Source organism: Nyctereutes procyonoides, unplaced genomic scaffold, assembly GCF_905146905.1.
Source record: "Nyctereutes procyonoides isolate TBG_1078 unplaced genomic scaffold, NYPRO_anot_genome, whole genome shotgun sequence".
Classification (NCBI taxonomy): Eukaryota; Metazoa; Chordata; class Mammalia; order Carnivora; family Canidae; genus Nyctereutes; species Nyctereutes procyonoides.
In genome coordinates this window covers 1,815,233-2,018,765 of record NW_026575042.1, presented here as the reverse complement: position 1 = coordinate 2,018,765, position 203,533 = coordinate 1,815,233, and the positions used below count along the sequence as shown (strand labels likewise).

The following is a 203,533-nucleotide window of genomic DNA, read 5'->3' as shown; positions in this document are numbered from 1 at the left end:
AGAGGAAGGCCTAAAGTAGACACAAATGGACACTGCACCTGGAATACTAAAACAAAGATGGATGTTTTCTGATTCCATATACACTTCCAGCCCTCTGGTGCACAAACATCTTAGATCCGGTAGTAACCAGGACCCAGTGGATGTTCAGTATGTATTGTAGGAAAGGGTTTTTATGGTTGCAAAGGTACTTGGTTTAGCATTTTCAAATTTCTTTGTCACCTACAGTAAGAAACAGTTTCCATCACTATCCATTAAGCACATTTATTTATAGTGGACATATTAATATATATTAAATACAGTTTTATATACTTAATTAAAGCTGAGGCAAGTTTTATAATACTACTTGCTGTACATGATCAGTTTTTTTCAGTCCATCTTTTTAAATTAGAGAATATATTTATAATTGAACAATTAACTATTTGTGGCACATAAGTCAAAAAAATGAAAAGGTGAATGGCAAAGTCGCATCTCTTTCCAAGAGGTCCATCACTCCTATAGGCCTCTGCTGTGAGCAACTTCCTGTGTATCTGCATATATAGTTATGTATGACTATACAGAATTCCTCAATTTAGGCAAGTTTATTTCTGCTTTTCAGTTTTAGGGGGAAAAATGCTCTTGCTAAGATATTGATTGAAAAAGAGAGTCCTAGGGACGCCTGAGTGGCTCAATGGTTGAATGTCTGCCTTTGGCCCGGGGCATGATCCCAGGGTCCCAGGATGGAGTCCCACATCAGGCTCCCTGAGAGGAACCTGCTTCTTCCTCTGCCTGTGTCTCTGCCTCTCTCTCTGTGTCTCTCATCAATAAATAAATAAGATTTTGAAAAAAAGAATCTAAAGCTTCTGTTTAAATCATTCATGTTCGGAACGTATACCATGATAGTCTCTGCCATCCACTATCATTAACATTCAGCAATAAAAGTGATGGTTCCATTGACTTTCCCTGTGCCTATCATTCACTTTGCGGGGAAGGTCAGCATAGTCATGGAGCCCTTGCCCCGCTACACTATGATGAGTTTCCTTCCACTTGCTGCATGTCACCATCCTAGTGACTCCCTTTACCTCTTATATTGGGTTTCCTGGTTTTGTCCTGCATGTTCCCTTGTTTCATTTGTTCCCTCTTTTTGGTGGCATCCTCCCTGAGTAGGTTCTCTAAATGTGTGTGAGAGGTAAAATGTTTAAGATTTTAAGTGTCTGAAAGTGCCTTTACCCTTCTCCCATTATTGACAGTTAACAGCATGCAGTCGGATATCATTTTCATTCGGAATTTAGAGGCATTGCTCTGTGGTCTTCTAGCCATATTTATGTGACCAGACTTTTTTCTCTCTTGAAGGTCTTAGAAGTGTAGTTTTCCCCCAGTGATCCATGGAGATGCTCTGTTTTCATTCTATCTGCTTGGCACTCTGAACCTCTCTGATCAAAATCTTAATGTTATTCAGTTCTGAAAATGTAATTACTTCATTGCAAATTGCTTCCCCACTGTTCTTTTCCTGCTTTCATTTTCTGGAACTCCTATTCAGATGATGGACCTCCTCTAATGACCTGCTTTGTTTAATCTTTTCTCTCCTATTTTCCCATATGTTATTTTGTTCCACTTTGGGATAAGGGGGGTTTCTTCAACTATATCTTCCAGTCCTATTGATTTTCTAACCCTATTACTATTCTTTTAATTTCTGAGAGCTTTGTTTTGTTTTCTTAATGTTCCTTTTTAGTAATAGTGTTTTTGTTTTGAGCAGAATGTTCTCTCAGAAAATTAAGTTTTTGGAAAAGCCACAGAATCCACTATTTTTCTAAGTTGCTCTAATCAGTTTATTTAGATCTGTTTGCTCACATTAAAAGCTTTCCTCACATTCCCAGAAATCCTTAGTATTCATGAATAAGAGTAGGGATGATGCTGCTGACTGGAAGCTCTGCACAGGTAGACGGGGCTTGTCAACTTGGAGGCTCTTTTACTGTTGGGTATCTGGGTAGGCTGTGAGTTGGAGAACCCCTGAGACCATTGTTTTAAGCTCTTCTTTGCTTTTGGTTGGTCTGGTCTCTTCTCCTGACTGAAAGGTAGAGGTCTGATGTCGGCACCTAGGAACTGCGTGGAAGGGAGGTGGGGAAAAGGTATTCATATGGTTACTTAATATGTTTCTGGTTGCCATTGAACCCAATTATATGTGACACCCCCAGTAGAGATATCCTCTGTTTTACTCTCCAGAGTAGCATCTTGACTTATGTTGAATTAGGACTTAAGGTTGGTGGGGGCAGGGATTGTTACCTTTTACCCCATCCTCCTTAATCCAACTCCCCACCATCCTCCTTCAGGCCTGAGGTATCTGGTAGTGTTGGTTCCTAAATGTTTGGATGAATCTACCTCATGGTTTCTCAGCTCCTCCCACTGCTGGTCCAGACTCAGCTTTCCTGGATCTACTAAATTACTGGCCACTTGTCCACATATTTTCCAGCTTTCAAAATTTTGTTGATGCCTTTTTTCCTGACTTATGCATGTGTATGTTCAGATTCCTTTACTATGGTTTAGTTAAGTTTGGGGTAGAAACTATATTAGATGTATATTTCCTTGTATAACAGTATGGAAGATGTTCTATTTCCTGTTTAATGTAGGTCAAGACCACAAAGCCAGTCATGTGCCCCATAGTCACTATTAAGAAATGTCTATTTGAAGTGGAGATTCACTGCATGCCTACAGCCTTTTTTCTTCTTTTCAGTTTTGTTTTGAATTCTATATGCAGCTTATTTTTTAACATCTCTCCCCTGACTCCCTTTTTCTTTATTCTTGTGTCTGACATCCTTTGGCTTATCTTGTGATTATGGGTCTCATTGTTCTGTGTTCCTAAATTTTCAGTATTGCTTGGACATAGATACTTGTTTTGACTGACAACTCTGTTCCTATGATCACTTAAAAGTTATAGTCTCTTAGATTTCTTTGCAGTTAAAATCCTTCTGAATGAGGTACATTTGATTTATGCTTTTAAAAAATTAACTTCTAGGGCAGCCCAGGTGGCTTAGTGGTTTAGGGCTGCCTTCAGTCCAGGGCGTGATCCTGGAGACCCGGGATCGAGTCCCATGTCAGGCTCCCTGCATGGAGCCTGCTTCTCCCTCTGCCTGTGTCTCTGCCTCTCTCTCTCTCTCTCTCTCTCTGTCTCTCATGAATAAATAAATAAAATCGTAAAAAAATTAACTTCTAGCAATAGGGCTAAAATTTAGCCAGAGTTAAACCATATTTTTAATCAGTCTTCAAATATATGACATATATGAAGTTATAGTTATTTCCACTGGATTTCTTGGGAGATTTTTCTTCTGAAATGTCAGCCTGACCTTTATGGATAAGATGATAAAACAGCTTACAGAAATTATGTTTACATTTTACTGGAAGGCGAAAACAAGTGACTGCTTAATGGGTACAGAGTCTCTTTATGGAATGACAAAAATATTCTGGAACTAGATAGTGGTGATAGTTTGATTGTGAATGTACTACATACCCCTAAATTATACAATTGTAAGTGATTTAAAAGTTAAATTTTATTATGGTTTATTTGTTGCCATATATCACCCATATTCCACTTGCCAAGTTCCTAGTAGAGATGTATATATAATCTTTTTGCATATCTCCTAAGCTTGAAATCTGTGCTTGAAAATTTAACAAATAACCATAAGATATACTTCGAAAACCACACACACATTCAGTGCTTCACTGAATGTCTAGCAGATGTCAGTAAAAATGGGACAGTTCTCCCCTGAAAACAACTCTGTTACTAGATTTAATTCCTTGGAACAACCAAACTTTGTGGGAATTTGATGGGTTGACTCCTCCCAGTAAGAATGATAAACAACATGGAGCCAACATAAGAGCAGTGGGTATGCTGCACAGTGATGCTGGTGGAATAACCTGTGCAAGGTCCCGTCATGTGAAAGCCTAGCCACACTCAGTTCTACTCTTTCCAGGGCTACCAAATTCTCAGCCTGCACCCCCACATTAACTCCCCAGTGAAGTACTAGTTATTGTGGCAGGGTTTTTTTTTTTTTTTTAAGATTTATTTTAGAGAAAGAGAACATGTATGGGGGAGGGGCAGAGAAAGGGAGAGAATCACAAGCAGAATCCGTGCTGAGCAGGGAGCCCAACACAGGGCTCCATCCCAAGATCATGACCTTGGCCAAGACCAAGAGCCAGACATTTTAACTGCCTGAGCCACCCAGACAACCCCGATAGCATGGCAGGTTAAAGAAAAGTAAGGATAGCATTTGGAACACAAACAGATATTAAAACTAAGGAACTTAATAGAAAATACAGGTGTAACCAGTGTGCCAAACAAGGATGACACTGGGATGTAATCAAAATGAAACTTTTCTGTCACCTATTGTTCCTTTAATATTGACACAGCTAGAGGAAGCTTTCTCCCTGCCAGCGGATGAAGACTAGATGAAAACTCCTCCAGGCTTTTCTGTTCATTCCTAGGAAATAGTCCTATTATTACTTTAAGTCACAAACACATGTGTAAGTGGATCCTCTCTGTGGGATGCAATATGCACTCATCTCCTGAGCAGAGGGGGAGGTGTAGGGGGGTGGACAGGGAGGTTCTCACTTGGTTAGAGCTTGCTGCTGTCCTGAGTTGGCTCTACAGCCTGAAGGTGCAACAGGCTTTCACACCTGACTACCTTGTGGGAACTCACGGGGGCTTTTCAGAACTCCCACTGGATTCCTGCAGCTGCTGCTTCTGGTCCCCTTTTCCAGTAGGCTACCCCTTCACCCCTGCTTCTCTAGCAGATCTCTCCACCACTTTCACCAGCTCCTGGGAAGGGCTCTAACTGGTCCCACGTCAGCCTTTCTGACATGTCCTTGCCCCACTGTCAGTGAGAAGTAGGTTATACCCACCCACAGCCCTCTGCTGTCTCTGGGTCCCCTGCCACAGCCCCTTGAACTTACATACTTTCTGCAGGAAATTGTGTCACCCCTCTGAGTTTTACCACTGCATCTCACTCTCCAGGTTTGACATTAAGGGGATAGTTCCCCTACCAGACCCTTCCACCTCTGGCTCCACTTTCTCTATATTTGTGAAATGGTTGGGATAGCTCAAAAGTCAGGAAACAAGCATCAGATTAACTACCATGAACACTACTAGGGAGCCTCACACTAAGTTTGGTATCTGACATCTGCTGCTTAAATCACAGGTTCGGTTTAGACATCCTGGTACATAAGCAAGAAGGAGTATGGTATAAAATTGATGAACACTTCCTAGAAGAATGTCAGTAAGGGAGCTACTGTGCAGTGGCCATGAATCTTAGGCTAGATAGTGAAGGAAGCAACATATCTGGGCAAAGAAGGGAGAAAACATTTGCAGAGAGAGAATTCAGTTTAACAGAAACTTACTGGACTCCTACTAAGTGCCAGGCAGCGAATACTAAGCAATCAGGAGGGGTTCTAGGTCTGCAAAAAAGGAAAGTGATCAGCCTGTTTGGAGAAAGGGGTCTGAGTAGGGATGGTGAGAAATGAAATTTGGACAGGTATGATGGGCAGTCAAAAGCAGGCTGTGAATATGAGGCTTTGGAGAATGCAGAAAATTGTCATCCACATGGTAGAAAAGGAGGTAGTGAAGCTTATGTATATTTGTTTATGGATTTGTGTGCATGTGTGTAATGGGTGGGTGAGCAGCTGTGAGTACGGTGGTGTGGACTGAGAGGGAAAAATATATGTGTGTGAGTGCTTGTTGAGGTGTATGTTTTAGGTAGGTTGGGTATGTGTAGTTGGATATGTGTGCATATCTGTAGAAGAGGTGTATATGTGTGTGCATAGTGAGGTCTGAGTGGTGGGGAGCCCTTGAGAATGTTGTGTGGGTGAGTGTGCAAGGCTTTGAGTTTGGGAGTGTGCAAAATGGGCTGCGTGCATGCAAGTAGTAGGGTGTGTGTAATGGGGTGCATGTATAGGGGGTTTGTGTGTATACACTGAGATTTTAAGTAGTGAGAGTTTGTGTAGAGGTGTGTGTGTGAGTACTATGTGTGCTGAGTACTATGGTATATAAATGTGAAGTTGTACGTGTATTGGGTGCTTATTAGTAGTGTATGTGTGTATGTGTATATGATTAATGGGTGCATGTCAGTAGTGGGACATACGTGTAGTGAGAGGTATTTAGTAGAATTATGTGTTAATGGTTGGGTATGTGTATATGTAGTGGGGTCATGTGTGTGAGGAGTGGGATTACATGTGTAGGTGTGAGTAGAGTATTCATGTGCTTAATGTGGTGTCTGTAGTGGAACTGTGTGTTGTGGGGTGTATAGGTATCATGGGGTTTGCATATATGCTTAATGAGCGTGTGTATGAGTGTTGTGTTAATAGGGTATGTATGCGTAGTGGTGAGCAAATAAGAACTATGTGAAAAAGTAGATCCCTTAACTGGGGTTAAATTATGCTTGGGTGAAAGACAAAGGCTGGTAATCTCATTTAAGATGTGGACCAGGGCAGCCCCAGTGGCGGCGCAGTAGTTTAGCGCTGCCTGCAGCCTGGGGCGTGATCCTGGAGATCTGGGATCGAGTCCCATGTCAGGCTCCTGCATGGAGCCTGCTTCTCCCTCTACCTGTGTCTCTGCCTCTCTCTCTCTCTCTCTCCTCTCTCTCTCTCTCTCTCTCTCTGTCTCTCTGTCTCTATGAATAAATAAATGAAATCTTAAAAAAAAAAAAAAGATGTGGACCAATTACTTCTCTGCCAATCCTTTCCTCCAAACCAACAAAGCTCCCTCATTTTTTTTCCAAAGCTCCTTCTTAAAGGAGTTCCTCTCCTTGACCTCATCTCTGACTCCTCTGGCTGTCAGTTGGCAGCCACCAAGTGAGCCCAGCTGTGTGAACTGGAATCTTCACACAATTTGGGACTCAGAGGCCCTGGTTGGGAGTTCCCCTCTAATGTGCCCATGGGGTTCAGACTCACCTAAGGATGAGCCAAGGGGGCCAGCATGAGGGGATGGAAGTGCTTTGGACTATGGCAAAACCAGGAGGGGTGACACAAAGGAAGGCCCCATCATCAAGCCAAACAAAACAGGTCTGAGACAAAGCCACAGGTTCCTGCCTTGTGAACTCAGCACATTCCACTTTTGTTGAGTGACCCTTCTACAAGGGCAAATAAGTTCAAGCCATAGAAAAGGAGAAAATGGGTCTGTGGAGAGGGAAGAAAGAGAAGGCAGTGGGTCCATAGGGGAAGGACAGTGAGGAGGGGTGTTGTGGACTAAATTGTGTCCCACTCCCGAATTCATATGTTGAGGCCTTAACTCCTAAGATAACTGCATTTGAAGGTAGTGTCTTTAAAGGGTAACTAAGGTTAAATGAGGTTGAAAGTGTGGGAGGCCTTAACCCAGTAGGACTGGTGTCCTTACAACAAGAGGAAGAGACACCGGAGATGTGCACAGAGAGGAAAGGCCATGTGCCGTCACAAGGAGAAAACTGTAGCCAGCAAGTCAAGGAGAGGGGCCTCAGAAGAAACCAAACCTGCCAAACTTTAAATGACCTCCAGCTCCAGAACTGTGAGACAATAAATTCCTGTTACCTGAGCCACTAGTCTGTGGTATTTTGTTATGGCAGCCTGAGCAAACTAATACAAGAGGAAAGAGCTGTGATGCCTTTGCAAGACTTGGTTGCATTTTGTCATTCAGCCAACAAATATTTGAGCAGGACACATATATACCCCACATGTTAATTACTGTGTGTGTGTTTGTGTGTGTGCGCGTGTAGTAGGATGCTCCAGGCACTGAATCTATAGTGGGGAAACAAAAAGGCCAGACCTGCTTTCATGGAGCTCACAGGCTCAAAGGATGTGTGATGGCTCATGGAACCTCTCAGTATATCCCCTTTGCTATTAAAGCCCCTACATGAATAGGATTGCAGGCTCCCAGTGATTCCGGCCCAGACAATAGCCCCCAAATCCTGGGCAGCTTCTCGATGTTCTGTCCAGTGAACCCTTGGGGCTTGGTTCTTCACACCATTTCAGGTACAATATGAATCCTCTGCAGAGGCCAGAATCAGCCCTGGGTCCCAGGCCCATAAAGAACCTTGACTACAGGCAATGACCCATGGTTTTTTTGTTTGTTTGTTTGTTTTTTGGTATATTTTTTTTTATTGGAGTTTGGTTTGCCAACATATAGCATAACACCCAGTGCTCATCCTGTCAAGTGGCGCCCTCAGTGCCCGTCACCCAGTCACCCCAACCCCCCACCCACCTCCCTTTCCACGACCTCTTGTTCGTTTTCCATGTTCTGTAACCCTCACTGATATTTCCCACCCATTTTCTCTCCTTTCCCCTTTATTCCCTTTCACTATTTTTTTTGTTCCCCAAATGAATGAGACCATATAATGTTTGTTCTTCTCTGATTGACTTACTTCACTCAGCATAATACCCTCCAGTTCCATCCACGTTGAAGCAAATGGTGGGTATTTGTCGTTTCTAATAGCTGAGGAATATTCCATTGTATACATAGACCACAGCTTCTTTATCCATTCATCTTTCGATGGACACCGAGGCTCCTTCCACAGTTTGGCTATTGTGGACATCGCTGCTATAAACACTGGGGTGCAGGGCAGGTGTCCTGCCATTTCTTTTTTTTTATTTAAATTTTTATTTATTTATGATAGTCACAGAGAGAGAGAGAGAGGCGCAGAGACACAGGCAGAGGGAGAAGCAGGCTCCATGCACCAGGAGCCCGACGTGGGACTCGATCCCGGGTCTCCAGGATCGCGCCCTGGGCCAAAGGCAGGTGCCAAACCGCTGCGCCACCCAGGATCCCCTCTCTCTCTGTCTTAAACAAACAAACCAGAAGATGAAGAAGGAGGAGAAGGAGTAGGAAGGGAGGAGAAGGTGGAGGAGAAGAAGGAGGTAAAAAGAAGAACGAAGACCCAAAGTTTGGAGTGCATTCCAAAGAAGGTCCCCATGACCCAAACCAGGAAAATCAAACAGGTCACAGAACAACCCAGGTTTAGGTTTAATCTGCCCAAGCCAGTGGCTTGTTTAACTATTTCATCCAGTTGTATCTCACCTTCCCCAGAACTACTTATCCAAGCACAAGAGGTATTAGCTACAGAATGAACACCTCCCTGCTCAGCAAGGAAAGCATCAGGAGCTACTTTCTTGTCTAAGACAACTTTAGTAAGCAAACCCAATGATCTTTGCTGGGCAGCTGTGGCTTCAGAGGTAGGTCCTGACATTTTCCTTAGAGTAAGTGATAAATTTCTAACCTGATTTCATTGCCACTAACTCCCAAACAAGGTAGGAGACATCTGCCAAAGGGGATCCCTGGGTAGCTCAGCAGTTTGGCACCTGCCTTCGGCCCAGGGCGTGATCCTGGAGTCCCGGGATTGAGTCCCACATCGGGCTCCCAGCATGGGGCCTGCTTCTCTCATGAAAAAATAAATAAATAATCTTAAAAAAAAAGAGTTACAAAAAAGATGGTCAAGAGATGGGAGGAGAAATGGAAAGAACTGTTCTTGATAGATCTTGGGAGGGATCGGTCTACCCGGTGGTGCTTCTCTTCCTGAGCAATCTGATTTTGAGATCTCCAACATTAGCATGAGACCAAATGGCAAGTGTACTCTTCTTTAGCTAGAAAATATGCACCCAAGATTTAACACCTTAAAATTTGGCAGCAGTATTAGTGTTCAAAAGAACTTGGTAGGTTCTTTTCCAAGAGCCTCTTTGAAGATAAAGCAATTTTGCAAAGGCATCAGAGTAAAACAACCGTCTGTAAATGATGAAAGAGTTAAAAATGGCCATGGTTAAAGATCTGATGAGACTTTATTATAATAGAATTGACAAGGAAATTTGGTTATCTCTATAATATGCATTTTAAGATAATTAAATATGACTAATAACATTATACCAAAACATATCAGATTTCTAGGAATTTCATACAATTTCTAGAACACTTATATTAACACATACCCATACAGATATAATCTAAGAAGGTAGAGCATCATTTCTTATTTGATACTGTTTCTCATGTAACTTAACATATCAAATAAACTTAATTAGTTTAACATGTTACAAATCCTTTGAGATTTTCCAAGGACCCTCTGAGACATCTCAAAGTTAATTAGAGGTCAAAAAGATGGCATGTAGAATTTAATTTGGGAAAATTGTCAAAAATGTCAAAATCTTTGAACATTTGATTAGATAGAATCACAGATAATTATGAAATAATAGCTAATGACCTATTTAACCAAAGTAATAATAGATTTTAAAGGCTATGTAACATAAGGTTACATAGTTGTGAGTTAAACTTAACTCTTTTAATTTTTTAAAAGATTTTTATTATTTATTTATTCATGAGAGACACACAGAGAGAGGCAGAGACACAGGCAGAGGAAGAAGCAGGCTCCATGCAGGGAGCCCAATGCAGGACATGGGACTCGATCCCAGGACTCCTGGATCATGCTCTGGGCCAAAGGCAGGCACTAAACCTCTGAGCCACCTGGGTGTCCCAACTCTTTTAATCTTGAAAGGACTCAGTTCTCCCAAATAACTGAAGAACCAATAAAGACGAAGTGTAGGAAATTTTGACAAAACAAAAAAACTTTGCTTTCCAGGTAGATTACCCAAAAGGCAAGGAAAACCTTTTACAATCTCTTAGTAAGATAATACCAATAGTCCAAGAACACTTTGTCCTTTTAACAAAGAGAAAACCAATTCTTTTTTTTTTTTCTCACAGGAAAGTGCAGAGGGAGAAGGAGAGAGAGAATCTTAAGCAGGTTCCATGCTCAGTGCAGGAAGCTAGATTCCTGAGATCATGACCTGAGCAAAAATCAAGAGTCAGATGATTCACTGACTGCCACCCAGGTCAAGCTCCCGGTGGAGCCCTGGGTTGAGCTCCCTGCTCAGCAGGAGGCCTGCTTCTCCCTCTCCCTCTGCCCCTTTCTCACTTGTGTTCTCTCTCTCTCTCCTCTCCCTTCCCTTCCTCCCTCTCTCAAATAAATAAATAAAAATCTTTAACAAATTTAAAAAACGACTTTCCTAAGATGCATTTCATTTATATCCATTTAGGCTTTGTCTTATATTTTGCTCTTTCTAATTCTGAAATAACCATTTTACTTTAAGACGAAATTACTTTTTTTCCTTAACAAAAATACATTCTCATATCTCATACCATTAAAAAAATAATAATCTCTAGAGCCAACATGAGGCTTGAACTCACAACCCCAAGGTGAAGAGTCACTTCCTTCACCAACTTAGCCCACCAGATGTCCCCATACTTCTCACCCAAAAATGCATTCTACTTTCCTTACTTACTTTTCATAAATGTTTGTTTCCTTTAACACTTATTATTTCTAAGTAGTTTTAATTACATATATTGATTAGAATTTGTAATACTTAGAATCCTTAATTTCTAGTGAAAACTAAGACAAAGGAATTGTGGGTTGTTTATTACACTAGCATTCTATGAATTGACAAGTTTATGAATACATTTTATGATTTCTGGAAGTATATTCTTCTATCCAGTGAGTTTTTTAATGCAGCACATAAAATATTTAGGAATAGACTCAAATATCTTCAGTTCTTCTGTAATAAGAAGCAAAAAATGAGTAATGTTCAATAACTAATGTTTCAGTATTTTATCTTATTTAGAAGTGATCTATATACTCAATGAATATCCATCATTTAGCTTAGAATAACTTTAAGGTTTCAAGTTACCAAAAAGATTTTGGAAACTAATGAAACTGGAGAGTATTATGCTGAGTGAAATAAGTCAATTGGAGAAGGACAATCATCATATGGTTTCACTCATATGGGGAATATAAGAAATAGTGAGAGGGATTATAAGGGAAAGGAGGGGAATCAAGTGGGAAGAATTAGAGAGGGAGACAAACCATGAGAGACTCCTAATTCTGGGAAACAAAGCGTTATAGAAGGGGAGGTGGATGGGGGGGATGGCGTGACTGGGTGATGAGCACTGAGGAGGGCACTTGATGGGATAAGCACTAGGTGTTATACTATATGTTGGCAAATTAAATTTAAATTTAAAAAATATTTTGGAAACTATATTTTTAAGTAGACATACCATAAAGCATAATTATTGTTAAAAGGTTTATAAACTTGGGACGCCTGGATGGCTCAGCAGTTGAGCACCTGCCTTCAGCTTGGGGCATGATCCTGGGGGTCCTGGGATCAAGTCCTACATAGGGCTCCCTGTACGGAGCCTGCTTCTCCCTCTGCCTGTGTCTCTGCCTCTGTCTCTCATTCCATGTCTCTCATGAACAAATAAATCTTAAAAAAAAAAGTTTATAAACCTAAAAATATATATTTTATTTGTTTATTTATTTACTTAAAAGAGAAAGAGAGAACGAGGGGAGGGGCACAAGAAGAGGGAGAGAGAATCCTCAAGCAGACTTGAGCAGGGAGTCCTACACAGGGCTCAATCCTACAACCCTGAGATCATAACCCAAGCCAACATCAAGAGTCAGACACTCAACCAACTGAGCCACTCAGGTGCCCTGAAAAGTTTATAAACTTTATCTGACTTACATCTTTGTAATTTACTTCTTCTTAACAATTATGTTTAGATTAGTCATAAAAATTTCATGAGACATTAAACAACCATCACATTATCTTTCTTCTGACAAATTCTGTAAGAGATAACATGAGCTTATATGCCTTTAGTAAACTTAGCTAGAAGAAAAATATTACATTTAATGCTGATAACTGTTAAGCCTTTCTTAACTAACCTAACAAACTTAAACTAGCTCTTAATTACCTAAAATTATCCTATATGACATGAACTTGAAAAACAATAGTTTTTACATTTCTGAGAGTATACTTGATTTGTATAAATGCCTATTTTTTCTCTTTTTTAGGTAAACTCTACAGCCAGTGTGGGGCTTGAACTCTCATCTCCAAGATTGAGAGTTACATGTTCTAATGACTTACCCAGCCAGGCTCCCACCTTTTTTAAATTAAAGTATATTTGATGCACAATGTTACATTAGTTTTAGGTGTACAACACAATGATCAACAACTCTATATATTATGCTGTGCTCATCACAAATGTAGCTACCATCATTCACCATATGATGCTATTAAAATACCATTAACTATATTTTCTATGCTGTAGCTTTAATTCCCATACAAATACTTGATTTTCATCTGGCCCATTAAATAGAGTTCTTTAGGGCAGCCTGGGTGGCTCAGCGGTTTAGCACCGCCTTCAGCCCAGGGCCCGATCCTGGAGACACAGGATTGAGTCCCACGTCAGGCTCCCTGTATGGAGCCTGCTTTTCCCTCTGCCTCTCTCTCTCTCTCTCTCATGAATAAATAAATAAAATCTTTTTTTAAAGATTTATTTATTTATGATAGAGAGAGAGAGAGAGGCAGAGACACAGGCAGAGGGAGAAGCAGGCCCCACGCCGGGAGCCCGTCGCGGGACCCGATCCCAGGACCCCAGGATCGCACCCTGGGCCAAAGGCAGGCGCCAAACCACTGAGCCACCCAGGGATCCCCAGTAAATAAAATATTAAAAAAAAAAAAAAAGAATTGCATGAGTTCTTTAAAAATAAATAAATAAATAGAGTTCTTTATAAATTAATTTTCGTAATTCCACCTGAAGGTAGAAAAAATAACACATATCTAACACATGCATATATAGATATACATAAACATACAGATAGATGCAAATAAAGATCGTATAGGTTTTATTTTATTTTTAAGATTTTATTTATTCACGAGAGACACAGAGAGAGACACACCCACACACAGGCAGAGGGAGAAGCAGGCTCCCTGCAGGGAGCCTGATGTGGGCCTCGATCCCAGGACCCTCGGATCACAACCCAAGCCAAAGGCAGATGCTCAACCACTGAGCCACCCAGGCATCCCTTATAGCTTGTATTTTTTAATTGTAGCCGTGAGACAGGTTCTGTTAAAGGAGGCAGTTGGTTAGGTTCTAATAGGATGCCCAGAAGCCAGCAAGAATGAAGTCATGGCCAGCTATTGGGAAGGTCCAAGGCCTGTCCTAGCAGCACTTCACAAGAAGCTGGGTCAAGATAGGATCAAGATGGTGGGTGCTATGATAGGAACCCCCTGACCAAATTAGGAAGAAAAAGCAGGAAACCCTGCTTCCTGCCCCAAGTAATGGATATTCTACCCCTTAGTTAACAATTGTCAATAGGGGAAGGAGGGAAGATGGTGGAAGAGTAGGGGACCCTCATTTCATCTGGTCACTTGAATTCAGCTAGATACCTATCAAAGCATCTGAACACCTGTTAATTCAACCTGAGAGCTAAGAAAAGAATTGCTGTAATTCTACAGATAGAAAAGTGGCCACTTTTTCCAAGGTAGGAAATGGAGAGAAGTGAATCTAAAGGAATCTAAAGAGAAGATAAACCACGGGGGAGGGAGCCTGTATAAGCCACTGGAAAGTGACAGAGCAGCAGAGTGCAAAATTGGAACTTTTAGAAGTCTGCTCTGGTAAGTGACATTCCTGCCTGAAAGGTGTTCAAGGGGCAAAGTGGAGCAGAATCCTAAGTGGGACAGTGTGGTTTCAGGATCCCTGGGGTCACAGAAAGAACAGGGGCACATGAGTGCAGCACAGTTCCCAAGCATTGAAGCAGGGAAGCTGGCTACAATTAGGGAGTCCCAGAGAGGGCTCTCAGCTCGCTGTTGTCACAAACTGGAAACCATGGCACCATCAGCAACCGCTCTCCAAGCAGGGACCTAGCAAGCATCAGAAGAATTACAGTGAGACAATACTCCCTCCCCCAGGAAGATTGGCCTGGGTGCATACTATAGGAGTCTGCAGAGTTTGGCGCACAGAAAAGTGACTGATTTCCCTGAGGGTGCACTGAAGAGTAGGGGTTTTGGGGGCTGGAAATGACGGTCTTGCCATTTTAATTTTTTTCATACTCTAAAGCAGCACGGAAAGCCTTCAGGGAACAAAAGTCACATAGAGCAACCTGAAACAGCTAACGTTGAGCTCAGCCCCCTTGTAAGGGCAGTACAACTCCACCAAGGCAAAGACACTTGAGAAACAGTACAACAAGCCCCTCCCCCAGAAGACGAGGAGGAACATCAGGCTAATGCTAGGTTTACAGATCACACAGAACTGAAAAACTCCTGTGCTAGGGCAAAATAGTATATAGAATTCAAGGTTTTTTTCCTCACGTTTTTAGTCTCTCAGTTTAAAGATATTTTTCTTTTTTTTTCCTTTTCAACTAGCTATTTTAAAAAATATTTATTTATTTATGAGAGAGAGAGAGAGGGAGAGAGGCAGAGACACAGGCAGAGGGAGAAGCAAGCCCCTTGCAGGGAGTCCAATGCAGGACTTGATGCAGGGACCTGAGGATCACGCCCTGGGCAGAAGGCAGACGCTCAACTGTTAAGTCACCCAGGCATCCCTCAACTAATTTCTCATTTTATCAAATCTTTTAAATTTTCATTTTTACATTTACATTTTTAGCCAAAAATGAAGAATATATCTATAAAATAAAAGATATCAACCACAACCCCAGTGAAATATACACTAGACAAATCCAAAGAGATCAGAAACCAAAAATGAAAAGATAGGAGAGGAATATAATCTAACAGATACTAGATCCCAAAATTGTGTGTGTGTGTGTATATATATATATATATATATATATATATATATATATATATATAATTGATTTTGTTTCCTCGTTCATCCATTCTTCTCCAGACAAAATGACTAGGAGAAAATCACAAAAAAGAAAGAACCAGAGGTAATACTCTCTGCCATAGATTTAATCAACGTGGATATAAGTAAAATGTTGGACCTAGAATTCAGAATTACAATTATAAAGATAGTAGCTGGGCTTGAAAAAAGCATAAATAACACTAGAGAATCCCTTAGGGCAGAAATAAAATAACTGAAATCTAATGAGGCAAATTTTAAAATGCTTTAACTGTGATGCAATCTAAAATGGCTACTCTAATTGCTATGGTAAATGAGGCAGAAGACTCGGTGACATAGAAACCAAAATGATGGAAAGTAAGCAAGATGAGGAAAAGAGAAAAATAGCTACTGGATCACAAGGGGAGGCTTGAAAAAGTCAGCGATTACCAGAAAGTGAAAGAATATTAGAATAACTGGGGTCCCAGAGGAAGAAGAGAGAGATAGCCACAAGGTATATATAAGAAAAACATAGCTGAGAACTTTTCTAATCTGAGGAAGGAAACAGGCATTCAAGTCCAAGAGGTAGAACTCCTCCCAAAATCAGTAAAAATAGATTAACACCCCAACATATAATAGTGAAGCTTGCAAATTTCAGAGATAGAGAGATCTGAAAGCAGCTGGAGACAAGAGGTTCTTAACCTACAAGGGAAAGAACACCAGACTTGCAGCAGACATATCACAGAGACCTGGCAGGCCAGAAAGGGCTGGCATAATATATTCAGGATACTAAATGAGAAAAACATGCAGTGAAGAATACTTTATCCAGCTAGACTGTCATTCAGAATTGAAAGAGAGATAAAGAGCTTCCAAGACAAATAGAAACTAAAAGAATTTGTGATCACTAAACCAGCCCTGCAAGAAACATTAAAGGGGATCCTTTGAGTTAAGAGAGAGCCCCAAAGTAACAAAGACCAGAAAGGAACAATCTACGCAAACAGTAACTTTACAGGTAATACAATGACACTAAATTCATATCATTCAATAGTTACTCTGAATGTAAATGGACTAAATGATCCAATCAAAAGACACAGGGTATCAGATTGGATAAAAAAGGAAGACTCATCCACATGCTGTCTATAAGAGACATTTTATTTTATTTTATCTTTAAAGATTTTATTTATTTGAAAGACAGAGAACAAGCAAGGGTAGGGGCAGAAGGAGAGGGAGAAATAGCCTTCCCACTGAGCAGAGAGCCCAATGCGGGACTTGATTCCAGGATCCCAGGATCCTGACTTGAGCCAAAGACAGACACTTAACCCCTGAGCCACCCAGGAGCCCCTAAGAGACTGATTTTAGACCCAAAGACAACTGCAGATTGAAAGTGAAGGTGTGGAGAATCACTTATCATGCTAATAGACATCAAAAGAAAGCTAGGGTGGCAACATTTACATCAGACATTTTAGATTTTATTTTATTTTATTTTATTTTATTTTATGTATTTATGTATTTATTTATGATAGTCACAGAGAGAGAGAGAGAGAGAGAGAGAGAGAGGCAGAGACATAGGCAGAGGGAGAAGCAGGCTCCATGCACCGGGCGCCCGACGTGGGATTCGATCCCGGGTCTCCAGGATCACGCCCCGGGCCAAAGGCAGGCCCTAAACTGCTGCGCCACCCAGGGATCCCACATTTTAGATTTTAAACCAAAGATTGTAGTAAGGGATAAAGAGGGACACTATATCATAAAGGGTCTATCCAACAAGAAATATTTATGCCCTTAACTTGGGAGCAGCGAAATATATAAACCAATTAATAACAAAATTAAAGAAACATATTGATAATAATACAATAATAGTAGGAGAATTTAACACCCCACTTGCAGCAATAGATAGATCATCTAAGCAGGTCACCCAAGAAATAGAGCTTTGAATGACAAATTGGACCAGATAAACTTCACAGATATATTCAGAGCATTTCATTCCAAAGCAATAGAATACACATTTTTCTCAAGTGCACATGGAACATTCTCCAGAATAGACCACATATTGGGTCACAAAACAGGTTTCAACTGGTACCAAAGATTGAGATTATTCCTGCATATTTTGAGACCACAATGCTTTAAAACTTGAACTCAAACACATGAGAAAATTTGGAAGGAACACAAATATATGGAGATTAAAGAGCATTCTACTAAAGAATGAATATGTCAACCAGAAAATCAAGGAAGAATTTTAAAATATTCATAGAAGCAAATGAAAATGAAAACATGACAGTTCAGAACCTTTGGGATGTAGCAAAGGTGGTCCTAGGAGGGAAGTATATAGCAATACAGGCCATTCTTAAGAAACAAGAAAAATGGGGATTCCCTAGGTGGCTCAGAGGTTAAGCACCTGCCTTCGGCCCAGAGCGTGATCCTGGAGTCCCGGCTCAAATCCACATCGGGCTCCCTGCATGGAGCTTGCTTCTCCCTCTGCCTGTGTCTTTGCCTTTCTCTGTGTGCCTCTCATGAATAAATAAATAAAGCTAAAAAGAAAAGGAAAATAATTTTATTCTTTTTTATATTCACTTATTTATTTTAAGGAAAATAATTTTAATGGCTGTGAGACTTAAAACAAGAGACCTGAATATTTTTATACAATTGTGTTGAAGACTGTGAGTTGACCCCTATTATTCACTTTTTTTTCTCCTTAGAGTTATAGAATGGTTACCTGGGCACATGGTCATTCTGACTCTTCATTGCTATTTCAACAGGTACCCCTGGGAACTTAGTATCATAAAGAATTGGTCAGGATCTTGGCTATGCATCCCACAGCTAGTCCATTTCTGCAATGGTGTGGCCCACCGCTGTGACTCTCACTGGCTGGGAAGGGTCACAGGCACATCAGAAGGGCTCCAACCTCACTCAGAGCAAGTCAGGAAAACCTCACAGCCCACAGCATGGTGTGAGCATCACTCACTAGTCTCTGGTTGTCTTTCACTATGTGTGGGGTTTGCTATTTGCAGGCAGTTGCAATTTTCACTTGTCCTTGTTTCCCCTCCTCCTTTTCTTACCCTGTTTCTCCAGAGCCTAGCTTTTATCCTGCCTCCTCCCCACTAGTCACGTTTCCTCAGATCCTCACATCCTTTAAAGTGGAGTCCCTATAAAATATATACACTGACACCTTTCTCATGCTAGATCACAGTGTAGCTCATTTCACCATTCTGATGTATTGTCATGCTGATAAGACTTCCCTTTCTGCATCAGGGGTGAAAGAATGGAACTAAGGGGTAGAGAAGCATCATTAACAAGGTCAAAGAGGGAGATGGTACAGGTCCAGCATAGCTCATTTTATCTTTTAGCTGTCACAAATAACACTTACTGGATTCTAGGCATGGGGAACAGAGAAAAAAGACAGCCCTTGCTCATAGGAGCTCAAAAACTAGCAGAAAAGAGTGAATCAGTAAAGAGATTATCAGAGTAAAGAGTGACAGAGATTGGATAGAGTTGAACATGAGTGTCCGGGGAAGAGAGGAAAGGGAGCAAATGAATGGTAGTGGGGGAGGTGGGTTCCTGTGTTGAGTGCTGAAGCTGACTGAGAGGTTAACTAGGGGGTTTGCAAAATCTTGGGAAAAAGACAGCCCATGGTCTGTTTCATTTTCAGAGAACTGAGAAAGGCCCCACTGGCCTGAAGTCTAGATGAGAATGGACTGGGGCTGGGGTGGGTGGGCTGGAAAAGTGGCAGGTTCAGAAGAAAGGACCAGCTAAACAATTTCAGCAGGAAGCCTTGAAGGGCTTTATGTAGAACAGAGACAACACAGGTGTAAGTTTTAGAAAGCATGTCTGGCTGGGATACAGAGGTGACAAGCACAAGTACAGATAGCAGGCTTTAGTGCTTTAGGAGTCCTGGGGAGGCATTCAGAGGGCCTGACCAGAAAGGCATGGCTTGGATGATGGGGTCGGGAGAGAGAGAGAGAGGGAAAACACACAGGAATCTACAGGACTCAGCAACTGAGCCAATTCAAGGAGGAGATAGAAGGGCTGTGACCTTTACCAAAAGGGGAATCCATAAGAAGAAGCATATTTTAGGGGAAAAATAAGTCTTTCAGTTTGAAACTTGACTGAATTTGAACTGCTTGTCAGAGATGGAGGTAGAATATACAGTTGGCAGTTGGATGTTTGGGGCTGTAAGAGAGAAAGAGACCAGCACCTGGGTGGCTCAGTTGGTTAGGTATCTGCCTTTGGCTCAGGTCATGATCTCAGGGTGAAGAGATGGAGCCCCATGTCAGGCTCCCCGCTCAGTGGGGAGTCTGCTTCCCCCTCTCCCTCTGTTCCTTCCCCTGGTTCGTGCTCTCTGTCTCTGTGTCAAATAAATAAAATATTTTTTTTTTAAAAAAGGAAAATCACTAGAATATATATATATTTTTTTAAATAGCAGAGAAAGAGAGTAAGGACCAGAATGAGAACAGACTAGAAATACTGAGGAATACCATTCAATCAGCACAAGGTTGGTGACTTAAGATGGGGGACAGCAGAAGCACCCAGAGAACAGGCAAAGAGAGCAGGGAGCCAAGCCTGGGACCCTTGTGAATGAAAATACCTAGGGCAGAGGAAAGGAGGACCACAAGGGATCATTGGGAAGGAATAGTCAGAGCAGCCACAGGACAGGGACCCAGAGTGCAGCTGGCTCATGCCCTGAAGCCATGAAGAAAGGAATGAAGACAAGCCTCTTATTTTGATGACTGGAAGGACAGTGGGGGTATTGAGAACACTGAAGGGAGGAGGGAGAAGGGGTATCAGCTGCAGGTCTCTGATCAGCAGCCAGGGCTGGCAGAGGATATGCAAGTTCTGGGGTCAGATGTCGGTACCTGGGAGATATATGGATCGCGGTATATGTTATTTAATCACTTAAGTTTATTTCTCCCCTCTGTAAAAAGACAATTTTACAACTACGGCCTGGGATTGTTGTGAGTATTAAAATGAGGTGAGCATGGAAGGAACTCCGCACAAAATGAATAACTTGTTGCTTCAGCCAAAATCTTGTAGTTACCCTTGTAGTCACTCCCGCAACCCGCCTCCAATTAGGGGTACTTCCTGTCTGCAGGACCATCCCTAATACCACACATCCTGCATCTAACCACTGTTCCCCCTCGCCCTGGTCCAAGCCACTTTCACCTCTCAGCCCATTTCTGCCATCACTTCTTAAATGGTCTCCCTACTTCAACCTTTGCTGGCTCTCCCCCAACTTGCCCTCACCCAGTGACCAGAACAACTTTAAGTCCAACAAGTCCCTCTACGAAGTCTCAGAGAAGAAGCCACATCCTCACAAGGGGCAGCACTGCCCTACATGCCTCTCTGCCTATCTCTCACTTCAACCTGGCCTCACACACCACACTCTTCCTGGCCACAAAGAAACTCATGGGGCATCCTCTAGACTCAAGGCCTGGCCCACCGCTCCTGGGTTAGCCGCCTGTCTCCCTCTCTCATTCCCTTCTGGCCCTCACTTACAATGTCACGTCCTCTGGCCTTGCCTGGCCCAACCTCCTGCACTTCTGAAGCTCCTCTCTTAATGTTTTTCTTTGGCATTTATAAGTATCTAACATTTTTGTATACTTCATTTAAGCTTTTAATTTGTCTCCTGGTGTATAAACTCCGGGAGGGGCAGGGATTTTATTTATTTTTATTTTATATTTTATTTTATTATTTTATTTATTTTTTTTTATTATTTTTTCTATTCTATTTTATTATTTCATTTTGCCAACCCTGCCAGCATGTTACTGCTCCATTCTCAAGCCCTGGGACGATGCCTAGCACTAGTACGTGCTCAATAAATGATTTTCTATATGATGGGAAGACAAGAACCTTAAGTTTTGTGTCTTCCCGTTTCCTCAACTGAGTATTACTACGTAGCTTGCCTCCTCGGGTTGTTCCCAGAAGATGAGCTGGAGTAAGGGCTGTGAACAGCCAAACCTCACGGAGAAGCTGGGGCTGAAACCGTCCGGGCAGGCCCTGGCGTCTGGAGAGGCGCCCAGGCCCTGCCCCCGCTCGCCCCGCCCCGCCCCCCCGCCCCGCTCGCCCCGCCCCGCCCCCCCGCCCCGCTCGCCCCGCCCACCCAGCTCGCCCCGCCCGTCCCGCTCGCCCCGCCCCACCCCGCTCGCCCCGCCCACCCAGCTCGCCCCGCCCACCCCTCTCGCCCCGCCCCACCCCGCTCGCCTCGCCCCGCCCCCTCGAGGGGGCCGCCCAGCACGAGGAGGACTAGGGGGCGGCGCCCGGAGGCTGCGGGAGCGCGGCGCCGGGGCCTCCAGACACAAAGAGCGGCGGGCGGGGCGGGGCGGGGCGGGGCCGGGGTGGCGTGCGCCGGCGCGCTGGGCCTGCCCCCGGAGCCCGCGCGGAGATCCTAGGCGCCCGCCGCCCAGGTGAGCGGCGCCGGGGCTGGCGGGGCTGGCGGGGCCGGCGGGGCCGGCGGGGCTCGGCCCTCCGCCGCGCGTGGGGCCGGGTGCGGCGCGACAGGAAAGGCTGCGCCCCAGGCCGTCGGCGGGTGGGCGCGAGGGGGCCCGAGGGGGCCCGAGGCCCTGCGACTGTGGGCGCGGGGGGGCCGTGGGGCGAGCCCGCGACATCGCCGCCCCCGCCCCCGCCCTGGCGCGGGGCGCGGGGCGCGGGGCCCCCGGAGCAGTAAGCCCGACGTGCGGGCCGCGGTTCCCGCCCCCCGGGGAGGCTGGGGCGGGGTTGGCTACTCCCGAGGCGCGCGTCCCGCGGGCATCCGACTGCCCCACCCGCCTCTGGAAACCGGGTCCCGCCGTCGCTGCGGTTCCTGCCGCGTGGGCCTCGCCGCGGCCCTGGACGCCTGCTGCGGTCGGCATCGGGGCGAGCGCCGGGTCCGCGGGCCTTCCTCCAGGCGGGGCGCCGGGATTGATTGCAGCCTTGCCCTTCGCCTGCAGGGCTCTGACTCCGCACAACGGTCACATCCTTTGGGTGTATCACGGGTTTGCACTCGGAGAATCTGTTTGAAATGACACTTCACTGTCCGGGACTCAACGCCTGCTGCAGGTTTTAGGTGTTGCGCTGGTTGCCCCTCTCGTTCGTGGGCTCAGCCTCGAGCCCACGCAGGAGTCGGTCTGATCTCTTCGGGTGTTGCACACTGAGGCCAAGCCGTCCAGCAGCGGGGTGGGGGTGGGGGTGGGGGTGGGGGTGCCGGTGCCCCGGGCACCGCTGTGGAGCTTGGAGAAGGTCAAGTGATGCCATCGGCGCGGTCAGCAGCAGGAAGGACGGATTACAGGCGACCGCGAGTTTTTCTTGGAGCTGTTACTGAGATTCCCAGGTTTTCCCTGTTGGACTTAGAATACGTTTCAAAGCAGAAAATCAAAGATAGTTAGAATTGGTCCGTGGAACAGAACACTGAGCTGCCTCAGAGATTTATGAACTGTGTGTCAGTTTGTGGATATTAAAAGAAAAGCGCTGAGGCAGTTAGATAAGGCGTCTTGTCCGTGCTGTCCCTTTTCTATTTCACCCATACATCGTCTGTTAGTGGCTTAGACTGTTACAGATTGAACTCGTCTGTACTGGCAAATAAAAATGGGTCTTAAACGTATTTCAGATTCGATAAAAAATATGGGATAATGATATTTGCAGAATGAGAGAATAACAAGCCTTCTCGGAAGAAACTGAACATCAGATAACATTTAACACCACCAAATTGGAAACATTTTATAGAGGAAAAGTTAGGGTCTCAACGTTTTGAAAATTGAGGACTTTATATAATCTTTGATGTAAAACTGTTTATCCCTCTTACTTCTCTCTATACATTGTGCTTTATAGGGCTGCTCAGGGATGGGTGAACTGACACAGTCATTTGCCAACAGCTTGTTAGCTTGTTGGAAATCCCTTCCTGGTAGGGTGTGTCCTTTGTTCCCATCCTTAGTCCTTATGAACATTTGGTGGTAGAAAATAGACTAACAGAAGAGTTGCAGAGCTCTAACTGTAAGTATTCAAAGTATTCAGATCCTGCCTTTTAATGGTAAGTGGCTTTACCAGAGTGCTGGTTGGTGGAGGGTCCTTTTTTGGGGAAAGATGGCACATGTGGTGTTTGAGATTTGGATATGTGAGAGATCCCTCTGACCATATTCTTTTTACCTTGGACATTTACCTTTGAGATTTTACCAGGAAAAGGTGGCTGCTGGAACTCTCCTTCCCTGACTGAGGGAAGGCCTAGAATAAGGAAGCAGAAACACAATGTCCTGGCCTCACCTTGAACTAGAAGTTTGAGAGGCTTAGTCAGGGGCATGGTGTCGCTCCTGGCTGGAGGGACCAGTGCCCTCTGACCTGCAGGGGCAACTCCAGAGCCACAGCCACTTTGCTCTCGATTCCATGGTTATTCTGTAAAAGGCTGAGTGGTCATGGCTGTAGCTAGACTAGATTTGGGCTGAGCTGAGTCCTTGGCTTCAAGTGCAAATTAAGAATTCAGGCTCCTGGCCAGAGATTTGGTTAGTCACACGCAGGAGGCAAAAACTTTGGGTCACATTCCACCTGGAGCTATTTGGAGGGCTGCGGTAGCAGAAGGCTTTTCCTTTGCCCATCCTTGGGGTAACCTTGAGCCTTCTGAGACTTCCACCAAAGGATTCTGAATGTTTCTTTCTGTGAACCCAGGAATGGAGAAGCCCTTTGGATGTTGGTGTGTCTGTGTGTGTTAAAGATTTTATTTATTTATTCATGAGAAACACACACACACAGAGGCAGAGACATAGGGAGAGGGGAAAGCAGGCTCCATGGAGGGAGCCTGATGTGGGACTTGATCCCAGGACCCCGGGATCATGCCCTGAGCCAAAGGCAGACGCACAACCACTGAGCCACCAGGCGTCCTGTGTTTTTAAAATCTTGATGAAAGGGGCTCCTAGGTGGCACATTCCCTCTCCCCTGTTTGTGCTGGCGTGGTCTCTGTGCCCTCTCTTCCTTTCTCCCTCTCTTTCTCTCAAATGAGTAAATCTTTAAAGAAAATAAAATCTTGATGAAAGAGCACGCAGCTGGTGCTGCCTGGTAATATATGTCTCTCTCAACCTCGGATTGTCCTTCCTTAAACTTCAAGCCAGAATGGCTTGTTGTACCAACACAGTCTACCTTAAGTTGAAATCATTTGCTTCTCAAATAAACCAGTGGCCTCTAGGTAATTCTAATAGACTTAAGTGTGAGAAGCGCTGGCATATATCAGCTTTTGTGCATTGACTTATTTTGTGTTACATGAGAGGAAACTGGCAGATCCTTTTATGATGTGACACAGGCTCTTTTTTTTTTAAGTTTATTTACTTATTTATGATAGAGAGAGAGAGGCAGAGACACAGGCAGAGGGAGAAGCAGGCTCCATGCCGGGAGCCTGATGTGGGACTCGATCCCGGGTCTCCAGGATCATGCCCTGGGCCAAAGGCAGGCGCCAAACCGCTGAGCCACCCAGGGATCCCCGACACAGGCTCTTATAACCCAGTTATTTTGCTTTGGGATCTGCTTTGTTTAGTAAGTTAAGATTTTGGTGTGTTGGAGTTTGTTAGACTGGTCATTATTGCTAAAGATCTGAAGGGAAATCATTCTTCACAATGTCTAGTTTTTTAAGTTTTCAGTTAAGAATATTACATTTGTGGATGTCCATCAGTTGGGATGTCTATCAGTTGGGATGTTTCCAATGATGGAAAACCCAACTCAGTCTTGGCTTAAACAGATAGGGAAGTCCTGGAAGAAGGGATTGTTCCAGTGGCGGAACTGGGATTGACACAGTGTTCAATCCCATGCCAAGATCATGACCTGAGCCAAAATCAAGAGTCAGATGTTCAACTGACCAAGCCATCCAGGTGCCCCAAATAATTATGAGAATTTTAAGTAGTAACATCTACAGACATCAAAGTTTTACTTCATATGTAAAGTTTGAAATAAAAGTTCAAAAAGAATTTAAAATGCATCAAGAACTGCTTAATTTTAAAGCCACACTTTTGCCACAGAGCAGGCCTGGCAAAGCCTGAGTTAAGAAGGACTCCTGGAGGCCATATGGTCCAGCAGTCCTAGCTCCTCCCTCCTCAGGCCACCTGAATACAGCCAGGGCAGGTAAAGATGTTCTGGATACCTTGAACACTCCCTGGGGCATGGCAACCTGCTCTCAAAGTCTGACTGAGCAGACCATTCTATTGATTTTTAAATAATGTGTAACTGTTTATGAAATTCCTGTGCCATTTAAACTAAACCCCAAATCAGTGACCATTTCATTACATTAGTTGGTGTTGGTTCTTATGTTTGGTCTGATGCCATCTGTGACCCTGAGGGAGACCCCACATGCCCCAGTGTGAATGACATTCCCAGGAGGTTGCTCTGGCAGGACCACGTGGTGGCTGACGGAAGCTACAGTCCCAATCCCAATATCAGACTTATCTGTTTAATATTATTTCCTTGGGCACGCACATGATGCCCACCAATGCAAAGCAGAACTCTTTAACACATGGAATTTGAGTTGCCAATTCCCTTACTTCTCACTCGCCTCATACATCTAGACAAATTGTGTAAGTCACAGTTTTGTATCAGCACTGAAAATTCTTGACTTTCTTTTATTTATTTTTTTTTAATTTTTATTTATTTATGATAGTCACACACACACACACACAGAGAGAGAGAGAGAGAGAGAGGCAGAGACACAGGCAGAGGGAGAAGCAGGCTCCATGCACCGGGAGCCCGATGTGGGATTCGATCCTGGGTCTCCAGGATCGCGCCCTGGGCCAAAGGCAGGCGCCAAACCGCTGCGCCACCCAGGGATCCCTTGACTTTCTTTTAAATGTACAGAAATGATCTAGTCGCTGAGGCAGTGACATATAGTAGAAATCTCACATGCTAGGAGGCAGAGAATCTGCAAAGAGCCTATCCAGATCCTGGTGCACCCTTCAGGGCCATGTGATTCTGAGCATAACCCCCTGTGTTTAGGATGGGGATAAGAGCATGCCCCAGCTCAGCACACTGTTATGAGGACTACATGGAAGAATTTACTGAAAGCAGAGAACAGAGGCTGGCACACAGTGAGTGCACAATTTTGAAACAAATCATCAAAAAAATTAAGTCTAAAAAATTAAAAAAGTAAATAAAAACAAATCACCTAGAGACCAGGGCTCCATTTCTGACACCAGCATGGCCAGTGCACAAGCCATACAGAGGGCCTAGGGGGTACAGTCTACTGTGTGGGGAGCCACATAAGCCCTCCAGTGACCAGGTACCCAAAGCCTGTCCTCCATAGCCCCCATGCACCCTGCCTCCACAGAGTAGCAGCCAGGAAGTGTGGGGTCTATCACAGACCAAGGTGGGGTAGTCCCCTTCCAGCTGGTTCAATGGCCCAAAAGCCAATGACACAGAGGCCACTGGGTGTGTTATTCCTCATTCTTAGAGAGCCACAGAAGCCAACCTCCCTCTTCCTCCAGTGGTAAGACAGCTACCATCAACATGACAATGTGTGAAAAGGAGCAGCCTGGGCCCCTAAATATTGGTTCAGCCCAGTCAGTTCAGTGCTTGACTCCCCAGCACTGAAACTCTGTGCTCAGCGGACAGTTTGCTTGACATTCTCTCTCCTTCTTCCTCCCCCTCCCCCATGTACATGCTCTCTCTCTAACTAAATAAGTAAGTAAAATCTTTTTAAAAAAGATTTATTCATTTGAGAGAGAGAGAATGAGCAGTGGGGAGGGGCCGAGGGAGAGGGAGAAGCATGCTCCCCACTGAGCAGTTAGCCCCACATGGAGCTCAATCCCAGGACCCTGAGATCATGACCTGAGCCGAAGGCATATACTTAACTGAGCCATCTAGGCACCTCTAAATAAATAAAATCTTTTTAAAAAATTCTCATAATTCACATTCTTATAAAAGCTAATTGCCCTGCTGTGCATGCCATCCTAACTAATGATCAAAGTGAATATCACCCGTAAAGAGACTTCACTGTGCCTCCTAGATGAGAGGGACTGAGAAGGGCTACCTCACCCACCTCACCCTGGGGGCATTGCTGCCATAACCTGACTCTCTGTGTGGAGACATTAGACAAACTCCATTTGTGTGATGTTCTACAGAGTAACTAACTGGCCTCTACTCTGCAAAACTTTCAAGGTCAGGAAACACAAGGAGTGAGGAACTAAAGGGACCTGGCACTTGTATACACTACTTGACCCTGGAATGGGGCCAGGAAGGGGGCAGGAAAGCTATAAAAGACATTATTGGGACAATGGACAGAATTTGAATGTGAATGATAGAATAGACAATATTATTATATCAGGTTCACATTGCCTGAGTTTGATCATTCCATTCTACTGTCACTGTGTCCTTGAGTTTGGTAAGCACATGCTGATATTTAGAGATGGTGGGGACAAAGTATGAAACAATCAGAGAAGGAAGGAGGTATAAAATGGTATCTATTATATCCTTTATATATATATAAATGATATATATATAAAATATATAATATATATAACATAAAATATATATATAATATATAAAATATATATCATTTATTTATATATAAATATATATTATCTATTATTTATGCCTATTGCATGATAAATGGGGCAAAGTGAGAACAACTGGTGGAGCTCCCTGGGTAGAGGGTATTAGGGAATTCTTTGTACCGTTCTTGCAACTTTTCTATAAACTAGAAATTATATCAGAATAAAAAGTTACAAAAATAGATGTTTATTATGTATTCACTGCAATCTAAATACCTTTTTTTTCTTGTTACAATGTCTCTGAATGTGGGATGCATCTTGCAATCCTTGCTGCCTTAGTATTGTGTCAGATTTTGATAGCAGGGTTTTGTTTTTAAGTTATTGGTTTTAGAATCATTGATACCCTGGGTTTGATGAAGTGTGCTATTTTCTCTGACTTTGTTGTCTGAAGAGGTTAGGAGAAAAAGAAGACAATCCTTCCAGTAGTTTTGTGTGTACAGCTTTTTTGTTCCATTGTGCTTCATAGTAGGCCAGACGTCCAGCTGCCTTTGCTCATTCCCCATCGGTCCTCACAGATGTTTCAAACTCAGCACATTCCAGCTGGACTCCTGTCTTCGCCTCCAGCGCTCGGAACTGCTCCTCCTTTGTGTTTCCTGACTCAGGGAGTAGAAACCTGATTTTTAGCCAGTGATGGCCTGGGAATGACCCCATGGCTTCCGTGCGTAGGGAAGTGTCCCCTTTGCGGGAGGAGATGGGTCAGTGGGCCCTCACCCAGTCTCACCTCATGGCACGTACTAGTTCTAGCGCGGCCAGTTTCTTGAAGTGGCTTTGTACTCCAAATGTCCGTGCCTCATTTTCCCTATTTGTTGAGTAAGAACGACCTTCCCAAATCTGTTAAGATAATGGACCAGGCAACTTAAGGTAGAATAAAACTCTGAAATTCTGTGACTTAAAATGGGAGAGCTTTTTAAACACTTAACTAGAATCATTCAAGGAGCTGAGTCCTGTTAAGCAGACGCCCTGTGGGAACAGGTGTGTGGCCAGGCTCTTGTTTCTTGACTCCCAGCGCTTGCTCCTAGATTTCTGTCCAGTTCTGGGGTGAGTCAGGAGCAGGTTGAGTTGGGCATTGGATGCTCACCAGGGGCTGCCAGGTGCCAGCGGCCTGGTGTTCCTGAGCTCCTCTGCACCGGGGCCACCAGTCACTATAGTGTTGGAGTTTTCTGTGGCAGAGCATCAAGTCTCATCAGCTCCTGAGCCCCACATGTGTCAGGCGTGCAAAGGGTTCCATCCCAAGTGTTATTTTGCATCAGCCCAGGTTTACAGCATTTTGTTTTAGTTTATTTTGTTTGGCATGGACTTCAAGCAGCTGCAATAGCAAAACACAGTGATTTCCTCGGGGCCTGTTTCTTGGGCTGTCTTGTTTTATCTGCATTGAAGATGAGTAGTTCTTGGCGATTCTTATTTTATCTTTCTTATTTATTATTTATTTATTTATTCATTCATTCATTCATTCATCATTCATTCATTCATTCATTAGTTCTTGGCAATTCTGAATCTGCTTTTATGGCCATGGAGTAGTTGCTGTTGACACTGACCTTCACAGCAGGCTCATTCTTTAGAAATAGAAATACAAAATCTTCAGTCCACTGCTGGATTCTGTGGACTTTTAAATATGTGTAGAGAACAGAGAAGACCAACATGTGCCTTTTGCTCTTGATTATGTGGCTGGAATTTTAGATGTGAAAAGTGGGACAATAATGCTGGTGGGCGGGCGGGGGGGATTGTTAACGGTTTTCTAAGTAAATCTTATTGGTTGTTTTATTTTATTTTTATTTTATTATTTTATTTTTATTTTATTTATTCTATTTTATTTTATTTTATTTATTTTATTCTCTTATATTCTTTATAGCCAATATGCAACAAAAATTATACCCTGGTTCTGGTGAAGAGAAGATATCTCACTGTTTCATAGCAGATAACTAGAAATGGATTGGGACATGGAATGTTTGGTTGAAGTATTGCTTTGTAATTTGGGGGACTATGCAAGTTAATGTTCTTTCCTTATGATTAGATTTACTAATATAAAATTCTTGTGTAACATTAGGTTTGGTTTAGAACTGGAAGAGACATTTCCCCATATATTCTGGATTTCAGAGTCCTGCACTTAGGCATGTAGGCATGGAAAAACTTTTTTTAATATTCAAAACTTTGTATATTTGGATATTATTAGTAGACATGAGGCAGAATGTAAAGGTTGGTAGTTCTGACTGTGGAATTAGACCTCAATATGTGTTCGTTTACTAGCTCTGTGACTTAGGGCAAATACTTAACCTTTCTGTGCTTCAGTATCCTCACCTTCAGTATGGGATAACAGTGGTGCCTCCCTCACAAGGCTAACAAATTCCTAGGTGTTTAGGAATGTGCCCGTCATATGATGAGCTCATGAAATACTAGTTTTGTATTATCCAAAGACTATTTGGCAAAAGCAAGCAACTTACTGAGGGGTCAGAGGTAGAGACCTCCTTCCTGTGCAGAACTTACACAGCTGGGAGTAGAGTGTTAAGAAAATCTCGTAGTGCCCTTCTTATTTTTCTCCTTCAACCTTTAAAGGTCACTTGACTGAAATAAAAATAAATAACAACAATCATCCCACAAAAAGAAATGTCATAAGGGCAAAATATGCAAATACTCCAAAAAATAATAAATTCGGTACTTAAAGGAAAAAAAACCCTTATTAATCAAGACCCTATTACCCTCCAAGTTGTGTGCTCATTTCCTGTATTTTGTGGACTTAAAATGGGAGCATGTGCTGGCCTTCTGTTTTGTTCAGGGTTTTTCCCCTCTCTCCTCCCCTCTCCCAGTCTGACACATTCTTTGATTGGGATGTCACCACTGCAGTAATTTTGGGTCTTTTTTTAAACTGACAGCGGTTTGGCGCCGCCTGCAGCCTGGGTGTGATCCTGGAGACCTGGGATCGAGTCCCACGTCAGGCTCTCTGCATAGAGCCTGCTTCTCCCTCTGTCTGTGTCTCTGCCCCCTCTCTCTCTGTGTCTATGAATAAATAAATAAAATCTTAAAAAAAAAACTGACAGGTGTTTGTGTGTTGGAGTTTACAGGCTTGTCTGTTTCTATAAACCATGGTGCGCTGAGGTGTTTCCCTTTTGTTAGGTTTTGATTTTGTTCTGAGCAATTATATACTTTCAGGTAGCATTCTATGTAGAATTGCAGTCTTCCTGTATTGTTTCTCTGTGGGTATAAAATGTACACATCTTCCTTTTTTCCTGCAGCCCTGCTCTGCCTACCACCACCCACTCATATTGCTGGTGGGTAAGTGTGCATTTGGGTCTCCAGTCATATCTTCCCCACTGGCTCCTCTGTGCAGGGGCTGTGGCAAGGCCTGCCCTCCATCCTGGCATGCCAGACATATGGAATCACGTCACCCATGCCCTGGTGTGAAGACCTCTTAAGTTGTTTTAATTTGGGTTTCTTTACTGACCAGGAAGATTATGCCTATTAAATGTTTGCTTATTTTTTTGTAATGAAAAGCAAGATTCTGCAGTTAGGTAGTCAGTCTCCTTTCTTGGACTTCTTGACAGCATTGTTCTTCCCAGAGTGAGAATGCTGAAGCAAGCAGCGGGCTTGCTCCTTTTGCTCACCTCCCGGTCTGTATTTGCTAATAACATGTCAACTATGAGGTTACACAGTAGCGTGCAGGTAACATCCACTTGCTCAGCTTCTCAAACATTTTAGAAAATACAAAAAGTGTGCATATGAATTCTCTTCTGGAATTTCTAGCATTTGATAGAGAATCAAATGGTCCACCTGGCTAATGATAAAACTCTGGGTGGTTCTGTGACCAGTAATATTTCTCAAATGATAAGGGTTGTGGGAGCTCACATTCCCGGATGCATTTTGTACAACAGCATTCAGGAAAGAGTCCTCCCATTCTGCATGCCTCCGTGCTTGCCCTAGTGCCAACACTCGCCTTTTACTTCAAAGAGAAATCTAGGTTACTAGTCATCAGTACCTGTTTGTCTCTCTCGAGATCTATCTGCACTCACATCTCCCCTCTCCCTCACAGTGGCCTCCCGGGAGGAGGTGACCCACCTACCTCCATTTGTCCCAAGATATGGGCTGCTGCTGTGGGATGGGAAGGAGATTGCAGCTTCCCAGACCAGCATTCCACACCATTGCTGCTCAGACTGGAGTGAGGTTGAGACCCTTTGGGAAGTTAATGATCACAGACCCTCAGAGTTTGTGAACTGAAATTATTTTGTTCAATAAAACCTAGGTATAAATGCCTTAGCATTTATAAACCTGCAGCAGGATAATTAACTGAAATAGAATACATGTTTTATTCTGTTTTTCTTTTTCTTTCTTTCTTTCTTTTTTTTTTTTTTTTTCATTCCAAGACAGCAGCTGACATCTATTTGGTGTTCTCTTGCATTCAGGGACCTTTATGTTGGAGAGCTAAAGGCACAGGTTTTTGGAAAAGGATCTCCCTCTCCTTAAAAAATTTTGGATGTGCTAAAATTGACTCATAAGTGTGTATGTCTAGTGTGTACAGTTCTGGGAGTTGAAACAGGTATAAATTTGTAATCATCACGGCAATGAGAACAGAACAGTTTCATCGCCCAAAACACACACTTGCTGCCCCTTTGTGGTCCTTAATCCTGCCCACCTGTTTGCTGACCCTTTCCCAGAATGTCACATTAATGGAATCTTACAACATGTATCCTGTCCAAACTAGCTTCTTTCTCTCAGTCTTTGTGTTCCTTTTATTAATCAGTAGCATTCAGGGTGAGGATGGATGTCAATCCATTCACCAGTTGGAGGATGTTAGGATAGTGTCCAGTTTTTACAGTTGTGTATACAGATGCTACAAACGTGTCATACAGATTTTGCGTGAACATGTTTTTGCTTTTTCTAGGGTAAATACTGAGGTATGGGGTTGCCGAGTCATACAGTAAGGCTGTTTAATTTGGAACTGCTTTCTTTCCAGAGTGACTTTACCATTTTGCATTTCCAGCAGCAATGTATGACAGTTTCATTTGTTCACCTTGCCAGTTGCTGATACTGGAATTTCTTAAAAATTTTAATGTTAGGGGGATCCCTAGATGGCTCGGCGGTTTAGTGCCTGCCTTCGGCCCAGGGTGTGATCCTGGAGTTCCGGGATCGAGTCCCGCATCGAGCTCCCTGCATGGAGCCTGCTTCTCCCTCTGCCTCTCTCTCTCTGTCTCTCATAAATAAATAAAATCTTTAAAAATTTTTTTTAATGTTAGCTATTTTAACAGACCTTTAGTGGTATCTCATTACAGTTTTTTTTTTTCTTATTTATTTGAAAGAGAATGAGAGAGGGAGAGAGAGAGAGGGAAATACAGACTTTCTGCTGAGCAGGGAGACCAACATAGAGCTGCATCTCGGAAGCCTGGGTTCATGACCTGAGCCAAAGGCAGACACTTAACTGAATGAGCCACCCAGGCCTCGCTCATTACTGTTTTAATTTGGATTTTCCTAATGGTGAATGATGTTGAACATCTTCTCCTGTGCTTATTTCCATCCATGTGTTTTCTTTGGAAGTGTGTCGGTTCTAATGTTTTCCAAGCTTTTTTTTTTTAAATTGGGTTGTTTCTAACTGTTCAGTTTTGATAGTTCTTATATATTCTCTATGCAAACTCATTGTGGGATATGTGGTTTGCATTTGTGGTTGGTGACTTGTCTTTTCATTTTCTGAGCAGTACCTTACAGCAAAAAGTTTTAATTTTGCTGCAATCCAATTTATTGATGTGTCTTGTATAGATTTTACTTTTTGTGTCTTATTTTAAAAAGTTCAGGCCATTAAGGTTTCCCTCTGTGTTTTTTTCTTTTTTTTTAAACTTATTTATTTATTCATTTATTTATTTATGAGAGACAGAGAGAGAGAGAGAGGCAGGAGACACAGGAGGAGGGAGAAGCAGGCTCCATGCCGGGAACCTGATGTGGGACTCGATCCTGGGACTCCAGGATCACGCCCTGGGCCAAAGGCAGGTGCTAAACCGCTGAGCCACCCAGGGATCCCTGTGTTTTTTTCTAATAGTGCTGTACTTGTACATTTTTGTGTTTAGAGTGATGATAAATTTTGAGTTAAGGGGCGCCTGGATGGCTCAGTCAGTTGAGCATCTGCCTTCTGCTCAGGTCATGATCCCGGGGTCCTGGGATTGATGAGCTCGGTCCAGTTCCCTGTGCAGTGGGGAGTCGCTTCTCCCTTTCCCTCTTCCCCTCCCTACCACTTGCTTGTGCTTTGTGTGCATGCACTTTCTCTTTCTCAAATAAACAAACTTTAAAAAAAATTAAAATTTTTGAATTAAGTTTTGTACTAGGTATGAGGTTTACATTGAAGGGCTGTTTTTTCTTTGCATGTAGATATTTGATTGTTCCAATACCGTTAATTGAAGAGGCTATTCTCTATTGAATTTTTTTGCAATTTTGTCAGATCAAAGGGCTGTATTTATGAGTCTGTTAATGGATCCTCTGTAATCTGGTTCATTTATGTATGTGTGTATGTATTTATCCCTTTACCAGTACCACGCTCTCTTGATACTAGAGCTTTAAAGTAACTTTTTTTTTCTTTTTTAATTTAAAGTCAATTAGCCAACATATAGTACATCATTAGTTTCAGATGTAGAGTTCATTTATTCATCAGTTGCATATAATAGCCAGTTCTTATCACATCATGTGCCCTCCTTAATGCCTGTCACCTGATTACCCCATTCCCTTACCTTCCCTCCAGCAACCCACCCTTTGTTTCCTACAGTTAACAGCCTCCTATGGTTTGTCTCTCTCTCTGATTTCTTCCTGTTCCATTTTCACTCCCTTCCTTTATGATTCTCTGCACTGTTTCTTATATTCCACATGAGTGAAACCATATGATAATTGTGTTTCTCTGACTGACTTATTTCACTCAGCATAATACCTTCCAGTTCCATCCAGGTCAACGTAAATGTTAAAATTTCATCCTTTTTTTTTTTTTAAATAAGTTTTTTTTTTAATTTATTCAGAGAGAGAGAGAGAGAGAGAGAGGCAGAGACACAGGCAGAGGGAGAAGTGGGCTCCATGCAGGGAGCCCGACACGGGACTCGATCCTGGGTCTCCAGGATCAGACCCCAGGCTGCGGGCGGCGCTAAACCGCTGCACCACTGGGGGTGCCCAATTTCATCCTTTTTGATGGCTGAGTAATATTCCTGTGTGTGTGTGTGTGTGTGTGTGTGTGTGTGTACGCACGTGCGTGCCACATCTTCTTTATCCATTCATCTGTTTGTGGACCTCTGGGATCTTTCCACAGTTTGGCTTGTGGACATTGCTGCTATAAACACGGGGGTTGCAGGTGTCCTGTCAATTCTTTTTTTTTTTTGTCCTGTCATTTCACTACATCTGTGTCTTTGGGGTAAATACCTAGTAGTGCAATTGCTGGGTGTAGGGCAGGTCTATTTTTAACTCCTTGAGGAACATCCACACAGTTTTCCAGAGTGGCTGTACCAGTTGACATTCCCACCAATAGTGCAAGAGGGTTCCCCTTTCTCCACATCCTCTCCAACATTTGTTGTTTCTTGTCCTGTTAATTTTCCCCATTCTCACTGGTGTGAGGTGGTATCTCATTGTGGTTTTGATTTGTATTTCCCTGATGGCAAGTGATGCGGAGCATTTCTTCATGTGCTTCTTGGCGATTTGTATATCTTTTCTGGAGAAATGTTTGTTGTCTTCTGCCCATTTCTTGACTGTATTATTTGCTGTTGGGTTTGATAAATTCTTCATAGATCTTGGATACTAGCCTTAACGTGACTCTTAAAAATAGGTAAGGTGGATTCTCCAATTCCATTCTTTTTTTGTTGAAATACTTTTGCTGTTCTAGTTCTTTGCCTTTCCGTGTGCATTTTAAAACCTACTTGTCGGGCAGCCTGGGTGACTTAGTGGTTTAGCGCCGCCTTCAGCCCAGGGTGGGATCCTGGAGTCCTGGGATCGAGTCCCACGTCGGGCTCCCTGCATGGAGCCTGCTTCTCCCTCTGCGTGTGTCTCTGCCTCTCTCTCTCTGTGTTTGTGTGTGTCTGTCATGAATAAATAAATAAAATTAAAAAAAAATAAAACCTACTTGTCTATCAGTTCTGCTGGGATTTCTGTTGAAATTAGGTTAAATCTGTAGCTCAGTTTAAGGAGAATTGATAATTATATTGTGTTTTCCAATTCATAAAAAATGGTATATCTCTCCATTTACTTAGATTTTCTTTGATCTCTTTCATTAGTGTTTTGTGGTTTTAGCATACAAGTCTGCACATTTTGTTAGAATTTAAGTGCACACTTTTTTTGCAGAAATGTTGTAAATAATATTATTTTATAAATTTGTTTTAAGTCCACACAGATATGATTGATTTTTGTATGTTGACTTTGTATTTTATGATTTTCCTAAATTCACTTATTAGTTTGAGGAGATTTTTGGGGGCAGATTTCTTGGGATTTTTTTTGTTTGTTTGTTTGTTTTTGTTTTTACTTAGACACCATGTCATCTGCATATAGGAAGTTTTATTCCTTCCTTTCCAGTCTGCCTTTTGTCTCCTCCTTCTTCACTACACTGACTAGGACTTGCAGTATGATTGCTAAATAGTTGAGGTGAGACTGGATCCTTGCCTTGTTCCTAGTTTTGCAGAGAAAATATTCAGTGTTTCACTGATAAGTATGATGTTGGCTGTGGGTTTTGTGCAGATGTTTTTTACCAGTTCAAAGAAGTTCCTTTCTATTCATAGTTTGCTGAGAGTTTTTATCATGAATGGCTGTTGAATTTTTTTTTTTAAATTTTTGGCATAAACTTTTTTCATTCAGTTAATTAATACAGTTTCAGGTGCATAATATAATTCAACAATTCTATACATTTCTCAATGCTCATGAAGATAAGTGCACTCTTTTTTTGTTTGGCTTTGGTTTTTCTTTTTTTGGGGGTATTTTGCTTTTTTATTTTTTTATTTTTATTTTTATTTTTTTTGTAATCCCAGTGTTGTTAACCGTGTTTATGTACAGTGATGTATTAGTTTTAGGTGTACAATATAGTGGTTTGACAATTCTCTGCCTTAGTGCTCATTGTGATAAGTGTAATCTTAATTTCCTTCCCTATTTCACACATGCCCCCATCTACCTCCTTGGGATGTTGAATTTTTGAAATGCTTTTTCTGCATCCATTGATGTGATCTTGCAGTTTTTCTTTTTTAGTATGTTAATGTAGATCAGTCGTTGATTTTTGAATATTGAATCCCTCTTGCATTTCTGGTATAAACCCTACCGCATAGTGTATTATTTTTCTTATATATTCCTGTATTTGATTTGCTAATATTTTGTTGAGGAATTTTGCATCTATATTCATAAGGAATATTGATCTTAGTGTTTTTGTATTGTTATTGTCTGGTTTTATTATCAGGGTAGTGCTGGCCTCATAAAATGAGTTGGGAAGGGTTATCTCCTCTTTTATTTTTTGGATGATATATAGAATTAATGTTACTTATAATTTAAATATTTACTAGAATTTGCTAGTAAAGCCATCTGAGTCTGCTGATTTGTAGTTTTAGGAAAGCCAGACTGCCAGGTGCAGCACCTCATTTGAATGTGTCTGGAGTCTTGGAAGTCTGACTATCCTATGTTTATCGTATGTTCTCCTACAAATAGACTTTGAGAGCTTGTTGGAAGGTTCTAGCACAGCTGTTCCTATGCCCTTGACCAAAGAATGATCCTCCTCTATTGGGGGAGGTAGACCACTTTGACCCCATGTGCAGCTTGGGGGAGGGACACACAGAGTGGTGAGGGAGGGAGGGAACTCCCACCCAGCCAGCCAGATCAGCTGACTCAACCCTGGTGATCAGTGGGATGACAGACAATGTAGCCAGATCAACCTCATACCATTTTGGAAGTTTTTTTTTTTTTTAAGATTTTATTTATTCATGAGAGACACAGAGAGAGGCAGAGACATAGAGGAAGAGAAGCAGGCTCCCTGTGTGGGGGGGAACCTGATGTGGGACTCGATCCCAGGACCCTGGGATCACACGACCTGAGATGAAGGCAGACACTCAACCTCTGAGCCACCCAGGTGTCCCCTTTCGGAAGTTTTTAAGGTCCAAATTTAATTTATTTTAATAGTTATAGGGTTATCATTTAGAATATCAATTTGAGGGATGCCTGGGTGGCTCAGCAGTTGGGCTGGGCCTTTGGCTCAGGGCATGGTCCGGGATTCCCAGGACCAGGTTCCTCATCGGGCTCCGGGAGCCTGCTTCTCCTCCCTCTGCCTGTGTCTCTGCCTCTCTCTGTATCTCTCATGAATAAATAAATAAATAATCTTTTAAAAAATAGAATATCAATTGATATTGGAGAACTTCTTTTACTTTGTGATTTTTAAGGAATTGGTTCATTTCATCTACATTGTTGAATTTATTTGTATAGAGTTGTTCATAGTCTTGCTTTATTATCCTTTTAATATCTGTGGAACCCATAAAGATACTGTTTTTTGCTCCTAATGGCAGTTTGTGCCTTCTTTTTGTTTCCTCGGTTAATCTTGCTGGAGGTTTATCAATCAGCTCTTAGCAAATATCAGCTTTGAGTTTCACTGATTTTTCTCTATTTTGTATCTCAATTTTATTGATTTATTTTCATTCTTCTGCTTGTTTAAGTTCATTTTGCTCTTTTTTTCTACTTTCTTTTTTTTTAATTTTTTTTTTTTAATTTATTTACGATAGTCATACAGAGAGAGAGAGAGGCAGAGACACAGGCAGAGGGAGAAGCAGGCTCCATGCACCGGGAGCCTGACCTGGGATTCGATCCCGGGTCTCCAGGATCGCGCCCTGGGCCAAAGGCAGGCGCCAAACCGCTGCGCCACCCAGGGATCCCTTTTTTTTTTTTTTTTAATTTTTTTTTCTACTTTCTTGAAGTACAAGCTGAGATGATTGATTTGAGGCCCTTCTTTTCTAATACATGTACTTAATCATATAGATTTTCCTCTGAGAGCTCCTTTAGCTGCATCTCATGGGTTTTTATATGCTTCTATTTTCATTCAGTTTAGTATATTTAAAAACTTCCCATGAGATGTCCTCTTTGGTGGATTATTAAGAAGTGTGCTGTTTGATTTTCAGTGTTTAGAGATTTTCCTCTTATCTTTCTGTTCCTGACTTGTAGTTTAGGAGACAGTATATCGTGCTGTTGTCTTCTGTGGTGAAGTATTGTGCAGGTGCACTTCGCTTTAACCGTCTCCATAATGATTTTCTGCCTGCTAGATGTATTGTTTGATGGAAGGGTGTAGAAGGGTCTATAACAGTGGATGGGGACGCCTGGGTGGCTCAGTGGTTGAGTGTCTGCCTTTGGCTCAGGGCGTGATCCCGGAGTCCCACATCGGGCTCCTTGCAGGGAGCCTGCTTCTCCCTCTGCCTGTGTCTCTGTCTCTCTCTGTGTCTCTCATGAATAAATAAATAAAATCTTAAAGAAAAACAAAACAAAACAGTGGATGTGTCTGTTTCTCCTTGCAGTTTTTTTTTTTTTAAGATTTTATTTATTTATTCATGAGAGACACAGAGAGAGGCAGAGACACACAGACAGAGGGAGCAGCAGGCTCCATGCAGGGAGCCTGATGCAGGGACTCCAGGATCACGCCCTGAGCTGAAGGCAGATGCTCAACCGCTGAGTCACCCAGGCGCCCCTTTAAGGTGAATTTCTTGTAGACAAAATGTAGTCGGGGCATGGGGCTCCTCTCTGGCACAGTTGGTAGAGCCTGTGATTCTTGATCTCAGATTTGTGAGTTGGGGTGTGGAGCCTACTTTAAATAAATAAATTTTAAAAATGTGTTTGTGTGTGTTTATAGCAGTTGGATCTCATTTTTCTATCCACCCTGGCAGTCTTGTCTTTTGATAGATGTATTTAGACCATTCACACCGAAAGTGATTATTGATATAGTTACATCAGTAACTACCATATTTGTAATTGTCCATTGCATGTATTCCTTGTTTTTTTTTTTCTAAAAAGTATTTATTTGAGAGCAGGGGCGGGCCTTGGGGGAGAGCAGAGAGAAAAACAGAGGGAGGACAAGCAGATTCTGTGCTGTGTGCACACAGTCCACTGGAGGGCTGGATCCCACAACCCTGAGATTGTGACCTGAGATGCAATCAAGAGTCAGATGTTCAACCAACTATGCCACCCAAGTGCCCCTCTTTTTTTTTTTTTAATAAAAATTTTATTTTTAAGTAATCTCTATACCCAGTGTGGGGCTTAAACTTACAACCCCAAGATCGAGTCACATGCTCCACCAACTGAACCAGCCAGGTACCCCTTGTTTCCTTTTTTTTTTTTTTTTTTAAAAGAGGGAGAAGCAGGCTCCTCACAGGGGAGCCCAATGTGGGACTCCATCCCGGGTCCCCAGGGTCATGCCCTGGGCTGAAGGTGGCACTAAACCAGTGAGCCACCCGGGTTGCCCTGTTTCCTTTTTTTTTTTAATTTATTTTTTTCCCCTGCCTTCTCTCTCTCTCTTTTTTAAAGATTTTTATTCATTTGAGACACACACACACACACACACAGAGAGAGGCAGAGACACAGGCAGAGGGAGAAGCAGGTTTCATGCAAGGAGCCCGACATAGGACTCGATCGTGGGTCTCCAGGATCACGCCCTGGGCTGAAGGCAGCGCTAAACCGCTGAGCCACCTGGGCTGCCCGCCTTCTCTGTTTTTAATCGAGCATTTAATGTGATTCTGTTTTCTTTCCTCTCTTAACATATCAATTATTTTGAAAAGAAATTTATTTATTTTTAAAAATATTTTATTTATTTATTCATGAGAGACACACAGAGAGAGGCAGACACAGGAAGACACAGGAAGAAGAGAGAGGAGAAGCAGGCTCCATGCATAGAGCTTGACGCAGGACCCAATCTCAGGACACCAGGATCACGCCCTGAGCCAAAGGCAGACAGACGCTCAACTCCTGAGCCACCCAGGCATCCCTGAAAACAATTTAAAAAAATTTTTTTTAAAAATTTTTTTATTTATTTATGATAGTCACACAGTGAGAGAGAGAGAGGCAGAGACACAGGCAGAGGGAGAAGCAGGCTCCATGCACCGGGAGCCCGACGTGGGACTCGATCCCGGGTCTCCAGGATCGCGCCCTGGGCCAAAGGCAAGCGCCAAACCGCTGCGCCACCCAGGGATCCCCTGAAAACAATTTTTTTTAAAAAAAGATTTTTATTTATTTATTCATGAGAATACACAGAGAGGAGAGAGAGAGACAGAGACACAGGCAGAGGGAGAAGCAGGCTCCATGCAGGGAGCCCGACATGGGACTGGATCCCGGGTCTCCAGGATCACTCCCAGGGCTGAAGGCAGCGCTAAACTGCTGAGCCACCCAGGCTGCTCCCTGAAAAGAATTTTATTTTTATTTTTATTTATTTATTTTTAAAATAATTTTTACTTATTTATTCATAGAGATATACAGAGAGAGAGAGAGAGAGAGAGAGAGAGAGAGAGAGAGAGGCAGAGACGCAGAGGGAGAAGCAGGCTCCATGCAGGGAGCCTGACGTGGGACTTGATCCCAGGTCTTCAGGATCATGCCCTAGGCTGCAGGCGGCGCTAAACCGCTGGGCCACCGGGGCTGCCCTGAAAAGAATTTTTTTTTTTTCCTGAAAAGAATTTTAATGGTAGCTCTGGAGTTTGCAATATACGTTTACAACTACAGGTAGCCTTTGAACTATGTTGAAGGTTAGGGGCCTGCCCTGCAGCATTTGAAACTGTGTGTTAACTTTTGAGTCCCCAAAAACTTAACTAATGGCCTGGTATTGATTGGACACCTTACCCATAATAAGAGTTGACTAGGGGATCTCCGGGTGGCTTAGCAGTTTGGCGCCTGCCTTCGGCCCAGGGTGTGATCCTGGAGTCCTGGGATTGAGTCCCCCGTCAGGCTCCCTGCATGGAGCCTGCTTCTCCCTCTGCCTGTGTCTCTGCCTCTCTCTCTCTCTGTGTCTCCCATGAATAAATAAATAAAAATCTTTAAAAAAAATAGTTGACTAAAACATATTTTGTATGATATATGTATTATATAGTGTATTCTTACAATAAAGTAAGCTCGAGAAAAGAAAATGTTATTAAAATCATAAGGAATTGTAATACTACTCAGTCATCAAAAAATGAAATCTTGCCATTTGAAACAATGTGGATGGAACTGTAGGATATTATGCAAAGCAAAATAAGATCAGAGGAAGATAATTATCATATGATCTTATGTAGAATTTGAGACAAAACAAAGGATATTGGAGGAAGAGAGGAAAAAATAAAACAAGATGAAATCAGAGAGGGAGACAAACCATAAGAGACTCTTTATCATAGGAAACAACCTGAAGGTTGCTGGTGGGGGTGTCTGGGGGACCAGGGTAACTGGGTGATGGATATTAAGGAGGTCACGTGATGTAATGAGCACTGGGTGTTATATAAGACTGATGAATTACTGACTTCTGCCTCTGAAACCAATAATACATTATATGTTAATTAATTGAATTTAAATAAAAAATTTTAAAAATAAAATTAAAAAATAGAAAAATAAAGCAAAAATTCTTTAAAGAAAAAATCATAAGGAAGAGAATACACATTTACAGTACTATATTTATTTTTAAAAATCTGTATATAAGTGGACCCATGCAGTTCAAATGTAATTGTCCAAGGGTCAGTTGTAATCTGTGCCCACTTTCAGATAACTGTAGCACTTTACAGATAGTGAAAAGCACTTCATGACAGAATATTACCAATTCCTTCCCCCCCCCCATTCCTTATAATATTGCTGTCATTTGTTTCATTTATCCATAAGCTGTAATCACCCAGTAGGTTGTTGCTGTGTTGAGTTTGAACAGTTATCTATGAAATGAGTTAATAAGAAAAAAGGAGTTTTTATTTACCTTCATTTATTCTTGATTGGTTTTGGAGAAGTTGGATGTAATTCTTTGCTTCTCTATAGGGTTAAAGAACAAATATCCAGTTGAGTGTATTAGAAGATATAATTGGCTCTATTAAGAAATTTATGAATTGAGGCAGCATCCTATCTAGCAAGTAGAGAGGAGCTCAGAGGAGTTGTACAAAATAGGTTTTTTATAGGAAAGAGGATGGGGCAAGAAAGTTACTAGCAAAAAAGAAAAAGAGGGTTGTTTCAGGCAAGGTCACCTTCCCTTAGAGGAAATTCAGGGGGAAGGTGGATTACCTCATCTTCCTTTGGGGGGTGGCAAAGGCCCATGGGACAGATTGCCTTGGGTGCTGATCAGAAAGTTACGACCAGATAAGACTTCTTTTCTGGAGCAGGTTGAAAGTGCAATTAAGTTAGGTATTGAAACCTGGTTTGGTGACTTGGCCCAACTGCCACCATTTTGAGTCTGTGGTTTCTTTTCAACAATAGGTAAGGTATTTTTTCCCCCTCTGGATTTTTTTCATGATTTGTCTTTGGTTTCCTGTATTTTGAATATATGTAAGGTGTAGGTTTTTCTGGGTATTTGTTTTGGTTGGGGTCCTCTGAGCCTCCTGGATATGTGGTATGGGATCTGCCATGAATTTGGAAAATTCTCACAAATTAGTACTTCAAATGTTCCCTCTCCTTTCTGTGTTCCTTCTCTTTCTCATATTCCAATTATGCATGTATTTCAGTGTACTGGTGAGTGTGTCAAAAGCATTCCTCATTTCTTTTTTTTTTTAATTAATTAATTTATTTATTTATGATAGTCAGAGAGAGAGAGAGAGAGAGAGAGAGAGAGAGAGGCAGAGACATAGGCAGAGGGAGAAGCAGGCTCCATGCACCGGGAGCCCGACGTGGGATTCGATCCCGGGTCTCCGGGATCGCGCCCTGGGCCAAAGGCAGGCGCCAAACCGCTGTGCCACCCAGGGATTCCCCTCATTTCTTTTATAGTATTTTGATTCCTGGGATCTCCTGTTGATTCTTTTTTTTTTTCTCCTGTTGATTCTTTACTAGAGTTTTCATCTCTCTGTTTATATTACCTGTTTTTATAGGTTGTCCTTTCTTACGTTAGAGCTCCTAGCATAATAATCATAGTTATTGTAAATTACCGATCATTGTGAAATCTTTTCCATATCTGAGTTGAGTTCACGTTTACTTTGTCTCCTCGGACTGTATTTTTTTTTCTGTTGTGCCCAAGATCGCGAATCCGAGAAACCACCAAGGAGCCGACACCGATGCAAGTGCACGAGGGTTTATTAGCAAGCTCGAGCTTGGGTCCAAATGCACCCGACACAGCCGAGCGGGGACTTGGACCCCGGAAGTGGGTTACAGCTGGGTTATTTATAGGCTGGTCTAGGGGATTTTCAGAAGGGATGGAAGAATTTCTCAAGTTCTGTTTACATTTTGATATGGGGCTTTCAAGGGCATTGAGCTCTGTTCTCATTCTAAGATGGGGCTTTCTACCAGGGTGTTGGCTCTGTTGTCTTTTTGATATGGGATTCTCTGCTGAGGGCAATTCTGAGCTCTGTTGTCTTTCTTTTTTCTTTCTTTTTTCTTTCTTTCTTTTCTTTCTTTCTTTTCTTTTCTTTTCTTTCTTTCTTTTTTTATTTTTTTAATAAATTAATTTTTATTGGTGTTCGATTTACCAACATACAGAATAACACCTAGTGCTCATCCCGTCAAGTGTCTCCTTCAGTGCCCGTCACCCATTCACCCCCACCCCCCTCTGTTGTCTTTCTGATATGGGATTACCTGCCAAGGACATTGAGGGCATTCTGCAGTTTTTCCCATAAAGTTCAGCTCTTATTCACAGGGTCCTAAGATGGCTGTACTTGTGCTAATGCTAACCTTTAGGTGGGATGACCTTAATTTTTCTCAGCCTCCACATTTCTTGCTATTAGCACACCTTGTAATTAAAAAAAAAAAAAGATTTATTTGTTAGAGAGAGAGAGTAAGGGGAAGAATAGAGGGTGAGGGAGAAACTTCAGTAGACTCCATGCCAAGTGTGGGGAGTCTGACTCGAGGCTTGATCTCAAGATCCAAAGATCATGACCGGAGCCAAAACCAGAAGTTGGATGCTTAACCGATAGAGCCACCCAGGAGCCCCACACTATGTACTTTTTGTTAAAAGTGGTACTTGACACCCGGGGAATAGGATTGAAGTAAAAAGACCTTTAGTGTGAGGTTTTGAGTATCTGGGTCGGACTTAGGCTGTGTTTAGTGTTTGATGTTTGCTGTAGTTGTAGATGTCAGAGGCTTCAGATTCTCTTCAGGTGTGCTTTTTTTTTTTTTTTTTTTAAATCTGTCTACCATTTTTTAGTTTCCCCAGAAATTCCATCTGAAATGGAGTCCGCATCTTAAGTTTCTCAGTTGTAATCCATTGCTGTGCTACTGGAGCCCTGTTGATGTGATGAGCTGTTGTGCACGGAAAGCATTTTGCAGTCCTGTGAGTCAAGTCTCAGTGTTTTGTTGGGACTAAGGCCCTGGAGTGTGCCTTTGGAAAGACTTTCTCAGCCTTTGGGGTTTTTTTTGTTTTGTTTCTCCTCCCTATCATGAGACAGGTTAGTGGCGGCCCCAGTTGTCATCCTTCCCATGGGTGAGATAAGGCTTTGATAAAGTAGTTTTCCTTGTGGGAGGACCTTTGGTATGGGAGAGTTTTCAAGACAGTGACTTTTCTCTGGGTGCATTTCAAAATGGTTGGTTTTAATCTCACTTCTGTCCAAAGCCTGAGGGATTTTCTTTCCCTACAGTCTACACCATGAGAAACAGGTGGGGCCTGCTGGAGTGACAACTCATCAAAGTGTGTTTTCCCCCCTTTCCTCAGGACTCTGCCCAGGAGTTCCAAACTCCACTTTCCACAGTCTGCCTCCAGCACTTGTCGTTACTGTTTATACGTTTAACCAGTCAAGGGCTCTGGAGGGTTCTGTTCCAGCAAAGCTGTGGTTCTCTGTATGTCCAGATCTGTCTCTGGTTTTTAGGGTAGTAGTTTTCCCTGTGACCTCATTCTGATGGACTCAAAACAGCCTGTTTATTTTCATTTTGTTCAGCCTTTTTTCTTGTGGAGTGGACTGGTGCTCTTTACATGTTGGAACTGATATAAGAAGTTAGTTTTGTCAGTTTTTGCTTCGAGCTTTGTTGGCCTGTTTTTAGGTATTTGGTAGTCTTCTTTTATCTGTGGGGGATACTTTCCAAGACCCCCAGTGGATGCCTGAAGCTGTGGATCAGACCGAACCCTGTATGTACTATGTTTTTTCCTTTATGTATGTGTATACCTATGATAAAGTTTAACTTAAAATGAGGTAAAATAAGAGATTAATTAAGAACGTTAATAACTAAATAGAGCAATTATAAAAACATACTGTCTTATGTGAATATTATCTCTTTTTCTCAAAATGTCTTACTGAGCTGTACTTGCCCTTGTGACGAGAAGAGATAAAATGCCTACTTGATGAGATGAGGTAAAGTGAGTGAAATAGGCATTTTGATGTAGTGTTAGCTTACTGTTGACCTTCTTACCACAGGTCAGCAAGATCATCTACTTTCAGACCTCAGCTGATACCCTGGAAAAGTGAAACTGTGGATAAGGGAGAACTACTGTATTTACATTTAGGTTTGTTATGTCTTCTTGGTGAATGGACATTTTGAAATCATTAGTGAATGTTCCTCTTTATTTCTGTTAATTTTCCTTACTCCAAAGACTGCTTCTCCTGATATTAATTTACTCCACATTAAAAAAAAATAGCATCCTTCTACTTATATTGGAAGTGGATTTCTTATAGAGAACATGTTTTTGGGTCTTCTTAAAAAAATTTCAATCCAATAGTTCCTGTTTATCAGTGTGTTTAGACCATTTACATTTAATGTAACTATTAATATGTTTGGATTATTTCAATCATTTTATTATTTGTATTCTCTCTGTCCTGTGTTGTGTGTATATGTACTGAAGTACAGTTGATTAAAAAAAAAAATTAAAAAAAAAAAACAAAGTGTAGGGGATCCCTGGGTGGCGCAGCGGTTTGGCGCCTGCCTTTGGCCCAGGGCGCGATCCTGGAGACCCGGGATCGAATCCCACGTCGGGCTCCCGGTGCATGGAGCCTGCTTCTCCCTCTGCCTGTGTCTCTGCCTCTCTCTCTCTGTGACTATCATAAAATAAAAATAAAATTAAAAAAAAATTAAAAAAAAATTGAAGTACAGTTGACATATAATTGATCCCTATGTTTTTATTTTTCTCCCTTTCCTGGATTGCTTAAATGTTTTTTAGTACTTTATTTTAATCTGTTGAGATTTTTAATTATGTATCTCTATATAGTTGTTTTAGTAGTAGTTCTAGGGAATTACAGTATTCATGTTTAACTTTTCTGTCTACTTAGAAATAAGATGCAAGGCACCTGCGTGGCTCAGTCAGTTGAGCATCTGACTCTTGGTTTTGGCTCAGGTCATGATCTGGTGTCATGAGATCGAGCCCTGAGTTGGGCTCCATGTGCTGATGAGCCTGTGAAGTCTGCTTGAAATTCTTTTCCCTTCCCTCTCTCATCCTCTCCCTCCTCGTCTGTCTCCCCCCCCCCCAAATAAATAAAATCTTAAAAAAAAAAAAAAATGATGTGGGGTGCCTGGATAGCTTAGTTGGTTATATGTCCAACTCTTTTTTTTTAAGTTTTTTTTTTAATTTTTTATTTTATTATTTATGACAGTCAGAGAGAGAGAGAGAGAGGCAGAGACACAGGCAGAGGGAGAAGCAGGCTCCATGCACCGGGAGCCCGACGTGGGATTCGATCCCGGGTCTCCAGGATCGCGCCCTGGGCCGACGGCAGGCGCCAAACCGCTGCGCCACCCAGGGATCCCATATGTCCAACTCTTGATTTTTGACTCAGGTCATGATCTCAGGGTCATGAGATTGAGCCCTGCATCAGGCTCTGCACTGAGCATGGAACCTGCTTAAGATTCTCTCTCTTCCTCTTCCTCTGCTCCTCTGAGAAAGAAAGAAAGAAGGAGGGAGGGAGGAAAGGAAGAAGGAAGGAAGGAAGTAAAGAAAGAAAGGGAGGGAGAGAAATGAAAGGAAGGAAAAGGAGGGAAGGAAGAAAGGAAAGGAAAGGAAAAAGGAAAGGAAAAGAGGAAAGGAAGGAAGGAAGGAAGGAAGGAAGGAAGGAAGAAAGAAAGAAAGAAAGAAAGAAAGAAAGAAAGAAAGAAAGAAAGATAGATGATGCCACTTCAGGTAGAACATAGAAACCATAATACCACATAGGTTCCTTTACTTATATGTTACATCTTTATAACATTGAAGATTGCTGCAGTGTTATGTTTTTGCTTTGTGCTATCATAACCTGTTGTAAAGAACTCAAGAGAAGAAAAAGTCTTTTACTCTCACATAGCTATTTGACATTTCTATTGCTCCTCCTTAATTCCTAAAATTCCATTTTCCCTCTGGTATCATTTCCCTTCCATCAGAAGAGTTTTCGTAAGCCATTTATTTTAGAACAGGTCTGTTGGTGACAAATCTTCTTAGTTTATCTTTACTTGACAATCTGTTTCTTTCATTTTCATATCTGAGAGAAATTTTGCCATCGTCATTCATAGATAGCTGCTTCCTTCTCCATCTGTTAGGGAGAATAGACAGTGAGTATTTTGGTAACGGGCATTAAACGTCATGAGAGAGATCCCTGAAAACTAGGAAAGGAATAGGGTATGTAGGCTCCTAGAGAAGAGGTTTTCAGCCTATTTGTTGAAGATTCTGGGGAATTACAGGCTCTCAGAGGGTGAGGTTAACAGCTGATGGAACACGATGCCAGCCCCCAGGCCTTGGCTCAGCAAAAATTCCTGTGCCCATTTTGGCACAGATATATGAAGGCCACCTGACTTCCAGGGTCATGAGCTGCCTACTGACTTAAGACAAGTTGATCCTTTACAAATTTTAGGTTCCTTTTGCTAGAGGAGATCTGCCACATAGGAAGTCAAAAATACATGAGAGTTAGTTACTCCCCCCTCATAACCTTGCTTCTGCCCATTTTAAGTTGGACTCTTTGGGTTTTTTGGGGGGTGTTGATTTGTATTAGTTTTTTATATGTTTTGGATAGTAACCCTTTATTGGATATGTCATTTGCAAATATCTTCTCCCATTAGTAGGTTGCCTTTTAGTTTTGTTGATTATTTCCTTTGCTGTGCAGAAGCTTTTTATTTTGATGTAGTCTCAATAGTTTGTTTTGTTTTTATTTCCCTTGCCCTAAGATACATATCTAGAGAAATGTTGCTGCAGCTAATGTCAGAGAAATTACTGCCTGTGCTCTTTTCTAGGATTTTTGTGGTTTCAGGTCTCACGTTTAGGTCTTTAATCCATTTTAAGTATAATTTTGTGTATTATGAAAAAAAGTGGCCCACTTTCATTGTTGTATGTAGCTGTCCAGTTTTCCCAATGCCATTTGTTGAAGAGACTGTCTTTTTCCAGTTGGATATCCTTTCTTGTTTTGTGGAAGATTAATTGACCATATAATTGTGGGTTTATTTCTGGGTTTCCTATTCTGCTGTATTGGTCTGTGTATCATTTTTGTGCCAATACCATACTGTTTTGATTACCACAACTTTGTAATATAGAAGTCTGGAATTACGATACCTCCAGTTTTTTCTTTTTCAAGATTGATTTGGTTATTCGGGGTCTTTTGTGATTCCATACAAATTTTAGGGTTGGTATTTTCCTGTGAAAAATGCTGTTGGTATTTTGATAGAGATTGCACTAAATATGTGGATTGCTTTGGGTAGTGTAGACATTTTAACAATATTCTTCTAATCATGAGAGTGGAATGCCTTTTCATCTCTTTGTGTTGATTTCAGTTTCTTTTATCAATGTTTTATAGTTTTCAGAGTATAGGTCTTTCACTTCTTTGGTGAGGTTTATTCCTAGATATTTTATTACTTTTGGTGTAATAGTAAATGGGATTATTTTCTTAATATCTCTGCTGCTTGGGGATCCCTGGGTGGCGCAGCGGTTTGGCGCCTGCCTTTGGCCCAGGGCCCAATCCTGGAGACCCGGGATCGAGTCCCACATCGGGCTCCTGGTGCATGGAGCCTGCTTCTCCCTCTGCCTGTGTCTCGGCCTCTCTCTCTGTGTGTGTGACTATCATAAATAAATAAAAATTAAAAAAAATTTAATATCTCTGCTGCTTTATTATTAGTATATAAGAATGCTACACATTTCTGAAGATTGATTTTGTATCCTGTGACTTTCCTGAATTCATTAATCAGTTCTTAGTAGTTTTTTGGTGGAGTCTTTCAGGTTTTCTATATACAGTATCATATCATCTGCCAATACTGAAAGTTTTACTTCTTCCTTACTGATTTGGATGCTACTTTTATTTCTTTTTCTTGTCTGATTGCTGCAGCTAAGATTTCCAGTGCTGTGTCAGATAAAAGTGAAGAGAGTGGACATCTCTGTCTTGTTCCTGACCTTAAGTTCTTGGTTATCCTCCATTGAGGATGATGCTAGCTGTGGATTTTTCATATATGGCCTTTATCATGTTAGAGTATGTTCCCTTTAAGCCTACTTTGTTGAGAATTTTTATCATGAATGGATGTTATGTTTTGTCAGATGCTTTTTCAGCATCTATTGAAATGATCATATGGTTTTTATCCTTTCTCATTGATGTGGTATGTCTCATTGATTGATTTGCAAATATTGAGCTATCCTTGCATTTCTGGAATAAATCCCAGTTGATCATGGTGAATGATTCTTTTGATATATTGTTGGATTTGGTTTGCTGGTATTTTGTTGAGGAATTTTGCATCTGTGTTCATCAGAGAAACTGTCCTACAGTTCTCTATTTTGGTTGTGTCTTTACCTGGTTTTGGTATCAGGGTACTGCTGACCTCATAGAAGTTTTCCTTCTATTTCTTGGAATAGCTTAATAAGAATGGGTATTAACTTTTCTTTAAATGTTTGGTAGAATTGCCTTTGAAGCCATTTAGTCCTGGACTTTTGTTTGATGGGAGAATTGGAAAGGACCTCCACGGATGTCCTAACTTTTGCACAACCTGAAGTAAGGATCTGGGAATCCCAGTAATAGAGATTGGCTTTCTTTCCATTCCAGTGGGGTAGACCCAGAACCAAGTTTAACTTAAAAAAAGACATTTTTCACATAAGTAAGTTTGTGGAATAGATTTCATATCTTTTACACAATTGTGCAATCAAAATATAGTTACTATTTAAGTACTAATAAAACTATTAAAATCAAATTAATATTAATTTTCTATAATAAATAATGTCATCTGCCAGAACAAAATCTCCACAGTACACATGACCATATCCTGACTGCTATGGTATTGGTGCTCTTGGTTTGACATGTCTCTGCCATGGTTTGCTGCCTCTGTCCCCCACCCCTGCCCTCCTGTGGGCCTCCACCCCCACTCCCTCAAGCCCTGCTGGTCCGCAGGCCTCCACCACCAGGCACCAGGTGGTTGCTCATGTCTTCTGCCTCACATAGTGGGCTATGATGTTACTTGGTGTTCAAACTGCATAATACTAATCAAGTTTGCCTCTGGTCTTTCCATAGTAGCCAGGAAACTAGAATAGAACTGCTTGGCACTAACTCATTCATAACTCAAATGCTAGTGCTAGCACTGAATTTTTGAGGAGAACTCAGTTGAAAGGTGATTACAGATTGAAAAAGTAATTTACCTTCACAGAGAAAACTATGACGTCGAGAACGTGTAAGACTAGAGTTTGGGAAGCCCTGTTCATAGCTTTATCTCCCACCTTAGTGTGGACAGTGTGGAGAGCAAGGATTCTGCATAGTGCTGCCATAATTGGTGAATCTCCAGGGTGTTGAATCATTGTTAAAATATTCTGAATAAACTTCGTAAAATTAGTGTATTGGAATGGCCTGTGTTTTAGCTTCAGGACAAAAATACCATAAGTTCATACCTTACACTGGTTGGGGTACTGGATGAGGATAGTCCAAGAAGCTTGCCTGTCAAATCTATCCTTTTTGGCTCTTCCTCCTGACTTGGTGACCTCAGTCTTTTTGGACTTTATGCTCTCCTGTGACTGAGCAAAGCCCATCATCAGCCCTCTTCTTCCATGAGGTGACACTGGGGCATTGAGTGCTAGCTTTTTTGAAATCGTCAGATATTTCCCTTGGGTATTATGGTAATAAATAGATTTTTTTCCTTTCCCATTAAGGAAATTTCAGGCTTTACAAGCACGCAGGGGAAACCGTGGGGGCTCAGGGACTCCCTGAAATCATTTGAGGCATGTTTAGCTGGTTCTGAAGCATGCGTGTACAGACCATTGGTGGGTACCTTCATATGTGCAGAAGAGTCGCTTTCTCAGAGACTTCTTCCTGGTTCACCCTACTTAAGGTGCCCAACCCACTCCTGTTCTCTTTCTCTTCATACTACTACTTATCACCATCTATTATTTGCATGTTTATTGTATGTGTCTGCCCCCACTAGAATGTAAGCTGTACAAGGTGAAAGATTTTGTGTTATTTTATTGCAGTATCCCAAGGTTATGTTTTTTTTATTTTTTTTTAAATGTATTTATGATAGTCACAGAGAGAGAGAGAGAGAGAGAGAGAGAGAGAGAGGCAGAGACACAGGCAGAGGGAGAAGCAGGCTCCATGCACCGGGAGCCCGATGTGGGATTCGATCCCGGGTCTCCAGGATCGCGCCCTGGGCCAAAGGCAGGCGCTAAACTGCTGCGCCACCCAGGGATCCCCAAGGTTATGTTTTGATGCCTGGCGTATAATAGTACTCAATAAATATTTGTTGAATGAAAAAAATATTGTTTTGCAATTTACTTTGTAACTTTTTTTTTAAGATTTTATTTATTCAAAAAAAAAAGATTTTATTTATTCATGAGAGACACACAGAGAGAGGCAGAGACGTAGACAGAGGGAGAAGCAGGCTCCCTGCAGGCATCCCTATTTTGTAACTTTAAAAAAATAAACTAGTGCTGACTTACTGTGGAGTTGGCTTATGTAGAGGTACCAGGCACCTCCTCCCTTTTAATGTACTCTCTGTAGTTTTGGCTTAATCCTGATCTTCCTTCTGCTCCCACGGCCAAGCTGAGCACACTGTATTACCTGGGGTAGTTTGATGGGAGTGAAGGTGCTCTGGGTCCCTGGATCCTTAGGGTGGAGGAGCTCAGAGCCTTCAATAAGGCTTTGTTCCCATGAATGAGGCTCCTGGATTTGCAGCTGCCTCCCCATGCTGTCCCTGCCCTTTCTGGCATCATGGATGGGCTCTTACTTATGTTGAACAGGCCCTTACAGGTCTCTTGAGACAGACAGAACCTTGCAAGCAATCACTGAAAAGTAACAGTGTTACAAAACACATAAAACCCTGGAGAATTTCATAAGGCCACAGAATAGCCTCCTGGGAAAAGCAGAAGATACAGACTTAGGTCTTTCCTCTGTTGCTGGGTATTAGGAAATGAATAAAGGACTTTCTAGGTGTCATCTGCTGTGTGTTTGGGGACATGGCTTTCATCCACTTCTTACTGAGTTTTGTTGACAGTACTAAAAAAAAATTGTACTTGGATATTCTGCGCTTCTGACTAATGACTCATGGTTGGCCCTACACACATTTCTAAAGAGAACTTGAACTTCTCATCAGTAACCACCTTGGTGGGGTGCCTGGCTGGCTCAGTCAGTAGACCGTGCGAGTCAAGTGTGCAACTCTTGATCTTGGAGTTGTGAATTTGAGCCCCTTGTTGGGTGTAGAAATTACTTTTAAAAAAATAAATAAAATCTTAAAAAAAAATCTTGGTTCTATTGAGTAGAAAATTTTAAAATCTAAGAGGAAAGAGTAAGGTCACTGTGCTTTGGGAAGAATGGAATGGTTTTGAATGAATCTCCATGCTTGGTAAAGTATGTTTAAAAGGAAATAGACATCAGGACAAATGATCTTGCTCAGCTTTTTTAAGAAGACTTGAGTGCTAATAAAAACCCTTGTATGTTTCAAGGAGATGAAATATACATATATATATTATTAAATGCTTAAGAATTGCTTATTACACTGGCATATTTATTTTTAGACAAGTTGGTGAATGGTGTCATTTAGAACATTTGTCTTTATTAATTCTTTTTTTTATTGGATCTAGTTCTATCAGCTGGCAAAAAACTAGCCTTAAAATTTTCCTTTTTTAAAAAAAAATTTTTTTCCCTTTTTTTTTAAGGTTTTTTTTTTTTTTTTTTTTTTAATTTATTTATGACAGACCCAGAGAGAGAGGCAGAGACACAAGGCAGAGGGAGAAGCAGGCGCCATGCAGGGAGCCCAACACAGGACTCAATCCTGGGTTTCCAGGATCACACCCCAGGCTGAAGGCGGTGCTAAACTGCTAGGCCACCGGGGCTGCCCACTTTTTTTTTTTTTTTAAGATTTTATTTATTTATTAATGAGAGACAGAGAGAGAGAGAGGCAGAGACACAGGTAGAGAGGGGGAGAGAGAGAGAGAGAGAGAGAGAGAGAGAGAGAGGCAGAGACACGGGCAGAGGGAGAAGCAGGCTCCATGCAGGGAGCCCGACGTGGGACTCGATCCCGGGTCTCCAGGATCATGCCCTGGGCCAAAGGCAGGCGCTAAACCGCTGAGCCACCTGGGCTGCCAAGCGTTAAAATTTCCAACCATGATTGTGGACTTGCTTAGTTCTTTTTTTCATTCAGTGTATTTGAGGTCTCATTTGTGTATTTTGAGAGTCTGCTGTTAGGCACTTAAATATTTATGATATGTTTTCCTCCTTAATTATTAAAATGAAAAGTCTATCTTTGGTAATACTGTACCTCCGGAAATCTATTAGTATAGCCTCTTTAGCACTCATATGTTTATAGCATGCATGGCAGGGGTTCCAGCCACTTTTAAAAAATATAGCCTTGTTGAGATACAATTCACATACCATATAATTCACGCATTTAACATGTATAATTCAGTGGCTTTTAGAATATTCTCAGAGTTGTGCAACCATTACCACAAAAAATTTAGAACAGTGTCATCACCTCAAAAGAAACCCACGTTAGCAGTCACTCCCCATTCTTTCCAACACTCCATCAGCCCTAGGCAACCACTAATTTACTTTTTGTCTCTACAGATTTGCCTATTCCGGACATTTCATAGAAATGGAAACATGGTGTATGTGGTCTTTTGTGAATGGCTTCTTTCCCTTGGCATCATGCTTTCAAGATTTATAAATATTGGAGCACATATCAGGATTTCATCTAACCATTTTATTTTATTTTATCTTATTTAATATTTAATATACTTTGTTTTTTAGAACAGTTGTAGGTTTACAGCAAAGTTGAATAGCAAGTACGAGTTCTCATATTCTTCTCCAGACTCACAGCCTCCTCTGTTATCAGCATCCCTCCAAGTATGGCACACTTTACGCTGATGCACAGTTTTCACCCAGAGTCCATAGTTTACATTAGGATTCATTCTCTGTGTTTTATATCCTATACGTTCTGAAAATGTATAATGGGGGCACTCGGGTGACTCGGTGGGTTAAGCAACTGCCTTTGGCTCAGGTCATGATCTTGGGGTCCTGGGATTGAGCCCCATGTTGGGTCCTGCTAAGCAGGGAGCCTGCTTCTCCCTCTCCCTCTGACCCTCCACCCCACTTGTGCTGTTTCTCTCTGTCTCAAATAAATAAAATCTTTTTTTTTTAAAAGAAAGAAAATGTGTAATGATTTCATATAGAATAGTTTCAGTGCCTTAAATCTTCAGTGCTTTGTTCAGTTCCTCTCATCCCCACCCCTGGCAACCACTGATCTTTTTATTGTCTCCACAATTTTATCTTGTCCAGAACATCAGACAGTTGGAATTACATTGTATAGCATTTTCGTGTTGTTTTCCTTCACTTCAATATGCTTTTAGGATTCCTCCCTATCTTTTCATGGTGATAGCTCATCGCTTTTTAGCCCTGGTCACTACCAAGTTTTGGCAATTATGCATAAAGTTGCTATAAGTGCTTGTTTGCTGGCTTTTTTAAAAAAATTTTTATTTATGATAGTCACATAGAATGAGAGAGAGAGAGGCAGAGACACAGGCAGAGGGAGAAGCAGGCTCCATGCATCGGGAGCCCGACGTGGGATTCGATCCCGGGTCTCCAGGATCACGCTGCGCCACCCAGGGATCCCTGTTTGCTGGCTTTTGTGTGGACTTTAGTTTTTCATTCATTTGGATAAATAACAAGGAGTACAGGGGTAAGAATATTTCAGTTTCTAGTTTTGTAAGAAACTGCCAACCTGTCTTCCAGAGAGGCTGTCCCATGTTGCATTCCCACTCAGTGAAGGAGTGTTCCTGTTGCTGTACCTCCTGGCCTGCATTTTGTATTGTCAGCATTTTGGATTTTGGCCATTCTAATAGGTGTGTAGTACAATTTCATTTTAATTTGCAATTCTTAATGACATAGGATGTTGAGTATGTTTTCATATGCTTTTTTGCCATTTGTGTATCTTCTTTGGTGATGGCCGTGTTGATATCTTTTGGCCCATTTTATAATGGGTTAATTCATTTTCTTAGTGTTGAGTTTTAAGAGCTCTTTGTATTATTTGAATAGTAGGTAGTACTTTATCAGATACATCTTTTTGCAAATATTTTCTCCCAGTTTGTGTCTTCTCATTCTCTTTGCAGTATCTTTCACAGAACAGATGTTTCAATTTTAGCTAAGTCTGGCTTACCAGTCATTTTTTCCATGGATTGTGCCTTTGATGTTGTAACAAAGATAGTGCAAGACCCAAAGTCCTCTAGGTTCTTTCCTGTGCTATCTTCTAGTAGTTTTATGAGTTTGCATTTTACATTTAGGTTGTGATTCACTTTGAGTTAATTTTTGTGAAAGATTTTAAAGTCTTTATCTAGAAAAAGGAATTTTTTCTTGCATGTCCAGTTGTTTCAGCACCATTTGTTGAAAAATTATGCTTTCTCCACTATTTGCCTTTGCTCTTTTGTCAAAGACGAGTTGACTGTATTTGTGTGGTTCCATTTCTGAGCTCTTTTCTGACCCCTAGGCCTATTTCTGTCTTCTGTAATCAATGCCATACTGTCTCGATTACTGTAGCTTTGTAGAAATTCTTGAAGTGGAGTAATGTATTCCTTTGACTTGGTTCTTCAGTGTTTTCTTGGCTATTGTATGTCATTTGCTTTTCCATATAAACTTTGGAATCAGTTTGTTGATAGCCTCAAAATGGCTTGCTGGGATTTTGATTGGGAGTATATTAAATCTATAGGTCTAGTTGGGAAGAACTAATATTTAGCAATATTTAGTCTTCTTATCCAGGAACATGGAATATCTCTTCATTCATTTAGTCGGTCTCTGATTTCTTTCAGAACTATTTCCTTTTAATCTATTGGTTTCTTTTTATTATAGTGCATCTCTTGTGGACAGCTTACTAGGTTTTGTTTTTATAAAATTCATTCTGACAATTTCTGCCTTTTAACCGGCCTGTTGATTCCATTAACATTTAATTTAGTAATCCGTATCATGGACTTAAGTCACCATTACCTCTGCTTCTGTGTGTCCTCCCTGATTTTTTCCTCTTTCTGCTTTCCTCCCTCCTTTTGGATAATTTGAATGCCTCTTAGAATTTTGTATTAATTTATCTCTTGACTTTTTTTTTGCTATATTTTGCATTGTTTTTTAAGAGTTTTCTCTGGGGGATAACAATATATGTTCCTGACTTTTTATACTATTTAGAGGTAACATTCTACCACTTGACGTGTAATGTGGAAATCTGCAAATGTACACATTGATCCCACCTACCTTTTATGATATAGATGGCATATGCATTACATCTTTGTATGTTTTTAAGCCCTGCAAGATAGTGTTATCATTTTTTAAATATTTGTTTATTCAAGAGAGAGATCGAGAGAGTGGGGGAGGAGCAGAGGGAGAGGAACAAGCAGATGTGGCACTGAGCACCTAGCTGGATGTGTGGCTCGATCTCAGGACTCTGACATCGTGCCTGAGCCAAAACCAAGAGTCGGAAGCTTAACTGACTGAACCACAGGTGCCCCAGATGGATATAGATATAGATATAGATTTTTTTTTTTACTTTAAATAGTTGTATTTTTTCCAAAATTAAAGCTTTTTTGTCTTATCTTACTCAGATACTTACTTTTGAGTGCTGTTTATTCCATCCTGAAAATCTAAATTAACATCTATTATAATTTTGCTTTAGCTAAGGATTTTCCTTTAGGATTTAATCTTTTCTTTTTTCTTTTCTTTCTTTCAAGATTTTATTTATTCATGAGAGACAGAAAGAGAGAGAGAGAGGCAGAGACACAAGGCAGAGACACAAGCAGGCTCCATGCAGGGAGCCCGATGCGGGACTCAATCCCAGATCTCCAGGATTGCGCCCTGGGCCGAAGGCGGCACTAAACTGCTGAGCCACCCGGGCTGCCCAGATTTAGCGTTTCTTTTATAACAGGCCTACTGGTACTTTTCTCAGGTTTATTTTTTTCTTTAGTCTGAAAATGTATATATTTTACCTTCATTCTTTTTTTTTTAATATTATTTATTTATTTATTAGAAAGCATGAGCCACAGGGAGAGGGAGAGGGAGCAGCAGCAGACCCACTGAGCAGGGAGCCCTCCCAGGGCCCTGGGATCAGACCTGAGCTGAAGGAAGTCCCCTAACCGACTGAGCCACCCAGGTGCCTTATTTTACCTTCATTCTTAGAGGATAGTTTTATTTTGTTTTGTTTTTAAGATTTTATTTATTCATGAGAGACACAGCAAGAGAGAGAGAGAGAGACGCAGAGACACAAGGCAGAGGAAGAAGCAGGCTCCATGCAGGGAGCCTGACATGGGACTTGATCCCAGGTCTCCAGGATCAGGCCCTGGGCTGAAGGGGGCACTAAACCTCCGAGCCACCCGGGCTGCCCCGAGGATATTTCTGGTGTATAGAATTATAGCTCTCTCTTGTTGTTGTTTTTATGCACTTTACAGATGGTTTGCAGTCCTTTGGAGTCCATTCTTTCTGATAAGTCAGCAGTTATTTGAATGTTTCTTTATATGTAATATGTTGTTCTTCTCCCGGTGACTACAAGATTTTCTTTTTTCTTTTTAAATTTAATTTTATTTATTTATTCATGAGAGACACAGGCAGAGGGAGAAGCAGGCTCCTTGCAGGGAGCCTGATGTGGAACTGGATCCCGGGACCGGAATCACACCCTGAACCAAAGGCAGACACTCAACCGCTGACCCACCCAGGTGTCCCAGTGATTTTCATCACTTTGACTAGTTTGCCTTTATTAACACTTATCCTAAGTGAGGTTTATTGAGTTTCCTGAATGTGTAATTTTTTTATTGTTTTAACCAAATTTGGGACAATTTATGCCATGTGCTTTCAGACTGTTTTTCTGCCTGGTTCTCTTTCTCTTCTTCTGGGATGCACACTAGACCCTTGGGAAATGTCTCAGTAGCCCCCAAGGCTAATCTTTTAACATTCCCTTTTCTCCTTTCTTAAAATTGGATGGTTTCTATTCACATGTCTTTAAAGTTTACCTACTCTTACCTCCATTCTGATGCTAAGCCCTTCATGTGAATTTTAAAATTTCAGATACTGTGTTTTTCACTTCTTGAGTTTCTTTTCGTTTTTTTTTTTTTTTTTTGAGTTTCTATATAGCTGTTTTACAGTTTCTGTTTCTTTGCTGAGTTTACAAAATGTGCCTTCATTAGAATATTTTCTTTTACATCCTTGGTGTTGTGGTACTGGCAGAGGTTTTCAAGCTGCTAATTCCAACATCTGATTCATCTTGGGGTTATTCTGGTTGTGGTTTCCCTTGAGAATGGCTTACTTTTTTCTTGGTTCTTCACTTTTGTGGAAAAATTTGGATTGTATTCTGGACACTGTAGTTCTGTTTTAGAGAATAAAAATTCTATGATTTTCCTCTGAAGAGTATTGATTTGTATTTGTTTTAGTGGGCACTCAGCTTGGTTGGACTCAAACTGAAAACTGCCTCTTGGGCAGTAGCTTTTTGACAGAGGAAAGAGGCAGAACAGAGATAAAATGAAAGCATTATTTAGGGTCTTTGAATTGCCTCTTGGGTAGCAACCCCAGATTGTATCTCAACCCCAGATTGTATCCCCAGATTGTTAGGGAACAAAAGTCAGGGGATTTAAAAACCAAAGGGAGTATTTCTATATGTTGTTTACAAAGAATTTCTATTGGTGCTCATGGAGGAATGAATCTTAGTTGAGTATGATTGGTTGCTAAGGCTCTCACTAGAGAGCTAAGTAAGGCAAAAGCCTGTACTGTAGCAAGTTGCAGATGTTCCTAGGGAGTCCTTGGAATATTTGTTTTTTTTTTTTGGCCCAGTTCAGAAGTTCATGGTTCCACTCTGTGAGCGCTTGGATTTAAGAACCCCTTGACATAAGTGACTCATTTTATTTTACCTTTCACAGGTTCAAATCTCATTTTAGTTCTTTTATTCTTGGCTGAGCTGATCAGTTACCCAAATCTTGGGCAACATTTATTCAGAATTTGGGTCTTTCATTCTCTGATGTATGCCTTTTTAGGATTCCTTGTTCATTTTTGCACTTGCTGTGCTTGCCTCAACCTCTGCTGGCTGTCAGAACTGTTTTTTTTCCCAAGTTTTAGGTGCTGCTCATTGTGGGTGGGGCTTCCCTCTGCCAAGAAGCTAGAGAATGGAAATACTCCCAGTGTCCATTGCAGCTTCCAGTATCTGCCTGCTCTTGGTGCTGTTAAGTGTCTGTCCTCAGAAGTTGTTCTCGTGTTTGTCCAGAGTTCATGACTGTTCTCTGGAGAAGAGCTGGTATGGTGGGAGCTTTTTGTTCCCTATTGATTTTATTTTATTTTTTTTTAAATATTTTATCGCTGTTTTTTTTTAATTTTTTTTTTTTAATTTTATGATAGTCACACACACACAGAGAGAGAGAGAGAGAGAGAGAGGCTGAGACATAGGCAGAGGGAGAAGCAGGCTCCATGCACCTGGAGCCCGACGTGGGATTCGATCCCGGGTCTCCAGGATCGCGCCCTGGGCCAAAGGCAGGCGCCAAACCGCTGCGCCACCCAGGGATCCCTCCCTATTGATTTTAAATAAACTTTGTGTTATATGAGACTTTAGTATAGTATAGTATAGTATATATATATTCAATATAGTATATTGAAATCTCTTCAAGTCAGGTATTGATCTATATTGTATAATATCTGCGATACAGTTTTAATATACATCTAGACGTTTATTTTTGTTTCATATTATGACGTTGTCAGAGCTATGGTTCATATGAAACAGAAATGTTTTTGTTGATTAAGGTTTTAACTCTAATTACAGAATAATATTTATCTGGAAACCTGATCCACTTCATGACAATACACTTTGTGGTTTCTAAGAAAAATGTGATAATCCTGGGTTATCATAGTGATACTGGAAAAAAAATGTTTTTAAAACACCTGTAGGAAATTTTATGGCATGTAAATTATGCATCATAGAGTTGTTGGAAAAACACCTATATGATGTCAGAATAATTGTTACTTGTGATATTATGATGTATAAAAAGAAATACATATTTGGTCTTTATCTAGTTTCTGGCACAGAGCTCCCAAAACTTTGAAATTTCCTAAGTGATGAGAGCTATTAAAGTTTGTCTTCTTATGTTAATGAAGTGACTTTTGGAACCAACTTAAGGATGGGGGCTGATTGCCTAGAGACCCAGCCTGTGATTAGAGGGTTGGAACTTTCATTTCCACACCCCAACCTCTGGGAGGGGAGGGGCTGGAGATTGAGGTCAGTCTCCTGTGGCCAGCCAGTGATTTAATCAGTGATGCCTATGTAATGATGCCTCCGTGAAAACCCAAAGGATAGGGTTTGGAGAGCTTTCCAATTCAGGGGGAGCAGTGCACCAGGAGAGGGCATGGAAGATCATGCCCTTTCCACACACAGGTTTCCCCTGTTATCCAAACATAGAGCGTTCCTTTGAAACCTTTTGTAAGCTGAAATAGTGTGAAGCAAAGGAGTAATTACCATTAATTTATATGGAAAAAAAACCTTGAGCACTCCTAGATGTAAAACATAATTTCCCTCAGACTTTTCTAATACCTTAGGATACATCTTGTTAGCAGATTCACAAAATAAATTGAGATAAAGCACAAGATGCTCACAGACATAGTTCAAACCTGTAATATTTTGATGCTCAGATGCTGACTGTGGTTCCCAGGGAAGGACCTTGGCTGTGCCACCTCCATGTTCTGGGTGCGCTCTGCCTCTATAACAGTGTGCTGCAGAACAAACTGATGTTACCTTTGCTTTATGCCTTTTATTGTAAAAGAAAAAACCTCAGATTTCTTTCTGTTAGTGAAAACAGGTATTAAGGTAGGTCTTTCACAAAAGTGTAGTGACATGACTTGAACTTTTGAAGAGCAGGAGATACCTTTATGTTGCCCTGTGCCTCTTCTTCATCTGGTTGTTCCTGAGTATGTCTTTTGGGATAAAGTGATGATCTAGTAAGTAAAATGTGAGCCACTTATAATTAAATGAACCTGAATTGATTGAATCCAAAGAGGGTGTTGTTAGAACTTCCATTCCATAACTGGACTGTTAGAAGTACAGGTGATAACCTGGATTTGCTACATTTGTCCCCAACAGGGACAGTCTTGTAGGACTGAGCTCTTCTCCTGTTACCTTTGGGCAAAGAGTGTTAGGATGAGTATAATTGTGGCATATGCCATTGGAGTCAGAGAATTGGTTGGAGGTGTGGGAGACCTATCCCAGACCTTTGTTAGAAATGGGTACTAGAATCAATTTATTAGATTTATGGAAAATGACGGGACCCTCTGTCAATGTATTTTTCTTATTCTGGATGATAGTAATATGGTTGTGTTCTTTGTGTAAATATTCCTTGAGCCATACATTTATGATTTGTGTACTTTTATCTTTGAATATTTATTCTTCAGTATCAATTATACTTGGGAAAAAATGTGTTAGAGCTTTATTTACCTACTTGGGTAATCATTCATGTTATATTGATAGTTGAAAGGTGCAGTTATATATACATGTCATATAATTTTAGAAATTCTTAAAAAATAAACCCAAAATATAAATAAAAATACCTGTAGTACTATGTTGATGATGGTGTGAGGACACAAACTGCTGGTGGAGTTTAAATGGGTACAACCTCTAGGGAGGGCATTGGCCTTATCTATAAAAATTGTAAGTATCCAGATCCTTTGTCCCAGTGTTTCCATCGTTTCTAGTAACTTTTCAGACATTCTAGTACATGTGTGCAATGACCTACATACAAGATTATTCACTGTAGTATTGTTTATAATAGCAGAGGATTAGAAATAATTAGTAGGAATTAGTAGGAAATTGGTAAAGCAAATGTGGTACATGCACATTTAGCAAAGAATGAAGAAGCTTTTTCTATAGTAGAATGATATTTACATTTGCATTTTAATATATTTGTCCATACCATATAGAGTACTCCAAGATATGTTATTCAGTGAAGAGAAGTCTAGGCAGGTCTTCTGTTTCTAAGTCATTTGAACTAGACCATCCCTCATTTTGTGCTGGAGAATGAAGTGGAGGTGTTCCATTTTCTTGCAGTGGCTTATAGTGTAACTTCCTGTGGCTCAAAGAATTTGAAATTTTGAATGTAGAATGAGATGGTCTCAGATTGGTACTGCTCTCAGACAACTACTGGTGAAAGCAAATAGAAAATTTTCTCCAAAGGAAGACTTAATTATCTATGTGTCAAAAATAATACTCCCAAGTAAATTTTCACATCCAATGTCTGCAGATAATCACATATAATCAGACACACAAAGAAAGAGGATATATGAGCCAGGACCTGCAGAAACAAAAGACCATAGAAACAGAACCCCAAATGTGTGAGATATTAGGATGATCAAGATAGAGACTTTAAAACAACTATCCTAATTATAATGAGAAGTATAGAAGCTAAGAAAAATATGTATGTAATTACTTAGAAAAGTGATAAAAAGAAACATAGCAAATTAGAAAATAACATGGTTGAAATCCTAGAACTTAGAATTACAATGATTGTATTTAGGACATCGATGGACATGCTTAACAGAAGATTATACAGAGCTAAAGAAAGAATTAGTAACCTGGAAGATAGGTAAGAAAAAATTGTGCAGGATGCAGCATGGAGAGATAAAAAAGTAACAGATTAAGTGATAATCACTAGAGTGAGAAGTGCTAACACATTTTAATTTGAGAGCAGGAAAGAGACAATAAATAAAGAAATACTGACTGAGAATTTTCCAGAACTAATGATACATCAGCCCACAGACTCAAAATTAGTGAATCCTAGGCACCACAAATTAAAAAGTACATCAAAGTGAAATGATAAAAAACAATAACAACAAAAAAACACTAAGAGATTCTTAAAAGCAGCCAGAGGAAGAGACAAATCACTTTAGAGGATAGCAGATAGACTGATGGTTGATGTTTCAATAGTAACAAACGAACAGAAGATAGTACGATCTTCACTGTGTTATGAGAAATCTATTGCCCTGTGCAAATGCACTTCGAGAATGAAGGTAAAATGAAGAAATTTCAAATAGATAAGAACTGGGAGTTTGCCAAAAGCGGACACAAAGTCAGGGAAGCTCTAAGTGCTAATTTAAGATGGAAAGTCAGGCATGCAAGAAGAGTAAAAAACAAAAAAGTAGTAGATATGCAGATAAAGGCAAATGGGCCTTGACTAAAAAAAGCAGTGGTAATGTTTTCTTGTAGGGCTATGAAATACTTAGTGTAGTCATGATGGACTGGGTAATTTAGCATCCTCCTGTATTCAAGTAGAAAAGCTGGATAAACCATTCTTAGCCATTTGCTTGAAGACCTCGGAGAATTCTTGAGGCAATAAGAATTAAGACACCAGGCTCAGGAGGAGCTAGAAACTTCAGAATGTGAATCTGGCATTTGGGGCTGCTTCATTGTGGGTATTGTCTGCACATTCTGGAGGAGTCACATGGGAGGCTGAACAGAATTTTTTATAGCGTCATGGGGTCAAGTGGCCCCAGCGACACCATGAGAAGGTCTAAGGATCCCTAAATGGAGTCCTGGAAGGAGAGGAGAGAGAATAGGGCAGAAGCAATATTTGAAGAGACATTGGCTGAGGATTTTCCAAAGTTGGCAAAAGACCTCAAGTCATGGACTTTTAATAAGTCCTCTGAGCTTCAGAAAGATAAGAAGATACACCTTCAAATTTTGTGTTCAGATTTCACCCCCAAAGTGGGATAGACTTGCTTGAATTCTTAAACAGTTAGCACTGTTGTGACCTGAAATGTTAATACCACATGACATCAGTCCTGCTTGCTGTACACAAGGAAGAATGCCTCCTCCTTCTTGCCCCTCCCTCCCCTCCCCCGCATGTGCCCCTCCCATGCTGCTGCAGAGGTGGCCACATGTTTTGTAACTTAAAACTTCAACTCAGGTGTGCGAGGAATGTTACTTTGTAATGCCCCATGGTATCTTTCGTGAGCCCACATTCTGCTGGGTGGCAGAAATTTCATCTGGATGCATTCAGAGGGCACGCTGGGGTTGTTTCAGCTTTCCAGGAATTATATGTTAATGAGGTGTGGGTTGTGTCCACTCCGGCAACAGCTGGACTCTCATCTTTTGCGTCTCTCTTTAGGGCCTTAGTTCACAGGGTTCTCTGGCACACAGCTCCTTCCTGAGCCCACTCCCCCAACTGCTACCTGGACACACCTCTCCGTCTCTGCTGGGCTCCTGCCCTTTCTTGAACTCACATCAAAGAGGGAATTCACACTCAGCTCTCCCTGCAGAGGCTCTGTCCTGTGGCCCTGCCCTATATCTGCTTCTGGAGTCCACCTTTGCTGCTCAGGTTAGAGGCTTTGCTCTGAGATTATTTGTAGTTTTTATTGCTTTCTGGGGGCGAGGTGCGAACTGCAAAACCCCAGGGAAAGTCTGCCTGTTTGTCTTGGTGGCAGTTGGTATGGAATATCGTCCTGCTGCCTCAGTGGTAGTGATACTGATCATTCTCAGTCCTGTCTTCTCGCATGTGTGTGATGTCACACCATGATGCTCTTTCCTTCTTCGTTGTCTTTCCTGTGCAGGGAGATGTTTGAAGGACAGTCTGTCCGCCCAGGCTCACATAATCAGGGATGCAGGACTATGTGTTTTTCTTTAAAAGGATGAGGTTTTATCTGGACTTTACTTGTGACCTAACCTAGCTGTGTTTCTTTTTTTTTTTTTTAATATAATCTTTTTTTTAAAATTTTATTTATTTATTATAGTCACACACAGAGAGAGAGAGAGAGAGAGAGAGAGAGAGAGAGAGAGAGAGAGAGAGAGGCAGGCAGAGACACAGGCAGAGGGAGAAGCAGGCTCCATGCACCGGGAGCCTGACGTGGGATTCAATCCAGGGTCTCCAGGATCGCGCCCTGGGCCAAAGGCAGGCGCTAAACCGCTGCGCCACCCAGGGATCCCCTAGCTGTGTTTCTTTCAGGCCAGTTTGTACCTCTGTTGAACCTTGGAGGAAAATACTTTTTACCCTGGGAATTATGATTCTTTTCTTCAAAGTTGTCTTTAACAATAAGGGAAGTCAGAAAATGCCCTTCCAGATACTGGCCTCAAGCCATTGGTTAGGGGCACAGATGCTAGGAGAAGTCAGGATGCCAACGGCTGTTTCTGTGTGTGGCTCTGTTTAAAATGCCATTTCTCCAACCTTTGCCTGAGATCATATGCTTCTCTTCCTAGAATGCTTTTGAGCTAGTTCGGGTTCTTGTATAAAACAAGGATGGAAGGTAACTTTCAGGCATAGTGTGGTAATGGAAAGAGTGTGGTATCTTCGCTGGGAAGGCCTAATATCAATTATCAAGGTCCCCCAGGCTACATCCTCACCCACAGACACCAGAGGATGAATTGGCATAGGGCTGATATGAAGCCACAGGGGAAGGTGGTTGGTTTGGGATGGGCTCTCTTTAGAGGTTAAGTCACGCGTTACTGCATTCTTTGTGCAAATAGCCTTCCAGAATGGCATAGTGACAAGATGGACCCTTCTCAGACCTGTCATTTGAAGTTCTCTCCTGTGTCTCCTTTTCCTATAACCTGCTTATTCCCTCTCTGGCTTCTTTCACCTGGGTGGAGCCTGGAGCGTGGATCTCTCCAGGGAGGCATCGTTCCCCTCATCAGAGCCTCCTAGCCTCCCGACAGGATGCTTCTAGACCTGCCCGAGTTTATTCCAATCTGAAGGCCTCTGCCAGACATGGTGTCCTCATGGCCTCTTCATAAATCTCACAGGAGATGGCAGGAATGATGTGTCTATATTGTGCCGGCCTGTCTTGCAACAAAAACTCTGGAATGCACCCCAGTGTTTGATAGGATAAAGATGCAGTCAGCTTGGGACGCCCTGAGGCTTATGCGTGATACTTCTTTCAGTAGATTTTTAACTTGAGTGGAGGGTAGGAGGAAAGGCAAAAAGACCTGAGGGAAGTAGCTTTCTGCATTCATTTTTCTATACCTGTTAGGGGCAAGTTCCTTTTTTTTTTTTTTTTAAGTAAATGTGGGGGGATCCCTGGGTGGCGCAGCGGTTTGGCGCCTGCATGTGGCCCAGGGCGCGATCCTGGAGACCCGGGATCGAGTCCCACATCGGGCTCCCAGTGCATGGCGCCTGCTTCTCCCTCTGCCTGTGTCTCTGCCTCTCTCTCTTTCTCTCTCTGTGACTATCATAAATAAATAAATAAAAAAATTAAATGTGGGGCAGCCCGGTGGCCCAGCGGTTTAGCTCTGTCTTCCGCCCAGGGCCTGGTCCTAGAGGCCCGGGATCGAGTCCCATGTTGGGCTCCCTGCATGGAGCCTGCTTCTCCCTGTACCTGTGTCTCTGCCTCTCTCTCTCTCTCTGTGTCTCATGAATAAATAAATAAAATCTTAAAAAATAATAAAGTAAATATGATAAGAGCCAAAGGATTTGTAAAAGAGACATGAATACTGTTAGATTTGTATTGAGTGTTCTATATGTTCTCTTTCATTGTTCTCTTAGCTTCAGTTTACTTCTGACTCACATTACCGTAATCTTTGACTCTAAAGTTTTCCTTCTTTGGAAGTGTATTTGCAGTTGGCGAGTGTATTGCAAGCTAACCTTATGAATCTTATAAATATTATCTGTTGAGTTCTGAAGTTGACCTAAATTTTGACTTTTCCCAGGAAGACAAATTTTAAAAATTCTGTGTGTTTAGGACATTGTGAAGTTGGTTGGAAGGAATGACACAAACTGAGTTGAATGGAAATGTCGATTATGGAGCTCCCAAGAGTTAGTGGGTTTTTCTTACTAACATTTAAGATAGGAATCTCTGGCCACCACACACTATGCTCCACTACCTCTGGTTACATAATTAATTTGTTTCTAATGATGCATGGGAGTTTCTGCCAGCCTTCATATGGATGTAAAAGAAAAAAAAATGTATCTCCTTTTCCCCAGCACTGAGCAGAAGAGGGAGAAGGAAAGTGAGACTCTGTAGATGCTAATTGAGAATTCAGTAAGAACCACACATACGCTGTGCAAAGTCCACAGACAGGCAACATCCATGGCACAGCTGGGTCCTGGGTGATTCTGGGTGACAAGGTGTGTCCCTGGATGCCTGTGTCAACCGCCGTCCCACACACTCAAGCATGATCACATCTCTGCATCTAGGACCAGCCTGCCTGGCATCCCCGTGACTTCACTCTCAGCACTTTTGTGAAGCTCAGTGGTGAGTGGAGCCCAGAACATCTGTTAAGCCTAAGAGAACCAGAATTTCAGAGCATGAAGTGCTTTAGGCTATGAGGTTTGTCCTCCTTGTTTGATATCTTGAAAAGCCTAGGCCCAGAGAGTTGTAAGTACTTTGACTAAAGCTGTGTGACTGCTTCATGACCAAACCTACCATCCTGGCCACCTGAGGAATTGCAAAACACCTGAGCCCAGGTGGCTCTGGGCTGGTGTGAATCTCACAGCTGTCCCAACGTATGCCCTTGCGGTAGATGCACTGTGGCCAGGCCAGGTCAGGTACCCTCTAGCAGAGATGGCTGTAATCCCAAAGGAGGATTGAGGTGTTTGTCCTGGGAGAAAGGGAAACCGCCCTGGGCAACTCATGCCCAGGGTTGGTCAGTCAGCGTCAGCCAGGACTTAAGGTTAAGAGGGGAAGTAGAAATGCTGTGGGAAAAGAGAAAAGTGTACCTGCTTTAGGGCTGGATCCAGATGGAAACGGTGCTGGGTGCCCTTGAACTGCCCCTCAAAGGGAGGAACCTAGCAGGAGAGGCCAGGGGAAGGGTTGCTATTCTAAAATAGGGCAGTTATCAGAGAATAACTCCCAGCTTTTATTTTATTTTTTTTTAATTTTTATTTATTTATGATAGTCACAGAGAGAGAGAAAGAGAGGCAGAGACATAGGCAGAGGAAGAAGCAGGCTCCATGCACCGGAGCCTGACGTGGGACTCGATCCCGGGTCTCCAGGATCGCGCCCTGGGCCAAAGGCAGGCACCAAACCGCTGCGCCACCCAGGGATCCCCAACTCCCAGCTTTTAATCCCCACCTCCTTCTTGCTTTTAGAGAGATCCTTGGAGAGGAGGCATCTTGAATCCAAGATTGAATTAAACTTCCAATTAAAAGGAGAGGCTGGGGCAGCCCCGGTGGCCCAGCGGTTTAGCGCCGCCTTCAGCCGGGGGTGTGATCCTGGAGACCCGGGATCGAGTCCCACGTCAGGCTCGCTGCATGGAGCCTGCTTCTCCTTCTGCCTGTCTCTCTCTCTCTCTGTCATGAATAAATAAATAAAATATTAAAAAAAAAAGAAAAGGAGAGGCTGGGGACAAATGGAAATATTGATGACTGTTTAAAGCACCCTTTTGAAACCTTATATCACTTTTCAGTTCAAGAATGTAAAAGGAGCTTGTATACCTGTACCTGTGTTCCTGGATATTTACCATACACAGAGCTTGGCAGCTGGAACTAAAAGTGTACAAATGAACAAAATGTGGTCGTTGCTCTCCTTGAGAGAGTACACAGACCGCAGAACCACAGAGAGATGCATAAGCATGTAGTTTTCCATCACTGTGGTATATGCACTGCTATAGAATTATAGAGCAAGGAGCAGATTCTTACTCCAAGGGTCAAGGAGGATATCATGGGGAAATAACACTGATTGTTAATAATGAGCATATTTTCCTGTGTGTTTTGGATACTTGCATTCTTTTAAAAATAATTTGTCATACTTTGCTTATTTTTAAAATGTGGATGTGGTTTGTAAGTGCTCTTTACATAGGAAGAGCATTAGCATTTCTCTTTTGGTTCTATATATTTTATGAGATATTTCCTGTTATTTTAAATTTTCAACAGCTCTATTGATAGACCGTTTAATTCCATAAAGTTCACCCATTGAAAGTATATAATTCAGTAGTTTTTAGTATCTTTATGGGGTTGTACAATAATTGTTACAGTCAAATTTTAGGACATTTACATCCAAAAATACACCCCAAAATAACCTGTATTTCTGTTATTCCCCATTCTCCTCATCCTCCATTCCTTACCTCCCCTAGGCCTAGACAACAGTTAATCTATTTTCAGTCCCTATAGATTTGCTTATTCTGGACATTGTGTCTGAATGAATCATATAATCTGTGGTCTTTTGTATCTGGCTTTTTCACTTAGCATAATGATTTTGCAGTTCATCTATGTTGTAACGTATCAGTACTTCATTCCTTTTTATTGCGGACTAATTCTGCAATCAACTGATGATTCAGCACTTGAGTTGGTTTGATATTTTGCTCCTAGGATAATGCTGCTGTGAACGAACATTCATGTGCAAGTTTTCATGCAAGTTTTTGTCTATACATTTGTTTTCATTTCTCTTGTGTTTGTGCCTAGGAGTAGAATTGCTGAGTCATATAGTAACTATGTTTAATCCTTTGCAAATGGTCTTCCAAAGTGGCTGTTCCATTTTAGATACCTACTAGTAGTGTATGAGGGTTCCAAGCTCTCCACATTCTCTCCATTGTTATTGTCTGTATTTTTGATTTTAGCTATTTTTTAAAAAGATTTTATTTATTTATTCATGAGAGACACAGAGAGAGAGAGTCAGAGACACAGGCAGAGGGAGAAGCAGGCTCCATGCAGGGAGCCCAATGTGGGACTCAATCCTGGATCTCCAGGATCAGGCCCTGGACTGAAGGCGGCGCTAAACCACTGAGCCACCTGGGCTGCCCTGAGGTTAGCCATTTTGGTGGTATCAAGTGGTATGAGAGTGCCATTTTCATTTTTATTTCCCTAATAATTAAAGATGTTGAATATCTTTTCTTGTGCTTTTTATCCATTCATGTATCTTCTTTGATGAAATATATGTTAAAATATTGAAACTGATGAACTGCTGTGTGTGGAGACTGCCACAGTTTATATTTCCATCAGCACAGTCTAGAGTTCTGTTTTCAGTAGTGGGCCATCATGGGCTGAGCTGTGTGCACCGCCCACCCCCCACCTGTTCATATGTTGAAGCCCCACTGAGCTAATGAATGTAAAATAAGGTCAAGTGTTGGTCCAGTATGGCTGGTGTCCTTTTAAGAACAGCGGATAAGGACACAGACATACATAAAGGGAGACCATATTAAGATAGAGCGAGGAGGCTATCGGCAAGCCAAGGACAGAGTCCTTACATGGCAGCAGCTCTGCCTTTTCCTCACCTTGGGTGTCCAGCCTCCAGAACTGTGGGAAAAGAAAGTTCAGTTGCTTAAGGCAGTTAGTTTGTGGTACATTGATGTGGAGCCCCCTGCAAAGTAATACATAGTCTGACAAGTCATGTGTCATTATACTTTCAGTTTGCATTTCTCTCAGTGAGTTAAGTTCAGCATCTCCTCATATGTTGAAGAGCTGTTTGAATTTGTATGTAATCTAGATCCTTTGCTAGATTACTTAGGATGTAAGTCTTTTTCATTATTGATATTCCTTTATTAAGGAAATTAGCCTTTTGCCTGTGACTTGTGTTAAAATTTTTGTTTGCCATTTATCTTCTGACTATTCTGTGCCACATAGAAATTTTGACTTTTATGTAGTCAGACTTAACACTTTTCTTATAAGGATGATGCAGAATCTATGTTTTATTCTAGTTCTTTTAAAGTTTGAGTTTTTCTTGGTTTAAATTTCTGGTTCTTCTGGAATTTACTTTGCTGAAAAGAATGACATAGGTATCCAAATTTATTTTCTTACATATGGCTGATCAATTTTTTCAGCAGCCCTTTCTTGATAAATTGTTTTCTTCTTTGATATACAATGTCACTTTTATCAGATGATGTATATATCTTGATCTATTTTTTAGGCATTTTCTGTTCCATTTCTGTTCAGTGGCTCTATTTCTCTAGACTTAGGCTAGTATTACGTCGTTTAAATTACTATAGCTTTGTAACTGTTTTAACATTTCAAAAGTTTACTCCTCTCTTATTCTTCTCTTTAGAAATATCCTGGCTATTCTGCTTATATATTTGAACCTTAGAATTAACTTGTTTATATCCCCAAAATACCCCAATTGGTATTTTTATTGAATAAACATTTAATGTTTATTCAGAGGAGACTAAGTACTAAATAATGCGCCTCCCCTTATGCAAGAACATGGTACATCTTTCCATTTGTTAAAGTCTTTTGTGTGTGGCTTTCAGGAACACTAAAGTTTATTAATGCAGATCTTATGTTTTTGAGGAAAATTCTGTTTTAATGTGATAATAAAACAAGCACAATTTTATTTTGTGATACAGAATACATAGTTATACACCTGACAAAATGACATCATTCATAAAGTATTACAACTGTGAAAATTATTATAAAGATGAGGAAATAGATGTCATCAAATTTCAGTTTCTCCAAAGTGACATAATTATTTTATGCAAAATAGCATTGGGCTTCTTATAAATGGCTTTTGTTTTTATTTTATGTGTCTTTAGGATCAGATTTTTTTAAAGATTTTATTTATTCACGAGAGACACACAGAGAGCAGAGACATAGGTAGAGGGAGAAGCAGGCTCCCTGTGGGGAGCCCGATGCAGAACTCGTCCCAGGACCCCAGAACCACGACCTGAGCCAAAGGCAGACACTCAACCGTTGAGCCACCCAGGCATCCCAAGATTTTTGTTTCTTTTAATGTGTTATTTTTCCAGTTTTATTCTTGATTATTGGGGCTAGTTTAAGGTAGATGAGTAATGAGAATGAATTTGGTCTGCATTATCTGTCTTCTGAGACCGCTCAGGGGTTTCATCCTCAGCCCAGTGAGGCCCTGCTTGTGAGGCCTTCCAGTGAGTACTGAGATGGTTGTTCAGATTTATACATTTTTAATGTATCAGTTGGGACCCAGTTCTCTCTTTTTTTTAAAAATTTATTATTATTATTTTTTTATTTTATTTTTTTCCAGTTCTCTTTTAGATTCTGACCAAGCTATCTATGGATGTTTCTGCTAATCTCCCTGGTATGTCCAGGTCTGATACATTTCTTTTTTTTTTTTTTTTTTATTTATTTACGATAGTCATACAGAGAGAGAGAGAGAGAGAGAGAGAGGCAGAGACACAGGCAGAGGGAGAAGCAGGCTCCATGCACCAGGAGCCTGACGTGGGATTCGATCCCGGGTCTCCAGGATCGCGCCCTGGGCCAAAGGCAGGCGCCAAACCGCTGCACCACCCAGGGATCCCTGATACATTTCTTAAGCTTATTATAGTATAAATAGGATCCTTTTTTAAAAGTTTTTTTTATTTATTCATAAGAGACACAGAAGCAGAGACACAGACAGAGGGAGAAGCAGGCTCTCTGCAGGGAACCCGATGTGGGACTCCATCTCAGTACCCCAGGATCATGCCCTGAGCTGAAGGCAGACACTCAATCTCAGAGTTACCCAGGCATCCCTGGATCTTTCTTCATTATATCTAGTAATTGGTTACTATCTGCCTATAGAAGCAAAGGTTATTAATTTTTCATTATTAATTTTATAAACAGGCAGATTAGTGAATAGTTTTCCTTCGGATAGTAAGGCATTTGCTAATAAATTTGAATCCTTTAAAAATATTTGCAACAAATGTAGCAATGAGATGCAAAACTCTAGCAGAGTTGATCCTTGTTAGATTATGAAGACTATCAAAAATTTAAGAAGGAATCAGTGGACTGCGGGTATGGGTTCACTGGGGAACCTTTGTCTTCCATGTCATCTGCATTGTCCCTCCCCATTCTTGATGTAGACAGTTGACCTCTTGGTATGACAGTATTAAATGAAGTTACATCACAGACAGAGCTAAGACATGTGTGGCACTAGATTGCCACTCCAGCCTGCTCCCTTGTGGGTCTTTGCAGAAGACATTGGCGGGTAGTGTTACACTTCACCTTATTCTGGAACTTAGTTCCATCATGATAGGTATAAAAAGCACACATTTCAAAAACAGTCTCCACATGAGGGAAAAAATACTCAGAAGTTCAACTTTATCTTATTTTTATAAATATTTTCACAGATACCTGTTACTATTAGCAGTTTCTGCTTGTCTGGTGGTTTTCCTGCGTTTAACTTCATGGATTTTTTTTTTTTTAACTTCATGGATTTTTAAGATTGATGATTCACCTGGATTAAGTCAAGCATCTTACCAATTCACAAGTCAGATTTTTTTCTCTCGATCGGCTATATTTTCATGCCCAACCATTCTCTCACCCATAGCACAAATTGAACATTACTGGACCACAGGGATGGATACAGGATGAATACATATTCTTAAAAAACCGTTACATCTGTGCTGTTCTGCCTGGGCTTCCAGAACTAACTGCTATTGAAGGCACACAACAGAAGTTTATTTTCTCACTGTTTTGGAGAGAGGTCTGAGAGCAGCAAAGTGTCAGTAGGGTTGGTTTCTGCTGAGAACTCTCCTGTTGGGTTGCAGCTAGCTCTTGTTGCCCTGTGCTTACACTGGCTCATCTTTGCATGAGCCTGCAGACAGAGCAAGCTCTCTGGTGTCTCTTCTCATAAGGACATTAATTCTTCACATCAGTGCTTTACCCATATGACCCCATTTTACCTTAATTATTTCCTTCAAGGTCCCATCCCCCAGTACAGCCACACTGGGGGTTACGGCTTCAACTTACAGATTTGTGGGGCACACAAAAATTCAGCCCACAATAATATCCTGGCCTCTTTACTTTGTAAGCTGTTTTTTGTTCTTTTGTTTATTTTTTAATATGGTCTAATTCACATATGGTGATGGCTAAAGAAATTATCTTTTGTATCTCTAGGAAGTTCTAAAGTTGAACTTTGAAGATACTGCCATGGTCTGAATATTTGTATGTTGAAATCCTCCCCTCCCCTCCGATGTGATGATACTAGGATGTGGGGCCTTTGGGAGGTGCTGAGGTCATGAGAGTGGAGCCCCCATGAGTGGAATTAGTACCCTTGAGAAAGACGCCCCGAGAGCTCCCATGTTCCTTTGACCATGTGAGGACGCGGCCTGAAGGCCCCAGCCTGTGAACCAGGAAGTGGATGGGCCCTCCCCAAACATGTCCGTGCTGTGCCTTGGTCTTGGGTTCCCTACCCTGCAGAGCTGTGAGCCATAAATTTCTGTCATTTGTAAGCTACCTAGTCTGTGGTATTTTGATAGAACAGCCTGAACTAGCTGATGGATATGGTCCTCAAATACGCTGTTCCTCACATGCAGGCTTTTTAATATCCCCAACTGTTACAGATTCCTGAAGAGCTTTTGGGTTTTTTAGAAGACTTAGGGACAAGCCCATAGCATTCTGTTGAATTTAGAGTATTTCTAAGTCATTTTTATTCTTTTTATTTATTCATGAAGATCGCCACTAAAATATTATTTGCTTTTAAATGATTTGTTAAATGTTTTCCTCCTCACTTTTTTGGATAGTGTTCTACTCTGAAGTGCCTTAAAGAAGCAAGTTTAAGCTGAATGAGGAGTGAATGTGTTTGTCCAGTTTGAAGTTTTAGGTCTTACCTGTTCTTTGTCCTTTGTCCTGTTGGCAAAACACCCTGGGGCATGTGAAGGAACCAAATTATCTAAAAGATAATTTTAGGTATTGTTTTGGGGAGGGGCAATAAAAGTGGCTTTGGGGGAAAGTTTGTAGGTTTCTTTTACTTTATTTTCCTGAATGTTTTCTGGGCCTTCTTTCTAATTTAGTCCATTTATTTAATTTACTCCTTTGGGGAATGTCTTTCTTCAAGCCTTGTCATGCCAACAGGGAATTCACCACAAAGCACCAGGGACTTGCCACACTATGGTTCACATCAGCATTTAACATTTTCCTCTTGGGCAGCCCCGGTGGCCTAGCGGTTTAGTGCCGCCTTCAGCCCGGGGTGTAATCCTGGAGACCAGGGATCGAGTCCCACATCTGGCTCCCTGCATGGAGCCTGCTTCTCCCTCTGCCTGTGTCTCTGCCTCTCTCTCTCTCTGTCTCTCATGAATAAATAAATAAAATCTTATAAAAAATTTTTTTTCCTCTTAACTGAACTTGAAATGTAATATACATAAGAAAAGTGCACAGATAATAATGAACTGTCACAGAGTAAATGCACCGTCAAAAAAATGGAATATTACTGAATGCCTGCTCATGTGTACTATTCAACATTTTCTCTCTGCTGTTTATCTTAACTTCTAACACTACAGAGTAATTTTTTTTTCTGCTTCTGAGTTTAGTGTAAGTGAAGTCATATAATATGTCTGGCTTCTTTCATTATGTTTGTGAGATTCAGGTTGTCATGTCATTCATTACTTAGCTTTGCTTAATGGTTTTCCAGAATAGGCCACAAATTATTTACTTTTACTTTTGATCAGTATTTGGGTTTCTTCTAGTTTTGGCTACTATGAATAATGCTGCCTGAGAATGCATGTCCATGCATTTCTGTCAAGTATATACCTGGGAGTTGGATTTCCATGTCATTGGACGTATGTGTGTATTTAGCTTTGGTAGGTAATATTGAATATATATATTTTTAAATTCTTATGCCAGTTACACCCCTGTTTGCAAGAATCAAGCATTTCAGTTGCTCCATATTTTTACTAGAATGTAATATGATCAGTCTTTTATATTTTAGTCAGTTGTGTGGTTTACTGATAAAGCTTTAACAACCGCCTCCTTCCCCAGAAAACCTGGGGGGTAGTATTTGCCAACTGGCATGGTGTAAATACTCCCACTAGAGCAGACTTTAAGCTACCAACATGGTGTCATTGAAACCGAAATGGACAGAAGTGTGCATAAGGAACTTTGACCAGTTGGTATGAACAGCAACAGCCACCTGATTTTAGCCATTTGATGCCTTTTGATAGCCATCAAAGTCTAAAGACTGGAGAGGATAGTGGGAAATCAGAACGATGGCCATTGAGTATACAGTGAAAAGCACCAGCAGGGATTTATAGTGAATAGAGGGTCTCAGTTGGAGGCTAAGATAGAGAAGCTGCCTGTACACTTTGAATGGTAAGGAAGGTGGTGCCTTAGAAATGATTACCTTTGGTTGTGTCCTTGTATGCTGCGCCCATGTGCTTCGGCCTTTTGAGAAAGTCTGTCCATCTATAGGTTATCAGTTCCTCATCTGTAAAATGGGATGATTGAGTGGTGCTCTGTGGGCCCCCCTTCTGACTCTGATATTCTGGACATTATCTTCAGATTGAAGATTACAGGCCAAGTAAAAAAGTGGTTTATCCAGGGGAAATTTGGATTGAATAACAAAGTTATTAATCACTCATAAAACATTCAGTAAGAGTCTATATGCAGGAGAAACTAGAGTGAATCTTGGTGCTAAGCCTGCTCAGAGTTAAAAATTCAAATTTACCAGATACCTGGGTGGCTCAGTCCATTAAGCATCTGCCTTCAGCTCAGGTCATGGTCCCAGGGGGGTCGGTGTGGAGCCCTGCACCAGCTTCCTGCTCAGCGAGGAGTCTGTTTCTCCTGCTTCCTCTACTTTTTTTTTTTTTTAAGATTTTATTTATTTATTCATGAGAGACACACACACAGAGAGAGGCAGAGACAGAGGCAGAGGGAGAAGCAGGCTCCATGCAGGGAGCCCGATGTGGGACTCCATCCTGGATCTCCAGGATCATGCCCTGGGTTGAAGGTGGCGCTAAACCGCTGAGCCACCCTGGCTGCCCTCTCCTTCATTTTTAAGGATTTTTTTTTTTTTACTGGATATATAATTCTTGGTTGGTACCCTTTTTGTTTCGAATATGTCATCTTGCTGCCTTCTGGTCCATGGTTTCTGATGAAGAGGGAGCTGTTAATCTTAGTGAGGATACCTTGCTGCTTTCAAGATTCTTGTGTTCCAATTTCTCCATGTCCTTATTAGCACTTACCATTACACATCTTTTTTATAATGGCCAGCATAGATGCTCTAACTAGTGGTGGTGGTGATTTGCATTTTTCTGATGGCTAAAGAGGTTGAGCATCTTTGGTCATTTGTATCTCTTCTTTGGAGAAATATCTATTCAGATCTTTTGCCCCTTTTTATTTTTTATTTTTTATTTATTTTTATTTTATTAATGTACCCACCTAAGCACATATCATTTCTGTAACTGAGATCTCATGTGATCGAGAGCCAAAATGACTGAGATCTTCTTAAAATTTATTTTAATTTTTTTAAATTTATTTTTTATTGGTGTTCAATTTGCCAACATATAGAATAACACCCAGTGCTCATCCCATCAAGTGCCCCGCTCAGTACCCATCACCCAGTCACCCCTACCCCCCGCCCACCTCCCTTTCTACCTCCCCTTGTTCATTTCCCAGAGTTAGGAGTCTCTCATGTTCTGTTTCCCTTTCTGATATTTCCCCACTCATTTTTTCTCCTTTCCCCATTATTCCCTTTCACTATTTTTTATATTCCCGAAATGAATGAGACCATATAATGTTTGTCCTTCTCCGATGACTTATTTCACTCAGCATAATACCCTCCAGTTCCATCCACGTTGAAGCAAATGGTGGGTATTTATCGTTTCTAATGGCTGAGGAATATTCCATTGTATGCATAGACCACATCTTCTTTATCCATTCATCTTTCGATGGGCACCAAGGCTCCTTCCACAGTTTGGCTATTGTGGACATTGCTGCTAGAAACATCGGGGTGCAGGTGTCCTGGTGTTTCACTGCATCTGTGTCTTTGGGGTAAATCCCCAGCAGTGCAATTGCTGGGTTGTAGTTTTGCCCCTTTTTAAATTGGATTTTTTGTGCTTTTATCATAAAGCTGTGAGAGTTCTTTATGTATTCTAAATCCGAGACCCTTATCAGATACAGAATTTGCAAATGTTTTCTTTCTTTCTCTTCATTTTCTTTTTTTTTATTTTTTTTAGTTATTTATGATAGTCACACAGAGAGAGAGAGAGAGAGAGGCAGAGACACAGGCAGAGGGAGAAGCAGGCTCCATGCACCGGGAGCCCGACGTGGGATTCGATCCCGGGTCTCCAGGATCGCGCCCTGGGCCAAAGGCAGGCGCTAAACCGCTGCGCCACCCAGGGACCCCTCTCTTCATTTTCTTGATAATGACCTTTACCATACAACAGATTTTCATTTTGGTGAAGCCTGGTTTACCTGTTTTTTTGTTTTGTTGGTTGTGCCTTTGTTCTGTCTAATCAAAGATACGACATTGCCTAATCAAAGGTCATTTACTCCTTTAGAAGATTTACTCCTGTTTCTTCTGTCTTTCTACATTTGGGTCTGTAATCCATTTTAAGTTGGTTTTTGTATGTAATGTGAGATAGGGATTCCACGTCATTCTTTTGCATGTGGCTATCCAGTTCTCAGAGTCATATGTTGAAAAGACTTGTCTTTCCCCATTATATTGTTTTGACTCCTTTGTTAAAATCAATTGACTATGAACGTGAGGTCTTATTTCTTGCTTGTAAATATTATTCCTTTGGTCTGCTTGTCTGTTTGCCAATACCATGTTGTCTTGGCTGCTGTGCCCTTGTGGTAAGTTTTGAAATTGGGCAGTGTGAGTCCTCCAACTTTCTGTTCTTTTCTAAGATTGTTTTGGCTATTCTGGGTCCCTTTTATTTCCATATGAATTTTAAGATCAGTTTGTCAATTTCTTTAATGAAGCCAGCTCGAACATTGGTAGGGGTTGTGAATCTGTAGACCAGTTTAGGGAGAACTGTCATTTAACTGTACTAAGAGATGGGATGTTGTGTTATTTTCCTGGGGCTGTATACAAATAGCCACAAACTGTGCAGCTTAATACAACATAAATTTATTCTTCTATACTTACAGAGGTCAGAAGTCCAAAGATGTGGACAGGGTCACTTTCTGCAGCTTCTAGGGCAGAATTTGATCCTTGCCTGTTTCAGCTTCCGGTGGCTCTAGGCATTCCATGGCTTATGGCTACATCAGTCCAATCTTTAAGGGTTCTGGGGTTACATTGCCTCCTTGTCTTCTCTTTCAGAACTCCTCTGCCTGTCTCTAAGGACACATGCAATTGCATTAGGTCCCACCTGGATAATTCAAGATAAGTTCATTTTATGGGCATAGAACCATTTGTGGAGAACCTTGTGTGTGTATAACTAAATAATTGTACAGAGAGTTGATAGATGGCTAGACATAAATTTATGGTTTTATAGCTGTAACCCTGGCACAAATATAACCATGTGTGGCTATAAAAAATCTTTAGGGCTAGGAAGATATTGGTCAAAGAGTACAAAGTTATTTATTTTTTTGTTTTTTAAAGATTTTATTTATTCATGAGAGACACATAGAGAGAGGCAGAAGCATAGAGGGAGAAGCAGGCTCCTCACAGGGAGCCCGATGCGGGACTGGATCACGCCCTAAGTCAAAGGCAGACACTCAACCGCTGAGCCACCCAGGCGTCCCAAGGGTACAAAGTTATTATGTAAGATGAATAGGTCTGGAGATCTAAGATATACCGTGATGATTGGAGCTGTAATAATACTGTTTTGAATAGTGGAAATTTGCTAATAAGGTAGATTTCAGGTGCTCTTTTCACACACATACACAATGGTAACTCTGAGAAGAAGATAAGTTAAATTAGCTTGACTGTACTAATTATTTCACTGTATATGTGAATCAAATTGTCATGTTATGTACTTTATGATTTTGTATAATTTTCATTAAAAAATCTCTACATTTATTGTCATGTAATAGGAATTTGCAAGATTTTATATATAAACTATATACATACATACATATACATATATAAACTATATACATATATATATATGTATATAGTTTATTTTGAAAGCTGGGGACAAATGCCTAGTTTGTATAAGATTATGGCGTGTGTGCAGCCCCAGGCACATGTATCTGTTATTAGCGGAGATGCCAATGTTTATTCAGTACATACTGTGCAAGCTTCACCATAACTTTAGTTTTCACAGTCTCCTAATTACATACTGAGGCACAGAGAGGTGAAGTAACTTGCTCAAGGTCACAGAGCTAGACGGTGCCCGTAGTAAAACTGGAGATGCTGACACTAGGGTCTGCCATCACCATACTCCACAGTGTCTTCTTTAGGAGGCCCCCCAAAAACTGGTGTTTTAGGACAGCTGTAGAATTTGATATCCTTATAGCTTTTAGTGTATCTGCTCTGTCAGAAAAGAAATATACTAATTGTCACTTAAATTAAGTATCTTCTTTACATTGTTGGGACTGGAAAATACCTTTGATAAAAAAGATAGCTTCTCAAACCTTTGCTGAGATATTCAGGACCCATGTAGGCAAAGTCAATAAAATTTGGAAAAACAAGAAAAAGCCACGAAAACAGTTAATGCTGAAACTAATCCTAGAAGCTCGGAACTACCCCAGCATGAAGGTTGATTGAAAATTGCAGGGCTATTTAAAGTACTGAGGTCTACTCCACTGGAACCCAAGGACAGGCTTGAATATTTTATCAGGATTGTAACATCTTTCCGGACAAAGAATGAACCCTTCTAGAATGGCTCCCCCTGGTTCCCCATTCTGGGTGAGCGGGTTTTCTCGGGGCAGGGGGGCCGGGCCTTGTTTGGATGTATTTCCTGGCACAGTGCAATCCTCTGGGCCCTCCAGCATCAGTGCACTGGCTGCTTCCGGGACACCACCATTCCCTTCTCTATCCTCAGTGCTCAGCGAGCTTCTAGGGGCACAGATTAAATTCCCTCATCGCTGTGAGTCTATTAAATGCCAGCACTGTGCCCTTTTGGCCTCCAGAGGGCTGAGTTGTCCTGCAAAGTGCCGGCCAAGGGTGTCTGTCTCTGGGCCAACATGCAGTGTGTTTGGGGGCAGGTTTCTCTTCCTGAGGTAAAAACAGCATTTTGTTTCACTAGCAAAGTTTATGCTCGTATTTTAAATATTTTATTTATTTATTTGAGAGAGAAAGAGCACAAGCTGTGGGGGGAGGGCCTCAGGGAGAAGCTGACTCCCCTCCCGCCCCCCACCCGGCACTGAGTAGGGTCCCTGATGTGGGGCTTGATCCCAGGACCCTGGGATGAGGACTCAGCCCAAGGCAGATGCTTCACTGACTGAGCCCCCCAGGTGCCCCTATGCTCTAATTTTAAATTAAGCTTTATAGCTTTAGAATAATTGAGATTCTACAGGTTCTAGTTTCAAAAGAATGAACCCTTGAGAAACCAGGTGTTCCTCATTATCTGGAATATTGTCCCCAGGTCTGCAGTCAGCTACTGAATGGGGCCAGGTTTTCAGGTGGTTTTGCTGTGCAAACATCTTATGCACATGTAGGATGCAAAGGAAGATTAATTCCATTTGGATGAAGAAGAAACTGAAGAGGCTCTTGGACCCTGGGGAGTGTTTATTATTTATAACAGCCACTCTGCTGTGAGGCCCGTACTCGGCGAGTGAGTAGCCCGGGCCCCCTTGGGAGCAAGCAGGGTATCATCGGGGGCAGTGCTGGACAGATGGGTCCTGGTGGGACCGCGGCAGGGCCTGCTGAGCATGCAGAGAAGGCTGTCAACAGTTTCTCTCTTCCTGTCCCAGGGTCTGTGGAAGGATTGCTAGGGAGGGGATGTGGGCCCCTGCCCTGATGCAGAGGCCTGGGGAGTGTACACAAGAGGATTCCTGTAGCCAGTGCTGTGGTATCCTGCTGGGCCAGGGGCTTGCTTATAAGGCCACTTCCCACTTCCTGTTCTGTAATTCAGGTTGGTGGCTCAGGGAGGGAGGGAAGGATGGAGGAAGAGTCAGTTTTTTCAGTGAGGCATTTCTAGGAATAGGGTTTGAGACACCTGGCAACCGGGAGCCTGAGAACCTTTGTGTGGGAACAGTACATCTAGTGCTGTTAGTGGTGGTGGTCTAACGAACACGAGGGTTATGTGGCTGTTTCTGTGTCTGTAGCACCTGGCATATTCTATAACTGTCCCCTGTGTAGCCCTGCAGAGGATGGGTTGGGAAGGAACGTGCTAAGCAGGAATGGAAGCCTACTGCATGGAGGCCTGTGGAATCCGCTCCTGGCTGGGCCGCAGACAGGGCAGAGTGTCCCGAGGCAGCCACATATGCTGTTGCCGAGACCCTTCCCCCAGCTCCGCATGCCCCTTGCAGCAGTCCAGGGCTCCTCCACCTCCGATGGCACTTCCGCCATGAGGCTTCCCTGTCACCACTGCAGAGGGTGGCCCTGCCTGACTGCCACACCAACACGCAGCCAGGACATGATTATTATTATTTTTAAAAGATTTTATTTATTTATTCATGAGACACACAGAAGCAGAGACACAGGCAGAGGGAGAAGCAGGCTCCATGCAGGGAGTCTGATGTGGGATTCGATCCCGGGGCTCCAGGATCATGCCCTGGGCCAAAGGCAGGCGCTAAACTGCTGAGCCACCCAGGGATCCCCCAGGACATGATTATATGTTCATTCTTGTGCCCTGCTTGGCCTTGTAGAGAGCTTAGTTTCCTTGGTGGTGCTTGCTTACTTTTTAATGGAGTTACCCTTATTTTTTTTCCAGCTGCTCCATCAGCTCTGTCAGAAACCTATCCATCTGTTGTTATCCAGATGGTCACACACACACAGACCCCGTGGGTTCCTCCTGTTGTTGGTTTTCTGTGGGTTGTTGCCCTCTGGCCCTGCCCCAGGGCTGCCCTCCCAGGACAGTCTCCATCACTGGCATGGGAGCCAGGTCCTAGATCCTGCCTCTCCTTCTATCTCAGTTAATCCCTCATTTTGCTGAAGTACATGTTCGGTAGCTACCAGATGAGGTTGAAAGTGATCTTTGCTTGGGATGTCAGGGCCTGGTTTCATGAGGTCTCTTGGTCTTGCTGCCAGTGACACATGCTGCTTCTGCTGCCCAGAGCTATGAGTGTGGGAGTGCCCTTTCTCCCCTAGATGCTTTGAAGACTTGCTTGTTTGTTCAGAAATTTCTTAGGTGTGGGTTTTTTAATTTGTTGTTATTTGCTGTCCTACACGACAGGACTTTGCCATCTGTCTACTTGGAAAAGTCTTGTATTATCCCAGTAATTCCCCTTCCCTTCAACTGGTTCCCTTATCTGGACTTTTAGAGCATGCTTAGAGCTTTGGGGTTAATATTTGTTAAGGAAAGAGAAAAATCTAGGTAAAAGTACCATAGAACAGAGCCAGGCAATTTCAGAAAGTAAGCCACCAAATTTTGAATTATTTTTCTTTGTAAAACTTTTTCTTATTTTTCTATTTTAATTGTTAAAAATACATAATATAAAATTTGCCCACAATCATTTTTGAATTTACACTTCAGTACTGTTAACAATATATTATTGTGTAACAGATCTGGAGAACTTTTACTTCTTGTGACTCTGAACTCTACTCGCGAAACAGCTCCTCCTCCCCGCAGCCCCTGGCAACTACCATGCTACTTTCTGTCTCTATGGTTGGATTACACATGTATGTAAGGGGCATCATACGCTTTATCCTTTGGGGGCTGGCGGAGTTCATTCACCATCACATCCTCAGGGGCCAGCCATTCTGCAACATGTGGCAGGGTTTTGTTTTGTTTTGTTTTTGTTTTTGTTTTACATGTTATTTATTTGAGAGAGAAGGAGGGAGAGACCACAGAGGGAGAGTAAGAGGGAGAAGCAGACTCCCTGCTGAGCAGGGAGCCCGACATGGGACTTGATTCCAGACCCTAAGATCTTGACCAGAGCTGAAGGCAAACCCTTAACTGATTGGGCCACTCAGGTGCCCTGGATTGCGTTCTTTTTTTTTTTTTTTAAAGATTTTATTTATTTATTTATTCATGAGAATACACAGAGAAGAGAGAGAGAGAGAGAGGCAGAGACACAAGCAGAGGGAGAAGTAGGCTCCATACAGGGAGTCCAACGTGGGACTCGATCCCAGGTCCCCAGGATCATGCCCTGGGCTGAAGGTGGCGCTAAACTGCTGAGCCACCCGGGCTGCCCTAGGGTTTCCTTTTTTTTAAGGCTAAATAATATTCCATTTTATGGATATATCACAGTTTTGTAGTCCTTTGTCAAAGGACATCTGGACTCTTCTGCTTCCTGGCTGTTGTGGATGATGCTGCAGTGAACCTGAGTGTGCACGTATCTCTGAGATCTTGCTCTCAGTTCCTTTGGATATACACCTGGAAGTGGAATTGCTGGATAACATGGTTTCTATTTTTAGAATTTTGAGGACCCTTCATACGGGTTTCCATTGTGGCAGCACCATTTTACTTGCTCACTAACAATGCTGTGTACTGTTCTAGTTTCTCCACATCTATTACTTATTCTGTTTTCTATTTTGTTACTTATAATGGCCATCCTAATAGGTGTAATACAGTAAGTCGTCATGGTTTTTATTTGCATTTCTCTAATGATGAGAGATGTTGAGCACCTTTTCATATGGTTGACCATCTGTCGGCCATTTGTATATCTTCTTTGGAGAAATATCTCGAGTTCACTGCCCATTTTTTAAATGGAGTCACTTGGTTTTTTGTTATTGAGTTGTAGGAATTCTGTATCTGTTCTGGTTGTTAACTTTCAATCAGATATGGTTAACAATTATTTTCTCCCATTTACTACACAGGTTGCCTTTTCATAGGTTGGTTTTTTTCTTTGATGTGCAGAAATTCTTAAATTTGATATAGTACCATTTGCCTGTTTTTGCTTTTGTTGCCTATGCCCATGGAGTCATATGTAAGAAACTATTCCCAAATCTAACATCATGAAATTTATTCCCTGTGTTTTCTTTTAAGAATTTTATAGTTTTGGATCTTAATAAATTAAGATCTTGAATTTATTGTGAGTTAGGTTTTTGTGTATGTGTAAGGTAAGGATCAAGCTTCATTCTTTTGCATGTGGATATCCAGCTTTTGCAACATCATTTATAGAAGAGACTGTCTTTTCCTCGTCATGTGGTCTCATCTTACTATTTAGATATGCTTTATGGAAGATTTCCTTGTGTATCTTCCAGTCTTGCCAGTGGACTTTTTATTGCAACTATAATAGGTCAGTGTCCCAGAAACCTCCCTTGGTGTCATTAGTCATTCTTTTATCTAGAAGTTTTTTTTTCTTTGATAACTTTAATGATTTTCCTATATCTCTCTGTGGATATTAGTTTCTCCTTGTTTGTGGGGAGCAGGGCTTGTGGATATATGCATGTCTTGGGTCTCCCCTTCTATAAGCACCACCTCCCAAATCACTACCTCCAGACTCCAATAAAAGGCAGGGGTTGTATGTGAACATCGGAATTTTGAGGCCCTCATTTAGGCTTCTCCACTACTTCTCTAAAACTTCCATAATTCTGTGGTGTTGAGAGTTTTTCGTCTTGTCACTCGAGCCCTTTTCTGAGATCCCTAAATGCAGGGGAAACCATGTGAATCTGCAGGACTCTTCTGCACTGACCCAGGCCTGGGCCATGCTTTCCAGTGAAGGGTTGGAGTTCTTCCAAGCCTTTCTGGCCAGTGTTGCCAACTGTTTCACCACTGAGGCTTGTTCTGTGGGTTTGCAGAAGCTACAGAAAGATCCCTCCCATGTCCTGGGGTGGGAGGAGGATGAATTCCACAGTCAATAGAGGCAACCTCCTTTTCCCCTTGTTTTGAAAACATGGCTGAACATTGTCTTGGGTGGGGGTTAGTAAATGTTTTAGCAGATTGTGACCGAAAGATCTTTTTTGCCTGACTTGTAGAGCTGCTGTGCCTGAGTCCCACCACTTGCCTGTACTTGCATGGCTGATAGATGAAGCACCTGCACTCTTGAGGCAGTGTCTCAGATTGACAGGGATGAGGGAAAAGAGAGGAAAGGAGTGTCTCCGAATGGCCAAGAACTCAACTGTGTATTGAGCAGAGTGAAGTCTTAAACCCAGGTGACATGGGGTTAAATGTGTGGGCACTCCTGTGTCATCCCTTTCATGGCAGCATGCAGGCAGACCAGTAAGTTCTCTCAGCAGGGGGACTGGCTTGTCATTGCTCCGTGGAGGGCCCCTCTGGAGCCCTTTACCCTCCAGCCTCCACACCTGAATCCTGCCCAGTTCTGGAATCCTGGGGCACAAGATCAGACAGGGATGCCACATGTTGAGCAGCTCCAGTGTGATGTGGGAACACTTGAGGATTTGCTGTGCCTTTATTTCCTGATATCTCCTCTGTGACAGTGCAGGTATTGGGAAGGTTCTCAAACTGACTGGGCTCCCAGGGAATGCCCCCATCTCCTAGGTGAATGCTCTTGAGTGCGCTCCCCACTCTTCCCCTGTTCCACCCACCCCCGCCTAGACCCGACCTGTACTGGGGGAGTCCAGGATGCGGCAGTTCTGGGTTAAGTGGACCCGTGACGCTGGGGACCTTCCCTTTGAAATAGCTCATGTATTGCTCTTGCTTAAATGAGCTCATTATAGAGTGTCTAGCATAAAAATACACACCCAGAACCTGTCTGGCATTCGAGCTGTTGTGTGCTGCAGTCTGCTCTGGGGGTGGAGGTGTGAAGCATGTCCACCCTGGGGCCCTGAGGGCAGGTGGGGTGTGGAGCTTGGGAAGACAGTGCCAGGCACTGCCTCGGGTCACTAGATGGCAAGCTGGTGGCCTGAGCATTTGGCCTGTTTCCCATCTACATTTTCTTGATTTTCCTCCCATCCCCTAGGGCCCTGCTTTTCACTCACGGACTGTTACTATTACTGATGTGTAGCCCCTCGGAAGACACGTGGCCTCTCAGAAAGGCTCTCAGAGACTGAATCATAACCTGGCATGTGGGGGAGGCCCTAAAGACCACCAGGTGCTCTCCCCCCTGCCTCGTTGGAGACAGAGGTGGCTGTTTGTTCTGCTTTCTGTTTGTTGTGCTTTGGGCACTCAGTCTTCTAGGAGGGGTCGGTCCGTCCCTGTTTTCAGAACCTGAATCTGTTAGCATTCTCTCGAGGTCACGTTTTCTTTGCAGCCTCCCACCAGAGACTGATTGTAGGTGTGCTGGACATTCTGCCGTGAGGATCGGGGTCTGAGGGGGATGCCGTATGAAGCCCCAATGAGTTGGCACTGCTCTCCTGAGACCAGGCCCCGCTGGCCCACTAGTTCTTTGGTCTTTCTGGTCATGTGGAAGCCCCTCCTGTTTTGTGGAAATCCCTACCCAGCCCAAAAGATGTGCATCTGTGGTCACAGAGTAAATGAGCCAGAAGCAGCATGGGCCTCCAGAGACAGCCCCGACTTGGTGGGGCCTGGAGACATTGCAGATGAGTGGTGATAAGGAAGGAGCCACCACCCTTCTTTTTAAGTCTTGTTGCCTCTCTGGTGCCTGCAGTCTCAGTACCTATTTCTTTGTACCTGTCGTTGTTTCAGGGAGGCTTTGAGATGTGGCAGGCAGCGGACCCCCATCTCACTGGGGAGACTTCACCACCTGTGCACCCTGCATGCACAGGCGACACCTCCGTGGGCAGCCATGGCACCTCAGGCCTGTGATGTGGGACTTTATTCCCTCTTTTGTGTAGAGAGGGAAAGCTTCATGCATCTCCACAGAGACCTGAAATTCCAGTGGTGGAGGGAGAGCCTGGCCCCCCGGGGGGGCATGGATGCAGGGCTGGCCTATGGCTGGGAAAATCAGCCAAACCTGCCTTCTCCAGGGACACCCCTGCACACCCAGGCGTGCTCCACAGAGCGTGGCTTGGTTTATCCCCTGCAGGATTCACAAAGATTTCGTAAGAGAAAACCCTAGAGACATCCCCCTGTTTCTAAAACAATCCTTAGATCTCTGCACATATGTGTGCAAGAGCATATAGGTATTTTTTTAAATGAAGAAGGCATGGAATAGTGTCAGATATCATGTATGTTTTAAAAGTTTTAAAGTAATATGTATGGTGTTACACTTATGTAAAAACATGCATATCTGTGTGTATTATGTATGTACACAAGTCTGTGTGTTCATCCACCTCATGGACTTGGGAATAATCTCAGAGTCTAGAGTCCAAGCAGTGCTTACCTCTGGTAATGGGGTTGGAGTTTTGTTTTGCTTTGTTTTTTCTTTATATACTTTTAATTGCTTGAATTGGTTACGACTAAAGGTAAAATAGAAGAAATGGAGGATTTGCTCATGATTGGCAGAGGCGGTGGAGGAGAGGGAGGAGTGGTGTTAGTGAACAGGGCACCAGGAGGAGCTTGGGGTGCGGAGACCATTGGTGTCAGGGAGGTATGGGCCTGGTAGGTTCTGCAGTCGCCGGGGGTCCCCTAGTCACTCCTCACCTGGGTTGCTCCACACTTTTCCACCTACTGAATTTTGCCACTCGTCTTTCTTACTGTTATGTTCTGTCCATCTACTTCTGGCGTACCAGAAATTGGCAGTGGCAAATACCAGTACCTGTATGAAGCTCACCACAGGTGGCTCTTGTGTACAAAAGGATGCAGCTCCCAACTTGGGTTGGGGACTCACCTTGGATGAGAAACTTGACAGATGTCAAGTTAGGAAGGGTATTTAGTTTTCTGATTTATCCTTCATGTTTCTACCTATGTATCTGTGTTTCTCAATGTTGTCTCTGTTGTCATCCCTGCCAGAGATGGGGGCAGGTGTTCCCAGCTCCACTTCTCCTTGCCCTTTCTCCACGTGAGAAGTGCATGCAAAATATGATGAGTGGATAGGGCAGGCTTGTTATCTTTTGCTCCTGCGTCCAACCTGAAGCCATGAGCCGGTGTGTGCATCCTCAGAGTGGATGCTGGTCGTCTTTACACCTGATCAGCAGGTGTTCAGTCAGGAGCTCAGGGGAGGAAGTTGACCTTAAAAGACCACACTGAAATATCACAATGAAGATTCCATTCTATTCAAAGTTAGATTCTATTCAGTTCTATTCAAAGCTTTTTTTTTTTAATTTTTATTTATTTATGACAGTCACAGAGAGAGAGAGAGAGAGAGAGAGAGAGGCAGAGACACAGGCAGAGGGAGAAGCAGGCTCCATGCACCGGGAGCCTGATGTGGGACTCGACTCGATCCCAGGTCTCCAGGATCGCACCCCGGGCCAAAGACAGGTGCCAAACCACTGCGCCACCCAGGGATCCCTATTCAAAGCTTTTTAAATGTCATTGATTCTTTTGTTTTCCCGAGTAAGATGATATTCTGGGAGTTGGAGGATCAATGTGAACAGATTTCAACCCCTCATACAGTTTTTGTGCTGATGGCAACCTACACACCCATGTGGGTGATGGTGGACAAATAACCACCACCAAGAAAAAATATATCTTTCTTGGATGTCTTAGTTAGTTAAGGGTCTGACTCTTGATTGCAGCTCAGGCCATGATCTCAGGGTCATAAGATTGAGCCCCACATCAGACTCTGCACTGGGTGTGGAGCCTGCTGAAGATTCCCCCACCCTCTCCCCCCACCTATGTGCTCGCTGTCTTAAAAAAGGATTATATCTTTATTTACTTGGCATTTATTGTGCTGTCTCTTATTAGTAAGAGATGTTATTTCATTATTTCATGTTTATGAATTATTAGATTATTAATGAGCTTGATAATTTTCCATGTTTGCTTACTCACTATATTTCCTGTTTTCAGAGTTGTCTGTGGTCCTGTGTCTATAACAGGCTGACCCACAGGAATTCTCCATTGTTGTTGAACTGCTGTATGTGAACTGACTAGGATGTATACTAGCTATTATTATTATAAAGTTTGTACCCCGGCTTTACATTTTATCAACTGCATTTCCTGTGCTGTTAAATATTCTTCAAAAATGTGTTTTTTAAACCTATTGAATCTTCTGCCATATAATTATGCTGTAACTTAGCAAGCTATTTTCTTTTGTTGGACATTTTATTTTTCTTATGTCTTTGTCCATAGCTCCGTTTCCTGAAGTATAAGGAATTTCTGTAAGGAATTTTGTGTGCATGAAATAAGTAGATCAGATAATACAATTGTTTGAAAATTTCTTGGTAAGTGTGACAAGTTGGGAATGTCTGAAAGACGTTTACGTGTCATTTTCTCCAGCAATATGTGAGAGCCCCCTTCGTATGACAGCTTAAGCTAGCATGGGGGGGGGTTACTCTTGATAATTTCACAGTGACAAATGGTATCTTTGTTTTAATTTGAACATTTTTAGATGGTTATTAACCATATATCTTTCTTCTTTTGTGATTAATTAACATACTCTGTATATTTTATTGGAGTTCTCATATTTTTTATTATAAGTACTTTTATTTGGCAAAACTTATTAACATTTTTCCTTTTTAGTATTTGTAACTGAATACTAGGAAGGGAAAAATGCTATACTTGTATATGTATAGAGAAAAATTAGAATGTATATTTGCCAAAATATTCATGGTTATTCTTTTAGGTAGTGAACCTTTGGATTATTTTAGTTCTCTATTTTATATTTATCTCTTTTTACTGATTATTCTATAATAGATATTTTTTAGTTTTTAAAAAGATTTATTTATTTAAAAGAGGGGGTGGGGGAGGGGCAGAGGTAAAAGCAGACTCCTCAATGAGCAGGGTACCTGATGTGGGGCTCGATCCCATGACCCCGAGATCATGACCCGAGTTGAAATCAAGAATCGAATGCTTAACCATCGAGCCACCCAGGTGCCCCTATAATAGATACTTTCTTACAGAACCAAGAAATTCTGGCTTTTCTGACTGTCTCCCTGGTCACATGCTTCTGGGCTCTCCTACAAAAGAGAGCACCCACGTGCCCAGTGCTTGTCCTGCGCCTGTCCCACCCTGCTGGGGCTTATCAAAGCAGTGGAAGAATGTTTGAGGTGTGGCAATTTGAGTGTACTCTTGTTTCTTTTTTCCCCTGGCATGTCCAGCTTGCTATGGGATGGACAAAGAAGAAGAGAACCACTATGTTTCGCAGCTCAGGGAAGTGTACAGCAGCTGTGACAGCACGGGGACGGGCTTTCTGGACCGGGAGGAACTGACCCAGCTCTGCCTTAAGCTTCATCTGGAAAAGCAGCTGCCCATCCTTCTGCAAACACTTCTTGGAAATGACCACTTTGCCAGGGTGGGTATTTGACTTCATTCTTGTAAAGAAAAGCACAGAGTACAATAGTTAGCTGCAAGCACTTGGGAAGTATCAGTTGACTAAAGACACATGCCAAAGGAGTGTTACGAGGAACCGGAACATGGCTTTTCCTTCTGGGGAACTCCTATGTTGAAGCAAGAGTCTCTTTCAGATGATTTTGTTTTGAGGCATAGTAAATCCCAGAGGTTTGGTTTGGTTTTCCCAGAAAGTCATTTGTGTGATTTGTTGGGCGTCAGGGATGGGGTGGCAGGTTAGTGTGGGTGGGTGGCATGTGGTTCACAAAAACACAAGAATCTGTGGGCAGTTGACACCTGGGTCACTGAGAGACAGGCAACCTCTCTAGGTACTTTGAGGGCAGACTGTTTGGTAAAATTGCATAGCTTGGAATTCGTTCTAGCACCTGACAACAGCTGCACAGCATTGTTGCAGGAGGAAAGGATACCTGTGTCCATAGGTGTCCCGTGATTTCATCTAGACCAGATAGAAAGTACTGTTTTTGCTCCTTTCCTGCCATACTTGTATATGTATAGAGAAAGATTAGGATGTATATTTGCTAAAATATTCATAATTATTCTTTTAGGTAGTGAAGCTTTGGATGGTTTTAGTTCTCTGTTTTATATTTATCTTTTTTTTCTGATCATTCTATAACAGATACTTTTTTTAGGAATTGAAGGTCATCTAGAATGGTGATCTAGAACCTAGACCACAACGTGCTTTCCTGATGGAAACATTAAAAAGCACCTCCCACCTTGTCCCTACTTCTTAAATGTTCTAGATGTTAACCTGTTGGTGATAAAAACACTGTTGGTCATCTTTTTTTTTTTTTTAAAGATTTTTATTTACTCATTCATGAAAGACAGAGAGTGGCACAGACACAGGCAGAAGGAGGAGAAGCAGGCTCCATGCAAGGAGCCTGAAGCAGAACTTGATCCCAGGACTCTGCGATCACACCCTGGGCTGAAAGCAGACGCCCAACCATTGAGCCACCCAGGCGTCCCCAGTGTTGGTCATCTTAACTTTGAAGAAAGAGCATTTCATTCCATAGAAATCAATAAAATTATTTTAAAAACCCAGACTGCAGATTTTCCTGAAGTGGCTCTTGTTTGTCTTGGAAAAACAAATGAAGAGAAACAAGAAAAAAACTCTCACTGCTGGCAGTCCAGATGAAATGTACCTCTTGTCACTTCCCAGAGCACCGACTGTCCTGTGTTCCCCATGACTGTCAGTAGGATACCGTTACTCCCTCTTCGGGAGCTCTGCCTCAGTTAATCTGGCCACACCCTTTCTCTGTTTCTTTTTATTCTATTCCTGATTTTTTTTAAATGGATTTAAGATTCAGGTGTATTTTCTTTTCTTTTCTTTTTTTTTTTTTTTAGAGATTTATTTATTTGGGGGGAGGAGCAGAGGGAGAGGGAGAGAGAGAGTCAAGCAGACTCTGTGCTGGGCACAGAGCTGATGCAGGGCTTGATCTCATGACCCTGAGATCAGGATCTGAGGAGAAACCAAGAGTTGGCCACTTACCCGACAGTGCCACCCAGGAGCCCCGAATCAGGTGTATTTTCGATAATATTGGAGCCCCTCTTTTTTTTTTTTAAGATTTTATTTTTATATATTTGTGAGTGTGTGAGTAGGGGGAGGAGCAGGGGGGAGGTACAGGCAGACTCCATGCTGAGCACAGACTCCTGACAGAGCCCTGTCTCATGACCCGGAGATCATGACGTGAGCCGGAATCAAGAGATGAACACCCAAATCGCTGAGCCACCCAGGCACCCTGATATGATGTGGCCTGTCTTGATATCACCTGGGATTGTATTTGGGACCTAGAGGAACAAAAGGCACATTTGTGAAAATCAGTGCTCTGGTTATTCAAGCAGTATAACAGATGATCTGGTTTTCTTGATTATTCCTGACAGTTTAGAAAATTCAAAACCAAAAGAATAACTTGGATTCACATTCAGATGGCAGGTTCTGCTGACTGAACAGATCATATCATTCCTGAGTCTCACCCCACTTTACCCTTTGTATGTGTAGAAGTGCTATAACATTTAGAAACAGCAAATTATGATAGGAAGAAAAAGGTTCATACTGGAACATCAGTAAAGAGAAAAATGAACTTGGGTTTGAGATTTCTGGCTTCCCCCACATCACATGTATCCTGAAAAGCAGTTCCTCTGAATTGTAATCCTTGTGGGAGGCTGGAGGTTTCTCCACACATTTATAGGGAAATATGTTAGAAGGAGAGACTCTCACTCATAAGCTATGGCAGGAGCCTGACCTTCTCTGATGAACGGTGGCTTCTGGCAAAACCCTGTGCATGTTCGTTCGTCTTTCTGTCTGTCCCAACCCTCTTACAGCCATGATTTCTGTTTCCAAAAAGCATGTCATGTGTTGGGTAAATTAAAAAAATAGCTCTGCTTCTGATAGTGCTCTTAAGCCTGACCTGAAGTTGTCCCTACTTCCCCCTCTGTAACATTTTAAGAGCAGAGCCTGCACCAGCCAACGCCTGTTGGGTCCCACCATGGTGATGATGGTGGATTAGTTCTGCTTTCAGAGCTTCTATTGCTTCTCTGCTTCGTCCTATAGACAGGACAGGGCTCACACAGCCAGTATTTACATGAAATGTTCTGTAGAGGTTTTAAAGGAAGTTGCTGTCAAGCCAGAAATATCTAGATAGTTGTCACCATTTTCTACAACAGAAACCAAATAGTGGAGATTTCAGGTATTTTTCAAAGAAAATCAAGAGAAATCCTTTTTCCTGGAGAATTGATTGGCTGTTTAGTTCAAATAGCACATTTCCAGTTTCCTTGTAGTAACTAACATATATGACACCATGTAAATGTTAGTCATTGATACTTCAGTTATAAAAATGAAGAACAATATTATAAATAATAATAATTTGAATTAAAAGGTAATGTTTTAAGGTGTTGAGGGTATGCTCATTTTTAATTCATATTTCCTGTTAAAGAAACATTATCAAGATCTGGTTTCAAGCTAGAAATTAATGTGGCCTAAGATTTCTGTGGAGTGTGGGAAATTTCCATTGAATTCTGTGTTATGATCAGTGGCAAGGATCTTTAGTTTTTTAAATTTGGTCAGAAAGAGAATTTTACTCTCAAAGAATAATTATTTTTTAAATTGAAATAGTTGACATACAATGTTGCATTAGTTTTAGGTGCACAAGGTAGTAATTGGACAGGTGTATATGTTATGCTATGCTCACCATGGGCATGGCTACCATCTGTCACCATACATTACTACAGTATCATCGACTCTATTCTCTATGCTGTGACTTTTATCCTCGTGACTTCTTATTCCATAACTGGAAGCCTATATTTCCCACTCCCCTTCAACATTTTGCCCATCTCCCATTACCTTCCCCTTTGGCAACTATCAGTCAATTTGTTCTCTATATTTATGGGTCTGTTTTTGCTTTTTGTTTTTTCATTTGTTTTATTTTTTAGATTCTATGTTTTTAGATGACTATAAATGAAATCGTATGGCATTTGTCTTTTTGTGACTTATTTCATTTAGCAGGATACCCTCTTGTTCATCCATGTTGTCACAGATAAATATATTTCATCCTTTCTTATGACTGAGCACTATTCCTTTGTGTATCTATGCACGTTTCCCTTATCCGTTCATTTGTTGACACTTGGGCTGCTTCTGTATCTTTGCTGTTGTAAATAATGTTGGAATAAATATAGAGGTGCATATACTTGAAAAAATAATTATTAACATTAGTGCTACTGAAAATAATTTTAAAGTTGAAAGTGATTCTCAATCGCAGGGTCTAGCCTCTTTATTTGTGATAAGTGAGTACAAGATTATACAGAGATAATGGTGTGTCCTTTTTGGTGAAGCACCTGAGTCCTGTGGGTTTGTTCTTCCCCTTTTCTTGAACTATGAAGGAAGAAAACACAGAAACACAAGCTCAGTGAGAATAATACCAGATAAAATGGCAACACACTTGGCCATCAGATACCACTACTATTCGATGGTTGGAAGAAAGTCAACTGTTAAGTGTTATCAAAGACACAAAAGATTAGATCAAGCAAAATTGTCATTTCATTTTGCTTCCATGTATTTGACAAGTATTTTTAAGCACTTAGTATGTGCTGGGTAATATGCAGAAGCTAGGAATGTGATAATCAAAAAATATAATGTCTGTCTTCATATGAAATGAAACATATTCAAGACAGCATTGATTCAAGTAGCAAAAGATTAGAAACAGCATTTTATTTTATTTTTTTAAAGATTTTCTTTATTTATTCATGAGAGAGAGAGACAGAGACAGAGGCAGAGGGAGAAGTAAGCTCCATTCAGGGAGCCTGATATGGGTCCAGGCCGAAGGCAGGCACGAAACTGCTGAGCCATCCAGGGATCCCAGAAACAGCATTTTCTTTTTTTTTTTTCTTTTTTTTTTTTTTTAGAAACAGCATTTTCAATATGAGATTGGTTAAATATATTCTGATAGATCTCTCTGATGAAATTTATCCAGTCCTAGAAAAGTAAGAAGGCTTCAGACATCCTTGGTAGTGGCAAGTTAGCAAACTCAGGCCAACCTTCCAGTGAGGGCTACTAAAAAAGCTGAACAAAATCATAAAAACAAAGATCTGAAAATGGCAAAGCACAAATAAGTCAGTAAGGAATTACCAGCCTAAAAATCTGATAAATCACACACTGAGAGAGGTTCAGCTCAGCGAACAAAACCCCATTTGTGCCGAAAAACCGTGAAATTGATGTGGTCTTTGGGATCTTAGAGGGCCAGGAAAATCTGTGTCAAAACCCAGGTTCACCCAAGGTAGAGAATCTGATAAATTAGCCCCCAATTTAAGGGATGATAGGAATCAGCCATTGTGCCTTTTACTGCCTGAGCTTGTATCCTCTCAGTGGTCTAGATGAACCTCACTTAGCTGAAGGTGGTCCTGCCCAGGTGGTACCGTCAAGCATCTGGCAAAAGCAAATAAAAGTCCTCTCTTGAGAAATGCCATTATTCAAGATCTGTAATTGTTCCCATGTTATATTTAAATACAATAAGCAGCATACAGTCAAGGATAACTAGCACACAAATAAGTTAGGATGAGCAAGAACCAGGAGAAACAACAGGCAACAGAAGCAGATGCACACAGCTTGCAAGGTGCTGGGATTACTGTAAACAAAATATAAAAATTGTGGTTACTAACCATGTGAGGAGAGATTCTTTTTAAAAGCTTGAACATACCTATAGGAAAGAGGGAACTCTAAAAAGTGATATAACAAATCTGAACAAAGAACCAAATAAAACTTTAAGAACTGAAAAGTGTGATTGCCAAAATCAAAACCTAATGTAAGAATTTAATAGTTCTTTAGTAGGCAAATTAGACACAGCAAAGGAGAGCATTCATTAACTGGAATTATCCAGAATGTAGCATGAAAATATAACAGAAGGAAGAGTGAGAAGGTTCAACCTTCCAACATCTCTTTATTTGGAATCCTAGGAAGAAAGAAGTGAATGGGGGGTAGGGCTTTATGAATAGCTAAAAAAATTTGTAGAACAGATTTGGGATTGCCAAAGCCTGCTGAATTCCAAGTAGCGGAAATACAAAGAAATCTACACCTGGCCATATTATTGTGAAACTGAAAGTGAACCTAGAGAGATCATCAGAAAAGCAGCCAGAGATGGGTATACAAGATCCCTGCATTTTTCCTACAGCTGTGTGTGAATCTATAATTATCTCAAAATGGAAAGTTTAATGTTTAAAAGGTGTCCTATGAAAATAGATGTGTCCTGAAAATGAGCCCTACATTGATAGCTACTTCCTCAGATGTAACAGTACAAGCCAGAAACTAGTGGAAAGTATCTCCAGTGTGCTAATAGAAAAACATCTGCCAACCTGAATTCCATGCTCAGCAAAAAGATCCTTTAAGAGTAAAGGTGAAAGACTGCATCTGCAAGAAGATGAATTCTGCTCAGTTATGAAAAGATACAGAGGCCAAGACATCCAATAAGTGTCTGTTGAGTATTTACTGTTTGCCAGCAGTGGCATCACATGCTAATTGGGAAGAAAAATATAAACAAATGCACAAATAATCCAATGTCAGGTCATGATAATATGTGTATCCCAGACAAACAGCTGCATTTAGTGCTCAGTGGCAGCAACAAAGGTTTGCTCATTCAAATTCTGTGCCAGATTTGAGAAGCATGCTTGGACCTACAGCCCCAAACATGCTTTTCTAGCATTTCCTGGTGACCTTTTGACCCATCTAAGCCCTCTTGTTGACTTTTTTCTGCATGACGTTTACTGAAGAATCCATAAAGAAAAGAGCATGTATCAGAAGTGTATGCTCAGTGACTATCCCATACAGAGCACATCTGGGTAACCAGCATCCTTAATCCCCCCCCATGTGCCTTGCAGTCCCTCTGTCTCTAAGGCTACCGCTGTCCTGACACTAACACTATAGATTTGTTTTGCCTGTTTCTGATCTTTATAGAATGGAAATACACAGTACCTGCTCAGTACATACTCTCTGACTTCCTTTACTCAACCTATCTGTGAAATACACTTCACCTTGTCTCTCGGTGTTTTTTTTTCCATCATCATATTTCATTGTCTGACTATATTATCATTTATTTAGCCATTCTATTTATGGACATCTTGGTCATTTCCCCATTCTTTTTTTTTTTTTTTAAGATTATTTATTTAGAGAGAGAGAGATAGCAAGAGAGAGCACTAGCAAGGGATAGAGGGAGAAGCAGGCTTCCTCCCAGCAGGGAGCCCAATGTGGGGCTTGATCTCAGAACCCTGGGATCCCAACCTGAGCCCAAGGCAGATGCCCAACTGACTGAGCCACCCAGGTGGCCCCTCCACTATTCTTCTAATGTGTCTTGTTTATCTGCTTGAAAAAAGTTTATTGAGAGTGAAGTAAAAACATTTCAGATACTCAAACTAAAAAGAATTTAGCACCAGCATACTTAAGAAAAATGAAATTCTAAAAGATGTACTTCAAATAGAAAATTATCCTAGGCAGAAGGTCAGAAATATAAGAACAAATGAAAAAGCAGTAAGTATTTGAATAATTCTCAATGAACATTGATTTATATAAAATATATAATATTTTGTATGGGTTTAAAATAGAGTGAGTTAAAATATATGACAATATATGAAAATCGGGAGCATAGTAAATGAAATGAAAGTGTTACATAGGCTTTGAGTTCTCACGGAAGAGGGTAAAAAAGTATTGACTAATAGTAAACTTTGATAAGCTGAGGATATGCATTGTAGTTTTTAGGATAAGCCAGAGAAAGGAAATAGACAACATAATTTCTCACTTAGTAATAGGAAGATGAAGTCCTAAAAAACAAAACAAAACAAAAAAAAGTAAACCCAAAGAGAGGAAACCAGGGAGAAAAACACAAGCAAGTCCAATTGAAAGTGTACAATAGAATAGTAGATTTAAGTCCAAATATATCAGTAATTATATTAAATGTCAGTAGACTAAATAGTTAAAGCTTTTGGGATGCCTGGCTGATTCAGTTGGTTGAGTGTCTGCATTTGGCTCAAGTTATGATCCCAGAGTCCTGATAAAGCCCTGCTTTGGGCTCCCTGCTTTGAGCCAGCCACTGGAAACAATGGGAATATCCATCAGTAGGAGAATGGATTAATGAATTTTTGCACAGGTAAATGATGGAATAGTATACAGCAGGGAAAATGCATTATTCATGGCAGCTTGAATGAATATTACAGAAGTAATACTGAGTCTAAGAAGCAGGATATAAAAATATATACATAGGATTCCATTTAGATCAAATTTGAAAAGAGGTAAAACTAAACCATATTCATCAGGGATGCCTACAAATGAGATATAAAAGCAAAGATGTTTACAATGGAATATTACTCAGCCATTAGAAACAACAAATACCCACCATTTGCTTCAACGTGGATGGAACTGGAGGGTATTATGCTGAGTGAAGTAAGTCAATCGGAGAAGGACAAACAGTGTATGTTCTCACTTATTTGGGGAATATGAATAATAGTGAAGGGGAATATAAGGGAAGGGAGAAGAAATGTGTGGGAGATATCAGAAAGGGACACAGAACATAAAGACTTCTAACTCTGGGAAATGAACTAGGGGTGGTGGAAGGGGAGGAGGGCGGGGGGTGGGGGTGAATGGGTGACGGGCACGGAAGGGGACACTTGACGGGATGAGCACTGGGTGTTATTCTGTATGTTGGTAAATTGAACACCAATAAAAATTAATTTATAAAAAAAAAAAAAAAAAGCAAAGATGTTAATACTGTAAAAGTCAGAGTAGGGGGGCAGGGGATTTAATTAGGAAACGAGCCATGGTAGAGGAGCCTCTAAGGTGCTGGCAGTATTCCATTTCTTGGTGGGGTGGTGATAGCCTGAATATTTTCTTTATGTATATTAATGTTTTATGATCATCAGCTCCCCCTTTTGGTTACTATTTTCTAATTATTAAAATTGGTAATAGGGTTTTTTGGTGATTAGTTTGTGACTCACTTTTACTTTTCTTACTACAGTCTTCTATGTAAAAAAAATCTTAAGTGATATTAGAAAAAACAAAATGAATATGCTCAGCAGGAAAGGCAACAATAAGATGTTTCCTTTTTTTTTTAATAAATTAATTTTATTGGTGTTCAATTTACCAACATACAGAATAACACCCAGTGCTCATCCCGTCAAGTGTCCCCCTCAGTGCCCGTCACCCATTCACCCCCACCCCCCGCCCTCCTCCCCTTCCACCACCCCTAGTTCATTTCCCAGAGTTAGGAGTCTTTATGCTCTGTCTCCCTTTCTGATATTTCCCACACATTTCTAATAAGATGTTTCCATCTGAAAATAAAAACAGAAGGCTAAGGTATTTATATATGTGATCTGTTGAAAGTAGTGTTGACCTCTCTTTTCTTACATTCACCAGGTTAACTTTGAGGAATTTAAGGAAGGTTTTGTGGCATTGCTGTCATCAAATGCTGGTGCTGGCCCCTCAGACGAAGACAGTAGTTCTTTGGAATCAAGTAAGGATTTCCTTGCTCACCTCAAGTGTTTGTTTCATTATTTTTCTGTTATCTTCTGGAGTGTGATATTCAGATTGAAGAATGTAGCAGGTCTGAGAATGAAATTATAACTTCGTTCCCTTACTGCCCACCTATGTGGACTGGGACAAGACATTGGGTTTCTTCTTCTTTATTTCCTTATTTGTACACTAGTGTTGGAAAGGAGAAGCTCTGTTGTTTTCCTTTACACTCTGTGCCCTGCATACTGCTGGCACTTCTGGTGACCAAATGTGTCAGTCTTTGCACAGCAGGCAAGTCTCCAGCACCATCTGGGTGTCCTCCACTGTAGCTCAGTCCTGACATTGCCTACCTGGAGCTGGCCTCAGATTCCACTGGCTAAGGGCTCAGTCCCACAATATGGTCCTCATGTCAGATGCCAGTCATGGGTCCAGGTTGTCACCTATGCTTCTGACTGGCTATGAATCAGAGGTGCCATAGCCCCTTTCTGAGGTTCAATGAATTTGCAGGAGGAGATCCTAGAACTAAGGAAAACAGTTTATGCATATCACCAGTTGATTATAAAAGGTTGTAACTCAGAAACAGCCAGGTGGAAGAGGGCCACAGGGCAATGTATGGGGAAAGGTGCAGAGCTTCCGTGCCCTCTCCAGGCTTGCCACTCTCCCCCAATCTCTCTGTGTTCACCCTAGAAGCTCTCTGAACCCTGTCCTGTTAGGTTTTTATGCAGGCTTCCATTACGTAGGCATGACTGATCAAATCATTGGCTCTTGGTGATTGAACTCAATCTCCAGCCTTTCCGCTTTCCCCAGAGGTCAGAATGGCGCTATAGGTTCTAACCCACTAATCACATGGTTAGGTCCCTGGGCACCCAGCCCCCATCCTTAAGAGCTTTCCAGAAGTCACTTCATTAACATAAACTCAGGTTTGGTGCTCTTGTCACTTAGGAAATTTCAAGGGTTCTAGGATCACTGGCCCAGGGATGAGATAAAGACCAAATATATATTTATTATAAATTACAGTATCCTAAGTGTCAAATAATACTATGTGCTGTCCTTGCAGCATGCACTGTTGACAAGATAAAATTGATGTAGAGCAGCTGAAGTTTTAGGAATTGAAAGCACAGTGCAGACACAGGTGTATCTAGACCACTGAGGTTAGTAGGATATCGCCAGCCAGAGACAGACCCCACTGTATCTTCTGTCAGATGGTGATGTTGTATTGTGCTGTATTGGTCTCATTGGGCCACTCTTCACTCTTACCGGAGTGAAGCTGGTGGGACAAACATAGCATCTTCCAGGGGAAGTGGCGTCCTGAGGGCATTGCCCCCTGGCTTCAGTAATGGTCAGGAGGTGGAGGGAGGGTTTGGAGAGCATGTAGATTTTGGGGTGAGGGTCAGAAGATGCTGATAGACTTTGTCATTAGTGACTGCTCCGTGAGACTTGAGGCTGTGAGTGACATGGTTCAGACCCATCTTGGCTGGCTATCTCCGGGTAAGTGACATGGGGCCTGGGGCAGTGGGTCTGAGGTTGGAGGTATGGTATTGATGAGCAGATCGAGGAGGGTGCTCCTTTCCTCAGCCCCATAGCAGGCTCTTGCCACGCAGATCTTGTTCTGGAGCAGGTGTGTGACGATGACTGGGATAACTGTGGGAGGGCTTGAGGCAGAGGAGTGGAAAGTGAAAAGGATGAGAGCTCACATTGATTGTCTTCAATGTGCCAATCTCCCAGCCATCTGTGGCGTTATATCATACCCATTATTTAGATGAGGAACTGAGGCCTGATATGTGAAGGGATTTATTTGTCCAAGATCCCACAGCTAGTAAGTGATGACCAAGATTTGAGTCACAATTTTCCAGTTGTAAGCCCCGAGCCCCTGTTAGAACCCGCTCCTTCCACTGGCTGCTGTAGGTTGCCAAGTATCTGGGTATAGGGCAGAGAGCCCTGCTGTGGGAGGAGCATACCAGGGGTGGGAACCATTTACAGGACCCTTGGGGCATTCACTGGTTGCTTTGTCTGACACTTTTCTTCTTTAAGAAATGAAGAGCACCACTCACCTTTAGTAACACAGGATTTGGGAATGTGGCCCGTGATTATGTACAGGAATGGAAAGGTGGTGGTGGCTGACACTGTACATGCCCCCTCCATGCTAGAGAATGCATGGAACTTCTACACTTAAAACTGGATCTGTGGACATGCACTGAGACAAAGAGCTTCCAAAGAGACAAGGAGCTATTCCAGGAATTGTGTTTTTTTCCCCACCAATTGTATTCTTTTTAATTTTCTTTGGCTTTTTCTTTTCTTTTGGATTTCAAAGCTTTCCTTAATTAAATGGCCGGATGTGTGGCCTGAGACTCCTCCCTCCTGCCAGCTTAAGGCCATCAGAGCCCCTCTGAGTTTTCAGTACTTGGTTTCCTAAATGCTTGCCGGCTTCCCACTTCCTGCCTGATAGGCCTTTCCCTCTTCTTCTTCTTCTTTTTTTTTTTTTTTTTTTTATGATAGTCACAGAGAGAGAGAGAGAGAGAGAGAGAGAGAGAGAGAGGCAGAGACACAGGCAGAGGGAGAAGCAGGCTCCATGCACCGGGAGCCTGATGTGGGATTCGATCCCGAGTCCCCAGGATCGCGCCCTGGGCCAAAGGCAGGCGCCAAACCGCTGCACCACCCAGGGATCCCCCTTTCCCTCTTCCTAAAGCACCTCTAGGTGGAAGGAAGATTCTTCCCCCACCCACATTCACTGGCCTGCAGCCTCTCTGTAAGCAGAAAGCATGCTCAGATCAGAGCCTGTACTCACTGGGCTTCACTTGCCCTTTGGCAGCTGTCTGGTGGGAGCCTCTTGCTGTGTTTGTACTTTCCTCTTCTGAATGCTGCTGGGTGTGCTTACAGGTTGTCCTGTTTTCCATCTGCTGACTTGGACACTTTGCTCTCCTCTAGAGCACATCCGATGCCTGTTGCCCCAGGGAGATCAGTATAGTGTCCATGATTACCTCTGAGTGTCCCAGTGAGGTGAGAAAAGGGCTATATTCACCCTGCATGTTGTCAGCCGTCACCGTCTGTACATCCATGTGGAACTTGGCATACTCCTCCATTGACCCCAGTGTCTGTCTGTCACTGGCATTACTGTGCTTCCAGTTGGCCAAGCTGAACCCGGCCTCCTCCTCTGTTGTGGCTCCAAGGGCAGGGGCTATGGCCTGACCGTTTGGGGCAGGAAAGAAAGGAATGATGTGGTACTCAGCCTGATGGAGCATGGTACCCCTCAGTGCAGTGCCTCTCAATTTCCCCAGACTGGCCTTGCTTCATTGGACCCTATGCCTTTCTCTCCAAGCTGCCTATTCTGGTTATTTCCCTCTGAACCTGTGTCTTGTCCTGGCCTCTGCCTACAAGGCTCTCCCCAGTCTCTCTCCCACCCACCCACATTGCACACAGAGACAATGTCATTTCTTCTCTACCTGAGAGGTCCCCGTGGGCTCTGTCCAGGAGTGGATAGGTAAGGAGGGAAGAAGGAAGTACACGGGGCTGTTAAGGTTTAAGGGATTCTTGTGAATCCCGGACTAAAACCCATACCTGCCTCTCTGCCCCAGACTTCAGACCTGCCAAGTTTGAGCCTCCTGGACTGTGTGTGAGGTCCACGCCCAAACTGCCCTGACATCCTGTCCAGATGGGGTCCTGAAGTGAGCAGGATGGGAAGTGACCTTCTGTTCTCTAGAGCAGTATGTTGCTGGATTATTGGAGGATTTTTTCTTTGCATTAAAATCTATTAATATTAGTCTTTTATAATATAAACTAGTCTTTTTGTATTAGTAGTAGTCTTTTATTACCTAAACCAAAGCTAAATATGCTGAAAAAAATTTGAATGGCACATAGATTTAGAGTAGAAAGTCCCTGTCTCCCAGCCTGGGTTTCTCAGTCCCCTGTCTGAGGATTAGGGAGAAGAGATTGACCACTGGTAACTGTTCTCTGTGTTCTTCCAGACATTCTCTGTGTGCATCTGTAAGAGGCGCACTCTGCATCTTGAAATGAGTTGCCACAGCATGCTCGGACCTCCCCACCAAACCTCCCATTTTCTTTCCAGCTGCTTCTCGTGCTGTCCCGCCAAAGTATGTGAGCGGCTCTAAGTGGTATGGTCGCTGGAGCCGGCCCGAGCCCAAGCCATGTGGCTCTGCAACAGGAGTCAAATGTTTACCAGAACAGCAGCCCTGGACCAGCAGGAGAGGCCCGCTCCATCGCTCTGCATCCCTGGAAAGTGTGGAGGTGGGTCAGGTTCCCCTTTCTGACTCCAGGTCACCGTTTTGCTTAGTCGTTGTGACATGACTACAAGAGGATGTAAGGGGCAGGTGGGCATTCCTAGGCATCTCAAGTCACCAGAAGCATGGGTACATTTTGGGGAATGACATTTTGTTCTAAAGTATCTCTGGGTCTGATTATCTGCGGGAAATTCTGGCCAGTGGGTATACTCCTTCAGACATTGGGGCAGTGGAGAATTTGTGTCCAAATCACTTGTTTCTTTCCCTCCCCTGCTTACCACCATCAGCTTCCCCCAGCACGGCGAGAAGACTGGTTTCATGGTTTCATGGGAGTGAGGGAAAGGGAAGATGCCCCTGCAAGGTTAGGAGTTGGGAAGTACCAAGCCCACAGTCCTACTTGCCTTGAATACTTAGAACATACCAAGGCCCACACACTTAGAATTTGGCAAAGATGTGCCAGACAGCTCCTGGGGCCTTGGGGGAGGATACCAGGGGTCTGTGTCCTCAGTTGTTCACTGCTGCTGAGACTGACCCCAGAGACGGGCTGCTGGAGCCTGACAGCCTTTACGTCAGGAAATATCCATGGGGCAGATCCACAGTTTTCAAGTTAACCATGGATTCCTTAGACCTAGTTTTCAGGAATTCCAGAAGGTTCCTGCTCTCTCTGTGATGTCTACTTTATCAGGTAGGACTTTCTCATGGGGACTTCTTTTCAATAGGACAGCTCTGGGCCTCTCACATTAATCTGTGTATGTTCAACATTTGGTGAGGCAATCACACCTACTTATATCCTAGAGTCCCTTGGTTCAGGGATGCTCTATGTCTAGATGACAAACCCCAGGTGTTCACTTTTTTATCCTCTTTAACTTTGGTCCTCAGAGATGGAGATCTGAGGACTCTGCTCTGTCTCTGTAGTACTGTTTTGCTTATTAAAACCATCTTTGGGATCCCTGGGTGGCGCAGCGGTTTGGCGCCTGCCTTTGGCCCAGGGTGCGATTCTGGAGACCCCAGATCGAGTCCCACGTCGGGCTCCCGGTGCATGGAGCCTGCTTCTCCCTCTGCCTATGTCTCTGCCTCTTTCTCTCTCTCTCTCTCTCTGTGTGACTATCATAAAATAAATAAAAATTAAAAAAAAATAAAACCATCTTTGATCCCTGGAACTACAACATGGGAAAAATGCTGTTTTTAGGGTTGTCATTTGGGCTGAATGCATTAGAAAAATGGGATGTAGCACCACTTCCAGATTCTATTCTCACTTCAGTACTGGCTATGAAGGGCACTGAGTCTTGGTCAACTTGGCATTCCTTCCAGAATTAGTCATGGAATACGCAGCTTCTGTCAGAAGCAGACTTTGACTTTGTAGTTGGCTGACGTGACCACAAAACCACGAGGTTTTTGCTTGAGTCAAGTGTTTCTTGGTGGCCTGCCCTCTGCAGGGTACAGCTGGCAAAGGGCCCTGAGGTGGCAGCTGCTTGTTATGCATGCTGTCTCTGGAGCTCTTGGAGGGACAGAGAAAACCACTGTCCATCCAGCTGTTTGCTGAACTGGTAAGGGACGGGGTGCAGAGAGGGGAGGATCATTAAGTTGAGTCAAGATGATGTCGTGTGATGGAAGGTTGACTGCTCCACAGCCACTCGTCTCCAGTGCTGGTGTCTAAAGCCAGCATCACAAAGAGATGTTTACTGGGAAGTCTTTTTCTCTCCTATTAGGGTACAAGTGCTGGATTGTGTTTTTGTGTGAACTACTGATGACTTAGTTTATGTGGAGGAGCCTCACATGTCCCTGTTTGTTTGTTTTTTAAGGTTTTTAAAATTTATTCATGCCAGACATAGAGAAGCAGAGACAGAGGCAGAGGGAAAAGCGGGCTCCCCATGGGGAGCCTGATGCGGGGCTCAATCCTGGGACCCTGGGATCATGCCCTGAGTCGAAGGCAGACACTCAACCACTGAGCCACCCAGGCGTCCCCACATGTCCCTGTTTCTGTACTGTGGTGTTTGGTCTGTGAGAGGGAACAGCTCTATGCCAGGGCCCTCAGCGGGGGTGCAGAGGCCACCTGCAGGTGTGGGCTTTCCCTGGAGCTGCATCTTACCCACTGTTGTTCCTCTTCCTCAGTCCCTACCCAGTCCCAAAACATACCCTGCTGTCTGTTCTTGGAGCTCTCTAGTCACTGCCGCATACTCTGGGGAATTCATTTTTCTCTTTTTTTTTTCCCAGAGTCTCAAGTCAGACGAAGAAGCTGAAAGTGCTAAAGAACCTCAGAATGAGTTGTTTGAAGCACGAGGTAAAGCCACAGCTTCATGGTTGGTGCTCCTTCCTTAACCTTTGACCAGTGTTTTGAAGTTCAGGGAACTGGGTCATGGTCAGTGAGCCAGCCATGTGCAATTTCCTGAGAAGCTTGCGGTGTGGGTGGTGTCTCTGGTGGGTCCCTGTTTCAGAAGTAGTTCCAGCTGGGAGGTGGTCACTTGATCTGTAGCATCTCCTGAGGTCAGGCTCTTGGACAGAGGCCCCTGGCCAAGTGATCAGGATGGCTGTATGGTTCTCATTGTCTGTAAGGACCAGTGTGACCCCAGGCAGGCAGGGCCTTGGCTTGGTGTGCCAGCCCTGGGCACATCCTCTTCCTGCTGTGTGCAAACAGTCTCAGCAACTGTCAGCAGCCCTGCCTATGCTCTAGATGAAATGCCCAACATGGTCCTGACCCTTGGAGGCCTCGCAAGAGCAACCAGAAGGCAGCAGCAGGTGTACATAAGCAGATCCTGGTGTGCCCACATGTGAGTCTGAGCGGCTTTTAATGATGCCTCCTACAGTGGGTGTGTCACAGCACAACAAGTACAGAACACTTGACTTGGAGGGAGAGACCAGAATTGACCTTGAATTTCTGCTGCAGTAAAAAATCAGTAGTCGGCACTGAGCATGCTTTAGATTGTAGTCAAGGACAAGGGCCACCGATCATTATTTACCTCAGTGACTATCAGGGGCACTGGCCTGAGTGCCCACTTGGGCTGCTGGATGAAGCACATGGAGCATGAAGAGCTGCCACGCCATTGCATCTTTTAAAAAAACAAAACAAAACAAAACAAAACAAAAAAAACCACAACATTATTTTTTTAAAGATTTTATTTATTCATGAGAGACCCACAGAAGCAGAAACATAGGCAGAGGGAGAAGCAGGTTTCCTGCGGGGAGCCTGATGTGGGACTTGATCCCGGGGCTTCGGGATAATGACCTGAGCTGAAGGCAGACGCTTAACCACTGAGCCAGCCAGGTGCTCCCCACGCCATTGCATCTTAACTACTGTGGCCTCAACGTCTAAATCTAGGGCGAGAAAGGAAGGACTCTCCGAGAAGGTTTTGTGTGGTGCAGGTTTGGGTCTTTGCCCACAGGTTCTTCCTCGCCTTGAACGGAAACCTTCCCACTGGATTAGAACTGAGGGTAGTGCATGAAACTCACATCACACTTCAGAGGATTTATTTACCTCCCCCGCCATCCCTGAGAAATAAACCCTAGCATTAGAGGTGCTTTTATGTTTTTACTTAGAAATTTCAGACACTTGAAGCTAGAAGAGACCTCAGAGAAGGGATCTTCAACCCAATACAGTGTTGTTGGTGAGCACACAGGCCAGTATGGACTGGCCATGGAGGGGAGGTTTGGCTTGAAGGGTGGCACATCCATGGATGGCTTTTCATGGATACCCCCAATGTCCACACGTTCTCTGGCAAAGCTCAGAAACAAGTTTCTAGAAATTGATTTTTTAAAAACTAGTCTTTTTGTTGTTGGGGTTTTTTGGGTAAATACAAATAATGCAGCCCTCTTACATGCTTTCTGTGGTGTCTGACTTTAGGAAGTTCCCTTCAGAAAAAGCTTTCCCCATGTGGACCAGAGATTCCCCTGCACTGACATTTTACTATGAAAAGTTGTAAACATAGAATGAAGATGAAAGAATCACACTGTGAACATCGTGTACCCATCACCTAGATTCCACCTTTGATGCTTTGCTACTCAAGTGTGCCCATCTGATTTCAGCATGAATTGCCAGCATTGTTGTGTTTCCCCCAGCTGCTTCCACCTGGAGCATGGGATTTACCTGTCACTCTCCCTGCTTCAGGCCAGCTGCCAGCTTGGGGTTCCGAGGTCTTCGGGTGCCTCCACAAGCCCTGCAGCCTCTCTTTGGACACGCCCGAGAGCCGGGTCCGGGGCATCTGGGAAGAGCTGGGCGTTGGCAGTAGCGGCCACCTCAACGAGCAGGAGCTGGCCATTGTTTGCCAGAGCATCGGGCTCCAGGGCCTGGAGAAGGAGGTGAGAGGGGCCAAGGCAGACCACATTCAAGGATGGGCTCTTTGTGGGGTCAGGCTGGTGTTGGGTCTGGAGAGTCCCTTCACCCTTCAGACACTGATGTGGTTGTGCCGCTTTCTGGTGTGTAGTCCTTTCCTAACTCCCAGTGCTGCTGCTAAGGGCTGCACCCACACAGATCACGAGTAGCCTTCCCACCGGTGTCTGAGCATCTTCACCGTGACCCTTCCCCCACCTAGAGTTGCCTGGTTTGTGCGCCCAGCCCAGATACCCTGCTCTCCGAGGCAGGCTGCACTCCCCAGTGGCTGTATTCACCCCTCCCTTCCTCCTGTGGGGGCCAAGGGGAGTTGGGGGGCAGTGATGATGGGGAAGCTCCCCCTTACCCTAGTAAAATCCCCCTTAGCCTGCTGTCCTTGCTAGTACCTGAACCACTGAGGGCTAAGGGCACCTTCTATATTTGTGTCTTCCTCCTACCATCCACCAAGTTCCTGGCAGGTAGACTCTGAATGGATGTTTATGGAATTGAGAAGTGCAGGTGGCATCTGTTTACCGTGGAGTGGAAACTGAGCAGGCATGTAGAGGTCATAGGCTGCAGCTGGGGGAGGTCAGGGGTGTCCCAGACCGTTTGAATTTGGTAAGGGTGAACAGACTGCCCTGCTTGGGGAGAACAACTGTGGCCTCAGGACAGGTGTGGCGGCTTTTGTCTAGGAACTGGAGGATCTGTTTAACAAACTGGATCAAGATGGAGACGGCCGAGTGAGTCTCGAGGAATTCCAGCTTGGCCTGTTCAATCATGGGCCTACTTCACTTCCAGGATCTTCCACCCTCAGCAAACCAAGCATGTCCTGGTCTCATTACCAGGTAAAGTGGGATGATTAGGCCTTGAACCACAGCAGTAGCCGTGGCCTTCAGCATCTGCACAGACCTGGGCATTGGTGGGGGTGTGCACACATATGAGTGCACGTGGCTTAGATTCTAGAACCACACAGGTCTGGGGCTGATCTGACACTGCCCCTCCCCAGGTGTGTGCCCCTGATTGAGTTACTTGCCTTCTCTGGGCCTCAGACTCTTCATCTGTAAGATGGGCTCCCACCTCATAGGGATTTTATGAGGATTACATGCAGTTTCTCGGTTGTCTCCTTATGGCCTATCCTAGTGCAGGAGAGGCTTCTTTCATCCTCGCTGTGGTGCTGTGAAAACACTCTTTACCTTCCCTAGGAGTGGTTCTCCAGGTACTCCTCACCCTGTGCTTGCCCTGTCCTGTATTCCTCAGTTTTCTCTCTCGTACAAATACCAGGTCTCTGCAGATGGAGGAGTGCAGATTTTAGACAGTTATTTAATTGTGATCGCATTTGTTTTTTCTCCATGCCAGGACAGAAAAACCTCTGTCTTCCACCACAGGGCACCATTCTCTGGGGGAATCTTGCCGATGCTTCTCTTCTGACATGGCTGATGGCATAGTTTGTGGACGGTGGTGCAGGACTGGGAACATTGTTCTCTGCTAGGCTGGGTGATCTGAGAGTCCAGTCTCTGAATCTGAACCTGATGAGCATGGACAGAGAGGAAACTAGGAATGTTAAAGGAAGGTGTCAGGCCACATAAGGTCAGAGGCCATGATGAAGTCCCAAACAAGTCATGCTTGGCACCAGTAGAATTGTGCCTCTTCTATGGTGGAGGTGCCCCTGTACCTGAGTCCCACTGAGGATGCACAGCTGAACAGGGCTCTGAGCCATGGGACGCAGCAATGAGGCCGGGCAGCACCCATCTTTAGTCAGAGGTGCTGCTTGGGAAGCGCCCTGAGCCAATACAGCTGTGGGCAGAGGACATTGCATCCATGTGTGGACTCCGGCATGGCATGGTGGTGCTGGCCCTCAGGTGTGTGGCCTAGCTCCCACCTTCTCCTGCTAGGTCGCCATGACATACCTGTTCTTGAGCTCACAGTCCTCATGAAGGAAACGGGTGGGAGGGAGACAAGGATGGTCAGGGTGCATTTGGGTATCTGAGCTTCTCCACACAGCCGCCACGTTGCCAGCCAGTCTTGAGCTGCCCTCTCCCTTTTTGTAAACAGGATCAAATACCTACTTTGTAGGGCTGTAAAGTACCTAGGATGCCTTAGTGAGCACCCAATTCCTGAGTGTTTATGGAGGGACACAGCTGAGAACAGATGAGGGCTTATGGTCCTGTGAGCACTGCTGAGGATGTGAGTGTGTGGAGAGGATATGGTGGGCTAGGAGGGGCTGTTAGAGCAGAGCCCTGGAAAGCACAGCTATGGACGTGTGGGAGGAAAATGTTTCAGGCCATGAGACAAGCTTGGAATGTTCGGAAATAGCAAGAGGGGAGTTGAGAAGAGGCCAGCAAGGAGGGGAACCCTGGAGTGTGATGGGAACTCTGGTGACCAGAAAGAAGGGGCTGCTGCTCCTCATTCCTGTGGCCCCAGACAAAAACTGCTTGTGCTCCCTGGGGCAGAAAACAGTTTTGCTCAACAGATTCTTATAGCCCCTAAGCCCAAGAGATTTTCTTCCCCCATCTTAACTCCCCGATTCTGGGGCATCTGGTTGGGTCATTTGGTTGAGCATCTGACACTTTATTTCAGCTCAGGTCTGGATCTCAGGGTTGTGTTCTCCCTCGTGGGCTCTGTGCTGAATGGGGAGTCTGCTTCTCTCTCTGCCTCTCCCTCTGTGTGCCCCCCACCCCATCTCTCTTTAAAACAAATAGAGACACCTGGGTGGCTCAGTTAAGTGCCTTCGGCTCAGGTCACGATCTCAGGGTCCTGGGATCCAGCCCCGCATTAAACTCCCTGATCAGCGGGGAGCCTGCTTCTCTCTCTGCTCCTCCCCCAACTCATGCTCTCTCTCTTGCTCTCTGTCTCTCAAATAAATAAATAAAATCTTTTTTAAAAAATTAAAATAAATCTTTAAAAAAAATAAAACTCCCCAATTTTGTCAGCTGTGAGATGCATCTCTGAAGGCTGGGGAGATGCTTGACTGGGCCATTCCACCTCTTCTTTTCAAGCCCATCTTGGATTTCTTTCCCCAGGCTGGATTTTCTGGCGCTGGCATGCGCCTTCCCCATCTCTTCCTTTGAGAAGCCAGGTGCACACCATTTCCGAATCAGGGGAGAGAGTTTAAGACCCCTTCATGTCTCCCACTAAGCAGCTTGTGCTGACCAGTTGGGCCACACGGGTGCTAGGATGTGTTCCTTGGCAAGGCCTCTGTGGACGGTAGGAAAGCAGGCCTCAGGCCAGGTGTCTGGAGGCCTGGGTTCAGACCTCCACCATGTCACTGGTGAAGCCATGAGGATGTGGGCAAGGGGCCGACGGTCACTGTGTGAGCTGTTCTTCTCAGGCCTCAACCAGACAGCCAGAAAATCTGAGGCATGAACAAGAGGCCCACGGGCTCACAGGCATCTTTGCTTTCCCCTCACACAGGTCCTGGAGGAGGGCGGCTGCCAAACGACCACAACATCGTCCCTGGTGTCGGTGTGCTCAGGCCTGCGCCTCTTAGGCAGCATTGATGACGGCACTGGCTGTGCATTTCCCGAGCAGCTCATTGCTCTGTGGGCCCAGGAGGGGATTCAGAACGGCAGGGAGATCTTGCAGGTCTGGAACTGGTCACTCGCAGTGGCCCCTGGGGGAGTGTCCAGGCAGCTTGGGCTGGTGAGGGACCTCTCAGAGGCTGGACAGAGAATCCCAGGCACACAGGGCCTGTGCTCTCTGTGGAGAACCTCATGAAGGAAAGGCCTGTTTCTTCTTTATTTCTTGCTATTAAAATATAGGAGATTTTAACTTAAGATAATAAATAAGAGGTAGAACAGTCTGAAGCAAATCCATCTGAAAGTAGGTTTTGGCATAGTAGACATTTCCCTCAGTGCACTGCTAGCCTTAGAGATGTTCTGTGTGCCTGAAGGAGGGAGGTCAGTCCCAGAGAAGGGCAAGAAATTGCTTTCCTTGTGATGGAGATACTGGATGTCACCATCCCAGTAGTCTGAGTGTTTCCATGTTGTTGAGGCCAAGCTCCACAGGGAACCTGGATTTTATCAGAGCCACCTGCTGGCCTGGGCGAGCTGTTCCTCTCCCTGCATAGGCCTGACCTGCCCACATCCTCTCTCCAACACGCGCTCAGGGCCATGGAGGGCCACCCTGTCCTGCTGCCTCCTCCCAAGTTCCTGCATGCTCTTTGATGGGCCGGTCCACAAGGCTGTCTTCATGCAGGGCCCGTCTAACCTCCCCCAGGGACGCGGGCCCAGGGACACATGGCCAGACCTTTATGCTTTGGAAGGAGCTTGCTCCAGGGTGGCCTAGGCAGGTATGCACAGGGGCCGATCAAGGGTTAGGGAAGAACACACTGCTGGAAGTGCATGCGGTGAGCTGGACTGATCTCCTTCATCTCCAAAGTTCACTTTGTGTTGTAGAAAAAAAAAGTGTGAACTGTATAGGAAAATATAAAAGAATAAAAGCCTGCCCCTTTTTACTCCCATTCTTCAGGGTGGCAACCTGATGGTTTAGTGGCAGTTCTGGGAGCCCTTCCCTACACAGAAATGTATTTTTAGATATTTCAGCTTTACATGTAAATTTTTTCTGTTCTAAATCTTGGCATTTAAAATATATACTTACATCCCATCTGCTCCTGTGTTGGTGTTTCTTCATAGGCTAGATTCCTGAAGTTACATGTTTTGACTCCTGATAGGCTTTGTCATATTACCTTGGTGATCAGGACCACAGGCCACTGCCCCAGCAGGAGCACCAAGCACACTGTGCCTGAAAAGGAAAGGCCTTTCTCTGGAGACGGAAGCACCCAGCTGGGTGAGCCCTCAGCCTGGACATGGTCGCATCCAATCCCAGCTTCTCAAGACCACTCCTGGCCATTTCAGGGGGCTTCTTTATGTAGGCCCTTGAGAACGCTCTATGAAGAGGCCTGGGATTGGTTGTCTGTCCCTCCTCAACAAATCACCAACTGAATTATACCTTTAAGCACACTGAGCATTCCCGCTGGAGCAGCTTCTGTGGGTCAGGAATTTGGGAACTGTGTAGTAGGTGATTCTAGCCCAGGGTTTCCCCCAAGGTTTGGCACATGTATTGTGAGGGTCTGACGGGCTGAACTTCAAGTCAGCAGGCTGATGCTCACTGTAGCAGAAGGCCACCGTGTCTTGCGCATGGCCCTTTCCTAGGGATGTTTGGGCAGTGGCTTCCCTAGAGCACCATCTAAGAGAGAGCGGGGAGGAGGTCATGTCTTCCAAGCCCCAGCCTCGGAAGGCATGTGCTGTTACCTCCTCGGTGTCCTGTAGGGTCACCCAGATTGGCCCTGTTGGGTGTAGAAGGGGAATACCTGGATGTGGATGCCAAGAGGCAAGGGGCATGGAGCTGGCTGGAAGCAGGCTCCTGCCCAAGCCATGTGGTTTTGAGGACTCCTTTCTTTTTCTTTTTTTTTTTTTTTAAGATTTTATTTATTTATTCATGACAGACACATAGGGAGAGAGAGAGGCAGAGACACAGGCAGAGGGAGAAGCAGGCTCCATGCAGGGAGCCTGACATGGGACTCGATCCAGGGTCTCCAGGATCAGGCCCTGGGCTGAAGGCGGCGCTAAACCGCTGAGTCACCCGGGCTGCCCTGAGGACTCCTTTCTTGATCAGGAAGCTGCTACTGTGACTGCTGAGCCGTCAGTACTTGTGGAGAAACAGCTTGAGCTTCCCAGTCCCTCCAGACGCTTCACCCTAATGTCCTTGTCTCTTCAGAAGTGCTCTGGGACGTGCAGGAGCCGTGGGAATTTGAGTCTCCATTTTATAAGTTCTAGAAGGGAGCAGGCCTCATTCCCACATGTGAGCTGGGAATGCTATGGCTCTTTCTCTGCGAGCCCTGATGTGTGTCCTGCCTGCCTCTGGACTGGGGTGTAAGTGTTGATTTTTTTGACATCATAGAAAGAAGCAGAGGTCAAGAACACTCAGCACTAGAAAAGCAAATGTAGCAAAGTGTTTGTTACTGTCAGCTGAGCGGATGGGTCTACATGGTTTATTATCCCTGTGGTATAATACATATAAATTGTTCTATTCTCTTATTTTCAAAACCCTGAGGGGAAAAGAATGCTGTGTTCTGTGCAGTGCTGGGCTGTGGCTCATCTGTTGGATTGTTTTTCCACCCATCTGTACACATATTTCACAGAGATTCTATTAATTTGAAATGATAAAAACTCAACTCTAAATGGCTTAAGCAGAGGGGACAGAGGGGCTCACTGGGGCAGGCACTCGGGAGCAGGTGTCCCAGGGGTATCACCAGGGCACTCTTCCTTCTGTCCTCTGCTCCCTTCTCAGTGACACTGGCCTCTGGTCAGGTCTTCTCATGCAGCAGCCAAGGCCAGCAGGCTCTGTACAGCCTTGCTTCACAGGGAGAAAGGCCTCTTCCCGGGCCTCCCCATCAGTTCCCTTGATGTCCTCTGCCTGGAACGTGCCCCTTCTGTGTCAGTTCCTTTTCCAGGAAGAGGGTCTCAGTCCCGCCTGGGCCACATCCACCCTGGTGAGGGGTGGGGGGAGAACTTTGCCTTGTCAGGGATGATCGGGGAGGCAAGGCCAGAATCCCATGAGCAGGGGCAGACAGAGGGCAGGTGCTGCCTACAGGACAATATGGGTCTGGGCCTTGCCGATTCTTAGGAAAGCCAGGAAGTGTCTGGAGAAGCCACACATCCTTTCCTGCCTGATGGGCTTTGTTGTTTCCAGAGTCTTGACTTCAGTGTGGACGAGAAGGTGAACCTCTTGGAGCTGACCTGGGCCCTTGAGAATGAGCTTATGATGGTTGGTGGTGCCACTCAGCAGGCGGCCCTGGCCTGCTACCGCCAGGAGCTGAGCTTCCGCCAGTAAGAGCCCAGGGTGGTTGGGTAGCGGGGTGGGTACAGCTGGCCAGGCTGCCAGGAGGGGAACCCTGCCCTGGGGGCAGGGGTTTGACACCACCTTTGCCACTGGCTATTCTTTTGGTGGGCACTTTTGTGGGGACAGGGAAAGAGCAGAGTGCTCCCTGTGCCTGGAAGGACATCCCCATGTGTGTGGTTTGAGTGGGGTTTCAGGACCCAGTGGCCTGTTCAGTAGCTGCGGTTTGGGCTTTTACAGCCACAGAATTTCAGAGTTACTGACTTGTCTTTATATTTGGTGAGAAGCTTACAAACTGATATCAGGGTCCTCCCTTAGCCCCTTTAGCAAGGTTCCCAGCGGGCATTTGGACCTGACACATCTTGCTGACACTGGGGCTCTTGGGTGCAGAGGCAGAAATCCTCCAAGTGGTAGGGGTGTGCTCCAAGAGCATGTTGAGGGCTCGTGGGCTGGGGCAACTGGCAGGAGAGCAGAAGAAAATGTTTCTCAATGTGGCCCCCAAGAGCAAAGTGACAGGGTGCTGAGAATGCAGACCATTTTAGTTGGGTTCGGCTTTCAAGTACTGAGTACTTGGGTCATCTATCCGCTCAGCAGATGAGCGTAAAGATCATTTTTGTGTTTATTGATGTTCCAAAGCTACAGGAAAGAAATCATGATGGCTAAGCCTTCTGACCAGAGGCAGCTCAGCAAATAGGACCCCAGAAAGACTGTGTCTTGGGAGGACGGAAGGAGATAAGCTCTGTCTCCTTCAGGGGGAGAAATGGTCACCAGATAGTAGGTGCTGGGGCTGTGTGCAGAGCCTCGGTGGGGCCTGCTCTGGGTGACTCACCTAGATGCCAGGCTGCAGGTAGTGGGAGATGACCAGGCAGGATATGGGTGGCCAGCCTTCTCCCCTTCAGGTATCCAGTCCCAGATTAGGTGCTGGAGATTCCTGGGAGAGGAGACAGGAAGGGGCATGGATAAATTCTCACCTGTTCTGGGCCATCTGGAGGTCTGGCACACTGTTTCAGACTTCCTTGGTTCAGAAACTTTCTGGAAACCTTCCTTGGCAGGTCATGTAGCTTCTCTGTTGTATGTGCATCTGTAAAAGGGGCATGGTAATTCTGGAAATCACCTTTAGGAGATAGCTGGTGGTGGCAGTGAGGTCAGAGCATGGCACCTGCCATGCTCTGCACCCAGTTAATGCAGCCCCTTTTATCATTCATGCAGACACGGGGCAGGTGTCCCCATCTGACCCTGTCTCCTTCCTGTGACAGGGGCAAGTGGAGCAGATGGCAAGAGAGCGAGACAAGGCGAGGCAGGACCTGGAGAGAGCTGAGAAGAGGAACCTGGAGTTTGTGCAAGAGATGGATGACTGTCACTCTGCCCTAGAGCAGCTCACAGAGAAGAAAATCCAGTAGGTCCTAGGGTCATACCCAAGCCCATAGCTGCAGCTCCTTGGCAGCTGGGCAGTAATTCCCCAGCCTTGGCTAAGGGGGGTGGTGGTGGGTGCAGGGCTGCTGCTAGCCAAGGCTGGGGTCATGAACTTGGTGGAGCCGAGGCCCTCCTGCTTCACCTGAGCCAGTAGAAGTCTAGAAGGAGCACCTCTGGGGATGTCCCTCCTTGAAAGAAGGGGGAGGGGTGCATTTAAACAAGTAGCTATGCTCTCTGTGATGCGGGGACACGTGCGGGAGCATCCAGCTCTGTGTGTGCCGGTCCACTGCAGGCAGTGCCTTCGTGAGGTATGATGGGCCAAGCAGAGCCCTGGGGAATGGGCTGCTCCATTGGTCGGGCTGGTGGCTGGACATCAGAGGGAGGGGTCTGACCTTTTATGGACACAGAACCTACCCCTCTGGCTTATTAGCCAAATGTGAAGAAATCTGGCCCCCGAGGATCTCCTAGGCTGGGGCGTGCAGAGAGGCTTTCCATCCCATTGTGGGGAACACTCTATGTTAGGCTTCCCTCACAGAGCTCACCTCGTTCTTCACTTTCTGGAAACTTTTGTCACCTGGAGTATCCCCTCAAAGATAGCAAAGGGTGTGCACTGTGGAAAGTCCAGTGTGCTATACTCAGCTCTTGGTAGTAGCAGTGGCAGGGGCACAGGGAGGCTCCAGCCTTCCCTCCTCGTCCTCCCTCACCAGCCCTCCTGTGATCTTGGGTGGACGGAGCCCTTGAGCTTCCTCATCGGTGAAATGGGAATGGTGACAGGCCATCCTTTGCACAAGAGGGCACCAGTCAGTATGTGTGCACCTGTCATGCCTGCAGGTTAGCCGTGTGGGGCCTCCGCAAAATGTGTGACCAAGAGAAGCAATACTTCAGGTAGTATACATGGTTTCAGTGGGCAGAGGACTGAGCTTGTGACAGGCTGTCTCATTCCTGTGCCTCTGAATGTTCCTCTCACTGTCGTGTGTGGTTGTCGCACGTGAAGCTGACATGTCTCTTGCACCAGCCCTGCCAGCAGTTTGTGGGTATTGTGGCCTGCGGTACATGAAGTCCCCTCTTGCATGGCCCTGGGCAGTGGAAAGGCCTTCCCAGGGACCTTTTCCCTGCTCCATCTGCCTTACTGCAGGTTTCTGAGCACCATCCCAAGAAAGCCTTGTTCCTGCCCTGTGTGGGGACTGTCGTGGTTATAGTTACAAAGCCCTCACCGCAGGGCCTCGTGACTCACCGTGGGAGGGACTGGAGGCACCCCAGGGTGCAGCCAGCTTCCCTGGGGCTCCACAGGTCTGCAGCACGGCCACAGGGGATGGAGGGTTTCATGGCTACATAGGGCCTGTTGATTGTGTCGACCTAAACAGTGACATTGAAGCCTAAGAGCCATGTTCACCAGGGATGCCGGGCCCTTCATGAAGCAGCCAGAGGTCTGGGGGTTGCAGAGCTAGTCGGCCCTTAGGCAGGAGCTTCTATCCAGCCTGTGAGACTGTTGTGTGGCAGTGCCCCTATTATGTGCCAGGCATCCTGACTTACCAACTGTGGTTTTACCCAAATACTTGGCTATTTAGCCTAATTTTTCAGCTAAAGAAACTGAGGCTTGGCAGCAGTACAGTAGCTTGCCCATAGTCACACAACCAGCGTGGCCCAAAATTTGAAGCCAGGTGTCCTCTCCTTATCTCATGCTGCCTCTGAGAGCATAAGGCCCTGGTATGCTATGTATTGAGAGTGTAAGAAGACGAAACATTAGGCAGGAGGAAAACTGCAGGGTAGAGAGCTTGTCGCCTTCCCAAGCTGAGGTCACCTGGAGGCACATCCCGCTGTGCTAGGTCAGCACCCCAGGGCCCCACTGGCTCACCCTCTCATAGGACCCGTGTACTAGAGGTTTCAAGGGAAGGTATTGGCTGTCCCTATTGGTCTATGGGGGCACAGGCTCTGGGCCAAATAGAGCTACATATCTGAGTCTACAGGCCTCTGGAATCCCAAAGGCCTGAGATGCCCTTTCCTTACTGGTGGTGACTGGGAAAAGTCAGATGCAGCAGGCTGAGATCCTGGTCTGCTCAGCAGCAGAAGTCTACACCTCCCTCTGCCTGGTATGGAGAAGAAGTATGCAAGAAATGGAGTCAGGGGGCCTAGTGTGAAAGAGTGAGAGTGTGTGTGGCTGTGTGAAGTGCACACGTATGTACTCACTTCCACTATTCCTGTATGAAAGACTTTCATGGAATAATGGTAATGTTCAGGAAACCAAAACATTAATTTTCAAGAATATTTCCGATCTCAGGCGCCTGGGTGGCTCAGTTGGTTGAGCATTTACCTTCAGCTCAGGCCTCAGCGGGGAGCCAGCTTTTCCCCCTCCCCCTCCCCCTGCCCCTCTCCCTGCTTGTGCTCGCTTGTGAGCTCTCCCTGTCAAATATATAAAATCTGTAAAAAATATGTTTCCAGTCAAACCTGAGGAAATAAACAAACAGGGTCAAACTGTATGGAGGTGTTGGTAAGGCCATGGTGCCTAGGGTGGGAAGACCAGCCCTGACACCTTGACTTTTGTGTGGATGTGCTGAGCCACCCTTATCTCAGTGTGGAACATGGATGATGTTGATCACAGAGGAGCATTTAGTTACAAAATAACTGCATTTTATTTCTGCTCCTGTCAGCAATCCACAGTCTGCATTCAGCTGATTCCCTGGTAGCATCCAGCAACAAGCCTCCCCATTGACCTCTTCTTGCTGAGCCAGTTCCTGCTGGTGGAGCTAGAGTGTTTAATCTGTTGGCTCTTGAAGCTATCCGTGTATGATTTTGCTCACTTGATATGGTCTCCTTGATTCCCTGACCTCATAAAACAGAGTCAGCATGGGTTTCCACAGAGTGAGACTATGATTAAAAATTAGGAACTGAAGGAACCTTGGAAGAAGCCAACAGAGTGGTTGCTAGCACATTGTTTCCTTTCTCGGTGCTTCCCCTGCCTCCTTGTGGCTCTTCCAACTGCATGGGTCCGTTAGACTCACCACTGACTTTGCAGGCTTGGGATCCTACCTGAGCAGGAGCCACACTGATTGTGGTGCCTCTAAGACTGTGGGTGGCAGCCTCATTGGGACCCTGGGGTTAGAGGGCCCACACAGGCCTCTAGACCAGGAGCTGCTTGAGTCCCAGACGATCTTCCTGTTGGCCCTGCACTGCCACCTACCTACCAGCTCTTGGTTCAAGGGAGAAAACTCCTTTTTAAGGAACTGTGTCTGAGAGCTAGGTAACAGAATTGATTTGCTTCAGTCATGGCATGTTATGCTTGATTCTCTCCCAAGCACATGGGAAGAATTTTATGATGTCTTTCTTGGGGTCCGAGAATCACAAACTTGAAAGCCTTATCTTGGTCTGAGAATCTGGCCAAGGGAGACACGAAGGCCCCATGAGTAATGGAGCATTAGCAGGAGTTTCTAGAAATAGCTTTTATGGCTGTATTAGGTTTTTCTTATTACAAGAGTAATAAATGATACATGTTCATTGTGGAAAATACAAGTAAAAATAAAAATAAAAGCAGAAATTTCACCCAGATGTTATTACTTCTGATGTTTTTATGTCCTTCACTTTTTTTTCCATGCACATAATTATTTGGAAAATAATTGTATTATTTTGCATTGTATTGTGTATTGTATCACATATGCTATTGTGGTGACTTGCAGAGCATCCCATTATGTGCGTCTGCCACATTTTATTTATCCATTTTCCTTTTTTTTTTTTTTTTAAGATTTTATTTATGTATTCATGAGAGACACAGAGAGGCAGACACACAAGCAGAGGGAGAAGCAGGCTCCATGTAGGGAACCTGATGTGACTGGATCCCGGGACTTCAGGATCATCCCGAGTCGAAGGCAGACGCTCAACCTCTGAGCCCCCCAGGCGTCCCTCCATTTTCCTTTTGTTGGATATTTTGAAAGTTTTTAAAGAATGGAGTGATACAAATAGGTGTTGTTTCTTTTTTAAGATTTTATTTATTTATTCATAAACACAGAGAGAGAGGCAGAGGGAGAAGCAGGCAGGCTCCATGCAGGGAGCCCGATGTGGGACTCGATCCCAGGTCTCCAGGATCACACCCCAGACTGTAGGCGGCGCTAAACCGCTGTGCCACTGGGGCTGCCCCAAATAGGTGTTTTTAAAACTACCCCAAGGTTTGTGGAGTGTTACATTAGCTAGATTCATCTGACTGTTTTCCCCTAAGTAACAGCTGTCCTTTCTCTATCTCCTTTCATGCCGGGTGTTCTTTCCTTGAAGTTCTGAGATGGGAAAGTCCAGACTGTGTGGAGGGGCCTGGGGGATGAGCCCCCAGTGTTCTCTGCTGAATTATTAACATTGCCAAGCCCTCTGCTGAATGAAGCAAGAGTTATGCCCATCTTCAGACTAGAGAGTCTTGGTTTGAGAAATCCTGCTAAGTATCTGTTTCAGTGATAAAACTAAGATTTGGCACTTTTTTCTGCTGATATAAATGGTTCTTACAAAAGAGTAAGGCAGAAACTGAGGGGGGGGAAATGCCTCCTACCTTCTCCTCTGATGGCTTTGGGAGCACTGTCCATAGGTTTTATGTTGCCTGTGTCCTGCACAAGAGGCTTGCTTTGGTGCACATTTGGTTACCTGGGGCATTTGATGGCTGTCCTGGTGTGGAGGTAGCCGGAAGGCAGAGGGCATCAGAGAGGTCTACCCCCAGAGAGCATTGGCTAGCTCACTCCAGAGGCTCCAGGACCTACTGGCTTCCCTTGTCACCTCCCCCGGCCCTGGACAGTGGGGGTGCCCACTGTCAGGCCCAGGGTAGGGGGACTTTAAAGGAGGGCCCCTGTGCTGTTTAGCTGAGGTTCAGTGACCCTATATGTCCAGCAGGAACAATTGAGTCCCAGACAGTGTAGCCAACTGCCATGGGCAGGAAGGTTCCAGGGAAGAAAGGCCGTGTTGCCCAGGAGATGTCCCTGGAGAGGTGGGGGTCAGTGTGGGTCTGGGGGGCCCCTTGCAACCCAACATGACATGTTCAATGTGTGCCTCACAGACACCTGGAGCATGGGTACCGGGAAAGGTTGAGCCTCCTGAGGTCTGAGGTGGAGAGGGAACGGGAGCTGTTCTGGGAGCAGACCTGCCGGCAGAGAGCTGTGCTGGAGAAGGACCTGGAGCGCCTGCAGGCCGAGGAGGCCAGCCTCCGGGAAAAGCTGACCCTGGCCCAGAAGGTAGGTGGGGAGCAGTGTCTCCCCAGGCTGTTCTACACTGAATGACAGAGATGAGGTTGCCTAAGGGTTCATCCTCCCAGACCCCACATTTTCCTAGTCAGGGACTGAATACCTTCTAGAAACCTGAAGTTTACATTTCCGTGGTCAGAAAATGCCTGGGATTTCCAACCAAGAAATGTTTGCTGCAGTCACAGAGATAGCACACTTCTCAGCCAAAGCAGAAACGTCTCTGGCTTTTCCACCAGAGGCATTGCCCCTTCCTTCTCTCTGGTCATGGGGGCAGCAGGGCAGGTCAAGATCCGTGGGGCTCCTATTCTCTGCTCTGGCTCAAGGGGACAGTGGTCAGGGACGGTCAGCCCCAAATAGGTGTTTGGGGCTTCGCTGTGCCCCTGCCCCCAACCCCGGGAGACCAGAGCATCTGTGAGGTCAGCAAAAGACCAAAGCTTACATCCCAGCCTGCTGGAGTCCTGACTGTGTAGCCTGAAGCTCACAGGGTTTTTGGGCTTTGGTGAGTGTCCTGCGACCCCCAGCCACCCTACATTTGGTTCCATCCAGTGAGGTGTCCCCCGATTCCTCCTGTGCTTCTGCCTTCCTCCTCTGTTTCTAACACGGAGCCTGCAGATTCTTTCCACATCTGCCTGTTTCTTGCCTCCCTGGGGGAGAAGCCGAGTCCTTGCCCTGTGTCCTCACTGCTCTTCTCACTGTTTTCCTGTGTCTCTGGGCACTGTCTTCCTCCTCCGGGGGACGTCTGAGCTCTGTGCTGTTTCAAATCCCTCATTTAGACAGTGGCTCAGAAAGGATTGCCCCAGCCTCTTCTTGTGTTACTCATGGACTTCTTGAGCGTTCAGGGCAGGAAAAGAAGGTGCGCTGGGGAAAGTGACCAGCACTAGTGAGGGGCTCCGCAGGTTGGTCCCCAGCACAGCCTCCCCTGCAGGTGCCAGGGCAGTGAGCACCAGTCAGGCTGCATTGGCAGGAGTTTCTTCCTTGCGTATGAGTGCTGCTGGGGGGGATCCCTGGGTGCCACAGCGGTTTGGCGCCTGCCTTTGGCCCAGGGCGCGATCCTGGAGACCCGGGATCGAATCCCACATCGGGCTCCCGGTGCATGGAGCCTGCTTCTCCCTCTCCCTATGTCTCTGCCTCTCTCTCTCTCTCTCTCTCTGTGACTATCATAAATTAAAAAAAAATAAAATGAGTGCTGCTGGGAATAAGTCTCTGACCCAGAGGGGAGACCGGCTGCCCCCACCTCTGTCCTCCACTCCCAAAGCCCAGAAAACTGCTGGTTTGTGTCTTGTAGGAAAACAGTCGATTACAGAAGGAGATTGTTGAAGTTGTGGAAAAGCTTTCAGAATCAGAGAAGCTAGTCTTGAAACTGCAGAATGACCTGGACTTTGTGTTGAAGGACAAGGCAAGTCCTTCTGCTGATTCTTAGTCTCTGGGCACGGGGTAAAAGGTGTCAGGGACCTGAAAAAGATTACATAGGTGAGTGAATATGTTGTTTTCTAAATTTTACAATTCCAGAATGCAGAGCAAATCAGCAGGGTGACTTCCGTTCTGTTTTCTTCCTCTTTATGCCAGTGCAGGGGTGCTGGTATGCTCTAGTGCCACCGTGCCTGTTGATCTTGTAGTGATGGGGCCTAGGCCAGCCAGTGTCAGCTGCACAGACCCCAGTGATGGGTTCTCAGTGGCGAGGGGCACAGAGGATAGGTGTTGCATGGAGAGGTCCAGGCAGGGAGCATCCCAGGTAGCCAAGGCAGGAAGGAATGCACCCCAAGCTCCAGTTCGGAGTATGACCACCCTCTGTAAATTCAGAGCATCCTTTTGCCTTGAGATCTTTTAAACGAGAGGAGGGAGGAGGAGGGGTGGAAGGCTATACCTGGAGGTGCTGAGCCCAGTGGAAGGAGCATGAAGGGTGATAGCACACATTCTACCTGGTCTGAGGTTCTGTCATTTTCCTGTGCGGGTCTGACTTTTAGCTGGAGCCACAGAGCATAGAACTCCTGGCCCAGGAGGAGCGGTTTGCAGAGGTCCTAAAGGAGTATGAGCTCAAGTGCCGGGTACGTACCCCACCCAGCCTCCTTGCCATCCTGAGCCATCACATGCCTTTGTCTTGCACTGGGGCCGTCGCTTTTGTCTTGGGTGCATAGGGCCCTCATGCCCCTCGCCCCACACCCTGAGTCCCCTTTGCAGCAAGGGCACTGGTGCTGGGGGCTGTGCCAGAAGGCCACATAGCCCTCTTCCAGCCATGCCTACTAAGAATGGAGTGTGGAGCCCGTGACACAGATGGGTGGTGCAGATGGGTGGTGCAGAGTCCGACTGGTGACCTGCAGACCTGAGCAGTGGGTATGCAGGCCCCATACGTTGCCCTCCTGCCTGGAAGTGGCCTGTCATTCTTGGCAAACCACATTCCTGGCCTCCACACGGAGAGTAGTACAGCGTGGGTTGGCAGGAGCATCTTTTATGAGCAGGGCAGGTGGAGCCTCTGATCTGGGCCCATGTTCTACTGATGGGGCCTCCAGATCTCAAGTTCCACAAGGGGCTGGCCACGGTTGCTAGACTGGCACCTGTCCTGAGATCCCCTCAGTGTTTCCAAAGTTCCATGCTGGGAGACCCACCAAGGGCCTTATTCAGGTAGAAACACCACAGAGCAGGGCACGGGTGATGAGCTACAATGCCAGGGATGCTGGAACGTATCACGACCCTATTACACTCTTAAAGTTATCCAGGACCTCAGCAGAGGAGACATTATTGCGTGATATGAAGGGTCTGTTACCAATTCACTTCTTAATGATTTCCCTCCAAATTGAAGTCAGAATTCACTTTGTTCCTGCTGCATGTGGCTTTGGCAACACCAGAGGATCAAGGTGAGCCCGTGCTGTTCTGGAGTGGACGTGACCTGCTGCTTCCTGCCCAGTGCTCTTTCCTCTGCTCCAAACCCTGGACACCAGGGTGCCCTTAAAAATCCTGTGTGTGGTCAGCTATGTCACCCTACTGCCTGCCTCCTACTGGGTGTGTGCCCCGTCAGGGTTAGGGTCTGTCATGCTGGTTGAATTGCAGTGACATGTTGTGTTTCCTCCCACCGTTTAAGCTTGTCACCTTGATTTAGAGCCTATAACTAACCATCAGTGAACAATTACCTTAGTGCACTGGAGCTTTCAAACATGCATAAACCCCGTCTTTCTTTCACAGAACTCTGTTACTTAAAGAACTATGACTCATTTCACTTCTAGTTCTTGAAGTTTGACTTTTTGAAACGTCAGAAATACTGTACATGTTAGTGTTAGTTAATCCATGTATTTAGAAATTGGCCTTTCCATTTTTTTTTTCTTAAGATTTGATTTATTTATTCATGAGAGACACACAGAGAGAGAGAGTCAGAGACACAGGCAGAGGGAGAAGCAGGCTCCACACAGGGAGCCCAATGTGGGACTTGATCCCAGGACTCCAGGATCAAGCCCTGGGCCAAAGGCAGGCGCCAAACCACTGAGCCACCCAGGGGGATCCCCTGCCTTTCCATTTTTTGAATATTTTTTGGTTGTTTCAAACTTACATTTAGAGCATAAAAAAAAAAAAAGATCTTTTTATTGGAAAATGATTTTTTAAAGATTTTTTTTTTTTTTTTTTTAGATTTTATTTATTGGGCAGCCTAGGTAGCTCAGCGGTTTAGCGCCGCCTTCAGTACAGGGCGTGATCCTGGAGACCTGGGATCGGTCCCACGTCGGGCTCCATGCATAGAGCCTGCTTCTCCCTCTGTGTCTCTGCCTCTCTGTCTCTCATGAATAAATTTTTTTAAGATTTTATTTATTTATTCATGAGAGACACAAAGAGGCAGAGACATAAGCAGAAGGAAGAGCAGGCTTCCCACAGGGAGCCCGATGCGGGACTCAATCCCAGGACCCTGGGATCATGCCCTGAGCCAAAGGCAGATGCTCAACCACTGAGCCACCCAGGTGCCCCTAGAAAATAGTTTCTAATACATTAGTTACAAAAGTGAAAACAGGGGCAGGGACACCTGGATACACTATGCCCATATTCACCTGTTGTTTACATTTGATTCTACGTGTACTCTTTGCATACGTGCTCCCTCAGTGTGCCGTGGATGGATATGAATGTGTACACAGTTATTTTCTGAACACCCAAGGGGGATGCCATATCCATAGTTGGTCAGTGTGATCCGAAGAGCAGGCACCAGAGTTGATTGATTGTTGAGTGTTCAGAATTTTGCCGGCTTCTTGTTAAATTTTTGGTAGCTTCAGATCAGCTGTGGTGGGAGTTACTTACACCACAGAAATGTGCGAAAGCCAAAAGTCTGGGCTTTTCTTCCTGAGGATCCAGCTTCCCGGTCTGCCTGACTGTGGCACACTTAGTAACTTGATGACACCCGGTGATACAAAACCTTAACCTGTTGGTGGTATTTCAGTTTTGTTAGGTTAACCCTGACCCCTGCAGTACAGGATCTAGTGTCGGGTCAGAGGTTGTCTTTTGTTGTCATGTCTGTGTAAGGTCTTTCAAGCTGAAACATTGGGCCATGTGTGGAGGTTCCTCAAAGAGTTAAAAATAGACCTGCCCTACGACCCAGCAGTTGCACTGTTGGGGATTTACCCCAAAGATTCAGATGCAATGAAACGCCGGGACACCTGCACCCCGATGTTTCTAGCAGCAATGTCCACAATAGCCAAACTGTGGAAGGAGCCTCGGTGTCCATCGAAAGATGATGGATAAAGAAGCTGTGGTCTATGTATACAATGGAATATTCCTCAGCCATTAGAAACGACAAATACCCACCATTTGCTTCAACATGGATGGAACTGGAGGGTATTATGCTGAGTGAAGTAAGTCAATCGGAGAAGGACGAACATTATATGGTCTCCTTCATTTGGGGAATATAAAAGAAAGTGAAAGGGAATAAAGAGGAAGGAAAAAATGAGTGGGAAATACCAGAAAGGGAGACAGAACATAAAGACTCCTAACTCTGGGAAACGAACTAGGGGTGGTGGAAGGGGAGGTTGGCGGGGCGTGGGGGTGACTGGGTGACGGGCACTGAGGGGGGCACTTGATGGGATGAGCACTGGGTGTTTCTATATATTGGCAAATTGAACACCAATAAAAAATAAATTTATAATTCTAAAAAAAATAAACTTGTGTGGGCAATTTAAAGCTAAAAAAATTAAAAAGGGGAAAAATAAATAAAAATTCCTTTAGCTTGCTCATTACAAGTATATAGAAATACAAAAAAAAAAAGAAAAAAGAAAAAAAAAAAAAGAAAACGACATAGACCCTGGGCTTATAAACAAGAGATGTAGTTCCCATAGTTCTCCAACCCAAGTGGTGAGTTAGAGACAGAGACTACCCCAGCGGCAGGGTGGCCTCACCGGGTCACTGTATTTGTAGGAACAGGGAGATGGTGGGGAGTAATGAAAACGGAGCCAAGCTGGGGATGAATATTCATAGGGTGATTTTCACGTTACAATGAGGCGGGGGTAACTGGCAGTCACTGCTGGCACTTTCTGATTCATTTGCATTCAGGCTTCTTCAGATGTTTCTGTTTGTCAGTTTGTTTCTAAAAGGTGAGATTGACCTGGAGGCAGAAGGCTCTAGGAGTTTGGCTCCTAGACAGTTTAGTTCTGGACAGTTTGGAAGAAGCTTCTGCTATAAATTTCCTGAGCTTCTGGGGTCAGGACTGGCCTGGTGTCTGGTGCGAGCTCCCTTCCAGGGGCTGATGGAAAGCCGGCTTCCCAGGGAGTTCCCTGGGGGCTCTAACACAAGGACTCTGATCCTGTTCATGAGGCTCCACCCTCAGGATCTGATTTCTTCCCAGCGGCACCCCGCCCCCCCCTCACCTTAGCTGTTAAAATTTAACATGGGAATTGGGGTTAGGGGGAGGGCACATCCAGTCTATAGCACATTCCCACAGCCCTTGTCTCTGACATGGGTATTTTTAAAGTGATATTTTTAAACATTCTTATTTTGTGTTTTTCTGATACTTCTTTGGATTAAATTGAGATTATGTGTTCTTAGATGGACAGCACAGGTGATGCTAATTTTTGGTCAGCTGGTCAAGGTATTGCCTGATTTCCCCCTGTATAATTACTGGGGTTTTTTTCTCTCGTACAACTAATAAGTGGTCAGTGGGGAGATGCATAAAGACCACGTAAACATTCTGCTCTTCATCAGGATTTTCCTTGCATTTAGAATGCACTTCAATCTTTACCATGATAGTTGCAAAATGATGATGTCCCAAGCCTAGCACCCATTTCACATCTATCATTTGACGCTTGGAGGTCTCCTGTGAGCCAGAGAAATCCTGCTTCTCTGCTGTTTGCTACTAGAGCATCACTGCCTCTGGGCTGACCGTGTTTTTACACTCACCCTTCAGAGGTAGAGGTAGAGATAGCCTTTGGCCTTCCCCACAGGGTATCACTGACCCTTTCCAAGGTCTCTGCTCTGTGTTTTCCTGTAATTTGTGACCAAGATATTTGTTAGCCAGGAAACCATGCTTTCCCTTGTTGCAGAATCCTCTTCCTACTTATCATTTTAACTTTTTGTCATCTCTTTCAGTTCTCTGTCTCAATTTTCTTGGTGAGGCTGCCTTTGGTTAAAGGGGAATGTAAAATGTTAATCAGAGTTTTCTGTGGCTTCATGTTTCTGCCGTTGCCTTGGGTAGACACTGTAATGGAGGAGCATGTCCTTGTTCGGAAACTCCAAATGCAGATTTTCCCTCTCTGCATTTCCACAATTACAGATGGAATGCTTTTGTATGTCTCTAAATTCACATGTTGAAGTCTGTTCCCACAATGTGATAGTGTTAGGAGGCAGTGCCTTTGGAAAATGATTAGGTCATGAGTGTAGAGCCCAGTATAAGGTATTAGTACTTTATATAAAGTACCCCAGAGACCTCCCCCTCTGTTCCATCATGTGAGGACACAGGAAGGACTGCTGTCCATGAACCAGCAAGCCCTCAGCAGACACAGTCTGTTGGCACCTTAATTGTGCATTTCTAATCTCCAGAACTACAAGAACTAAATTTCTGTTATGATAAGTCCTGTCTGTGGTATTTGGTTATAGCAGCCCAAGCAGCCTAACCCCTAACAGATGTCCCCACCATTGCCCAGCTCCAGGTGGTTCTTCATCCCCCTTTATGTGTGTGCTTGCTCAGGCCTTGCTTGTGGCCCCCGCCAGCCTACTGGCATCACCTTCCTCTCTGATGCTTCCCAGTGCTGCTGGTGAAATCCCACTCTCCTCTCAGACTGGTTGCCTTTCCTTGGCACCCACAGGCACCCCAACGAAATATGAGTCCCTGTGAAAATACACAGTACCTGGCTCCCCAGCCCCCCAGGCACCCCTTGTGTAGAGTGAGGACCTATGGCTCGTCCAGGATGGTGCATGTCACCCTCATCAGTTAGAACTAGACATGCTCCCTGATGTGTCCGGGGAGCAGAGAAGTCTGCCCAACATAGATTGCACCTAAGAGAACCTGCTTTTTTGGCATTGCTGAATTTGTGGGATATGTGTAAATTTTCAAAATACCCAATACAAGGTACACATGTAATTTTAAGTTTTCCCATAGGCACATTAAGAAATGTAAAAAGAGGGACGCCTGGGTGGCTCAGCAGTTGAGTGTATGCCTTTTGGTTCAGGGCATGATCCCGGGGTGCTGGAATTGAGTCCTGCATGGGCCTCCCCTCCTTCTCCCTCTGCTTATGTTTCTGCCTATCTCTCTTTGTCTCTCATGAATAAATAAAGTCTTTTTTAAAGAAAATGTAAAAAGAAATAGGTGATTGGGCACCTGGGTGGCTCAGCAGTTGAGCGTGTCTGACTTCTGCTCAGGGTGTGATCTCGGGGTCCTGGGATCTAGTCCCCCATCAGGCTCCCTGCAGGGAGCCTGGTTCTCCCTCTGCCTATGTGTCTGCCTCTCTCTCTGTGTCTCTCATAAATAAATAAATAAATAAATAAATAAATAAATAAATAAATAAATAAATAAAATCTTTTAGAAAATAGGTGACATTAATTTTAATAACATTTTAATTCAATATATCCACGTTGTTACCATTTCAATATATAATCAATATAAGCAAATTTTTAATGAGATATTTTATAGCCTTTTTTTGGAATCTAGTCTTTTAGATTCAGTGTAGACTTTAGGCTGCCGCACACCTCAGTTCACACTAACTGCACCTGAGATGCTCGGTGGCCTGTGTGGTAAGTGCTGTCTCCTTGGACACCCCAGGGTTAGAGCAGCAGTGACCACAGGCTGTGTAGGAACTAGGAGGAGCATGCTCTGCTTTGCAGACTTGTCCTGAAGCTCTAACATTCTGGCCCAGCCCATTCTCCCTAGATAGAACTGCTCCCTCCATGGGCAAACTTATACATTTGTCTAGGAGTTTTTGAGTGAGGTGCAGTGATCCTGTGTGAATCTATGCTGCTTATAAGATCTGTGCAGTGAGGCTGCCAACGAGAGGGTCCTTCTCCAGGGGAGATGCCATCATAGGCCAGGCACTGGCCTTCAGGAACAGTTTTGGGAAGATTAGGTCTATTCAATGGGAGCTGCCCAGAGGGGACACTCAAATAGGATTCAAACACCAGAGAGGGTTGTGGAGCCTTGATGTACCAGGGGCTGCGCCCTGAGTCCTCTCCCTGTGGCCTTGGCTAGCTTGGGCTTCCCCGATAGGGAATGTCCCACAAGGAGAAACTGGCTGAGGGATGCACTGTTGGAAGGTGTGGAGTTACTTGTACCATCCTGCAGGCCGGGGCAGCCATAGGCCTGGTGGGGCTCCAGGGAAGGAGGACATAGACGCAAAGTTGTGAGTGGACGTGGCAACACACACAGCTGTGAAACCATCAGAGAAAATGGCTATAAACTCTACACTTCCTAGCCCTTTAAAAATCAGGTGATGGGGGTGCTTGTGGGGATGTTTCATTCAAGTGTGAACAGAAGTACACTGGTTACAGATGAGACCCTTCCCCAAATCCCCCCACTTCCCCTGTGTGCGTGCTCACCCAGACACCGTCCTTTCTGTTTGATGTCCTCATCTTTGCTCTGTGGCCCTTGGTCCAAAACACCTGGTACCCTCTGGGCTTAGTAGCTGTAGAAAAAACCCTGTGCAGAGGACAGAATCCCGGGACACATCCCGAGACTTGTTGCATCACACCCACGGCACAGCACCACTGTGCTCTTACACGGAGCACCTGGGGTTTCAGATTTTGATGGTTCTCTGTATTCTCTACGTTTCTTCTCAGTTTCTACTCCACTCTGTGTGTGCATTGTGTGTGTGAGAGAGAGGGGAGAGAGAGAGAGAGAGAGAGAGAGAGAGCGAGCGCCCCTTCCGTATATCGGGTGGTTGAAAGTGGCACAGTGCATTAGCAAGTCAAGAGGTATCCCTTGCTTTGGTTTGGCTCATGGGTCATTAGGAAACTAGAATGCAGGTTGAGTGTGGTATGCTGGAAGGCAGGACCTGACACCTGGCTGCCCACTTGGGGGGTTGGCTCCACTGCTCTGCTCCCATGGCTCCTCAGGCGGCCACAGTGGCTGCAGGGGTGTCTGGCTCTACTCTTCAGGACCTGCAGGACCGCAACGACGAGCTGCTGGCTGCACTGGAAGGCCTGCGGGCACAGCTGCCCTCAAGTTGGCATGGCCGGCCCCATGCACAGCCAGAGGAACAGCTGCTCCCTGGACACGGCCCAGCAGGTAGGAGCCCAGTCCTGGGAGGTGACAGGTTGTGTGCTCCCACTCTGGGGGACCAGAGGCCGGTGGCCATGGGGGTCTGTCTGCCCTCACAGCACAAGCTTCCCCCCTGGCCTAGGCATGGCATGTCAGGCTTCCAAAGGATCACACGCCCTTCAGCCCACCACCCATGGGAGAATGGCCTGTAACCCCAAGTCAGGGATAATACCCAGAGCCCCAAGGGAGGTACAAAAGGGTGAGGTTCTGCCATTTGGGTAGAATGGGAAGGTTACGATGACCTTGTAGTGACCTCAGGACAGGCATGTCCTAGTGGGTCTTGGGTTACAGGGGAGGATCCAGAGAGATTCCCTAGGGTGAGCGTTCAGCATGGGTCAGATGTGGTCATCTAGGGAAGGGAGGGCTGTGAGTGAGCAGGGCAGTGGTCTCCCAGCCTCGCTCAGAGCATCAGGTCTGGTCTTGGGTCTGTGACAGGTCAGAGAGGGAGGGCAAATGTCTAAAATGTGTCAGGGACTCCTGATGCTCACAGAGGCCTCATGTGGGCTCTTGCAGACAAAGCTGGTGTTTACTGCCTGCATAGTGTGAAAGGGGTCGGGGTGGGGGTGGGGCTGGGGCACCCTGGAGGGCCCACTCCACCTCACTGTGCACAGAACTGACGCTGAAGGAATTACTTGAGAAAGACCGGGGCTTCACGCTCCTCAGTTCTTCAGCCTCTGAGGTTCAGGACAAACTCCAGGAGGCCCCAATACCCTCTGTGTAAGTGTTATTGGCTGCTTCTAGAGACCAGAATTGGGGGGTGGGGTCCAGATGACACAGCTGTCTTTCAGGTTTCCATGGTCCTTCTGGAGGACAGGGTGGGTTTGGCTGAAAGCCACCTCTCCTGGCAGCTGTGTAGGGTGAGCTCTATGCAAGTTCACATGCTGCATGTGGCTCCCCAGGCAGCTCCATGCTCACTGCTGGTGGGGGGCCTGTGAGGGGGCCACTGGGACTGTCTGGCCCCCAGCCACCTAACCACCTCTACTGACCATATTATCATGGCAGAGTCAGCCTCTTAGAGCTCCCATACTGTCCTTAAACCTGTTTACTTAATAAAACAGGAAAAAAGAGGGGGGACACCTTGGTGGCTCACTTGATTAAGACTTTTGATTTTGGTTCAGGCCATGATCTCAGGATCATGAGATTGAGCCCTGCGTTGGGCTCTGCCCTTAGCGCAGAGTCTGCTTGAGTTTCTCTCCCTCTCCCACTGCCCCTCCCCCATTCTCTCTCTCTCTCTCGTTTTTTTTTTAAAAGATTTTATTTATTCATGAGAGACAGAGAGAGAGAGAGAGAGGCAGAGACACAAGCAGAGGAAGAAGCAGGCTCCCTGCAGGGAACCCGATACAGAACTCCATCCCAGGACCCCGGGATCACACCCTGAGCCGAAGACAGACGCTCAACCGCTGACCCACCCAGGCATCCCTCTCTCTCTCTCTCTCTCTCTCTCTCTCAGATAAAATAAAATAAAGTTTTTTTTTTTAAAAAAAAAAGAATAAAGTTTTTACCTAAGAGAGCCAACATGGGAACCAAATGAGGCTTTCTGTGTGCTGAGTCCAACTTGCTCAGTCCCTTAAGGGGACCCCCACAGCATCTTTAGTGGAGTCTGATGACTTCTGACAGCGGCAGTCCTGACTGTCCTCAGTTGGACGTGTTGGCGTAGGGCCAGCACACTGGATGGTATCACATTCCCAGATGAGGTGGATAGCCTGGCCAAAGGGAGATGATTGTTGACCTCCCTTTGTCCCTGGAGGAGGTGGGACTCTTGTCAAGACTACCAACTCCTAGCCCAGGGAGTAGCAGAGCTAGGGACCTGTACCTGGGGTGGCTGTTGTCCAGAAGACCTTGGGCTGTGGCACCAGAAGGAGCCCCGGGCTTTATGTCATCACTGATCTCCCTTTCCAGGGCCCTTGCCCTTCACCTTTGTCTCCCACCATTCCCCCATCTGACCACAGAGATTCCACCAGTCACTTCACAGAAGGAGGGGTCTGTCTGCTGCCTGGGAGTTTTGGTAGGAGGGCTGTGTGGATGATGATGGCCGTGCCGTCCGTGCTCCAGCTGGAGCTCTCCCACCGGCGCCCGTTCACCTGGGTCTGCTCGGCCAGAACCAGGCCGCAGCTCCGGGTTACAGGGCAGCAGGGGCTGCTTTCTTTCCTGAGATGCTTATCCTGACTTCTTTCGGCCACACGGCCCTCACTCTGTTGATTTTTTTCATAGCAAATTGTTAAGGGCTGTGTCATCTCCCTTCACTTGCCCAGCCCCAGACCCACATAGAGAATACCTGAGCTATGTCTGAATTCGCGTCCTAAGCCGACCGTTGGGCATGCTGCTGGGAACACCTGGTGCTCTGGGGGTGCTTAGGCACTTGCGTCTCCACGAGCTCCTCGCAAAATGAGCTGCAAGGACACCTGACATTGTCAGTGGGGTCACCCACATCCTCTGTCTCATGAGCTGTCAGAACTTTTGCTCTCTATTTATGCCTAACTCATTTGTTGAGACCCCATGTTATTATCATGTAATAGTAGGCAACATAGAGCCTCCAGGAAAAGGGCAGAGCTAAAATAAAAAGGTTGAAGAACTAAGGCCAGTAGTGCCTCGTCATAAAGCACCACACTTGTTCCCCTGTCTTCACAGTTTATGTGTCTGGTGTTGTCGGGGAACAGAATTCAGGGGTCATGGGCATACCACATGTGGCCTCTTTTAGGGAATCTGGGGGCCTGACAGATCTTGCAGGGAGCCTCTGGGGTGTATCTGAGTAATTTGTGTTCTGGCGAAGACTGGGAGTGCTGATTCCCAAAGAGCTCCAACCTTGAGGGCTCAGCGTAATAGATTGTGCATGGGAACCCCCAAGGGCCGGCTCTCTGCCAGCAATGCATTCCTCTTCCACAAAGGGCTGTGGAGGGCTGTGGGTGGCCAGGGGTGAGGTGGAGGAAGATTAAATGCTCGGTGCCGGCCAATGTCAGACGGGAGGGCTGGGAACGGGCCCATGGCATCTTGGGTTGGACGGCAACAGGAACCTCTCCTTGTTTGCAGGCATCTCATTCACTGGTGATTCCATTCCAGTAAATTTAGAAACGGAGATCATGATGGAGCAAGTGAAGGAGCACTACCAAGCCCTCCAGATCCAGCTGGAGACCAAGGTCAGGGGGAGTGAGGGCGGCCACCGGGTCACAGAGGAGCTCCCTGCTGCACGCTTGAAAGCTTCGTTCCACTGTGCCTGTTTCCACATGCACACGTGTGCACTAGATCCTGTGCCCCTTTTAAGAAGCCCGCTCAGGGAGATAGAAGATTGTGGAGAAATGTAAATAAAATGAGCATTCTGCCTCACACCCTCTTTGGAAGGAGGCAGGAGATAAGGAATGACCCATAAAGGGAAGGAATGGGGTTGTGTGTCCTCACGTGTCACCAGGGTCACATTGAGGCCAGCACTCCCTGCCCACTCTGCCATCAGGGAATCATCAACTCCTGGCTGCATTCTAAGCTGATACGGCCCCAGGATTGCCCTTTGTCAGGTACTCCATGGCCTCGTGGCCAGGCCCTGGCTGAGTCTGTCTTCTTAGATGAACTTGTCTTCTGCTCCATTAGGAGATCCCGATGGGGTTTTGTTAAGCAACATGGCCACAACTTGTTTTCAGGATCTGTTGTCAGGTGTAAGAGTAGCAGCAAGATGGGGATTGCCTGTCATGTACTTGTGCCTTGAGTTCCTGGGATGCGTTAGCTGGAAACTCCTGCAGTAGCAGTACCCGGAGCAGTGTGGGGGGGATGCTCGAGGATGTCCAGAGCCAGCCTCTGGTCTCACAAAGACTCCCCTCCCCAGTTTTCTCAGTTGCCCCACCCTCTGCCCTGCGGGTGGCCTGGCCAGGCACCTGGCCCAGTGTGGGCCCAGTGTGACCCCAGCCTCCATTCCCCACCTGCTGGTTCTGCCTCCTGGGACCCATGTGAAGGTTATGGAAACCTGAGGCCACACTGGGGACCCAGAGAAGCTCCACTGTCCTTAGCGTGGCTCTTTCCTTTCACAGGCTATGTACTTCATTGGGTCTGGGCTGTCGTTCTTTGGGTGTTGTGCCTGGAAGTCTGGTATTTCTGTGTTCTGTTGTCCAGTAAGGTCATTTTCAGGACCTTCTGATTGACAGTGCTCACATTTCTTTTTTCAGGTAAATTCCTATGAAAAGGAAATGGAGGCGATGAGAAGGGACTTCGCAAAGGAGAGGGAGGAGTTGCAACAGGCTTTCAGGCTTGAGGTCCGCGTGCTGGAGTGCCGGAGAGCCGACCTGGAGGTGCTGCTTGGGAAGTCTCAGGAGTTCATCCGAGGCCTGCAGGACCAGCTTCAGCAGGTCACCCATGGCCCACTACCAGAGCAGGCAGGGTTGGGGCAATGTTGCGTGCACAAGCTGTCTGGCCTGGTTGGGCGGCTGGCCCCGGAGCAGGGCCCACCGGAGCAGGAGCCACGCCAGAGGCACCGGAATGAGCTGCAGCGAGACAGGTCAGGATCTCATGTCTGAGGTTTCTTGCCAAGAACTCAGATTTGAGATTGTGTCAGGCAAACTGCTCAGAATCACAGTGCCTGCTCATGGGGTACTTGTTCTTGGGGCAGGTGGGTGAGCATCGAAAGAACAGGTCGGGCCTGGGTGGCTCAGTTGGTTAAGTGTTGGATCTTGGTTTCTGCTCAGGTATGGTCTTGGGGTCATGGGATTGAGCCCTGTTTTGGGCTCCATGCTCAGTGCAGAGTCTGCTTCAGCTTCTCTGTCTTCCTTTCCCTCTGCCCCGCCCCTCCATGCATGCTCTCTCACTCTCTCTCTAAATAATAAAATCCTCCCCCCAAAACAAGAGAGCAGGTCATTGTGTAAGGATTGTTCCTTTGTATTAAAAATGTGTTAACTAGACCCTAGGAGTTAAAATGTTGAATTCTGCGTCACGCTTGCCTGATGGCCAAGGGCAGTATTCATTTAATATCTTATTCTGATTTTTTAGGATGTGGTATTGTGGCACATGAGCAGATGGATGGATGAAAGGTCTAAAGCCCTTAAATGGGGATGGGAAAGACAAATTTGGTTCATTGAGGTTCTTGAAAAGAACAAAATGTATGTGCAAAGGAGAGGAAAGGTTTATTTGGAAAACTGGAATATGGCATTCTGTGTTCAATGGCGTCTTACTTACACGAGAAATACCTGTGTCCATTCCTTGTCGAGTGGGTCCGACTTAGTGGAGTGAGTGACCATGGTGCCGGTCAGTTGGCCCCCCCTTCATGTCCTGTGGGGAGCCTCAGACCAGCCAGCCCAGGAGGGGGTGTCCACAGCCAGCACGTGTTGGCCCCGGGCTGAGTGGATGACTCAGTGCAGGGGCCCTCTGCACCTGTGCTCCTTGCAGAGGGGTTGTGTAGGGCTTGCTGGGGTTCAGTGTTGGAGCCAAGTGTGTGTGGCCTCAGTCACTCCCTGATTGTAGGATGTGGGCATCCTTTATGTGGAGGCCATGCCCTCCAGCCTAGGTGGGGTGCGTGCTTCCCTTTGGCTCGATTATTGGGGGTAGCCCTATGGTATATAGGATATGCTGCGAAAGAACTGGACTGCCCTTTGAGTCTGTGGGTGCTCCCACCTCCCGATGCCCCAGATGACACCAGTGGAGGGGCCCCGGGTGCCGGGGGGCTGACGGGAATAATCACTCTCCTAGACCTAGAAAAATGGTCATTGTTAAGTCATGTGCTTCCTCTGAGCTCTAAGCTATTTTCTCCTAAACCCCAGAGCTGTGTGATAAGGGGCTCGACCCAAGTCCCTGTAGACACCCCTGGCAGCAGATGGGCCAATGTGGGGTAGACCCTTGCATCAGCGTCCATCCATGTGGAGGATCTGCTCGCTGTTCACAGTCCCTTCTCAGCTGGAGCTAGAGCCACATCTGGTCGTGTGTCCTGTCCTCAGGCCAGTGCCAACCAGGAGCAGAGAACACAACTTTAGTGCCCTCAGCTCGGCTGGGACTCATTTCTCCCAGGGCTGTGAAGGCCCAGGGCCCAGCAACTTACCAAACTTTCAAGGGCGGCTTTAACAATGAGTGAGATTCACGCACCTCACTACAGTTTTAGACCAGCACTGTCCTTAGTACTTCTTGTGATGGAGACATATCCTGTGTCCTCTCTGTCCTGTCGGCAGCCACTGGCCACACGTGCTTACTGAGCCCTGGATGTGTGCCTGTGTGACTCAGTCCTGCATTGTTATCCTACTTAGTTATGATCAACTTAGACCTGGCAGTTGTGTGAATGGTTTCACGTCAACTTCTGTATGTAGAAGCCAATCCCACTGAGGGCAGATCCTCCAGTAGAACCTCTACAGAGGGTGCCAGGGCACGGATGGGGCCCTGGGGCACATGGGAGGTAAGGGGACAGAGCAGGCCAGGTAGAGAGGAGGTCTGCAGTCAGGACAAGAGGAGCCCATGAGGAGGCCTTCCCAATGCGGGGGGGGGGGGGGGGGGACGAGGCCTGGAGCTGCGCCCACAGCGCCTGTGACGTGCTCTGTTTCTGTAGGAAAGAGGCCAAAGCTGTGCTGAACTACGAGCTCTTGCAGACGGAAGCCCAGCAGGCTGCCCGCTATAAGGACTTGGTGCTACAGCCTCAGCAGGAGAAGGAAGAGGTGCTGCAGACATCCCTGCTGCAAGTCCACGAAGTGACAGAACAGCATGATCTGGAGAAGGAGCGGAGAGAGGGCAGGGGGAAGGAGACCCTCCTGTGCTATGGAAGTCAGAAACTGAAGCTGCAGGAGCCGGTGGGCAAGGAACAGGTGCGGCTTTGCAAGTCCTCCACCATAGAGAAGGAAAAGCGGGAGCTCGCCTGTAGGAAGCAAATGGGAAGCCTTGTATGGGAAACAGACATGCTTCAGGCCTGCCTGAGGGACCAGCCAGCGGTGGCAGGTTGTGAGTAGGAGGGTACAGTGGGCCCCATGCCCCTCTGTGCAGGCAGGAGGGAGCAGCTACCAGCCTGGCTGGGACTGGTGATGGGCAAGGCCGCGGGCAAGCCAGGTGCAGGAATGGACCAGACCAGCACCAGGGCCATGTGGATGGCAGGCAGAGCCCAGCCCTAACCCCTGCCCAGGCCCACAGAGGGCCCTTGGAGAGCCTTGGCCTCAGAGAGGATGGTCATGGTGTGCTCAATGCTGAGGAGGTGGCTTCTGCTCCCCCAGACAGGTGGGCAGAGGTACACCCATGTGAGCTGGACAGGAGAGTAGTCCTGGAGGAGCTAGTGCCTCCTGTGGGTGGCTCAGCTGGTCGGAGCCAGATTGAAACCTGGGAGCTGCTCCAGGGGACAGAGGGAGATACCTCACCAGCTCAGTCCCCGACATCGGGCAGAGGAGAGACCAAGAGGTGGCCAGCCATTTTTGAGAGAGCTGGGAAGCTGAGTAGGGGGCTGGCCCCTGCAGGGAGCCAAGGGGAGGCCCAATGTGGGGAGAGAGTCCTGGAGCAGGGGCTGCAGGACCACAGGGGAAAGGCCATGGTGGGCACCTTGATTTCCCAAACCCACCTCACTGGCCCCCAGGCAGCCGGGCAGGACCAGCGTGAGGCCCTGCAGGAGGAAGAGGCCGACTCGGGCCTGCAGAGAGAGAAGGACCACATGAAAACCAAACTTCTGCAGCTGGAAGATGTCGTTTGGACTCTTGAGAAAGAAGCAGAGTCAAGAGAGAACAACAGGTTTGGTTTCTACCCATTCTTAGAATGCCAGGCTGCACCCTCTAATCTCTCACCTCTGGCTCTCCTGCATGGGCCTCATCACAGCTGCTGATGAGGGTTATGTAACCCTCATGCCTGTGCCAGGCTCATCAGCCTGGCCCTGAACCCGGACATCCCACAGGTCACCAGGTGCCCAGTGAGTGGGTGAGGGCAGAGCTGGGCCATGCTGGGCAGCTCAGCTGGCCCTGGTGTCCCTGGGTCTCACCCTTAGGAAGTTTGTGCTGGTCTCACAAGGACACAGACTGTGCTTGGAGCCCCCTTCAGTTCTGGGTCTCCTGGGACTTCTTCCTGCTGATTTGCAGCAGGACCCACTACTTTGCCCCGCCCCCCCCTCCCCCAGCACATGGGCTAGGTAGGTACTGCCCTTTTCTGAGCCGAGTAACAGAGGAGGCTACCCAGCCCAGGCACCTCCTGGGGGCTCGGGGTGGGGTGTGAGTGCCTAGTGTGGTTCCAGGTCCCCTGCAGTTGATGTCTTCAGGGGAAGCCGCAGGGTAAGGAGGTGGCCTGGAGTTGTTATTCTGTAGACCAAGTACAGAGAGTGTATCCAGGCCCTTTTCCTTCCCAGGATCCCCTGGGGACTTTGGCTGGCACATGTTCTTTCTCAGAAGCCCGGAATTCTAGAAACTAGGCCTTTCCAGATGCTGTAGCATATGGCCTTAGGTGTGTTTCTGCCTCCTTAGGAAATGGAAGGCTGCCCTGGGAGATGTTATAGGTACTTACACACCAGGGGATATTGTCAGTGCTCTCTGCGGGGTCGTTTGGTCCCACGAACCCCTACCCAGCACATCTGTGTGGGGCCCACTTCCTGTGGAGATGGAAGTTCTGTGAGGTATTGTGTCACTTGTCAAGTAGGTGATGCTGGCTCCCAGCAGACACAGTTCTGTCCTGGAGAGTGATCACAGGTGTGTGGTAAGACCTACGTTCCAGCTCAGGCACCAGCTCCTGCTATCTGGGTGATCATGGGCAGGTAGCTTCACTGAGAAAAAAGGTTGTATGGGATTGATGTTAAATCAAAAGGAATACATGTCAAGGCATCACCCAGCTTAAGAAAAAACATCGACATAGCTAGAAGCCCCTCAGCCCCAGAACTCCTCACCCCCCAGAGCTGCCTGTCCTGAAGGGGCTGTTTATCACCATATAGACATCACTTGAAGTTCCTGCCTCCTCTGTGGTGTCCCTGAACCACACAACACGTTGTTTGTGGTGGCCTGACATCCATGACGTCCAGAGGGTACAGTGGGCCCAGAGGGATATGGAGCACGAAATGGACATAGAACCTGCACTCACTATCCTGGCTGCTCCCTAGCCAGTCTCTGGATACCCCGTTGGGGACCTGCTCTGTGCATGAGTCTGTGGCAGGCCCCAGACACAGAGGGGCCTTAGGCACAGAAGTAGCCCAGCACCCTGAGTCTGACTCCCTGCCTGTTGACGCTGCGGTCTCAGCGGGGTCTTCACTCACCTGACAGTCTCTGTGGGGACGTCTTCTCTGTGGCAACACAGCTAGGGGTTACAGCAGGTATAGGACAGATGCCTACAGCTCTCAGCCTGTGGGGGAGGTACAATCAGGACTCCCCAGAAATGCCACTGACCAAGAGAGGGGGAAGACAGGATTGAGTTACACTTGAGGAGCCTGTGGAGAGTGTGGTAGGTAAATAGTTCAGGAAGGAGCCCCCAGAGGAGGGGAGCCCCAGAGGAGCTATGTCTCCAGGGGAAGAATTGTGCAAAGAGAGAGGAACGCCTCCAGATCCTTTGAGAGGCCGGTTCACACAAGATCTGCCACCAGAAGGAGTCTTCTGGGCTCAGCAATATGCAGCTGTCTCCTGAGCCCAATGACATCCCTCACCCCAAGTTGGGCCCCCAGCTCCTGCTCTATAAGGGCAGGCCTGTCCTCAGCACCAGCCAGGGAACCCTTGGTCACCATTCCTTGTGTATTGGCCTTGTGGTACATGGGACCAGAGCCGGCATTGGTAGTATGGTGGTGAGCATAGCTGCCCTCCAGATCCACACTAGCTGTAGCTCAGACTTGCAGGATCCTAAAGGCCATGGTGAAGATTTGTGTCTTTATCAAGGAATAAGCAAAGTGTAGAGTGACACGACCAGATTTGGATTGTGAAAGAGTCTCTGTCACTAGCTTAGAGAACACAAGTGATCTGAACACCCACATGGCCACATTCATCCACGGTTAGGTTACCTCTCCTATTGCTATTTTGCTCTATACAAAAATCCACACACTTTTAAATTTTTTTCTGAATCCTTGGAGATAATTGCAGGCATTATGACACTTTACTGCTAAATATCGCAGCATGTTATTTTCTAAGAACAAGGACGTTCTCCTGCATGTTCACAGTATTGTTATCACACATAGGAAATTTATCTTGAATGCACTGCTATTTTAATTTGCATTCCACATCCAGATTTTCCCAGTTGTTTCAGTATGTTCTTTATAGATTACTCATGCACCCTGAATCTAATCAAGGATCATGTTATGCATTTAATATCCTTTGAGTGTATCAGTCTGTTTATTTTTTATTTTTTAAAAAAGATTTTATTTATTTGAGAGGGAGAGCAGAGCAAGGGGTGCACAAGTGGGAGGGGCAGAAGGAGAGGGAGAAGCAGATTCCCCAGAGAGCAGGGAGCAGGACTCGGGGCTCCATTCCAGGGCCCTGAGATCATGACCTGAGCCAAAGGCAGATGATTAACTGGCTGAGCCACCCAGGAGCCCCTGTTATCAGTCTTTTTAAATTAGTTTCTCTGTCAATAGATAGACTTTTCTTGTTATCATGGCAAAGTATACAAAATGTAAAACTGACCATTTTAACCCCATAATTTAGTGGCATTTAACATGCACAACGTGTAACCATCACCACTTTCTACTTCTAAAACTTTCTCATCACTGCAAGCAGAAATTATGTACCTCCTGAATAATAATTATTGCTAGTATTTTGTAAGAATTTTAGCATCAATATTGGTAAAGGATATTGTCTAGTTTTCCTGTAAGAGTTTGAGAAGGGTTGGTATTTGCTCTTTAAATGTTTGGTAGGGCCCACCTGGGTGATTCAGGGCCCACCTGGGCGATTCACTTGGGTGGCACAGTTGATTGAGCATCCAACTCTCTAGGTTTCAGCTCAGGTCATGATCTCAGGGTTGTGGGATCAAGCCCCATGTTGGGCTCCATGCTCAGTGGGGAGTCTGCTTAAGACTGTTTCTCCCTCTCCTTCTGCACAACACCCCCTCCACCACCAGGCTCACATGAATATGCTTTCTCTCTTTTTCTTTCTCAAATCAATCAATCTTTAAAAAAAATAAAAATAAAATGTTTAGTAGCATTCACCAGGAAAGCCATCTGCTCCTGGGCTTTTCTGTTAGGAGTTAACTCATTCAATCTCCATACTAGTCACAGGTATGATCAGATTTTTTATTTCTTCATGAGCCAGTTTTGTTAGGTTGTGTGTTTCTAGGAATTTGGACGTTGTTTTTGAAGAATCCAGACCAGGTGCTTCGCAGAATAACCCTCAATGTGGATGTCTTATTTTCCCCTTGATTAGATTATTTCTTGTAGCTCATGCCTTCTTTATAGGACCATTTTCTTTCTTTCTGACGTGTAGTCTTTAGAAGTTCCTTCAGTGAAACTCTCTTTGGAATAAACTCCCTCAGTTTTTATCTGAAAATGTCTCAAAATTTCCTTCAGTTTTAAAAGATACAGTGGAACAGAAATCTAGATTAAAGAATGGTTCTCTGCTCTTTGGACATATTCAGTATCTTCAAGAGTCCACTGTTGGGGCGCCTGGGTAGCTCAGTCAGTGTCTGAGTCAGTGTCCGTAAGTGTCTGACTCTTGGTTTTGGCTCAGATCATGATCTCAGGGTCCTGGGATCAAGCACCGTGTCTGACTCCATGCTCCTCAGGGAGCCTGAGGGTTCTCTCTCCCTCTATCTCTCCTTCCACTTGCCACACATACTCTCCCTGTCTCTCAAATAAATTAAAAAAAAAAAAAAGATTCCACTATTGACATTGGGTAGTCTACTTTGTCTAGTTGTTGCTCTGTATGTGTATTAGTTTCCTATTGCTGCTGTAACTACCACTGGTACTTAAAACAGCACAATTATGATTTTACAGTTTTGGACTTTAGAAGTCTGGAATGATTATGACTGGACTAAAATTAAAATGTTGGCAGGGTTGCCTTCCTTTTTGGTGGCTCTAGAGGAGAATTGCTATTGTTGCCTTCTCCAGCCTCTGTGGGCTGCTTGCATTCCTTGTTTCTGGCCCCCTTCCATCTTTAAAGCCAGTGAGGACTGATCAGGTCCCCCTGACACCCACTCTCCTCCCTCCCTCCCTCTTCCCCACTTAAGGACCCTGTGGTTACATTGGGCCCACCTGGGTGATTCAGGATCACTCATGGTTCATTGCTGTGGAGTGAATGGTTCTGTTGTGTGAATATGCCACAGTTTCCTCATTCACTTGTGGATGGGCCTTTGAGTAGTGTTTAGTTTGGGTCATCACAAATCATACTGCTCAGAAAGTTCTTATCCATGTCTTTTGGAGCATTTACATTGGACTGTACCTAAGAATGGAATTGTCAGGTCATAGGGCATAGGTGTGGTTTTCTTTCTACTCATCCTACTTAGAAAAACATCGTACCCAGGGCACCTGGATCCTGGGATCAAGTCCTGCATCAGGCTCCTCTCCCTGCAGGGAGCCTGCTTCTCCTTCTCCCTGTGTCTCTGCCTCTCTCTGTGTGTGTCTCATGAACAAATAAATAAAATCTTTAAAGAAAAAGAAAGGGCAGCCCCAGTGGCTCAGCGGTTTGGCACTGCCTTTGGCCCAGGGTGTGATCCTGGAGACCCAGGATCGAGTCTCGTGTTGGGCTCCCTGCATGGAGCCTGCTTCTCCCTCTGCCTGTGTCTCTGCCTCTCTCTGTATGTGTCCTCAAGAATTAAAAAAAATAAAATAAAAGATTGTACCCATTGAATTTGTCTTATGAAAAATTCTCAGCCATTATTTTTAAGATGTTGCTTCTCCTCTCACTCTATAATTAGATATGATATTTGATCTTTTCACTCTTCCTCCATTTCTTCTCTTCCATATCTTTTATCTTGTTTTCTCTCTTGTCACATTCTGGGTACTTTTTTTCCTACCTCTGTGTTCCAGGTCAGTAATTCTTCCTTCAGCTCTGTCTCAATTTGTCATTTAACCCATTCAGTGAGGTTTTATTTTGACATTGCCTTTTTATTTTTTTTCCCTTTTCATTTCCAAATATGCTGTTTTCTCGTTTGGTCTGATTATTTTTGATAGTTTCTTGTTGCTTGTTTATTTTTTTATTTTCATCTTTATTTATATAAACATTTTACAATTTTATCCTTAGTTTGTGTCTGATAATTCGAATATCTGAGGTTCCCGTGGGATCTAATTCTGCTGTTTTGCTTCTGCTGCCCCTCAGAGGTGGTTTTTTTCCATGTATGTTGTGGTGATCTTTGGTTGTGAGCTCATGTTTACATGATGTTAATCTCTGGGAATCTCAGGAGTTGTAGTAGAGGATGCTTTCTGAAGAAAGGGTGGATACTGCTTTTGCCGAGAATTGGGAGCCTACTAATCTGAGACCACTTTAACCTCTCTCTAGGGCACTGGCTTTATATAGGTGTCCACAGTGTGGTTTTCCCACGCTGCTGATGGCAGTGCTGACATAGGCATTGGCCTCCGGGTAACCCTATCTTTGTGTGGCTTAATGCTCACAGCTGGGGCTTCAGCTTCTAGTTTTTTGTTTTGTTAGGGGGCCCTTAGAGGTTTCCATTACCTTCTATGAGGACAATCTCCCATTGTATAATGAGCCTCATACAGCTCTGGTTGCTTGGTGGGGTGGGACCCCTGTCAGCTTATCTAAGGTCCAGGAAGCTGGAAGTGGGAACCCCCTCCCTCTGCCCCAGTACACACAACTGCACCGAATCAGTTTGTTTTCTACTGGAGCCAGAGTGGCAGTTTCCAAACACCTCATTTGTTTCACTCCTCTGCTCGAAATCTTTGCTGCTTTAAAAATTCCAATGACTTCTCTTTATTATTCTCTTTGGTTCCTTGTGGGATAAAATGAAGTTATATTTATGCTCCTATGAAGAACACACTTATGCTTGGTATTTCAAGCATATTACATTAAATAGACATAACAAGATCGTGTGGCTTTGAGTATTTTTAGATTGAAAAAATTAGAAGCTAATGCTAGATAGGGTGCTTTGAGGGGGAATAAGTGTCAGTCAGACTAGCATCTATTAATAATAAATTTCTCTGGGGGTACCTGGATGGCTTGGTTAAGCGTCTGCCTTCAGCTCAGGTCATGAATTCAGGGTCCTGGGATTGAGCCCTGCGTCAGGCTCCACGCTAAGTGGAGAGTGTGTTTCTCCCTCTCCCTCTGCCCCTCCCTCACTCGTGCTCGCTCACTCTCAAATAAATAAAATCTAAAAAATAAATTTCTCAGCAAGCATGGGTTTTAGGCTGCCTCATTGGTGATCTTTACTGGCAAATTGCTCATCAGTTATATGTCAGTGGTGTTAGATAAGTGGAGAGCTTGCTAAGTTATTGGAAAGCAAAGGTGGCTCGAGGCAACTTGGTACCTGTAGTCACTGTTCATGCTTGCTCTTTCCTATTGAGGGACCCACCACCCATCAGGTGTCTCTCTCTACACTGATGGGGGCATCTCCCCAGTTTTTTCCTCCTCAGTGCTGACCTTGGAGTGTACGACACAGGTGGCTCTCATTCAAGAGGAAAATGTGTTTTGGTTTTCTGATGCCTTGTGTTCTTAGCTCTATGCTAGAGTTCTCTGGGGGGTAAGGGCAAGGGGTGGGGGGATGAGTCTCCTCTGCAGTAACCTGAGGACCCACAGCCAGAATTGTGTGTGATACCAACCACGAGCGAGCACTCATTTGAGTGAGTGGTTGTAAGATGTGGTAACAGGTCAGCTGTCAACATATAGCAGACAGAACCGAGGTGCTGACTACATGAATGAGTTGTTGATTGTGTGACTGTTTTAGAAGCTAAAAAAGCTTTATGTTCTGTAGCTTGTGGCTTGGGAGGTACAAACCATAGCATGTTAGCAGTGCATAAAGAAAAAGCAACAGTGTGCCCTGTGCTACCCAAGGATAATGCAGGATCACCGTGACTTTACCTGCAAGCCCAGACTCACATGAACTGCATATGGTGGCAGTAGTCACTGTTCATGCTTGCTCTTTCCTATTGAGGGACCCACCTCAAGTACAGTGGCTCCTGGAGTCCCCACTGTTACTTCTTTTTTTCAATTTTTCATGCAGAATCGAGTTGGCTAGACTTTCTGAGGAAAACTCATGGCTGAAAAATGAGCTGCGAAAGATTCAGCAAGAGCTTGAAGCTGCAGAAAGGACAAAGGATGCACAGAGGTAAGGACCCCGGCTCAGTGATTCCTACCTGAACTCCCAGTCTATAGCACCTTTTGATCTTTGTACAGTGAGCTTCGAAGGTATTGCCTTGGAAAGCAGGGAGTGTTGACAAATCCACTCTGTGTTCCAGAAAATCACAAAGAGGTGAGCCATGCTGACCTCTGACGCACCAGCCCTGACAGGCAGGGGAGAGCTTGGACCCCCTTCCAGATGTAGGCAGCCACCTTCCTTCCAGGGTTCTTCCTCTACGGAGCTGCTTCACATCATGCCATGGGGTGGTATTTCTGAAGCACTAAGGGATGCTTCTGGAGCCTTTCTGGAATCTGCTTCTTTATATCCTGATCATTGGTTCCACTTGGTTTCTGGCCCATGGATTTCAGTGGGTTAGGGGAAGAGGTTGGGGAGAGGGGTGGAAGCCTGAGCAATGAGGCAGGAGAGACTGTGTGTGTGGAAGGGGAGGGGCTTTCTGCTTTCACTACCATAGTCTTTTTTTTTTTTAATTTTTATTTATTTATGATAGTCACAGAGAGAGAGAGAGAGAGAGAGGTAGAGACGTAGGCAGAGGGAGAAGCAGGCTCCATGCACCGGGAGCCCGACGTGGGATTCGATCCCGGGTCTCCAGGATCGCGCCCTGGGCCAAAGGCAGGCGCTAAACCGCTGCGCCACCGAGGGATCCCTCACTACCATAGTCTTAGTCTTAGCCAAGAACAGTTGGTTGACTTTTTTTTTTTTTCAACTATGAAGTTCAAGATGATTAAAACATGACATCCAGAGCATGTGCTCAACAAGTGATTGCTATTACATTACAGCAGTTCTGAAATCTAAAAGGTTTTTTCCCCTCTAGAAACCATTGTTTCCTTAGTTTGCTGGCAGGACCCATTTTATAAGAGACCCCAGCTGTAGCCCCAGACAAGGCTGCTGTATCCTATTTATGCTGCTCGGTGTAAATCATCACATGTTTTGCTAGAGAGAGATTGCTGTGTGTAGCTGAGAAATGCCATGGAGGTTCTTACTGTGTGTTCCTCTGGTTCTCAGGGTCGGGGGCCCAACAGGGTAGGAAGCAGCAGTGGTGGAGAACAGTGACAGAGTGGTGGCTCTGGGCTCCCAGGGGCAGGAGTGAGAATCTGTTCTGTGGCTGCAAACCCGAGCCACTACTGTTATGAGGGCAATGATAGGGAAAAAGAAACTGGCTGGTCAGTGATGCTGTAAATTTTGCTTCTTCAACAGGAAGGAAATCGAGGTTTTAAGGAGAGACAAGGAAAAGACCTGCTCTGAAGTAGAAGAACTCAACAAACAGGTCAGGTATTGATACCTGCATGATGCTAACACCGCCCTCCTTCTTTCATTATTTTGAAATAGTGTCAACTTACAAAAAGGAAGGACAGAACATTTTCCTGAAAGATCTGAGAGTGAGTTGCCAGTCCATCAGCCCCTTCCCTGGCTCAGAGTCAGGACATTAACGTGGATGCAGAAGTGCTGTCTGAGCCCGCACCCCATTGAGCTTTGCTACCTATCCCCTCACCTTCAGAATCACATGGCCCCTTCAGTCAGTCCTTGGTTTTTAGGACTAGGCAGTTTTGAAGATTACAAGCAGTTATTTTGTAGGAAGGCCCCCAGTTAGCTTTGTTCCCTTTAGATAATGCCTCTTGGGCATGATTTGTCCCATTCCTAGTGATGCTGGCTTGGATTCCTGGTTAGGTGGTGCTGACTAGGCTTCTTTACTTTTCCCTTTGTAACTGGTGAGTATTGTGTGGGTAGATACTTTGGCATTAGGTAAATACCCTGTTTCCTGTTGAACTCTCATCTCCTTGTTTTAGCATCCTTTGTTTCTTGCTGTAATGGTGGCAGCTGGTAACTAATCTCACCATTCCTTTTATATTTATTGGTATTCTAGTGTAAAGAAGAGCTTTCTCTTCTGTTCACTTATTTATTCATTCCATCATCATGTTACTATCCTAAGTTCCTGTTTTATTCAGTGGGTTAATACATTACCATCAGTATTTATTCTTGTGCTCAAATTGTCCCAGAGTTGGCCAATGAGAGTCCCTTCACAGTGGTTTCTTGGTCCTCCATTTCAGATCCTGATCATTTTTTGAGCACTTCCCTTACTTTCTGGTATCCCAGATATTCCAGGTTCATCTAATACTTTCCCTGCCTCAGTCCTGTAATCAGCTACTTCCCCAAGGAGCCCCTGGTCACCTTTAATATAGAATGGTGTTTAGAGGCCAAGACCTGAGCACCAGGAGTGCCCACTGCTACTGGGCATCAACTTCCTGGCACAGTCAGTGGATAGAGCTAAGTATATGTTGTTATACATACACACTGACATATGGTTTCATTAATATTTATTTATGTATCTCTCTACTGAAAATCATGAATTCAAACCCCATGTATGCAATTCCCACCTAATATCATAAGGATGATCCTAGTTTCTCCTCTTCCATGTTTGTAACTCATATCTCCAGCAGTGAGAGAAGTCTGGTTTCTATCTTCAGGAGATCTACTTACTGTTGATTAATCTCCCTTTACCCCATGCAGAAACACCCTTCTCACTCTGTTTCAGCACTAACCCCACACTGGTCCTCTCTTTGCCCCCATATACAGATGCTTTTCATACTTAGTCTCATTTACTGGCTTTTGGATGAATTATTAAGAAGAAAACACACAAGCTGGGATGATACGTCATTCTTGTTTCTTTTAAATTCTTTTTTTAATTGATATGTTATTGATTGTTGGAGACTCATATAGTTGTAAGAAATATAGAGTAATTCTTTAAATGCTTTGACCAGTTTCCTGCAATGGTAACATTTTTTTAAAGTTTTTATTTTAACTTTAATTTCACTTAGTTAACACACAGTACTATATTAGTTTCAGGTGCACAGTATAGTGATTGTACTTCCATACATCACCCGGTGCTCATCACGACAAGGGAAATCCTTAGTCCCCATTGCCTATTTCCATCCCCCCGCCCACCTTCCCTCTGGTAGCCATGAGTTTACTCTCTGTAGTTGAGAGCTTCTAGATTTGCACCTATCTTTTTTCCCCCAATACTCATTTATTTTTTAAATTCCACATAAGAGTGAAATCATATGGTATTTGTCTTTCTCTGATTGAGTTATTTTGCTTAGCATTATACTTTCTAGCTCCATCCATGTCATTGCAAATGGCAAGATTTCTTTCTTTTTTATGACCAAACAATATTTTATTTATATCTCACATCTTCTTTATCCATTCATCAGTTGATGGACACTTGAACTGTTTCCATAATGTAGCTATTGTAGATAATGCCGCTATAAACATTGGGGTGTATGTATGCCTTTGGATTAGTATTTTTGTATTCTGTGGGTAAATACCTAGTAGGGTGACTACTGGATCATAGAGTAGTTCTATTTTTAACTTTTTAAAGAACCTCCAAAAAATTTTTGGAAGAATGTGCATCCTCACCAACAGTGCATGAGGAGTACCCCTTTCTCCATATCCTTGCCACACTTGTTGTTCCTTGTGTTTTGATTTTAGCTATTCTGACAGGTGTGAGGTGGTATCTCGTAGTTTTGATTTGTATTTCCCTGATGATGAGTGTTTTTTTTCATGTGTCAGCCACCTAGGTGTCTTCTTTAGAAAAATGTCTATTCATGTGGTCTGCCATTTTTAAATTGGAATATCTGGTTTTTTGAGTGTTGAGTTTTATAAGTTCTTTATATTTTGAATACTAACCTTTTATCTGATATGTGATTTGCAGATATCTTCTCCCATTCCATAGGCTGCATTTTAGTTTTGTTGACCGTTTCCTTCACTCTGCAGAAGCTGTTTATTTGGATGTAATCCCAGTAGTTTATTTTTGCATATATTTCCATGCCTCAGGAGACCTATCTAGAAAGAAGTTGCTATAGCCAATGTCAGAAACATTACTGCTTGTGCTCTCCTCTAGGACTTTTGTGGCTTCAGGTCTCACATTTAGGTCTTTAATCCTTTTGAGTATAATTTTGTGTATGGTGAAAGAAAGTGGTCCAGTTTCATTCTTTTGCATGTAGCTGTCCAGTTTTCCCAATGCCGTTTGTTAAAGAGACTGTCTTTTTCCCATTGGATATTCTTTCCTGCTTTGTGGGAAATTAATTGACCATATAGTTGTGGGTTTATTTCTGGGTTTTCTATTCTGTCCCATTGATCTACGTGTCTATTTTTGTACCAATACTATAGTGTTTTGATTATTACAGCTTTGTAATATAACTTGGGAGTCTTGAATTGTGATATTTCCAGCTTTTTTTTTTTAAGATTTTATTTATTTATTCATGAGAGACACAGAGAGAGAGAGGCAGAGACACAGGCAGAGGGAGAAGCAGGCTCCATGCAGGAAGCATGACGCAGGACTCTATCCCGGGTCTCCAGGATCACGCCCTGGGCTGAAGGTGGCGCCAAACTGCTGAGCCACCGAGTCGCCTTATTTCCAGCTATTCTTTTTCAAAGTTACTTTGGCTATTCAAGGTCTTTTGTGATTCCATACAAATTTTAGGGTTGGTATTTTCTTATAAAAAAATGCTGTTGGTATTTTGATAGGGATCGACAGATTGCTTTGGGCAATATAGACATTTTTAACAATATTTGTTCTTCCGATCCATAACCATGGAATGTCTCCATTTCTTTGTCATCTTCAGTTTTTTTTCATCAGTGTTTTATAGTTTTCAGATACAGGTCTTTTACTTCTTTGGTTGGGTTTATTCCTAGGGGGTCTTATTTTTTTTTGGTGTAATTACAAATGGGATGATTCCTTAATGTCTCTCTCTGCTGCTTCATTATTAATCTATAGAAATGCAACAGATTTCTGAATGTTGGTTTTGTATCTTTCAACTTTCCTGAATTCATTTATCAGTTCTAGCAGTTTTTGGTAGAATCTTTTAGGGTTTCCATATATAGTATCATGTTATCTACAAATAATGAAAGTTTTACCTCTTCCTTGCCAATTAAGATATCTTTCATTTCTTTTTCTTGACTTTTTTTTAAAGATTTTATTTATTCATTTATTTATTTGAGAGAGAGAGAGAGTGCGAGAGAGTGGGTGAGCATGCACAGAAGGGAGAACCAGATTCCCTGCTGAGCAGGAAGCCTGATGTGGGCCTCCATCTCAGGACCCTGGGATTGTGATCTGAGCCAAAGGCAGATGCTTAACCGATTGAGCCACTCAGGTGCCCTTTCTTGTCTGATTTCTATGGCTAGGAATTCTAGTGCTATGTTGAATGACACTGGTAAGAATGGACATCCCTATCTTGGTCCTGACCTTAGGGAAAAAGCTCTCAGTTTCCCTCACTGCGGATGATGCTAGCTGTGGGTTTTTTCATCTATGGCCTTTATTATGTTGGGGTGTGTTCCCTGTAAACTTACTTTGTTGAGGGTTTTTAATCATGAATGGGTGTTGCAATTTGTCAAATGCATTTTCTGTATCTATTAAAATGATCATGTGGGGGATGCCTGGGTGGCTCAGCTGTTAAGTGCCTGCCTTCAGCTCAGGGCATGATCCTGGAGTTCCAGGATTGAGTCCCACATGGGGCTCCCTACATGGAACCTGCTTCTCCTTCTGCCTATGTCTCTGCCTCTCTCTCTCTCTCTCTCTCTCTCTCTCTCTCTCCCCTCTGTCGCTCATGAATAATTAAATAAAATCTTTTAAAAAATTAAAATAAAATGATCATGTGGTTCTTATCCTTTCTTATACTTTTTTTTTTAAATTTTTTTATTTATTTATGATAGTCACACATAGAGAGAGAGAGGCAGAGACACAGGCAGAGGGAGAAGCAGGCTCCATGCACCGGGAGCCCGACGTGGGATTCGATCCCGGGTCTCCAGGATCGTGCCCTGGGCCAAAGGCAGGCGCTAAACCGCTGCGCCACCCAGGGATCCCTCCTTTCTTATACTAATGCAATGTGTTACGTAGATTGGTTTGCAAATTTTTTTTTTTTTTTTTTTTTTTTTTTTGCAAATTTTGAACCACCTTGCAACCCAGAAATAAATCCCACTTGATTGTGGTGAATGATTTTTTAATGTATTATTGGGTTCAGTTTTTTGCTAGTTTTTGTTGAGGATCTTTGCATTTGTGTTCATCAGAGAAACAGGCCTATAGTTCTTTTTTGGTGGTGTCTTTATCTGGTTTTGGTATCAAGGTAATACTGGCCTCATAGAATGAATTTAGAAATTTTCCTTCCTTTGTTACTTTTTGGAATAGTTTGAGGAGAATGGGTATTAACTCTTGTTCAAATGTTTGGTAGAATTTACCTGTGAAGCCATCTGGTTCTGGACTTTTGTTTGTTGGGAGATTTTTGATTACTAACTCAGTTTCTTTGCTGGTTATCAGTCTGTTCAAATTTTCTGTTGCTTCCTGTTTCAGTTTTGGTAGTTTATATGTTTCTAGGAATTTATCCATTTCTTCTGGGCTGTCCAATTTGTTAGCATAGAGTTTTTCATAACATTCTTTCATAATTGTATTGTCATCTCTCCTCTCATTTGTGATTTTATGTATTTGGGTCCTTTCTCTTTTCTTTTTGATTAGTCTAGCCAGGAGCTTATCAAATTTATTAATTTTTCAAAGAACCAGCTCCTGGTTTCACTGATCTGTTCTACTGGTTTTTTGTTTGTTTAGTTTCTACATAATTTATTTTTGTTCTAATCTTTTTTTTTTTTTTTTTTTTTATTTATGATAGTCACACACACACATAGAGAGAGAGAGGCAGAGACACAGGCAGAGGGAGAAGCAGGCTCCATGCACCGGGAGCCTGAATTGGGATTCGATCCCGGGTCTCCAGGATCGCGCCCCGGGCCAAAGGCAGGCGCCAAACCGCTGCACCACCCAGGGATCCCCTTTTTGTTCTAATCTTGATTATTTCCTTCCTTCTATTGGTTTTAGGTTTTGTTTGTTCTTTTTCTAGTTCTTTTAGCTATAAGGTTAGATTTTGTATTTGAGGTTTTCTTGTTTCTTGAGGTGGGCCTGTATTGCCATAATTTTCCTTCTTTACTGTATCCCAAAGACTTTGATCCTCTACTGGTAACACTTCATAAAACTGCAGTGTAATATCTGTATTAGTTCACTAGAGCTGACATAACAAAATACCACAATCTGAGTGGCCTACACAACAGAAATTTATTTCCTTACAGTTCTTGGGGTTAGAGGTATAAGGTCAAGGGTTGGCAGGTTAATTTCTTGAGCCTGTCTTTAGATGGCCATCTTCCTGTGTCCTCACATGGCCTTCCCTCTTACACGTCTGTGTTTTTTTTTTTTTACAAGTCTATGTTCTAATCTCTTCTTAATTGGACACTATCATGTTAGATTAGAGCCCACTCATAGGACGTCATTTTCTATTAATCACCTATTTAAAGACCCTGTGTCTAAATAAAGTCATATTCTGAGATACTAGGAGTGCGAACTTCAATATATGACTTGTGGGTGGACAGGAATCAGCCTATAACACATATCATAACCAAGCTATTGATGTTGACACAACATTATGTTGAGTGTCCTTCAGAATGGCCACTGTGTTTGTCTCCTCAGCGCCGTAACAAAACGCGGTTGGCTGGGGGACTTAACAGGAATGCATTGTCTTGCAGTTCTGGAGGCCAGAGGCCAGGACTAGGTGCTGGCTGGCTCTCCCATCTTCCTGACTCGCAGACAGCTCCCTGCTTGCTGCGTCCTCACCTGACCCTTCCCCCGGGGCCACACAGAGGGAGAGATGGTGCTCTGCTTCTCAGAAGGTTACAGTCCTGTCAGGTTAGGACCCTCCCCAGGGAAGCTCACTGAACCCTCATTAGCTCCTGAAAGCCTCATCTCCAAATACAGCCCTACTGGAGGCTTAGGGCTTCAACATAGGAATTTGGAGGGGTCACAGTACAGTCCAGAGCAATCCCTTAGTCCCACCTGCTAGTCCCAAGGCCTGAGGGGATTTTCTCTGATGTTAAGGGCAAGCACCTGGTGTGTCTCAGGAACGTTGGGGGCTCCCCTGAGACCATCACTTGCTAACCCATCAGCCGGCCAGCCAGGTACAGCTCTGGCCTTCATCCTTAGGGGGCACCCCCCACCCCCCTCACCCCCCCCCACCCCAGTTCAGGCTCTGGCCCCTGTTGCCAGTGAGCTTTGAACCAGTTTCCAGGGTGTGGGTTTGCCCTGTGACAACAGTTCTCTGATGGATTCTAGAGAGAGGCTAACTTCAGCTTTACCTGGCCTTTTTCTTAATGGGGAGACCAGAGGCCAGAACTAGTATTATGTTTCTGATTCAGGTTCTGTATGCTCACCGTTAGGATGCAGAGATACAGTGGGTGTTCATCTCCTGTCCTGCCACCTTACCAAATGCAGGCCCTGTTCTCAGGGTGGGCCGTGTTGGGGGCATCTGCCATGTCTGGCTTCTCAGCCCCGCGCTGGCCCCAAGGGGAGTCCCACGGCTCTTCTCTCCCTGTGCCGCCTCTGTCACATAGGCCCCAGGGGGGTTCTGCTGCGGGGACCATCTGGCCTGGCTCTGGGTGTCTGCCTCTGTGGAGAGTGCATGCTGGTCTTGCTTGGACCTTCTCCCTCATGAGGGTCCTTCCTGGGCTGATTGAAGATGAAAAGTTCAGACTGCATTTGCCTGCAGACCAACTTCCTGTGAAACGACCCATCAGGGGCTTTCCTGGGTCATCCCTTTTCCTTTTGGGCTGATTTCTAGGACACACTTGTAAGTGCATTCTAGGTATCCATTTGTTTTCTTTCCCTCAGCTTTTTAATATAAAAAGCTTTACACACATAGAAAAGTTGACATAACCCACACTGGTCAGCCATCATACTACAACCTTAGTTAGATGGTTGGTATTAATACTCTACGTACTTTGGTTAGTTTATACCTGTCTTTGTATCTCCCTGTACTGTGTGTCTGTGTGTGTTTTCAAGCCCATTTGAAAGTAAGTGACAGATAAGTGAGACTGTGCTTCTAAATAGTTCACCGGCATCTTCTACCTAACCACAGTGCTACCGTAACACCTAAGAAACTTAATTATCTGACACTATCCAGTATTCCGACCGTATTTACATCCCTCTATTCAGAAATGTCTTATATGGTAAATTTTTTGGAACTATGATACAGTTGAGGGTGGCTCATTGAACTATCGATGCTCTTCTGGTGACAGGAAACAGCCACTCTGTTGCCCTCACAGAACCTCACAGGTCAGGGGTTCAGATAGGGTATGGGGACAGGTGGCCCACCTCTGCTCCATGTCACTGGGGCTGGGAAGACTGGCAGCTGGTGACCCAGAGGCTGGGGCTGAGGTCCTCTGGGGGCTCCTCCCCTTGGGGCTTGGCTCCTGGATGGAGTGTCCCAAGGGGGCACAGGAGGACCACATGGCAGGCACAAGGCTTCTGCTCTCAGAATCCATTCTGTGCCACCCTTGCTCAGATCCCGCGAGGACAGGCAGAGACATCGGCTCCTCCGGGTGAGTGAGTGCCCAGGAAGGCGATATGGGATGAGAGATCCATCAAGGCCATCTCTGGAAGATATGGCCTACCTGCCTCCATGTGTCTCCAGTCTTTACAACCCAACCTGGAAGCCCTGATCCACCCCACAAGGCTGTGTCTTTGGAGAGACCTGGCCATCCCACGTTCTGGATCTGTCCAACTGTTTCTGGATACTGTTGTTCAGTCTGCTCTTCTTTTCCTTATGCTGCTTATCAGCTGGACCCTGGGCCTTGAGGCCTGCTCAGATTCACAGGTGGCCCGGTAGCACAGACATCCATTTGTTTTAACATGTGACCAGATGACTGCTAGTATCTCATTTTGTCTTCTGCACTAAAACCCAGATGATTACAAGTTAGAATTAAGAAGGTGATGGACACAGACATGGAGAGAGGCACTCCACACCCTCGGTGGGATACCTAAGGGGCATACGGTGGCGCCTGAGCCGAAGCACAGGGAACAGCAGGCCGGCCCCAGATGAGGAACTGCTGGTGGGGAGGGGTGGGGTGGGGCTGTGTCTGTCAAGATGTTCAGTGTCCTACGAGACGAAGCCTGCGGAAGCATCCCAGGTTTAAGGAGGCTAAGAGCCTGCCAGATTGAGGCACTGCCTGAGGGGCAGAAGGGGTGCTCCAGGGGTCATGCCTGGGCTGGTTGACAAAACTGGGATGCGGGTGGCATGGTGTCCTGAAGCCAGACCTACATGACAGTCATGTGAGAACACTCACCTCCTTAGGAAACACATAGTGCAGGGCCATGGCTCAGAAAAGCGCCTTGTGTCTGTGTGTGTGTACACATGTGCATGTACATGCACCTGCTGAGCGCATCCCCACAAAGCATGCGGGGAACCGCTGCAGCTGGGGCGCCTGGGTGCGGGTGTTACAGGTGTTCTCTGTAACAGCCCTGCACCTGGTGTATAAGTCTAAAATTATTTCCAAACAAAGACGAAATATTAAGGTACACAAGAAAATGGACTGAAGGGAAGTTCCATTTCTGGCTCTGAATAACATCAAGGAGAACAAGGTGAACATGTATCAAAACTTAGAATCCACAATAAAGTGTAATAAACACAAGAGAGTTCCATCCCAGACTCGATGGCTGTGAACTTATGATGTGTTGAAAACACCTCTTTACCCTTATTGCTGGGATTTTAAGGACAGGACGAGGGGACAATCTGTTCACGGAGAGAGAAGGAGCAATGATCATGAGAAAAACATGTAGACTCACTAAGCACAGATAATCCACATTGAAACACTTTCAGGGTTACATCATCTGCTTCTCAAATCCTCAAAAACATGATAATGAAATGGTGGTTAGCACAGCGCGGGGACAGTGGCGCGTGTGTGCGGTGCTGGTGGCACTGAAAACCAGTTCGGAGGAGGCCAGGCCACAAACACTGAATGTCCCTGGCATTTTCCCGTGAGAGCCTGGGGGGGCGCGTTGGCTTGTCCACCCAGTGGGCATGTCCTGTGTGTCCACCATCTGCCTGCCAGCGCACTCAGAGAAAGCGGAATACACACCTTAATCACCTGCCCGTGCCCCTGGCCGAAAGCTATGTTTATGTGTTTAAGGACAAAGATCATAGAAGACTTTGAGAAGCTTCATACACTTCAATTAGGTTTTTTCCTTTAAAAGTTTAAAATAATTGGAAATAACCATGAAAAAAATGAGAAAAATATGAAAGGTCTTCAGAGCAGTGGTTTGTATGTTCATGATGTAACCACCTCTCACGGTCCAGATGGGTCTCATTTCCTTGAGCCAGTGGAGCAGTTTCCCATCCTTGGCTGTGGCCGTCTAGGGCCAGGTCTGTCCCGCGTTGGAGGATGCTGGGCTCCCCCACCACTAGAAGCCAGGAGCCATGCTCTTCCCCATGGTGAGAACTGGCACTGCACTGGCTCCACACATAGCCAGATGTTCCTCGAGGAACAAGATTGGCCCTGGTGGGGAGCCACTGGAATGATCTGAATTGAGCTTCCAGTTTAAAAAAATAACTTTGTCACCTGTATTTTAACCCATTTTGCTCCAGAGTCAGAAATGCAAGGATGAAGTATCCCAGCTCAGTCACAAGGTCCTTCAGTTAGAAGAGGAGGCCTCTATCCACCAGGCCCAGGATGAGAAGAACCGTGTCACCATTCAGCTGTTGACACACAGACTGGAGGAGGCCGGGCAGCAGGAGGAGCTACAGGTGAGTCGTCTGAAACATCAGGAGCAGCCTTAAAATGTTTGGAGCTAGACTCATCCCCAGATAAAGAGGGAGATTTAATAAGTATGCACCCTGGAAAATTAGTAGACCAGCTTTTGCAAATCCTCACTATCTAGAGAAACTAGCAGGAAGGAGTTAAACCCTGATGTGAGGAGAATAGACTGATAGACCTCTCTGGAGGACATTTGGGCAAAATATATATCAAGGGCCTTAAGAATGTCAATGTGCTCTGACTTCATAATTCTGCGTATGAGAAGGGCTTTTAGCTGAGCATCATGGAAGGGCTTTTAGCTGGAGTATTTTCATTGCTATGGTATTCAGAATAGCAAAACAATTGGAATCAGCTTGAATCATCAAGAATACTGAATGAGTCAATAAGTTATGGTGCAGTCACTAAAAATCATATTTTCAGATAATGTCATGGGGAAATGTTTGAGATATAATGAGGAAAACACTATATGACATTAAGGCAGTCTTACTGTTAGAAATGCATGTGTGGAGAAGGGGCTGAGGTCACAGCACAATGTCAGGTGTGGTCCTCAGGCTGCTGGCATGATGGGTAATTTACATGTTGTAATTTTTGCCTTTCTGCACATTTCTGAAGTTTCTACGTGAAACATGTATGAGATTAAACATGCTGAGGAGATTTCTTATATTTGTGAAATTGATTTTTTAAAAACAGAGTGAGCAAATCCAAAAACTTGAGCTGGAACTTGAACACATGAATCAGGAATGTCAGAGCCTGAGACTGTCACAGTCACAGCTGAGAGAGACCCTTGAAGAAAGTCAAGACCAGGTGGGTGTGCATGATGGCCGGTGGCTTGGTCTCAGCCAGGAAGAAATTCAACGCCGTGGAGCACTGACAGCACGTTGCCAGGACTGGTCTGGCCCAGAGAGGTTATTGGGCTGGCCTGAGGTTGCACAGCTGGGCACGGAAGTCGAGCGTCGTACCGGGTTGGTCAGGCTATCCAGAGGCAGAGCAGTGCTCTTGGGTGTGCCACCTGTAGAACAGAAGAGCAACGGAGAGCAGCAGGTGGCCTCTGAGGAGAGGGCCATGGCAAATCCAAGGACCCAGGGTGCAGTGGCCCATGGTGAGCAGGCGTGATGCCTGTTACTCTCACATGGGCCACTGTGTGCACAGAAGCCCTGAACTTGCACCCACGTGTGGCTGTGGAGCTCTTGCCTTCTGCTGGCTCCCCTTTCCCAGCATGTATGCACGCAGTGGGCCAGGTTCTCAGGGCTCACGGAGGAGGAGGTGGAGGGCTTGTAGTCTGACATGAATGGCGTGGGCCATTCAAGGACCTTGGGATGCCCTGAGAGCATGAGGTGCAGGGACACGGGACAGGGTGCTGGTCCTTCCTGGGGAAGCAGGAGGTGAGAATGGCAGGTGCTTGACAGCGGGAGGTGCCCTCAGGGCCCAGTGTGGACTCAGATGGGGGGCTCAGGGGGCTGGCGGCTACAGAAAGGGAAGGGGGGGCGTGGGAGAAGTCTCCAAGCCTGGTGTGGGAGGGGCCCCTAGGCTGAGGCCCAGGACCATCCTTCCTTGAGCGTGGCACCTGTGTACCTCCCCCATCTGAGCCTCTTCGCAGGCTCCCCAACTGGCCCCCCGGGCCCCGAGCCTTATGAGGTGCTTCTGGGGGCTCGGATGGGCTCAGCCTTCCCGCTGCAAATAAGTATTCTCCCAGGGATGCTTGAGCATCTGGAGTGCCCCTCCTCTGTCTTTAAGTCTGGAAGGAACCTTGAGAAATTGCCTGGACCAGTTTGAGCTCTCTGAGGCTAGGAGGCAGCCACTGTCAACGGTGGGAGACCCCAAGTCAGGAGTCCTTTGTGACTTAGAAGAGGACCTCCCCCCACCGCACTGATGAAAGTTCACCTGGGGAAGTAAAAGGAGCCTACAGGGAACTTAAGGAGCCTCTGGACAGGCCGTGGTAAGGGGTTGCAGAACAACGTGGGGCAGCCAGGGCTGTTTTGAGGAGAAGGGTCCAGAGACAGAGCAGGTTAGACAGCTATCAGCAGGGGAGTGAGTTGGAGAAGATACTGGCTCAGGGGAGGGTGTGGGGAGCAGGGTGCTGTGCATTTCACACACCCCTGGGGGTCCCCATGTTGGTTCTGAGCTGCAGCGTATCATCACGCCACCCCCAAACTGGGCAGCTCGTAGCACCGCTTACCCTTCTCCTTCAGGGCTGTGGGCTCACTGGCTGTTTTCACCTGGTGGCTCGGGTTGCTATTGCAGTCTAGGGGGGGTGGGGCGGGTGTCACCTGAAGGCACAGCTGGGTCAGGTCGCAGAGCCTGTCCTTCATGTTGGCCGGTGCATGGGGGCCCAGTGGTGCTGTCAGCAGGAGCACCCACACCTGGCCTCACGGTGGCAGGGGGCACTCGGAGCACAGCACTGAAGCTCTGACAGGAGAGGCCACCAGATGTCCTTAGAGGAACAGCTGCCAGGCTCACAGCATTACAGAGCATCACCACCACCACCACCCCCGCCCCGTGTTCTTTCGGTCCAGCTTGGATTCAGGGGGAGAGCAAAGAGCCTCTCTATGGGGAGAGGACACAGTCCTCACCCGTCCACATGGGGAGGGCACAGAGCTCACCTGTCCATGGCAGGGGGGGCACACAGCCCTCACCTGTCCACTGGGGGGGTGGGGAGCACAGCCCTCACCTGTCCATGGGGGAGGTGAGGGTCTCAGCTTTACTAATATCAAGACACCTGTTTCACGTCCGTGCCTCTGAAAAGTCTTCAGTGTCTGTGGATGAAGACTAGGTGTCTCTGAGAGTGTGTCCTGGTCGTCTGACCTTATAGGTCATCACATGGCACTTTCCCAGAAGAGCCCGGGAGTGGTTCTGAAGACTGTGTGCCGTGTGCCACTCTGGGATGACCCTGTCCTCGGAATAGCCACACAGTACGGTGATGACATGGTCCCTGAGACGGCCCCTTGGGGACACGGGGACACAGTGAGCTGAGGCCTGTGAGCTTGCTCTTGCCCCTGAGTGGCCAGAGCTGGTACCCTCCCCATCCCTCTGACCCTTGCCTTGGGTGTGACTCTTGACAGAGTCAAGACTGCCATCTGTGGGGCCACAGGGGTGTGTGAGGGTTGACATGGCCAGGGAGGGTGCCAAGGAAGTCCTGTGTGTTCTAGGGGAAGCCTCCAGAACCAAAGAGATTTAAGTGGTGTTCCGTAGAAGGACTGGCTGAATTACGTACGGTTCAGTAAAAATGGTCCCGCACGGCACCACTGCAGGGAAGCCTTCTGCCCCGTGGCTGGTGGGCAGGGTGCTGGGGTCCCTCCGGCCTCCACCGCGTCCTGGTTGCCCCCCTGTGGCCCTGGCCCCGTCTCAGGAGTGTGAGTTCTCTGCCCCAGGGACAGTCACCACGCATGACTGTGAGTGGGCGGTGGTTAAATGGACCCAGCCACCAGAGCACCATCCTCCTGGGCCGTGGAGGCACAGCATCACCTCTCGGGGCGCCTGTGCAGAGGCGCTGGGCCGGCGGGGTTGGGATGAATGGCTTCTTCCCACATTGGGCCGCAGGGGCAGGGACCTGTGCGTGCGCTCCGGCTGTTAGCTGCGGTGAGCGTGGGGTGTCACCTGCCTGCTGTGTCGCCACGGCGGCATGATCTTGGGCTTCTCCCCGGCGCAGCTGCATGCTGCCCACCTGGGGCCAAGGTGGCGTGGTGTCCGCACCCCGGGGAGGCTGCGCAGTTGCAGGAGCTGGTGCAGCAGCTGGGGCCTTGGGACCGTGTGGCTGGCTCGCAGCGGCTGCTGCAAGAGGAGTGGCAGGTAGCTCCGCAGCTCCATAAGGAGTGTGTCCTGCAGGAGGAGAGGGGGAGGCGGATGAGTGGGGACCAGGCCCTGAGGCCCTTCTCCCCGGCATGGGGTGATGAGGTAGGGCATCTGGCCACTCAGCCAGGAGCTGCCTCCCAGCTCCCAGAGGTCGGGTCGTACAGCTACCAGGGGTTCCCGATTCCAGTCTGAACAGTGTGGGACGGATGAGGGAGGGGTGGCAAGCCCGTTGGGGAGGGTGTCACCCACCCACTTGGACAACGATGAGCCAGTTGACCCGAAGGGCGTCTCCAGCAGGGGCTGCCCGTGCCTGTGGAGGCCACGTGGCTAATGGTTAGGGACCACACGCTCCCTCTGTTGACAGTGCCAGAAATGTGATGATGTAGAGGCCTAGATTAAAGCTGTGGGTGAGGTCCTATGTCGCCCTGGGGGAGTGCAGGCCCCATCTGCCAATTCTCCCAATTTCAAAGGAAAGCCAGAAACTAAGTTTTTACGTGAACACTTCCAGTTTACAAATGATGCATCTAATTTAAAGAGAATCTTAAACCATTTTGCAGAATGGAAAAAAACCTACCCACAGGCACACACGAGGACTGCAGAAGTTGTTTATTGGGTGCACACAGGTCTGGGGTATGGAGATACAGAAATGAACACATTTGGCAGAAGCCGGTGCCCTCCTGAGCCTACATTCCAGTGGTGGTAGGAAGACAAATGAAAACGAGTCATGAGGATAGCCTGTCAGATGGTGGTGAGGACGCCTTGCAGTTTTTAATGGGGGGCCAGAGAAGGCCTCACCAATGTGTTCCTTGAGCCAAGACCTGAGGAGTTGAGGGAGTGAGCCATCCACTTACCTGGGGAGAGTGCTTGAGAGGTGGAAGGAGCAGCATGTGCAAAGGCCCTGAGATGGGCTTGTACTTGGCATGTTTAAGGATAGTGAGGATGAGGGGGAGGCAGGAGGAGGTGGTGGGACAAGAGGCCACTGAAGAGTCACACACATCACACACAAGAGTCTAGGCATCTAGAGACCTAGAAACAGTCATTGCCTTAAAGGGGAGCAGGACTGTGCGGCTCAGGTTAGGGACCACAGTTGGGATCCAGGCCTCACCACCTCCCAGCTGAGCAAGCCTGACCAGCTCCTCAGCCGCTCTCTGCTTCAGTTTCCTCATCTGTAAATGGCGGGTGCCAGTGGTCCCCACCTCGGAGCATTCGTGTGAGGCATCAGCGAGTTAGCACATCTGAAGTGCTTGAATAGCCTGGCACGCGTGCACTGTACGTCGGGGTGTCAGACTGAGAAAGTGCCCCCTGAAATGTCACAGTGCAGTTCCTGAGGAAGCAGCAGGCAGGAGGGTACAGAGGCCAGAGCCTGAGGTTGGGGCTGGGGGGCCTCCATGGGGAAGAAATGGAGCCAGCCTTGAAAGGCAGGCAAGATTCGATGGTTGTGAAGCACACATTCTCTGGAAGAATAATAATCCTCCAGCATTGTGCAAAAATGTTAGGAGATAAGACCAGCCATGATAGAATATTGACCAAACGGGGAAATTTAACCAGAAATCCTTTAGAAGTACGCAGGAACACATTTGGGGAAACACACTTTGGAGCCATTGATTAAATTCCCAGAAAAGCAGGGGTGCCTGGGTGACCCAGTGGGTTGAGCATTGGCCTGCGGCTCAGGTCACGATTGCGGGGTCCTGGAATCAAGCTCCCTGTCCCTGTCACTCCCTCCCCGTGCTCTCTTGCTGTTTCTCTCTCAAATAAATAAATTCAAATTAGAAAGAAATTGCCAGGAAAGCAGTCCGCTGATTCCCCTTGAACTACAGAGTACGGTCAGCCCTGTGGCTTGTGGCAGGACATTCTTTGTTTCTCTTTCCAAATGAAGGGTTATCCCCAGTCCCTCCCAGATTTGTACGTTTTAGGTAATTTCCATTCTGAAGTAAGCAAGCCTGAGATGATTCTTTCTGGAATGTAAACTGTTGATCTGTAACCTCTTTTGGCAGGAGGAACGTGAAAAGGAGCTTAAAGACACCAAAGAGCACCTAGAAGAGGTGGGAATAGTTCTGAAGAATGTGGAAATGCTCCTACAAGAAAAAGTGGCCCAGCTGAAAGAGCAGGTCAGTGGTAGACATCTGTCACTGCCACGTGCACTGAACTTTTTCCTTTTGTGGTTGTTCAAGGAGCTCTTCTGGGGTGAGATTGTCCTCACAGAACACAGGGAACACTGACTACAACCTGCAGCTCCATCTAAACTCTGAGAATCTGAAAATACAGATTTCTTTTTTTAGAAAATTAACAGTTGAAAGTAACAGAAAAATTGATTTTGTTAAATACACACCCTATGCTATATTTGTACATTGTGTTTATTTTGTTTTGGGGATTCTTTAGGGTGCATTTAAGAGGCGTTCACACAGACTTCTGTCATTCATTCAGTCACTGGGCAGATACTGGCTGAGTGCCTGTTATGCATCACAGCATTTATTGTCCTAGGAAGATTGACATTCTGGAGATGGAGACAGACCGTAGCAAGATGAAGGACCTCAGGTGGTGAGAAATGCTCACCCTGAAGGAGAGAAGATAGATGGTGGTGGATGGGAAGTGGTGGGGGTGGCCAGGGACCGCCCCCTTCAGATGAGGTGGGAGCAGACACCAGGAACAGCCATGGAGGGTCTGGCTGAGGCCAGGTTCACTTTTTGGGAGGGATGAGTGCTGCTTGGGTGTGTCTGTCCCATCCCGTGTGGGGCTGAACGCCTCAGCGCCTCCAGTCGATGGGACGGCCATAAAAAGGCACTGTGTCTCCATGTGTATTGGGGAACATGCCGGAAGCTCAGAGGAGGGCATCCCGGCAGAGGAGTGGTACAGGCACATGTCCTCGGGTGGGGCCCCAAGTGCAGCACTCAGGCAGGGGCTGCGGAGTTGCAGCTCCTGTGAGCTGGCTGGCAGACAGGCTCCTTCCAGGTCAGGAGTTTGCTTTTATTTTAGTTGCAGTTAGAAGCAATCCTTTAAGCAAGAGCATGATATGTATGATCTGTGTTCTTAAATGAACCACTCTAGGGGACAAAGGCACATGTGGGCTGCTATAGGGAGCAGAGACCAAACAAGGAGGCCCTAGCTGTTGTGCTCCAGAAAGATTACAATCTCCTTGGGCTGCAAAAAACCAGCAGCTGAGCAGCCAGCGCAATGGCGCCGGGAGGGGAGGAAAGCTGCAGACAAGCAGGAGCACACAAGAGGCTCAGATGAACACCAGCTGCTGAACACCAGCTGCTCCAGCAGCATTCTCCTCAGACCTGGAAGGAATCAAGTGTGCAAATCTGTAGAAATATGTTTATTACAGTAATCAAGTGTGTTAGAGGGCTCCTGAGCTGAGCTCAAATAGCATGAAACACCTGTGACCCTCTTGTTCTCAGTGGGAGTCCCCTCCCACTCATTGACCATCTTCCTGGCTTTGCAGCTCCCTCCCCACCGTCCACTGACTTCTCTGGTGGCCCTGGCCCGGTGTCCCAGACTCTCAGTGCCCCCAGATTTGTACATTTTAGCTGACCCTGACCCTACAGTCATTGTCTGGCCGGCCCCTCGCTGTGCTTCCTCTTGCCTGCACAGCCTCCATCCTGCTTGGGTCCTTTGGCTCCGGCACACCTGGCCCTGTGCCGTCCAGGCCCAGTGCTCCCAGAGCTAGCCGGCGTCATAGTGGAGGGAGCCAGCCACCTGGCCTGTGTGTATGCCCCTGGGCCCAGGCCCTCCCCTCAGGGGCCCTCACTGCCCCCTGAACCTCAAGCTTAAGGGGCCTGGCCCTGCCTCTGCCCCCTTTACAGAAGTACCCGCAACGGCTTGTCTGCACACCCTCACCGCCTTCCCATACGCCCACCCATGCCATTGGCTCAGGTCCAAGCCATGGAGGCTGTGGTAGATGTGTCCCCCACCGTGTCCCCAGAGGGCCCGTCAGTTCAGCCTTAGGAAGGGACGTGAACCCCGCACCACAGTCCCACCTTCCTCTTCTGTGCTCTGTTCCCGGTGCAGGCGTGACAGCAGTGCTTTCCCAGCGTGACTGAGGGGCTGGCTCCTCTACCCTCCAGCCCTCCCACAGCTCGCAGGGACAAGGCAGAGGGGCCTCCAGGCTCTCGTCCCCTCCCCTTGGTGCCCAGCCAGCGTGGCGGCTCTGACTTCCTGTCAGTGGCCTCCGGCACCATGCCCCCAGCCACAGGCCTCTGGACATTCCCGCCCCCCAGCCTGGCCAGCCTCTCTTTGCCTGGCCAGCCTCAGCACTCCTCCCGCTTTACTCAGATCTCTGTTCACATGTCAAGAGAGAAGCCTTCCCTGTTCACCCCAACAAGAGTAGGGACTCCCTCCTCTGCTCTCTATCCCCTCCCAGTGAAACCAGTAACCAGAGTTAATAGGACTGCTAAGCGTGTAGCTGTAACTTTTCACCCAGACCTCTTTTGTTCTTATGTAAACAACCTGACCCCTCTCCTTGGGGGAGGCAGGTCTGGGTCTTACCCTCCCATCTCCCATCTCCCCCTCCCTCCCCGTTTAGCTTGCTCTCCTTTCTTGCCACGCACTCCCTCAGTGATAATCTTTGCTGCACATCGAACAGGCAGACTCAGACCCGGTTACACAGTCCTCCTAGCACTTGTCTCGCCTCGACACCCATATTTGTTTCTGGTCTGTCTGCTTCCGTCTCCTGCAGGCAGGGCCACCTCGAGGCGCTGGCATTACTTGTTGAATGAATACATGCAGTATTGACTTCCCAAGGCCCTTGTATCTTGAGCAAAGGCTCATAACTAGAGCAGCCTTGTATCCGCATCACTGTGGCTGTCATGTCTGTGGGGACTGGTCTCCACACTCAGGGCTTTGAGGGTGGATGCGGTGCCGCTATGCATCCCGGGTCACTCGGTGGGTCTGCTGAGCACACTGAGATGAATCAGAATGACATGTCTTACGTTTTGACATTATGCTGGATAGTCCTTTTTAAGGTTGGTGATTTTGGTTTATTTATATCTTCATTTCATGGTAAAATCAACTCTTACACAGTTGAGTTCAATGTTCTCTACCACATAGTTCGTCAGATTCTCCATTTCCTCTTTCATGCCAGGGTAACAAATTGTCATTACACCCAGTGTTTGTCTCGGATGTGTAACAACCTGATGCTGGTCTGAGCACAGGTGGAAGCGGGGGAGGGAGGCAGGCTCCCATGCAGTGTTTCTGTAGTAGATTCACGGGAAAGTCTGGTTCTTTCCTTTCTAGTTTGAAAAGAACACAAAATCGGATTTGCTGCTCAAGGAGCTCTATGTGGAAAATGCGCACCTGACAAAGGCACTTCAGGTCACTGAAGAGAAGCTACGAGGTGCTGAGAAGAAAAACCGCATCCTGGAAGAAAAAGTTAGAGCTCTCAACAGACTTGTCAGTATGCTTGCTTCAGCTTCCCTCTCTGTGTGATGGTTGCTTGCTTTCCGGGAGCTCATTTCGAAAGAACATCTTTTAAAATTAAGCCACCATGGTGCCATAATTTTCTAATGTTCATTGGCTGTGTACTGGACATAGGACGTTTCTGAGTCTTTGTTCACCTCATACACATTGAAATATGTCTGTTGTGCCAGATGCTCAGGAAATAGTCGTGCCGGAAAAGTCTACATTTTTATTAGTGGTCCTGGGTAATTTCTGTAGGTAAAGTTCCCAGTTTTGCTACCAGTGGGTGAAACCCGTTATGGAAGGGTGAAAAGAAAATGGTAAAATCAGCGTTAATGTTGTACTCCTGACCTTAGCTGCAGAGTGTAAAATGGAAAATCAGTGCTCTGGACAGTGTCACCCTTTCACCATTACTGCTGTGGCTTTAGATCATTAGCATTCTCTATCTGGGTTGGTACAGACCTTCTAGAAGGACTACTCGCTGTGACTGTCAACCCTGCTCCACCACAGGAGGATGTTTAGAGAGTGCTTACTGTAGGTCTGTGGACTCAGGGACGATTATATATATTGCAAATGCAATCTTTTCCTCAATGAAATGTCATCACACTGGAAATTGTACTATATGTAAAGAAAAAAAACTATAGTTTTATATCCAAAATATATATATAAGTTATGGTCATTTGGTTTATGAGAATAAACTACTGTACTATGAAGAGTCACTGTATTAACAAAAACTTTTCTATTAAAATTGTTTTACCTTCTGAGTTTTTTTTATTAAATCTTTCAAATAGAAAAATAGTTTTATAAAAACACTCCTGTGCCTATGAATTAGATGTATTAAAATAAAAAAAATTAATGTATTAAAATCTTTCTGCTACATTATAGCTAGAGGTGCAGACCCTGTTGCGTTTGTTGCTCTCAGCCTCCTCCCCCTTCCTGGAGGCAGCCACTCCCCTTCTGTCTGTACATTTATTATATGTGCTCGTATGAGAAGAACTTTAAAGCACCATGGAAAGGCACAGAAGACTGGAATGGGGTACCTGGCTGTTTCAGTTGGTAAAGCATACAACTCTCAATCTAGGGGTTATGAGTTCAAGCCTCACATTGGGCTTGGAACCTACTAAAAAAAAGACCAGAATAGGTGGGAAGATCAGTTCTTGGATAGGAAGTTGGTTCTTCTAAACTAACTGGTTGATGTAACATAGCCCCAATAAAATAAAAGTGGGTATCCCCTGCCCCAATCAACCCCTTGTCCAGTTGGACAGTTCTAAAATTTATATGTATAGCTAGATAAATGAATAATAGAGAAAACTGAAAAAAGACCAATGAGTGGGAACTAGTTCTACTAGTTATTAAAACAGTCTCAATAAAGTTTGGGTTACATGGCTGTATACGTTTATCAAGGGCACACTTCATTCACTGTGGGCTTCTGGCTGAGACTAGAGCAACAAGGAGACTGGATCTAGTAGTCCTGAACAACACTATCAAACAACTGACATTTATAGAACCCAACAATAGCAGAAGTGCACCAGGATATTTACCAAGATAGATCATATTCTGGGCCTGCAAAAAAGTTAAAAGGATTTAAATCATACAAAGTATATTCTCTGATCACAAAGGAATTAAATTTGGAATCAAGACCAGAATGATTATTCGGGAAATCCCCAAATATTTGGAAACAATAATACAGTTAAATAACCCATGAACCGAATAAGAAATCAGGGGAAATCAGAAAATATTTTGAACTGAGTGAAAATGAAAACACAAAATACCAAATTGTGGGGTGGAGCTAAAGCATTAACTTAGGGAAAGATTCATTGGCACTAAATTCCTGTATTAGAAAAAAGGTCTCAATCAATGACCTCAGCTTCCACCTTAAATAACTAGAAAAAACATGAGTGAAACCCAGAGTAAGCAGAAGAAAGGAAAAAAATGAAGACCACAGTAAAAGTTGAGGAATAGAACAGGAAATTGCAGGCTACAAGTTAAGTCTACCCCGGGGGCCTGTTTTTGTGAATAGTTTGATTGGCACAGCCACACCCATTTGCATATGTACCATCTATGCCTGCTTTTGCGATCGGCATCAGAGACCATGTGGCCTGCAAAGACTAAGATACAGAAAAAGTTTGTTGACTTCTACAATAGAAAACAGGAAAAAAGCCAAGGTCATTGAAGCCAAAGGTTTTTTTTTTTTTTTTTTTTTTTTATAACATTGATAAACCTCTGGCCAGAATGATCAGGATAAAGGAGAAAAAAATTTACCAGTATCAGGAATCAGGTGACATCACTGCAGAATCTACAAGAAGCATAAGGCAATATTATGAATAACATTATGTAAATAGCTTCAACAACTTGGACAAAATGCAGAAGACAAAAATGACCAAAGCTCATCCTGGAGGAATAAATCACTCTAGATCTATAAAAGAAATTGAATCTTCCAAAAAAGAAACTCCTAGACTAGATGTTTTAAAAGTGAATTCTACTGAACATTTAAGAAGGAGCTAATGCCAAGGCTATACAAACTTCCAAAAAATTGAGTATTTACCAACTCATTCTATAATAGGGTCTTTGCATGGTCTTTAGACATGACAAGAAAACCACATACCAATATCCCTCATGAACACAGATGCAAAAATTCTCAATATTTTAGCAAATCAGATCCTACAAAAAAGTATTAGTGCATCATGACCAATTGGGGTTATGCTAGGAATGCACGGTTGGTTTAATACTGGAAAATCAATCAGCCACTGAAATTCACCACACTAACAAAAGACAAATATCTCAGTACATGCATTGGGGGGATATGACAAAACCCAATTATCTGTTTCTGATAAAAATGCTCAGGGAACTAGGAAAAAGTTTCCTTAACCTGATAATGGACACCTACAAAAAACTCAGCTAACGTTATATTTAACAGTAAAAAGATGGAATGCTTTCCTCTTAAGATCAGACACAAGATGTAGACCACCTTTATCTAGTACTCTCCTGGAGGTTCTAACCAGTGCAGTCAGGCAACAAAGACAAGTCCTCCAGGGTAGAAAGGAAGGAGTAAAACTATTCACAGAAAACATGACCATAGATGTAGAAAACTTTTTTTTTTTTTAAAGATTTTATTTATTTATTCATGAGAGAGTCAGAGACCTAGGCAGAGGTAGAAACAGGCTCCTCACAGGGAGCCTGATGTGGGACTCAATCCCCCAACTGGGATCATGCCCTGGGCCGAAGGCAGACGCTCAACCATTGAGCCACCCAGGCGCCGCAGGGTAGCCTTTCCAATAAATGATGCTAGAAGAGGAGGATGGCCACATGCTTCCACTTTGGTAGCCTTGGGTAGCCTTGGTCAATACCTTGTACCATATACAAAAATGAATTCAAAATGGATCCTAGACCTAAGGGTAAACCTAAAACTATAACACTTCTAGATGAAGGAGAAAATCTTTGTGACCTTGGGCTGGGACAAGATTTTTTAGATATGACACCAAAAGCATAAGAGAAAAAATGGATAAATCAGATTTTTATCAAAACTAAAATGTCTGGGATCCCTGGGTGGCGCAGCGGTTTGGCGCCTGCCTTTGACCCAGGGCGCGATCCTGGAGTCCCGGGATCAAATCCCACATCGGGCTCCTGGTGCATGGAGCCTGCTTCTCCCTCTGCCTGTGTCTCTGCCTCTCTCTATATATATATATGACTATCATAAGTAAATTAAAAAAAAAAACACAAAAAACTAAAATGTCTGCTCTTCAAAACATACTGTTAAGAAAATGAAGATGCCAGAAACGAGATATTTGCAAAGCATACATTAGTTATAAAGGACTTGTATTCAGAATATATAAAGAACGCTCAAAATTTTAAGAAAACACAGATTTTTGTTTTTAAAGGACAAATTTTTAGAAAATTCACCGAGGAAGATAGATTCCAAATAATCACATGTAAAGATGGTCAACATTAGTCATTAGAGAAATGCAAGTTAAAACCTCAACGAGATGGCATTAGACACTACACACTATTAGAATGGCTAAAATTAAAAAGACTAACCAATACCAAGTGCTTGGCTAGGGTGTGGAAAAATAATGCATACATTGCTGGTGTGAATACAAAATGGACAACCACCTTGGAAGAATTTAGCAGTTTCTTAAAAAGTTAAAAATATATTTGGGCGCCTGGGTGGTTCAGCTGGTTAAGCGCCTGCCTTTGGCTCAGGTCATGAGCTCAGGGTCTTGGGACTGAGCCACTCATCTGGCTCCCTGCTCAGCAGGGAGTCGGCTTCTCCTCCTCCCTCTGCCCTGCCCCTGCTCTCTCTCTCCCTCTCTCAGAGAAATAAAAATCTTTAAAAAAAAAGTTAAATATATTTATATATCTTCTACTCCTAATCATTTGCTGAAGAGAAAATATATGTCCATTCAAGACTTGTACACAGATGTGCCTGGCATATTTTTTTGTAACAGCCCAAAATGGGAAAAAATGCACTACTAGCAAGGATGGAATAGGGAAGGGCACAGTTACCATCACTCATTTCTGGTGATAGTACAAATTACTAGAATTCCTATATATTTTGGCAAGGGCAATAAAAATTATAATTATCCTACAGATTAAGCCGCATGTTTAAAATGATATATGTACCAGGTTACTTACATTAGCTTTGTCAGAGTAGCAAAAGGCTGGGTACAATTCAGTGTCCATCAATGGAAATTAATTTTTTTCAAGGTTTATTTATTTTATTCATTTATTCATGAGAGACACACAGAGAGAGAGAGAGAGAGAGAGAGAGAGAGAGAGAGAGAGAGAGAGAGGCAGAGACACAGGCAGAGGGAGGAGCAGGCCCCATGCAGGGAGCTGGACGTGGGACTTGATCCCGGGTCTCCAGGATCACGCCCTGGGCCCAAGGCGATGCTAAGCCGCTGAGCCACCCAGGCTGCCCCGGAAATTAATTTTTAAGGAAAATTATTTAACATCCTGTATTAGTTTGCTTAGGGCTGCCGTAACAAAATCACAGACTGGGTGGCTTGAACAGAAATTTATTTTCTTGCAGCTCTGAATGCTGGAACTCAAACATTAATTACAGTGTCAGCAGGTGGTTCTTGTTTTTTTGAGGGCCTCTTGACACCCACCTTTCCTGTGTGTGTTCACATGGTCAACAAAATCAAAATGAAAAATGAGGTTATATAAATATTAGAATGTGGCCAGGTCATCATGATTTGCTGCTCTTTACATGTTATCAGCCAAAGTTGGTTAAGAAATATAATAGGAAAAAAAGATTGCATTCACATTAGGAACAAAATCTAGAACATAACTAGGAAACTGCTTAGAAGGAAATGGAATCGGACTTTGTGTGTGATCAGTTAACAGTGAACACACTGGGTGGTAGGTTTGCCAGGGAAGGGGGCACTTACTTTCTCACTTCCTACGTTTTCTAACTGCACATATATGTAATATATATAAGCATATATATCATATATAATAAACATATATGTAAGAATAATCATGTTTAGGGGATCCCTGGGGGGCTCAGTGGTTTAGCATGTGCCTTCGGCTCATGGCGTAATCCTAGAGTCCCGGGATCAAGTCCCACGTTGGGCTCCCTGCATGGAGCCTGCTTCTCCCTCTGCCTAGGTCTCTGCCTCTTTCTCTGTGTCTCTCATGAATAAATAAATAAAATCTTAAAAAAAAAAAGAATAATCATGTTTAAAATTCTAACCACAATTCTAAATAGAGAGGCAGTTGATATAAATCAATAAAACATCCAAAATTTCATATTTCCAACTCCTATACATTGATTTCAAATAAGGAATATACTTACTATTCTATTTAGGAAATTAAATGTAAGTTCGGGAATGCTGCTGGGCTGGCAACACAGCAATGTCCCTCACAGCCGCTTATCCTCACAGTGGACTCTTGTGGACTGCAGGGCTCACCTGGCTGCATGTTTCCACATGTCGGGGAGTAGAATGAGGGCAGTGGCTACAGACCCACAGTTAAAATATCAACATCATCCATCCCATTCACTTGGGAAGTTTTCCTTATTGTTTATCTGCAGAGATTTAGATGAAAATCTGATCTGGCCACAAAAAGTATCAAGAAATTCTTTTCAATAATGAAAATAATCTGTAAAGGGAAGCCTACAGACCTCAGTAGGTATGAAAACATACAACTCCATATCCCAGGTAAAGCCTTTCTATAACTTGATTTCTTTATATAATTTTGACCAGATATTTCCCCTATGTAATAATGAAACTGCACATTTAATACATGCCAGGTCCTGGGCTTATCTGGACTTTTACACAGAATGCCTCTTTCAGATTACTGTACCGGCTGTGGGCCGTGGAGGGGGCTGGGGAAAGGCCACTGCCCACCAGGCAGGAGCACTCTGCCTCTCCAGCCCCAACTGCCCAGAGGTCACCAGACAACAGAAGGTGCCCCCCACCTTGCCAACCAGCTTCATGTGATTTTACAGTGTGAATCTGGGGTGAAAACTGTACAAAGTTCCTGTTTTAGCCCCCATTTCTATTCCCTTCTCCCACATGATGATGCTGGTTCCCACCCCACAAACTTGGAGGCAAGAGCCAGATCAATTTTGTTGGAAATGGGAAAATCCAGTGTCCTTTTCTGCCTTCCCAAATAGCCAGATAATAGATCATTAAATGTTACATATACTGGGGCAACCCTCTCGGGTCCCCTCCTTTTTCACGAGCTTTGTACTAGGACTTTACTATCGCTCAATAAACTTTGCTGCCTACCACTCTAAAAAAACATATACACTGAAAACTTGGATAGACCATCATCTCCATCTGCCCATGTGATGTGGAAACATTACAGGTATCCCAGGGTATCCCAGGAACCCAGCTTCCGGGTTTGTACAACACACACCACCAGAAACAACACAAGATGCAGAGACCTACCTTTTCCCTATGCAGCAAGAGATTATTTAAAATTCCAGGACACCTGGGTGGCTCAATGGTTGAGTGTCTGCCTTTGGCTCAGGGCATGATCCTGGAGTCCCGGGATCGAGTCCCACATCGGGCTCCCTGCAGGGAGCCTGCTTCTCCCTCTGCCTGTGTCTCTGCCTCTCTCTGTGTCTCTCATGAATAAATAAAATCTAAAAAAAAAAAAAAAACCCAAGAACTATATTGATGTTGGCTAACTGAATTAAAAAAAACCATATTGTAGGTAGGTTTTTTTTTTTAATAAGCTTTAGAAAAGCTATGACTTTTCATCAAAACAAAGAGGTATAGGTTTTCTAAATAAAAGGGACCATCTGAAACTGGTATTGTTTGAAATGACCACCTAATTTTGATGATTCCAGTATTTATGCAGAAATTTCATGTTTTCTGAAAAGTACCTGGAAATCATACTGGTATTAATCTTTAAGGTAGAATTTTAAAGCTTGTCACTCATCGGAACTCTTACAAGGCAGAGCCACCGGAATACATACAATTACTCTGCTGTGGTAAACCTCACAAACTTGTATGAGGGAATGTTCTTTATTTTTAAGTCTTATTTCAATTTAATCTCTATACCCACTGTAGGGCTCCAACTCACAACCTTGAGAACAAGAAGTGAGCCCGCCAGGCACCCGGAGGGAATGCTCCCTACAAGGAAGCATAGCTTCCTGCATAGCTCAGGTGGTTGCGCATCTGACTCTTGATTTCAGCTCAGGTCATGATCTCAGGGCTGTTGAGATTGAGCCCTGCCTCAGACTCCACACTAGGGTGTGGAGCCTGTAAGATTCATCCCCCCACCCACTTCTTCTCTAAAGTAAATAAATAAAAGGAGAAATTATGTAGTTTTTAAAAAAGACATATTAATTTGTATAAAATAACTTGTCCTGCTATAAACCACCATTATAAACCACAGTGTTTTGTTTTGCTACTTAACTGACACTTTTGGAGTGAAAATTATCAATAAAGTAATACAGGACTCCAAAAACAAAAAAGGATTTTATTGTATTAAAGAGCACTGTATTAATTTGCCAAAGTTTTGTAACTTAAGAAAGGTATTACCTTCCTTGGATTTGTACTTTAAGGCGGTATGCTATATTGTGGGCTGGAGACATTCACTGAAAAAATAAAGTCATTACTGGGGAGAAAAAAAATAAAAGAAAATCAAACACAACAGATGTTTACTTTCATTAAAAAAAAAAAGGTCAAAAAACCATATTGCAGTAACTGAAAGAATGTTATGATTATAAATACAGATATAGCTTTCAGTTCATTACAAAGCGGAGGATGAATCCTCACCCCTCAGCCACACACTTCTGGTTATCTTACAGAATGTCTTAACTTTTAAAGCCAAAGAGGCGAGGTCAGGAGGGACGGGTAGAACTTTCCATGGTGTGGTTCCCCCTTGTGCTGCTGTAGCACAAGATCAGGACAGCACGTGCTCCAGAACTCCCTGTCTAACCAGCTGCTCACACTTCCATCGGGGTAAGAAATGCTGAGGGGAAAATGGGGAGACGAAGAGAAAGGATTAGAAAGGAATTTAAAGTGACATTTTGCATCACTAAAAAGCTGCAACCGATTACACATATTTTTCAACAGCTAAGTAGCTGAAAGCTAAACTTAAGTATATTTGCTACTTCAGTCAACTGAAATTGAAGCCACTTAAAACTATACTGAATTCTGAGTTTTATAAACAAATTCAGTTTGCTTCCATTGAGCTTAACTCCAGTAGGAATTTTGCTCAGTGTCTGCATTTTGAGATTTATGAACAGTAAACCCAGGGGTGAGATTCCGCAGCAGTGGGTCACAAGTGGGACAAGAGCTGGTTGGGAAGATCAGAAAGGAGCATCTTCTCCATGAAGCCTTCTCTAGTACTAGCCTGAACATTTATTCTTGTCATAACAAGAGTGGCCACCTTCCTCCTGTATTTTTCAAGGATTAAAAGTATCTAATCTGTGACACGGGTGCTGTTCATATGCTGTGCATGAAGATACCCAGCTACTGCTCATGACTGTGTCCTTCCAAGAGGAAACTACTCTCGTTCTGGGACCTAAAGGAGCCTCCCTGTCGGATTCCCTCAAAACACACAGGCTTAAAACGAAGCATTTCCTGAAGTCTGGGGTGGGGAGGTGCAGGCAGCAAGGCAGAAAAACTTTCCAAGCTCACAGGTAACCAAACAAATCTCAAAGAAAAGATGGACATACTTGGCTAAAAACAAAAAATGGTATATTAGGAAGTTCAGAACAAATAGTCTGAGAGAAGAACTTTAGCACGAGGGATTGTCACACTTATTCAGGGAGGCATGCTGTGGCTCAGTGGCCCTACGCACCTAATGGGCCTTCCACACCAGCTCACAGGCCTATCGTGGGACCCAGGACCAAATAAATCCCTCCTGACCAATCAGGAAGACACAGGGCTGTTGAAGACACCCTAATTTGTTAAATAAATTTTTAAAATGCTTTAAGAATGTGAAATGTAGGGACACCTGGGTGGCTCAATGGTTAAGTGTCTGAGCCGTTGGCTCAGGGCATGATCCTGGAGTCCAGGCATCAAGTCCCACATCGGGCTCCCTGCATGGAACCTGCTTCTCCCTCTGCCTGTGTCTCTGCCTCTCTCTCATGAATAAATAAAATCCTTAAAAAAAAGAAAACTTGTTTTAGATGTGATCAGACATTTGAGAAGTAGATGAACATATACTAGGTAAAAGACATAAAACTGTCCTCTATTTTTATAATTGAGGGTAGGGCAATACTGAGAGACAAGTTAAAAACATCTCAAAGGGAAGGCTTCTGCATGGTCCACAGAGTGACAACTGTCTAGCACTGGAGCAGGAAGAGGGCCTCAGCTGGCTTCTACCTGCCCCAGTCCCACTTGGGCACTCTGGTGGGGAGATCAGCTATAGAGCTTGAGAAAGAAATTCAAACATAGCATGGTGTTTGAGATGAAGTTTTCTTCTATCTTGCTTTATGAGGATAGCTTTGTTCTTGTGAACCACAGCTTCCTGCAGGATCCTCCAGAGATACAGATTTTTTTTTAAATTTTTATTTATTTATGATAGTCACAGAGAGAGAGAGAGAGAAGCAGAGACATAGGCAGAGGGAGAAGCAGGCTCCATGCACCGGGAGCCCGACGTGGGATTCGATCCCGGGTCTCCAGGATCGCGCCCTGGGCCAAAGGCAGGCGCTAAACCGTTGCGCCACCCAGGGATCCCCAGAGATACAGATTTTTATGAGAGCACTTCTTTACCATCTGCTTTCTACTCATTAGTATCCTTCTTCTTTTTTTAAATTTTTATTTATGATAGTCACACACACAGAGAGAGAGAGAGAGAGAGGCAGAGACATAGGCAGAGGGAGAAGCAGGCTCCATGCACCGGGAGCCCGACGCGGGACTCGATCCCGGGTCTCCAGGATCGTGCCCTGGGCCAAAGGCAGGCGCTAAACCGCTGCGCCACCCAGGGTTCCCTAGTATCCTACTTCTAAGAGAATACCTGGGAGGGAAATTTTTGCTCTAATAACGAAAGATTTTGGGTCCCCTGAAAATTTGCCTTTAAAATGCTCAACCTTTGTTTAGGAAACTATTTATTATAGCTTGCATTTGTTATATGTGTTTATATATATTATAAACAAGGTAACATTATTTTGCTAGTGATTCTAGCATCTCTATCATTCAACACTCTCATAAGATTTAAAGTATCTCAAGATGTAGGGATCCCTGGGTGGCTCAGCGGTTTAGCACCTGCCTTTGGCCCAGGGTGTGATCCTGGAGTCCCGGGATTGAGTCCCACATTGGGCTCCCTGCAAGAAGCCTGCTTCTCCCTCTGCCTGTGTCTCTACCTCTCTCTCTTTCTCTGTGTGTCTCTCATGAATAAATAAATAAAATCTTTAAAAAAAATAAATAAAAAAAATAAAGTATCTCAAGATGAGAAATACCTGGCTATTTTTTTTTAATAGGACTGAAGTACCATCATCAACTTCAAATTCTCCATAGTCTTTTAGACACCGCACCTGAAAAGAAAAACTGTGTTTTATCTAAATAATTTTTAATATGTAGTCACCATAAAGTAAATAGGGGTTATAAAAATACCCACAGTACAAATACTAGGCTTTCTGCCTGTCTATTCCATCTCTGTGTACCTGGGCCTGGGCCTCCTTACTGAGATACTGATTGTCCTGTTTGGATGGTGAGGAAGAATGGCAGGATCTCCAAATGTATGTGTATGTTCGTGTCAACAGCAAGGAGACTCAGGGAGCTGGTGGGGGAAGACAGTGTCACGTACTGTGTTCCCTCTGCAAATCCTGATCAAAATATGTACTTACTAAAAGAGAATGCTTTAGATCGACTCCAATTTGCCTCTTACAGATTCTTCTATAAACTATCAGTATCTGAGATTAGGACACAGGTAAGTTTCCACAATTTCTGTTTTAAAGAGATTCATCCAGGGATGCCTGGGTGGCTCAGTGGTTGAGTGTCTGCCTTTGGCTCAGGGCATGATCCAGAGTCCCGGGATCGAGTCCCACATCAGGCTTTCTAGATGGAGCCTGTTTCTCCCTCTGCTGGAGTCTCTGCCTCTTTCTCTTTGCGTCTTTCATGAATAAATAAATAAAATCTTAAAAAAAAAAAAAGATTCATCCAATTTCCTTAAATATTCAGGTTCTTTCCCAGGAATACACAGAAGTATATCATGGAAGAACAGATGCAAACACGTCATAAGAATCAAGAGAAGTTCTTGGTCGAAGGTGGGAAGGGTAAGGCAGCCTTCTGGTAACCACTTGTTACCAGCCAAGATCACCAACAGCCTTTGGCTCTCAGGCTGCCACAGGACACCAGAGGGGCAAGCTTCCAGTCCCATGGGAACTCAGGACAGGAGTTGGTGCCCCAGGGCTTGCACTGGTATGAGTGAAGCCAACCCAACAGTAAGTTTCGGTTTTCTACTCTTCCTAGGTAATTTCATGTCCTATGACACCTCTGGAATCTTAACATGACCTCCAAGGGTATTCTTAGTTCAAGAAATACCTCTTAAGAAAAATCTCACCACTACTACCACCTTTTTGCTTCTTGATAATAAATAATACTAATTAAGAATAATTAATAATCAAGGATTATTATTAATAATATAGACTTTAATTATGGGCAATCTCAAACACTCCAAAACTGGCTTCAACAAGTATCAACGTGTGGCCAGCCTACTTCTGGATTATTCTGAAGCAAATCCTACATACCATTTCAACTATATTTTGGTATCTATTTCTACAAAATAAGATCCCTTATATTTAATTTTTTAGAGGGTTATTAATTTTATTCTTTGTTCATAAAGAATCAGCTTTTGGTTTCACTGAATTTCTTTTTTTTTTTTTAGTTTTTATTTTAATTCTAGGTAGTGTTATGTTAGTTTCAGGTATAAGATTCTTTTTTAAGAAACATAATCATAATACTGTTATCACATCTTAATAATTTACTATCATGAAATATCCAGTTAGTATCCACAGTCCCCCCTTTGTTTCATAAATGTTTTCTTTAAAGCTGCCATGTTACATCAGAATCCAACGAGAGCTACACAGACACATTTCTGACAGGTTTCCATGTCTTAATCTATGCAGTAGTTTTCTCCCTGTGCCCCCTTCCCCTTGGCTTATTGCTAAATAAAATGGGTACTTTGGGAGTTTCCCACAAACTAGATTTTCTTGTGGGTCCTTGTGGGATCACTTAACATGTTCCTATACACTGAAGTTACATCTAGAGGCTACATCAAATCAGGTTTGATTTTCTGACAAAGAGTGTTATACACTTCCTCTTGCAAGACCTCATGAAGCACAAAATGTCTGATTGTTCCTTTCTGGATATTAAGATTGATCAGTAGGTCTAGGTGTTACCTGTACCCATCCATAAACCTCACCATTATCTCCATTAACTTTTTACCTACCTACTGGTTTTAGAATCTATTTGCCTCCATGCGTTATGGCTACAAAATGGCGTTAATTAACTTCTTTTATTCCTACTGCATTTGTAAGCTGGAATTCTTCTATTAAGAAGAAATTTCCCTTGTAAACAACTTGGTTACCCTGAGATACAGTTTGTACAGTAAAAGCCGACGGATGCCTGATCCCATACTTTTTATTCACCGCTTTTCAGAATAGCCACATCCCTCATTATTCTCTAAGGGGGACCAAAAAGATTTTTCTTATGTTGTTATTATTTGGTCTCATTATGCATTCATGCTTTCGACATAACCAATGTGATTCAATTCACTGCTCCCACTTACTTGGCACTCCCCCCTGAAGTCCTTAATACTCAATACACTGTGCTTTCTAGGAAAACAAGTATTCCAAGCACAGCTTGTGCATTTTTATTTAGGATCTGGAATCAGCCTTTTATCTCCCCTCTAGTTAAGCCTGGTTTTCTTTAGTGGGAAATGGCATTAGACTCCAGGATTTGGATGTTCGGCTCTGGGCTGTTGCTGTTTCTAGGTCTGTCTAGTGGACACAGCTAAAAAACACTTTTTTGAAAAGAGAGATGATTCAACATGAGTCCATGCTGATTTTTCAAACTCCAGTTTGGGAATATAGGACTTTCACTTAACTTTTTCATTTTTTATTTATTTATTTATTTATTTACTTACTTACTTACTTACTTACTTACTTTTTCATTTTAATATTCGAAACTCTAGTCCCTTATTTTGAAAATCTTGGCTCCTGGTACCACTACTTTTTTGCTTGATTTATCAATATATAAACTGTTTCAAAATAACAGTAATAGTAACAGTAATATTATTACTCTTATTATCACTGATATTATTACTAATAATATGATTACTAAAAACAGGTTAAGATTTCTCTGTAACTCTTTTCATCCCTAGGACGTATCTACTAGGGATATACAATCAATTTATGTATTTTAAAGTAATTTAAAATAATTCCTGTTTGACTAATCTACCAACTTGAAACATAGGTTCATTTCTTTCATTGTGCTTTCAAAATCTGTGGGCTGACTTTCCGTTTTGATTTAATTTTTAATAATATGTAAAATATTTACATAGTTCCAAAGTTACAACTATTAAAAATATGCGCACTGAGAAACCTTCTACCCTATTCACACCACCCCCGAGAGGTAGTATTTTTGGTTTGGATATATGTTTCCTTTCTTTCTTAATGTGTATTAATATATATTCATATGCTCTTCCCTCTTAGACAACAGTTTTTTTTTTTTTTTTTGCTTTGTATACTTTTTTTATTTTCCACTTAAAATTTACAATAATCCTAAAGGATGTAATATTGGCCATGTTCTAGTTATCTATGCAACAAGCCACACCAAAACCTAGCGCTATAAAATATCAGCCATTTCATTAATGCCATGGATTCTTGCAACCCTAAAGAATGATTCTATCACTGGGCCAGGAATTTGCACAAAGCGTAGTGAATGCAGCTGGTCTCTGGTTAGAGTCGAACAGCCTGAGGCTAGAAGAGTCCAGGCTGGAGCATCCAGTGCCAAGATGGCTCCACTGGCATAGACAACAGTTTCTAAGCATAATCTATGCATTAAAGAAAAATCCATTTTCTTTTTTTCTTTTTTTTCTAAGATTTTATTTTTATTTATTCATGAGAGACAGGGTGGGGAGAGAGAGAGAGAGAGAGAGAGAGACAGAGAGAGAGAGGCAGAGACCCAGGCAGAGGGAGAAGCAGGCTCCATGCAGGGAGCTCAACATGGGACTCAATCCCAGGTCCCCAGGATCACACCCTGGACTGAAGGTGGCGCTAAACCGTTGAGCCACCCAGGCTGCCCTAAAGATTTTATTTTTAAGTAACCTCTACACCCCACACAGGGCTCAAATTCACCACCCTGAGATTAAGAGCCACATGCCCTACCAACTGAGCCAGGCAGGCACACCAAGAAAAATCTGTCTTTATTTTCTATTCTTTTAAAATATTTTATTTATTTATTCATGAGAGACAGAGAGAGAGAGAGAGAGAGAGAGAGAGAGAGAGAGAGAGAGACACAGGGGTGGGGGGGGGGGCAGGGGGGCAGAGACACTGGCAGAGGGAGAAGCAGGCTCTATGCAGGGAGCCTGACATGGGACTCGATCCTGGGACTCCAGGATCAGGGCCTGGGCTGAAGGCGGCGCTAAACCGTTGAAACACCAGGGCTGCCTGAAAAATCTGTCTTTAAGGTATACTTACTTCTATATATAGGCTTTTTGGAGGTTTCATATCCTGCGTGATGTCCAAACCTTCGTCTCCTCCCAGTGACCTCATATAAGTAGCAAGGGACTTTTTATAATGATTGAACCACTCCACCTGTAAACATAAAGATGGTCATTTGACAAAGTTATAAGAAAACAAACTTGCAGAAATTGTATACTCATCCTTTCATAAACAGCACACTTCCCCACATAGATCATTACTGACCATGCATTCATTTAAATCAAGTATTACTGATTGCCTGCTATGAATAGCACTGGTCTGGGGATTTAGGATGGATCATTTAACAAAGTGAATAAAAATCTCTATTCTCACAGAAGTTACATCCTAGCATAATCACAGACCTAAGGAATATTCCACCAGGTACAGAACCATGAAAAATACACCATTTCAGAATTATGATCTCTTCAAACTCTGCATTGGCAGATTTTCTGAAAACTATAAAACCTGCTGAGAAAAACACCCAAATGTCCATCAACTGATGAGTGGATATGTCTATCTGTACAATGGAATATCATTCAGCCATATATCAATATTATTCAGCCATATATCAATGAAGTTCTGATACATGTCAACACATAGATGAACTTTAAAAATATGCTAAGTGAAAGGCACAAAAGGCCACATATTGCATGATTCCACTTAAATGAAAAATCTAATATGTAAATCTATATATACAGAGAGGGACACCTGGGTGGCTCAGTGGTTGAGCATCTGCCTTTGGCTCAGGGTGTGATCCAGCTTCGAGGGTCGAGTCCCACATCAGGCTCCCTGCATGGAGCCTGCTTCTCCCTCTGCCTGTGTCTCTGCCTCTTTCTCTCTGTGTCTCATGAATAAATAAATAAAATCTTTAAAAAAAATCTATACACAGAGAAAGTAGATTAGTAGCTTTCAGGGGCTAGGAAGAGGGGAAAGAATATGGAGTAACTGATAATGGATACAAGGTTTTTTTTGGAAATGATGAAATATTCTGGAATAAGATGATGGTAATAGATGTACAACTCTGAATATACAAAAAAAACCACTGAGTTGTATACTTAAAAAATTTTTTTTTTAAGATTTTTATTTATTTATGAGAGACACACACAGAGAGAGAGGCAGAGACACAGGCAGAGCGAGAAGCAGGCTCCATGCAGGGAGCCCGACGTGGGACTTGATCCCAGGTCTCCAGGATCAAACCCGGGGCCGAAGGCAGTGCTAAACCGCTGGGCTACCCGGGCTTCCCAAGCTGTATACTTTAGAAGTGTAAACTTGATGGTACAGAAATTATATCTCAGTAAATCTGTTACTTTTTCATTGTTGAGAGATTAAAGAAGACCTAAATATATGGAGGGATATACCACATTCATGATTCAGTATTATAATAATATCAACTCACCTATGGATTCAATTTAATCTCAATTAAAAAAAAAACAGTAGAACCTGACTGAGTCTAAAATTTACATGGAAAGGCAAAGGGACAAAAATATTTGAGACACTTAAAAAAGAACAAGATGGCAAGACTTACACAAGACTTACAATAAAGTTACAATAATTAAAACAGTGTAGAATTGGTGAGAGGATAGATTAAGAGAATAGAAGAGAAAGTTCCCTCTCCCAAATCCTGATATATTGACACTCAATTTATGACAAAAGTGGTACCACACATAGAGCAATGGGGAAAGGAGGACCTTTTCAATTAAGTGGTAATGGATCATCTCCATATCCATATTTAAAATGCAACTTGACATTATACACAGACATCAATGCCAGTACCATAGATCTTCTCATGAAAGGTACAGCAATACAGCTCCTAAAAGACTACATAGAAAAATGTCTTCATAACCTCATTAGAAAGTGTGTGTATGTGTACGTGCATGTGCATGTGTCCCTGGGTTCACAGAATGAATGACTCACAGAATGACTCACAGAACTCTGGAGAGCAATACACTTATAATCACAATTTTACCATAGTGAAAGGGTAAGAATCAGAACCAATCGAAGGAAGAGACAGGGTGAGATCTGGGAAGGTACTACAGGGTAGCCCCAAGATGGGCCAATTTGGCATAAAGACTGTTTTTAATTAAAAAGCAATCAAAACCCAGCAGATTCAGGAAAAGTTCTTTACCTCCCTTACAAATGCCTTAAAACAATTTAGAGGACTTGCTCTAGGAAAAGAGTGACCACCACAGACAACTACATTATACCACAAACAAGATAGACAGGAACCTAGCAAGGCCTGCTTACTCAAAGTCCTCTTTCCTTTGAAGTCCTAAACCTCTAACCTTTGGGGCACCTGGCTGGCTCAGCTGGTAGAGCATATGGCTCTTCATCTCAAGAGTTTTGAGTTCAAGCCCCACATTGGACAGAGCTTACATCAAAAAAAAAAAAAAAACAAAACATATATACATCATTTTGCCCGTTTTTGGAATTTCCATGCGTAGATTCCTTGTATGATGAAATTTGATTTTCTCCTGTTGGTCTGTTTCATGTTGGGGCACCAGGGTGGCTCAGTCAGTTAAAGGTCTGACTCTTGATTTTGACTGTCATGATCTCAGGATGGTGAGATCCAGTCCCTGTGCACAGGGACCGCTTGAGATTTCCTCTCTCTCCCTCTCCCCTCCTCCCAACTGTGCAAGGGCACGCGCTCTCTCTGATGAATAAATAAATAAGGTTTTTTTTTTTTTTTTAAAAAGTATCATGTCAATTTGATTCTTAGTCTGGCTAAAAGGACCTTGATGGGGACAGGATATTCTTGCTCCCTGACAGTAAGCAAACATGAAACTTCCAGTGTCCTCTCCCTAAGGAATCATGACACACTGACCTGGCACAATGATGTGTAACAATATACACAAAGTACTATCGACCAGGGAGGCTCACACAAGTTTTCGTGTCCAGGATTTTTACCGGGTGTTCATCACACAAAGATCATTGCTCAATCACTATCCATGTGACAGCTCCATCTCCAGCTCTCTGGAAGTTTGACTGACCTCAAGGGATTCAAAGCTCCAAACCTAAGATAGCAAGAACCCTCAAGTTTGAAGCCAGTGATTTAGAAGGGGGCTAGCCCTGGGAACCCCCAAACCTGCGGTTGGTGTCTGCAGTTAAGGGCAGTCTTAGCCTGTGAGGTTTAGTCAAATTCTAGATAGTATCGAAGTCATCGCAAGCCTGTAGCAGGTATTACCATCCTCATTCTGTAAATGAGGAAATGCAGGCATAGAGAGAACTCAAGTCACTTGCCCAAGATTAGACAGTGGCAGAAACAACATAGGAACCCAAGTTCATGTGACTCTAGGCCTATGTCCTTAAATATTGGGCTAGCTTTGAGCCTTAGTGACTAGACAAATGAAGAGGTTTTTTTTTTTAATGATATAATTTTTTTCATTTAAATTCAATTAACATACTGTATTATAAGTTTCAGAAGTAGTGATTCATCAGTCTTCTATAATACCCAGTGCTTATTACATCACATGCCCTCCTTAATGTCCATCACCCAATTAGTCCATTTTCCCATCCCGCTCCCCTCCACCAACTATCAGTTTGCTTGTTAAGAGTCTCTTATGGTTTGTCTTCCTCTCTGATCTTAGCTTGCTTTATTTTTCCCTCCCTACCCGTACGATCCTGTTTTCTTTTTTTAACATTTTATTTATTTATTCATGAGAGACACACAGAGAGAGGCAGAGACACAGGCAGAGGGAGAAGCAAGCTCCATGCAGGGAGCCTGACGTGGGACTCGATCCGGGAACTCCAGGGTCATAGCCTGGGCCGAAGGCAGGTGCTAAAACCACTGAGCCACCCAGGTGTCCCAGTTTTGTTTCTTAAATTTCACATGAGTGAGATCATAGAATAATTGTTTCTCTGACTGACTTACTTTGCTTAGCATAATACCCTCTACTTCCATCCACAATGTTGCAAATGAGATGTCATTTTTTTATGTCTGAGTAGTATTCCATTGTATACATATATATATGTATATATATGTATGTGTGCATATATATTCCCACTGGTGGTATCTCACTGTGGTTTTTTTTATTTTTATTTATTTATTTATTTATTTTTATTTTTTTTTTCTCACTGTGGTTTTGATTTGTATTTCCCTGATGCCGAGTGATGTGTAACATTTTTTCATGTGTCTCTTGGCCATCTGTATGTCTTCTTTGGAGAAATGTCTGTTCATGTCTTATGCCCATTTCTTGACTGGATTATTTGTTATTTGGGTATTGAGTTTGATAAGTTCTTTAGGGATCTTAGATACTAGCCCTTGTTGATGGTATTTTGATAGGGATTGCATTGAATGTATAATTTTTCTGGGAAGCATAGACATTTTAATAATATTTATTCTTCCAATCCATGAACATGGAATGTTTTTCCATTTCTTTATGTCCTCTTCAATTTCTTTCATGAGTGTTCTATAGTTTTCTGAGTACAGATCCTTTGGTTAGTATCTTACGGTTTTTGGTACAATTGTAAATGGGATTGACTCCTTAATTTCTTTTTCTTCTGTCTCATGGTTAGTGTATAAAAATGCAACTCATTTTTGGGGCACTGATTCTTTTCTTTTTTTTTTTTTTTTAAGATTTTATTTATTTATTCATGAGAGACACACAGAGAGAGAGAGAGAGGCAGAGACACAGGCAGAGGGAGAAGCAGGCTCCATGCAGGGAGCCCGACGTGGGACTCGATCCCGGGACTCCAGGATCACGCACTGGGCCGAAGGCAGGCGCCAAACCGCTGAGCCACCCAGGCGTCCCTGGGGCACTGATTCTATGTCCTGCCATTTTGTTGAATTCCTGTATGAGTTCTAGCAATTTTAGGGTAGAGTCTTGGATTTTCCACATAGAGTATCATGTCACCTGCCAAGAGTGAGAGTTTGACTTCTTTGCCAATTTGAATGCTTTTTCTTTTTGTTGCCTGATTGCTGAGGCTAGGACTTCTAGTACTATATTCAACAACAGTGGTAAGAGTGGACATCCTTGTGTTCCTGATCTTGGGGGAAAAGCTCAGTTTTTCCCCATTGAGAATGATACTCATTGTGGGCTTTTTGTATATGGCTTTTATGATATTGAGGCATGTTCCCTCTATTGCTACACTGTGAAAAGTTTTTAGTCAAGAAAGGATGCTATACTTTGTCAAATGCTTTTTCTACATCTATTGAGAGGCTCATATAATTCTTGTCCTTTCTTTTATTAATGAGTATATCACATTGATTACGTGGATGTTGAACCACCTTGCAGACCAGAAACAAATCCCACGTGGTTGTGGTGAATAATCCTTTAATGTACTATTGGATCCTATTGACTAGTATCTTGAGGAGAATTTTTGCATCCATGCTCTTCAGGGGTATTGGTCTGTAATTCTGCTTTTTGGTGGGGTCTTTGTTTGGTTTTGAGATCAAGGTAGAGCTGGCCTCATAGACTTTGGAAGTTTTCCTTCCATTTCTATAAAGCAACAGAATATGCATTCTTCTTGAGTGATATGGAACATTCTCCAGAATAGATCATACACTGGGTCACAAATCAGGTCTCAACCAGTACCAAGACTGGGACCATTTCCTGCATATTTTCAGACTAAAATGCTTTGAAACTTGAACTCAAACACAAGAGGAAATTTGGAAAGAACTCTAATACATTGAGGTTAAACAACACGCTACTGAACAGCGAATGGGTCAACCTGGAAATTTAAGGAGGAATTTAAAAAATTTATGTAAACCAATGAAAATGAAAACACAACTGTTCAGACAGATCCTTTGGGATACAGCAAAGGTGGTCCTAGGAGGCAAGTATACAGCAATATAGGCCTTACTTAAGAAATGAGAAAAATACACAACGCAATGTGGCACCTAAAGCAGCTGGAGAAAGAACAGCAAATAAAGCCTAAACCCAGCAGGAAAAGAGAAATAACAAAGATTAGCACAGAAATCAATGAAATAGAAACCAAAAGAAGAGTAGAACAGATCAATGAAATTAGAAGCTGGTTCTTTGAAAGAATTAATAAGATTGATAAACCCCTGACCAGACTTATCAAAAAGAAAGGACCTAAATTAATATAATAATGAATGAAAAAAGAGAGATCACAACCAACACCAAAGTAATACAATTATATGAACACATTATGAGCAACTATTGACCAACAAATAAGGCAATCTGGAAGAAATGGATGCATTCCTAGAGATGTATAAAACTGAATGTACCAGGGATTCCTGGGTGGCTCAGCGGTTGAGTTCCCGCCTTTGGGTCAGGGCATGATCCTGGAGTCCTGGGATCGAGTCCCACATCAGGCTCCCTGCATGGAGCCTGCTTCTCCCTCTGCCTGTGTCTCTGCCTCTCTATGTGTCTCTCATGGATAAATAAAGAAAATCTTTAAAAAAAAAATTTAAAAAAAAAAACACAGCTGAATCTACCAAAACTAGAACAGGAAGAAATAGAAAACCTGAACAGACCCATAACCAGCAAGGAGATTGAAACAGACATCAAAAATCTCCCAACAAACAAGAGTCCAGGACTAAGTGGCTTCCCAGGGGAATTCTACCAAACATTTATTTATTTATTTTTGATTTTTATTTTTTTCCATTTTTAAAAAAAGATTTTATTTACTTATTAATGAGAGACACAGAGAGAGACAGAGAGACAGAGACACAGGCAGAGGGAGAAGGAGGTTCCACCCAGGACTCGATCCCGGGACCTCAGGATCATGCCCTGGGTTGAAGGCAGCACTAAACCACTGAGCCACTGAGCCACCCAGGCTGCTCCTCAACCAAACATTTAAAGAAGAATTAGTCCCTATTCTTCTAAAGCTGTTTCAAAAAAGAAGAGTTTTGTTACAAATATTCACGCTAACTAGAAAAATGCACATGTGCGCCCATACACACAACACTCTCTCTCTCTTTATGGAAATCCCTAAATAATAATGCCAGTTTTTTATTCCTACTGATGGATCACTAATAAGTAACATAATGGGACTTTTTTGTTAATGAGAGAGGTATCTGTGTAGCATTTAGAATTACTCCATTCTCATCACAGTATATACCAAATACATACCAAAAAGTGCTAAAAAAAACCAGATGTTAAAGACAAAGAGTAATACTATAAATCCCATTACAGAATAAAGCCTGATGCATTTTTTCACATTCAGAAATGGGAACAACAGCACGAGCTTACTTCTTCCGCAGACATGTGAAACCGTAGAGTGTTGGGCAGGACACTGCCATACTCCCATCTGAGTGCTCTGATCCGAAGCAATCGGTCATACCTGGGATATAAAGAAGGTATGAGACTGCATCACCCTAGGAGACACCTTGGGGACAATGGGGAAACTTAAATATGGACTAGATGGGTGTGGGGAAGGGTTCTTGGTTTCTCTAGGTTGAGAATGGTGCTATGGTCACAGGATAAAAGGCCCAAATGTCCTTATTTCTTAGAGATGCATACTAAAATATTCAGTGGAAAAACCCTATCATGTTTTCGAATAGTTTAACACAGATGAATAAAACAAGATGAAGCAAATACAGCAAAATGTTAAAAATTGTTAAACCTATATGATGGCTCCATAGGGGCTCATAATATTATTTTCTGAATTTTTATGAATACGGTGATTTTTCATGAAAAAAAATTTAATGGAAAAAAAGTATTTAGAATACTTTTGTAAGAAAAATAAATCTAAGAATTTCTGTCATCCATTTCAAGTAGTTAATTAGGAAATGACATGGAAAGCCCTCCACTGTTTCCTGCCACACCAAGCAAAAACTGAGAAGCTCACAAATACGCTACAGCACAGCGTCGATTCCTCAACAAAGAGCAGTGTCGAAATTTGATGGTTGGTATCAAGTCACTTCGTCCACCTGACTTTACTTCATTCCTGGTAAGAATATATAAGAAGAAAAGAACAAATATGTATATTTCAGCATAAGGAAAATTTTCAAAACCAACTAACAACTGATTTGCATGTTTGTATCTATTTATAATTACCAGTTAATCTAACCAAATAGTACCTGCCTCCACATCAGAGCTTTTACTAGTAATATTAAAAGATAAAAAAGCCAAAAGCCAAAAGTGAACTAATCTACCTAAGATCATGCTGTCAATGTTTTGTTTAAGCATTTGGTATTTTGAATTTTTGCACACTGATTAATCTCCATTATTTTCTAAAGATAAGCATTATGCTTACTTACTTTTTGGAATTCCTTTATCATGATGGGATAAGAAACAAACCTAACATCATGGCTCACAAGTTTATGGTCTTATGTCATGTTTTTATTTGAAATGGTACTACTCTTGTGGTTTTTCCAAATCCTTACAATAAAGTGAGTTACAATGGAGTCAACATGATTCTTCATTTATCCCACAAATATTTATTGATCTTCAACTATGTACATGTCCTATACTGCAGTGTTCTTCACATAGAGAGGGAAAAATTTTGGTTTTACTCTATAAAATGCACATCCTCTTAGGTATTAGACAAGTATCACATTTAAAAACCAAATGTATAATTAATGGGCAGAGTTTCAGAATTACACGATAAAGGATTATGAAAACGGATGGTGATGACAGCTGTGTAACATTATGCACATATTTAATACTACTGAACTGTACACTTAAAATGACTGAGATGACAAATTTTATGTTATTTATATTTTACCAAAACAAAAATGATGGAAAAAAAAAACAAAGACAGATGTACAGAATAAGGAAAACTCTACTTTGGAGTTTTAAAAGGAATTGGATGAATATGAAAAGGATTCCTTCCTGCAGTGCCTGCTCTAGGCCTTGAAAATAGAGGCAAAATCCATGTCCCTGTCCTATCAAGTCTTCTAGATCTGTTGTGTATACTTGTCACTCTCTGAAAGTCAGATTTGTTCTCCACATTGTTTACCATGTGTTCTAGATTATAAAGAAACAGTACAGGGCAGGCCGGGTGGCTCAGCGGTTTAGCACCACCTTCAGTCCAGGGTGATCCCGGAGACCCCGGATGGAGTCCCATGTCGGGCTTCCTGCATGGAGCCTGTTTCTCCCTCTGCCTGTGTCTCTGCCTCTCTCTCTGTGTGTCTCTCATGAATAAATAAATATCTTTTAAAAAAATAAAAAAAAAAAATAAAAAGTACAAAGATGACATTAGAGTATTTTGTTAAGTACATAAGGACTTCCTAAAAAACCGTTTTTTTACATCAGTAATTAAAAAGGAATAGATCTTTTCTGACAAATTTTAACAGAAACTGGTAATAATGAGTGCCTTCCATCACCCACCAAGGAATTAGGAGGATGGGGCATGGAATTTTGGATCACAAATTTGCAAATGGTACAAATATAGCAAATACAGGAAAATCATTCCCTTACTGGACTAAGGCCTATTAAGCTACCTCCTAAATAAATTTGTCTTTAATCTGTTCACTTTCAACTAAGTCAAGGTCACCTCTGCTATCACCTGTGAGACCAGGATGCTATCACCTGGTTATCACCTGGCTGACCAGCATGCTTCCCTCTCCTCTTGGTCCCCCCACCTTGTCTACTGTCCATATAGCAGACAGGATTGGTTATCTTTTTTATTTATCTATTTATTTTTTATTTTTATTTTTTTAAGATTTATTTTTATTTATTTATGATAGACATAGAGAGAGAGAGAGAGAAAGAGAGGCAGAGACACAGGCAGAGAGAGAAGCAGGCTCCATGCCAGGAGCTCGACGCGGGACCTGATCCCGGGACTCCAGGATTGCGCCCTGGGCCAAAGGCAGGGGCGAAACTGCTGAGCCACCCAGGGATCCCCTATTTTTATCTATTTAAATTCAACTTACCAACATATAGTATACCGCCTAATGCTCATCACATCACGTGCCCTCCTCAATGCCCATTACCCCATCACCTCACTAACCTCCCCCTTCAGCAATCCTGTTTGTTTCCTAGAGTCAGGAGCCTCTCATGGTTTGTTGTCTTCTCAGTTTTCCCTACTCAGCTTCCCCCCTTTCCTTATGGTTCCTTCCACTACTTCTTATATTCTACATATGAGTGCAACCATAATTGTCATTCTCTGATTGGCTTATTTCACTCAGCTTAATACACGGTGACCTTTGTTTTTTTTTTTTTTAATTTTTTTAATTTATTTATGATAGTCACAGAGAGAGAGAGAGAGAGAGAGGCAGAGACACAGGCAGAGGGAGAAGCAGGCTCCATGCACCGGGAGCCCGACGTGGGATTCGATCCCGGGTCTCCAGGATCGCGCCCTGGGCCAAAGGCAGGCGCTAAACTGCTGCGCCACCCAGGGATCCCCAGGGTGACCTTTGAAAACATAAACATGCCACACGCTTAAAAATCTCACCTGATGTCACCCTTAGCCTGCTTGCTAAGCTTCAGCCACACTGGCCTTCTTTATCTATCATTGTCCTGATCATCCACCCTCCTTCACAGCTCAGGGCCTTTGCATATGCTGCCCCTTCCACCTAGGATGCTTTCTGCCTACAATCACTGCCTTATTGAAACCAGCTTCTCCTTTAGACCTCAGCTGTAATGTCTCTTCCTTGGAGAGAACTCCTGGATTCCTCTATCTAAGCCTATCTTTGATTCATTATTCTCTCCCCTGGAACTCTGTTGTTTTCCTTCACGGCATGTAGCCCAATTTGGTGTATCTGTATTTACATCTGTCTTCTGCACTGGACTGTGAAGGCCATGGGGGCAGACATCTTGACTATGTTGTTTACAGCTGAAATACCAGAGCCACTTATCAGCACAGTCATTGAGTACTGTAATTGCATGAAATAATAAACAAATTGCTTGGGAACTTGAGATTAGGACTTTACTTCTGCCTTATACTTATTGTAAACTGGCTGCAATTCTGGTTCTCATCCATCTGTGAAAATTTTTCTGTATCTCTCCTTAAACATCGCAGTTGGAAAATGCTCCCATTGTTCATGTGTTCCACTAGATCTTACCAGCACGTTACTGATTTCTATGCCCAAGTAACTGATAAAAACACTGTACCTAACAAGGCCAAAGACGGAACTTCACGTCACAGACAGACTTCTCTCTAGCCTGAGATCTGAATATCTCACCTTTGATCCTGGAGCTGGTGGTTCTTTTTGTCTTACTCTTCACCAAATCACAAGAACCTATCAACTCTGTCACAGCTCACTGTCTCCACTGGGCCACCACCATGCTCAGCTCCAAATGTTCTCTAAACCTAGGGCTCTCTCATTCACCAGGCTGTGGCCTTCCATTAGCATTGGTTCTTGGTGAACTGTGCACAAGCTTGGAAATCACTGCTGCTCCTACCAAGTCTATAAATTGAATGTTCTCCCTTTAATGCACTAAGGCAGCTCTTAGTGAAAGTGAGCAGTAGAAACTATTTTGTTTCATTGTTAGGATCTTTATTTGCTCCTATCTCATCTCTTCACTCTAATTCCTTGCAAGTCATATCATTCAAATAACAAATATTTATTGAGCATCTACTATGTACCACGCATGATTTGAATCTGTATACATTTAGGGTGGTCAACACAAATCCCCTCAGTCCTGTATAGCTACAGTATGATCAGGCTCACAGAGAATTAAAAAAAAAAAAAAAATCACAGGGCACCTGAGTGGCTCAGTCGATTAAGCATCTACCTTTGGCTCAGGCCTCGCATTGGGCTCCCTGCTCAGTGGGGAGTTTGCTTCTCCCTCTCTCTGCTCATTCATGTTCACTCTCTCTCTCAAATGAATAAAATCTTTAAAAAATAAAGAAGTAGGGATCCCTGGGTGGCGCAGTGGTTTGGCGCCTACCTTTGGCCCAGGGCGCGATCCTGGAGACTCCGGATCGAATCCCACATCGGGCTCCCAGTGCATGGAGCCTGCTTCTCCCTCTGCCTATGTCTCTGCCTCTCTCTCTCTCTCTCTCTCTCTCTGTGTGACTATCATAAATAAAAAAATAAAAATAAAAAAATAAATAGAAATTTTTAAAAATCGTATCTAAAAACTGATGTGACATTACCTGATTTCAGTATATTTCTTAAGTTTTTAAAAAATATCAATCTCATCAAAACTTACACATCAGACTGGTTTTGTTCATATAAAGCTTTCATCTCCTCCAGAACTTGCCTGAGTCCATCCTCCTAGAACATATAAAATGATATCGATACATATCCATTAATTCCTCCAAGTCTATAGCAACGTTTGATCTACTCTACATTTCTTATTAAAAAGCAATAATCCATTTATGCCTTACAGGGGTGGCTATAGCAAGTGTCGGTAAGGATGAGGAGAAATTAGAACTCTCATACATTAGAGGTAGGAATATTAAATGGTACAGACCTATGAAAAGCAGTATGATGATTCCTCAAAAAGTTAAACATAGAATTACCATATTACCCAGCAATTCCACTCTTATACACTCGAGACTTGAAAATATGTATTCATTCAAAAACTATGTACATAGGGGGATCCCTGGGTGGCTCAGTGGTTTGGCGCCTGCCTTTGGCCCAGGGCGCGATCCTGGAGTCCCGGGTATCGAGTCCCACGTCAGGCTCCCAGCATGGAGCCTGGTTCTCCCTCCTCCTGTGTCTCTGCCTCTCTCTCTCTCTATCATAAATAAATAAATCTTAAAAAAAAAAACAAAAACAAAACTATGTACATAAATGTTCAGAGCAGCATTATTTATGGTAGCCCCAAAGTGAAAACACCCATATATCCCTCAACTGATGAACCAATAAACCAAATATGGTATCTCCATTCAAAGGGCTATTATCTGTAGAGAAAAAGGAATGTAGTACAGTGTGCAACAACATGGATGAACTTTAAACAGTATTCTAAGTGAAGTTAATCATATACAAAAGGATAAATATTGTGTGATTCCACTTACCTGAAATATCTAAAATAGGTAAATTCATGGAGATGGAAAGTAGATTAGAGGTTACTGGGGGCTGGGGCAAGGGGGAAGTAGGGAGCTATTGCTTAATAGTTACAGAGTTTCTGTCTGGGTTGATGAAAAAGTTTTCGAAGAGGAGTGATGGTTGCACAAGGATATGAATGTAATTGACAGCGCTGAAGTGTACACTTAAAAATGGTTAAAACGGGTGCTTGCGTGGCTCAGCAATTGAGCATCTGCCTTTGGCTCAGGGCGTGATCCTGGAGTCCCAGGATTGAGTCCCATATCAGGCTCCCTGCATAGAGCCTGCTTCTCAGGATTGAGTCCCATATCGGGCTCCCTGCATGGAGCTTGCTTCTTCCTCTGCCTGTGTCTCTGCCTCTCTCTCTCTGTCTCTCGTGATAAAGAAATAAAAAAAATCTTTTAAAAATAAAAAAAAATGGTTAAAATGGAAGATTTCATGTTATATATATTTTACTACAATAAAAAAATAGACCAAAAAAGTATTATAGGGATCCTTGGGTGGCTCAGTGGTTTAGCGCCGCCTTCAGCCCAGGGTGTGATCCTGGAGTACCGGGATCGAGTCCCATGTCGGGCTCCCTGCATGGAGACTGCTTCTCCCTCTGCCTGTGTCTCTGCCTCTTTCTCTGTGTCTCTCATGAATAAATGAATAAAATCTTAAAAAAAAATGCATTATAAAAGGGAATGAAGTACCGACAATACAACACCATCAGCATACTGATTAAGGATATTCTCAAATACATCGTACTAAGCAAAAGAAGTCAGATACAAAGGAATACATACTGTATGATCCCTGCTGGCCCTTTATAGAAAAAGTATGCATCTCCTGGCACACTGAATCTAGACCCTCCCCCTCAAAAAGACAAATATAATCTGTAGTCACAGAAAGTACATCTGTGGTTGCCTAAGCTGGAGGTGGTAGGGAGCCACAGAAAGGGAGAAGGGAATTCTTGGGGTGACAGAAATCTTGACTGTGGTGCTGCTTACAGTGTACAAGAACGTACACAGTTGTAAAATTAAAATATTCTGCTAAATTTTATTTTGTTGTTATAAATTAATATCTTACAGTGTACAAGAACGTACAGTTGTAAAATTAAAATATTCTGCTAAATTTTATTTTGTTATAAATTAATATCTCAATAAAATTAACCACAAAAAAACCCACACAACAGTCCTATATAGAAGCAATAAGGCATGACAAAAGTATGTAAATAACTTTAATGAAAACAGATCTCAAAAGATTACTACAAAAAACAAACACTTTTGGTTTGCAACAACGGAAGGACCAAAGGAATTTCTCTACTACCTATCTTGGGACAAATTTTTTAAAGATTTTCCTTTGGAAGGATACAAACATTAAAATTTTGGAGTTCAAAAATGTTACACAGTAGGTCTGTCAGCAATCCAAAGATAAGTGACCCAACTATTTTTAGGGCCAACATATATGTATTAGCAAAAACATTTTGGCATTATTAATATAACTACAAAATAAAGAACTTAACCCTGTTCAAACCTAAGAAAATACATAATTCCCAATAAAAAACCTAAGCATGACCTCTGTCTTCCCTTTCATTAAGTAGTTAAAAAGAGAGCATGGAAAAGTCTGATTTATTAGAATTCAGTTAAATAGGGGTGCCTGGGTCACTCAGTCGATTAAGCATCTGCCTTGAGCTCAGGTTATGATCCCAGGGTCCTGAGATCAAGCCCTGCATGGGGCTCCCTGTTTTGTGGGAAGCCTGTTCCTCCTTCTTCCTCTGCCTGCTGCTTCCCCTGTTTGTGCTCTCTGTCAAATAGATAAATAAAATCTTTTTTTAAAAAAAGAGAGAGACAGAGAGACAGACACACAGATGCCTGGTGGCTCAGTGGTTAAGTGTCTGCCTTCAGCTGAGGGCATAGTCCTGGAGTCTCAGGATCCAGTCCTACACTGGGGTCCCCTCAAGGAGCCTGGTGCTACCTCTGCCTATGTCTCTGCCTCTCTCTGTGTGTCTCTCGTGAATAAATAAATAAAATCTTAAAAAAAAAAAAGAATTGTTAAATATTTCTTTTATCAGCAAATAATATTTTAAGGAATAGCTGAGCTGAGTGAAGTAAGTCAATCGGAGAAGGACAAACTGTGTATGTTCTCATTCATTTGGGGAATATAAATAATAGTGAAAGGGAATATAAGGGAAGGGAGAAGAAATGTGTGGGAAATATCAGAAAGGGAGACAGAACATAAAGACTCCTAACTCTGGGAAACGAACTAGGGGTGGTGGAGGGGGAGGAGGGTGGGGGGTGGGGGTGAATGGGTGACGGGCACTGAGGGGTACACTTGACGGGATGAGCACTGGGTGTTATTCTGTATCTTGGTAAATTGAACACCAATAAAAAATTAATTTATAGAAAAAAAAGGAATAGCTGAAACTCCTGCATGATTAATAGATCTACAGGTATACAAAAGATGTGTAAAATAGTTCTATAAAAATAGACAATTTTATAAAAATGATTTCAGATTTAATTTTTTTTTAAATCTGTAGTGAAAATTGCACTGTTTTGTGTTCCCATGTCAGGCTGGGAGCCTATGATAATTTTCCTAAAAACTCACTTAAACTATTACTAGTTCTGCATATAGAAAGTGGACAATCATTTCAATTTGCTGAACACAGCAACTAACCTTGAGAGATCCTGGAATGAACAAGGCAGAGTTCCTGCTCTAAATCCAGTGACTATCATCTACCTGGGAGGAATGATTCTTTTTTTTTTTTTTTTTTTTAAAGATTTTATTTATTTATTCATGATAGTCACACAGAGAGAGACAGAGAGGCAGAGACACAGGCAGAGGGAGAAGCAGGCTCCATGCACCGGGAGCCCGACGTGGGACTCGATCCCGGGTCTCCAGGATCACGCCCCGGGCCAAAGGCAGGCGCCAAACCGCTGCGCCACCCAGGGATCCCGGGAGGAATGATTCTTGAAGAGTCATGTGGGTAATGGGCCTATCAGCCCTCAGATCAATCAGATGGATTGGCCTGTCCCTGCTTGGCTGTGTCAGAGCGGCCAGCCTCCCCAGGCTGAGTCTTCCAGGCTACTGAGTCAGTCACCTGGCTGGCAGGTGGGTCTGTCAGTAGAAGGTGCATGTGCAAAAGGTGCTTTGCCAAACTAAGACCTAGAAAAAGGAGTGATTTTATAACTTCTAAGTCCCGCCCCAGCTCTCCCAAAAGTGGTAAACCAACACTTAAAATTTGTGTGAAACAGAGAGCTGGATAGACTAAGGGTCTGAAGAGCCAGTTGCAAGGCTGGTGTGGCCAGTTTCTGCCTCACAAGCCTGTGCCTCTTTGGGCTTATTTCCTCTTATGTTAGATGACCTTCAAAGTGCCCAGTTGTCTGACTGCAGGATGGAGTCATATTTTACAGCCTACACACCTTGGCATTCCAGAATCTCTGAACTTCCCACTATTGTCTCCTAGCTTTTTAAATGAGGTAACTGTTCTAAAAGAACAGTAATCTAGGAAACCTGTGTCCGAGGTGAGGCTCTGCTCCAATATGCTGTATGTTCAGACAGTCCCTTAACTTGATCTTTAATTTCTCTTGGCTCAGTCTCATCTGCAAAATGACCTGTTTGACCAGGCGCTTTTTAACGTTCAAAACAAAACTCAGGGCAGCCCCAGTGACTTAGCAGTTTAGCGCCGCCTTTAACCCAGGGCATGATCCTGGAAACCCGGGATGGAGTCCCACGTCGGGCTCCCTGCCTGCCTGCCTGTCTCTCTCTCTCTAATAAATAAAATCTTAAAAAAACAAACAAAACAAAACAAAACAAAACAAAAAAAAAACAAAAAAAACCTCACCTTTCCCTAAACACTTCTCCTGAACTCTGATGTTGTAACTCAGAGAAAATCCCAAGACCCTCTGATTTCTCCCTTTCATTCATTACCCACCCCATCTCCACTCCTGTTCTAACAGGTGTAAGTCCTACTTGCCTTGTCTCAGAAACCCAGACACTGATTTGTGGGCCCAGTGACCAGACATAGTTTGGATCACACCCAGCTCTTACAGCAGGTCTGAGAGCTATCAGAACCACCCATAACCATCTCCCTGCCACCATTCTTCCTTGTTTCCAATCTGTTCCGCATCGTGCTGCCATCATTATCCTCAAAACATAAAACCTTCCCTAACACTCCCCTGTCTAAAATCCTTTACTGGCTTCCAAATGCCTCATACGTGAATACCCAGCGCTCCTCCCTAGAACACACCTTTGTAGCCTCTGCACACCTCAGCCACTCCTTCCTACGTGACCATGGGTCTCTGTGCGGCTGTATCCTTGGGATGCAATGCCTATCTTCCTTCTCAGGGTGGGGATCTCATCCTTCCAGGCGTGGGCCAAATGCCCCCTCCTCGACGCCGGGTTCATCCCAGTATTCCTCCTTATGCTCCTACGTACACCTCTCTGGTGTCCTCACAGTGCATTCCAATACTCTTTGTGCCCCTGTCCCTGGCAGGGGAGCACATGCCCTGGCATCCACCCAGCCGCTGCCCTATGCTGTGGAAGGTAGACAAGTGGAGAAATTTCGAGTCCAGATCTGGAGCCGGACTGCAAGGGTTCAAATCTTAGTTCCACTTCTTGCTGGCCACGGGCAGGATACTCAATCTCCCCAAGCCTTTGTGTACAGGGCTGGCAGAAATGGTTTAAATCTCAAAGGGTTCTTAGGAGAATAACAATAACAGAGGCCAGGTGCTTAGTACCCTGTCGGGGTAAGTAACAGAAACATCTTGTTAGTAACAAGTCGCAGCAGCAGCCGTGCTAGAAATAAGTATAAAACACGGACTTCGCCGCTACTGTTGGGCACAGGCCGGAGACCCTGAGCTACGCCGCCCTTAAGAGCCCTCACTCTTCCCCATTTTTTGCACAAGACAAAGCCGGCACCGAAAGCTTGCGGAACCGCCCAAGGCCCCACCACCGAGTCAGGGTCCCCGCCTGGCGCAGGGGCCTCGCTCCCGCCCGAGTGCTCAACAAATCTGGGTTGTTAGCCGGCACCGAGAAACGCTCCGTCAGACATAACGCCCTGCAGTGCTGCTCTACGTGGAAAACACGGGGGGGAGCAGACCCAGAGAATTCGCCAACTCGCTGGCAAAAACAGGGGTGCTCTCCTTTTCCTGCTAGATTTTGTTTTCCCGTGTTCCGAAATTTCTGTTTCCGACTTCAGAGCAGGCCCCGCGAGAAAACCGAGCCTCCAAGATCTCAGGATCCGGTCCCACGTCCGGGTCTGCAGGGCCGGGGCAGAACCCCAGGGTGGCCTGGTGGCCTACCCGGCCTGCCCCGGCCCCGGCCCCCGCCTGCCCCGGCCCCCGCCTGCCCCGGCCCCCGCCTGCCCCGGCCCCCGCCTGCCCCGGCCCCGGCCCCCGCCTGCCCCGGCCCCCGGCCCCCGCCCCTTCAGCAAGACCCGCCCGCTTTACCGCGGCCTCGCTCACATTGAAGGCCGGCAGCTGCCCTTCTGGCGCGCGATGCAGCTCGCGGACCAGTTCCACGGCCTTTTCGCAGAACATATCCCACGCGCTCCGGCCCCGAGGCCTACGTCAACCGCCGGCCCTCACGCCGACAGTCGCCGGGTTCGCGCACGCCGCGCAGAGGCCCCGCGGTGCCCGGCCCCACAGCTGCCGACACTCGCCTCCGCCCGGCTCCGCCCGGCTCCTTGGCGCCAAACATGCGCAACCAATAGAAACGCGCTCTGGGCCTCGCGGCCTACGGCGGCGGCCAAGGGACAGTTGCCGCCGCCGCGCAGCCGCACTCTAGGAGCGGCGAGGGCTGGGGGTGGGTGCGGCGCACTTCCCCAGGCCGGCTCCCCGGGCTGCGAGTCAGCAAGCCTGCGGTCCACCTAGTCTGAGCAGACTCTCTTTTGAGGCGCAGCTCGCGACAAATGCATATGTCGCAGCTTCTTTTCTCCATTTATCCATCCATTTTTATTTATTTATGACCAAGGGGGTTCACTCTGACGTTGAGAAGGAATGCTCCGAAACTGGGTGTGCTTTAATCTTAGGGCATGGCATTTCGTTTTAGTTTTGCAGGTGGGTTTTTGTTAAGTAGAAAAGGGAAACCAACTTTTCTTGGGTATCTCCTGTGTGGTAGGGGCTGTGACATTCATTTGATTCCCATGATTAATCGTCAGGTGGTGCTTCTAAGACTCTTGGTGCTGATTAGAAAGCAAGATATGTAACTTCTTTTTCTTCGAGTAGACTCTGAGCCGACCCTGGGGCTCGCACCCGGGACTGACTCAGCCAGGGAGCCAACAACAGAACTTCCAAGGTCACGCAGCTTCTGAAGTCACCGACTTTTTTTTTTTTTTAAAGAAGAGCTTTATTTATTTTTTTAAAGATTCATTCATTCATTCATTCATTCATTCATTCATTCATTCATTCATTCATTCATTCATAGTGACACAAAGAGAGAGAGGCAGAGACACAGGCAGAGGGAGAAGCAGGCTCCGTGCAGAGAGCCCGATGCAGGACTCCATCCAGGGTCTCCAGGATCACGCCCTGGGCCGCAGGGGGCGCTAAACCGCTGCGCCACCGGGGCTGCCCAGTAAAGATTTCAACTCCCAGTACCACCTTTGATGTTAGAGGAGTAATTTTATTTATTTTTTTAAAGATTTTTATTTATTTATTCATGAGAGACACAGAGAGAGAGAGAGAGAGAGAGAGAGGGG

The 203,533-nt window shown here is 44.3% G+C and overlaps 2 protein-coding genes across 4 annotated transcripts; one reads left to right on the top strand and one right to left on the bottom strand.

Moving 5' to 3' along the window:
• Positions 1 to 21,913: 21,913 nt before the first annotated feature.
• Positions 21,914 to 169,665, top strand: NINL (ninein like). Its single transcript, XM_055321620.1, has 24 exons — positions 21,914 to 21,981; positions 92,049 to 92,242; positions 101,183 to 101,279; positions 105,342 to 105,520; positions 107,728 to 107,794; positions 109,616 to 109,806; positions 110,509 to 110,661; positions 113,228 to 113,398; positions 116,507 to 116,644; positions 117,910 to 118,049; positions 123,090 to 123,264; positions 124,559 to 124,669; positions 125,238 to 125,318; positions 132,817 to 132,946; positions 136,007 to 136,113; positions 137,128 to 137,456; positions 139,485 to 139,737; positions 140,490 to 140,641; positions 147,971 to 148,075; positions 149,303 to 149,372; positions 159,553 to 159,711; positions 160,412 to 160,525; positions 165,505 to 165,618; positions 168,743 to 169,665. The coding sequence occupies exons 2-24, from the start codon at positions 92,060 to 92,062 to the stop codon at positions 168,932 to 168,934; spliced, it is 3,411 nt and encodes a 1,136-aa protein (XP_055177595.1). The 5' UTR covers positions 21,914 to 21,981; positions 92,049 to 92,059; the 3' UTR covers positions 168,935 to 169,665.
• A 7,154-nt stretch (positions 169,666 to 176,819) lies between these two features.
• On the bottom strand, positions 176,820 to 202,502 carry GINS1 (GINS complex subunit 1). 3 transcript variants are annotated; one of them, XM_055321621.1, is made up of 7 exons: positions 202,287 to 202,502; positions 196,022 to 196,086; positions 191,769 to 191,867; positions 191,171 to 191,261; positions 184,014 to 184,130; positions 179,772 to 179,846; positions 176,820 to 177,334 (listed from the first exon to the last, which is right to left on the bottom strand). In XM_055321621.1, the coding sequence occupies exons 1-7, from the start codon at positions 202,374 to 202,376 to the stop codon at positions 177,266 to 177,268; spliced, it is 606 nt and encodes a 201-aa protein (XP_055177596.1). In that variant the 5' UTR covers positions 202,377 to 202,502; the 3' UTR covers positions 176,820 to 177,265. The 3 variants fall into 3 exon arrangements, with proteins under 3 accessions (XP_055177596.1, XP_055177597.1, XP_055177598.1); XM_055321622.1 differs by having other exon boundaries at positions 202,302 to 202,502; XM_055321623.1 differs by lacking the exon at positions 179,772 to 179,846.
• Between the last annotated feature and the right edge of the window lie 1,031 nt (positions 202,503 to 203,533).

Bases quoted from the DNA above. Each gene is read 5' to 3' on its own strand.
- NINL (XM_055321620.1), top strand. From the start codon at position 92,060: ATGGACAAAGAAGAAGAGAACCACTATGTTTCGCAGCTCAGGGAAGTG. The intron at 105,521-107,727 runs GTGGGTCAGGTT...TTTTTTTCCCAG, and splicing joins CATCCCTGGAAAGTGTGGAG to AGTCTCAAGTCAGACGAAGA. The intron at 118,050-123,089 runs GTAGGTCCTAGG...TGTGCCTCACAG, and splicing joins CTCACAGAGAAGAAAATCCA to ACACCTGGAGCATGGGTACC.
- GINS1 (XM_055321621.1), bottom strand. From the start codon at position 202,376: ATGTTCTGCGAAAAGGCCGTGGAACTGGTCCGCGAGCTGCATCGCGCG. The intron at 191,868-196,021 runs GTAAGTTTTGAT...TATTCTTACCAG, and splicing joins GAACAAAACCAGTCTGATGT to GAATGAAGTAAAGTCAGGTG. The intron at 191,262-191,768 runs GTGAGCTTCTCA...TTTATATCCCAG, and splicing joins CGCTGTGCTGTAGCGTATTT to GTATGACCGATTGCTTCGGA.